The sequence below is a fragment of the Hippocampus guttulatus genome, chromosome 3, assembly GCF_054856545.1.
Source record: "Hippocampus guttulatus isolate MCC_2025c chromosome 3, RoL_Hgut_1.0, whole genome shotgun sequence".
Lineage (NCBI taxonomy): Eukaryota > Metazoa > Chordata > Actinopteri > Syngnathiformes > Syngnathidae > Hippocampus > Hippocampus guttulatus.
This window is the reverse complement of record NC_141263.1, coordinates 18650001-18874918: the sequence shown is the minus strand read 5'-3', so window position 1 is coordinate 18874918 and position 224918 is coordinate 18650001. Positions and strand designations below refer to the sequence as shown.

General features: G+C 42.1%; 11 protein-coding genes and 1 pseudogene across 19 annotated transcripts in view; 7 read left to right on the top strand and 5 right to left on the bottom strand.

Annotated features, from left to right (window-relative positions):
• Positions 1–992: 992 nt before the first annotated feature.
• On the top strand, positions 993–10709 carry zdhhc7 (zDHHC palmitoyltransferase 7). 2 transcript variants are annotated; one of them, XM_086107267.1, is made up of 8 exons: positions 993–1164; positions 2047–2147; positions 6169–6521; positions 6711–6835; positions 6912–7008; positions 7129–7210; positions 7417–7547; positions 8076–10709. In XM_086107267.1, the coding sequence occupies exons 3-8, from the start codon at positions 6177–6179 to the stop codon at positions 8256–8258; spliced, it is 963 nt and encodes a 320-aa protein (XP_085963393.1). In that variant the 5' UTR covers positions 993–1164; positions 2047–2147; positions 6169–6176; the 3' UTR covers positions 8259–10709. The 2 variants fall into 2 exon arrangements, with proteins under 2 accessions (XP_085963393.1, XP_085963394.1); XM_086107268.1 differs by lacking the exon at positions 2047–2147.
• A 275-nt stretch (positions 10710–10984) lies between these two features.
• On the top strand, positions 10985–18518 carry terf2 (telomeric repeat binding factor 2). 2 transcript variants are annotated; one of them, XM_086107264.1, is made up of 13 exons: positions 10985–11435; positions 12235–12330; positions 12762–12892; positions 13880–13957; positions 14151–14291; positions 14534–14652; positions 15467–15973; positions 16231–16332; positions 16439–16549; positions 16624–16749; positions 17545–17612; positions 17690–17730; positions 18029–18518. In XM_086107264.1, exons 1-13 carry the CDS (start codon positions 11294–11296, stop codon positions 18185–18187), a joined length of 1821 nt encoding a protein of 606 aa, XP_085963390.1. In that variant the 5' UTR covers positions 10985–11293; the 3' UTR covers positions 18188–18518. The 2 variants fall into 2 exon arrangements, with proteins under 2 accessions (XP_085963390.1, XP_085963391.1); XM_086107265.1 differs by lacking the exon at positions 12762–12892 and having other exon boundaries at positions 11289–11435.
• Positions 18519–19228: 710 nt separating this feature from the next.
• On the bottom strand, positions 19229–21295 carry nip7 (NIP7 nucleolar pre-rRNA processing protein). The gene is made up of 5 exons (XM_086107266.1): positions 21147–21295; positions 20958–21044; positions 20620–20758; positions 20067–20207; positions 19229–19989 (listed from the first exon to the last, which is right to left on the bottom strand). The coding sequence occupies exons 1-5, from the start codon at positions 21200–21202 to the stop codon at positions 19870–19872; spliced, it is 543 nt and encodes a 180-aa protein (XP_085963392.1). The 5' UTR covers positions 21203–21295; the 3' UTR covers positions 19229–19869.
• A 26-nt stretch (positions 21296–21321) lies between these two features.
• Positions 21322–31551, top strand: cdc42se2 (CDC42 small effector 2). The gene is made up of 5 exons (XM_086107263.1): positions 21322–21420; positions 23829–24064; positions 24873–24974; positions 25080–25155; positions 27579–31551. Exons 2-4 carry the CDS (start codon positions 24011–24013, stop codon positions 25152–25154), a joined length of 231 nt encoding a protein of 76 aa, XP_085963389.1. The 5' UTR covers positions 21322–21420; positions 23829–24010; the 3' UTR covers position 25155; positions 27579–31551.
• An 823-nt stretch (positions 31552–32374) lies between these two features.
• Positions 32375–38197, bottom strand: LOC147207761 (interferon regulatory factor 2-like; annotated as a pseudogene). Its single transcript, XR_015100463.1, has 7 exons — positions 38103–38197; positions 36502–36601; positions 35093–35266; positions 34198–34338; positions 34045–34118; positions 33627–33720; positions 32375–32618 (listed from the first exon to the last, which is right to left on the bottom strand). The product of XR_015100463.1 is annotated as an interferon regulatory factor 2-like (transcript).
• Positions 38198–39449: 1252 nt separating this feature from the next.
• On the bottom strand, positions 39450–46503 carry LOC147207760 (uncharacterized). Of its 3 annotated transcripts, XM_086107259.1 has the most exons (10): positions 46283–46503; positions 45111–45219; positions 44878–45026; positions 44269–44414; positions 44012–44189; positions 43060–43153; positions 42888–42963; positions 42727–42800; positions 41659–42060; positions 41210–41585 (listed from the first exon to the last, which is right to left on the bottom strand). In XM_086107259.1, exons 1-10 carry the CDS (start codon positions 46341–46343, stop codon positions 41360–41362), a joined length of 1515 nt encoding a protein of 504 aa, XP_085963385.1. In that variant the 5' UTR covers positions 46344–46503; the 3' UTR covers positions 41210–41359. The 3 variants fall into 3 exon arrangements, with proteins under 3 accessions (XP_085963383.1, XP_085963384.1, XP_085963385.1); XM_086107257.1 differs by having other exon boundaries at positions 39450–42060; XM_086107258.1 differs by having other exon boundaries at positions 39450–42060; positions 45117–45219.
• On the top strand, positions 41640–96769 carry smyd3 (SET and MYND domain containing 3). 2 transcript variants are annotated; one of them, XM_086107262.1, is made up of 14 exons: positions 41640–41752; positions 41827–41882; positions 41963–42114; positions 58641–58704; positions 58790–58897; positions 59518–59575; positions 59659–59813; positions 86607–86674; positions 90644–90746; positions 90855–90965; positions 92406–92493; positions 92609–92783; positions 96090–96198; positions 96439–96769. In XM_086107262.1, the coding sequence occupies exons 3-14, from the start codon at positions 42071–42073 to the stop codon at positions 96535–96537; spliced, it is 1182 nt and encodes a 393-aa protein (XP_085963388.1). In that variant the 5' UTR covers positions 41640–41752; positions 41827–41882; positions 41963–42070; the 3' UTR covers positions 96538–96769. The 2 variants fall into 2 exon arrangements, with proteins under 2 accessions (XP_085963388.1, XP_085963386.1); XM_086107260.1 differs by lacking the exons at positions 41640–41752; positions 41827–41882; positions 41963–42114 and adding an exon at positions 47247–47409.
• Positions 96770–98594: 1825 nt separating this feature from the next.
• On the bottom strand, positions 98595–172667 carry kif26ba (kinesin family member 26Ba). The gene is made up of 28 exons (XM_086107254.1): positions 172178–172667; positions 169674–170066; positions 145415–146065; positions 136929–137110; positions 129575–129785; positions 121995–122210; positions 121628–121721; positions 119702–119847; positions 119068–119184; positions 118281–118467; positions 117969–118158; positions 115287–115458; positions 114282–114599; positions 114049–114216; positions 112820–112952; positions 112463–112694; positions 112110–112211; positions 111844–111971; positions 111449–111628; positions 111105–111373; positions 110257–110899; positions 109055–109926; positions 108281–108513; positions 108050–108199; positions 107614–107840; positions 105425–105672; positions 104143–104293; positions 98595–102930 (listed from the first exon to the last, which is right to left on the bottom strand). The coding sequence occupies exons 1-28, from the start codon at positions 172235–172237 to the stop codon at positions 102782–102784; spliced, it is 6822 nt and encodes a 2273-aa protein (XP_085963380.1). The 5' UTR covers positions 172238–172667; the 3' UTR covers positions 98595–102781.
• Positions 172668–175814: 3147 nt separating this feature from the next.
• On the top strand, positions 175815–181983 carry LOC147207757 (PWWP domain-containing DNA repair factor 3A). 3 transcript variants are annotated; one of them, XM_086107249.1, is made up of 14 exons: positions 175815–175937; positions 176294–176358; positions 176511–176893; positions 177657–177870; positions 178027–178158; positions 178229–178299; positions 179067–179143; positions 179237–179297; positions 179381–179456; positions 179536–179586; positions 180623–180870; positions 181111–181335; positions 181406–181494; positions 181573–181983. In XM_086107249.1, exons 2-14 carry the CDS (start codon positions 176352–176354, stop codon positions 181625–181627), a joined length of 1689 nt encoding a protein of 562 aa, XP_085963375.1. In that variant the 5' UTR covers positions 175815–175937; positions 176294–176351; the 3' UTR covers positions 181628–181983. The 3 variants fall into 3 exon arrangements, with proteins under 3 accessions (XP_085963375.1, XP_085963376.1, XP_085963377.1); XM_086107250.1 differs by having other exon boundaries at positions 175852–176172; XM_086107251.1 differs by having other exon boundaries at positions 175857–176000.
• Positions 181984–184516: 2533 nt separating this feature from the next.
• ahctf1 (AT hook containing transcription factor 1) lies at positions 184517–203974 on the top strand. The gene is made up of 40 exons (XM_086107248.1): positions 184517–184715; positions 186857–186983; positions 187070–187220; positions 187400–187502; positions 187629–187809; positions 187897–188104; positions 188350–188466; positions 188556–188640; positions 188720–188870; positions 189262–189394; positions 189732–189913; positions 190050–190111; positions 190469–190597; positions 190816–190906; positions 190993–191082; positions 191204–191344; positions 191668–191772; positions 191859–191955; positions 192040–192163; positions 192264–192320; positions 192451–192597; positions 192692–192882; positions 192975–193119; positions 193227–193358; positions 193586–193733; positions 193820–193970; positions 194042–194149; positions 195477–195615; positions 195709–195924; positions 196674–197388; positions 197501–197812; positions 197901–197997; positions 198241–198368; positions 198447–198730; positions 198812–200416; positions 201025–201247; positions 201315–201452; positions 201532–201620; positions 202566–202648; positions 203109–203974. The coding sequence occupies exons 2-40, from the start codon at positions 186863–186865 to the stop codon at positions 203302–203304; spliced, it is 7575 nt and encodes a 2524-aa protein (XP_085963374.1). The 5' UTR covers positions 184517–184715; positions 186857–186862; the 3' UTR covers positions 203305–203974.
• Positions 203975–212675: 8701 nt separating this feature from the next.
• Positions 212676–222490, top strand: kif28 (kinesin family member 28). Its single transcript, XM_086107245.1, has 27 exons — positions 212676–212824; positions 213532–213726; positions 214054–214104; positions 214171–214323; positions 214416–214451; positions 214871–214990; positions 215091–215198; positions 216026–216180; positions 216253–216364; positions 216434–216501; positions 216854–216996; positions 217078–217199; positions 217356–217446; positions 217894–217954; positions 218030–218153; positions 218231–218366; positions 218464–218582; positions 219387–219494; positions 219708–219800; positions 219878–220018; positions 220123–220193; positions 220500–220634; positions 220781–220947; positions 221100–221191; positions 221721–221853; positions 221914–222047; positions 222116–222490. The coding sequence occupies exons 1-27, from the start codon at positions 212771–212773 to the stop codon at positions 222272–222274; spliced, it is 3081 nt and encodes a 1026-aa protein (XP_085963371.1). The 5' UTR covers positions 212676–212770; the 3' UTR covers positions 222275–222490.
• Positions 222491–222576: 86 nt separating this feature from the next.
• LOC147207754 (frizzled-3-like) overlaps positions 222577–224918 on the bottom strand; it is a 25843-nt gene continuing 23501 nt past the window's right edge. The window contains exons 10-11 of the mRNA XM_086107243.1: positions 224484–224647; positions 222577–224406 (exon numbers count right to left, since the gene is read on the bottom strand). Coding sequence (XP_085963369.1) covers positions 224211–224406; positions 224484–224647 — 360 coding nt within the window. The 3' untranslated portion in view covers positions 222577–224210. The remainder of the gene's footprint in view (positions 224407–224483; positions 224648–224918) is intronic.

The following is a 224918-nucleotide window of genomic DNA, read 5'->3' as shown; positions in this document are numbered from 1 at the left end:
GCCAGAAAACGATCAGCAAAAATTGCTCAAATGATCCATTATGTACTTGACCTGACCAAGCATATCTTCCTTTTAAACATCAATCTGGTCATTTTGGGAACTGTCTGTCTGATGGAGTGCAGTTATACACTACATAGGTCACAATAATACAAACATATTCTCAAACGAATACCTCTCTGACAGTACTAATTGAAACTGATCGTTATTATCCATGAAAACAGAAACATTTTTTCTTCTAACATTTTTTGTATTCAAACTAATTCGAACAAAGTAGAGAAAGATAATTCTACTCAATCTAGATAAAACATTCAGAAAGTAATTATTAATATATGTTAAAGAAGAGAAGCTGTCATGTAGCGAGGATACATTTTTAGGAGTAAAGGTTGTCGTTTTTAGTGGAATAAAATAAAAGCATTTCCCCACCTACGAAACATAATTTTTGACAAAACATATTTTCAATAGTTTTGCATTGCTACAAGCGGCCCGGTGATACTGTTTAGTGTGTTGGCATCACAATGCAGAGGTGAAGGATTTGATTCCAGGCCCCGGCCTTCCTGTGTGGTGTTTGCATTTTCTCCTCGTGCTTGCGTGGGTTTTCTCTGGGTACTCCACTTTCCTCCCACATTCCAAAAATATGCATGGTAGATATATTGAACATTCTAAATTGTCCCGAGGTGTGACTGACTGTGAATGTTTGTCAATATGTGCCCTGTGATTGGCTGTCAACCAGTTCAAGGTGTACCCCGCTTACTGCCCGAAGACAGCTGGGATAGGCTCCAGCACACCTGCGACCCTCGTGAGGTTAAGCAGATTAAAAAATGGAAAATAATTTGCAATCATTACTTCAACCACTGATAATTTCCTTTATTATAGGACGTGTCGAACTCTTTCACAAACCAATAGCGCTCTCTGTCGGAGATACAGTATATCACTTGCAATTGTATCACAACCCATCGGGTAGCGCTGTTGGGTCAAACATTGTCCTCCTTTCAGTTATTGGCGAGGAGGAACCGAATCCCGGAAACTCCGACAATGGTTGATGGGATGTGTTGCTGCCCCCCTCCGCGGCTCCGGTAGTCATCCCCGAGGTGCAGTCCACCCATTGTGAATCGCTCAGAATGAATTTAGAAGACGTCCCCGAACGACGATGTCAGGAATATTAAGGTACGTCGATGGGAAAATGTCACCTCTTAGCAGTCGTCGCGCGCATGATGCGGTAGTAGTGAGGCTAGCAAGGCAGCTCGCGAGTTAGCTAGCGAAATGTAGCCACCTGTCCGGTAGCATATGGAATGTCAAGCAACTATCATTTCGCGGCGGAGGTTTGTTTACACTCTGGACCTTAACACATGTCATTTAGACAAGTTGGTAAACTCGGCTAACTCTGTCGCACCGTGGGGAGCGCAACACTTGTTTTAGTAGATGGGCACTTGCTCAGAAAATATGGGAAATGAGAAGATGATGATTTCGTCGCTCTCGATGAGGGGAGGGGCTCCAATCTGTGTTGCTTCGCTTGAGTGGTATGGAAGGTACGGTGTGATGTGATGTTCTGTTCAGTGGGCGTTCAAATCATTAAAGACGGGTTACGGTCTGTGCCACAATAGTTACAAATTGTCATCATTGGCGTGGAAAACGAGTCAGCCAATTTCCTTGTCGAATTTGAGCCATTTGACTGCAAGGAAATAAACGTCTGACAAGAAGTGAGCGTTGAACAATGCGAACATGTTGTACAGCCAACGTTAACTTTCGTGTGTTAAATGGTATCTTTTAACCATGGCAGCGTGGTAAAGATTTATGGAGTAATATTATTTTTTTTTGCTGGTCCTCTATCTTCCTCCCACATTGCAAAAACATGCATGTTGGCCCAGATTTTCTTTTTCATTTGGTGTGAAAATTTATCTGAAAGTGCCCTGCGATTGACTAGCGACAAGTACAGAAGTGTATCCTGCCTCTCACAAAAGTCCGCGAGGATAGGCTCCAGCTCACCGTAACCCCAACAAGATATTTACTAAAGACAGATTGAACCCTTTCTGTGTTTATATCTTTCAGGGGTCTCGTTTTCCATCTTCCTGATAATCTGGACACCTATTCCGAATCACATACTGAAGTCATACATAAAGGCATGTTATTGTAAGGAGGCAACATACTAGGTAGGTAACACTTAATTTTTGTCATTGCTAGCCACCATGTTAGCGTATCTGCTCTGTCAAAGCTTGAAGAGTGACATTCCTTGCGTTCGGCAGTCAGTGCCAAGCAGGAGGAACCTGAATGTGGAAATGATGATGACAGGTTTCCTGAACACTCAAATTCACTGCTAACAGCCATTTCGAGACTTCCGCTAAGCACATACACATGGATGGATAGATTAGTTGTCATTTCTAAGATACCATTCTAATATCAGTACTTCATAACCTTTAAACACTCTTTTAACTGGGAAGATGACATGTAATGAATGTTGTTTTGCTGATGCACTTCACACTTTCTTAAACAGTAACTCTCACACAACAATAATATTAAATCAATCACTAATGTTGAACAATAGTATGGCAGCTAGTCGGTCTGAGGCTAACTAGAAAAGTGAGAAATAAACATTTATTTATTATATATATTTTTTCAACGGGGCAGGCCTATTTGAATCAACACCACCGATGTCATCTCACTAATTGAAATCTATGTTTGCTGACTACGAGCAGTTCATAAGGAATTGCGCATGGTGTGTCAAGTGGCATCATGTAGTTGTTTGTTTGATGTTGGTCTTGGACACCTTGTTTTTTATCATGTTGTGGCTTGAATGAGAATCTTGTCACATTTTGTGGCCAATTTGTCTGTGGGTGCGGGTGATTCCAAGAGTTTGTAGAGGCTTTTTTTTGCAACAGTACATAGATTTGCATTATCCCCGTGAGCTATTGTTAAGTGTCGTTGGGTCCTCACTTCAGTGCTTATCAAAAAGTACAAGCCAATGTACTTGACGCATCATATCTACCATCCTTCCTTCACAAAAGCTGTTAAATAGCTGCATCAGCTGACAGTCCTATCAACCAGAAAAACGGTTTGGTTACCAGTGCTAAACATGTCTTAACAGAGTCTGCATACTCAATTTGATTCACGTCAGATGATTAACTTGGCCATTGTACAATATTCCACTTCTTTGCCTTAAAAAAACACACACACACACAAACAAAAAAAAATTGTTGCATTTCTTTTACAGTATGTTTTTGGGTCCATCTGCACTGTGAAACGCCGTGTTCTGAAGCATTTGGTTGAATATGAGCAGATATCCATCCATCCATTTTCCGAACCGCTTGATCCTCACTAGGGTCGCGGGGGGGTGCTGGAGCCTATCCCAGCCGTCTTCGGGCAGTAGGCGGGGGACACCCTGAATCAGTTGCCAGCCAATCGCAGGGCACACAGAGACGAACAACCATCCACGCCCACACTCACACTTAGGGACAATTTAGAGCGTCCAATCAGCCTGCCATGCATGTTTTTGGAATGTGGGAGGAAACCGGAGCACCCGGAGAAAACCCACGCAGGCCCGGGGAGAACATGCAAACTCCACACAGGGAGGCCGGAGCTGGAATCGAACCCGGTACCTCTGCACTGTGAAGCCGACGTGCTAACCACTGGACTACCGGGCCGCCGCCCAAAATACTTCAGAAATAAAAATACAAGGAAAAACATTTGCAGTCCTTGATTGTTGTATTTAAAACCTCCTAGAGATATTTCTTCATCCGGCCAGCTGTTGTAAAGAGGGTTTTCTTCACCGTGGTCATTCACCACAGTTGTTTTCCGTTGTCTTCTGGGTCTTTTGTTGGTGCTGAGCTCACCGTTGCGTTATTTTTTTTTTTTTTTTTTCGAAGAATGGATTTTGCCAAACCGAATGTTTTTGCTCTCACTCAGATAGGTTTGTTTTGATTTTTAATTTATTCAAATTGTAATGATGGGTTGCTTCACTGATATTCAGAGTGGAACTTGTATTGAGACTTTACAACAACAGATTCCCAATGCAAATAGCACCCTTGAGAAGACCTCAAGACCTTTTATCTACTCCTTGTAAATGGGATGACGGAATAACACACACCTCGCTGTAGAACAGCTGAGTAGCCATTTGTCCTATTACTTTACGTCCCTTCCTACACCATTCACCTGATTATAATGTAAATGCCCTCAAATTAAAGTTGAAAGACTGCCATTCTAGGAAAACCTTGTCTACTTCATTTCAAATCCGCTGCTGTGGTGTGTGGAAAGCAAAACGATGAGAATTGTGTCAATGTCCCAATATTTATGCACCCGACGTAATGCAGTGTAACGTAAAGGTGTTTGTATTTGGAGCTTCTACTGTGGTGCATTGAATCTTTTTTTTCCCCCCCAGCGTTCATGGCCAGTGATTGGAGGGGTCTCAGATTAAAGTGGGTGTTTTATGGAAATAAGCTCTGTTGATATTGATATAAGGTGAAAGCAAAGAAGGGCTTAAAAGCAGTCTGTAGCTGTAACCTAATAAACCCTTTGAGACAATGGGAATAGACCGCTGATTTTATTCTGCTAAATTGGTCAGAGAAGGCTTCGGGTTATTCGCTCTGCCAGTGTTGTGTTGGCTTTGTCTCAGTGAATCTCAGTGAATTCTGTAAGACAGCAGAAAGGAACAAGGATCATTAGCGCCTCATGCACTTCTGCTGCAGGATCACTTACAAAGAGATCCATTGATTGATCTTGAAACTACCAGCATGGTTTGTGGAGTCGAACCTGAATGTTTTGTTGCAACTTGGACATTCTTTATACGTACAAGAGGAAACCTTTGTTGTTTTCTGTCCCCCTGTACAGCCACAAGCACGCGGGGGTACTTTGGAGATCGGCTATAAAATTGTGATCCACATTTTAGCAAGATGACTAACCGAGGCCATTCTTGAGTGATGAATCCCCATAACGCGTGTTGAAGTGTGTTCTTCATCAATCATTGCACCTGAGGATGACAACCTTCCCAAAGACTCTCTGGCCATTTTGGAAGAATTTTAAATTCATCATAGGGTCAGTACATTGAGTGAAGGTGGCCAGAACCTGTGAAGCATAGCGTGTGTTTTTAAGATAATGGGAGTGTTTAAAAGCTGTTGACGAAAGTATGAGATCAGAGAAATTGAGATCTTAGAGGATAATTTACTTCTTAACGGATAAAGTTTTGACCCCAGTAAATTGTCAAAAAATTGCTTAATACAAGTAGAGCGAGACACTCATTTATTGTCCATTAATTCAAGGATTTGTCATATCATGTTTTGTTTTACTAATTTTTAGCGGTTTATTGATTCCGGTGCTGATTCCGTCATCGTTTTTCAAAGTAAAGGCAGATGTTTGTAAATAACAAAAGATAACTCGTCTCCTTTCATGAATGACTATAGAAATCAGAGAATAATTTCTGCTGACAGGCTGAAATCTGTGGATTACACTGAAGACATTTTGGTTTAAGATTAAAAAAAAAAAAGGATCAGACAAAAGTTCAGAAGTCCAGTTTTTATTTCATGGTAAATCATCAATAAAGGCTAGTAAGCCTGTTCTGGACTCAGCCGTGCAATCCCAAGATGTGACATTACCTCCACCATGTTTCACAGTTCAGCATGTGTGTTTTAGATCATAAGATGATCCTTTCTTTCTCCATACGCTGGCTTTTGCATCACTTTGGTCTCATTAGTCCGTAAAACTTTTGTGGCTCATCTCTGTCCTTTGCAAAATCCAATCTGGTCCAAAACACACAAGCCCGTCTGTGAACCATTGTTGGCGGTAATCTCGTGGCTTGCGCTTGCATTTCTGCTTCTGGAGCAGGCTCACTAGTCTTTATTGAGAATGTGACTCCTGATGATAGCAGCCGAATAAATTCTGCATTCATCACATAAAAGTCAAAATATTGACAAATAAAGATTATAAAGGCAAGAACGTGTTGATGTAATACTATTTATGAAGTAATGTGCACTGGCCCAGTCAGGCCAGTGTCAGTGAATTTTGGGTTGCCCCGGAAATCAGGCCACCGTTAATGTCGAAGAACCTTTGCTTACCACTATCACTTTTGGTTAGTTTGACAGAAAATTCCCTACGACAGGCATTTAGAGGGGATGCATTAGAGCAGTCTACAATCATGCATTTCTAACAAATGATATTAATGCAAGGCAATTTGTTGTCCTCCAGAGTCCAGGATGCACTCTTCAAACCACCGGCTGCGAGATATGGAGCAGCACCACCCATTGCTGTCAGCGGGTAGCGACGTCGAGTCAGGCAGCCTGGCAGCCGGAGTGATTGTTGGCGGCACCCACGCCGACCACACAGCCGGGAACCGCACGCTGTGGTTCATCCAGGACAGCTGCGGCATGGTGTGCGCCAGCATGACCTGGTTCCTGGTGCTCTATGCTGAATTTGTTGTCAACTTTGTCATGCTGCTACCTGCCAAGAACTTCTGGTATTCTTTGCTAAACGGCGCCACCTTCAATGCCCTCGCCGTGCTCGCTCTGGCTTCACACCTGCGCACCATGTTGTCGGATCCGGTAAGTAGACGGTGTGTGAGTACAGTATATGGAAGTTCCACACAATTTGTAAATCAGAAACAGAAACCACAAAATATGGTCCTCCACAATAATTTTCTTACTCTTTGGGTAATACTTGGGCCTTGGGAAAGTCTGGGCTCCACTGAGTACCGTTCAGGTTGGTGATTGATCCGCCTGTTGATTCTATAGGGTGCAGTTCCAAAAGGCAATGCGACCAAGGAGTACATGGAGAGCTTACAGTTAAAACCTGGTGAGGTCATCTACAAGTGCCCGAAGTGCTGCAGCATCAAGCCTGAGAGAGCGCACCACTGCAGGTCTGTCCACTAGAACACTTAACTTGTAAATCATCCACTGCATCGCTCATCACTATTTTCTGTCACCGGCTTGCAGTATTTGTAAAAGATGCATCCGGAAGATGGATCATCACTGTCCCTGGGTCAATAACTGTGTAGGAGAAAAGAATCAGAGATTCTTTGTCCTTTTCACTGTAAGTGCACTAATAAACTAAAGGGAGTCCATTCACTGACAATGGATTCCTTAGTAAACGCAAATCTGTATTTAAAAACTTCAAATTGATAAATTAATGAACTGGTTGCTTTCTCCTCAGATGTACATTGCGTTGATTTCCGCCCATGCACTTGGCCTCAGTGGTATGCACTTTTTCACGTGTATTAAAGTGCAGTGGAATGGTAAGTGCCCCCCATTTCTCTGTCATTTAACTGGGGGGGATCCTAACCTGAAGGCAAACATGTTATCTTGTGTTCTGTTGCCATTGCACAACTGTGATCACAAAATGGTGCCACTGTCTTTAGAGGAAAACGGTGAAAAAAAGCCTTGAGGATCTGACTGTTGTTGTAGGGAGCATTAAAACCATTTTTTGTCTGATCTATCGCAGAGTGCAGCGAATTCTCTCCTGGGGTTTCTGTGCTACTACTGATTTTCCTCTGTCTCGAAGCCATCCTCTTCCTCACTTTCACTGCTGTCATGTTCGGTACGCAGATCCACTCCATCTGCAACGACGAGACGGTCAGTATCCACCACGTACCACGCGAGCACTTGGGCGCATGCCTTTATAATGTGAACCCGTTGTTTCCAGCCAAGCTGGATCGTTCATTTTGGAGCTGTACCCTGTACTACTCTCGCTACTGCAGTAGGGTTTGCTTATGTAGGCTGCTGTTTAGTGATTAGTCAACAGAAAATGCCCTTGTTAGAATGCAGTGAAAAGAAACTAAAAGCATTCACAACAGAGAGGGGTATTTATTCCGTTGTAATCCAACAGCGCCATTCCTTGTTCACGTGGTTTGTTAAATTGCTGGTTTAAATTGAATTCCAATTTGTCATGGAATGGATTGTACTCAACTTCCCGTAGTGGACAATAACAGTATATTTGTGGCGAGGATGGTTTTTGTCAAAGTGAACTCCATTTCTTCAACGATCAATTCCATGCAATCAACTAAATGTTTAACAGTTGTTATGCCCATCCTTTGTTTCACCATGATCCACGTATCGTTTGATGAGCATTTCATTCAAAAAGCATGTGTGGGCGTCTTGCAGGAGATTGAACGTCTTAAAAACGAGAAGCCCACCTGGGAGCGTCGCACCAGATGGGACGGCATGAAAGCCGTGTTTGGCGGTCCGCCTTCCCTGCTGTGGTGCAACCCGTTCACTGGGCTGCATCTGCGTCGCTTGAAGCGCTTGACACAAGCCCGCCGCCCTGGGTCCGAGTTTTCCGTCTGAGGGAAGTGTGCTACTGTAATGAGACTCTAAAGAAGGCGATGGGATGGTCATGAGCTCACCTGGGGATGGCTTTCCTGTGTGGGTCACAAGGTGCTCCAGTGGGACTGCAGGACTTGAGCCACCTCCACTGCCTGGCCATACTCACCAATTTACTGCTGGAAGATTTTTGGTTTGTGTGGTAACGCATGCAGTCAATAACTCATAGTGAGTCTTTTATTCCTTTTTGAGGCCATCAACTCCTGCTCTTGTCGCACACAACTTCCCTTTTTTTTGTTGTTTGTTTTTGGGGCGATGCTGATGAGATTCCAAGTAAATATTGGACATTGGGGGCGAGCAGCGTTATTGCAGATTTTAATGGAGGAGCCACACAAAGGATACGCACTAATAAGACACTTGAGTGAGTCCAGCACACCAGACGCACAACAAGTACAAGTGTACTGCTTTGATTTGCATGTGTGCAATCAGCCTCAGCCTCTCCAGACAAAAGGAGGACCAGATTGTCAGTAACAAGCCTCTTTCTTCTTCCACAGGGATGAATGGCTTTTTGCCATGTTTAATGTTCAGCCTCATTATTTATCTCTGGGTTGTTACTTGGGCCAGACCATAAACAATGTGTTTTTTAATGAATATCTATCATTGTATACCTGACTCACCGGAGACAATTTTTGGGGGGAGAGTCAAGTTTCATCTTCCCTGAACCGAGTTTAACTTTATTTATGCTGCTCTATTGCCTGACAAAGGCTCAAGAGGACCAGCATCCCCCAGCTGCTGTCCAAGTGGCTCCCTCTTCTGGAAACCAGAAAGGTCGTGTGTTTGCAGAAGAGCTGACAGGATTTGAGAAAGCTTTGCAAGCTCCCTGCGACAGCAAACTTTTGGAATGTGGTGGCTTTGCATCGTGCTCGTCTATCATGTGCTGTCATGTCGTGGAGAAGGACCCTCACAGAGTCGTTGGCAAGAGCCACACTGTTGAACTGCAACACTGCGTATGTTTAGCACGTTCAACATACTCAAATCTCCCATTTGTCCCGAAGTATCAAGCCTGGAAACAAGCAAACATTTTCCACTGATTTTTAGAACACTTAATGCCTTTCAACATCATCCTGTCAAGTGAATTCCTACTCATGAATGATGCTTTCCCCTCATTTTATTTGTCCCCCCATGAACTAATAGGACTTTTTTTTGTACTGGATAAGTATGGCTTGAGTTAAGATTTTAAAGGCACTCATTAAAGTATTGTCATAACCAGAAGTTACTTTCTCTCCATGTGCTGGACTTGTTCTCCACTGTGGTTGGCAGGGGAAGGAGTCTTACTTCTTCGTTGTTTACACTATAAATGGTTTGCTATATATGTGCGACGAATGTAAAACACTGGCACACAGAACAAACTACTATCAGGGGAGTTTTATTCGTGCAGACCTCATTTCTCTTATTGTGTGAGCAACCATTTTGTTCTCATATGATGCAGTCATATAGTTTTTCTGTCAATGTTTTGCAATTATTCAGGACATCTATCAAAAGTATCAGGCACAATGTGGTGTAACTTAAATGGAAATGAACGCCAGCTAAGCATAAGTCAAGTCTATGTATCCACTATCACTTTTTGGCTGCAAGATGAATGACATTAAACAGTGGAAGGGCCCACAAGAGCATATGGTTCGACCTACAATGCAATTCTGACAACAAATACAACCTCAGAGGAACTGTTATAAAACTCCCCAAAACATTCAGCTCATTAATACTCATAATCCCGCTCAGGAAAAGGTTTCTGCCCAATTTGAACAGCTTTATTTAAAATAAATAAATAAAATCTCACAATTTCCAATGAAACAATTTAAACAGAAGTGAATGTCAGAACATCAGCATGTTTATGTTATACTGAGCTTGTCAAATAGTAGATGGTTATGGCTGTATACAGTAGGACGCTGCTGTGTGATGACGACGCTGATGATGAAAACATATCTTCACCTTAAAATAATGGCCGAAGTAATATTTTGACGTGTGCGGATATGGATATATATATATGTATATATAACATTTCCACATGATATGGCACAAATGGATGGATATTTAGAAAGATATATGTTTTTGTGTTTTCTGGGGGGAAAAAACTGGCCATTATTATAGGAAGATGACAACATGGATTCCTTTACTAGGTTAGCAGAATCCACAAGGGGTGATTATTATTATTGGTGATTGTATTTATAATCCTTGTACCTGTATTACATTACAGTAGCGTAATTGGATTGTGTCACTCAGACACGATGCCGAACAAAGTTTATTCCCCGTTCAATTGAGAGAATCTTTCCTCAAGAAAAAGTCCTGTTTATGGTCGTATACAGTTTTCCATCATCATGTTATAAATGGAATGTTTTTGATTTTTTAATGAAATATATGTGTCAATCTTATGTCATGTTAAATGTCATTTTAAATAAACATTTAAATGATGACAAAGTTCCGTCTTAAATTTCTGAGTTTTCACCCTTGAACGATGAATAAATTACAGAGTTACAGGTTGTACTTTTGACAATGCCGGGCAAAATACCGAGTCTCTCTACTTGCCAAATTTAATCAAACCAAATAATCAAGTCGACATGTCAAATTAAAATTAATTCGTCGAAAACAGGCTCGTTGACTGACTTCTTCCTCCAAGCCAGTGGGGGCGTTCCAATGAATCGTGTGCTCTCGAAATCATTGACCAAGGTTCTCCCGGAAGTAATCCAGCAAAACACACGTCCCTAATCGTAATCTGTCAGGGTAATTTTATTCTCTTCATTTGCCTTTTTTTGCCGGTAACAGCACAAACCCAAAGCTTTACCAGGCGATTGCATTTATGTTTGATGAGTTTTCTTTTATCTTTTTATAGCTTTGCGGTTCGCATGTTACTCTTGATACCTGGCAAATTACACTCGGAGAATACAAACTATAATCGACACTGTACTTTTCCCGCCTTGGCTGGGTAAACAAGCGCATGCACACGCACACACACGCAGACGTTTCTTCGCGACCGACCTCCGTTAGGTTGCTGCAGTTCGAACATGGCGGAGGAAGAACAACATACGGAAAGAGAAGAATCTCTCGTCAACCGCTGGCTTGTGGATCATTATATATCACTGGCGTTACAGTTGTTTGATGATGATCAATACCAAAGCTTTTGTGAAGTGAGACAAGTGATCCAAAGTAAGTGTCAACTAACTCGCTTTGTTTTGCTGCTTGACCGCCAAACACAACTTTGATTAGTTAAATTGGGTTTATTGAGTGTCGAACTTCGTTAATGACGTTTCCTGTTTAAGATGTGACGTCTGTTGAATAACATTGTGACTTTAATCGCAATTTTTTTTTGAAACGACATGTAGTACGTGGGGAGAAGCTGCTGTGCAAATGTATTGCATTAAGGTTGCAATTTGTAAATGCCTTTGATATCCTCAAGAACCAGTAAGTCATAACGAAGCTGTAGTTGAATAATGAAATCTTTTCAGCACAATGAGATCTCCTAATTTGTGTTTCCTTTATTTTTCCTTCTTTTAAATCGAAAGTGCTACAATATGTGTTTAAAAATAACTAGATTGCCTTAAAAGGAAAACAAGTTATGTATCCAAATATCTCAAAATACATTACAGCTGAAATTGAAATACAATAGTAACTATCAACTATGGGATAGTTGATACCCAAGGTTGTGATAGTTAAGGGAAACAGAAGAACTAAAATGGGGGAAAAAACCTTGTTTATGAAATAAATGTCTGTTCTTTTCACCTTTTTCATACATGAGCTCTCAGGGGTTTATTCTAAATGTATTTATTTCTGTATTTATTCAGAAGAAAGACAAACAAGGTCATTTGACACCAACCTATGTCTAGTGACAAGTAAAGTCATTATTTAAAAAAAAATAAAAAGATTCCATCCATAAAATTCATATAAAATGAATACAGTAAATTTTGATAGGTGCTATACAAATACATTTTATATCTGTGTTTTGCAGGTATCATGGCCCGTCCTGTGGCAGCAAGTGATGTGATGCCAAAAAAGGTTTTTGTAATGCAGTTACTCTCCCGGATAAATGAGGGTGAAAAACTTGGTGAGACTGCAATTTATTCATTCTTAGGCACTGCCATGAATTTGCACCGGTAAAGCAGGTTACATGCAAAAGAAGTTAGTAACCACATTATAATTTCAATATAAGATAAGAGTAGGACTAGCTTTTATTTTGACTACCAGTACTACTTTTTCTTCTTTGTATATTCGGGCCATCCAGATGGCCCTTAGCACTCTACTGCCTCTCACAGGCTAATCTTGATACTGCAAAATAGATTTGTGTGCGTGTGTGCCTGCGTGTGGGTGTGGGGCGTTCCGTGGTTGTCATATCAATGCACCACACACCGATAGAAAAACAGTAAGAACATGGCAATACTTCTTCATCTGAAAAAATTGGCTATGGGTTTAGAAATATGTATGTGTCGACCCTACTTGCATTGTGGCCAAACTACAGTTATTATATTGTCATTTCAGATATGACTTTTGAGAACAATGGTTCACTATGCCCTTTGGAATCAGCCCTAACGCTTTTGGAAAGTCTGCACGGGACAAGTGATGTTTCACAAAAGGACTTGAAAAATATTTGCTTCTTAGTGAAGGAGATGGTATGTGAACACAATGATCTCTAAATATACGTGCATAACATGTACTTAATATAATGGTACCTGTACAGTTCAACACATTGGTCACTGATCCAATTTGTTGGTCACTAACAGATTTTCCCCCAGGAAATAATGGAACGAGAAAAGAAATTGCTTCTAGTGTTGAAATGTCACCATAAAAAGTATGGCTCAGCAATTGATGGAATTTAAATCGACATCACAATGTCGTACAATGCAATGTTCAAAGTGCCAAGGCTGCAACTTTGAGGGGGGGGGGGGGGAACACAACCTCTGCTTTGTTTTAGTCGTCGGTATATTTCTTTATTTATTTACATATTTACATAGTGTCTAGATGAAGTGCAATCTACTCGTTCAAATATTGAAACTTGAGTGATATAATCTGATTCATGACTTTAGTTCAGGTTATTTTGTTTTTCTGATTTTATTTTCACAAGTTCTTGGGACTTACTGGGCTAAACCTCGGCTGTTTTGTTTTGTGCCATATCATGTGGAAATATATTTTGGTACAACAATCAAAATTCCTTCAATCCTTGAAAACTCAATTTGAAAGATAATATGCCAGAAAATAAATTTGGAACAAGAATATACTAAATAAGTGCAATATAAAACAATAAATGAAAATAAGTCCAGACTGTTGATTATGTTTTTAAGATCGAGAGAAGCAAAAATCCAATTTGCGATGAAATTTCAACTTCTAGCCCTTCCCTGGAAGAGGACTTTGAAACAAATGATCAAATATTAAATCACAATCACAATATTGGATGGGGAGGGGGTCATTATTCCATTATTTTACAAAATCATTCAGCCTTAGTTTCAAGTAATGTTACAATATCCTAAACTTACAAATGTAACCGATGAATTTTACCATGTAAAAACTAAACAGGCAGCCCCAACTTGAATGACAAAGTCTGATTCCATTTTACATTTAGATATAAGGTAAGCTAAGTTGTGTTTTGTCTCTGTCTTCAGCTTGTGAAGCTTTTCATTAAGAACAAAGAGTTTGATAAAGCAAAAGAGGTGCTGCGCCATTTTCCTAAATCTGCCAAGGTGAGTTCTCTTTCGAAACTGCCATGTTGGCAATAAAACTGCTTTATTGTCTTTTTTCTTTTTTTTTTTTTTACCTAATTGGAGAGAAGATAAACTCGCTAATTAGGGTACAGTATGATAAAAGTCAAATGAAGTTTGGCAATGACACCCTCATTGACCCTGGAATGTAATAAATAAATAATTTGCCCTTTAGAAAAAGATTTTCATGGATCTCATCCGTCAGAGAAGCAACAAGCATCAAGTCATCGAGGAAATGGAATTCAAACAGTTAAAGGACCAGATTCTTGCCTTTTGCCGCGAATTCTGCCCATTCTCTGTTCCTTTTCTTGACAAGGTATGTGTTAAACAACCGGACATGGGAACTCTGTGTCAAGTAGCACCCAAGTGATTAAGTGGACAGCATAAAAATGCAAGCAGTTTGCACAGCCTGCCCACATAAACATTAGCAGTTTAGTTGCTAATAACTAGCCGACAGCCAGTTATTAGCAACAATCCATCGTGTCATCTTTTGATCAGTCATATTTGCAAGTAACAGTGATACTGAATTTGGATTTTTATGTTTCATATTTGTACCAGATTGCAAAACAGCTCATCAATGAACTTGACAAGCAAAGCGACAAGGGCACGACAACCAATGAGCCAGATAAATGTGCCCCCTCCACCAGTGCGGAAGTTAACGCCCAGCTAATGATATGGTAGGTTCGTAGATCACTTGCACTTACCGTGAATTATTTTCAAAAATGGTTGAATCTATTTTTTAAACAACATATCGAATATTGGTCACATTGGCATCACATGATGTTGTTAAATCAAAACAAAGGAAATCAACCTTGTGATATGATAATTAACACGATATTGTGGGGAGGTTGGCAGTCGCAAATATTTCACTATATTTAAACACGGGTTATTGTTAAAAAAAAAAAGAGAGCACAATATTGTGCTTTTGTATACATAACAGCAGTGGCAAATAAATAGGTTTAGCCAGTCATTTTATTGTTATGTGCTCTTACTGACTCGACGGCAAAAAAAAACAACAAAATAATCATACAACGTATCTCAATATGACTCATATACTGTCATGAAAAGTGCAACATTAAAAAGCAGTCAGTTAAAGATTTAAAAACAAAATAAACAATGTTGAATAGCTTCCCACAAGTACGAACGGTGGAAGAACAGGATATTTGAAAACATGATTTTAAAAAATACTTTGAAAGACCTTAATCATGGATATGGGAAAAGAAAATCCAAAAGCATTTTGAGTTTGTGTTGAATCGTTCTTCAATCGTATCACTCACTCTGATAAAGGATACCAGCAAATCTAAGGACCATATTATACACTAGTACAGAGAAAAAAAAAATTTCAAGGGTGATTTTGGGGAACATAATATGCACGGATGCATTTTATTCACTGGAATGTACGGTATTTACTTCATGATCAGGAATATCTTAATCGGCCATTATTTTCCAATGTGTTCACTTAGCTCCGCATTGTTCTCCTCGAACTTCTAGTGACCATTCTGTTATTTCGAAGGAGAGACTTGAGATTGCCTACCAGGCTTTGGCTGCGGGTGAGGTCACGATACCATTTTCTCAGCTGGAAGAAGAAGTTGAAAATGAAGCCAGTCTCGCAGCTCCTGACAAAGGGGACACAAGTCAAAACTTGGAGAGCCAAGAGCTTTTCCAGAGAGACTCTGGCAGCCCCCTTGAAGCTGCCCCAGCCGCCCCTCCCACACAAACGGATGCCCCGCCCCAGTCCAAGAGCAATTCAACGCAAAACACAGCCAGGAACAGAATATGGGTCTCGACAAGGAAACGGCACTTTCACGACATGGCAAAGATGATTATAGAACCGGACAGTCAAGCAAGCTTGTTGCTTGCTAACTCTCAGGAGCAAGAGGCTGCAGTCAGAACAGATGAGCCGGCGCGGTTGCAAACTGTAGCCTGTCAAACGGATATGGAGAGCGTCCCGCTGAAAAGACCTCGATCGGCCACCACAGATGCATTGTCAAAGAGCAGGTAAAATTGTTTGTGGAACGTGACTTGAGATCTGTTTAAGGGTCGGGGACTTGATATTTGCATGTGAATATTTCATTTTCCTCCGACATTGCAAAAAAAAAAATACATGATGGGGTTCATTGAACCAGTTATTGTCATCCATGAATAATTTGGGTATTACTAACACTTGTAGGAGAGAACGACACCCTAACTTGCAATAAAGTTAGTTTATCACCAATGTAGGATTTGAAACGTTTGCTTTCTTGATCTTGCGCTAGTGATGTTGAGGCATCTCCACAATATGAGGAACAAACATCTAGCTCAGCATCTAGCAAGCAAGTCTCAGAAGGAGCATGTCATATCCCAACTTTGCCTGATGGGTAAGTGCCAATATTCTTAAAAGCATTGAAAGTTTTTTTTTTTGTGGTTTTCCTCACAACAGTTCCTTAATCAGTCTTCTCTTTATTGACGTGTATGCACATGTAGAAAGTGCACGGAATCGGAAGGGTCACCATCAGACAATGTCGACATTGTGCCGGACTCTCCTGCTAGCGATAACTCTCCAGCGAGAAAACGCAGCAGCGCCCTGACGAGCAAGTAAGTACAAATTGTGCCGACTAACAGATTGTTCCTGCTGGCGGGGATATATAACAATCCTAACATTCTTGCAGGTATTTCAGAAATAAAGGTGACGTCGTAATCACAGACTCATCACTGGACAATTCGCCTTTGAATCATCAATGCCCCACCGCTCAAAAAAATTCTACTCCCAACAAGGACCCCTCCCGTGCAAAATGGTTAGTTGTTTTCAGCAGAGAACCATTCTTTTTCGGGTGAAAAATATATTCGGTGTGCTTATGGGACCTTAAGAGTGGCATGTTGAGGATCTACCTGCAAAATGTTCTGACTTGAAACCATTAATGGTGTGGCATTTTTTTTTCTTCTTGATGATATGTCCTTTTAAGTTGATAGAGCAGGGATTCCCAACAAGTGTGCTGTGAGAGATCAACAAGAGTGCCGTCAGAGATTACCCATTTTCCCTTCATTTGTTTTTTCAAATTACTTTTTAAATTTTTAATCACTAATATATCTTTGTCCGTGTTTTTGTCAGCTATACACAGTGATAGGCAGAACAATTCAATGCTCTTCATTAGATGACAGAAGGTCCAATAAACTTGTCACCACCTGTTGCCATTCATAGAACAGAAAAGGCACAGGCACGGCTTTGACGGAGCCCAAAGACAGCAAATAGGTGAGTTTTTAGCAAGAAAGAAAGCATAGATTCTCCCCCAACAGTCTGAAAAGGCAAATGTCATTCGTGGGGGTTCATCATACTGGAGAAATTATGATTTCATATTTTACTCAAAATCTTAAATGACTTATCCTTTGCCTTTAAGTGGTATTTAGTTCTGCCTGTCTCTATACATTGCTGGTATAGATAGATAGATTTTGCTGTCAACGAAAAATGATTTTCAAACCCAATTGGACAATTTCTCACTGTGCACCGTATGGTCTCTTAACTGTGGTTGGGAATCACTGTCAGACGAACATGCAACCTGCTGCTTCTTTAGCATAGCCTCTTTGGTTGACAGGAAGGCGCTGTACAGCAATGCCAAGGAGAGCAAAGTCACTTGGGCTGAAGAAGAGGCGCTTTTCAATGGTTGTACAAGTGCAAAAAATCCATTTGATATGACCGTGTTATTGGGTCTTGATTTTTTTTTCATTGTTTTTCTTTAGATTCATCCGACAGGAGTTCATTATCAGGAATCAAGAAAAGGGTAAGCAATTTATTGATCTTGTTTTTTGTTGTTTTATTTCCTTTTTTTTTTTATAAAGTTAACACTGTTTGCATATACAATACAATACATGCTGATTTATATAGCGCTTTCACAACAGCGGCAGCTGTAACAAAGCGCTTAACAAAACAGTTAACATAAAGTAAAATAATAAACACAACGATAAATGTGTGCGTGTGTATGTACCGGTACATACATGCATATATATAAAATGTGTGTGTGTGGGGCGGGGGGGGGTATTTAACTATTTGTATTATGTAATTTGACTGTTGTGTTACAGATGTGGACAGAAGAGGAAAGCCGCAAGCTCAAGGAGGGAGTCAAAAAATTTGGAGAGGGCAACTGGCACAAAATTAAGTCTTATTACTCCTTTGGTGACAGGACAAATGTCCATCTTAAAGACAGATGGAGGACAATGAAAAAACAAAACTTGGTTTAATTGACTTTTACTTCCATTTAAATTTTGTTTGCAAGTTTGTTTTGTTTTTTACTTAACACCAACCACAAATGTGGATTTGTTTATAGCTTGTTGAATAAATGTGAAGTATTCTTGTAACCTTGTCACGTTAGTCTGAAGTGGCTGTTTTGGATGAACAAGAGTCAATCAGTGCTGAGAATTATTGAGCGACTTGTGGTGGCAGTGGTAACTAATGCTCTTCTAATAGATGATATATGATACCATGAATCTGTATCCACCATGGCATTCATAGGTCAGGCACATGCAGTTGACCCTTGATCACATTTGAATAAAGTACAGTTCGCGAGCCACATTCCAGAGTCTGAGCAGGCCCCACAGCCTTTATAAAGTCTAAATTAATTTTTAAATATATGCTGGTTTTATTTTATATGTGCACGTGTCAGCAGTGCAAGCAAACAAGAGCAGCAACTTGTATTCAGTGTTGCCTACCAATAGATATTGTGGCAATTATTAAAATGTGGCACTCGTGCTTGCAACAATCGTATTTCCTGCATGAATTCCAATTATATTTCCTGCTACAGTGGTTTGTGCTCAGAATGTCAGTGTGTGTGCATACGTATATACACAAGCGCACACACACACAGAGCCATAAGTATGTGTGGGTCCATTTTATAAGTACATCCATTTTCTAATTCGCTTTTTCCTCACGAGAGTCCCAGGATTCCGGAGCCAATCCCAGCTGTTTTCGGGCAGTCGGCGGGGTACACTCTTAACTGGTTGTCAGTCAATTGCAGCGCATTAGTGACAGTTTTGAGTGTTCAACTAACCTGCCATTCCTGTTTTTGGAATGTGGGAGGAAACCGTAGTACCCGGAGAAAACCCACACAGGCACAGGAAGAACGTGCAGACTCCACACAGGAAGGCCAGAGCCGGAATTGAACCCTGCACCTCTGCAATGAGGTGGACGTGCTGTTAACAGGTCGCCCACTGTGCCGCCGGCAAGTCCATTCTTTTATATTTAAAAACATTATTGCTCTGTTGCATTTCACCACATGACTCCAATCATTACAAATAGGATTTATAGTAAATGTCATGTAACAAATGTGGATGAAGGTTGTGTGTGGGGTGAGGTGTCATTTGTCAAATCAACAGCAGCTGCAGTCCAACTGATAGAACCTTCCATTCATCCATATTCTAATCATCTTCGGGTCGCAGGCATACCAGAGCCTATGCCAAGTATCTTCGGCAGTAGGCAGGGTACACCCTGAACAGGTTGCCAGCCAATCGCAGGGCACACATACACAATCATTCATTCTCGCAATAATACCGGGGGACAATTTAAAGTGTTGTGTTAACCTGCCATGCATATTTGTAGAATGTGGGAGGAAACCGGAGTACCCGGGGAAAATCCACGCAGGCACGGGGAGAACATGAAAACCCCACACAGGAAGGCTGGAGTCAGAATCGAATCCTGCACCGTGAGGCAGACATGCTAACTACCGTAGTCTTCGCCATGCTGCCAAGTCCATTCTTTTATATTTAAAAACAAAGTTTGCTTTGTTGCATTTCACCACATGACTGCAATCATTTCAAATGGGATTTTTTGTAAATATAATAAATGTGGATGAAAGGTTGTGCGTGGGGTTAGGGGGTGTCATTTGTCAAATCAATAGCAGCTGTAGACCAATTGATAAAATCTTGATTTATGTTAATGCATCTTCATTCCTGATGAATTCGCCCACGTCAGCCTGATGGAACACAACTATGGACATTGGGTCCACTCGCCGACACTCCTGCGTCGTCTTGGCAGCCACTCCAAACCCCTGAAAAAACAATATGTAATGATTAGCTCAATATGTTCTTAGCATGTTGGAACATGAACCCTGAGGAGACTATCTACCAAGGGCACGTCAGCCATGGAGTAGACCACCACACCCTGGTACTGCATGGTGTTCTCCGTGATCCTCCCCAGACCGGACTTTAGGATGTGATTCCCGTACAGGAAAGATTGCTCGGCACCAGGTTTCACCCACACCTTAAACTTCATGAAGATCGAGTAAATCACACAAGTGCAACATTAGGTATAGCTACACACAATCTAATGAGAGTCAGTGGAAGTGTTTGAGTGTTTTCCCATGCATTTAATTCTCAAACACAATCCATTTTATTAGGGTAGTTTATCAGCAACTGAGCGGTAAATCAATGGAAAAACACTCGAAGGTCATAAGTGCAACAGTGATAGAGCGTGCCTTCTTGTGCATGATAACATATTTTACATAGTTTAAGGCACTGTCAAAGTAACTAGTTTTGCTTTCTCGCATATTTCTTCTCTTTGTCAGCTGGAAATGTTCGTGTCATTTAAAGCTGCGTTGTTCACACTGCTCTAATTGGTTCGTGACACACCATTTCCAAAGGCTGAAACTGCAATATTAAAAAGTCCGAATGAAACATACCTTTGCATAGGGCGCCAGAAAATCCAGAGCTGTGATGTGGAGCCGAAACTTGTCGGTCTTTGTAAATTTGCCAAAACAAGTGCCGACTGACACCAATTTGTCCCGGGAAATGTTTGTGGATAGTTTGAGAATATTCTGGCTGTGGAAACAAAACAATGATTGATCACTGATAATTCCTTGAGGAGTTTCCATGTACATCTTAACAAATGCTTCTCAAACTACGGTCTCATTTGGTGATTCTTACAATAATTTGCACTCAATTGTGTATCATTTTCTAGAAGTGAATACACACATTATTTTTCATACCCTGCTCTAAATCGTGTTAGTGATAAGATTACCTCATGTAATATACGCGATTGTTGTGAAGCCTGAAGCAGTACGTGCCGTCCGGTCTGTCCACGAGGAGCTTTATGTTTTCTCCTATACTGTTAAGAGAGAAAAATATAAAATTTTAATCACATGTATAGCCTAGCATGCTAATCCACAGAGTGATCAACCGCATCAAAATGCCCTCTCGCTTTACTTACTATTTCGACAGCTTCTCAAAAAATGTTTTCGTCTCTTCCTCCGTAAGCGGCCTCATCTTTTCAGATCAATATAAATATATTTTGAACGCGAATCTTGGAAGAACCGGAACCCCCACGAGTAACGTGCAAAGCGTGGGTCAACACGGAAGTGGTCAAACTTTAAAACGGAAGTCGACGCAATTTCTCAACATTTTACTTCCTGGTGTTTTTGTGCGCTTTCTCTATCTTTGCAGTCGACAGTAACGTATGACACGGGCAAACTAGTCACTGTGAGGTAAGACCATTTACCATTCGGTAAAGGTATATATGTAAAGCGATTAATTCACGGCGATGCACGCTCGTATCTGTTTAAAGTACTTGCTGTTTGAAATCGTCAATTTATTTGTGTCCTATCGGAAATGGGGCTAAGTTAGCACGACAGGCTAGCTGTCAGTGGAGGAAACGGCGAACGAGCTAACCCTTTTAGCCCCTTCAGACGCTACCGCGCGTTTTGACCTTTTAAACGTGAATGAATATAACACGCCTCAAATTAAACATTCCTTTGCTTTATCTAAAATATTTAACGTAGTGACATTTGTTATTTACGCTCAACGCTTGAAGCGGGCTTTTATTAGTCACTGTGGTACACAGTTACATAACACCGTGTTCCTAAATACAAATTACGGGTTTGTGTGGTAATGTGAGTTTAGAAACGTATCAAATAATCCACCCAGAGCTGCATTAACTTCAATTAAACGAATTGCTCATTGTTAGATTATAAATCGGCTTGTGCATTTGTAAGTCGTTTATCAGCATTAGTGACCCGTGAACGTTTGTCAAATATGTATACTGACTTATATGATGTAGTCCAAAACCATTAAAGCAAATGAAATGCCTCACAAAAAATTGAGCTGCGTGGGAAGGGGAGACAGTGAATAGGCGTAGGTCCAAATAGGGAAATATCTAGTACCAGCGACCATTTCGCATATGAGGGATCTTTTTTTTCCCCCAGTCCACAGAAAGTGTAAAATTGATGCCAATCATCAGAGTCGAAACAATTCGACCATTGGTTCTCATTGTTTCTGGGACCCGCATTTCCCTATTGTTACAAAGGAAGTTGTAGAAATCAAGGAAACTTATTATTTAAAAATAGCATATGAAAACACAAAAGCACACTATTTTTATACAATTGTTTAACAGGAGACTTCAGAGCACATTTAAGAAACACAGTGTGCACATGATAACTGCGTATTTTAAAACGAATAAAGAAAAGTTTAATAGCATTTTTTTTTTCCAGGAAACTGCAACACCAATATTTGAGGAAATAAACTTGCCTAGGGCGGCCCGGTAGTCGAGTGGTTAGCACGTTGACTTCACAGTGCAGAGATGCCGGGTTCAATTCCAGCTCCAAGCCTTCCTGTGTGGAGTTTGCATGTTCTCCCCGTGCTTGCGTGCGTTTTCCCCGGGTCCTCCCGTTTCCTCCCACATTTCAAAAACATGCATGGCAGGCTGGTAGAACACTCAAAATTGCCCCTAGGTGTGAGTGTGGGCGCGAATGGTTGTTTGTTTCTGTGTTCCCTGCGATTGGCTGGCAACCGATTCAGGGTGTCCCCCGCCTACTGCCCGAAGACAGCTGGGATTGGCTCCAGCACCCCCCGCGACCCTAGTGAGGATCAACCGATTCAGAAAATGAATGAATGAATGAATAAACTTGCCTATGCTAGGCTAGTGCGACAGCAACAAGAGTTGGCACAGTTTGAAGGACTATGCTATAATCACACGAATAGTGACATTTGATACTGCTTTGGCAAGATGCTGTTACAATGAGTTTGGCGTTATAACGATATCATATCACAAGCCATGATTTTCGTTAGCCAGAAGCTGTGCTGCACTGTTTGTTTTATGGTATAAACTAGTGGCTAAAATGTGAGAGTTGTATTCGCAGTCCCTGACTGAATGTGTTCCTTGTGGTAACTGAGCATGCCTCTGAATGTGAATACATGTATATATATTTTTAATCTATTTTTGTACTCGATGTCTGCCACCTACCCTAAAATGGTGTCAATCCACCAGTTGGCTATTCTCTCCAGACATGGCCGTCCCTTGGGGCATTTCTCAAATTCAATTATTCCCTCCAAACATAGCCTTCCCTTCACATTCCTCCACTTTTCTTTCCTCCCTGTCACATTGCTATAGAAAAACATGGATTCAACTCGCATCACATGGCGTTTCCATTTTGGGTCATTTTTTCCTCAAATAAATGTAAAGAGCTATAGAGCGCTAGGCCAAATGGCGCTCTCTCTGTCAAATGCTATATGTAATCAGACACTCTCTTTATGACATCAACCCCTCCCTCCCTAAAATGTGAGTGTTATTGACTGTCAATAGTAGGTCGCTGCGCATGCTCATCTGCTACTTACTGTACTGACCTAGTTTCTTTCTCCGTGTCACTTATTCCAAACGTTGGTGTATTCTTTTCACATTTTTCAGTCATGCTAGGTGTAACTACTAGCTGTATTTGGAAACCAATATTCCAAGCGCATAAATGTGCATTAAAAGTCCTCATACTGAAAGAGGTTCAGCTGTGACCTCGTTGCTAGCCCTATCAGAATTGTCAATAGCATTTTAATTAGCCAGAGTACACCTTTTGTCATTTGAAATTAGAGCTCCTTCTGATACTTATTTTGAACAACCTGTGGTCAGGAGGGAGTTCCTTGCACTGGGCAGAAGCTTCTCAGAGAAAACGTTTGTCCCGGAGTGACCGCCATCAGTTTCCACCGTGCGTCTGCGGCTGTGCTGACATCAGACAGACAGGAAGGCACGCGGCGAGTGGCGGCTCAACCGAAACAGGAAACTGCTACAGCGGCGTTGTCACTGGCCTGGGAATGACTGAATTCTGGGTTTGTTTCAGCTGCTGTATTGCGGAGCAGCCACAGCCTGTAAGTATACTACATTTCAATTTCTGTATGGACCAATGTAGAATTCCTGCATGTTCCTTTGTACGAAATGTGGGGTTTTCTCAAATTTTAAGCATATGTGTATACTGTATTTAAAGATATTAATTCAAATACTGCACTGGTTTAACATAAAAAGAATGTAATCTCTGTGAATGCAATGACAACTCTGGATCACCTGCTCTAATGTTCTGTAATTTTGGCGGAGCAGCCAGCACACATCTCATTGCCGCTAACATTATTATAATTTCTTGTACAAACTTACAAAACATACAAGTCTGATATTTATTTATGGATAAAGAGAAGTGGTGTGTTTAAAGCGACACTAAGTAATAACAGGTTTAGCTTCAAAATGGTTTTGAATCTACATTGGCTTCTGTTAAGGAGAGTTTAAAACCTTGTTGTTCTTATATCAACTTGATTTAGAAATTATATTGGTGGACCTCTTGGCACCCCTCATGTTCAATACCAATCTTACCGTTCAGTTTGTGCAATGTTTTTTCATAGTTGTCACACACCAAAATGATCATAGTTTATTTTATATAATACATGATATTTTTGTTATCTAACAAATGCTAATTGTCTCCATACAAGTGCAGTTTGACTCCATAACTGCAGGGGCGACCCAGAGAAATCTTGTATATTGCTATTAAAAAAAAATATATATATATATATCTCAAGGCGACTGATTCTGTTAGGTGATTTGAATTCCTCCTCTTATAGTTTGTAATGTGAAATGCAAAAAATAAAATGTTAGTTCATCTACTTCAAAAACCAACGTATTGTTTGCCAGAAACGTCGGCGGCGGATTGACCGCTCCATGATCGGCGAGCCAACGAACTTCGTTCATACCACGCACGTCGGCTCGGGTGACATGGGCCTGGGATTGCCGTCGGTAGGTTTGGAAAAACTCTTTCTCTTCTCCTCACATAAACCCACCCAAGTCGTGTTAGTATGCTTTGGTTTCGCTTGCTCAAAGCCGCTTACTGAACACTTGCAGGTGGATCTGGTTCAGGCCCAGATGAAGTCCAAAGGCGGCTACGTACACGGCGGCTCTGAAGGCTCACAATTATGAGGTGAGACACGTGTGTCTGTTTCTTTGACTTGAGGTGTAAGTGTTTGCCATAGCAGCCCAACATGGTGATTTAAATGTTCCACTGGAGCCTCTAAGGTTAAACACAACCTCCAGTTTGTTTAGAAGCAAGTTATGCTCACAGGAAATGATCGAAATAATAGTTTCCAGAGTTGGGGTTGCACCCTGTCATCACAGTTCTGAGCTTTGGGGTTTGAATCTTAACTGTGACCTTTCTTTGTGGAGTTTGCATGTTGTGTGTACATGTGCTTGCTTGGGTTTTCCATGGCTTTCCTCCTAAATTTCAAAGACATGCATCAAAGACTCGAAATTGTTCATTGGTGAGAATGGCTGTGCTATGTGATTGGCTGTTACTGTCATCAAGTCATTTAACTTTACAGCCATTGTTTTCAGGAACATTCTGAACTGGCATACCAGGGCTGAAACGATTACTTGAATAATTTCATTACAGAAAACGTCGACGCAAAGTCTTTGCTTCATTGTAGCACAGAGAATGTTTTTGCAGACTCACACACACCGCTCCATGTAGAAATAAGATGGTGCGTCAAATTCAACACAACTTCATTTGTATCGCATTTTAAAACAACCAAGACAGCCGTTAGAAATGCGTCAGATGATGGCAAAGACAGTGAAAACAATTTATTCATAACACAAATGCAGCAGAAAGCATAAAACACAAAAAAAATGCTCAGCCTCATTCTGAGTCAAAAGCCACCGAAAATATGAAAACTATCTTTTAAGATGAATTTTTAAAATGGACAGCGGCTGCATTTCTAATATTTAATGGAAGGTCATTCCAAAGGGAGGGACCGGCAACGGAAAAGGCTCGATCCCTCTCAGCCTCCTTTTTTTTTGTCCAACATTAGCAAATGTCGGTCTTTGTTGTGTCCACAGTGCTCATTCAGATCCACACCTTAATTTGTCACATTAAGACCCTTGGGCAGGAGCGTCATCACGATTTATCTACTCGGTGTTCATCCGTGGCAAAATATGCACGTTGTGATTCCGCCCACACTTGATCACAAAACCAAATGCATTTCCTGTTGATGAAGGAGCGTCTTGACAAATGTCCTTTCAATTGAAGCAAACCCTGCCGCTTTGCATCTGTTTTGCTCATGTGTCTCTCATTGGCCTTGTGACTGTTACTCAGCCACTAATCTTATTGTCATTGATTGTGTCTGTGTGAGAAAATAAACCAAGTGAGCTTGTTTGTAGGGCTGCAAAGTAGTGGGAAAAGCATGTGCTCTGCAATATAGGTGGTGAATCATCCATATTATATCGACCTAAAGAAAGAACAATGAAAGAAATAGAATTAGTTTCAATCTGTAAAAATCAACAGGCTCAAGGTATTCTGAGCTAATTAATTGAATAACTCAGACATTTTCATGTGAACATTTTTAAAGTTATTTCATGTTGGTAATACCCCAAGATACTGTTCTCCTATTGAATGGTGATGCGCATGAGAGGCTTCTCCTGATTGGTGAAAATCAGATAAACGCATACCATTTCATATGAATTTATCACGTCTTTGCGGTACACACACAATGCACTGGCCATTGTCGCGATGACAAGTTTTCGTTATTGTGTGCCTCGTATATTTCTTCCCTTTTGAATCTACTTAACTCATTCACTCCCAAAGACGTTTTTAAACGTCTTTTCAGAATTGGCTGGTACTGAATGAGTTAAGAGGTGCAAAATATTTAAATGAGTCTCTCTTGAGTTTGATTTCAAACACCCCAAAAATAGGCCCCAACTAAAGTCAAACACCCCAAAAGTAGGGCCTTTTATGGACTTCACCAATAATTTGCCGGGGGGGGGGGGCCTCAAAAGTAAAAATAAATATAGAGGGGCATTTCAAAACATTGTTCTTTTGAATGGCAGCAGATTTCAGCAGTTAATTTAATAAGGATTAAGTGTTTGTCTTGTTGTTTGGCCTTTTTTTAGGATTCGGGGGGGGGGGGGGGGGACATGGTGCCACGGTAGGACACGTGGTGATGGGGGTATGTGATGATAACCATCAAATAGAAAACAGAACTTTTTTTAAGAGTGTTGGTTGCTCAGCAAAAAGTGATATTATTAATTGCGTATTTGTTTTGGCTCCAACTAAATGCTAACATTAATTATTAAACCCTATTGTATTGAGTTTGAGTTAACTCATTCAGTGCCCGCCATTTTCGGACCCTCCTTTACCATAACATTTGCAAAATACAATAACAATTAAATAATGACCAGGAATTGAATCTCTGGACTCGTAAGTCATAAAATACATCTTTGAGATTGACCGTTAAGAGTTCCAACCATTTTTTTCTCTGTCTGTTTTTATAAAAAGGTTTCCTCAAAAATCATTTTGTTTGTTTTGTTGTCATATGGGAGCATCCTAACGTGTTCTTTTCTTCCCCATCACAGCCCTTCAAGTGTGGCAGAAACTACTACTGTTGTTTATAGGAGGAAGCAGTTCACAGTCTTTCACAGACGCCGGACCAAAAGAGAAAAGTACTGCTTTTCCATAATGTTGTATATATTTTTTATTTTCCATTGCTTAATTTTTTTTTAATGAAAGCACTGCTATCCATTTGCTGCCATGCTGTTGCACTGTAAAGAGTACCAGTTAAAAAATAGAGAGGAGGTAGAGGAGGCTTTATTGAGGATGCTCATTGTCGTCGTCAGACGTATGCTTGTGCGTGTCTGTGAGCGCGCGTGTGTGTGTGTGTATAAATGAGGAAAACTCTGTCACTCTCGTCGCCCACATGGATGCCTGTATTTATTATCGCATTTGCAAACGGACCTCACGGTGGCTGGGCCACGCCAGAGACGTGGAACTGTCTGTTTCTTTTTTTACTTTCTCTCTCTCTCAGAGGTTTGACAAAGGACAGGTGGAGGTAGCAAAGCAAGTTGTTGGTTTTTGTTTGTTTCTTTTCGTATTGAGAGACGTCGCATGATCCTCTGAATCGTCTGCAGGGTTAATGATTGCTGTTTTCTACTAAACTTGAATTGAGTCGCGTACACTGGACCATACACCATGTACACTCACGCCTGCTTAGGAATTATGCTTTTTTTTATCTACTCATAGATTAAAATCATGTAGAATTTTAATAAACTATGAACTTCCTTATCTGTCGTCATGTTCTTATTATTTCGGGGGGGTTGTTGTTGTTTTTTTTTTTACGGCTTAGGCTAATGTTGTTTGAATAGATTTTTCTTTTAAATATGTTTTTGAGATCCAGGAAATAGTGAAAGCTGAAATGAACTTGAAAGTGCCCCCACCGCACACAAGTGAGTTGGTCAGGTGCCATTCAGGTGACAGTGTTCTCCTCCTCCTTTTAGACTTAGTTAACCTTTAGGGCTTATTTGGGGGGGTTTTTTTGCCTCCACCAGAGTGTTTTTTTTTTTTTTAATTCCCGTCCTTTTTTTTTTGTCAGTCGGATATTATAAAAAGAACGTGTAGGGGTGGAGCATGGGCCAAAGGTAGAACATGTGTATGGCTCCAGTATATTTATTTCAGGTGTGATCTCTTATAGATATATTTTTTTCTCTTAATGACAACATTAAAGCACATAAAGGGGGGAAAGGGTATCAATGAATTTATACACTTTTAAGTGCTGATTAAGATTGTCTGGCATTTATCTGCTCTCTACGGCGTGCCATGATACCATATTTCCTCAAATAGTGTCCCATGGCCTGATTTAGTGTTTCATGTGAAGTAAGACATTGATTTGATTTATTTTTTAAGTGTTTGTTGCTTTTTCAGACCATGACCCTAATATTGAGTGTGTGACAACAGGCGAATGTTTTTCAAAGAAACCCTTGCGTTTCTTTGTTGTTGAACTATTCAACAGAAAGAAAACGGGCATCAGTTATCAAAAAGTCAAAGCTGGAATTCATCCTCGGTTTCTGACAAAGTTCCGTGGCTAAGACTGTAGCATAGCCAGAATTTATGCGCAATTCCCGAGCCTGTATGTTCTCACTAAATGGGTCTTAATTAGTTGTGGCTATTTGCAGTGCTGCTTTTGCATTTATGTTGAGGTTTCTCAGTGCCTGTCTCCTACCTTCAAACACATTCAAATATCATCTTTTAATGCGAGTCTGTAAAATTCCGTACAGTACACCAATCCATAACTCATTGTTTTGACTCTTTAGTGTCATTCATGCGTCGTGTGCACAAGGTTCATGTTTGGTGGCCATTGGACACGAAAAGATAGCAGGCTATGTCTTGGAAAGACTAAAAGGCCGTTATTTGGCGGTGTATTTTTTCACTCTGCTAAACAAGCAATAAAGGAATTCTCAACGTTTGGGCAATTTAACGTTGTACGTTTATCTCGTACACAAGGTTCAAACTCGGTAGCAATGGGAATCCTGGAAATGATCACAATTACCCTAACTCCAACCCGGAGCATGAATAGCTGTGTTTTCAGCACGGACTCAGGCTGGTGCAGCTGTGTTGCATGAACGGATGAAGCCTAAACAGATGAGAGGCAAAATGTCCCCCAAGACAAACCGAGGAAGCCAATTGCAAATGATTCAATGCTCTGAGAATATCCACAAACCTGTTTATTAGTCTTGAACGACATGCCGGCCAAACACCATGTTGCTCACTAAAACTGGCTTCCGTTTTTCCTTGGTTGAAAATGGGGCCATTGTCAAAGTGGAGGAAATTGTGAACACAAAACATTTTGGCTTCTGCTGTTTGTGGCCTGAAACAAACAAACAAATAAATAAAATAAAATCAGGGAGGCGCTCACGACCCAGTTATTGAAGTCCCCTTTGCAACCACAACCATTTGCAAATTTCATCAGGATGAACAGCCCTGGATAAAGTGAACAAAAATAATTGCGCCACGCCCAAATGTTCTCCATGATAGGAAAAGGTTCCCCATTCATAGTTTAAGTGGAAGTCACGCCCAGCCATTTCATTAATTAGAGTGGAGGCCACTGTTTGAGGAAATATGCTAGTTTTTCTCAGTTAGGCTCAAGCTACTAAAAGCAATGCAGCCTCATCACGGACCTATATTCAAATCCGTACTCTTATTTATGTCGTCATCCGATTCCAGCACATTTGCTTTGCATTGATTGTTGTAGCGTGGCTGCGGGTTCGGTTTCATTGGCCCAGCCTTCATGGATGCACCAACGGTATGAATGTTAACCACCGTCCACATTCTGTACGCCATTGCTAACCGGGATCTTTTGAATGCATGCGCTTTTGTGTATTGGTATCTCCTGTGGTTGAACACGTGTCCATGAGAATGTAATTGTACCATAAAGCCAGCAAAACGTGTCAGTGTCTGTACCATGCAATATAAGAAAATATACCAGCCAGAGTCTTTATATCCATTCTTAAAGAGATACGATTGTCCCCTAGTTAGTCACCCCAGGTAAAAACGTATTTACCGTGATGGCAAGTATTTCCAATGATGTTTTGCAAGACTTTTTTTAAGCGTTTAAACTACCAATTATTTCTGTTCAATATTTTTTTGCATGTGGAAAGTGATGCATATTTGATTTTCCAACTCCTATGCTAAATTACAATGGACGGAAAAAGTCTACACCCTCCTGTTGAAATGCCATTAAAAAAAATAAATGAATGAATGCAACCTACAACCTGTACAACACAAATCGGAAACAAATCAACGCTTTTTGAATTGTGGCATGAAACTAAACAACGGAGTGCACATCCTTATAACCGGGGATGTGACGGTGTTTGCGAATCTCGTTTCACCTCAAGTTAAATGGCAGTCAGCACTCACCCGCCACCATTTAGTTGCTCATGCAGTCGAATATGACTACAAAAATGTTAAGAAAAGTCTACTTGAACATATAAATTTTATTTATGGTGAAACAAAGGTACTTTAAACACCAGCAGGTGTGTGCTGACTCCAATTTAACGTTGGATATGAATATGACTTGTCCAAGCACAGCCACATCGCCCGTTGTAAGAGAGCATACACACGTGCCTCTACGTTTTCAGTTGTGTATTTATTTATTTTTTACTTCCCCTGTTACGATATGTTTTAATTGAATTCGACAGGTCATAAGTTAAATTAATGTTGGGGAAAGATTTGAAATGATTATTTCGGTCTTTTTTTTTTAACATTACAAATTGGAAAAGGGTTGTAATTTTTTCTGTCCACTGTAAAATGCAACTTTTCAACAGCAGGGCGTGCTAGAGGACAAGTTGAATGTCCCCCCCCCCCCTTTTTTTTCATGCTATAAATCAACAATAGGATATGTACTTTGTTTTAGTTACATTATTGTATAAAATCCAGCGTTAGACCAGTGTTTTCCCACATCGGCACTGTATGACATGTTCCTTTCATTAAGAAAAAAAAGTCCATGCTGTCTTTCATTTGTGCAATGGGAAATAAATGTCTCATGTTGATGTTTTACCAACAGCGTTGTCCATTTTTAAATGCATCAAAAACATTTTTAAAAGAGCAGATAAGTGGAGTGAATGCATTTAAAATATGTCCCATAACTTTGGGATTTGTTTTAATTAAAAAACAAACTTTGAGTTACAGGGTTTAGGGGCATAAAATTGAAAATGTTAATACAATTTAAACATAAAAAAATACCAATGTAGAGGCTGGGCGACTTTGGTTTGTAGCTGTACAATGAAAAATGTGTTTCACTATCGGGAAAACTGATATATATTGTGCAATCAAATTGAAATGTATCCAATTTCTTTTTTTGTTCATCCTCAACATTTTTCTTAGCTTCATTAGGTGATAAGAAAAAGTACAACTGCATATTAACCCTAATGTTATCACATTACAGGGTACATGAAAGAGTTTAAAATAAAATAAAATGTAAACATTGTCATTCTAAGAATAATTTAGTTTATCATCCAAACAATATTTTTCCTTTAAATTTTTTTTTCATACTTATTTTTGGGGATAAGGAAAATACAAATATGTTTTTGTATGCTATGAAAAGCATGTTGTTTTCTTATCGCAAAGTAATTTGGTTGTTCACTCCCAAACAACAATGGCAGAAAATTGTAACTTAATTAAATGAGGCACAAAAATGTCCAATGAAAAGCAAATATCTTCATATGTTTTTATTCTATTCATCCAAATAAACAGAAGACAAAAAAAACACTGGCGATATATCCTTTTCACTGGACATATAATTTCTTGATGCCACAATTTTTGACAGTCCAAACAATGCAAAATGAGATCATTCCTCTTTGTTGCTATAGGGAGTCATCGACGTGAGTAGGAAGCACTTAAAACATGAGCTAATGCGTGGCTTGGAACAAGATCTTTTGTCTTGTCTTTTATTTCAGCGGGTTTGCGGGAAAAGAAAACATTTAATCACGTACGCGACGCGCACACGCAGACACATTGTTCCTGATGTTGCTACAGTGTAAGGGTCTGCTGATGTAAGGACCAGTCTGACGCAAGTTCATTGCCGTTGTCTATTTGCAGGGAGAAGAGGCTGTCGTCCACTGGACCTAAGGGAACACAACACAACAGTAACTGGACAGTTTGGTACAGGCAGAATGAGAATATGATCTAAAATTCTGCCTTTACAAAGATAATAATGCTGAGTTTTGGAATGACTGGTCACAAGTGGCGTTCATTTAACAATATGGTCATGAAAGACAGTGGGTCTAAATCTGAGCCATGTTGTTCCCCTGAACTCCAATTACACTCGTCAATAGCCAATTTTCATCAGAGATGGCTTCATATGTCCCTAAATGTATTTTTGACGTTGATTTCCAAGCAACTTTATTCATGTCATTTGACAACTTTATTCTCTAAATTTTACATATATTCTGACTTTATTCTGAAGACTTTGGGTCATATTTTCGTGCCCAGAACAAGTCTAGTGAGGTCTGACTGTGCCTGCATGGAGTTTTCTCTCTTTTGGCATTTTTGTGGACAAACACATTTAGAAACGGGCATTTCCGCCGTTGTGGGCGTGATCACAGCGAACTTGCTTCCCAGTCAATGGAAGCGGCTCTTCTCATTGCTTTTAAATGCAGCACAGGAGAGGCGTACGGATGCATGGCTGGAGTCCATTCAGGCGTTCGACATGTGCCACAACTTATTTTTCATAATATTCCGACTTCTTTTCATTCATGTCATTTTACAACCTTATTCACGTTTGGCTTTTTTCTCACATATCACATTTTTTCCCAAAATTATGGCTGTTTCATATAAAACCATGGCACACTTCCAACCTAACCTTTTTCTGACCAAAGTATGACACTTTTTCATCGAATATTACTTAAACCTCAAACTCATGACTTCGTCTTACATATTACAACGTAATGTTATGAAAAAGTTCAGATATGTAGGGATTTTTAATGACTCTTCACATAATATATCAACTCCATCATCGTAATTCCCATCGATTTTATTTTCATCAAAATATGACCACTGAGTATTTTTGAAAAATTCAAAGTTCTCACTGACTCCACAAGCATGCATACATAACATGTGTAGTGTGTCCCTACAGTGCCAGTGGTCCCAGAGTGGGTAAGCCCTCCATCCTCTTTGAGCACAAGTGTGGTTGCACGACTCAGTCGTGCTGCTGAAGTGACCAACCAGCTGCAGAAAAACACAGAAAGAGCAACGTCTAGTTGGCCAATACACAATAAGGACACTCAGCATCCAAAACATTAGGTACGCTCCGACCCGTATCACCCATTCTGCAGTCACGTGCGGTGAGGTTCACGACTGGGGAAACACTATTCCCCTGGAGTCGGAAAGACACATATTCAGATAATCTAACGATGAAATTGCTGATTCTCGCTGATGCTCATGTTGCAAGTGTTGATTTAACACAACGCTGTTGTTTGATGTGGTGCAGAATTTCACTGTACCATACTGAACCATTTCAAATATCGCAACCCTCTCATGTCGATAAATAACCTTTTGAAGGTCCGGAGGATTCTCCTGTGATACCTTGGCTCCGTCCTCCTGTTCCATGGCCTCCAATAACATGTCTGCAAAATGACAACAATAAGGCAAGTCGCACATTTCACGGTCACAGTGCAAAACGTGCAAAACAAATGAACGACTCACCCGCCACAGCAATGCTGCACGATGCCTCTTGAGTGCTTGAAACGCCGCTGGGAGGATGCCACGGCTGCGGCGACGCATCAACAGGCGCAAGCGGTCTGATGCGCTGCTGCTCTTTTAAATGCTGACTCCGCATCCGGAGTCCTGACCGGAGAGAAGGGGCTGTTTGTGACTCAAGGTTTGTCACATCAGTATAATTTTCATTCACATCCTACTTCAAATATGTTTTCGTGTAACGTTATGACATGGATCTCATTAAAAGTTGTCATTTATCACACCATTATTACCACTGGAGAAGTAGTGTAAAATATTTTCTCATTTTTCCACCTCATCTAATATGTTTTTGCATATGACACAATTTTTACCACTGGAGAAATTGTGTGAAATATTTTCTCATTTTTCTACCTTATCTAATATGTTTTTGCATATGACACAATTTTTACCATTGGAGAAATAGTGTAAAATATTTTCCCATTTTTCCACCTCATATACATTTTTTTCATCTAAAACGTTTTGGGGGCCGGGGGTTTGTTATCATATTTTTTTAAATATATTTTTGCATTCTGGTGGCACGGTGGTCGACTCACAGTGCAGTGGTAGACCACCGTGCCACCCGTTAATTCTTATAGTTTTGTCTAATTAAATGTACAGTAGTTGTATATTTTCATTTTTTGCATCGTACCTTTTTCCTTGCCTAATTTTTTTGTTCTTATATTTGTGATATTTTGAGCATTCGTTTCTTTGGCAGTCACACAGGTAGTGATGTCGTGGTAATATTCCTGATCATGATCGTTTTGCTGACTGTACTGTATCATGATCTGAACTGCTATAGCGTTTGCTCATTGAGAGCCAGAGTCGCTCCGTCCAGTATGTGTAACGTATGGTGTGTTGCAGTCACCTCTATTGCGAACACTGGGGCCGGGGAGCATCTTGTAAACTCTGTAGGCGTCGCTGCCTCTCTTGTTGCTGTGCTCACGTAGCTCACGTACGTCAGGGAGAGAGTTGAGGGCGCAGCGGAAGTTGGCCTTCCAAGTCTTTGGGTCGGCTTTGTGTTGGTCTGGACGGTATCGGCCTGCAGTTAAACACGTCCTGTTTGGTTCAGGCTCATCTAAAGTTTGTTAACTACACAGCGGACATTTCAGATATTTGGCTTTCATTAGATTGCGCAGGTCTTCCTAATGTTTTGTCCAGTAAGGACAGTCAAGTTGACAGTGCAACATGATCGCGTTCACTTTGAGAGGAACCAAGGCCATTAGTGATGCAGCCAATTGCACATGAGCAAAGCGTGACAGAGGATCCACTTCCTCCGCATGCTGCTGACAACATTAGATGTATGCTTGCAAATGCATGTCTCGTAAAGTACCCCTTCCCCCTGAAAATATCACAAAGTTGTGATTGTTTGAGAATAAAATCTTAATTTGAAGTGAATGTCAATTTTCCGACAATAAGTATCAATTTTTGGTCTTAAAGCGGATGTCGAAAAAGTTTTTAACGATATGTTCTTGTTAACTAAGGCCTAAACAACGTCGACAGCAAGTGACAAAATGGCTGCCCCTCGAGATGGATAAAATTGGGTTGATTTTGCTGCCTAGTTCATAGTCCACAAATGCAATAATAATGATAATACCACATTCCGGCTAATGGTCCTGCATTGAACATATTATTGGAAACGACATTTTTGACCTGGCTTCCCTTTATACAGAAGAGGATTCTTTTTTTTCTTCATTGGCCCTAATCCTCTTCCGTACCCTTTAAATTTTACAACTTTACTCCTGTAAATGATTTTTGCAAGTAATCTTGTAAAATTGTAAATGCAAAATGCACAAGTTAATGGAAGCATAAGACTTCTACAATAAATGCAGACATATACCGGTACATATATTTGAAGATTACAGACAGAAGAAGACAAACCGCAGTAAACAGTAGTCTTCTGTAAAGGATAAAGAATTTATGCCTGTGAGTACACTCCGTCTGTCTGCATGTGTTGCTACCATTTATGTTCAAGTATAAGTTCTTTAAAAGTTTATACCGACCGTGATATCAATGCTTGTTTTGTTAGCCCGTCGACTGTGTTTTCATTACATGTTAGCATTAAGCTAGCAGATTTAATGCAGACAAACGATAGCTCATATTGCTAAAAATGTTGGAAGTATTTAATTATCCAAAACGCCTTATGTCCATTATGAAGAATTAAGTTTCACAGAGACAAAAAAAAAAAAGATCGTTTAATTGCTGAATGCTTTGAGAACAACGCACTTTATTCTTGAGCTTTTTGATTAGAACTTGGAAGTTTTTTTTCTGGCGTACCAGTGTGCTCAGCCCAGCTCCTGAAGAGAGTGGCGTCTCGGTCGATATTCCAGCCGTGACGAGCTGCGTGTTTCCACGGGATTTGGAAAACCTGCTCCGACTGGAGGCACACATGGAGAAGGCGCGTTCATCATGTGCACCGTTGGCAAGCAGTATAACACTGCTACACACACGTATAAATGTTACCTGACACTTTTGGTGGAAATATATTTATTTCACATTTGTTGTTTTTAAATATTAGCATGTATAATTTCTGTCTTTATTAGACTACAATCACAAAATACAATGGAAAAAACATCTTATACTGTACTTTGATACTTATACGTATTTATTTTGGCCTCAAGTTGAGAAATTTCAGAATAAGACTTTTTTTTTAAATTACATTTCTTGTTTGACTTTCTACTCATTAGTTGTTTTTTTATCCATAATACGACTTTAGTCTAGTAATATAAATTTATGCGGAATAATATGGAATTTTCATTTTGTTCATATAAATCTTGTAACATAAGGACTTTTTTTCTCATTAATTTGTGACATTTTGCCAAAGTTAAGATTTTATTCTAGTATTTTTGGAATTTTCTTCTTAATATATAGTGTGTGACTTTATTCTCATAATATAAATTTTATTCTTGTATTATCTTATTCTTATGAAAAGATGTACTTTTAAATCATACTATTATGCCTTTATTTTAAATGATTTTTATAGGGGGGTCATTATATTATGAATGAAACTTATGCATTGCAGTCATTTTTGTAGTTGGCTAAGTCATCTTTCATTGAAATTGATAAAAACCCACTTTTTAGCAAGTAGTAGTGGTTTTATTCATTTGTCAACAATAAGTTAAAAATGACATTGGCAAGTATTCTATTAGGCAAACAAAACACAGTATTACTTTTGTTGTCATTTTTCCTGTAGAATTATACTTTTTTCATGCGATATTATTACTTTATTCCTGAGAAAGTCGAACTTATATCCTATAATATTATTTCGTTTAACTTTATTCATATGATACTGCAACCTTTGTAAATTTAGGACTCTTTTTTGTACTTATTAGAATCTTACTTTATTTTTTAAACATGACTTTATTCCTGTTATACTCAGACTCTTTTGTTGTAGTACTAGTATGTAATTTAAAAATATAAATGTAGTAATTTAATTGCTTTTTTCATAAACTATATTGTCATAATATTAAGGCTCTTTTTCATGTAATATATTGCATTTTACCTTTGTAAAATTGTGACCCCCCCATAAAACATTGTCAATATTGCGTAATATTTTAATTTTCAAAATGACTGCGCTGAAAAAGGTCATAAAAAGAGGCTAGAATTCTACACAATATTGAATATTTACAGGTCACTTTATTAGAAGACTTTTGCATCCTCAAATGGGATTTGTTGTGTCAAAACTCCATCCGACATGCAATGTGGCCAGGTCAAAATATTAAACACAGCTCTTAATGTGATGCAGTGCAGTTACTGTTCAATTAATACAAATCATTAGTCTTTTTATAAAGGCAGCATTTTGATGATTGCGCAGTTGTGTCCCGTGTTTAATCCAGTGAGTGTCCATTATGTGCACGTAATTTATGATGACGATCTACCTTGTCGATCCAGCAGACTCCCGGGTACTTCCCAGACTCGATCTGCTCCTCCAGCCACATCCTCAGTCTCAGGCGGCCAGCTGGTTGCATGTTCAGTCCAAGCTTCAGGTGCGTTGAGAAGAAAGTGTGCATGTGGGGAGATGCGTGTAGAATCTGAACTATAGGTGTCACAAAGCCAAAGTCATTTTTGACAGGCTTGCAAAAATAAAGGCTCTGCTTCAGTTCTTCTCGAATCAACCAATTGGAGGCCTTCTCTGCTTCGAGGAGGCATCCTTGCCACTGATCTGTATTCTCTTGTTACAAGTAGGGCAGGGCTTCATTGCCTTAAAATAATATCTCCAATTTTTTAAAAAAGTTTTTATCAACAATTAGACAAATGACGCTGACATTATTCCACGCAAGCTTTTTTTTTTTTGCATGTTACATTAAGCAGTGCATTTTAGTGGCAACACACTTTGAACCTATGGGAGCTATAAACACTTTTTTAAAAGATTTTAAAATATTAACTCGTCCAACAAGTAAATTCAAATTCATCACAAAATTCGATGAATCGGCTTGCCTTAAATTACAGGAAGTGACGTCATCCCTTGGGCGTCACACCGTCTTTCGAGACTTTCACAGCAGGGCCAAGATTTAAATGATCACATCAAAAGTCAGAGTAGTATCACTAATAATGAACAATAATAATGAACATATTGTTAACTTTCTTTCGGTGACATTATGGGAAATTTAAAGCATGTTCATGGTCACACATCTTAACATTAAATATCATATTAATAATTAGTAATAAACATGGTTGAATGAGTTCCTTTAATAAAACCACTGCATTGTTATATTTGTAAATAATTGTTGATACAGTTCTAGTATTGGATCTTAGATTAAGCAGATGTAGGAACTGCAGTAAAATGAAGCTCAGTTGAATTTCATGCGGGAGCTACAATGATTCATGATGATTACTGACATGGCGTTTGCATTATGAATTTATTTTTACAAAGATGACACTTCTGTTCCAGAAATGAGGAAACGATTGCACAACGGTAGCTGTGGATAAGAGGAGTGGCTCGTTGCTCACTGTTCACTAAGTTTGGATGTGATACGTCTTGAAGAATACACTAAACCAAGAGAAACATTTGAGTATAATGTGTGTTTAGTGAGTCGTGGATTACATTATCATCTGTCCATCCTATTTCTATTGCGCTTGTTCTTTATTAGGGTTATGGGTTAGCCGGAGCCAATCCCAGCTGATATAAAGTGAGAGGTAGGGTAGATTCTGGACAGTGAATCACAGCGCACATGTTTACAAAGAACCATTTAACGTACTGACCCCTACAAAAGGTGGAGACACCGTTTATGTCGAAATTTGTCCAACTTTATTTGCAGATGTGTACTGTACAAAAATAACAGATCCAAATAAATATTTTTATGACACCACGATTATGATAAATCTCACTAAACGACAGAGCAAAAGCACAAAAAGTGACCATCACAAAAAAAAAATGCTCATGACTGAATGAGGAGGGCTGTAAAGTAAATCTGTTGACAAAACATCACATTCCAGATTTTTTATAAAAGGTTTTTAAGTGTGATAATCCAGCAGTCGACAAACTTTCATCAACATGGGTTCAGGTAGTTGTGAACTCAAACATGCTGTACAAAGCTAGAAATGCACAGGACCGCATTGGAGGAGGTAATGAATACATTTGTTCCATGCTACACAATTTTGTAGCAACTCTCAATGATCATGCGATTTCTGAGGGCAGTAGAGACCGATGGCAAAAAAGGCATTTGGGACTCAGGGAGATGTTTGCGACTGTGAACGTGGTCAGTCGAAACAGCTGTTACTGGGCCTCCAGGCATTACGGGTAGTAAAATTTCAAAAGCCTCTCTCAAGTCTTTTTTCTTAATATCTTTATGTTCTGCAAACTTGCTATCACACTGCTTAGATAAGGCCTGAATGACTTTGCAGTGGTCACCCGTTGGAAGACTGTCTTGTAAGCTTTCGGGTGAGAGGTTGTCACCTTCAGCGGCATCGTCGTAAGTAGTTTTCAAAACCTTCACCCAGTCATCTTTTGTGCCACTTCTTTGGCCTGGAACGTTTAAATCGATCTGGTTCCTTAAGCCCCGAAACACTTGGTAGTTGTCATCCACCGGAAGACTGTCTTGTAAGATTGCAGGGACGCAAGTGGAGCATTGAACCCCTGTACGGACATCTTTTAACTCATTCACTCCCAAAGACGTTTTTAAACGTCTTTTCAGACTTGGTCCAGAATTGGCTGGTAGTGAATGAGTTAATGGAGTTTCGAAAACTTTTCCCAGGTCATCTTTTTCACCACTGCTTGGCTCTCCAACTGTTTGATCAGAGTGCTGCCTTAATCCATGAAAAGCCAGGTAGTTTTCTTCTTTGCAAAATTTGGAATTTGAGCTTGCAGGGACGCGACTATTGCCTTTCGGGGCATCTTGCAAGGAGTTTTCTAAAGGCTTCTCCAAACCTTTTTCACCGTTCTGCGCTCCAAAATGACGATCGGAGAGCTCCCTTATACCACGACACACTTTGTAATTGTCATCCACTGGAAGACTGCCTTGCAGGTTTAGAGGGACGCAAGTGTAGCCTTGATCCCCTTGACTTAAATCTTTGAATGGCTTTCCTACATCCTTCAACAGACACTCATTCTCAACACTTTTTCTTTCTCCAACCTCAAGCCGATGATCAGAGTGTTCTCCTAAACCATGAAAAGCTTGGCAGTTATCAACGGGAAAGTTGGGGTTCGAATTTGCAGGGCCGCAGGTATCACCAATACAAACGCCTTCAAAGGAATTGTCGAAAGTCTTCTTCAAATAATTTGTGTTGCCGCTGTTCTGCTGTCCAAACTGACTATTAGAAAGCTCCCTCCCGCCCTGAAACACTTGGTAGTTGTCATCAACAAGACAACCAAAGTTTGAGATTGTAGGGACGCAGGTATCACTTTTTCTGACAGCATCTAAAAGATTTCCTACAACGTTGTCCAGGGTTTTTTTGCTACTTTTTGGCTCTCCAATTTGACTACCAGCGAGCTCCCTTAAGTCCTGAACTGCTTGGTAGTTGTCATCAACCAGAAAACTGTGGCTTGAGTGTGCACGGAAGCCGGTATCACTTTTTGGGGCATCTTTTGAGTAATTTTCCAACGCTTTGCTCAAGTCTTGATTTTTAAGATGTGTCTCGTCTTCAAATGGTCTATCCCGAAGCTCCTTTAAGCACCGATGGACTTGGTAGTTATCATCTACCGGAAAATGGCCTTGTAAACTCGCAGGGATGCAGAGGAGAGCTTTACCCTCCTTGGTGGCATCCTCCCACTTGCCACAAGCCCCACTGATGAACATCTCTTGGCAGCCCTCATGTCCCGTTTCCATTCTGCATTCAACATCTCCAGACAGGCTTGTGTTGCTGCAGCTGAGGGATGCGTCTGAGTTTTCACCAATCGAAAACCTCCCAGAGTCTCTGTTAGCCTGCTGGCGAGATGCGGGAGTCAGCGTGTAGGAAGACACCAAGGTTGGGAATGAGTTTTCTTCACAAGCTGACCCTCGCTTGTCGTCACACGTCGAGCCGCTTCCCGTGCCTTGGTATTCACATTCGAAGGGCAGTTGAGGCTGGGCGTGACTTTTCAAAGTTTCAGGTATGACATGAACTGGCCTGATAAAGGAGTATGTTACTGCGTTTTCACATCCTGAATGTTGCTCGCTATTGCAGGGACTGGGTCGAGTGGAAAAGACACCGTTGGGTTTGCTGGACTCTTTCAGAAGATGGTTAGTTGAAGCTGATGCCGGGACGATGTTCATTAAGGCTTTGCTGACCGCCCCTTGCACCCCTGCGATGATGTCTGCAGCCTCCGTACAAGCGTAACTGAGAGAAGGCGGACCGCTACCGATTCCGCTGCTTTGAAGGAGACTCTCGGTGCTGCTATCAATTAGGGAGCCCTTTGACCTGCAACAGAATGACTCTGTGGTTACCTGAAACAGCCTCGACAAGAAATCAAAGGTAAGAGTAAGTCTTATTGGTACAAATCATAAGTCACAAGTGTTGATCTTAAGGTTTTAAAGTGAGTGCCAAGTTACTGTGGCCAAAAAAAAAAATCGAGTCCCGACAAGATTTCAAGCAAGTTGATTACTTCGGTGAAGCAAGTCATAGGTCAAGTTATACAATCTTTCTCAGTCTTTGGAGCTTCTGCTATCATTTGCCTTCATAAGTTGGCCTCTGCACTCCACGCCATAGCAAAGCATAGCATAGCATAGCAAACCGGTGGATTGCCAGGTTGGCAACGCACCACGCACAAAAACAAAACAAATGGCACACTACCTTGCCTCACCAACTTCACTGCATTCATCTTCTACAAGTCTTTGCCATAGGTTTATACAGTGCGTCTTTATGCAAGCAACAAACAATGTTATTTTTACTCCTGAACCTTACTCCGTTACCACACCCATTTGGCAGCATTCACAGTTCACAGTACGTAGAGGTTTCTTGTCATTGCCCTTCAGGTAACAATGCTAAACTCTTCCGAAAACTTTCTGAGGTGTTTTTGCCATGTTAAGCCAATAATTAATTTTTATAACCCAAATCAGTACAGTTTTTGAAGCTTTTGTCACTAACCATGGTTTGAGGTCCCCTGGTGTGAGGGTCTCAACATAGATTGATGAGATGATGGGGGGCATAGGCTTCAAAACCTGCAGAAAGGAAAGAAATTACACAAATCCCATGTCAACTTTTTGACTCTTCAAAATGAAACTTAATAAAGACAACAAGTATCTCACCTCTTCCTTACTCGGATAGATATTGAGAAGTTTGGAATTTTGACTGCTGACTGAGTCCCAATATTTGGCTCTACACCTACAATCAAAGGAGGGCACGCGTGAACACACACACACACAGGAGCTCGGCAGTGTATCATAAGGCGGAGACAAAGTGAAAGGCTTTGTGACTTACTTGACATAGCAGACGTATGCCCCACTGCTGATGGTGATGGCGAGTAGACTGAGAGTAATGATGAGGGTCAGCAGTAGACTCTCACGGGACGATGCTGTTAATGTCAAAAAAGTACTGTATCATTTGTGTTTCCTTGTCACACTGAAACAAGGAAATACAGTCAACACCCCGCCATCGCAAGTTCCGGGTCCAAAATCCTGCTATTTGGTGGATTTCTTTGGCTCCAGTAAGAATGCCGTATTATGAGTGCTTTTGGGTGTAATTCAATTCCCCGCCAAGAGGGGGCAGCACACGATCGCTCAACACTAAATTTGGATGAAGTGAGAAGTTTTTCAAAATCAGCCTCCTTGTTGCTGATTAGAATGAAATGATTGACTGTCTCAATCCTCTTCCATCCCCCGTTTTAACACCTTCAGAAAGCTCAAGCTTCATTATATAATGTTTTTTACAGCCATTGTCAATCAAAATTATTTTTTCCACATCGTAGCAAGGAAAGAACACAGCTGAGAAGTCATCGTCGATCATACCATCCACAGTCGTGGTTTTAGGAAATAAAAGGCACACATGCACCCATCTTACCCAATTCACTCATAATACAAGCAGAAACAACCCTAAGTTTAAAAAAAAGTGCTTAGAAGTGTGAAGAATTATGAAATTTTTGTATCATTGTAGTTTTTAGATATGATTTGAATGAATGGGCCATTTATCAGCACTAAGCAAAAGAGGGCCAGGCGTTGGTGACAACTGATCTCTGATGGACTGTTAGCTAGTGAATCAGATCGAAGTAGATTATGAGATAGTACACAAAAGCAAAGCAACGGCAAGGAAAATGGCATTATCTTATAAATTAAGATCACCAAAATGTTGCGTTTCACTTAGACTTGTTCCTTCTTGATTATGTGCGTGATGGGCACTGTTCTGGATATGTGTGAGATGATATGTCGGGACTTACGGGTTGTAAATTCGTACTCCTCGCTACGGTCACTCGGTTGGCTTTTCCAAGGCAGTACGTTCTGCGCTGTGACAACGTAGGTTGTGCTTGGCTCCAAGTGTGCGCCAAGTATTTCAGAGGTAAAACACAAGAAGCACAGTTGCGTCTCCACTTGTGGTGCTTTGACTACTTCAGTCATCTGACAGAAGTGAGAACAACGTCAAAATCGTTGTCTTTTTTAACCAATATGAAGTGAGCAAAGCAACACTTTTCCTTACCTCTTCTGTTTCTCCTTTTTTGCGGTAAGTCAGAAGTGTGCTTATTATTTCTCTTATATGGCGTTTGTTGATGTTTGCCCTCCAAATGACTTGAAAATTCCCATTGGTCTCATTCACTGAGACGATGCTTGGGGTTTGGGGTTTGACTGCGGAGGAACAGAGAGGAGGAAATAAATAGAGAGAGAGGGAATTCAGGTACGAAAAAGAGAAAATGTAACTCTTAAGTCAATTGAAAACTCAGTGTTAAATCAGCAAATTGTTTCCATATCTTGCAAGACTTTAGCGAGAGCAGATTGCAGTGTAGGGAAATGTCTGGCTATTCGCATACACAATATGCACTATGCGACTCCCTCAATATGAAGGACATATACATATGCTTTTGACTAAGGAGATGCTAATGTAAATAGCATATAGCCAAAAGAAAAATTTTGGCTATATGGACAAGCTTTTTTTTTTCCATTGGTAATATGTGTTTTCTCATTATAATTATTTGACAGTGAGGAATGTTACCCGTAACACTGCCTTGTAAACTTAATCCAAGTTTTATGATATGTTCAACGTTGTAGTCCACTTTGAATGGGAGACGGTTCTGTTATGTGCTGAACTCACAGCTGTATTTCACACTTATGTTTTTGGACTCCACATATTCGCCACGTCTCCGGACAAATGCCGTGTGATTCTCGTCAAGTATGAGAAGCATATGGATGGAGCAGCAGCATTTTTCGCTTGCGCACTGAACGGGGAGACAGTGGGTCTCACTGTGGAAGGCAAAAGGAAATGAATTATCACTGAAGGATTTGTAGTAGTATTTATTTTTTGGTGGTAGAGCCAACAGGACTTACCCATACCCGTCAAGGCTCCGCAGAGTCACATTATAGTCAGTGCAGTTTGGAGCGTCAAAGTGACAAGACGTCCAATTCTCATAGTCGTTGGTGCAATCAAGATTCACTCCTGTTTCAGTAGAGATTGACAATGAAAGGGTTATTGTATAGTTCATATACTGCACTGTGATATTCACAATTCCATTTTTTGTGGAACATTATGGGACAAAACCTGGAAAACAGGTCAACGAATTTCATGTGTGTGCTGCAATTTTTATGGGTCACTGAAGGCTGATGACAAGGCGATTCATTTTTATTTGATTCTGTGGGCTCCGGACAAAAATTAAATATGTGCACTGGTTTAAAATATCACATTTGACAAAACGTTCCAATATACAAAGTAGATACATCATGTCGATCATGTATTCATGCGACATTGCATGTTACAATCTGCATAAAAAATGTCAAAATGTTAAAATAGATGTTCTCGTCCGTCTACATCAGGGGTCAACAACGTTGTGCCTGTGGGTGCCACATAACCCCCAAAGACCACATGAGTAGCCCGCAGGCCTGTCCTAAAAAATTGCTCACTAGTTATGGGACATTGTGATTTTCTCAGAATGTTGTCGAAGTAACCATTTGAAAACGCAGACGCAGGCTGAGCATTGTAGAAAGAAATTGTTGCATAAAGGTATTACCTGTTTCCTAATTACTGTGAGAAACAATGACCGTGATCAATGTCCTTCCATAAATGAATAATTATTACTTAACTAATAACATTAATGGGAAGTTGATCACATTTATTTTCAGGAGTGTGTATCCTTCCCGTTAATCAGCATCGGTGTCTCCGAGTTTCAGAAAATTTGGCCGACCCCTGATCGATACGTGACAGTAAATTTTACAATCCATCGACATGTTGTCATAATGAGATAATATATGTACTATTCCATGTTACAAACCACATAAATGTCACTCGTCCACGTGTGACAATACATGTTGCAGTCGTGTTATGCCGTCCACGTTAGTCATTTAATGTGTGACTGGCTGTGCACATACTATGATACACAGATTTCAGTCTAACTACATGTTCCGTTGTCAACACGAAGCAGTAACAAGTATGTGCATACTGTACGTCGTCAACATGTTACAATCTATACGCAAGTAATGTTATGTCAGCATATTAAAGGACGTACCAGAGAGAGACGCTGAAGTGGCGATGTTTCCTACAACAACAACAGCAACAATGAAAATCATTCTTGAAAAAAAATGACCGAGCTTCTTCACTTTTAATCCAAGCAGTCTAGTTGACCTCGGTGAGCAGAACACCTCAATTTTTGACTAAAATTACAATTTGATCCAGCTCGACAAATGCCGTCGCAATGGTCAGTTTGTTGGGAGCTGCAGACTTCCTCATTTGGGAACGTCTGACTGGAATGGCGTTCGTTGATTCCAGTGAAGTGTCACTCCCATTTCCTCTGAATTGAACTACACTGAACTTGGGATGGGGCTTGAAACATCAGCATGATTTTTGAGACACTTTTTTGTTTTTACTTAATGAAACAGTGTTTAGTTTTGTGGTTGTGGTGTGATGTTCATTGTGTGCATAATAATAATAATATTGTTATTATTACGATATTATTGTTATTATTATTTGACTTGCTTAAACCGGTCTAATAATACCCACTTCACGTTCGCGTGACTGTTGCTCAAAGTTCTCCGGAAAAATCGCTTTCAGTTTTTCTGCTGTTTCCTCACTGGAGCATCGGGGAATACAATTGCTGGTATTGAAGCCACTTTCCCCCAACAGTATGTATCATTTTGGTAATGCGATCAACAACTAAGTTGCTTTTTGATATAACGTTTTTTTTGTTTTGCACGGTTGTTGTTTCGTTTCTGTCCTATCCTCTCGAAAATGACGACTTGCACTCTCTCGATATTTAAATAAAGGTTTGAAAAATATGGGCGTAAAAGACATGAAAGTGAAGCATCTTACTTTTGCCTCTTACGATAGTATAATATTTATTGTACTCTGATCTTGTATGGCGGGTTTATCGGTCACGAAAAGCAGTTTAGTATGACGCTAGTATAGGCGATGACGCAATGACGCACCGAGCGTGCGTACGTAGGCATACGTCTGCTCCCGCGGACTTCCAAACGTTATGGCGCCCATGTTGGAGCGGTTTGCGAGCCCAGGCAAAGGTAATGGCTTGCGGGCGACGACTGCAATCAAAAGCGGAAAGTTGCTTTTCTCTTCTAATCCACTGGCGAGCTGTGTGTCGACAAAAGTGGCCAAAGATGTGTGCCATCGCTGCTTCGCGAGGTAAGAGACGTCCATTGCACCGTTGCTCGCAGCCCACGTGTTCTTGACGTAAAAAGAAACAACAACAACAACAACAACTGTACTGCTGTGATTTATTTCTTCGCGAGCCTTTGGGTGACTGAGTCTTTGAGCGGTCAGTGTTTATCGAAGTCTACTTGCAGTCACTTCCTATATTTGCCAGTATATGGCCTCAAGATGGCGACATAACCTCACTCATCATTCAAAGGGCAATCTGTAGTTTAGGTTTTTGGAACCATAGAGATAATATACATATAACCACTCTATGTAGCCTTGTGTGGTGGAGATTGTGCGGATATAACCGCCATCTATAACCGGGAGTCATTCGCCATCTTTTTTTTGGCACCATTAATTTATTTTTTTAATCATAACTCGTCGAGTTCTTTATCAAGTTGGACCCGGAGTGGTTTAGTACAAACATCTATTATGAAACCAGACATGAGAGGCTTTAATAACATATTAGTGCAGAGGTACCGGGTTCGATTCCAGCTCCGGCCTCCCTGTGTGGAGTTTGCATGTTCTCCCCGTGCTTGCGTGGGTTTTCTCCGGGTCCTCCGGTTTCCTCCCACATTCCAAAAACATGCATGGCAGGCTGATTGAACACTCCAAATTGTCCCTAGGTGTGGGTGTGAGGGCGAATGGTTGTTCGTTTCTGTGTGCCCTGCAATTGGCTGGCAACTGGTTCAGGGTGTCCCCCGCCTACTGCCCGAAGACGGCTGGGATAGGCTCCAGCACCCCCCGCGACCCTAGTGAGGATAATAACGGTTCGGAAAATGAATGAATGAATATTACTCGACTGTTTACAGTCAAGCTCCTCTAAGGTCCGTCGCACACGGCCATAGTTTGAATGACTGGTTGTTGAATTGTCCATGTTGTAATACTTTAGTCACCGTGTTTTTGCAGGGAGAGACACAGTATGATTCTGACAAACGTCATATGTTGCAATTAGTTTTGCCCACATTTCAAAGCAGTGCAGTAAAAAGGTTGTACTATTTAGTTAATGTAACAGTGTTATTTGAAATTGGAAATCAATCACGCAAACGTATTTTTCAATTAAATGCTGTACCGTGCCATATTGTGCCTGTGTATTAGTATTAATGCTACTTTTAAAAAAAATAAGACTCGTACAGTATTTGACATTATAAAAATAGAACATATGTATTCATTTATGCCCTGCGATTGGCTGGCAACTGATTCAGGGTGTCCCCGCCTACTGCCCGAAGACGGCTGGGATAGGCTCCAGCACCCCCCGCGACCCTAGTGAGGATCAAGCGGTTCGGAAAATGGATGGATGGATGGATGTATTCATTTATGATATATATTAATCTTAGTTACATGTGGGTGTCTGGATCGAACTGGCGTTTATTTTTCAATTTACTATTTCCTGTGGCGAAACACTTTCACCTCACACAGATTTTTGTATTGTAGCCACATGTCAGACAATTTCACAAACAAACTCCGCGAAAATCACTTTGCTCATCCCCAAACCTTAAATAGAAATAAATGAAGTGGAGAGGTGGAGCTATTCCGACACTCCCGGGTTCAAGATGACGACCATTCTGCATGCGTTATTGATGGGAAACTGAAGATGCTTCTTGAACCTGTGTGTGTGTGCGCGCGCGCGTTACTCAAGATAAATGTCCACGGTGCGTTCACGTTATTGAGATAGTGAATAAGTGGCACGACTACATCTGCCTGGGGGGGGCTCACCTATTGAGGCCGAGTCATTCATTGATTTAATATTAGGGAGAGACATGCAAACTTGAGCTGCTCTCACCAAACAGCCGTAGAAGCAAAGCACACACACAGGCGCGCACATAGCTGAAGGCAAAGATTGGCCTCAAAGAAGAAAAAAAACGTCTTTAAGTCTTGTTTTCATTAAACTCTCAGCATGACAGCGTGATGTGTGTGCACAATTATTTGTGTGACTGTCTCACTGCGGCAACAAAGATACTTCTTATCTGTGTGTGCGTGTGCATGCACACATGAATTGTGCAGGTGGAAATCTGGGGCATCAAAGCTGTGGTTAATTACAGGCCTTGAAGGCTTGAATGTAAAGTAATGAATGATGAATACTAAGAAAATGACACACACACACACGGGAAGGCTGGTAAAAGCCCAAAGTCGACTATCCAAGCTTTGATTAGAGTGATACGAAGGGATCATCTTGAGAGAAAAACAGAGAGGAAGTGGTTCTGAGTTTGATTGGGCCAGTTCCAAAGGTCAGTATAAAGTACCATTCATGATCAACAGTAAAATCTTCATTACAGCGGAGCCATTAGAGTCTATAATTAGCCGAGCATGTCCTTTACTGTTTGTTTGGTTTTGTTTTTAATTTGAGAGGAAGCGGCCTGAAGTACGTGGAGGAAAAAAACGGCAAACTCAAGATTTGAACCGGAAGATAAAAAACTGCAAAAAGAGAGAAAATTGGGTGGGTGGGGGGGGGGGGGGGGGCTTGTTGTGTTAATTTGTGACAATGAACGTCAGCTCATGACGTATTCTTAGCGGGAAATTCCAGGGCATACGAGCTTCCAGTTTTTGTTCATTTCAAGCTGTCGGAACACCGTCTAGAAGTAAAATAGTGTTTTGTAATTGGTATATTTACTCATCCACTCCCAAAGACGTTTTTAACCGTCTTTTCAGACTGGGTCTAGAATTGGGTGGTACTGAATGAGTTAACAATCTCAGAGGTGGTATATCATACCAAAATGTGACTTTTTCAAGAAAAAGTAATAGCTTGCTCTTCAAGCCAACCAATCCTGTGGTGTGCCGGCCATTATGTTCAGCCTTTTATTTGAACACGTTTACCGAGCTGCTACCACAAAGGAGATCGAAAGGTTATCCACTGAGCGAGTCAATTTCACTTTTGCAACATTGAATCGACCAAGGTATTCTGTCCATCTTTCTCTCTGTTTCTTCTTGCTTGGCTCCACGGCGCTTTTGCACTCCCTCTCTTTCTAAGCCTGCGAGGCAGCGAGACTATTACAGTGCCCCGTGGGAACATTTATCCTCATCCCGCACTTATGCTTGTCATTATAATCAGTATTTTTTTAATTGCTTGTCTTTTATATTTTCCTAACCTCAATTTTAAGGCGCCTGCATCATGGAACATGAAAATTAAGACTTTTTAAATTCTCTGTTGTGGTTGTTTTTGTTCTCGACAAACGACGTTGAGTTGAGCTTGTCAAAAGAAGCCCCGCAGGGCTATGTTCACCGCTACAGTACACAGAGTCCATTCCAAGTCCTAACTGGTATTCAAACTCACTTCTGTAGGTATCTTGACTCACTGCCAGTTTGAGGACCTCGATTCCACATTAAATGACCTTGAGTGACCTCGTAACTGTCTCAAGACTTTGAGACTGCCTACGATACTTTGATGAAATGAGGCTAGCGTAGCGCCTTTTCTTTGTCAACAGGGATTGAATTCCCCCCTTTTTTTTTCTTTCATTGCGGGCAACATTAAGGCAGATCTCTTGAGTCACATGTTGCCAAGCTAGGCGCAAGAACTATAATGCAGCACTTCGACCGGCAGTCTGCCAGCTACGGTGAATTATATTAACATTCCCACTTACAGCATGTGTCTCCATAAAAAAAACAAAAAAACAAAATCACCATTCATTATTTAGCCCACATTTTATGCATACAATTTGTGCATATAATTTAGAGCATGTTATTCATTTTCTTAAGCATGTTTTGTGCATCCCATCTGTCCCCTCCCCCCGACCACCACCACCGCCATCTCCTTTGCTTACACCCTCCCACCCCTGATAAGTGTGTGGATGCAGCGCTACACGAAGCATCCAGTTTGCTGCTTTAGATGCACGCTGTCGACCAGCTTACAGGAAAAGATGAGAGGAGGGAAATCATGCACGTTAGCACTTCCTCTTCTCCGCCTCCCCCGTCCCTCGTCGCCTCGTCTCGATTTATTCTCCCATCTGTTTCTTCTGGCTTTCCTCGCTCTTTAGCTGCCTTCTCTCCTCATATTCCTCCCACTCATCTGTCCATCATTCACGTCTTATTCCCTTTTCCTACTCTCTGACATAAAGGCCTATTCTTCATGTTGATTGTTCGTTGTCCACTTTTCACGACTTTTCTTGCCTTTTGCACTTTATCGAACGCAGACACACATACACACATACACACACACACACACACACACACACACACACACACACACACACACACACACACACACACACACACACCGGCTAAAAGGAAAATAGCAAATAGTGTCAAGGAAGAGTCTTGAAGTGATACATCTCTAGCGAGAGACTACCATCTTTGAAGGTTGTGGAGGAGCTAAATTTATGGATTGCTACCTGTACATGTATGCGTGTACCTGTGTATTTTTTTTTTTTTCAAATAAAATCATCTGTAAGCCATTTTATTATTATGGCCAATGTTTCAGAGTTTGAAATGGTATGAAAAAGTTTTGGATCACAATTTGTGGTATGGTTACAATTTAGACTGTTGCATAGGCAATTATAAGCACATCTTCTTTATCAGCCCCACAATGGGGAATTATTCACAAGTGAGAGTTAAGATGATTCAAACAATGACCTTAATGTTGTGTATTATATTCATGAGGAAGTAGTTACGCCACGCACATATTTTTGCATTAAAGGCTTATTCGATAAAGTGCCCCTGAGGTTAAACACAATCCATTCCTGCTGTTTGGCAGCTTGTAGTGCAACAGGAAATCTAATGTGATGTAGTAACAAGAAATATAATGGCAACTGACTCAAGTGCCTGCACATGGCCAAGCGAACCAAGGCACTCCATTAAGGTCAGAGGCTGCTCTCTACACGTCTGTTTGATTGCAACTTCTGACAATGTGTTTTCGCATTACTACCGAACGAATCTCTGAATCTGAATCATCTTTCCTGGCAAAGAACGTTAAACCTACCTCGACTGTTCTGGATTTTTTTTTTGAGGATGATGCAGATTCCAACATTTGTGAGAGTAAAATTCTGATCACTGATTAATTAATCATCAAAATCAACAACATTTAGCATGAAAAAAAGTCAGCATAGACATAGGTTTAGAGATCCAGGTCAAAAGTTAAAATCCCAATGCAGTGGGAAAGAAAATGATGCATTGTGAAATTTGTTGACTAACGCTGCACTACACTCAAAGACATGTGAAAAGTTTATCATGTTGCGATACAGTTATTCAAAAAAAAAAAGAAGAAGAGGAAGACAATTGTGACAATCGGGATGTGGTCTCGTTTTCTGAAGGTTAGGTGTGTGCGTGCATGTTTGCATTCGGTTTTCTTCACGTCATTATGATGAAACACAACCCCACATGAATCCCCTCAGGTGTGAGTGAATCATCCTCCAAACAGCCATTAAGAACTCAGCAAGATTGCTCTCAATGCCACACAGCTGGTGTCTTTTTCTTCACTGAAAACACACACACACACACCGCCTCACTCACTTACAACACTATATTATACTGTAGATGCCGGGTAATTGTCTCGCTGAGATGTTTGGCATCTCACGTCCGTGAGTCATAATGGTGTTCTATAGGAGCGTAAAGAATAGAAAGCCTTTATTGCATGGTACGGGGGGCTACAATGAAATAGCAATTATTTATGGCGCAATGGCGTAAAGTGCTTTGGCACAAATTAGCTCCATCATGCCAACCTGTCAGTTGATTTGTGTTCCTGGCGGCGGAAGACCAGAATCCATTCACAGAACAGCGAAGGCTCCAAATTTGAACACATTGTAATGACTTCACTTCACTCAAGTGTTCACCTTTGTTGTAAGTTTTCCAGTCTGAAATGTAAAAAAATTGTCGATTTTCAAACAAGTAGCAAGTCACAGTGTTGTGTGTGTTGGCCCACAAGCATGTAGGAATCATTAGTTTGTTTGTTTGTTTGTTTGTTTGTTTCAAATGAACATGTAATATACGGCTGTCGACTGAGTCAAAGTTGTAGTGTGGCGCACTCGCTACTCAGCCTGCAAATGAGAAAATCCAACCAAGCACAACCGGACAGCTCAGAAAAGAAGACTCCACAAATTAATCATCTTAAACACGCGCACGAGAAGAAGTTATTCTCACAGCTCTAACAGCACTGCGGTTGGTACTCTTGGGAAATTAATTAAGACGCAGCACTCGCACATAAACAAACACACACACACACACACACATACACGTACACACAGACATGCTGAGGTAGGCCTAATTAGGCATCTGATAGGATGAACTTAAAAAAAAAAGAACTCTCGTAAAGAGCACACGTTTAGGCACTGGCACATTAATATCGAAAGCCAAAGTCCATCCCATTTGTTCTTCTTTTGCTGTCTTTCAGCACCCCTCTGCAATTTGTTTCATTTTCTCAGAGCCCTTCTAATTTTGTATTAAATTTTGCAATCAGAACTCCATTAATTGTTTCGCTTTCCAGATTGGACGATGGAAGGAAAACCACGAGGCAGGGGGGATGATGGCGTCCTTTATAATTCAATGTTGCTCATGAAAGCCATCTAATGTTATTCATGAGTTTTCATGCCGTGCCAGCGTTCCAACCTTTAGACCTGCCATGCGCGAGACGTCAACTTCACAGGGCATCCGAAGAACACAGCATGAGGGGGGCAAGGAAGGTGTTGCAGTGAGGGGGGGAAAAAAGATAAAAAGAGAGAATGTTGAGAGGAAGCATAATGAAGGGAAATGGCTGAAGATGAGAGCGATGCAAGGCGTTGGAAATGATAACGGACTCTGTGGAAATATGAAGTGAAAGTTAGATGCTCATCAGGGAGTTGAAGTCTGAGAGTTAGTAGTCTTTTATATTTGTCTTCCTGTTTTTTTGCTTTTGTTGTCCTTTTTTTATACATACAAACAAGGTCTGTTCCTAAAAGCCGGTCGACCTCTGATTTCTCCAGATTTTCCTCTCGATACTTCCTTTTTGTCTTGAGTCACGAGCAAAAGTTTGATTTCCAAGCTTTAAATGATGCTAGGAGATGTCACGAAAAGCAGCGGCCTGGCGGATAGTGAACAGTTCTTTGAAAAAGAATATTTCGCGCTATTCCTAGTTGAAGTTTACTGTGAGCTAAACATAAAACAAAGGGAATCACATGTTGAGTATTTAAACTGAACACCTTACTTTGTTTGACAAAAGTCCGCTAGCTTAATGCTAAAACACAACGCAAAATGCTATAGCCTTGCTAATGATTGACATCATACACGCATTACTGTATAATTTTCCAAAGTACAATACCGTAGAGCGCTATGCTTTCTTATTAAATCCGTTCCATTGTTGGTGTTTTATGTGAGTTTGGATTTGGAACGGATTAATGGCATTTCTACTCATTTCAATACAAAATTCTTTTGAGTCACGGCCCGGAATGAATTGAACTTGTTAGTCAAGGTGCCACTGTACAAGCATTTTTGTGTGAGTGGGTGATTTTGGTGCATGTCAGCCTTGAAGCCGTCTCCATAACAACAGCCGCCGTGGTGCAATCGTGAGTTACTGTGCATATAAACACTCTCCACTCTGCACCATCACATTTGGTACACTTGGACAAAGTAATGAGATTCCTTTCTTAATTCAGCCTCCCTCAGTTAGCTAAATAAGGTTAGCCAAAATATTCTCTCAGTATATACCTACATTGTCCTTCACCACCGCAGACTTATGTTGTGGGTGTGCCTAACAAAATGCCCCATGACTCTTTTATGGATGTTACTATAAACAATCCTAGGTCAATCTAGTTCATGTATGTATATTTATTTCTTCATTGCGCACAATGTTCTTTCGTAATTGGAAGCCGTTAGAGGCTTTGTCTTCATCCATCCATCCATTTTCCGAACCGCTTGATCCTCACTAGGGTCGCGGGGGTGCTGGAGCCTATCCCAGCTGTCTTCGGGCAGTAGGCGGGGGACACCCTGAATCGGTTGCCAGCCAATCGCAGGGCACACAGAGACGAACAACCATCCACGCTCACATTCACACCTAGGGGCAATTTAGAGCGTTCAATCAGCCTGCCATGCATGTTTTTGGAATGTGGGAGGAAACCGGAGAACCCGGAGAAAACCCACGCAGGCCCGGGGAGAACATGCAAACTCCACACAGGGAGGCCGGAGCTGGAATCGAACCCGGTACCTCTGCACTGTGAAGTCGACGTGCTAACCACTGGACTACCGGGCCGCCGCTTTGTCTTCAATAATCATAAAATGTTGACGAGTACTGGTGTCTCTTCAGTTATCAAGCTATCTTTTATCGTGGGTTTTTATTTGCAGCAAAAAATAATAATGAGAAGAAATCAGTTTAATACTTTTTTTTTGTTAGCCTTCCAATCTTTTAGTGTTTAGATATTTTAATAATAAATGATGACCTATAAACTGCTCATCTTTGCTGGTGGAGGTAATAGACTTACCGGTACAGACTTATTCCATCCATCCATTTCCCGAACCGCTCGATCCTCACTAGGGTCGCGGGGGTGCTGGAGCCTATCCCAGCTGTCTTCGGGCAGTAGGCGGGGGACACCCTGAATCGGTTGCCAGCCAATCGCAGGGCACACAGAGACGAACAACCATCCACGCTCACATTCACACCTAGGGACAATTTAGAGCGTTCAATCAGTCTGCCATGCATGTTTTTGGAATGTGGGAGGAAACCGGAGCACCCGGAGAAAACCCACGCAGGCCCGGGGAGAACATGCAAACTGCACACAGGGAGACAGGAGCTGGAATCGAACCCGGTACCTCTGCACTGTGAAGTCGGCGTGCTAACCACTGGACTACCGGGCCGCCTACAGACTTATTGTAAACACGAAATGATGGCGTTTGTTGCTATGTAACATCCCTGGTTAATCATGTTTAACATGGGAGAGTAATTGATTTTCCTCCTCATTAAATGTCTTTCGAGTGACACCACCTTAGCTTTTGTTCTCTCCGCGGTGTCAATTCCTGCAGACGCAGCGCATTTGCCTCAGTGCAACATGACCGTCAATATGGTCAAACCATTCTCTGGGGGAAGAGCTGGCTTTTGTGTTCCATATTTGTTGATGTAATACTTCATATGTGGTTAGTTTCCTGTATTGTCTACGGCGTTAGTAAAACCATTTCCCCAAATAAGGTTGTGGTCAACATGGGTCTTCCTGTTTGAGTTAAAGATGGTGGGACTTCCTGCCGTCGCCGCCGGCCAGTGATGTAACCGGACGGTAAGTGTGTAACTTAAGCGAGGTGCTCTGCTGAAGTTGAGCAGAGCGCGGCCGAGTTTGGGTCTGGCTCGGCTCTCTATCTGTTGTTATTGTTGCCTCGTGTCTCACGCTGCCGCCGTGGGTTTCTTAAACTGTGGGTGGCTTCTCAAGTTTCTGCTCTTTCTCAACATGACAAGAATAGCCGTACCTTCGGCCCAGCAAAGGCCTATAAAATTTGAGATTGGTTATGGGAGGACAGGAGGAGATGGATGGAGGATGATGACAAATGACACGCTGAGGGGGCAGAAAAGGGTCCTGTTTTGGTTCCTTTTCGTAGACTCTGTGGGGGCCAACTGCACCACTCAATTCGAGTCCCACGCTGATAGGCCCTTGTAGGAAATACTAAAGTTTTGTGGCTCTTACCGGTGTACAAGAATGAGGATTGTTTTCATACTGTATTATTAGCCCATATGCTTTATGATGTATTTTAGTCTATTTGTTAAAAAAAAAATCAATATTCTTAGTTTAAAAAAATGTAAGTTGCCATATACTGTACTGTAAAAGAACACTGTGATTTTATACAGTAGATGCACTACAGTTAACAACAATCCGTTCCAGTACTCTGATGCTCCGGGTTTTTTTTTGGACATAATTTAAATTTAAAAGGGGAGTTTACAGTTTTAAAAACGCTAACAAGATTTGAATGTATGCCTTAGTGTAGCCTGCCTACTTTTTACATTTTTGTTGCTATGCAGAAATGGCTATTCCACGATCCTTTCAGCAGAGTTCCTGAAGCCCAAGGAAACACGTCAGCGAAAGGCTGCGGAGGTTTGCCCGCGTGTGCACGGCAAAAGATTGTGCGCGGCAGCAGTTGGAACTTTTTGGGCAACTTTGAAAGCGTATTTTTTACTGAATATTATCAGGTTCGAGGGACATTTGATTAGAGGTTCCGCTGATTGTCAGCATGATATCTGTGTTGGTATGTACTGTAGCTACAGCTTACTGCAGCCTTCACACACCTATACGAGTCAATACTATTCCCGAGAGTTTGTCTGACTCAGACTGCATGTGTGCGCGTGCACGTGTGTGTGCGTGTGTGTGTGTGTGTGTGTGTGTGTGTGTGTGTGTGTGTGTGTGTGTTTTGGAATGATTCTTTCCCCAATGTCTTCACTTAGCCCAAGGGAGTGGACAAATACTGCGGTGCTCTGGATTGTTATCAGACTAACAAGCATCCTGGAAAGGCCGGCAATGCACCTTGGAGGCAGGCAGCGCGCATATAAAAATAAGCATCAGTTTAACAAAAGCAATGATGGAGGAGCGTTTACCTCTTGGGTTGCTTTTAAGACTCAGAGCTGGAAGATCATTTGGTCGATAACAGGGTCATGAAAATGGTCAAAAAAAAAATCTGTGTTCACGAGTTGTGCCACAAATCTTTTTGTTTGCATATGGCCTTTTTGTCCAAAATAGCACATCTTTTGTCAAAGCAGATACACAACCGAACTACGAAGTTGAAGAGAATGACAACAGTGTTGAACGTAAGGGCTCAATTGATTTGTTGTCTTGATTTTGGGAGAAAATGTCTTCAAAAGTTGCAGTTTTTCTTGACTTTGTAGATATTCACTTTTTTGTTTGTTTACAATGAAATCACCCCACAATGTAAATTAAACACCCGTATTTATATTTGGCTTTCCCTGTTTTCCACGACTAATGATTTCAAACTCTTTTTTTTTTTGTCAAAAATATGCACACTAACAATGAAATGCCGGAGCAATTATGGAGACGTACAAAGTCATATTATGATGGCTGATTACACAATTATGATTTTCACCAATTTGCCAACCACCCGAGGGAAACCATAAACGCATTGTGGCTCGTGACGAAAATGGGATTGAGATTCATGCTGTACAGAATGTGCACATAACCAAGGGAGGTGCATAATCACTGATTTTAGACTGATATCAGAGCTGATTATTTTTTTTTTCTAATCACTGTTGTGTTTGTCTCTGGAGCTGTACTCTGCTTAGTGGAATCTCAGTTGACTATCATTACTGTCTTCTGTCTGTTTCTTGTGCCAAGGCATGAGACCCTGTTGCGATGTTCCCAGTGCAAGATGGCTCGTTACTGCAACATCACCTGCCAGGTATAACACTTAAGTGCGCAGCAGCGTACCGTGCCCTCTTTTGAGTGTTGTATGTTTGGTTATTTGAAAATGTTCTACCATCTAGAAACAAGCATGGTCCGACCATAAGAGGGAGTGCAAATGTCTGCAGAGCATCCTTCCCAGAATTCCGACCGACTCCGTCCGACTGGCTGCAAGAATCATTTTTGCCTTGGTAAGCACGCTTCGGGAATCTTTCTTTTATTTTGCCCTTATAATTGGACTTAGGAAACCGTTTATCACTAAGGTTTGTGGAGGAGATACTGTAGCCTGTAACAAAATGTAGATCCTGGTTCCCCCAATGGAAACATATCAGGGTTTTCTTACGCTTTCAATTACCTTTGGTCAGAATGCTCACACACACGGCAAGTTTATCATTACGAAACATGATGTGGTCATTTCTGTGCAATTGTAAAAGGCCATTTTCATCCAGACAATAAAATCATTCATCTCTAGTGTCAGGTAAATTTATTGAGGACCAGGTTAGAGTAGATTGAGGCAAACAATCCTTAAAAATGCTGATCATGGCCGTGTTTATTTTTCGGAATGCTCTGCATCCTGGTAATATTTAGTTTTAACGGACTTCCCGAACAGATGGATAACTCTCAGTCAGAACTAATACTTCCATTTAGTTGACTGTTCATTTCTCCTGTGTTGGAAGCTTTATTGCAGTCATGTTTGCACTCCAGCGGAAGACCCAAACGGCCCATCTGTTGGTGTAACAAAAACATCCTCCCGGGGTTAAGTGAATGCCGCTAAATAAAGCTGTTCTCCGTCGAACCCGTATCTTTTTAGATGAATCCATCAAAGAGCGGGAGTGAGGAGCTCTACTCTTTGAACGAACATGAATCACGTATGTTTAATCGAACAGATGTGCATTTTGTGCGTGTGTCTCCGTTGCAGACGCCACAAAAAAACTGTTGTGTGTGTCCACAGACCTGAGCTCTATGCCTGAGCAGAAGAAACAAGGCCTATCTCAGCTGGCATCCATGCTCGAAATCTACCTACAACAGGAAGTGCCTGAACTGGCTCTGGAAATGACATCGGCCCTGCCACAGTCCTGCGGACGGCCCCTTGACCTGATTGCAAAGGTGGGCTAATGGCACACCAACGCAGTGAGTCGTTTGCTTCTTTCTGTGCAGCTTGCAAACAAAGCAGCTCCCTTGTAAAAGCACTCGACAAGCGCCTCGGCACACAAAGAACAGCAGACCGCAACAAGCAACTGTTTTGTTGTGTTTAGTGTCCCCTGCTGTGCTTGGCTTGCACCCCAACATATGTCGAAAAAGCCTCCTCACATCTGCGATTAGATCCCTCTGCGTGTGTGTGTTTGTGTCTGTGTATTCCCATCACAACCTGGGTGGGGTCTTTCCTCACTGGAATTCAAACCACATTACGTGTGCGAGTACAAGGACTTGTTTGTCTGGCTTGCATCTCGACTCTGTCATGGGCGAACATGCGCGACTTCCAAGATTTTACGACTGCAGGCCATTGTAATCAACACAAGGCTTTGTTTTTACTTGCCCCAACACAATGCTCGTATGCCTGCGCAATAACCGAAGGCAGCCAAGTGATTTAAAGTGTTTGCCGTTTATATAAAAGTCGCGAAATGAGGAACAGGCTGCCGCCCGGAACAATATCTAGTAAAAATGTACGTTTTAATACCGGCATATGCCATTAACAAAACCTTAATGTGTGAACTAAAGCTCACGGAGCTGTTGTTGGACAGCCTTTTCTCAGCGTGTAGTCTCAACCACGCACACTGCCTAGATTTGTTCTTACGTCCTTCCGTAATGATTGAATATCATGGAGCTTGACGGTGAACATGTGCGTTCGCATATCTTTGGTGAGATATGGAGTTGTGTGTGTGTGATATGGAGTTGTGTGTGTGTGTGTGTGTGTGTGTGTGTTTTGGGAGGTGCGCTCGTGGATTGTGACGGCGGGAAAATTCGCTGATTATTGCGTTTCAAGATTCCGATGGGAACGATGCCGTGTTTGGCGGAGAGGGAGGTGAGGAGTGAGCAACGCTGTTTAGATTAAAGAGAGAGGGGCGGGGGGGGGGGGGTGAAAAATGTGCGAGGAGATCACAAGAAGTCAGCGAGCGCTTTAAAGAGCAGGAAACCATGTGTCACAACTGGAAATGTAAAAAGGGGCTAATATCCTGCTGAGGGAGGCCATTTTTTAAAAAGGTTTCTCATAGAAAATGAAAGCATGTTATTTCTTCACGAATTAAAATTTGAATTATGGGGTTTCATTTTTGCCAAACGCCTGATTTACTTAAGATCCCAAACAGCGGCCACTAACTTGCGTATTCAGGCGCTCTTTGAAAAAGAATGTGAAAAGGGGCTGTCAAGCTAAACAGTGGCGATGCGGACATGAGTTAATGGTTGAAATCTTCCCAGCAAACTAGATCAGCACAACATTCCCATTTTTTTTCTCCTCCCTCCTTTCTTGGTGAGTTCAAGATAAGCAGTAGGTTCTCCTGGGATGAGCGATTAGTATCCATGCAGCCAATTTATTAGGGCGTTGGAGGTGCAGAGGACGACGGCCCGGCTTGTTGCCTTCGTGGTGACGCTTTGGCGCACAAAACATCCAGACACGTTATATCCCAAAATGAATCGCTGCTGGTTCATCAGTTTAATCGACTGTCAGTCAGCCGGTCGCCAAACAAGTAAACACGCTTTGTAACTACGCTGGGACCAAACTGGAGTCTGAATGTCCAAAGAAACACAAATAACAATAATAATAATAATACATTTCATTTGTAAGCGCCTTTCACAACACTCAAGGACACTTTACAACCAAGAGCAAATAATAAAACCACAGATAAAATTATATAAACAAAGAAGAGAAACAACAGATGCAAGACATGAAGCATCACAGAGGACGATCCAAGCTTCAACATTGTGTAGTTCTTCAGTTCATTGCGACATTTTAGGAGTTGTCCAACTAATTTTGAAATGCCCTTTCATCCATTTTTATTCGACTTTTCCTGTTTTTACGGTCTCGAGTGTGCCAGACCCCAGCCCAACCCTTCATGCGAGCGGCGGTGCACACCCTGGACTGGTCGCCATCTCATCGCAGACTTTTTATATCAGTTTCTTAATGTATTTGTTTTCCTCGACTCGTCAGATTGTGTCGTGCTCAGAGGCGAAAAGCCTTATGGAACTCCACTTTGTTCATTTCCCAGCATCTTTCCTTTTTTGGATCTGTTTGCACGGTTCCATGTGTAGCCTTAAACACAAGTATCCCCGTGTGGAGAACCACCACACGCTGACGTTTGCTGGTCAGTCGTACAAATCCCACCAAACTCACTTAGCCCCATTCATGCGTTTATCTCTCCGAGCCTCCACACCATATAATCCTATTAGGAAAGCTGTGAAGTTTCTGCCGCTGCTGTAAGTTCAGTTAGGCACTCGTGTTACACTCGCAGTGTGTAAAGTGTGCACGCAAAGTCACAGGCATTGTAGTGTTAAGTGTTTTAAGTGTATTAATAGGCCGTTTAGTGCTATTAATATGTCGCCCTGCCTCTTGTTTCGCGACATGGAGAGAAGTCTAAATCCTCTTTTCGGGAGCTGTGAATGCTGCTGTGTTTTTATTGCACCCCACAGATAATATTGTCTTTATTACACTGAATGTTACTTGCAGCAAATACTGCTAAATCTTCTGATAGCCTAGCAATTTCTGATGGTTCGACAGAGAAGACATTTTAACACAGCCCCTTAAAATTGGAATGCAATGTCTCTCATCTGACTTTGTCTATTTTTTTTTAATGAACTAAAAAATACTGCTGGCCGAGAGAAACAAGCTAATTGCTAATTATTTTTATAGGGCACCCATCTCCTACAGGAGGCTGCCATGTTTCCCCGCCCTCTCCCTGCTACAGATACCCAAAGGAGACAAACTTAGCGAATCTAATTCCTCAACATGATGACAACAGCATGTGTAACATATGCCAGGCACTTACCCCGTCACTTGAGGGAATACTAGAAGTCGTTTGTGATGACATTTTGCTTGCACCTCCGCTGAGGAAATTGGTGGTAGGCTTGCAAAGTGTGGTCTCTCTGAGACACCGTCGTGCATGTGCTTCAAAATGCTATTAGTTCTCCACCACATTTAACTAAATTTAAGATAAGATAAGATAAGAAAACATTTATTAGTCTCACAATGGAGAAATTCCCAATTCACAGCAGCAAAGTTATGAAAGGAAGAAGTAGAACAACAAAATATAGGAGCTGCTGGAAAGGCAGCCACTCTCGCGGCGCCATTTTGAAGTCAAAATAACAAAAACAACACAACACAACACATAGGACACAGACAGTCGTGCAATCTTCACCACTTTTCTGCATACACTTTGTTGCCTGAAGCAGTTATAGATGAAAGAGGAGAGGATCAAAGTGTCCTTTCACCAGTGGATCAGAGACGTCATGCTGAAAATGTGCACACGTCTGCTCCAAGCTAAGTTTTGAAAGCAAACACGAAGCTGTCGCGTCCATTGGCGAAAAGAGATTACCGTATTTTCACGACCATTCGACGCACCGTATGGTTGGGCGCAGTCTCATTAATGGGTGCTATTTCTGTATTTTACACATAGACAAAACACACTGTATTATTGGGCGCAATTTTAAAGTGGTAAAACATACGCCAGCTTAAACATACGGCATGCATGCGCGCACGCTAAAAACACGTTAGCTTGTAGCATACGGTAGCATGCCAAGACATACAGATACAAGCTAAAAACACGTTTTTAAAAAGGCAACGGAAAACTGAGTTCCGTTGTATTTTATTCAGCCATCGTACAATGTACTCACGTTTTTCGATCAATCATCACCCAGAAATCCATCAAAGTCCTCATCCTCTGTATCAGAATTGAACAATTGTGCAAGTACCGGTAATCCATCAAAAACGCCGTGTTCCCTCTCGTTGTCAGTCACTCTCATTGCCATGTGGCTCCACAGAAATGATGCCGGCTTTGCCAAAAACTCGAACAACAGTGCAAGCAGACACGTTCGTCCAAGCAGCCACAATCCATTCGCAAATTGTGGCGTAACTCGCCCGGCGCTGCCTCTCACTCTTTGTAAAGTTGTGTTTGCCATCGATCATTCATTGTTCCCATGCCGTTCGCAACTTTACTTTAAACGCCCGGTTGATGCCGATGTCCAGCGGTTGGAGTTCTTTAGTCAAGCCTCCGGGAATAACGGCAAGCTCAGAGTTCATTTGCTTGACTTGGTTTTTCACCGCTGCTGTGAGATGGGCACGCATGCCAAAAGCATAACCGATGGCTTGAAGTTTGAACTGAGCTTCGTAGGCGTGTCTCTTTGTAGAATTTATTTTCGGGGGTTCTTAGAAACCAAAACCGAAGTTGTTTTGCAACAATGCACATAGCCACACTCTATACAGGTGTTGGTACCTGCTTGTAGCGTCCCTTTAGCGTCCACTTACACGCCCACCCTTCACTCATTGGCGGACTTCTTCCCCGCATGCCTGTCACTCACGTCTGCCTTTTCTCTCTCTTTCTCTCCATATATGTATATATACACGCCCACCCTTCACTGATTGGCCGACTTCTTTGCCGCATGCCTGTCCACAGTCACTTCCGCCTTTTCTCTATATAAACAGCGTGTCGGCTGTCAGTCAGGTTTTGGAACTCAGCGCATAGACAAGACGCTCCGCATCATAAGGCGTCCTGTCCATTTTGGAGAAAATTTTAGACTTTTAATGGCGCCTTATAGTCGTGAAAATACGGTAGTTCACTTCTCCTGTCCCACGTAATCCGCTTCAAACTCCAAGCCGCGACTACCAGTGCGGATCCCGTTTTGTTTCTTTGTGAGCAGTTGGAATGACATGCAGGACAATCATAGTACCTCAATAATATAACAGGTTTTGAGTGGGTTGATTTTTCTGAAACAAAACATATGCACTTAATATTCATTTCTTGTTGCCGTCTTTGAATGGTCATTTTTTTTATGGAGGAGCGCCCCTTGCACTGGAAAAAAAACCCCTTTTTTTTTGGTATAAAACCCTTTGTTGTTCGGTTACTATAAAGGATCTTTTATACATGCAATGAAGAATGTATTGTCAATAACAAAAAAATAAGAGTAATTATTTTATACACATGCATGTATTTTGTCCATATTTGAATTAGCACTTTTGTCATACATTAGGAAATACACCGATAAAATATGGCCACCACCAGCATTGAAGTTGCCCATCCCTGATCCAACTTACATAAGCCCCATCTTACTTTTAGCTTCAAACATTGATGAAAGCCATTGGTGCTTTGATTGCAGAGGTGACAAATGTTGAAGTCTTGGCTGAGGTTGTAGTGCCCTTGCAAGTTTCCGTACACACTATGACTCATATGATATGACTCATTACTTTCATCTTGCGCACTGTGACAGGTTGACGCAGTGATAGTTCTGAACGGCTGCGCATTTGTATAGAGCAGGATTTGAAAAGTGACTGGACTAAATGTATTGCTCTGTCTGACTCCCTCTTCTGTGCACCGTCAGTGAATGTGTCTCCCATCAAATATTGATGGAGCCTGTTTTTTTTTTTTTTTACCAGTGCTATGATGCTTTCCAATAGGTAGGTGCAGTGGATGGCATGCAACACATGCCGACAGTTACATGCGTCTCCACAGGTAGTTTGGTGAAAAGGCCGTGGGTGCCAACAATGGGATGAATTGACTTTCTGTGTGTCGTTTCCATAGTAACTGCTGAAAAAAATAAGTATCTCGGGGACGTTTACATGAGCTATTTAAAATGCCATGTTTATAGTCTAGCTGTGAACAATAATGAGCTAAGAGGGATGTGTAAATGGCATTTGGCCACCATTAGGGGGCACTGTGATCGCATGCATTGATCTGTTCTATTTGTAAAAAGAAGTGTGGAAGTCTGTTGATTATTGGTTTTTTTTTTTTTTTAAATCTCAGCTTCCCAGTGCATCCCTACAATATCCATTGCCATTCCCTTCTCGTTCGTCCTCACGGCACACACACCTCTTGCCTCCCCGTTCACAAATGAGGAGTTTAATATTGTATACTTGAACTATTCACTGTGCTTAACCACGCAGGTCGTTACAGTGAGTAATGAGTTTGACTGGCAGGGCTTGCGCCGTAAAATCATTCTTTATGCTAATGGTGGCCGCCTCAACGATGGTTTTACAGTGCGCTGCAAACACACTCTTGACACGAGAAATGGAGTAATACAGCTGCATCATTATTGCACTTTGTACTCCAAGGGAAGTAATGAGGGAGAGAGAGAGAGAGATTCTTGTTTGTGTGTTGGATGCTGGCAGTGTACATATCCATGTGTGATACAGTGTGTGTGTGTGTGTGCGCGCGCGTGTGTGCATGTGTGCTTGGAATGACGTCCCAATGAACGTTCGACAAGCCCCCTTGCTGCCCATCCTTAAAACTCGTCTCAAAACTCATTTCCATTCTATGCCTTTTGACTCAGTGACTCATTTTCAGTTTGACTGTATTTGTGCTTTCTACTGTCTTTGTTATTCATTTATTGTTTGATTGTTTGTTGTTGTACCTGTATATATGATCTTGCACCACGTACAGCACTTTGTATACAGCGGTGGTTGTTTTAAAGTGCTCTATAAATACCGTTGAGTTTGTTGGGAAAACTACAATGGTGTAATAAGGTGTGATAGATCTGGCTGAAGAATCATTTGTTTTTTGCCCAAAGCAACTTGCCCTCGTGTATGCGTGCGTGTGTGTTTCAATTACAGATTTTTGTGGATGAGGACTGGTGTCACAAAACATATATTTCTAACCCAAACTACACAATCTGGGCTTTCTCCCTGAACGACAATCTGACAGTTAACCAGCATTTGCTTCGTTCACTTAGTGAGCAAATACAAGGGTTGTGGCAGGACAGTTTGCTTCACCACAACCATGCGGCTGTTCACAGGGTCCCGAGCAGCCGACAGTTCCTGGCCAAGACCATCACCATACTGGCGCAACCTTCTTGACTCACCCGAACTCGCTCCGTGTAATTTTACTGTCCCAAATTTAAAGGGCTCATCATCAGTGAGCCTTGTTTTGAAGACATGGACGACAAGATAGCCATGATGACGGCGCTATGGAGTCTCTTTGGAGGAACCCTTCCAGGAGTGCAGGAAAGCGCGGCAGAGTAGGCTAGGAAAAGTGCGTTTGACACCAGCGGGATCACTTTGAAGTGGAAAATTTGTGGTTTAAATTTGAAACATATGTTTTTGGAACAAAAATCCTGGAACCGTTTTTGGACAATATGTTTATTTACACGACTATATTGGTCAAGGTTTATGTTTGTTGTGCAGCCTGCGGGAGTGTGTGCGCAAACTTATTGTTATGCCGCATCAGCCTCCACCGTGCTGAGAGCCATTGCTCATGCAGCTCGCAGGGCTGACATGTTGCCACATAAAAAAAAAAAAGCACACAGCTCACATATAAATGGCTCCATGTGCTCCAAAGCAGCTCCTCTGCGTCGTTCTCTTTGTCTGCTTGGCTCCTTACCACCCGACCATCATTTATCCACGTCACTGACATTCCATCATTTCCCCCTCGCCTTGTGGGGCCAGCAGTCTTAAAACTGCAGCCGGGATGCTGCGATCGCATCTCCGACAAAGACTGATGGAAGAATGAGATAAAGCTGTTATTGAAAGAAGACCACTTATGGTTGTGCAGTTGAGGCCTAGTTTTGAGGGTTCATATCTGGAGCTCTTAATGTGTGCCAAATGGGCTATTGACGACTTCAATTTTGTCTCACCTTTGAAAAGTGTAAGATCTAGAAGTGTACGATCCAGCTCACCTTCAGTGGATTTTTTTTTCCAGCAACTATAAACAAGAAATGGAGAAAAGTGGCTAATTCACACAGTTGACATTTAAAACGTTGGCTTTCAAGTCCAAATAATACTTTTTTCCCAGAAGTTCAAACTACCGGCAAAGCATCTATCTTTTCGCTGTCCGCAGGCAGATGATTGAGTTTGCGGATAATTAGATTCACATGAGGGAACAATTTGGTGAAAAGTCAGAAATGAAGAGGTCATTAAAGATAAATTGTGTTTATGGAATGATAAACCCAGCAATAAATCTCCCCTAAAGTAAGCAGATAATGTTCATCTCTCTTTTACGGAATCAAGAAATCTGAACGAGATCATTTTATTACTAATTAAATTCACATTCTCCAAACGGTTCAACAATATCCTTCAAAAGCATGGATGTCATTTTATACTTTATAGGACCACTTGCATTTTTTTTTTTCCAAGATAGACTTCCTGTGCCGAGTCAACCGGAAATTAAAAGTAGAAGACATCAAATCAGTTTACGTCATGTTCTGTGGGTGCGTCACACATTGTGCGCACTTTTGTTCTTACAGTCGTGATGTTTATTTATGATCCTATCAACAAGGGCATTCTAATATGGCAAAAAAAAAAATTTAATCCAATCCCCGTTCTCTCTATTATAACCAACGATCGCGAAACTGCACGCACAGCACTGGCAGGTCACGGTTCACATTTACATCTGCCCATATACTCTTTCGCAGCATTTTCGCAGCTAATTCTCCATGTTGGCGTTGCACTAGTCATATAGCTTGCGTACAGTTTTGTGTAGGCATGATTCACTCTGCGGACAGATGTGGAGTCGATCTGCAAGTGTGACTTCATGTTCGTGTGGGGGAGTAATTTATTCCCTTCATAATTATTTCCCCGCTGTTGAGAATGCAGACACTCGAACTCGACTGAGGTTATCATCACTCTCCCAACATGGTACACGGAAGGAATCATCTGCTGAACTGCAACTGACTTTAGGCGCATCACCATCATTACGATGTGGTGAAACCCCCCCCCCCCCCCCCTTATTAAAAATGGTGGCTAAATGGTAATCACTTAAAAAACTTAAATTCTAATGGGGCAAATGTGAGGCTCTCATTCATTGGAGGCCAATTAGAAACACGGAGGAATAAAATACTCATGGCCCTTTCCCACTGCATAGTCCCGCCTGTCGTTATTGACACCCCCCCCCCCCCCCGTCTCTTAACTGCTGAGCTGGGCTTTGTGCCAAGTCGATATACCATACGGGTGACCGAGACTATTCCAGATTGCTCGCTAAGCGACATGATTCGTCATCTCCGCGGCATTCTAAATTTTAAAGATGCCCATCTTGAAATGACAAACAAACGAACACACTTGCTTACACTCTGCTTTTACTCTTTTGCTGCTTTCCGGTGTTATAGTTCATCATCTCCACATTCAACAGCTAGGGGCTTCTCTGGAAAAATACAGCATTTGTCTCCTTATCAGTTGCGTGTCAAATTAAATACTGCAGCGTCTTGTCGTCCTCCAAATGTTTCTGCAGCATCGTTTTTTGCGATTCAGCATCTCAATCCTTGGGGATTACGTTTCAGACCACCTCTTCAGAATGAAATTTACAAATATTCTGTCTCCATGAGCATAGTATATATTATAGTACCCACCCCACCCCATGAAATACCGGGACTGCAAACCCAAAATCCGCAATAGGTTAGTCTACTTCTATTAGTCTACTAATGGTCAATAACCAAGTACCGGGCCTCGGTGCACAGATGTTACAATTCCGTAGACAAAAAAAAAAGGTGTGCTCATCTTGCGCCGCCCTTTTATGGCAGCACAGCATTTTGCAAACCCAAATTTGACAAAAAAAAAAGTTCTTTTGTTACCTTTCACAACTTAACTGTCAAATCACCTGCTCGCATGGAACTGAACTGTTCGGTCCCCGTGTCAACACTTGTATGTCAGTGTGTGAAGTCATTCCAATCAACCCGGTGTGAATGTATGAGTGTGCTCATCCTTATCTCGCGAACATTTCCTCGGCTTTGCCGTTGTTCCTCACAGGCTTAATTAGCTTTACGTAATGACGCACACTCATAGCCACCCGCGCAGCTCCGGTGCAAGTACATCACTGATTAAATCAGATAGCGTCATTGGACAGGAGAATAAAAATCATGTTTGATATCGAGTGGCTGACTGTGTGTGAGCTTACGAGGAGAAACTGAAGCTGAAAAAGAAAACAAAAGCGAAAAATGTGAAATGAAAAGCAAATCCGGATGTCATTTTTAATTCCACAAAGTCCTTTTTGTCAGCTATATGCTGAGCTTGGTTCTCCTGCATCGTTATTGTGTTTGGGGGCAACGTGTCACTTAATTCATTCACTCCCAAAGACGTTTTTAAACGTCTTTTCAGACTTGGTCTAGAATTGGCTGGTACTGAATGAGTTAATGGGCGGCTTTCGATTCCAGCTGCGACGTCCACTATGTCTCTCGTCTCTTTTGTCCTCCCACAGACTTTCCCCGCGTGCTCTGCTGTTGCTGCAGCGTTTACAGTGATGATTACTGTTTGGTGCTTGTCTGGATAAAGGCTGATATAATACCAAAGTGCACATGTTTATGTCTCATTTCCTGACTGTTCAGCACCGGGCTGTGCCAGAAAGCGATTTCGAAGCCAGAGTGTGTTTGATTCTCTGTATATTACCGATACAATTCAGGGAAACAAACCCAAGCAGTTGTGAATCTGCTTCTTATCAAGAATCGGAAGCAGGGTCATGAAAACAAAGGTGAACTAATTTTAGCGCCGCTGTCTTGGGGTTTATATATATTTTCTTACGTTTAGAGCAAATCACTTTTCAGTTTTTTAGAAGTTTTCACTGTTACAGTGGCTTTAAACAGATATTTAAACAATATTTTATTCAAAGCTACCCTTCTTCTTCTGTATTGTTGCAGTTCACTGGGAGTGCTGACTAGCACGCCGTGAGCCGCCTACTTCACTAAACTAGAAAAATGGAATCTAATCTGGGTTTGAGCCAGGTCTCCACTCGGGCCGAGCGCCATTCTCTGGTTTTCACAGCAGCGTCTTTGACCCAAGTTGCTTATCACTGAGGTTGCCAAGCAATCACTTGTCTTTTTCACACTTTTCATGTAAACATTATCGTGGGGGTGTGAATTTTCTTCCGCCCTACGTTTCAAGCAATTAACCTCTCATAAATGCGGTCAAGTCCGTAACATCGTGCCGATGCGAAGATTTAAATAAAACAGCGTCTAATTCGCTGCTCAGAGTCAAGTCTGGCAATGAGGACGAAACTGGAAGATTTTTTTTACATGAATTAATTCATCCCTATTTCTCAGAGTGATTGAAGAGATAACAAATAGTGGACGGTGATATTTGCAAAATGACTTTGCAATGCTTCTGGGTTCATTTTAAATGTGATACATTCACACCTTGCCTTGAATGTTCTACCCAGAATAATGAAAATTTGCAGTAAACGTTTTAATTTTTTCACCCCTATTCTTGCTAATCCTTTCATGCTGCACATGCTACGGCGTGCGTAAAGCAAGTCCACCGGCAGAACATAAACTGTCGGGAGAAGGTTGAGCTTTGAAATGAATTAACATCACATTTATAATGAATGGCGCTTCATCATGCTTTCTGTGCTGTCTGTCGGCCTTGTTGGCAAAAAAAAAGTCCAGACAACAATGCGTGTGTCTTGTTTCGTCGTGACATTTTGCAGCCGCGTCTGTCTACATTTCTGTATTGGCACATCACAGACACGCTGAGTTGAGCAGTATCCAAAGGTGTCTGTCCCTCGACCTCTCTTACAACGGCCCTTCTGGTCGTTAAGCGAGTTATGGAAAAGCATCAGTGACTGCTGCCTTGTCGAACAAAGACCCCTAAAGCCTGGAAAGAACACTTATATTGGTGCTCCCGTCTGAAATATAAATGTGGTTGCTCAGCGTTTGTTGCCTCTCATCTGTCTCTCATCTCCCTCCTGGCTTGCACAAGCACAGCCAAGCATGAATTCACACTGCAGGGGACACTGTTTTACCTTTAATGCTATGCTTCTTTAAAAACGGAATACTGCCCTGCACAAATCATCTATGCTGTACTGAAAAAGCAACTTTTCTGGTGTGTGTCTCTGTATTTGTCCAACGATTTGCCCTCCTCCGGTGGTTCTTCTGCCGGTAATCTCAATTGCAGTTTGTCGTGGTATATTCTCATCTCGCCATTTTAACGATGGTTCACACTGAGCTTCCTCCTGTTACAAACCGGCAGCTCATCAGAGAGGATGCAGATGTTACTTTCCATCCTTCCAGTACACTGAAGCACGTATGCAACATCGGAGCTGGCCCTCCAAAATAAGTTTTTGAAGCATGGCGGCGGAACTTTCCGAAGGTGATAGGCTACTCTTCGTCCAAATTCATGGAAAAATATGCCTCTAAAGTGAAACTTTTGTTTGAATTTGAATCAGCAAATCTTGAGAAATCGTATCTCAACCAGCGTCTCAAACAAGAGGGGTTTGGAAATGAAACGTATTGTTCCGAGTCTGGTAATAATGTAAGTGTTACAATTCATTAAATATGAATTAAAAGCATGTTTTTTTTCTTTTTGCCAAGCAGAGGCTCATTTACACTAAACAACACTTATTACTGACAAATGAACCCTCTGTGACATTATCCGTATGCAAACACTTCCCTGTTCGGTCTCCTCTGCGTGTTTCTCAGACGTGGTTTTGCTTTTGCTTCTTTTTTTATGTTTTACACCGGCTACGGTCGGGGCCTGGACCATATTCATTGAATTTGTATTACATCCTATGAGACGAAACGTTTTGTTATTTGAACACCTTGAAAGTCAACCAGCATCACATAACAAAACCTGTTCCACATGAGTATTTCTGTTCCATTTGATACTGTACTTTCGATTATATATATGCAGCACCAGATATTACTGTTCTTTATTTTAAAGTAACATCCAAAGTGTATGCATGTGCTTCACCATTTGTTTGAACGCCATTTGCATGTTCCTGCTGTAACTGGCGCCTAATTTGGCAATGCAAGCCACCACTTAGCCAGACTACAACCAACAAGCTCCCGGCTCTGTCCAAATGGGATGCCATCCTCAGACCAACAGCAATCAATCTGCCTAATTAGCCTGATTTCATCTCATTTGTTTGATTAGCACAAAAAAAAATCAAAGCGCGTAAACACAAGTTTTGGTTTGATTTGAGACACGTATGCCAATTTTTACCCTGGCAGCCTCGGTGTGATGACAAAGACATTTTGCAGCCAATTTATTACACTTTCACTTGTACACTTTTTGATTTGCTGCTAATTGGGTTTATTCTATTGTTGAGTTAAAGCCAGGCCAGCTGTCTGAATGTTCTCTACGTACAGTATTTCGAAGGTCTGAGCTACTGACTAATGGCTGGGTCTATAATGGAGCATTTGTCCTTGTATCAAATTTAATGGAGCCCATTCATGATGTTATATTCCAATGTCAAAATGTAGCTTAGAAGCTGAAAATTATTTTCTGGAATGGCAAATAATTTTCCATCCTTACAACTCGCTTCCTCCTCTAAGTACACATTCCCATGACTACACCAGTGATACAAAGTTTACCATTGGGAATGTGAACATCTTTCATTTTCAAGCTCGGATATGGGGGGGGGGGGGGGGGGGAAACCCCACAAAGATCTGAGCTCATGCACAGCTGAATTTAGCAGATGAGAGTAAAACCAAGTCTCTTGATTGTCCAGTGTCAGCGGAAGCAGTTGAGCGCTCCTTCTTGCCTGATCAACTTGTGATGTCGAGATCAAAGCTATGTTTTACAGTGGGACATGCAGAAAATATCCGAGATTATACCTATATTTTGTCCAAAAGTGTCGTCTTGATACTGCTCTAACGCTGTGTGCGTGTGTGCATGTTTGTGAGACGTCTTATCTTGCCCTTTTGCATTGATCCAAAGTTGCAGCACACGTTTGGTGTCGTCAGCATGTTTTCTGACCCAAAGCCAGCAGGACAAAGAGATGAAAGGAGTGTTGCACACATGGGTGGAAATGGGAGTGTGTGTGTGTGTGTGTGTGTGTGTGCGTGTGTGCGTGTGTGCGTGCGTGCGTGCGTGTGTGCGCGCGCGTGTGTGTGCCATTGAAAATACATTGTCTTCCTCTTTCTCCATTTCTATGATGAATAAAAAAAAAAATCTGTTTGTTGAAAGTGAACTAACCATAGTTGAGGTAGATGACAAGAGGAAGGACAAACATACTAACGCCAGTGTCTCTGTGGGCCGGGATATCTAACACGGTGTAATTACAGTCGGGAGCTCTTCTAATTGACTCTTGCCGCGAAGCCCCTGAGTCTGCAGTGGGTTTGTGTGAGAGGCAGCGAGATAATCCCCCTTGAGAATAGATGCTTTAATAAACAACTGCTGCTTCCCTGAAAATCTGTTTTGGGAAGCGACGCTAACGTATCCCTGTTAAAGTTGTTTTTTTTATTCATATATTTTTTAAAGAATATTAATGTTTCTTCGTGAATGCCTTCATGAACCCAGACCTGATTAGTCATCACATCTTGGGTCAGAAGCTAGTTTTTCCACATAATTTGATTCGATCCCAAACAGATTTTTTTTTTTTTAGCTTTTCCCAGCAAAATTCAATCAATACTCAATGCATTAATTTTGGATTGTAGCCAACCGTTCTTCACTTCAACGCCCAAAACAAATTAGTCCTGCTCAGCACAACAATCAGTGACTTTACTGCACTGCAGAAAAAGGAGCTATTGCATTAAGATCAATTGGGACTCCGGTACGAGCAGAATCAGCTTTAGTGGCCAAGGACGTAAAAAGATACAGTGGTACCTCTACTTACGAAATTAAATTAATTGGTTCCGGAAGAAATTTCTTAACTGGAAAATAGAGACGCATTTTCCATGTAAATGCTCTAATCCGTTCCAAGCCCCCCGAAATTCAGACATAAATGTTTTCTACAGCATAAAAATGCATCAAAATACGTAACAAATGCACGTTATAGTTAAAAAAAACAAAGAATAGAGTGAAGAATAAAAATGATGGTCATTTATTTAACTTTTAACTGGGTCCTCATCTGTTTTTTTGCCCTCTTGAGTTCATGTTCTCTCTCAGTGTGTTTTGCCTGGCACTGTAAAGAACTGATCCAAGGACGCTTGCTTTTGTCGGCTTTTAACAATCCTTCAAAAATGTCCAAGGCAAACATCAGGATAGTGATGGACCGAGGGGTGAATGACAGGACGCTGCATAGACATATCTCGATCTATCGATACGTATAGACGCATACGGTAGAGGTCCCTCTTAGCCAACGGAATGCCAGGATAATGCTCGGTAACAGCCAATAGCAGAGCAGCTATAAGCATGTTGCATTCAGGAAACTCAGAGCTGCGAGGAGCAGCCCATACTGTATTTTTACCTTTCGTATCTTTAAATTTCTTTCGGAACAAGAGGCAATATATTCCTGTTGAGGCGCTTCGTAACTTGAAAATTTCGTATGAAGAGACGTTCATAAGTAGAGGTACCACTGTACAAGAAATTCATCTCCGGTGATGTGCAAACTAAGTGTTGTGAGATGTCAGACTTTGATGGAATCGCATCTTAAAATGTGTGTGTGTTCTCTTTTCATCGTCTTAGTCAGCAAGGAAGAAGCAGAGTCCGTTTGTCTTGGCACGAAGGCAAATACAAATATGGCTCCAATTTTTTTCACCCCCTATTTTTAATCTCACTGACCCCCGTTGATGTTCCTTATCTTAAGAAATCCTCCTGATCATACTTCCGTCTCCACTTTGCTGCAGCACTCCATTTGTTCGCCACCCTCAGTGTTGGATAAATGATTTGCTTGTCTTGTTTGACTCGTGAATATTGTTTTTACCATTTCCAGTGGTACTAAGAGATTAAACAAAAAGGCCAGTAGATTAGAGTCTAGCTGGTATTTTGCCGTTCCAATACTTTTGGAGGGGACTGTCTATGGATGTACCGTACATGACAGCAATTCACGTCAAAAGCTTCATTTTTTTTATTCAGTAATGGCAACATTCCAGCGTGTACTAATGTGCCATTGCTCATTTTGATTAAAGAAGGGGTAGGAAAGTCTCACTGCCCCTTTTCAGTGTGTTGGTGTGTATCAGCTGCCGGTGTGTATTCAAGTGCATGATCTGTGGTGTAAATGTCATCAGCCGTAGGCCATGGGCCAACCAATTTTGCACCGCATAACGATGATCAGACTGAGATGGAATGACCGCATGTGAGTAGCATGACAGATGGGGAGGCAGGTGCTACCATGTGTGTTCCAGGCTAGTTTTTCGTAGCCTTTGAATTAACGCACGTACGTACCTTGTGGTGTTATACGTTGTCGTCCTTTTGGTTCAACGGCATCTCCTTGCTTCACTGGTGAAGGGACGTGCTATTTTGTGAAAGGTGACCATGGAAAAAAAGGAGGAAGAAGAAGAGCAGGGAGGGGTCCATGCAGTAACATTGTGAAATTATTAAATCATTTAGTATCGCTCTATGAGTAGAATACCAGATAGCCTACGAGGTATGCTTCTACAAATGGATGTTCGTAACTGTAAACGAATAATGATGATGATGACCATAATGATGATAATAAGAAGAGAATACAGATAAAAATAGGAAATCCTACAAAAGCCATATTTCTGACCTAGCTCTCCTAATCAACAACCTGTCATCATTAATTGTGTAGCTCGAACTGATGAAGTGACCATGAACGTCGATGTTAAAATGTAACATTTGTCTCTCATCGATCAAGGTCATTTGTGATGATGAAAGATGATAACCCACAATCAAAAGGAATATTTAAAAAGAAAAAAAAAACGGACCCAACTGAACCTCATTCAATCATTTTTTTGAACCAGGGATGTAAAATTAAAAGCCCTCTTTCCAGCCCGCGCGGGTGGTTCCCCGCACTCAACTAGTTATCTGACATTTTACAGATTAGTTTGAGATCATTACTCCGCATCGCAATTTGTGCTCGCCACGCCCATCCCCCAAGGTCCTCGGTTCCCCTTCCTCCTCCCCCTCGTCCTTTCATCATGCTGCACAGAGTGCTTATTGAAGGCCTCCACCTCTCTGAAGGAATTCGCAATGAGCTGTTGAAGAGGACAGCTCGAGGGGAACGGGAGAGAAGGCGAAAGAGGAGTGCAGTTTGGCTCAATTCGCTATTGATGCCTTTTTTTTTTCCAACAAGGTCCAAGCATGTCGAGCTGATACGATATAATTGAATGAAATCGTTCCTGGTTGATCATTGGACAAACCTCTTTGTCATTACCATATGCACCGAACAAACATCACACACATCACTTTTCTTTCTCCCATTTTTTTTTTATTTAGAGAGATTAACTTAAAGAAGACTTTACTATGTACTGGATGCAAAAGGCCTTTTCCAAATGTTGTTCACAAATCTTGTTCGTGAGCACTTTGGGAAGATATTCCATTCACATTTCACGAACTGACCACAAATTTTCCACAATAGTCAGTCAGCAGCCATCTCGAGCATGCATCTACCTCTCTTCTTGTTGTTATTCCACCCTGATTCCGTAGAGGTCAGCATTAATATCCTATTCCTTCAGGGGAACTATGAATCAATAACCCAGTAAGGAGACACACACACACACACACGCAAGAACACAATTTCAGTTCAATGCCAAAGCGCACTTCAAAAGAACTTTTACTTTTTACTCATCATTTATCCTCTTGTTGGGGTTTTTTTTTTTTTTTTGGTCTTGTTCCTGATTCTTTTTTGCATTTAGTAAGACCCACAGTTCCTAATGCAACTTAAAAATAAACCATCCACCCGAATTACCATCTATCCGGGCAAACCGGAGCACGCCTGGATACTGTAGGAGACACATTCATGCATACTTACCCAGCATTCCTGCTGATGTCGGGATTAACCTGCCGTGGCAATTGTACAGCTGGTGTGTGTGAGCTCCAGTGAGCAGGAAAGAAAAGGATCTTCTAGGATGAGGTCCAACTGACAACACACACACACACACCAGTTGCTCCTGTGTGGGCTGTTTTCCTCTTGTTTTATTCCTCGGAGCTCTGCATTGGGAGTTCTACCACTTGACAGGCGGTGTCATTATGTTGACAAAAGCAAGAGATGGTGAATAAGATGTACAGGCTTTATTTTCCAGAAGAGGATTGAGGCTGTGACTCTGGTACTGAGACTGAAGGATTATTTTTCTAACCACTGCTAGCGAAAGGTCTTAGCCCTCCCTGCAGGTGTGTGTGTGTGTGTGTGTGTGTGTGTGTGCGTGTGCGTGCGCGTGTGCGCGCGCGTGTGCGCGTGTGTGTGTGTGTGAGCAATGTTTCCAGCTGCTGGTTTACACCAGCCTGGAGCAAGTCCTTCTATTCATCTTCTTTGTTTCTTCTACCCTTGCTTAAGTTTGTCACCAGAAGAATAAATATCTACTGCAGCTCGATCACTAAAATCTTTTCAGTGTTGATGTAGGAGCAGTGGTGCAGTCAACTAGAATATCTTTGCCTTAGTCTAATTTGTGTGTGTGCGTGTGTGTGCACTTTATCAGTGGCACGGGTAGGCTGGAGCCAATTTTTTATCCAACTTTGGGCGAGAAGTAGGGCTGCACAGTATATTGAAAAAATTATGATCAGAGCGATAATAGCCCGTGGAATATGCATATCTGTCCTTGGGTGTCTTGAAAGGCGCTTATAAATAAAATCTATTATTAAATCTAAATCTATTATCTCAAAGACATGCAATAAGTTTCATATGGGATTTTATATGCTCCTCTGACGTTGACCAATCCGATGCAACCTTAAATGCACATCGTCATCCAATGGGTGAACATTATCACGGGGCATTACCAACTCTCTCTCTCTCTCTCGCTCGCTCGCTATATATACAGTATATCTGTATATAACATATATATACTGTATATATATATAATGTGTGTGTGTGTATCAGAAGTTACCAATTACTCAAAACTTGACTATTTTTTCCAACCTCTCTGGTTGCTCCAGGTTAAATGTATGAGTCTTGGACAATACAGCCATAATGTTGCCAATATTTCATAAGCACACCTAATTTTGCTTGTTTTATAAAACTTCCAAGCATATTGGTAACCAGCCTATCCACAGACCCAGTTTGATTTTTAGCTGGTCAGTTGAGAGTCAGCACTTACTTGCACCTCCTTGCTAGTATTACTGTTGGGAAACCGTAAAGCAAAACAAATATTGTGAGGCACCCCGGCCAAGAGTTCAATGCCGATTTCATTCAGATCTCATCTTGTCTCTACTCATGCCCATTATTGACACCTTTAAATACACTTCATCCATCACTTACTTTTCCTCCATGCCTCCCTCACTCTTTCGTCTTTTCTGCTCATCCCAGCCCGCATCTGCTTTCTCACTCGGGCCAATCTTTTCTCTGCCCACAGGGCTCACCGTTTGTTCCTGTGACAAAAATATCATCTGTGACTTTCCACTAATTAACAGTTGTGTGTGTGTGTGGCTGAGTATGTGCGTCCCTCCCAGGGTAACAATCAGTGAGAGCTTAGTTATATTTGTTGCATTTGTTTTGCGGAGTTTAATAAGCCAAGTTTGAATAGATACATGAATTATTGAGGAACATGAATTTTGAATGGGCTAGCATTGCCGTGCAACCAAACTCGCATTGCGGACTGATAAATAATGCACAATTGCTTATTTACCTAGTTGCACAATAGCCACTGCTTGTAAAGTAAAATAGGAAAACACTCTTTGCCAGGAGAAACCGAATTTTATACTTGCCATTGCTTTCGTGTCACCCTAGCATTTTCTCCCACATTGTGAGAGGTTTTATACCAGTGTTGTGCACCCAAAGAGATGGATGAGAGCAATTTCTATCCTTAGACTCCATTTTGCCACACACGTTTGTACTGCACACTCCCCCCAAGCATCCTTATTACTACTGTACAAGATAAGTATTATTTTAAACCACTGTGGTTATGCGATTTAAAGGGTATTGACGTGTTTTGAAATGATGGTTCTTCATATTTCCTCAGTCGCCACGATAATAATAGCACAAGATTCCATTAAACCCAACAATTAAACTCCCACTTTGAAACACACTGCATGAAGGAAGTTATATGAGCGAAGATACTATTTTTGCAACGTTTGTTTCTCAACTACAATGCGGCCGTTGTCAGGACTACAGTGTGCTCGGGTATCATTTTTGTCTTGCAAGATTCCCATTGGAGTTATTTGTATACACACGCACGAGTCATTCCTAAGCTAATTCTCTGATTGTCGAGTGTCTGCTTGGGAGTTCACAAGGGACCGAGTGCAAAAGAAGGTTGCACTCTGTGTTAAAAAAAAAAGAAAATTAACACAACACCAGTAGAGATTGAAAACATAAGCCATGTGGGGGGGGGGGGGGGGGGGGTTGTTTGTTTGTTTTTGTTTTTTGGGGTGTGATGCGCTTTTATGCTCCACCACAAAAAATCAAAATCAAACCATTTCAGGATTTCCTCTAATCAGTAGAAACATCTTCAACATGCCATTGCTCTGATGATTTGAATGAATGTCTTTCTCTATTTTGATTCCAGTGCAGTGTGCATGCGGTTCATAAATTCTGTCACAAACAAAGGTCCAAGAAATTAAAGCTGTTTCTAATTCTGGGAAAAATCCACAGCTTGCAAAATAAAAAAAGGCCAGAGGAGTTTGCCCTTCTTACTTAATGCATTACCCCATTTGACAGGTTTCTAATGAGTTTTTGGTCTCAGTCGCTAGTTTTCATGTCTTTCTGATGCAGCAGCGTGTTCCTTTTAATGACCATTGGCTCGTTTCAAATAAAGCAGATTATAGATACGTAGAGGTGTGCCAACCTCTTGATTGACAGGAAGCTACCATGGCAAATTGTGTCTATCAAATTAGAGCTTGGCTAATGATAGGCTGCCGCCACATTGAGCACATCCATTTAAAACCTCAAGGACACCATCAGACCACAGCGGCAAGACAACAGTTTATGCATCCGGTGTTGTTTCTAAATAAGGCTGAGCAAACAAGTTAGCGGGTCAGTTGTTGGAAGAAGAAGGTGCCATATAAAGTGCAACAAGACGGTCAAAAGAAAAAAAAACATTCAGCGCTTGAAGACATAAAACAGTAAATCTGTCTTCAGGAAGTGGGAGATAATTGTAGTTTGACAAAGCCAGGGTTAGGGCGTGTGTGTGTGCATGCGTGTGTGAAGTGTCTTTATCTTATGGATACCTAAATGAGTCTGCATTTATTTGTTTACTCACCTGACCTGACCTGGGTAGCCTAGGTTCGGTTCCCACTCGGTGACGGTGTGATTGAGTGTAAATGCTTGTCTGGCTTGATATGTGCCCTGGCGTGCAATACAGGTCATAGTCTGCCTATTGCTCAAAGTCGGCTGGGATTGACTGCAGCTTCTCTCGCTCCTGGTTGCAGCCGAATAGTGCGCTTTATTTTGCCTTAGTTGCTTTGAGGCGTTATTCATCAACAATCCGCAGTATTCTTTGCGATCACTTCATCCATTATTATGCCCGTCTGTCATCGCTCTATTTTGTTCTTTCATAGTTTTCAATAGCAAGTCTGACACAAGAACACTAAGTAACAATGGCAATTAAAAAAAAAAAAAAGAAAGACAGTGTTCCTATCTTTGAATATTCATCCTGAGAAACCCTCTTCTCAGTTTCAACTTCCTTTCTAAATCGTCCTTATTGAAAGTGGGAAAAGGGAATAGTGTTTGTACTTCATATATCAGCCGCAATTCAATCACACCGAAGATGGATCTGTTCTGTCTGTTTAGTAGTGATGCGTTTGTATTGGTGGCTCACCCCAGGCGATGGATGCATGTTGGAGATGCGAGGGACTGAGCGCCGCCTTCGGATTTAATGAAAGATCTTTTCATTCATACGGCACTGCAGTAGTCATGCAGAACAATAAGATTAACCTCAAATACAACCTTGCTCTCAAAACAATAACGTCTTTACATTCTCTTCAGTCATAGCTCATACCTCTGACCTGTATCCTTACCCAGAATGGCGAAGGCTTTGCACGCATGCTTGTTTTTTTTCCCAGAAAGGTATATTTCTCAACTCCAGTCGAAAAGTATCCCCATATCAATAGTGTTTAAAAAAAAAAACTACATTTTTGCTTCCGGCCAATTCAATGTATGATATGTATCACCATTTGTTTGTTTGTTTTTTCAAACAAACAATTCGTCGTGGGGGGGGGGGGGGGGGGTCAGACTAAAAGGCCCACAACAGTCAATTTCCTGTTATATAAGTGAGACTGTAACTGCATAAAAAAGTGACAAAAGGCCAAGCTGCATCGAATGAGTTTTTAAAATAACTGCTTCTACTGTGTGCACCTTTCTTCAATCATTCGTCTAGTTATGATCTTTGCGTTGCATTTTAAACATTCTGAATCGCCCTTTGAAATAAAGCTCAGCGGTGCTATACAGTATTTTGGTGCCACCGTTTTTGTTATCTGACAGTACCGGGAAGGCGCATTTGTAGAATGCCGCAGCCTTGATAATGACATTCATAATGTGACCTTTAGGAGGATAGTGGGATTATGTGGGCTCATGTTAACACAATTAACAACACAGTTGGCTGAAAGGGTTTTAACGCGTCGATAGCGTGTCGGGCATGAACCTACAGCAGAGACGTTACTGCAAAGGGAAAGGAGTGATGCAATGCTTGTTGGTCTATATGGCCGTGCGAGTGTGCGTTGAGCCATTGGTAATGTGCCACGTTGACAAAACTTGACAGTTTTCTTTTCCTATTTATCCTTTTGAAATGATTAGACAGCAAGATGGGGGCAATCTCGTGTTCCTTCTTATGTGCCCCAGGCCGAGACTCGTTGAGTAATATCTTTCTTCATGCATGCAGTTTGCGTATGTCTTTGTGCATTGGCTCACGAATCGTCGGCAATGTTTAATGTACTGTATGTTTGTGTCCTCTCCCATTCCTGCATTTAAGTAGTAAGCTTCAATGCGAAGGACATTTTCATCTCACGCTTGACACATCTGGAAGTATATAGTAACTGCTAAAACAAGCGAAACACTCTACTTGTCATTTAGTAACAAGTGTCAGCATGTATGTGACACTTGCTTTGAATGTGAATCTCTTGTTGAAGCCGGGCCTTCTTTTGGAATCCATTTTGGCCCCCAAAAAACCTATACAATCCAATTGCAGTGCGAAAAAACTCCTTTGTTGCTTGCTGAACCAAAGATTGGTACACACATAAGCATTATGATTCAAAGATTGTATTATTATGATTCTGTTTTTAAAGACAGACCCCCACACGCCAAGATAAAGAAAATCAAGCGCCGAACATTTTTGGTTGTATTGTTGTAGGGGTGCTGTGATAATTTCAACACAGAGCACCACACACACCTTTAGACTCGGTTCCAGCATCGATCTCGAAGCAGTGTTTCGACACAGAACCCTCACGCGATCGCACTGGCAAAAGCTCAGGAAAACGAGCAGACATTTTTTCTTATACTACGACAAAAAAAGAAAGAAACGACATTGATTAGAACATATTTTGGTTCCTGTTCCTTGTTCATCAGTCAGAGCGTTTACATCGCAGTTCACAGAAACTAACGGCTCGAGTGAGATCTGAAGATTTTCAATCGTACATATCGAAGACCTTTAATAATTTAACATTGTCGACCCGTCCCGTTTCAGATCCCATGATCAGGACAATTGCACTCTTATAGTCCTTTAGGACACTTTTCTAATACAAAAATAGCCGATTGTCTTTATATGTGTGCTCGGCCCAAGTTCAAGTAAAATACTATTAAGTCTCACTCGTTTAAATATGCAGCCAAAGTGATAAGAGTTGTTGTCCTTAATATGTTACAGTGAGAACTAAAGCTATTTCAAGAAAGAAAAGCAGAATCGAGTTATTTATAGAGACAGGAAAAAATAATAATACTTTGAATGTGCTTATTTTGGAACTGTGGCCCAATTAGAGTGACAGGAAATCAACATAACTGACAGCTGAGACAGAACAAGCCATTAAAGACAATTACAATTTTAAAAAAACACTTTGTTGTTGCTTATAACGGCATACAAGGAGGATGACTTAATGATGATCTGTTTTGTTGTTGACAGAGTATGTTTGGTTTTCTTTGGAGAAAAGAGAAAGCAACGATTAAATCATAAATACTTTATCGGAGCATTATTCCAGCACTCACACACCCACACACAACTGCTGATTGTATCTAATGGCCTTTATAGTGTTTGTCAGATTGACAGGAAGTAGGTCTGCTTCCCAGTTCCAGTCCCATTAAAGTCCTAATTCATCCACTTGCGAGTTCTTTGAACCGACATGATAGAAGCAAGTAAAGCGGCTCTGATATGAGACGACTCTCATATTACTTTTCATCACCCCCAAACCCACGTCCAGCTGCTTAGAAGTGCGACACGCGTATACGTCTCCAAAGCATCAACAGCATGATTTTGATCCTCTCTGTCACCACTGAGTGAATATGTTTTCAGAATACATCTGATTGGAGAAAGCAAGCTAAACCACCCTATGGATTGCAGTGATGGATGCTTTACTCACAGGAGCTAAAAGTACCGTATTTTCTGCACTTATAAGGTGCTTCGGATTAGAGGGTGCACCTTCAATGAATGACCTATTTTAAAACTGTTTTCATCTTATCGGGCGCACCGCATCATAAGGCACATAGAATAGAAGCTGCAATAGTGGCTGCAGTTGCGTTATGCATCCACTTGATGGTGCTATGCTAAAGGGAATACAATACAATACAGCTTTATTTAAATAGTGCCGTCACAACCAACAAAACCATGAGAACTGGTCACAAACACGTACATGAAACCTAAATACAAATGGCATTACAAAACATTAAATGTAAGACAAAAATGCTGAAGACAATTGAGTCAACAAAAAGGCCCACAAACCTCGTGGGCTCACATTCACAAGGGGCTAAGTATCCTTAGAAGTCTTGCTTGTCTTCTTCCTTGGTTTGGTCAGTAGTTAACGATGCTTTTGGTATTATCTTCGTTTCATAATGGCTGCGAGGGCTCGCAAAGTAGTTTTCTGTTAGAGTGTGTGTTGGCGATTGTGCATGCAATTAGTGTCGGGCAGAACCCTTTTACGTTACAATTGGTTCCTGGTAATAATCACCACTAGATGGCATCAGAACACTAATGGGGAAACAACCCAATGTGGAATATAAAGAGACTGTGTATACTGTATATATATATATATATATATATATATATAAGGCGCATCGGATTATAGGGCGCACTGTCGATTTTTGAGAAAATTGAATGCTTTAATGTGTGCCTTATAGTACAAAAAATACGGTACACAAAATATTGAAGGACAAACCCTTTTTAAGTTTCCATTTAGGTTTAATTTAATTCATACAACTTCCAGTGTATATTGTTATTTCCTTCTTACGTTCTCTCTCTAAACACCCCCAGGAAACTACAAAATTCCAAAGTAGCTCACTGAACGGCGGTTTGGCGATAGTTTAATTTCTGAATTATGAGCCCTCAGGAGGTACTTGACTGCCATGATGTTCCACCGTAGTACGATTGAAACTCTCAGTAACTTCAAAGGTCTGCCATTACTGCTTTGAAAATTGTCGACTGTGACAGTTTTCACAACCTGCTGAGTGAGGTCAAAAATGTATCAAACGCATAAGGAAATATGACATTTAGTGTTTTCTTCCCCCTCGGTGCGTGACATTTTCGAGGCAGGATGTTTTGTTTTTTTTTATTCCCCCATTTTCCACTCCACAGGCTGCTCACCACACCCTTCACTCCGTTACTCATCTGTCCTTGTTCCTCGATCTCAAATCCATCATCGCTTCACCTAATATAAAGAGCGCCTTCCGGTACATTAGGTGTGGCGGACACAACAATGGAGAGGTGATGCAATGAGCTGATGCGCAGCACTGAGATTTAAAGTGCACCCTTTGGAAGAAAAAAAAACCCCCTCCGGGCTTGATGGCGAAGGGACTCTGTAACGGTGTCTTTTCTCAACAGCAACTCAAATTCAATCAAGTGCACAAATGCGCAATGAAAACCTGTGTCGATGAATGCCCACTTTATTGTTTTCTTGGGATCCTTTTATTTCATTGTGAGAAATTTTAATGTATTGAGTTAATATGGATCGAGAAGAGCCCCCCACTCGCCAGATGCCTCATAGACGATCATCTCTACTGATGTCAATTCGTACAACCCCCCACTGGAGGCTTGCAAGTGATTTTATTAATATTGAGGGGGTTTTTTTCATGGATCATCTGCGACAAATGGTTTCCAATATCTCAATATAACAAAAAAAAATGTGAAGAACTAAACTGGATAGTTTTTGAAGTGTCTTAGCTATGTCAAGATCATCATAGTCAGTTTAGTTTTGATTTATTGTCAGAACTATGAAATGAAGAATACTTTTATGATTGTGATTGGAAGCAGAATATGCAAGTACACTTCATGTCTTGATAAAACAACCTGAAATAGCGGCCCTCCTCTGGAATAGACTTCGTGCCCACTTGAATCATTCCACCTCTTGGGCTTGGAGCATTTAGTATCCAATGCTGCTTAATATTTCAACAATTTCTATTTTATTATTTTGATCAAGTGTCCTTATGCCAAGGCCGAATTACATGTGAGAGGGTTGTGTCAAGAGGGGCATCCAGAGTTTTCAATCTTAACTCATGTTAGTTTTTTTTAATTATGATTCTGGAAAACCCCCATTATTTCCCAATTTTTCTGTTCATGATCTATAGTCTGACCGAATGATCATTTTCATCGTAAATTGTTACACTGATGATGGTATATTTCGTGTTTTCCTCAAGTGATTTCCTTGAAATTGGATAAATGCCAACCTAAGTCTTCTGAGTTCTTGATCTCCGTACAACATTTTGCCAGACGTATCAGAGCTTTAATCCAGTTGCCAAGTCAAATCCAATAAAAGGTTTGGAGGTGCCAAAGTAAAAATGATCAAAACATATGATCAAAAGCATTTTTTTTGGTCCCCTAAAGCAATTCAACTAATTTCCTCTGTTTATCTTCCCTTTTCAACCTGTTTTTGTGCTCCAGGTGACATGTAATTGTTTCACTATAAGTGACGGGGAGCTGCAAGAGATTGGAGTTGGGCTGTATCCCAGGTAACACGCACACACAACGCACAAATGGCCTTGTGTTTATATGCATAACTAAATAGCTTCAGCTCCAATATAACTCCTAGTTGTCTTCTCGCGCTCACTTTCACATCCCGCAGAAAATACATTAGCGTCAACTTCAGATGCAACTCTAAAGTTGGCAGCCAAATCACCCGCAACCAAACCAACCCCGCATTTCTTTTACCCACTCGCTGGCGGAGGCACCCGCTCGACCCAATCTCGCAGTTGTCTTTGACAGTCCTTTGAAGTGCACAGAAGTGAGGATTTGATGGGGTGTTATTTCCCTTCCTCTTTTGTTTTGTGGAGAAAAGTTGAAAACTCAGATTTGACAGATTGTGTGGAGTGTTTGGCAGAGGGGAGGACGCATGGTGAGCCGCTGAAGGTTTGTCTCCAACTGCTGTGACTCGACACGCAGATAGGCGCGGCATACTGTAATCCCAGTATCAAGACGAGGATGAATAAACCGGGAATTGGCCCTCTGTCGCACGTTGTTAGTGCCGCTACACACAGGCGCGCGCGTGCCCGCACACACTGCAGGTATCCCAGCCAGTTTATCTGGCCAGTGTTGAGATGTCAGATGGTCACAGTAGCTTTACCACAGCTCAGCCAAACCGTGTGTGTCGGTGTGTGTATGTGTTGTCCATTAAAGATGGACCCGTTCTCGGGATGGTCCCCTGCCTATTCATATTTTGCGTTGCCTAGCAACCGTGGTTTCACCAAGGAAAGAAAGATTACACGAGTGCGTCTCTGTTCATTTTTCCTTTCCTCCCCTTCCCCCAAAACTCTTCTTCAGATCTTCCAATGCTATTAGCTTTTTTTTTCCAACTCTTTTTTCCAACTGTTCTGTTTTGTTTTGGGGGTTTTCTTGTCTAAAATCAGTTTGAACAGTTGATACTAATAAGCAGCAATTGCTTTGTCCAAGCAAGCCTTGAGTGTTTGAAAGTAAGGCTATTGCGGTGTCTCTACAGTAGTTCAGTCTGTAATGTGTACGTCTCTTCAGCGATGTTTTATTTGAACCAAAACCTTGAAATGCATACAAAAGTCTGGATGAATATTATTTCATATTTCAACAAACCAATTTTCGAAAACTTTGGATGAACTGCAGCCCAATCGGGGTTGCTACACCGGTGGCGATATCAGCTTCGCATTTTGGTGGGAATGTGAATGACAATCCAATTGGATGTTTGTCATTTGATTCATAATACACAACAATCCCGCAAAAACCCATGACGGAGTCGTAACAGAACATGACATAGCACCGCTCCCCGTTCCCCGTCCGCTCACTGTGTGAGGAGGTCTCGACTAGGGGAAACCGTTTGACACTGTTGTGTCAACTTTGTGGGATCTCTGGGGCATAACTTTAGCCACTTTAGCCACCCGCACATCGAGTGTTCACTTTTAAACAAGAATACTGATCAAGGTGGTTAAATGCTACCCTTTAAATGGGTCTTAAGAGATTGTCCTGCCGTGGCCGAGAATGTAAAGCTAGAGTTATCTATATTAGACTATAACTTATTCCATTGTTCTCTTAACCAAAAAAACAGCGCGCTAACTAATTAACCTTCCATCCAATTCTTCACTCCAGGAAGCGCTCTCATTCCCCCCCCCCCCCCCCCTCCACGATAAAAAAATACACAGTACAGTTCCATCTTACTTTATCCAAGAGGCTAGGACCTGCCATTTAATGGGCAGACAAACTCAAATTCGGTGCTCTGTGAAGGTCTGGAACTGTTTCTTTTCCAGATATGGTTGAATATCATAAAAAGAATGTTTAACTTTAACGTTTGGTTAAACGCAAAAGCTCCGATCAACAGGATTTAGCGCATTTCACATGCTGCTGTATACTACATACTACTCAACTAACTCTTCAAAAAGAATATACCTCAGGAAGCCTTTGGAATTTTTAGCTATCCGTCCAACAATTTGTTTCAGACCTTGCTAATATGAGTTGATTCGTCTAATTAATATGCTAATGGTTAGCCTCTTAATCAGATAAAAGCATTGTGGGGAATTCTTCACTCCTAGTTGATATTCAACCTGGACCGTCGGTATTGTACGTTGTCGAACAAAGCCAGCGGCTCGCAGATGGCTTGACAAAGACACGCTCAAACGCGCACGCTCTCACACACGCACGCAAGGAATATAATAATGAGGACAGTAATCGAGGGATCACAAAGGTCTTTCTTTTTTTATCCTTTTTCTTTTTTTCTATTTTCATGCATGTTACCAGATCAAATGCTCTTTCAAGGAGTGTTTTTAATCTGTGTATGTGGGTAGGGTTTTTTTTCCCCTACGTTTTACACTCAAAGAGAAGGGTCGGTTGGAATGCCACGCCCCAGCAATGAATTCTTCGTTTTCATTGGTTATTTGGATCATACCTGGATGTGCATCGTAGAGGTACCGTGACGACCTCTCAGTCCCAGTCACAATTGAACATTTTTCTCTTTGTAAAGGCAGAATTTTTGATCCAGGCCCCCTATTGGTCTCATTAATTGGTGCCGCCGTACCTAATAAAGTGACTGTTGGGTGTATGTTCAGATGACGTGAAGATCATCATTTAATCGAGGCTCCGTCTCATGGGGCAGGATTTTACCTCGATATCATTTCATTAAATATGGGGAATTTTTGCCTGTAAAATATGTGCGGAATATTTGTTCCACTCATCCCTTTAATAATTGAAACAAATAATCAACATTCACTGACAGCATAAAGTGTATAAACTCCTCAGGCAGTCAATCAAGTGTGGTTTTATGTTGACACTGTTTTGAAATGTGAATATGCATGTGGGAAATAAGCTTTTGTTTTGACAGAAATGGAGTACGCGTCTCTCGGCTTGGTTGTGTGGTGCGCGTCGTGAGTTCTAATCGACAGACTGAAAAATAAAGAGTGACATTCGCCATGTTAGAAGCGCAGTGCTCATCTGATCCCAAATGTGTGTTTGTGTGCATTCCATCGACTTGTTTATTGACTTCATGGCTCATTTGAGCCTTCAGCCTTGTGCCATCAATCAGAATCACGGACCAAGAACTGAACACACCCAACACATGAATGCCTAAAAAAATAAATAGATAAACAATTCCATTTGTTTATAGTAGAAACAATTAAAACAAGTCCATCTTTACCTTAGTTAACATTGTCTAAATGAGCTGTTGCTCGCAGTCTTCTTCAGCGTAGTAAATTTAGTGACATCATGACCGCACGCAGGGTAAAATGGCAAATAAAACAAGAGCAGCTTGTCACAGAAGTGGAAATAAATAGCCGACGTTAAAGGTCCCTCCACTTTTATTGAGACTTTCCTTTATACTGGACATTTATACACCCAATAAATGGACTTAATGTTACACTTGACACACTCTGACTGTCACCGGTACATTCAGTTACCCACTGCCACCATCTGCTCCCTTTCATGCGATATACTGAGTGATTCCTGCTCAAAACGTACATTGGAAAACAAACAAAAGCATCGATCCAATCATTCTGTTTTTATCCTTAAGGTGCATATTTGGTTCATATCTGATTTGTATCCAAATATGATCAAACCTGGGTTTCGTCTCCATGCGCGAAAGGGAAGTGAGTGGTAGCAGAGATTGGAAAAAGATGCTTTTCGCTGGCATCAAGTTCAATCCTCGTCCCTCCATAATCATCACTTTTCAGACGCGCCATCTTTGTTTGACTTTTAACATCGCATCGCCAAAGAGAGCAAGCACTTGAGATTGGTCAATAATTTGTAAAAAAAAAAAAAATAGCACCCACACGTGTGGACTGACCAATCGTATAGTTTTAGCCCAATAGAAGGTTTTGGCTCCGCCGTCAGCGTTCTGCTGGTTATTATCCACGCCCACATGATTTATAATCACTCACGTCCCCTCTCAAACCATCTCTCCTCACTCTTTGCCCCCCCCCCCCATCCCACCCCGTGGCACTTCCTCCTCGCCCGTCACCATGTCATTCCAGTTTATCGCTGCTAAACCATGACTGCAGGCCAAATTGTGTGATGGTGTTTGAAGGAGCAAAGCTCCACCTGAGAGCTGTTCGGGATATCAAACCTACAGAGGAGGTAGGACTACTGTATGTGCGAGAACACAAAAACAGATACGCACTCTGAGCTCTGCAATGAAAAATCCCTATGACCTTCAATCAAACGTTTTTGTTTTTCTGCGCTTAGCTAACAATTAGCTACATAGAGACACTGTCATTGACGGAAGAACGTCAGAAACAGCTGGAGGACCAGTACCATTTCACATGCCGCTGCCAGCAATGCGACTCCCAAGACACGGTAAGACTTGAGCCCTTTCATGCACCAATATTGATAACATGATAATCTGTCCACTGTAGTAACCGTCATTTTTTTTTCCAGTGTAAAAGAGTCCATTGTCTTGTCTAAGAATTCTTTGATGACAGTTCACCATGCCAGGAACTGCCCATTTATACACGCATCATTGTTTTGCAGATGTTTTTTTTTTACACATTCAGGCATCCTTTTCCATTTGATATACTTCTGACAACCCAAAGTAAAATTTAGATGTTCTAGTAGCCTTTTCTTGACATTTCTTTTCATTTTCAGTAGAAGCCCCGGTGTGCCATCACTGCTTGTTATTTTGAACTGGCTCGAAAGCCCCAACGCATGATATTGCCAATGAGCGGCGTTGTGGTTGCGCTCGATAGCCTTCTTTGAATTCAGGCCAAAAAGTTCAACCATCTTGGATATGTTTGTTGTCGAAAAAAACCCCAAAACACACTTGCTATGTTACTCTTACCCAAGTGTATCAGAGCAGAACGCCCTGTCGTTTTATGGTGTCTCCTGCTTGCTTCCTCTCTGTCACTCTTTACTGGCCACACTCGCTCGCCATCTGCCCCCTTCTTCTGACTGACTGCATCCTGGAAAAAAAAAAAAGAAAAGAAAAATCCTTCACCTGCAATTTTCTTTTTCATCTGTCTTGATGCGGTCCATGCTTTTATTACCGCATCTCGCCATCTCCTTTTACACAAGTAATGTCTTTCACTCTTACCCTGACTTTGATTTTTATTTTCTTTTTTTACTATTGTACTGTCATGCAACATGCATGCACTTTGAAGTATCTTTCATTTGCCCGTGTGCACCCTCAATCTTGACTTTATTTAAGCCGCCTTTGTTCTGCCCGCAACTGTCCGTAACGGCTTTTTTTTTGTCGTTCCGCCGCTCTCTTTAATCGTGTGATGATGACGGCAGGCTGCTGGGTTGTGACCCAGAGTTGACATCAAATCTTGTGTTTTTATGCTCTCGGTGCTTTTGTGCGTGTCTGTGTCTGCCGCATCAAATACAGTAAGCCGTGGTGCTTGTAAAATAGCTTTTTGCAGTTTTATGATATTAGTGCGGGCTTTTCAAGGTTGCAGACGAGTGAAAGCGACCTTTGACGTCCTTGCGGCTCCACCATTGTTTGTGTTGAAAGGGAAATATCGGGGTGGCGTTTGGGACATTGGTTGCAGATATGTGTGCTTCCTTGAATAATTAAGAGTCTGTGGTCGTTCGTGGCTAGTTATATCAAGATTAGTATGTCCCCATTTACATATTCTTTTGACAAGTTCCACAGCTCACTTATTATTTAATTAGATAAAACTAAATCTAGAATAATTAAGTATCTCTGCTTACAGTTCATGTTTTTACTCAGTTTTTTCCATGTTTGGCCCACTCTATGAAAACCCGTCCTGCAAGAATTTTGTCTCCTCCCTTTTCCAGGACACACTAATGCAGTCTGGTGAGCAGGCAGCATGGCAGAAGTTGATGGAAGCTTTACCGAAATTAGAAGAATTGCAGGCAGCCTCAGGTATCCTTCATCGCCTTCATTGACAGTTCCTTTTCGACAAGGCTTCTCTTCAAACCAAGCATGTCACACGCAATCAAGTGAATACATACAGGTATTTTCTCAAATAACTCTGCAGGGTGGCAAACGCTTCGAGAGAGTTGCGCTCGTCTGTTGTCAGCTGAGGGTGCTGATGTGCCCGATGAAAACCTGTACAAGCTCCGACTGACCAATATGGCTCTGGATGCTGCCGTTCACCTCAGTCATTGGGAGGAAGCCACAACACATGGGGAGAGGACTCTTCCAATTTACAGGTGTGTGTGTGTGTGTGTGTGTGTGCGTGTGTGTGTGTGTGTGTGTCTGTGTGTGTGTGTGTCTGTGTGTGTGTCTGTGTGTGTGTGTGTGCCCAATGTTTACAGATGTGTTATGAGATTTTACTTTTTTGGCACCTCTGTCCCAAATGACAAAAAAAATGTTCCTCCACACCAATGGTTTTCCAAAAAAACCAAACAAACCAAAAACTTTAGTACCCCTAGCCATGAAGCCGTGGAAAAGAAGTCAGAAGAAAGTGATTTCTGAATAACAACAATGGCAAATCACTGAAAAAGGGAGTCTTTATAATTGACTTGCTGCAGTTGCTGCAGGAGTCTCTCCATTTTCCGCCCTTGCCTCATTCCGTATTCCTTTCCTCCATTCTCATTTTAGGATTCGTAGGCATTGATGTGCGTGTCTGCAACAGAATATCTCCACAATGCAAATGAATTCCTGCTATTGACAAGGAGCCCCGTGTCCATATTCTACATAGTATGAAATATTTTGCCCACATTTTCTATTATTTTAAACTTGGAAGCCATTATTGTGAAAACATTGCGAGTGTAGCAATGGCAGAAGCGAATATCATGCAAATGTATTCCTTTTGGACTTTTGCAACCGTTAATATATTGGCGTTGCTCATTTAAATTAAAGATGCATTCATTATAGCTTTGGCCAGAATACAAAACACAATTAGGCGGACTATAACTAATCTCTCCCCTCCGCATTTGCATTCAGTAAAATAATCCTTGCTTTCCTCTCACAAACAGCTTGCTGTGAATTATATTTTCCGCTGGATTTCCCTGGAAAGGCGCGCCTCTTTCCACAAGTGTTAACGTCTCCTCTGTGCCCTTTTCTCGTTCTCGTAGCCCAGAGCTGTGGCCTTCTAACGAGCTGCCTTGCGGAGGAACTTATTTTCTCTTTGAGGAGGAAAATGAAGGCAGAATCGAGGGGGAGGGGGCGGGGGGGGGCACCTTAATGAAATAATTGTAATCACTGCCAGTGTGTGCCTACAAAGATGAAACATAATTGGAGTTGCTTGCGCATGTGTGTTTATTTGCTTGACATGGCCGCTTGACTTGCCGCCTCGCTAATTAAATCGGTATTGTAACTTATTGTTCATTCAGCACTAACACTGATTCAGTCTTTGAATTTCCTCACAGGGAAAGAGAGCAGTTTGCAATTTGCTTGGCGCTACAATTAGCAGCTAGTTAGCCTTGAAGGGAAAAAACATTTAGCGAAAATAACACAAAACACTGTTGCAACTTTCAATTATATAGAGCATTTAATATAGTGCAGTTACTCCGACATTATTCAATTAGACCATAAAAACAAGTCACTAGAGAGTGCGGCTTTAGTCCACAAGCAAATGATTCAGATGAAAGTTCTTAGTAATCTGAAATAAATGTTTTGGAGCATAGTGATGGTGTTTATGGATGATTACCGTATTTTCCGCATTAAAGGGCAATTCGAAGTATGAGGCGCTTCAATGAATGGCCAATTTTTAAACTGTTTTCATATATAGGGCGCATCGCATTACGAGGCGCGTAGAATAGAAGCTACATTCGTGGTTGCGCTATGCATCCACTAGATGGAGCTACACTAAATGGAATACAATACATCTTTATTTACATAGAGCGTTCACAAGCGCTGCAGCTGTAACAACGCATTTTACAGAACATAAAATACTCCGTCCAAGAAATCAGATCCATCTATAAAGTGCGTTGGATTATAGGGTGCACTAAATCGAATGCTCTTAGGTGTGCCTTACAGTGCGGAAAATACGGTCATTGGGACGCCATTCATTGAAAACAAATATACCATTTCCTCAAAAAGATTCCTCTCGTTTTCATTCATAGTTTCATTAGGTGTAAAAAAACAAATAAATATGTAGGGTGCGTTTCACACACAGCGTTAACACCCGAGTTAATGTGAACCCTGTTGCTAACCAAAACAGCAGCACCCGCTGAGTTATAAGCACAGCTCCTCGGATGAATTCTGTGCGGAGTCCGCGTGCAGTATAAAAGATGATTGGAAGTTTTGTGGAGGCGATATATCCGCATAGTTCCATAATCGTCAACTCCTGTGTTTTTACAAATACAAGAGTGGCACCTCCATCCACATAATTCAATAACACCTACAAACTCAATATTGTGTAACAGAAAACCTTCTCTCGGTGCCCATGACCTGACACAGTATTTTCAAGGGGCTTCTCTTGGCCTATAAAAAGAACTCTTCCTATATCCACTTCGCTTGCGTGCGCAGTGTTATTGTTCCTACTGATATTCTTCAGAACGAAACAACTCCCAATTCCAGCCGCCGCGCTGAATCCACGCCGCAATACCGGCCATTGAAACGACCCGAGAGAGGGTTTGTAGTCTCACTCGACTTCATCTGGAACGATGCAGTGGCATAGATAATCAAGACAGTGGCGGGTCGGGGGCACAGTGGAGGAAACGGAAAGGGGGAAGGCTTACGAGGGAAGATTGTAGGAGAGGGGAGAGCGGAGAGTGTTACCCACTTTTATCCCCGTAACGAGCTACGCAAATAAAAAGGAGAAGGATGCCAGGAGAGAGAGTGGTGGGACAAAGAGTCGTGAAATTGAGGCGGAGCTCCCCAAAAAATATCTTCCTGCATTAATGTGTGTTTATTGTGATGGAATACAAGTTCCCCCATCTTCATCATTCATTTATTGTTGCCTTTGAGCTGGTGTCAACAAAACCGATCAGATCCGAGTTTGACACCATGAAACAAATGAATTTTCCTTTCCAAGCAAGCAACCAAATTCTCGCCTGCTATCGTTCATGTGTCGAAAATGAATGCGAATAGCATGTGGGTCCAAATTCTTGTGTGTCGCTGCACAGTGTTTGGAAATAAATCCAAGAGTGATGTGTACACAAGTTGATTTGGACTATGACTGCGTACAGTGGATATTTATTTTAGTTTTGTTTTTTGTATTTGTTTGGGTGCCAAAATACAACCAATGTAATATTTTTTTTCTGAAATCAAGACAAATAAATGGTCAGTCCCATGCGGTATTTTTTTTCTTTCCTCAAAATTATGAACCAATCTGGAGTTAAATAGCCTCTTTCCTCTCTTCAACATTTACTGACGCGTCAACATTTATGATATTCTTGAGTCTCCTGGGGGCCCCTGAAGCCCCGCGGCATGATGTTGCCTCAAGATTGAGGGGAAATGAGGAGAAGCATTAAATGGATGAATGCCACCTGCATAGTCTACTTGAACAAAATAAAGACCTCCTCTTGTTTTAATGTACATGAAGCCAATTGTTTCTTCTTGTTCTGAAGACGGTACTACCCCGATCCCCATCCTGTCCATGGAGTCCAGCTGATGAGAGTTGCCAAGCTGCAGCATTATTTGGAGCGCATTCAAGATGCTCTGAACAGCTTCAAACAGGTCTGTATATGAGAACGGTAGATTTTGAACGATTTACTCTCATTCTTTCGTCACAGTTTGACGTTGCATTCAAAAAAAATCGGGTAAAAAAAAAAATCACCTCTGAAGGTGTGTAGCGCGTTTTCGGGCCATCGCAACATTTCGCCCAAAAGCTGACTATCCCGATCTTTTTGTGAGTAGTGCATTCACTGAGTTTATTTTGAATACGACTAACAGAGTGTTGACTGATCTGTCCACCAGGCTTTTGAAATCCTCAAGATCACCCATGGTATTGATCACCCCTTGGTGGCTGATTTGTTGGTCAAGATGCAAGAGTGTCGCTTTGAGATGGATCAATAATTAAACTTGATTATATAATGTAGCACTCAAGTCGGCTGTAATACGTTTTGTCCCCCCACCCCCTTTTTTTTAATTAACCCTTTCAGGGACAGTGGTTACTTACGTGGACAGCTATTCACATTTTGTGTCTCTCATATTTATTACTCTTAACGTCACAGTTGTGCATCAACCACTACAATGGACCCTGATGGACATTGCCATCCACTGCACTTATTTTTTTTCCTCTATGCCTAAAGACTAATAAAAACATTTAAGAACAAAAATCTTGATCTAGGGTATCATTATTTGCTCATGAAAGAGTTCACAGCAGGTGATGTCATGAGCTGTCATGTTTCTGAAAGACCTGACCACAAATATACAGTTTGCGTGTGAGATTCTCGTCTCGTTTGTAATCTCTAGATTCCATTGTGGTGAGTCCGTCCGGCGCGTGTGTCTGTGTCTGCGTGTGTGTTTATAGCAAAGGCAGCCTCTCAAAACATCCATCCTCCCTTCACCACATATCCATCACACACACTTCCTGTGGTAATCCCTGTTATTGTGGGTTATTCTGTCACTGTGTGTTAAAGATGAAGAGTGACTGCGATGGAATGTGGTAATGCTTCTCTCCCTCTCTCTCTCTCTCTCACACACACACACGCGCACACACACGGTTGCCTCTTTGTAAAAAGGATGACAACATTTCCTCTGGGAGGGTAAAGTGTGTTTATGGGTTATGGGAGGATTACGGAGGCATTGTTTGCTTTTACACATAAAGGTTTTGCTTTTCGGACATTTTTCACTATCTACTTGGAAAAGACCAGTCATTTGGTCAACTATGAATAACTGGCACTTTACCATAGTTGCTCATCTTGTTATTTATTTATTTTTGCACCAAGAGTATCCTCAAATACAAAGCACAGAGTTGTCTCAATAAATTCCCATTTAGAAATGTTGAATGTCGTTGTACTCGGTTCAGATGAAGAATTCAACAAATGGTACTACTAGGAGTGGCGAATATGAGCTCAATATTTGAAGACATTTTGTGGTCATTGTAATATATCAAATAATACAGTAGAAATATTTTTACAGTTATTGGTGCTTGCAGGAAACACCATTTTCGAATGGGGATCACGTAAGGGTACATTATACCTATACGCCCCCACCCCCCCCAAAAAAATGTTGACAGTGTATTTTCATCAGCTGGCATGACAGGATTGCATTGTACAGCAATGCGGCATCTTAAAACCCTGAACACCTGCTTGAAGGATTAAGTGTCATTTTCAAGAATAATTAAAGCCCTCAAGGCTTGTTAAGGATCTGTGGACACCTGCAGTTGTCTTTTTTTTTAATCTATTGAATGAAATCTCTCACCGTACTTTAATAGTATAATACTTGGGGTAGTTCGTATGAAATGCAAAACCCTGATCCTAAAAACAGCCATGCAAAACAAACATCTCACTACAACATCGACCTCCATGTCTCTTTTCAATGTTTGTTGTTTCCTTAAGTTACTCTTTCTCCCATCAACTGTCACAGACCATTAAATCAGATTTACTGTCATTGTGCTCACTGCCTGTCACCATCCCTCTGACACTCGCCAACAACACTTCAAATTACATTCATAACTTCCCTTCGTCAAAACACTGCTCTGCAGAAAGAGCTCATAGAAAGCAATTTAACCCCTCTGTCGTTGACAGCCTTTAGTCTGGGTATTAAAGTCCGCATTGTTGCCCCACAAAAGGGATGTCCCCAAAATTAATAAGGTCTCGATGAAACTGGTAAAACAAGTTCACGTGCACACACATTCTTGAAGCACCAGACACCACCAACCACGGGGTAGGACTAGATATGTTTTTTTTTACTTCTTCCTACTCCCTTGAACATAATAATTGTGTTGAATGATGACTGATTTCTTTTTCCTTTTTACTTACCTTACTTTCTGTCAAATTATTACTGTATTTGTTTTATGTTCAATAAACAAAACGAAACAAATGGAAACTAATTCAGTTGGTCTTCACATTAAAAACCATCATCCCCCCCCCCCCCCCAAAAAGAATCGGTCCACATTGTGCACCAAATTGGTTGAATACATTCCTTTATTTACATTCGGCCATCTTGTTTGTCCACCGACACGCTGTGTCAAAAAGACCCCAATCATGCACAGAGAATATCACACTTGACGTGCTTCAGAATTTTTCACACTGACCTCCACTTGTTATGACATTGTTGAATTGTCCCTTCTATAGATTGGCACTTACGACTGAAAAAAAACACATTTTAACCAGAGATGGCTTTATTTGTCCCTAATTGTATTTTTGACGCAGATTTCAAAAAGGTGCTTTTTTTCCCCTTGCACATGAGGTTTTTGAGATATTTTCAAATTTGACCTATGCATTGTAATTTATAGCAATGACCTTTCAGAAAAAACAAAAAACTTGCTGAACCTAACTCTTAATTGATAACTATTGGAATGCAAACTTGATGTGCTCGAGGGAAAAAAAACCCCACAAATAAACAAGGGCAGATTCAGAATCTGCACAACCCACAAATGATTGTATCTAAAAAAGTTTGCATGCATCTCTGGTTAAAATATTTAGCACACAGCTGTTGAACAATGCGTTAACTTGATTTTTCGACAAAATGATCACTTCTAGTTGTTAATTCCGACATCCACAAACATCAAAAAGATATTTGGCCATGAACCGACTTCGAGGACGGGGTTTCCTTAACTGGAGTAAATACTGTTTCATATACTCAAATTCTTCAAAGCATTTTCCTCTTTTTTTTGTGTGTGTGTGTTTTTTTTTTGTTTTGTTTTCAACTCTCAATATGGCCAAAAGAAATACAGTACAAGGTGGGCATATAATTGATATGTGCATAGTATATACAGTTGAACCTCCAATTATTCATACCGTGGACACATTTGAACTGAAAATGAAACCAGAATGTGATAGTCCATGTTTCCATCGTTTTTTGTCTTCCCCCCAACAGCTTGTTTTACCCTTAGCGCACCATATGAACTATTTTGACTTCTCGCAAATTTGGAATAATTTCCATTTATTTATTTATTTGCCAAAATGTATTAAAAAGTGAGAGAGAATAGCATTTTTTTTAATTACCTTTTACAGTTGGTTGTCTTTATTGTATAATTTTCAGCTAAAAAGATTCATCCTAACAGTAAGTATGACCAATGTAGGAATCATTTTTGGGCTGAAAAGCATATTTAGTATATCTAATGTGTATGGCAAAGTATATACAGTTATCTTTTTTTTTTATCTTAAATGCATAGTAACCTTGAAACGTGGTAAGGCTTAAATAAATACACAATAGCTGAAATAAATAGACTTTGATCCACTATGAGAAAGAAAATAGGAAACATTCCGATGTTGCGCACTCTTGTGTATAAACACATCACAAGGCCAGTTTATCAAACATGCTTCAGCGTTTCGGCCGTTCCCAGGAGATTACCTCCTGTCTGCCTCCGCATGTGTAGATAAATGAGTAGATAAATGACTTTCACTTAGTCAGCCAGCCATGGAAAGGTCCATAACCTCACACAGTTTATTTCCTGCTACCCGATGTTACCTTCTCTCCTCTCATTTGGCATCCATTGAACACTGAGAAATAAATCGCTCAGGAGAAGGACAAGGGTAGTGAAGTATCCAAGCTGCTATAGTGACGTAAAAGATTTTTTTAAAAGGTTATTTTTGACACAAATCACTCTTCCATAGATTTATATTTGTACAAACATTTAGAGCATAAACATCTCAAGCACCATCGAGAAGGATATCAAATCATGTAGAAGACACAGAAACCAGCAGAGATCACTGCCTCTGAATTTCGCCTTTTTCCCCCTCCCTTTAGATCGCATTCATTTCATTATATATTAATACGTGTCAATATTTTTGTTTGTGGTGACAGGCAGAACTACACTGCCGCAACCTATCACCTTTTTGGCCATAATTCCTTCCTAGACGAAAACCATGCCACTTTCTACCATTGATAATGGCACCGTAGGAATGCAGTACTTATCTAATGGCGTTATTCAATTAAACGTAAGCTCTATTTTCCATGGCTAATAGCTCTTTCATGGCTTACCCCAATTTACTGCCTCTGAGGCTTTCACTAATTGCGAACATGACGTCTGTGCGAACGCTTCATTAGCTGAAGTGTTGCAGATCCATGACATAATGTCGAGAAAACTTCGCCGACGTGAGCGGTACCCGCGAAGACGCATCATATCCCCCTAAAGACATACTGAATGCGGCTAGAATCTCTACATGGTCCCATTGCCTTTGGTTATTAGAAAACACACATACACATACATTGACAAGTCATTGAGTGTCTTTACAAATAGAGCAGAACAACACGGATACAAATAACAGACACGTGTCGATCGATGGATGCGCCGAGGGGAAAGAAACATTCCTGCGCTGCTTTGCGGACACGGAAAAGCCTTCACATCCTTACATCAGTTAGCAGCGTAGGAACGTTTGTGTAAAAAGTCAAGCTTAAACCAACACCAAAGTGAACAAGATTTTTTTTTTTTTAAAAGATTGTGTGCTGACTTAAGTTCCATCACATATTTGGTCCCTTTTAAATGTATTTATAGTATAAATAACCTGATTCCGTTTAATTTGTTTACTTTTTTTTAAGGTTATTTAATTGAGGTCTCTTGGCCAATGTAAACGTCCTGTATAAGCAGGGTTCGAGTTAAGCGTTAGCTTGACAGGGTGGCACACAACAAACAAAATCACTCTGTTAGGTTTGTAGAGCCCAGTCATTTTTAATATACATAGTACAGTGTTGCCTCGGATCAGGGTTACCCGACTTCTGAATTTTTCGAGATACGAATTGTTTTTTTGCATTAGCTTGCTGTCAAAAGCTTTTGAGAAGTGAGTACTGTATAGTGGGAGTGGCTCAGTTCACAACATGCAATAGCCTGGCAAAGTGAATAAATCCTCAGAAAAAGAGGCTTCACACTGTTTAATGAACTCCCGGTGAGTTTACTGTCAAATTAATCATAAACCACCACATGACTTTACCTCTAAGTCCACTAGCTTAATGCTAACACATAAAGGGCAATGTCATAATTATTATAATGCTTTAAAGAACGGGTATTTGAACACAAATGATACAGCAACACATGTGGACAGATAGTAATACCCACAAAGCATATATTCTTTAATCTCTGCTAAAAATGATTATTTTCACTGCAGATAAGTGAGTCACTTACAGCAGCTGAGTGAAACTCTTTGTCGCACACACCAGAAGGATCCGCAATGTATTCATCGTAATTCTTCACATCCCATTTCTGGTTTAATTATATGTTTTTACAAAGTAAAGGCATGATATTTTCTTCATTCAGAAACGTTTTTCTCATGGCATTTCCATTCACGACAATAAGGAAAGATAATTTGAGATAGCAGTGTTTTGAGTTGCAAACATACTCATGAATGAGGTCAATTCATATCTCAAGGCAACACTGTTCTACTTTTGGAGTTTGGAGTTAGCTGGGTTAGGCTCCAGCTTACCCGTGACCATAATGAAGACGAGTGCCATAAAAAATAGATGGCTCGATCATAATAGACCCCCACAGATGGATGAATTTACTTTCTGGGCCTCGGCTCCCGCATAACTTGAACCCTGCCCAATAGGATTTTGACCATATATGGAAATAGTGACACACTTTTGTGTCATATTTCCAGACTGCAATGAATCCATCAAAGATACTCATCTTTTTGTATGTTTTACTATGTTAGCACCAAACTGTATGTACTGTTGTTATTATTGAAATGTTATCAAGGCACTTTTTCTCATCAAGGTGATTTGTCCTTTTTACTCTGACCTGCTCTTGGTCTTTTTTAATGACTGCACAACAGGGCATGCCGTGGGCACCGGATTCCTGTTTCGTACTTGTTTCAGCTCCGGATATAAGATGCTATAAAATCAACAAAAAAAGACACATGGCAGTATGGGTCCTTTGCCACCAGTTGGTTGTTTGAAAGCTTCCTCGTAAACTGCTTGTTCAGCTCTTCTGTCCTTCCAGATGAACAGACAGGCTCACTCCAATGGCCGTTTAGCTATCTCAGTACATCTCGAATTGATTCATCCATCACCAGTCCTGCTTACCTTCAAGTGGAGACGGAGTGGGGGTTATTGGATCAGTTCATCACAAGATGAACCCCCACCCCCTTTTATTTATTTTTTTATATTCCATACAAGAAGCATTTATTTGGGAGCAGTTTTTATACTGGCTGCGCGGCTACCGATGTCTGGATGACACGTCGAAGCAAGTGATCATCATCAGGTGAGCTTTGCAGAAGTTCACTCTATTCTCCAGTTTGTCCGTCACCGTCTCCAGAGCTTCCAAATACTCCAGTGAGTCCACCTCGTACACCTGCTGGAGCTCGACTGAATGAGAAGAGAAGCGAAAACATCGTCAAGCTTCCGGTTCAAAGGTAATTTGCGAAAAAGTGACTGAGTAAATTACCAAACATTTAGCCCACAGACAAGTCCAGATTTGGTCATTAGTGACTGGAGGTGAAAGATTTTTGACTGGCCTAATTTATCTCCAGATTTGAACCAGATAGAGTCTGCAATTTTCCCGCTAAAGAGTTTTTCGTGTGGTCAGTGAGTCACACGCTTGACATATTGATAAATATCTCATTATTTTATGTTTGAACTTCATTTGAGTTAGCTGCCACAGCTTAGCACCTACATCAAAACTTTTCGCACGCAACTCAAGATTAAAAAAAAAAAAAAATCTCATCTTGAAAAACACACAATTCGGGTCACAAAGCTGGACTATTGATCTCTTGCATCATATTCATTTCCAGATTTCCAACATGTTTTCTCAGACCATATATGCTCGTGGATATACATGGTATCTGGGGATTTCTGCCATGTAATAATAATATTTTTTGTACTGAATTGAAATTCTATGAATGTTCCTGTTGGGATGAATGTCATTCTTCCACTGACTGCTCGGCGAGATGTCGACTGACTCGAACTCCTTCAACAAATAAGTGCAAAATGTTGCTTCGTGGTTAATTAAGTTGACACCAGATGAGTATTTAATCATCTGCAAGATTTTCATTTACATCAAACCAATCAGCGATCCTCACTGAGTGTTTCATCATAGCATTAAGTGCTACTTTGTATTCATTCAGTGACATCATTGGAGGCCACTGCTTGTTTGTTTTTTTTTGCCCCACTTCATCTTTGTAATGAGGCTTTCATGCACTTTAACCCAACTGTAATGTCCCTCTTGATGCGATTGCACTGAGACTCTTCTGGCCGAGTCCGATCACGTTCCTGCATTCCCATCCTCATTCATCCGAGGAAAAGCAGCACATCCAGTTTGTGAGCCCTGACGTTGTAGCCCTAACAATGAACCCTCAAGCAAAGTCACACAGAGTGCCACATTCATCACGTCTCCATGTGTACGATATCGACTCAAGCTTCTCCACCGAGTTGTCACTATGACGTTAGCTATTGAGGATGCTGATGCAAATTCATTATCACAATTTACGGTAGATAACGTCCTTGGAGCCACTGTGCCATTGTGTAAATGAATGGCATAGACTTTACCGGTTTCAGTTTAAAACGATGTCATTTACGTACACTCGGCGGTCCATGTGTGAGGCTCCAGCATCAGGTGCTGCTTGGTCTGTTCCAGCTCTTTCTTCAAGCACTGGTATTTGGCTCGCACCTCGCTGATGCGCTGCTGACGGTACTCCAGCAGGCGAAGCTTGCCATTGACGTACACCGCCCCCTGACACACACATGGCTACAAAGTGAGTGCACAATCTATTGAGGTGACTGGAGCAGCTTCTCCAGTACTGACACGCTTGCATACGATCGCACTTCACAGACTATTCTCTATGAGCTCTGCTGGCTACCGAGGGACACTGAGCTCAAGTTTAAGTGCTTCTCTGAGAAAAGGACTAGAATTTCATGCTTTCATAGTCCGTCAAACATCACTGTGACATCATTTCGCATCAGATTAACGTATGGGAACATAAGTTGCATTTGGCATCCAATGTGTGACATTTGCTTAAAAATGTGAATATTTTCAAACACTGTGCTTTGATTTAATTAATTCCTCATCAATAATGAAAGTCTGTTATACTAAATAAGTATCTGTGTGTTGTATATTCTGGCTATAAATGAGTTTGGTCCAGTGATTCTCAATTATTTTTGTTAACCCCCCAGAAAAAGGAAATATTTTGATCCCCCCACCCCACCCCCACCGCTAATACTCCTTTGCAACTATATATAGTGTCATTTATCGACAAAATTGTTGTAAGCACACCTCTGCAGAGGAGCTAATACTACTTGTGAACTCTGACAATGATAGAGCCAATGCCACCTACGGTAATGGAGGTGCAATTTTATTTCTAATATGGCCAAAAAAAAAAAATGTTCCCTGGTGGAGGTGCGTTGTTTGGAAGGAGCACAATGTGTGGAGGAGAAAAAAATAAATACACAACACACCGCCATTGAAACCCTCATCCCAACTGTCAACTATGGTGCAGGGAGCATCATGGATTGGGAGTGCTTTGTTACTTCAGGGACTGGACCAGGACAGAGTTCCTAAAATGAATGCCGAAGACTTCAAGACTATCTGAAGCTTAACTGAAGAGGTTGAATCACCAGCAGATGGTCGAAGTAAATCTACAGCTGAAGGGCTTCAACAGAAGAACACGTGCTCCCTGGAATGGTCTCGTCACGAGTCCTGACCTCAACCTGACTGAGATGATGTGGCATGACCTTCACATCGTAATGTTGCTGAATAATTTTATTACAATGTGCAGTTAAAACAGCAGTTAACACCCAAAAATATTGACGTCAGCCACTCAGGGTAATACTAAAATATTTGTCTGCATCGAACTTTGGTCCCCACCTTGTCCCTCCTCTTCTGCAGGCGCTCGACGTCATCAATCTCGTACACCTTGATCTCAAAGGCCTCCGCCATGGCTCCCGGACCTCGTGGGTTTGCAGAGGCGGGCGGTCCCAGTGGACCATCCACCCAGTATGCACCTGGGCTGGAGGAGGAGGAAGAAGAGGACGTGGCTGACTGTTTGACGGTGCGGTGAGGAGACGTAGAGGAGTCCAAGGTCAGTGCCGGAATCAGCCGACGACGCTGGAGACCTAAAAATGTTATAATTGAGAAACGGTTTTATATTACAGAATTAGAGGCTATGACGGTTATGTTTCTGTGTATTGGTACACATAAATTAAGTGTGATTTTTAGATTGTATTTGTAATGTAGCAAGTCTGCCTTGCAGTAAGATCAAATCACAAATTACTATTCATAAGGTTATTATAGTTAACGAAAACCAACACAATAACTAAACCCCCCAAAAAAAACATTTTCGCTCTTGATCTTCACACGAATAACTACCTAACTCCCCCCCCCCCCCCCCCAATGTTAGGTTTTCGCTTGAAATAACTCTCCAAAGTCTGATGCAGATGTCGCAAACATGCCTGTCTGAAAGAGGCAATCAGATTCTGATTCAGATTCTGACGATGGCAAAAAAAAGTTAAGACAGTTATTTGCATGATGATATATTAAAAAACTAAAACTAACATAATGAAAGTGAAACTAAAACACATTTTTCAAAATAAAATTGCTTTAAAACAAAGTGAATTAAAAAAATAAAAGTGAAAATGAAATAAAAATGAATTACAATGAAAAATCTTGAACTTTTAACCCTGGCTCGAATTGATCCCATTTTTTTGGTGAGTTGCTACCCTGCACTGCTCACAAGCAAATCACCGAGCACACATACACAAACAACCATTCACGGATTTGGGTTAATTACCAAAACTCCATGACACTTACTGACACTTTTATTATCCAGAAAACATACACAGATAGCCTAGAATTTTCTGGGTCGACGTACCTATTTTAGTATGACTTTTAATATGCATTTTTCTTTTTCTTTTTTAAAGCTGCTGTCTAAGTGTGGCAAAGAAAGGTCAAGAAGAAACACTTGACTTTATTATGTAGTAGGAAGCAACGACATAGGATTAGGCTCTCGCCGGTAAAAAGGTAGGACAGTGGAGGGGACATGGAATAAAAATTGGAATGATAAGTGGATCTAATTTCAGTGCAAGTGAGCTCCTGGCGGGAAAAGTGAATGACATTTTCTGGATCGTGCTCATATTGCATCTCTACTACAGCTCACTTCTGCTACTGGCTTGATGTCGGAGCACGCTTTTTATGACACTGAGAAAGCCTTCAAAAATGCAAGCAAATCCAGACTTGGCACCGCTTGGCAGGAGGCGATTCTGCACCCCACTAGCATGCTGAAAAGGTTATTCCAATTTAAATTAATAATCAGACGCCAGACGCACACTGAGTTCAAAAGTGAGTTGATGCACATATCCATCGTCATGCTCAAGCAATGGTGTGTGATTTGGCAGCCACATTAAGGCTCCTGCGTAATGTACTAGTGAATGTAGATTCATTATAGCCAGCAGCAGCAGTTCCCCTCTATCATTTCACACATGGTTGGTCGAGGTCACCTTTCCTACCTGACTCCTTGTGCAAGCACATTCCTTGCGCACACATACTCACGCACGCACACACACACACCTTTTTATTTCTAGTTTCAGTGTAGCTCTAATACTTTGTGTAACCGTCAACTTTACAATTGGCCCTTTTGTATACAATACAGTAGAATTGAATAGGGAAGTCTTATGGATTGTTTTCAGACCATTCGGTGATTTATGCTCAGTGAGAGAAACTTGCATGTAAGGAAATGGCTTTGACATTGTGACCGAATTTTTCATGATTTTTCTTTTGTTGGCTGTAATTTATGACAGCAAAGCCCTGCATGCAATGGTAAGTCAGTCCCTCCCCAATTGCCCATTCAATTAATCATGAATATCAATGAAAAGGTAATAAGGGGAAGTAACTGGAGGGTTGATGAAAAATGGCCGACCTTCAGAAAGTGCAATTGGTCATAATAACATTATTGCATGTAGGAAAACTAAAACCCAAGGCTGCACATTTGCTCACCGTGAAATTTCATTTCCATTTTATTTATTTTCACAATCCTGAAAAAAACTAGTTAAACACCTCACCTCCTAAGTGTCCAGTGTTGCTCCTGCCCTTCTTGTTGCTCTTGGAGCTGCGTCTGGAGGAGGTGGTGGCGGAGCTGTGCTCACTGAGCGAGTCTTGAGCCGAGGAAGTACTTCCTGTGTTCTCGCTGCTGTCTCTTAGCATGCTCTCGTAGCCGCTGCTGCCTCCGCTGTGGTAGAACAAGGCCGTCTTACCCATGGCCGGAGGCAGTTCACCACTCAGGACACTGCTGGTAGATGCCAAAATAAGGTATTGTTTAGAAAATAGTATTTAGGTAAAGATAAAAAGTTGACCTTACCACCGAGACATCTTGGGTTACAACAAAAACTGAAGTACCGAATGGATCAACGCATTTTACTGAAAAAGCTGGATTAAAGGTTGCCTTCGATGACCATGACCTGGATGACTGACAGTCTACACATACACCTCTCCAAATACCTGTTGTCGCTGGCATGGCCACTGCTGCAGCGATGCGGTTTTCGTGGAGCAGTGATCTTGCTGTAGGGAGACGGAAGGCTTTGGACCGCTGCTGTCCGTTCCTCCCCTGGCCCTCCTCCAGGAACACCTCCTGCTACTAGTGCCCCTCCACTGCGATGTAACAAAACATTGTTAAAGGTCCATCTATTGCTACTCAAGAGAAAATCTTTTGATAGGTTAAAACTGGCCAACCTTGTCCCTCCAACTACTTTCTCCTCCGCTGAATCTGCACCCCCTGCATGGGCATGATTCCTGGAACGTGAACCTCCACTTCCTTGGAGAAGCTCTGAGATACGGCCATTAACAGCCCGCAGGGGCAGCTTGGCAGCCAAACTCCCCCCTCGACTGCGGCTCAGAGACTGCGTAGACCAGGATGCAGGAGAGGGTCCCTGCTGCTGCACAGGGCCCTGAATGGTGCTTTGTGGCTGTGGAAGCAGACACAAAGCAGAGGACAAAAATTGTATTTCATAGGCGACAGGCATCGATCTGAGTTTATAAACTACAGTGCTACCTTGACTTACTTGAATTGAATTCATTTCGTGACCGAGTTTAGAACTCAATTTACTTGCATTTAAAATCATTTGGATAAAATGCGATAATGATTTCATGACCGGCACGAAAAAAGTGATGTCCGGGACCTCCACAGTTAGTCTGCATGCGGGCATTTGGAGATTTTGCCTTCTGTAGTTTCTTGTGAGTGTTTTCAATTTGTCTTAGTATTGTTGACTGTTTGTCCTGTTCAGTAAACGTCTGATGCTGGTGTCCGTTTTCATTTTTATTTTATTTTTTTTCATGTACTGTAACTCAAGCAGCAGCATGTCTGAAGCTCGGTTGTAACGTACATTTTGGCTCGCAACCCAAAGCAGAGCAAGTGACCAACCGATGGTATCAAAACTTGTGAGGTGAGGCAATTGGAAGTCATGGTATCACTGTATTGGTGCAATCTCCATACAAATTAAATCATACTTTTCCATTAGGGGGAAGGCTTGAGCTTCTACTCGAGGCTTGGCTCAGAGACTTCGTAGAAAAGCTGAGAGTCTTGGTGCTGGAGGCAGACAGACTCCTGGATTTGGGACTACTGGTCATCAGCAGCTTACTGACAGCTGAGATCTTTGACTGACCGCTTGATTTGGCAGGCGACTGCGGGGCACTGCTTGGACCAGAACTACCTCCAAAGCTGTTTCCGGCACGAGTCAGACTGCGACCTGTACGGGGTATGGAGCCATCTCCCTTACATCCTCCCCCTCGGAGGCTTTCAGCCCTTTCGAGGGAGAAGCAGTCATAGTGGTGCGATCCACTGTGGGCTCGGCCAAGAGAGTTAGTTCTGCTTGCAAGTTGCTCCAGCTTAGCGCTAAAGAGTCTACCACTGTCGATACTGGAGACATGTTGTCTGATGGCACATGGTTCATCTGTAGAGCTGCCCGGCATAGAGACCTCATGGATTGGCTGGTGTAGTGGACTGGCTGCCCTGTTACGAAGGTCAAGGCTGGATTTGCGTACAGGTGGCAAAGGCGGGATCCCACTCTTCTTGTGGGAGAAAAAGCCTTGTTTTCCAGTTGATCCCCGGCGGTCAAGTGTGGCACGCGGACTGCAGGGTGTTGAAGAGGTGGTACCAAAATTCTTGTACTCAGTTGTGTTATCTAAGCCGTCATGGCGGTTCAGACGATGCCAGGCACGAGGGAGACTGGCGGTTCGGTGGATTTCTGGGTTGTAGGTATCAGCCAGACATTCTCCTTGGGCAACACCAGTGACCATTTCACAACCATCCACCACTCTCTTGAAGGAGTCTGGAGATGAAACCACCTCTCCGCTTGAACTCGACCCACCATGTTCTTCAACTGTAGACAAAAGAATTGAAAGCAATTATGCCAATTGTAATCAACATTTCACAGACAATCTGGAATTGTTAACATGAAGAATCAGAAAAGACCTCGACCAAGGTCGAACTGAAATTTGTATGGTGTTTTTGATTTTTGTTTGAACGTTAACAGGCTATGCTTGAAGGATGGCACAAGACATTGTGACTCAACGCAGAGTACCATTTCTGGGATGGACATGACCAATCACACCTTATTTTGTATAGCCTTGCTAACTAATCAACCTGCTAATAAAGTTTAAACAAAACAAAACCTCTCATTTTGAGTCAAAAGAAATAGCTATTTTCTTACCATCCCTGCAGAAATTTTCAAGGTTCCCATTTCCGGCTGTTTCAGTCCTCTGCCCTGATTGGCTCTTTGAATGCTCCGCATCAGTCTTCACTGGCCTGACTACCTCATTGGGCCTCACATCCTCCAGTACACGCACCAGCCAAGGGTCCTCAAAGTTCATCTCACTGGAAATGGAAGCCAACTGCTGTGTGTTGAATTTTGTTGGTGAGGAGCAGAGAGTAGGTTCCTGCATAGCCATCTGTTTGTTAGCTACACAGGAGTGAGTACTGATTGGGGTCTTGAAGGTAGAGTGGCTCCCAAGTGCTGTCAAAGACTGGATGGTCGTTTTAGCCATAGATGGAGGCATTTTTCTCAAACTGTCCTTGGTTTGCGTTCCCTTCGCCCCTCTGTTCTCTGACATTACTCCATCTAAACTCCCTCTTCTAAAACATCCACTGCTTCCATTATCTCCTGCCCCATCTAGTCCCAAGGAAGTTAGGTTGTGTTCAGCCAAGGCTTCCCCTTGATGACTTTGGGACTGGCTGAAGCTGTGAAGTGAGTGCTCATCCTCACTGCACCCACTCAGATCACTCATCCAGGAGGCAATAGGGGTCATCACCGAGGCTATCGCATCCCCCTCCGTGTGCAGCTTGGCCATTGTCACCTGTGGAACAATTTAATTGACAAGAATAAAGAACCTTACTCCGTGGTCAGAACAGTTTGTGTCCCAGTATAAAAAGCAGACACATGCCCAAAAACGAGAAGTTCTGGCAGCAATGGGGATGACTGCCTCCATATTTATTTGACCAACTTTTCACTTGGTGTCTGTCAAACTAAAATATCAAACATCGTGTATCAAGCACACTAACCTCTGCCATGGCGACAACCTCTGTAACCGCAGAGCTTGTTGCAATCACACGAAAGCTCTCTGCAGCTCCATCCTCAACGGGGCTCGTGAGAACTCCACAAGGCTGGGCGTCCACAGAGTAGCAGTCACTATTGAAGCTGATAATGCTCGGTGGGCGACAGGTCAGACGCTGTGTCATCATGAGAGCTGTGTCATCGAGTGCCTCCTCTTCTCCTGCAGCCCCTGTGTATACTGATAGCTCGTCACACAGAAAGTGATGTCCAGCTAGTCCTGCAGTGGTCAAGTGTGTATCATTTCAGACCTCAAGACCCTTCAGTTGTTGAAGCAGAGAAGTATTTCACTCACCATCCCGATGTGTATCCAAGGGTATCGGAGGGACGTCATCATCACAGAGTGTTTCTGCGGAGCCCAAGCTGGTAGACAGGGATGGAGTTGGATCTTTGACTTGTGGACTCATACCAACAGGAGATGTTCTGGATAGTGGACACTCGGTGGAGGAACGACCGCTGTCTGCAGCCAGGCTGTCTGCAAACATATTGATATCATTTGTTAATATGGCCCATTGATCGGCAAGTATTTTTTTTACTACTTGGGGCGAGAGGCAGTGCTCACCCTGGACTCATCACCAGCCAGGTGATGACTTAAGAAAGACTCTGGACTTTTTATTATGTGAATCTTCTTTCAATCAAGCTAACAGTTTGTAATAAAAATACAATCAGGAGATGTGTAGAAAGACATACTGTCAGAGGTCAAGGCTTCTGTTGCTTGTCCCTCCTGAGCCAAAGTGTGTGAAGCCAGTGGGGATGTTGCTGGTATCACTCCCTTCTGAGTGTACACTTTACACCGCTGAGACGGCGAGGACGGAGGCCTGGTGACACCCAGAAGTTTGACTGCATTTTTATTTGTAAGTACACATGCAAGTACAAGGAGCATCACAGAAAACTGAAGACAAGATTATTACGTGATTAAAACTGTACTTCATTTTATTATTGATATTGAACTTCACCTGTATTCTGAGGTTTTCGTCAGGCTGGCAATTCCAAGGCGTGGGGATCCCAGTGGCCGTGTCTTCCCCTCAGTGTTAACTCCCATGGTCAAATTTTCACGGCTGTCCAGATGAGATATTCTTATTTTTTTAACATCAAAATACCTTCAGAAATTTGATTGTGCACACCTCAAATGAGATCAAGTATATCCTTTTGATCAAGATGATAATGTTCAATTTTGGTTGCAACTGTAACTACATTTTGGTTAATTTTGCTTGACTATTGTGGTTGTAGTTTGAACTGCATTCTGTGAAATGTTTTTCATAATTTTCTTTATGGGAAGTACCAATGTGATAACTCAATCTTGTCTCACTTGTCATGCTGGAGTGAGGCCTTGGACCTGTGAAGGGGGTTTGATGCATTGCTTCCTGTCACATTCCTACTGCCAGACACGAAGGTGGACCCGGAACTCTGAGCCAGACTGTGGATAATGGTCTGAGCCAGCTCCGCCTCCTCCACCACCTCCTTGATATCTTGCAGCTGCTCTTCATTGGTCTTCCTTCTAGAATGTTCTGTCGAGGAGGAAGTGAGCTGGACTGGACCTCCTGGGGGAGTAATGTTTAACTTACTTTGGTAATGAAATTCATATTGTTGGTGACAGATTGTTTACACACAGAGAAAACAAAGAAGCCAATGGCACTCTATATTATTTTAATGTAAAGTAATTCACCTGTTTTGGCCTCTGTGTCCAATGTAGCAACAGAGGAATTCTCAGCGGGAGTGACTGAATCCTCAGAAGGGAAACGTGGATCTTTGGATCCTTGTTTACAGACCAGAACCTCCTCAAAGGGAAACTTTGCCACCTGATCACAATGAATGACAAAGAACATTTCGGGCTCTATTTTCATTCCGGGTGCAAGGCTAGCATAAAGCGCAGTCTGACTGTAGGCATGGGTGGAATTTTCTTTCTTTTGATGGTTTGTTAGACGTTGTGCCTTTAAATAATCAAAAAGGGTTCTGCAAGACACAGTGGAGATGGTGCAGCTTGGATTTGGCATAGTTGACTTCAGTGCTGCCCAGCACAGCTTATGGGAAAACATCATACAGTGGTACCTCTACTTACGAACGTCTCTTCATCTGAAATTTTCAAATTATGAAACACCTCAACAGGAAAATATTGCCTCTTGTTACAAAAGAAAAGGTAAAAATACAGTTTGGGCTGCTACTTGCAGCTCCGAGTGTCCTGAACGCAAAATACTTATAGCTGCTCTGCCATTGGCTATTACCCAGCATCATCCTGGCATCCCATTGGCTAAGACGGACCTCTACTTTACGTGTCTGTGTGTGGATAGATAGATATGTGTCGATGCAGCGTCCTCATCATTCGCCCATGAGGTGTTACGATAGTTTTACGTAAATGTCAATCACCCAGAAAAAGTGTTCACCAGTTGGCCGATCACACACAATGCTGATGTTTGCCTTAGACATTTTCGAAGGATTGTTAAAAGCCGACAAAAGCATGGATTGGTTCTTTACAAAACCCCAGGCAAAAACCACTTCTGAGAGAGGACATGAACTAAAAGGGGGCAAAAAAACCCAGTGAGGACTAAGTTAAAAGTTTTTTACATTATGCACAACTCTCATTTATTGTGCTAAAATCGAATTGTCACATGTATTTGTTACATATTTTGCATTTTTATGCTTTATAAAACATTTATGTCTGAATTTTGGGGGTCTTGGAACGGATTAGGGCATTTACATGGAAAACGCGTCTCTACTTACAAAATTTTCTAGGTAAGAAATTTCTTCTAGAGCCAATTAATTTTGTAAGTAGAGATACCACTGTATTAACCCTCAAAAGACACACAACTCAAAAGGTTTCCTACAATACAGACTCTCCAAATGTTTGTCACTCGATTGTTCATAAGCAGGTTAATGTCTCAGTATTATGATCTTCACCTCCTCGCTGCCATCAATGCAGTCCAGTCTCTCCTGCAGCTCAGCAAAGGTGTTGCATTTTAGGCACTCGGCCCCCTCCTCAGGCACAGGGGCCAAAGGTTGTCCTAGTATCGACTGAGCCTGAGATGGTCCACCTTGCTGGTCTTGGCTCTCAGGCTCGGGCTGCACCTGCTGAAGCAGAACCTGAGGAATCAATCGTCAAATCATTTATGTCGGATTGTGACGTCGTTTACCTTCTGGACCGCCTGACTTTGTAGCGTCTCTGATTTTGCTCGCAGCAGGGCGGGAATTATCGGCACAAACTCCGGCGGACCCTCGTTGTCTGTCAACTCCCGATCTGACACAGCGGCCCCGTTGGGACCCACGTAGATGACGGTGTCGCATGACTGCTCGCTACTTGAATATTGTTCGTCCGGGTCGCTGGACAGGCGCAGCAGTGGGAGGTCTGAGTTGGGGTCACCGCGGTGATGGAAAGACCGCAAATGGGTGGGCCGACGCATGCGACCTTCTTCGCAGGAGCTCTCTCCTCCAGAGGAGCTGGAGGTGTACTGCTGAGGACAGATGATGATGACAGGAAGACAGAGAATTCTATTTTTCGACGAGGTGTTATATTCAATTTGCGCTTCATAGGAGAGTGACAAAGAAAGAATTAACAAATCTATTTTTAACTGTCTTCATCCAAGAAACGGATATAAATATCTCATCTGTGTTGCAGCCTTATAGCTCATTTGATCATGCCTGTTTTGGGAAGAGAGAATATTGTTTATTCTAATGACAGCGATTGGATTTTGTGTTCATTTTTAGACACAAGAATACTTTTACATTGACTTTTTATTGAGTCACTCAAAAGTTTTGGAGGAGATCAGTGTTATTTTATGTTAAGACAAAGTCATTTAAAAATAGACTTTTTTTTTTTCATCTGAGTGCACCGACACTAAAAGTTACATAAACTTCCTATTTCAACATTTTCATGGCCACTTGTTGCTTCGCAGTCTTCATGGGACTTTTGCCTAGCAACACGTCTCTCTCCAAGCCCATTTTAAAATAATCTTTTTCCTTTTTGAATTATGCTGTGTCATCATTCACTTGGAGCAGAGGGCTTCCCTGCCCCGTACAGCAAAGAACGAACACTGTTCTTTTTGCACCACAGGGCCAGCAGCTAGGTGTGCTGGTGCACTGCTCCAGTTCAGTTCCCTTTGAAATGTAATGAATGAGGCAAATATTTTATTTAGACTTACCACGGTGACCTTCGTTTTTTTCTTCTTCATGCGTAGGACGCGGGATGCGATCTGGATGGTGGAGAGGCTTTCCGAAAAATCCGCCGGCGAGGCCGAGATGTGAGCGATCATGGTGGTGCGGCAGTTCATGTTGCCTAGCGACTCCCTCAGCAACATGGTCAGCTTGCTGTCCCTTGTGACCGACACAGACGACAGTATTGTACACGGTATACGTTGATGATGTCATTCGAAGGGTTATTCATAGCATGACTGATAAAACCTGCAAACATTTTGAAATGGTAGATTATGCGAACAGATTAAGAGTTGAGAGGCAGAACAGATTAGAGAGGCAAACTTCATGCTAATCATTCTGTTCTATTTTTGGATTAGTACGAGCAAGCACAAAGGTTTTAAGAGAAGCGTTGCAGATATTAGGCAGACTAATATTGGAAGTTTATCCTTGTCTTTTTTTCAGAGATTAAATTTGCAGACTGGAGACTGAGAGTGTGTTTATCAAAAAAAGTGTGTTACTGAGGCCATACATGCCGTTTTTTTTGTGTATACAATACATGTGCCGTGACCATACTGTAGATCTCCTGCCGCTATCCCCCTTAAAAAAAAAATCAATCAAAACAATCACACATCCTGCAGTCATATCTCTCGAAAACAGGTTTGCATTCAAACACATTAGTCTTGACCTCTTCTCTTTACTCCTTCTTACTGCCTCAGGGTTCAACTAATGCTTCTCTCTCCCTCTCAGCGACAAGAGAGAGCAACAGAGAGTGGCGAAACTAAATTCGCAAGCATTTATTTAAGATTTACAAAACAATTCAGTCTCGTTTTAATACTTGTACTGTAATTTTACCACACGATGCCTTCTTGGAGAGTGATGTGCTGTGAGTGATCATCAGGCTGTGCAGTGAGCGCAATGAGCCACTACTAGCAATGACAAGGTAGATTTGTCATGAACTTGAGAAACAATGGCCATTAACCCTTAAGAGACATTTTTGTGCCATTCTGTGTTGTGTACATATCCATTATAAATCTTGATTTTATTTATGATTTTAAAATATATATTATTATTATAGGGCGGCCCGGTAGTCCAGTGGTTAGCACGTCGGCTTCACAGTGCAGAGGTACCGGGTTCGATTCCAGCTCCGGCCTCCCTGTGTGGAGTTTGCATGTTCTCCCCGGGCCTGCGTGGGTTTTCTCCGGGTGCTCCGGTTTCCCCCCACATTCCAAAAACATGCATGGCAGGCTGATTGGATGCTCTAAATTGTCCCTAGGTGTGAGTGTGGGCGTGGATGGTTGTTCATCTCTGTGTGCCCTGCGATTGGCTGGCAACTGATTCAGGGTGTCCCCCGCCTACTGCCCGGAGATGGCTGGGATAGGCTCCAGCACCCCCCGCGACCCTAGTGAGGATCAAGCGGTTCGGAAAATGGATGGATGGATATTATTATTATAATTTTTTTTTTGTTTGTGGTGGGGGTTTTTTTGTTTGTTTTTTTTACAATTGTCACCTGTATATATACAAACTACATGTGGCTTCCTGTCAAACATGGCCAAAACCTCATCAAACGCATTTAATAATGAATTTGTCATGGTTCTGTTTGTGACCAACAGGTGGCACTGTAGGGCTCCACCTGCAGCTGCACACCTGTTGGTCATTGTGTCATTAGTTTGTTTCAATGGACTCCCGGTACAACCACTCGGTGTCGGGGCATTGTTGCTGTTGCGTGTCATGTTTTGTCTTCTGTCTCAGGTTTTGTTGCTACTTTGTTTCCTGAGATTTCTGGATTTTATTTGAGTGAGTTTTTTTAGTTAGTTTCTCCCGTGTACTACTGTTCGCAATTGTGTTTAATACATCTTGGTCACTCCACCCTGCTCCTCCCTGCCCCCCTGCTTTTTGGAGTCCTCTGCACTACCATCACGCCTAACGTGACAGAATTGCTATCAAGTAATCCGACACTATAGCCTTGAAGTGACATGCTCTCACTTGAGTCTTGCGGTGTCTAAATCCCAATCCCACATTAGCTCCAGCCACCATATTACGACTCCAACTTCAGTGATCTTATTTGACCATGTAAATGTAAGTGCTGGTGATTTAATTATCCCACCACGGCGCACACAGCCACATAGCCTCAAGAAGAAGGCAGGAAGGAAGGTAGAACAAGGACACGAAATAAAAGGAAAGGTAGACAGAGAGATTTGCATAGTGTACAACCGCTAATTTATACTCAAAAAATGTTTGCTTTTTCTCTCTCTCTTTTGCCATTTGTCCTCTGCCTTTTGTTCTCTTCAACTATTTATCTTTCTAGCGCCTTGCAGCTCTCATCACTAAACCACAGTGATGAATATGCAACAGCAGGTGTTGTTTCTGACATTGACTCCCTAAAACCTTGGGAGACAAAAAAACTGCCACTTTCTTAATTCCACTGCGGCTTTCTAAAATCTGTTAACCTTGTGCAAAGTACTCACTGAAATGCCTAAATGCTTTGGGACGACACAATAATTGGATGACTTTTATTTATTTTTTTTAACGTGGCCAACATAAATGTTAAAAGACTCAAGATCATAATTCCGATTGCACATTTAACTATATTTCCTTCATTGACTTTGTGGATGATTAACATCTGTTTTTATCCATTTTCTATTGTACTTATCCTCATTATGGTTGCAGGTGACTTCCACATTGAAGCTTACTTGTATGGGATGTGTTTGCTCCCGTTGACCAGGGCCAGGATCACGTTGCCGAGAGCTGACAGGGAAAGGCAAAGAGGTGCCGAGCTGGGCGAAGAATTTTCCCTGCCTTTCCCCACCGCCCCGCCCTCGAGGACACCGACATCGCAGCTGCCCAGGTCCAACAGATGGAGGCGACTGCGACCTCCCGACACTTGCAAGGTGGCAATAATTCAATGAAGTGTTTAGGGGACGTGCAGGGGAATGTTAAACAAACATCTGAAAACAACAGATCTGTTTAGCAGCGTATTTTAGATTTGATTGGTGAGAACTCACTTCCTCCCTTGCCCGTCTTCTCCATGCGGTACTGATAAATATGCAATGTAAACAGCATGTGCGAATTCCTGTGGTCTTCTTCGGTGGTGTCGTTACGTTGGCTGCTGTGGCGGGCCGCGATGGCTGCGTCCAGGAACCAGGCTGCCTTCTCTGGCGTCGGAGCACGCAGTTCGGACTGGTTCTGGAGCTGTGGTGAGGACGGGAAAGGAGGGAATGGGGATTTAAGAAGACAGACAGTCAGACAAAAGGAGCGGGTAAAATATTAATGTTGCGATGCACGCCACCCAGCAGGCGCTTGTATGATTGCCATATTCAATCAACACTTTCTTAATGTGTGTGTGCGGGTGTGTGTGAGTGTGTGCGCTTGCTTTACTGTGGGGTATCATTACTGATGAGATTATGTCAGATTAGTGGGGGATTTCACAGCTGTGCTTGTATCACACCTCCTAATCCCATAACCATATAACATCAAACGAAAACAGTTTTCATTTGTTCGGCACTGTCATTGGACTGGCCAGGGCTGTACTGCCATCTTTCAGAGCACAAAATTATTAGGTTGGGGGGGGGGGGGGGGGGGTCAAATTGTGGGCGTCCTAATTTCAGACAACATGTCTGGTACATGTCAGAGCGTTCCCTCACATTGCTTTTCCCTCGCTCAAATGATTTTACACCACCTTCCTATTGATGTTGTTTGCTCATCTAAAACAGGATGTGGTTATGACTGCTGCGTTTTCGTGAATTAGATATTGTTCAGATTGAGGCTCATTTGCATAGAGGCGTTTTTTACCTGCATGCCACAGATGGGGTCCTCGCACAGGTAGACCCCAGGTGACTGTCCATCCTGCAAGCTGCCAGTGGCCACCTCTGAGAGTAAGTCCTTCAGGTTCTCGTCTTTGCCCCAAACCTTTTACAAGCGCGCCCATATCAACAAACAGTAAAGTTATGTCCAGTATCATGACAATATTTCACTGTAATTCACTAAAGGCAGTTTCCACTGTTTTCAGTGAAAACTGGCCAAATTTGGATAGTTTGGCTCCTAAAAATGCCAACAAAAATGTCTTTTGACATGTAATTTTTTTGAAGGTTTTTTTTTCTCTTTTTATCACTTCCGTCTCAACGCTGAAAACAATTGTCCCACTCTACTTTGTCGAGTGGGAATGCAAGACATGACATTCTAAAAGTAGTCAGTGTGCATGTTTGTAGTGTTCCTTACATCATCTAGCAAAACCCAAAGGAACAACTTGTCTCTTTCTGACAAGGAGGACTCAAGCTTTCTTTGAAAAATGGCACACTTTGCCTTCCCTTCCAAATTAACACCCAGCAGTGTGTCTAGCGCCGCCATTTTGGTTCTGTGCCCCCGCAGCTGGTACCCAAGTGGAAAGGAGCCCAAACATGCTGACATGGACCGGGCCAACGCTTACCTCAACTGCGGACACACGGACAGAGAAGCGCGCCCCTGTTTTCTCCCTCCTCTCATTGATGAGCTTAAAGAGCCAGGAGATGGCACAGGGGATGATACCTAACGTCTGCAGGGAGTCGTGGCGGCCAATCATGGTGAAAGATTTGCCTGCGTCAAACAGACAGGCAGACAGTGTGTGAAATTCAGTGAGGATGAAGTGTGTGTTTTCCCCTTGGCAACACACACACAAGACACACACACACACACACACACCTGCTGTGGCTGTCAGGAGATCGGAATCCACAAAAATATGTGAGACACCCTAATGAAGACTTATAAGGACATGAGCAGCCCGTCGTATGTGTAATTTGTTCTGCGACCTGGTGGAGGATCAAGTGCTTGTCAGCAACGCTCTGAATTCACAATATCCTCTCTTTCCTCCTCCACCGCAAGGTTTCCTCCACCATTGAGGCTCACTGTCACAGCAGAATTTTATCTGTCACGTAGAGGCGAGTGTGATGCCGATGATTTTGTGTGAGGAGGCGAGGTTCATGAAGAATATAAAAAGGCAAATCGGGGCAGATTCTCTTCATCGTAAAAAGGTACAAGAATATTTTTTTTTGTTTTTAAATATATAGACATATGAATCAAGTTCTTGTACGTGTGCGTCAAGTCACTAATATTGATAGTTGATATTGATTCTCCCCTCGCGGTCTCTCACTGTTGAAAAGAGAAATTATTACACCTGTTCAAAAAAAATGAGACAGTTCATTACACACATGTGGCGTTTCAGTTTCAATATTCATTAACTGCATGTTGTCTATAGTTTGACAGATTCGTGCCGCTTAAGCGCGTCTGCAGAGGTTTGCAGCGGCCACGGGTTCAAATTCGGCCCCGGCCTCCCCATGTCGAGTTTTACATGTTCTCCCCGTGCCTATGTGGGTTTTCTCTCAATTAGTCCACTACAGACGTTGCCATCATTTCTGCAAGAAGGAATTAGTTGCATTCCTGAAGGTCCTCCAATGAATTCAGTCGCATTTGGACTCGGAGTCATTTCTCTTCGTTCGTCGAAAACTTTACTTTATGAAAGCAGACTGTGAGAGCCAGCGTGTGTCCACAGCCAAGAGCCACAGAGCCCATTGTAAATGCTCAGTGTGTTACTTTCCCTATTTTAATTAGTGAAAAAGTTAATGCCTTTGTAATGCAGCCTCATTACTATGTATGGCCGTAGGGGGACTACATCAGCGCACATCTGTTGTTACAGCCATTCCAACTGGGGAGGTCGGCACGGCGCGATATCACCTCGTAGAACGGTAATATTGATTGAAAGAGCAAAGCCTACTGCTGTTTGATGGATTCACCCACGAAATAAAACTTCTTGCTCACCAATTGAGCAGTGACAAGCATAAGACCGTGTCTGGGTCCCTTGCACATAATGTCTTAACAAGGCAGGGGTTGACCCAAGGTTGTCCATCGTCCATATTTATATTCTCGTACAGTGATTCTCAAAGTGCACTAGTGGTCATCTCTGTAGTGGGACATGAAAGAATCACTGCCTAGGTAGGTATTTCAGAACGGTTGAGGTCTCCTACGCTGCTGTATTCTAATATTGGTCATGGATGATGATACTTGGTGAGGGGTGATTCTTTTTTTTTTTTTTTTTGGTGGGACTTTATAAGCACTACCCTAAGGGGTTATGCTATGGGTTTGATTGTGAACGTGCATGTTAGTTGCGACATGTTTTAGTCTGTAGTGAGAGGTCCCGACCCTTTTAAGATTGCGTTCAGGAGGATTAGGAAAACTGAGGCAGACTAGGCCCAAAAAGACACACTAATCCTCTGCTTTCTCGCGCTGATCGATGAGGGCCAGTCGAGGCGCGCCGTATTTTCTCTTGCACATCCGTGCATGCGTTCATGCGCATGCGTGCGTGCCTATGTGTGTGTCTTACCCAGCTTGGAGTGCCCAAAACAGAAGACACATCCGTCTGCTCCATTCACGACCGACTGAATCACCTCGGCAACCGTTCCTGCGCAAACTTCCGCCTAGCAACAGGTAAGGCAGGACAGTCACGAAGAACCAATTAGAGCTGACGTCAACAGACTGACAAAACCCACTGTGAGGTTAGCATTCAACACTCTCATGTTGCTACGGAGACACGGGATGGATGGATGAATAGATAAGGCTGATGAATGATAAATATATAAATTCATGTCGATGGACAGATGATAGATGGATCACAAGACAGATGCACAGATGGATAGAAGAGTATGATGGGTGGCAGGTTGAGGTACCGATGAGTCGGGCCGCCCACTGACCTGCGACGCATCAGGAGGGAAGGCGGCGTCAAAGGTAAACATCTTGGGAGGGACCTGGCTGGAGCCCACTCTCTTCTGAGAGGCGGTGCTTGGTGTCTGATTGGTTGAAGGGTCCATGATGGTGATCTGTTTCTTCCTTGGGTCGACTTTAAGGAAAGAACTGGACTCCGCCAGGTTGGACTGAGAAGCCGGACATACACGCACCATCACTTTCACCTGAGGGCCCCCAAGAAGAAATGTCACGAGGTATTAATCTTGGAAAAGTATTCCGTGGATACACTCACTCGCACAATTCAATGAACGACACACTCGCATCTTTACCAAGATCAGCCACACTGTATGAGCATCTCTTGGACGTTCTCATCTATTCGAAAGAAATCACTATGAGATTATAGCTCGAGTTCCATTGAAATAGTTTATTGACAAAGCAGAATATGAAGATAAAATCTGAAGCTGTATGCAAACAATTGGCTGTCATGAACAACTACAAATCCAATATATTCCATAATTTTTCGTCACGCCCCCTCACCTCTTTCCGACTGGTCTCGAACTGTCAAAATGGTTTTTAAGCAGTTTTTCCATTCCTCCCACTCCCATCAGAACCTTCACAGCCTCAATTTAAGCGGTTGACAGCCGCCATTGTTTGCTTTGACAGCTGAGCGTGCAACATGCTGCGTCATCACTTCGGATCACTCGCAATATTACACAAATGAAATCCACTGTCTTTCTTTTTTTTTTAATGTGGAAATGCATTCGTTTCATCTTGAAATATACTCAAAGATGGCGAAAGAAAAGAAAATATATGGTGGGTGTAATATTGACACATTGCCATCCTCCTCTGGTTTTATTGGAAATATTCATTATTTATAAACATCTTGGCAAGTGGGCCTGTGTGATTATACGGCCTATGATTTATTATAAGTTTTTCATTTTCATGATTATTTGTCCAAGGAAACAATAATATCAATGTTTTCTTTTGCTTAAAGAGCGACGTGAACACAACCGAATCCCAATGTAAGAAGACGGAACATGCGGAGCTTCTTTGGAACGGAGCATGGTGAGTTTTCTTTTTAAGTCACGATATATGATTATACTGTCAGAAAATGTGAGAAAATAGGCTGTCTTTATCAGACAGTATAACAGGCAATATGAAGGATAACCAGTGATACGAAGAAGGCACTCAAGTTCTTACATAGTGGGGAACAGGGGACTCATGCCAGACACCAACGTGTGTAACATTGTGCTGTTTTAGCCACGCCCACAAAAAAACCCCCTGAAAAACTGTTTAATGCTATATTTCAACTGTTAAGGACGACATCGCTGTCAGTCTTTGCATATTTTCATCAAGTATCTTTAAACATGTATAAAAAAAATTGTGAATTGACTTAATGGGGTCTTGAGGATTATAGATTCTTCATCGAGAGATGATGGGTGGATAGATCGACAATTTGACCTCACCTGCAAACATAACAAATGTTATTTATTATTATTTTGGCGAAACCCCAATAAGCTAGAGAAAAAAAAATTAGGGCAGATTCAAAATCAGCGCAAAAAAAAGTTTAATAGAAAAGTTTACTTGCATGACTGACGAAAAAAAATTGTAAATATTTGCTGGCCAGTGTAATCAATCATTTTGAATCATTGGTTTCATTCAATTTAAGTGGAATAAAATACCAAGTAAATTTGAAAAAACAATATGGGATGGAATCAATAGCATCGCTTCAAAACATGATGAATCAACAATCATTTCCACACAGAATGGCTAATGATCAATTAATCAACCATTATGCCCATGGCTACCTTCTATGAATACAAAACTTTTTATTCATTTTGAACGCACAATTTCACAAGCGAGGGACAAAAACAATAAGGGAGCCGAACAAGGTCACGCTTCACTGAGCAACCCCATCTTAAATGACAACCTGGTTATGAAGTGTAAAAGCATAAAAGCTTCTCTGGTGACTGCTATCTCATATAAAAGTATATTATGCATCCCATATTGTTGAAAGGGTGATATAAAATCCAAAGAGGTCCTAGCGCACAGTGTGTTGCTGTTTATGTGCGCATTCATCTCTCGCTTTTTCACTCACATCTAATAACACATTAACAGGCTTTCCTTTGGTTGCATCATTAAATGACCACGGGCCATTTAAGAGAGCTGGTCCAATAAACTCTGTGTGTGTGTGTGTGTGTGTGTGTGTGTGTGTGTGTGTGTGTGTGTGTGTGTGTGTGTGTGTGTGTACGCGGGTGTGTGTTTGGGTCTCGCTCACATGAAAATAATTATCAATTTAAATACAATGCTTCACACTCACGTGTGAAACAATAAATATGCAACTCTGGTGACTCAGGTGAACTGAGCAGAGGCAGCGCCAGGTCAACACTTTGCATGTCTTTCTCTCACACACACACACACACACACACACACACACACACACACACACACACACACACATATGCACACAATAATACACACCACCACACACTTGGATTCCACATGCCCTCTTGTGACCCCAATAAAAGAGACCATCACATCAGTGAGAGCCTGGGGGAAGGATGTTACCGTTGCACACTTTACAAGGCGTAACTCATAAAATATTCCCTCCTCTTGAGAGCCTTTTCCCTTCCCTTGTGTGAGAGCGAGTGAGTAAATAAGCGGTGTACACAGTCCATGAGCCCACAGACTGTCAGTTCTTTGACATAGTAGGATAAATCGTCCTTTACTTTCCTTGTTGAAAATCATCAAAAGAGAGGGGGCAAAAATGGATGCAGATTATAAAGCTCCACTCACCAGCCACACAATTCAGGACACCTACATAATCAAATGAAATCCAATACAAGCGCTGCATCGGAAACGCTGCCTTTAGTCAGATAACGAGAAATGCATTCACAGTAATGTATCCCATCAGGCATTTTTGTCAAATCAGACATTGTGCAATTTTCGATCAATTAAAACAGTTCCCACATGTCTTTACGCACTTTTGTCAAGGGGAAGTCACCCCCTCCCATCCCCAACTTTCTTTAGCATAATATGTTCTATGCAGCCCCACTAGTCTAAACAAGGCATTCTGATTCATATTGCACGTGTGGAAAATGAGTGTAGCAGCAAAATCCACCCTGTTTTCGTCCATCTCACGGAGCGGCCATTTTGCTTGTTGCTCTCGACTGAAAATCACAAACGCTCATAGCTCAGATAACGACCAATCGTGGCTCAGCTTCAGCAAACAGGTGAGCCGTGACTGGTCATAGATACACAAATTCAGCAAGCGTATGTAAACCAGCAGATTTGTCTTCTTCTGAGTCTTTTCACACAATTAGAAATCCATAGCATCCCCCTTGTATCCCATAACAATCAATCTAAGTGGTGACAAAAGGACTAAATGGTCCTGAGAGATGTTCAAACCAGAGTGAGGCAAAGTTGTGCTTGCTTGTGTGTGTGTGTGTGTGTGTGTGTGTGTGTGTGTGTGTGTGTGTGTGTGTGTGTGTGTGTGTGTGTGTGTGTGTGTGTGTGTGTGTGTGTGTGTGTGCGTGTGTGTGTGTGTGTGTGTGGTTTTTTAACCTACATGCAGTATCCTCAAAGGATCCTTGGCCTACTTCCATAGGGTTATGGATCAATACAGCATGTCCGTGCGCCACAGCCAATTTCATGCAGACACGCTTTGTTGATGAGAGAGCACAAAGCTAATGGACTCTTTGTTGTGGTTAGTGAAAAACGAAGAGCTGGGGAGACAACATAAATATCTCCTCACACATCCCTTCACCCCTCGTTCAAAATGGACATCCCCTCCGTCCTTCCCATGTGTCATCGCTCTTTCACGGCACTCTTCTAATGGCTCTGCCAGTTATCTACTTGATAGTTTCACCTTTCATCTCTTGTTGCACATGCACACAAATTAACTTTACTCTAAAGGACATTTGAAAGACGTGCTTTATGGAACGGGTCAATCCCGTCTGAAGACGTGTTTGATCGCCTGGCTCAAATTTAAGGGGGAACCTCTGAGTTTGTCATTGGGATTTGCAATATATCTTGAATGAACGAACTTTTCAGTCATACCTCGGACATTTTATATATGTGTGTATGTGTGTACATATATCTTTCAGTCATTATGGTTTCACGTGTATTAACAACAGGAAAAATGATGATCAAAGCATACCTGGATATGTTTTTTTTTAATGAGAAAAAAAACCCAAACAAATAACACAAGTATCAGGATGTCTGTGCGTATGTAAATGTATGTGTGCAATGTTGCGCGTGTGTCAATAAGATGCTCCACCTCTGTCAGCGCTCAGTACATGAATATTTCATCTGCAAGCTGGAATACAGCTCTCTCATAACAGACTCATTCATTCATTTAAAGGCATGAGCGCACACACACACACACACACACATATACACAGAAAATGAACACACAAACGCCGTCACTCACACGTACACACGCACACACACACACAATTGCCTGCCTGAGAGGGATCACCACTGCTATTAAAAATTGATTAGCTGTCATCGTATCATCTTTCCCCCCCAAGGTCAAATCTCAAGCCGCGTGTGCATGCAAAATGTGGAGTGCATAGATGAGATGAGATCAAAAAATACATTTGCTTCTGTCCTCGAGTTATTGAAATCACTGAGAAATTGAGATGAGCATGGATGAAAGGATGACCAGGAGAGAGCTTGAGGATAAGCAAAGTTTAACCCTTTAGCTTTGTGTTCCCTGCAGCTTTAATTCCCCATCACTGACTTTTACATTTGTATTGCCCTGCACCTGCTTGTTCTTGTTGTTTATGAGTATCAAATAACCAACTGATATGACTATCCTAACTCATTAGGCCGCTGTAACATTCTGCCCAAGGAACGTAATTGGTATTACATATTAAGAATGTGTGTTGTTTTTGTTTAGTCCCAATATAGACCAATGAACACTCGGTGGCCTAAAATGCTTTCACAAAGATGATAATGCTCAGCTCGTACTAATATATTCACCCACTCGTGGCTAATGATAACATGTTAGGAAAAGCTGATGCGATGCCGTATACCACCAGTCCATCCATTTTCTCTACGGCTTATGAATAGCAGGATGGATGCCTGGATGGAGAGAAATAAATCAAAGCTAAATGTCGATGCAATGTGGGAGGAAGCCCGAGTACGCAAAGAACATGTGAAATCTGCAAAAGGGGGGGGGGGGGGGGGCTGAACGGAGATTTGAACCCTGATAACTGTGAGGTTTGCCACCACAAACCAAAACCACAATAACAAACATCAATAGTAAGACTCTTTTGGACATGGTATCCAAAATTACATGTTTGTTTGTTTTTTTGTCTCTGTTGATTAACAGTTGCTTTTGGGGTATTTTATCTCATATCAAATTTATCACTGTATAAAAAAAGAGAACAAGTAGAATGGATCTAATTTTTCCCCGAATTTTGTGACCATCATCATCATGCCAGTCCGTCACTTTGCTAAGCGTTCATTTTGTATGACTTAATTTCCTCACCTGATACACGGTCGCCCCTGTGCTCCTCAATGAGAGGCTCCCAGCTGTTTGATTTAATTACGGTGAAGTGAGGAGGCACTGACGACCGATAGGACAGCATGGAACGTAACAATACCACACGGGAAGGCGAGATACACGGCGCCACTCAGGGAACGTCCTCCAGAGGGATTTGGATTAATTTGACATCTTTGGACGGAAGCAGGCATCAGCGCCTTGTAACACACATGCGTGTGCGCACACCCACACCCATGACCAGCGCAGGATGATTTCCCCCGGCTTTAAGGGTGACGTCTCAATCTGTTTTCTGCCATATTAACACCGGGCCTGCAAACTAAGCGTGTAGTGCAGAATGTATCTCGTGGCCTTCCACTGGGAGATTTGCTGCTCATCGGATATCTTTTATTGTACAATGTAATGCTACGAAAAGTGGCACTGCATGGTGCAGGGTTGCATGTGTGCAAATGCCATTGCAGCAGGGGAAGCCGACCCCCCACTGCTCATGACATTTTTCCTGTAGAAATGTCACCCCGGTCATTTTCATCCCCACATTTGTGCGAGTGCATGTGTGTATTTGATTAGCTCTCGGCAAGATCTGATTGATTTTGCATAACCCAAGCTTGTTATGTTGGGAAATAGCAGGATATGGGGCTGGGTGAACTTCACAACAATTTCCAATCCACATCAAGGCAGTAAGGTCTGCTGATACAGGAAATTGGAGAATAACCACAAGCGAGCAGAAAGTGAGTCGAAATCAGGGTGTGAATTAGAGCATGTTTTGATCAAAGTCAGGGTAGATTGAGCACAACAGCCTTGGAAACAAATGCGGCCTAGCAACACTGAGATGCAACTGAACAGTCGTGCTGTGTATGCGGTTGTGCAATCCGTTTTCATGAGTTGTTGACCATTTGCAACTAGTATTCCTCGCCTCTCGAACAAAGTCAGCAGGGTTAGGCTCAAACGCAAACGCAATTCTAATGTGGAAAAGTGCTATAGAAAATAGATGGATGCATGGACGGATTATTGTGAAGACTAGAAAGAAGCAACAAGAAGAGCCAGTTTTGGATCAATTAAGAGGTTACGAGACTCCGAGTGTGTGTGTGTGTGGGGGGGGGGGGTCTTCCTGATAGCTGAGGAGACATCTGTCACTTCCATATGGAGATAAAATCAGATGGGAACTCAAAAGCGAACCTTAATTGATTCCACAAAAAAAAAAGGATTTCTTCATTTGACAGTGAAAATGTCATTTTAAAGCCTAATTTTGCTTTGAGGCAGCAGGGTGACCGATCTCAAAGTAACCCGCACAGGCGCTGTGATCTGCAGGAGTGTCTTTGACTGATGATGACTTTTTGCTTGTTAATGCTAAGACACAGTACACACTGCAACTGGTCTCTTTCTTGCCGCATCACATGACAGTTGGATTTTGGCCTGTTTTACTGCCATTTCTCCACTCTCCTCCTTTTTTGCAGAAATGGAGGATTAGGAAGTCAGACGTGTTTGTTTCCGTTTTTGTTTTAGGATGTAAATGTGTGGGTTCTACGTTTAGGCCGCCCTCTCTACGTCTGTATCACAGTAGTTGGCGTCCGTGCCACGTCTGTTTGGTTTGATCAAACATTCCGAAACACACACTTGGACGAACACTCAGTGAGCCCAAAACGGTGGAGGGCGGAGGAGCACCAAAAGCTCATTACATGGACAATCGATATTACACACACTTCAGGAGCATGAACGCCTCCAACCACAGCCACAGCACGTACACACAAACACATACACACGTTTCATCAAGTGTTGGCTAGCGTGACAGATGATTTTTGCCACCTTGAGATGTGTTACCATGGTAACCATTAGGCATATTTTGGGGGGAAAAAAGCATAGGTGATACAGAAGAAAAGTATCCAGATTAACTTCACGATTGTGATAAATAAATAAAACTGACGTGCACTCATTCGAATTTATAGAACGACTAGACATCAACCTTTAGACATAAAAAAAGTACAAAAATGAAAACTCATTTTCAAATAATTTTTCAAATCTAAAAAAAAGGAGTACTTATGATTATTTTTAGTGAATGAGAACGATCAGGAAATAACTTACCTTTCCTAGACCAGGTGTGTCTTTGATCTTATTGGCTGCACGGAGAAGGCAGGGTGGAGCCGGGGGTGGAGCTGACAGAAGGGCGGAGCTGAAATTGGTGGGGAACAATTGACTGTCGCATGTTGGCGCCGATGTAGTCACGGGCAGCGGCACTGTCGCGGCAGCCTTCAACTTCCGCTTCTTGGATGTCAGATTCAGTTTTTGTGCAGCTCTGACAAGGAACAACAGACGAAAGGCAGCAGATATGAATGATATCGAGTCGTTCAAACCATAATTTATGTTTTCTGTGGATGAAGATCTGCTCGCGATCAGGGATCTACAATTGTATCCTTCAAGTGGGACAGAAATGCTAATTGTAGACTGGAGCTGCACGTACACGCACACGCCAAGCACACACGCCGTTGTTGACATAAGTAGTAACATCTGGATGGGGAGTGGCTCATTTGCTTTCTTGTTGCTCAATTCCCTGCGGCGTTCTGCTCAAAGGGAGCAACTAGAATTGATATTTATATTTCTGCTGCATCTATGCCCGAATCAGGCGCTCTCCTTTGTTCTCTCTTTTTAACTTCCACTTCTCAATCCCTCCTTCTTCCCCTCTGTCATTTTTAGCTTCTAGACTGTTCCTCCCCAACAGAGCACAATCAGGAATGATCATAAAAGGTGGGATTTTATTGCAAAGGCAGCAGAGTAGTACAGTGGTTCGCATATTGGCAACACAATTCTAAGGTTCTGGGTTGGATTCTCAGCTCGCGAATGTGATTGTGCATAGTTGCCTGACTGTGTTTTGTGCCCTGCAATTGGCTGGCAAATTGGCTGGCGTGTACCGCGCCTCGAGCCAAAAGTCAGCCTGAATAGAATAGAATAATGCCAGCTCAACTGCAGCGCTAAGAATCGTGAGAGAAAATTGATGGATTGACTTTTACAGTAATATCATGTATTTCTTTCTTCTACAGCTTGACAAATGACCACTCAGATATTTACATTAGGTTTGCACAATGTGAGAAAAACGTGAGATGCGATATGGGGTTTTGAATATTGCGATACTGATATTGCGATATTTAACATATACTGAATTATAGACACTCATTTTGTGTACGTGATACCCCGAAATACTGTTCTATTGGAATGCCGATTGGTCAAAGTCAGATAAAAGCTTACAATTCCATACTGTTGTGCATCTTTGCACTCGAGTCTAGTGGTTCTTAACATTGGTACTGAACCCAACCAGTTCATCTGCACATTCACCGAACCCTTCATTTGTGAAAAATAAAAATGTGTTCTGTTTTTTTTTTACAAATTCAAGACAAAAAACACATTTATTAAAAACTGAAAGAAGTAAACACAATTAGTAGAAGTATAAAGTATATGTTTTTTAATTGTGCATAAAATGAACCAGCCAGTGATGGCCAAGCAGGCGTGTCACAACTAATTGACATGTTGAGTGGAGTGTGTCTTAACCTCCATGGCAGAGGCTCCGTCGAACCCCTGAGACCGATTCACCGAACCCCCTGGGTTCGATCGAACCCAGGATAAGAACCACTGCACTAGACATATCGCATGAGCCATTCTCACGATGATGATATATTTTTTCTATATATTGTGCAATTAATTTCATGATTTTTATATTTACTTATGCAGCGAATTAACTGAATTCAATTAAACTTTTCATGCACAGCCTCAGAGGAAGAATGAGACTGTTAATCTAAAAATGAAAAAGTAATTTATGAATTAGTGGGGATTAATTGACAAAAAAGCCGAATATTAACATTATTATGGAGTAAGTGAGATCTGAGGGTGTCTGAATCCTGCGGTTTGTCATTCTTCAGATATTATTAACGTGAGGGTAGAGCGAGAGAGAGGACCTCGTGCCCTCGCGCACACTCGGTCAAAGAGCTATATCTCACACCATTGGCTTTCAATTAAGTGCGGCGGGTTACTGGGATGAGCGCAAGGTAGAGAGGAGGTGGGCAGGTGGATATAATGTGGCAATAATGGTGAGACGGCACTAGAGGAGCAATGGAATGAGCAATGTGGAATGGGAATTGAATCTTGGTCATGTCAAGCGTTATTTTCTTCAAGACCATTCGGAAAGCGCATCGTTTTGGACGCAGAGTCAACCTTTTGTTCGAACAGTATGCAAGCAAAATTCACACAATGAAGTATAGTATAGAATACATCCATGCATTCATTATCTATGGCGATTGTGGGGGACTGGAGATATGCAGGGGCAAGTGGGCATCCTGTTTCCTCCCATGATGGGGCTCAACAACCACAGGATTATGAGCCAGCCAATCAGCAAGGTGTACTTTACGTCACAGAGCCGTCATTGCAGCATTTGACCAATCAGCAGTGCTCAACAGGCATGCTGTGCTTCCTCATTTTTTCAAAGCCCGGACAATTCACATATTTATTTCTTATTTCTGCTATGCAGATGACTGCCAGATCTATGTCCCACTGAGCAATTCTCATTAAGACCACTCCTATGCTGTCTGGAAGAAATCAAAACCTGGATGGCACAAAATTTCTTGAGATTCAATGAAAAGAAGACAGAGGTGATATTGTTTGGTCCCAGTGGCCCTTGTACATTCCATCCTGTAGACTCGGGCCCCCTGTCTCCTTATCTTAAGTCAACAGTCTCAAACTTGGGCCTTAAACTGGACAGTGATTTCAAACTCGATCGGCAAATTGGTGCCGTTGTTAAATCCAGCTTCTTTCACCTTAGACAGCTGGCCAAAATAAAACCTCTCCTCTCACATGAACACTTTGAGACAGTAATTCATGCCTTTGTCACATCCCGGCTCGATTACTGCAATGCCCTTTACTTTGCAGTCAGCCAGTCCTCCATTAAGCGCCTTCAGCTGGTCCAGAATGCCGCTGCTCGCCTCTTGACTGGTACTCGTAAGAGGGAGCGCATAACTCCTACTCTGGCATCCCTTCACTGGCTCCCCATTCATTTAAGAGTTATTTTCAAGATCCTCTTATTTGTTTTCAAATCTCTGAATAATCTCGCGCCACCTTACCTCTCTGAGCTCATCCGCCCCTACACACCTGCCCGGCGCCTCAGGTCTGTGGACCAGACTTTATTAGAAGTACCAAGAACTAAACTGAGGCTCAGAGGGGATCGAGCCTTTTCTGTTGCTGGTCCCTCTCTCTGGAATGACCTCCCACTGAACATTCGGCAAGCCTCCTCGCTGCCCATCTTCAAAACCCTCCTCAAAACTCACTTGTATTCTTTGGCATTCGACTCAGCATGACTTAGATTTGTTCTTGGTTTTACTGTTTGGTGCTTTCTACCGCCTTTATTACCGATTTGTCTTACTGTTTATTGTGCATGTTAAATTGCTCCATGTACAGCACTTTGTATGCAGCGATGGCTGTTTGAAAGTGCTCTATAAATACTGTTGACTTGACTTGACTTGACTTGACTTTTCTTATTTATTTGATCACATGTCGTGGTACTCTCGCCTGACTTGTGTTCGGGCAGTGTGGGATCAGTTCCCACTCAGTGACGGTGTGGATGTGGATGTGAATGGTTGTTTATCTCGATATGTGCCCTGCAACTGACTGGGTGTAAAATGCCATCCGCCCAAAGTCAGCCGGGATAGGCTCCAGCAACTCTCCGCAACCCTGTTCAGGATAAGCGGTGTTGGAAATGGATGGATGGATGGTTTTTACATTGATGCTTTAACGCATGAAAAAGAATTCTGACTTAATTTACTCAATAAAAACAGAACTAGTTTGTTCTGCTGCACTTTTTTATGCTAGAATATTTAGAGATGTAGCTTCTTCTCACAGCAAGGTATTTGTTTTTTTTTTTACATTTTGGAATCGATAAAGATCAGCTGGTTTTCACATGAAATCCAACAAAACAGCATTCTATTGTGTTTTCTTGGGGGGAGTTTCATTTAATTAGTAAAGGTTTACAACAAAGTGTAGAAAAGAATTGTTGAGACGTCTTATATCGACGCCCATCGTATCGTTATACCCGTCCAGCCTGTCCAGACCGACCAGTGGCAATGGACATTAATGTAGACACATTTAATAATACACCATGAGCCTGAGCAAATTTTGTCACTGACATAAAATGTGCAGTTTCACAAAGTATATTGTTGCAAGTTTGAATGTTTAAGGAACTCTGCTGCACTATGATGGGCATGCAACCACAGTACTTTTGAATCCCGCTTACGTCAAGGCATCACTCCACTATAATCCCCTTGTCAACTCCATCAGTTTGACAAATAGTCATAAAATATGCTCTGAGCGTGCGTGTATGTGTGTGTGTGTGTGTGTGTGTGTGTGTGTGTGTGTGTGTGTGTTTTCTGTCTAGTGTACACACACAGCACATCTAATTGGCAGTGTTTAATGACAAGTGGCCTGGGATTTGGCTGAGTGGATCTATTCCAATCTAACTCTAAAATGAAGGGCACTTGTTTTCCATCTATCGACTGCCTCGCCCCATCCATCAGCACCTCCTCCGTCAGCTCGCCTCCATCCTTTTCATATATAACCCTCCATCCTCCATTCCCTTTGTTCATTCCTCCACGCGTCTCCATCCTTGACTTCTCGCTTCAGTCCCTCTCACGTCGCAATCAACCAGCAGATCTGCCCCCTGCATTTTAATCCTCTTTCCCCAATTATTCTTTATCGTCTAGCGGCCGCTCTCGTCTCTCTTCCCCTCGGTGACTCTTGCACCTTCGGTGCAACCAGTCTGCAAAAATATTAAAACGTCATGCTCAAGTTGAATTTGCAAGTTAAAATTCACTTGTTGCATCCCTAAAATAAAGAATGGTTTAGGTTAATGTTACAAATTCCTTCATGTTAGGCAGTCGATACATGGTTAGGGTTAGATAACAAATATGCGACGAATGTTCGATTTTCTTTTTTTTTTTTTTAATCAGAAATTGCAAATGAAAATTGTTTTGTGGAATATTGTTGGCCGGCCAGACTGACTTACCATTAGAGACATGCATGGGAGGCATTATATGCAGGTACATACCACTGTAAACTACAACAATAAACACATGGCAATAATCATAATAATCAACACAATAAAACCTGTTTGAAAGTGACAATCAAAAGAGAGGTTTCTTATCTGTGAAACGGTCGATTTTTTTTTTTTACCTGGCTCTTGCATTGAGTCTTATTATAATGAGCAGTTGATCAACGATGATGACGTTGAGTAACGAATGATAAGGCATTTCTTAGATTTTCTGTCTTCAACGGTGTGTGTTAATCGCAGCCAAATTCACTCCCAAGTGTCATTTAGTTATTAAAGAGGCATGACAGTAAGAAGAGAACGCCTCCCCCCTCACTATTTAGCCCTTCTCCTTCCAAAATAACAACACCTTTCCAATTCTCCAAGTCACTTGGGACCAATTCATTTACTCTAGTCCCTCCGGCGACACATCCATACTGACCACACAAATCCCAAAAGAAGCAATCGCCAGAGCATGCAGTAGAAAATTCCTGCACTGACAGAAACTCCCTTCCCCCAGTAGGAACACACACACACGTACACACACACACACACACACACACACACACACACACACACACACACACACACACACACACGCCTAGCAAGTACAGCATGTCTCCATCTTTTTAACCAACGTCCCCAGAGGGCCACTGCAACAAGGGGGGGGGGGGGGGGGGGCTGACGACAGAGCGCCACCGCGGCGTGAGAGTGACATACTGTATTCATGGAGCCATTCGCAGTAATGAAAGTTATTAGTCACACATGCATTAATGGCGGCATTGAGGATGGAGAAGGTCAGTGTGAAGTCAGAAGAGAAAAGAACCAAGGAATGAAAAAGAGAGAAATGAATCAGGGCTGGACAATGGCATCGAGCAAGGAAATGGACATAGGGATTTGGCTTGCGCGGGCGCGGGCGTGCGCGCGTGTGTGTGTGTGTGTTTGTGTGTGCGCGCATGTGCGTGTGTCTAATCGGGGTGTCTGCATGCGGTCCACGTCTAAGGGTGAAGAGCGCAGCAACCCTGGGATTTAGCAGCCCTGCATGGCTGCATCTACCATAAACACGTGTAGAAAAACAGCAAAAAAGACTGCGTAAACAGTTTTGTGTTCACAATTATCCATGTGACACTCTCTCTCTCTCTCTCTCTCTCTGTCTCTGTCTCTGTCTCACACACACAGACACACACACAGGAGTCTGACGTGCGAAGCAAATGGGGTGTTTCTGTGAAGGTCACATACGGAACAAAGGAACCACTTTGTCCCTTTTGACATCTTAAAAAGAAACCGTCACAAACTACGCCATCCAATTATTCGACAACAAAGAGAAAGCCAAATACACAACAACACGCTTGACCCCTGCAGCATGAAAACTAACTACAGTATATGTTGTTTCAGTGTAGACGTTAATGCTTGTTAAGGGAGCCCAAAGACTGCAGGTTGTGCGTGCTTGGAATGTCAGCCAGATGTGGGTCTGACCGTACGTGCCTGGTTGCTTCCCAGTTCAAAGGTGACAGAAGGAAAACGAAAAAGACAGCATGATTGCGTGTTTGTGTGAGTTCTGCTTGAATTTACAAGCTGGTCGTGACACTTTGAGGGTTAAGAAAGTAACAGCGGAGGAGCACTTCAGTAAACACAAGAGTGGCCTTTCACTGTATTTATGGAAGTACGAGAGTACTATTGCGGTGTTGTTTGCTCGGTGTGAATTTCAACGGTGGCTCGGCTGCTTTCATGACATCCTCACAGCCTTTGGTACCATTTATTATTTAGTGTTCATTTTAAGCTTCCCTTACTTATCATCAATAATTTATTCTCAACCGTCTTATTGGCCGTGTGTCCCATTGATTATCTTCAGAGGTGATGTCAACTGAAAATTAATAAATCACACTTATATGCAAACACACAAATAATTTCATTCTGGGAAAAAAAAAAGTTTTTTTGTTTTTGTTTTTTAGTGATGTCTCCACAGAGGCGACCCAGTGAGCAAGTGATCTTTACATCTGCCTTGCAGCAGAGAGGTTCTGGGTTTGAATCTTGGCTCTCCTGTGAGTGTCTTTCTTCAGGTACTCCGGCTTTCTTCCTGGTTCCAAAAAACATGCATGTTGTTTGATTCAGAGAAGACAAAATGCGAACATGAGTATGAGTGGTCGCCCGGTCATTGGCTGGTGACCAGTCCAGAGTTTGCCACGTCTGTCACTCAGTCAGCTGAGCGAGGCTCCAGCTCACCTGTGTGGAGTAGCCAAAAACTCTACCCAAGTACGAATACCGGTACTTTGGAATATGGCTCAATTACAAGTAGAAACGAGTCCCTCAAATAATCACTTGAGTGAAGAATTATTCAGTTGAAAAAAATTGCCGCACGCTGAACTGAGTGCATCTTACCTGGCAAAAAAGGAGGCCGCAGACAAACTGGTGCTGTGTGACGTGGTGGTGGTCACCGCAGTATGTGAGGGTGAGTTTGTGTGTGGTGTTGAATTGGTGTTTGAAGGGGAGTGTGTGTTGTAGCGGTTCAGGGCAGCCTCAGTCAAACCTTCCCTGGACGCCTCAGACACCATCTGGGAGATCTAGTTCAGAGACAACAGAGAAATTATGGATGAGGAAAGTTCATTTCGATCACAACCACTGTAAGAGAATTACGTTTTGATACTTGAAAATTAATTGAAAAAAACACCAACAACTAAGATATCAAGACTTCATACCAGGTTAAAAAAAACGTATGACAGCAGGAATGTTCTGACAGATAGACCCACAATTTCCTGACTAATCACTTCAGCAAATATTTAATGAAATGTTGATGGCTCACTTGCTCCCCTGAATGCTTTTTCAATTTTATGTATACGTTGGTATTCACTACGCTGTTTCCAAGGCAATTTGAGTGGGATTATTATTTTTTTTGCTTTGATTTATGAATACATGTGAATGTTTAGACAAAGACATACTGTTCACCTTAATGCTAACAAACAATGCAAAAAACCATAGACATTGGTAATGTTATAATCCTTTAAGCAAAATATATTTGAACACAAATGATGGAGCAACACATGTGGACAGACTGTAACAGCACTCACAGGCACATTGTTTTTATCCTTTGTGAAAAATGACTAATAGTACTGCATCTTACTGAGTCAGTTGTGTAATTAATCTCTGTGTGTATTATATGGCTTAGGGGTTGTCAAGGCGCGCTCACTCAAAAAATTGAAGTTAAAATAAATGTGGTAAAAACTGTTATCACTGTGACAGTATCATAGGTGATATTTTTCTGATTAAAAACAATTTTAGTTTTAGGTTGTTTTTTTTTTGTGAGTTTGAAATGGCTTACTGGCAATTCCATTCATTTCAATGGGAAAGAGAAACTGTTTTAAGATGAGAACTAATTAAAATCTTATCTCAGGACACCACTGTACTCCAAACAGCACAATGAAGATTGTTTTATATTGACAAACGATTTTGTCAGTTATGTCTTAAAATGTATTCAAATTAGTCGCTGCAAGATGTTAAATGATTGCTGCCACAAGGCTGATATAACACACGTGTGTGAGTGTGTGCGTGTGCGTGTGTGTGTGTGTGTGTGTGTGTGTGTGTGTGTGTGTGTGTGTGTGTGTGTGTGCGCGCATGCATATTTATTGCAAAAAGGTTCACAGGGTCCAAGCATGCAGCTCGCTGTCTTGATAAATCACCTCTCATAAATGAGATGCCTCTATAGTTTATACCACACTCCTCTGTGCATTGATGCCCATTTCCAGTCGCTCGCTGCGCTTTCCAGTACTGCATTATTAAAGCTGTGGTGACCACTTATTAGAAAACGGGCGGAAGGCCAGCCGGCAAAAGTCCATTCATCTTGTCGAATGAGAAGAAGGGAATTTACAGTAGTGTGCTAACAATGTATTGATCGTCATTTGTAAATGTACGATCTTGCACAGATTGGGTACATGTGCAGAGTGAATATCCTCAGCAATCCAATCACAGTAGGTATACTCACACCACATAATCCGATCAAGTATAAGAATAGCATCAAAAATGTTAAATAAACATAACATCCCATCTTCTAATCTGTTTATCCTCACGGGGGTCGCGGGCGTGCCAGAGCTTACCCTCGCTGAATTTGGGCAGTAGGCGGGGTACATCCTGAACTGATTGTCAGCCAATCGCAGGGCACACTTAGACGGACAAACATTCACGCTCGCTCACACTCACTCCTCGGGCAAATTTTGTGTTCCTTTAACCTGCCATACATGTTTTTGAAATGTGGGAGGAAACTGAAGTACCCTCAGAAAACACACGCGGGCACAGGAAAAACATGCAAACTCCACACAAGGTCGGAGCTGGAATCGAACCCTGCACCTCTGCACTGTGAGGTTGACGTGCCATCATAAACATAACAAGAAACATATAATTGGCCGTAGATGACCACTGTGCATCCATTCGAGTTTTTATGATACTGTCTGTATACGTGTACCACACCGCAAAGATGTTCAACGCTAACTCGCCACAGCATTTTGACCACTTCCACAATCTAATGAAAACCAGCAAAGAGTAGGATGCAGTGCAGTGTACACCACTGCAAACTGCAAACACAACAATAAATCGATTGTTCTTTGAATTGCAGCGAACCTTTAAAATGGCCCAATACAGTTGGATATCATGTTACATTATTTCAGATGGACATTGTGCAGATGTACCAAGCGTGAGCCCCCATTGGATTTGATGAATATCACAACGTAAGGAACATTTGAGGATAAATAGAGAAAAAAAAGCACGCGTATTCTGTCAAACTTCCTCCTCTTCTGTTCTGTTCTTCTCTTGGTTAAAAAAAAGAACAGGGTAAAACTGCGCTCGTTCGTCTTCGTTATGAGCCAACCTCCATTTCCTAAACATTCACCTTTCTCATCTGTCTCTCTTAAATATAGTTTTACGCTCCCACTTGTTTCCAAAAGCAGGCCATGCTGTCAAAACCAAAAAATCCGGACTGAGATATAGGATGAAGAGTAATGCATCTGCATGTGAGTGGTATTGTCGGCTATTATCAGGGGAGATGGGAGATTTTTTTATAGAGCACAGGGGCACCCCGACGTCTCTTACATTTACAGAGAAAGTTGCAGTGCGCAATCACACATCGTGGCACAACTAGATATGCTGAGGAGTATGCAAACTACCCGGGAGATGCGGAAGAGAGGCCTGGGTCGCCAATCTCAAAACACGTCAACTGAGGCGACAAGATGTTTTCATGGAAGCAAGCAAAAAAATACGATGCGGCAGTCGAAGCGAACTACGTGGTGAGTGAGATGATTGCAGAGGCGGCCGGGGAAAGCCATTCAAAGAACGACTAGTTTATTAAAAAGGTAATGTTATAGGCTGCAACTTTCGAATCAAAAGTTGCAAGGCCAATGGCAACTTGTTACACTGTCAGAACAAAAGTACAAGACCAAACTTACTGATGACCATCTTCTAACCCTTTGATGATAGAAAAGATTGGAGCGGTTGCACTTTTTCTGGAATACGTGATGCGGCCCAGCCTCACCCAGACTCCAACTGCAGCGGCCTCCGGGTAGGTTTTGTTTGAGCCCCTTGCTTTTATTGTACGGCAACGTGTATACAGGACTGCACAGAATTCTGAACAGTGAAGTTAGCAGTGATGGGCGTGCCGGCATTAATGAGTGGAGTCCTGACTGCTCTACCAGTATTGTTGATCACTACAATTCGAGATCTGGAGTTCCAACACCGAGAGATGCCATTCTCCTAGCTACTGTACCATCCAAATCATTTAAAATATTTTATACTGATGGTTTGCAAAATGTCGCTTTTCTTGCCTTTATGAACATGTGTCTCCCTCCGCATCTCTCCACATGACTTTGTTGCGAGCTCTCCCCAGATTCCACTTGACAAAGTGCCTTTCCATCATCATCATCGCTGGCAGCTCCTCCCCCTTTTGCTTCCCGTCTCTCAGGGGTGTGAGACTAAACATGGGTGAGTTATGATCCTGCTCTCCTCTTCTTCTCCTCTACTGCCGAACCGCCCATTACTGTCAAAATTTACAGCAGGAACACGGACATTGCACACCTCCCACCAGACACAGATTGTAACAAAGACATTCACCACATTGAATGCAGTCTAGTGATTGTATCAAAAACGAACACTCACACGACCCTTCTTGAGATACAGTGCCAGAGAGAAAATAATTGAACAAGACGTTTCCTGATTTTGGTTGTAGTTTGCTGTGGTGTATGTATGACTTTCAGTCATGGGAGCATTTGGGCCTCATACCATACCATACCATTTTCTCCCGCTAAAACGGGATTGGTCGTGGAGGCAGCAGCTTTAGGAGGCAAGCCCACACTTTCCTCTCCCCAGTCACGTCTTCCAACTCTTCAGGAGGGATCCCAAGGCTTTTCCAGCCCAGCCGGGAGACACTTGTATTATAAGTTTACTTGTATTATCCCATCTTTTTTTATAAAGGTATATGGTTGGATAACCGTATGAATTTTTGCATGAAATTTGATTCTTTTATAGTTTTGCTCTAATTCTGTTTTGTACTTGCTGTCAGTCAGCATATATATATATATATATATATATATATATATATATATATGTATATATAATTGTTCATGGGTCAAATATATAGACCCTGAGAGAGGAGCACAGACACCTCCCTGAACAGAACCCAGTTACCATAACAGTGGCAGACATACAGGAAAGAGTCTCAGATATGAAGAACTGGACAGCACCAGGCCCGGACATGGTCCACACCTACTGGCTAAAGAAACTCACAGCACTCCATGAGCGCCTAGCAGCACAAATGAACCAGCTGCTGAGGGATGGGACTCACCCAGGATGGCTAACCGAAGGGCGAACGATCCTGATCATGAAGGATCCCTCAAAGGGTGCAGTCCCATCCAACTATCGGCCAATAACCTGTCTCTCCACAACATGGAAGCTCATGTCAGGCATCATTGCAGCTAAGATAAGTGGACACATGGATCAATACATGACCGAAGCACAGAAGGGCATTGGTAGAGATACCAGAGGAGCCAAACATCAGCTCATGGTTGACAGAACAGTCGCACAAGACTGCAGGTCCCGACGTACCAACCGGTGCACAGCCTGGATTGATTACAAAAAAGCCTATGACTCGATGCCACATACATGGATCACTGAATGCTTGGAGTTGTATAAGGTGAACAGGACCCTAAGAGCCTTCGTTGCGAACTCGATGAGGATGTGGAAAACCACACTTGAAGCCAATAGCAAGCCACTTACCCAAGTGTCCATCAAATGTGGCATATACCAAGGTGATGCACTCTCCCCACTGCTGTTCTGCATAGGACTGAACCCCCTAAGCCAAGTAATCACCAAGACAGGCTATGGATACCGCCTCAGAAATGGAGCTACAATCAGTCACCTCCTCTGCATGGATGACATAAAGCTGTATGCTAAGAGCGAAAGGGACATAGACTCCCTGATCCACACAACCAGGATCTACAGCAGCGACATCGGGATGTCATTCGGGCTTGAGAAATGTAGTCGGATGGTGACTAAGAGAGGGAAGGTAGTCCGCACTGAAGGGGTCTCACTCCCTGAAGGAACAATAGCAGACATTGAGGACAGCTACAAGTACCTCGGTATACCACAAGCCAATGGCAACCTCGAACTGGCAACAAGGAAAGCGGCTACGGCCAAATACCTCCAGTGAGTGAGGCAAGTCCTAAGAAGCCAGCTCAATGGCAAGAATAAGACCCGGGCAATAAACAGCTATGCCTTGCCAGTGATCAGATACCCTGCAGGAATAATAAGGTGGCCAAAGGAAGAGATTCAGACCACCGACTTAAGACCCGAAAGCTCCTAACCATGCATGGAGGGTTCCATCCCAAATCCAGCACCCTGAGACTGTACGCAAGCCAAAAGGAAGGAGGCCGGGGACTAGTGAGTGTGAGAGCCACTGTCCAGGATGAAACATCCAAGCTCCATGAATACATCAAGGAGAAGGCTCCAATGGATGACGTACTCAGAGAATGTCTCAGACCATGGGGAACAGAAGATGAGGCGCTGGAAGAGGGACCATCATGGGAGGACAAGCCCCTACACGGGATGTACCACCGGACCATAACTGAAGTGGCCGATCTCAAGAAGTCCTATCAGTGGCTAGAGAGGGCTGGCCTGACAGCACAGAGGCACTCATCCTGGCTGCTCAGGAGCAGGCCGTGAGCACCAGGGCCATTGAGGCCCAGATATACCGCACCAGACAAGACCCAAGGTGTAGGTTGTGCAAAGAGGCACCTGAGACAATCCAACACATAACTGCAGGGTGTAAGATGCTGGCAGGGAAAGCCTACATGGAACGCCATAACCAGGTGGCTGGCATAGTCTACCGAAACATCTGTGCGGAGTATGGACTGGAAACCCCAAGGTCAAAATGGGAAACACCTCCGAAGGTAGTGGAGAATGACAGAGCGAAGATCCTGTGGGACTTCCATATCCAGACTGACAAGATGGTAAAAGCGAACCAACCAGATATCGTGATCATAGATAAAGGGCAGAGGAAAGCCGTTGTAGTGGATGTACCGGTCCCAAGTGATGGAAACATCAGAAAGAAGGAACACGAGAAACTCGAGAAATACCAAGGGCTCAGAGAGGAGCTGGAGAGAGCCTGGAAGGTAAAGGTGACAGTCGTGCCTGTGGTGGTCGGAGCACTCGGGGCAGTGACCCCCAAACTAGATGAGTGGTTGCAACAGATCCCGGGAACAACATCGGACATCTCAGTCCAGAAATGTGCAGTGCTGGGAACAGCAAGGATACTGCGCAGAACCCTCAAGCTTCCTGGCCTCTGGTAGAGGACCCGAGCTGAATGAGGGACGGACACCACCCGAGGGGGGGGGGGGGGGGGTGAGACGAGGAATTTTTTATTTTTTTATACTGTATATAGACAAGCGATGACCAGCCGGCTAAATGTCACCAATTTTTTTTTTTAAGATAACCCAATCTCATTCAAATCCTGAACTGAATATCAACTTCAGAAGTATGGAATGCAGTGGCGAGATTTAATTAATATGAAGCAGATAGCGTTTGAGCAAGACAAGATAAATAGGCATACGAAGTAAGGGCAGAAAAAAGGGTGGGTGCATATATGTGTGTGTGAGAGACAGCGGATGAGTGTAAAATGAGTGTCTTACCAGGGGGTGTGACATAGAGTCCCTAGAGTTCTAATTATCGCTGTATGAATTATTACATCTGTAGAACACGTTTGCATTCCCCCACACACACACACACACACACACACACACACACACACACACACACACCTCAGGATCTCCCCTGGAGTCGCTCACACACACCTCTGGACTGCTCATCACTGCAGGCCTTCTTCCTCCTCTCCCCTTATCTATTCTTATTCCCTCTCTTCCTGTCTCCCCTAAACCATTTCGGCATCTTGTGAAATCTCTCGAATTACATTTATAACAGTCTACAGTGGTATTGGTGACAAAAAAAAATGTTAGTGTTGATTAGACATGGACTTCAGGTCCAGAAGTGAATCCTCATATCGTAATGGGTATGTTTATAATACAGCTCTCAGTATGATTAAACCTACAACCATAAACATATTGCTAATCGAATGCTTGCCTGTTCGTGTTAATCAAAACTGAGTAATCTTTTGAAAAGGCATAATACTGGACAAAGCTCTTCGTAATGGATCCAATGAAGTGGTCAGTGAGTGCATTTAATATACAGTTAGAGAGAAAAGCATAGAAGGGGGGGGGCGAAAGGAAAAGACACTGTAAAAATGACAAGCGTGTTGTCAGTTGTATCATGAGTGCATACGCCATTAACTAATGAATCCCAAATGCAAAGACATTAGATGTCACTCTTCTTTGCATGCCAAGAGCGGATTATCTCCCCACTATTGACATTGGCTGAAATCATGGGAGCCAATACATGATTGATCTAATTCCTCCATCCATGTACACAACCGTGTAGTCTCACAATCACGATTATGGACTCACATGTGTCAAACAGAAGGCCCCTGGGACCGATCTGGCCCATTTTATGTGGCCCGCGAAAGCAAATCAAGCATGTCAACCTCCATGATGCTTGCTAAAATCTGAACCAACATTTCAAATTGTCATATTTAATAAATAATAACTCTTGAGATATTGCAAGCGTTTTCTCGTTATGTTATTACAGGGGTGTGGTGACCATTGGAATTTTGGGTGGATTCCTGAATGGCTCGTCCACTCCTGGATGAAATTGTCGAGCATCAAGGTCGGTTGGTACACAAACGGCCCTCTGAGGGAAGTTGTAACTGAAATGTAGCCCGTCACAAAAATGAGCTTGACACCCTTCAGTCTGGTCCTTGAGAGGCCCCATCGAGCCTATAGATGTCTGCCTCCACCACACCTTGTTTAAATGATCAGACTTGTTCACATGCTTTTAAAAAGATGGTCATGAGCTGATCGTTCGAATTAGGAGTGTTGGAGGAGCGACACATCCAGAACAATCTGGATAGGAGCTCTTAAGAACTGGACTTGATCCCATGCTCTACTCTAATATGCGCCTTGCCAACTGCTTGAACAATTAAACGCCTCTTGAGGAAAAAAACCCCAGCTTGTTATGAAAGCAGCATCAGAAACTTAAGAAGGGAATAATTTGTTCCCCATCCAATTTCCAACGCATTAGTAGCTAGGAACCAAAAATAGATGCTTCGAAAGTAATAATTCTCTGTCAACCAATCAACAAATCTTCGTTTGTACGCCTGCCCAAAGTAAAGCATTTGGAAAAGACCTCCTCTCAAATTAAAGGCCTTGTCCTGTCTGAGCTTGAATAAATGAAGGCCATTGGCCATTATTTGAAGAATTAGGGTAACTCTCGAGATAGCCTACCTGGTACGGATAGAGCGTAACTCCTCCATTAGTTCTGTTCATATGCTGCTGACCTGCTGTGTTGTTACTGCTGTTCGTACTGCTATTCCCTGGACTGTTTACTGCACTCACAGTTTGCTGTTGGGCCAAGGCCGTTTTTGCAGAACCAGGCGAACCGTTCCGTCTTTCCATCCCACCTCCGAGCCCCAGCGAGCTGGGTTTGGAGCCCAGTCTGTGCACTTGTTGGTTCAAGGGTGTACAGGATGCCGTCTGTCCAGCAGATGGACTCCCGTGACCAGGGGCGGACAGTGCGTGGCTGGAGCTTGGTGTCGGGGTCTGGCTGAGACTCGGGGAAGGTGACGGCGATGAAGGACGTGTGAGGTGTGAAATGGCAACGGCGGATGACGAGGAAGAGGAAGGGAGCAAAGAGGAGGGCCATTCTCTGGATCCAGAAGCTCCCTGGGATGCGTAGCGCCCAAAGAAGGGAGGAGGCGACGAAGAGGGAGACAAATCCCACTGGTCCAGCGTGAGCACCAAGCGCACGGCTTCCTGTTTGAGCTGCGTGAGGTGAGTGGCGCACACGTCACAGCGACTGTCATGCTCGTTCCATGCCCGCCGGGAACTGTTGGGGAATTGCAGCTTATCATGGAGGAGGAGGGGGAAGGACGGGTCCTAGGGGAGGAACAGAGAAACACAAGATTTTAAGCCGTAGCACAATGAGTTGCAAAAATTCGACTTTATTTACTTTATGACTTTCAGGACACTGCAGCCTCATAGTCATAGCTAATGTAGTGGCTCATTAGCATGACTTAGATGCACTCAGCGTGGGTTCAGTTTCCACTCCGTGACGGTGTGAATGATGCCTTTTTCTACATGCCAGCTGGGATCGCCTCTGCCACTCTAAACAGGATAGGCAGTATGTACAATACTCACTTGTTGCAGCACACCAGAGACATCCTGTTCAGACGGAACATGTCACTACATCATCATCGAGGAGGCTCGGCAGCAAGAAATGAATCAAATTGATGAACTCTCCGATCAATAAGTGACACATTGAGATTCACGTCTGTGAGCATATCGTCAATAGGCGGATAATCTGTACGCATGGCCTCGCATTCCCTCTTGCACACATCCATCAAAGCAACAGCTGATGAAGCGGCAAACCAGGCAGAAAGCAGATCAGACAGTGAGTGACTTGGGCCTGCGGAATGAACCCACGAGCCAAGCAAGGCAAATGGAATGAAAAAAAAAATAAAACATCTTCAAACAATTTGATGATGAATTAGCATTTAGACAAGATTGACAAGAGGTGATGAAAAACCCCATTCAGCTATGCTTGTGAACTGACTGTTGTAGGGCACCCGTTGGAATATTGTGGTCCCACAAACAATTTGGCCGTCTAACGATTCGGAATTTAGTCTAATGGTCCAAATGTACAAAAACAATCTGGTCTGCCAAAGGTCTCCATCGGCGGTGCCCATTCAGTAGATCTCCAGCTACCAGTAGCTCGCGAAGGGAGTTCGTATCTATCAATCACTCCCCGAGCCAAGAGTTTAACTTTTGGACAGTGAGGCAGACACGCAGACGATAACCACACTGCAGTCCAAATTTTCACATGTTTTTACACCTCCAGAGGGAAGCCCTTCCAGACCCAAATTAGGTTTCTGTACTACAACTGTTTATGGGGTGAATCTCAGTCTTGGTGGCCTTTTGGTATGGCAGTGTCCATGTCATACACTGTCTGACACAGACAAGCGGGCATCTATTAAGAAAGGACCTCATACAGTTTCTCACTCGATCAATACAGCCTGTGTGTGTGTGTGTGTGTGTGTGTGTGTGTGTGTGTGTGTGTGTGTGTGTGTGTGTGTGTGTGTGTGTGTGTGTGTGTGTGTGTGTGTGTGTGTGTCTGTGTCTGTGTGTCTGTGTGTGCGTGTCTGTGCGTGCGTGCGTGCGTGTGTGTGCGTGTCTGTGTGTGTGTGTGTGTGTTCGCACAAGGCTGCATTTCATCTGATGGTAAAAGGTAGCCTCTCAACCAGAGAGCAGTATCAACAAACCACAAGTACACAAACACACACACAAGATGTGCACTGGGATAAAAAGTGCCTTGTTACTGAGACAAACTGACAAGAAAATAAGTTTTAAACATTGACATACGAGCCGGCAAGTGTCCAAGCACGCCTAATCCTGACTGGCGTGACACACCACACATACATTCATCCGGCATCTCGAGCTGACTGGCGCACAGCAGAATTGCCCGTGATAGTCATGAATGTATGTCTTGATTTTTCACCGTAGGCTCAATAGTTTTTCTGTGGATGTGCAAGATAAGCACAGACAGTATACTATCAGTCGACTTTAGATTTGTAGTATTTTCGCAGTCCATCTAGCCTGGAGAGGCTGAAGTACAGTATATCCAAGCTTATTTGCTGCAGACTATCTACCAGTCAATCACCGGGTGCTTCTGAATGGGGCATTGAGTCGGAACTGACACCACACCCACTGCACTAAAGTCTGCAGTGTCAACCATTATTAACTCATTCACTCCCAAAGACGTTTTTAAACGTCTTTTCAGACTTGGTCTGGAATTGGCTGGTACTGAATGAGTTAAACCAACAGGCCATTTTGCCCATGACAAAAATGGGTGTGACACCCCTGCTGTAGGTTACTCCATGGGTAATATTGGTATTATCTTTTTTTGCACTAGTGGAGAACTACATTGCATATGCTTAGGCGAAATATGTTGATTCAACAGGCGTACCTCAAGCTGTGGCCAGTGGAGAGTAGTGCAAAACTGATTATCTATCTATCTATCTTTTTGACATCTTGACCCACACGACCAAGAAAACCTGGACTCGTATATGTTTACTGCAATACCAGAGTGTGTGGTGTATTCGCAATGACCATTACAGACCAGCACACACAGCCACTATGTCTACTGACAATTGCCTTACTCTGTCAACTAACTGTAGACTTCCCTGGTAACTACATTGTGGTTGCAAACTCTTCCACTTGTCACTTTTTATTGTTAGAATGACTTGGGTGACTCAGTAAACAAACTCTCAACACAACCAGCTGCCCATCTATTGGCAAGAGCACGATCTTCAGGTTCCTTCCTAATTGGCGATCCTTGTGTTTTTCGTCACAATCATGGCGTCGGCTGCCTCAGCCGCACTCTTGAATGGGTTTAGCCTTGACGACTGTCGGCTCGTACTGTTTTTGAGCAGACTGCCGAGAAGAAAAAAAAAGACTCTGAAGACAGCCCACACTACAGGGTAATAGCTCAGGATAATCTTTTAGAGACATCAGACAATTGAGCCTTTCCTGGCTTTAGCTGCAAGGGGGATGCTCAAATCCAAACCGAGAAACAACTTGCCGTATGAAATAATTTACTGACAACTAGTCTGTAATGCTTTTGTGATTTAACTACTGAAAATAACGTTCCAATCAATAGCAATTGGTTCGCCGGTCTTTCCTTATTGGTGGAAGGAATTGACAGTTCTGTGGAAAAAGGAACATATAATCTCATTTGACTTCCCTCCCTGCTCTTATCAGCCATTTTCACTCTCTCTCTCTGACATGCACACACTGAAGGAGCAACGAAGTGGACATGCTGCTCGATGCGTGAGTTGAGGGCCTTATTGTACCAAATTAGAAAGATTGGAGTGGCAACCAAGCTCCCTGATTTGAAAAAAGGAACATGAGAGGTGTGGGTTAGGTGGTGGAAGGGGGCTGTGGGGCTGGGAGGTTGTTCATTCTGGGTGTAAGAATCATTTTAGTGTGCACTGTTCACAGACATTTCATTTCACTGAATTGTCTCTCCTACGCGCTTCTAGATTTGCCCTATCCACTCAAATCCCGTTTAGTCTCTTACTTTTGCAAACAGTTGTAACTTTATAGATTGGCCTGCTTTCCGCTGGTACAAATACCATCATTAGCCCCGTCACATGTTGTTATGTTTGCGGACAAGCTCCAGCTCAATTAGAAGAAAAACAATTTGATAGTAGGATGTGGGCAATTTTATTTTCCGAAGACGATGCCAAATTGTCTTTAAAACCTGATAATCGGCCCCATTAGCTCATTAAAAATATTAGCACAGCGGTGGCTAGATAAAAATGTCTTCTGTGAGTGTGCTGCCTGTTCCCTCCACTCCCTCGTCATTCTTCCAGCCATGTCGCTCGTCTTCGAGTTCATCAGTATTCCAAGAGCGACTCCATCAGTCTCGCCGCCCGATAGGCGATGTGTGCGCCTGATTCATTTCCTCCGACAGGGACGGACAAACACGATGTGTGCAGGACGTGAGGGAGTGACAGAAAAAAATGTTGTGAGGCCGAAAAGGCGGACGGAACATTGACCTTAGTGACTTGTGGTTCGGTGACAATCACTCTATGCAACGCCGTGTGCATGTTTGTGCGTGTGTGCCCGTGTAGACTTGGCAGAAAGGGATACTAAGATTTGATGGGAGATGTCAAGTTGGTCATGTTACACCCTCAATATTTTTCTACAAGTGTGCACACCATAGATACACTTAGTATTTCAAGTATTTGGACTGACAATCAAAACCCAACACACACGACGGACACACATACTGACTTGCAGCCTTTACCAGAGTGCAATGGATCACAATCCATGACATATCTGCAGAGGCACAGTGAGGTAATATGCTGACTTCACGTGGGATCTTACGAGACCTCAGTTGAGTGTCAAATGATTCACGCTAACTTTTTGCTTTTTGATTGGCATTTTGCGGCTTTTTTATGACAACAATTTATGTTAAAAGACATTATGTGAAGTAATCAGAATCACATTCTTAATCCAGCAGTGTCCTAGTATCTTTGCATGGCATCAAAATCAACATACACTGATGACAATTTTGTTAAATTGACTCCATTTTATTTCATCAAGTGGTTGCAAAAAAATAAAGTAATCTGGATCCAGATACATTTTTAAAGCAGGTATTACGGAAACATTTTCAGTCCATTTTTTAAAGTAGATATCGACTCTGGCAATCTGGACAAACTGAATGTAGTAAAGTGGGGAGTTTGTGATATTGGTGCAGAGCAGGGATGAATAGATGTAAGGAGAGAGAGAGAGAGAGAGAGAGAAATCGGATGGATGATGAGGATAAAAGTCTGAAAGACGAAAAGAGGGAAGGCTTGGTGACAGTGAAGGGATAAAAGGGAGAAGGCTCAATTTAGCCCAGTCCTATGCTCAACTTTACCCCATGCATGGGGTGAATTTGTACCTTTTTGACAGGTTATATCACCAAAACGGCTATGTTCACGTTGAATCTGCTTGTTTATAGGGGCACAATGTCGCACATGCAGGGAACCGCCACTGGTTTTGGTATTAGATGACATTTGTAATGCTAGTGTGAGTGCAGCCCTCGACCGTTAAATCCTTTTGTGTCTCTTCTTCTTCTCATCACAAAGAAAGGAAGAATAGAACAAAAATTCTGATTTAGAAAAGCAAAAAGCATCAATGTGTGTGTGTGTGTGTGTGTGTGTGTGTGTGTGTGTGTGTGTGTGTGTGTGTGTGTGTGTGTGTGCGTGCGTACGTGTGTGTGTGTGTGTGTGTGTATACAAAATATAATCAGTTCCAAGTGAGTGACCAAGGAAGGCAACCCCTCTGTTTCCCCTCCAAAACTCATTTAGCTCCCATCATATCATATATATTCGCTTTCATGCGCTGGATGATATGCACACATGAAGCCATATTCCCCAGCAGGTCTGGGATCAGTGAATTCATGCAGAAGAGACGCAGACGGTCCCCTGCACCCACATTCACGGCACATACACACCTCCATGCACGCAAGGCAGAAGGCGAGTGTGAAGCTATGATAACGGGATGAGCAGGGAGTAGAAATGGAAAGAGCGAAAAGAGAGTGTGAAAATGCTATAAATTTCAAGTAGGATCGACAGTGATCATAGAACATGATATTATGGAGAGTGACAGTGTGTTTAGGTGTAAAGTATTGAGTGTGTTGTCCAGCATAGAATCAAGGTCCATGACACTTTATAAATGGTTTCAGTGACACGCCAAACACACACATTCACAAGAACTTTCAAGATGCCGTTTGTCTGCCTCATTGTGTATGCTTTTATTTGGCAATTATCATTAAATGTGTGTTTTACCCTCACACTAACACAGAGCCATGTCATCCTTCTCAACCATTCAGTAAGAATGATGAAGGAAAATCTAATTAAATAATATATTTTTGAAGTTAATTTACTCTATATATTGCCTTTCAAAGATGGTTAATAGCATTTTAATGAAGTCATTAAAACCAAAAAAAAGCACAATATGGTGAACTGTTATGAATGAAAATGTAATGTTATGTTATCATTCTAACATTATAATTGAGGGAAAATACAAATGACACAAATGAGTACAACTATAAATATTGGAAGATATTGATCTAAGTTAAAATATTTAAGACAATGAAACATTCAAATTTTGCGGTATTTTAACAGATAAAGGTTTGTAGCTCAACATGCTATTTGCGCACCGTCTTGTGACCAAAACAGGCTAGCTAAAACTCAGGCTAGCAGGCTTCCTGTGTATGCCGTGATAGCTAGCGTAACGACAGATTGATGACATGATGGCTTGAAGCTGAACTCGCTAAAATGTTCTTTTCTTTATGACTGGTGTGTTTAGACAAACGCTAAATATACGTACAGGATATAATTTAGATATCGCTGACGTCGGGTCGAATCCTTGTTTCTCCAAAATAACGCCATGTTTGTTCCCAACCATCGACATTGCATTGTCAGAGACAACAAGCCAACACTTTATATTTGTCAATCGCTAAAGCATATTGTCACACACACATGTGGACTGACCAATAATATAGATCTGTGGAAACAAAATGAAATCTAACCACAGCAAAATATCCTGGATTGATATTATTTAGATAGAAACACAGTTGAAACCTAACCATGGAATATTGTTATCTTTGGTAGCTCGTGAAGGCATCTTGTACAAAACAAAAACACATTGCAGATATTTGTCCCGGTCCCCTGCAATGGGATTAGGCCAGTTATCCATGACAGAAGTGTTTTACCTATTTCCAAATGTGCAAACAGGCAATTATGTGCTTTTTAATGACAAAACAATCGGCAGCATGATGCTATAGTGGTCACTGGTCAGCACATCTGTCTCACAAATTCAGTTTCGGCCTTCCTTTGAGAAGTTTGCATGTTGCTTGAACGGTTTTCTCGAGTATGCCGGCTTCCTCCCACATTCCACAAACATGCATTTTAGTTTAGTGAAGACAAAAATGGTCTATAGGTGTGAATGTGTAAGTTTGTCTCGATGCACTATGGCTTGCAATGGGCTGGCAACCAATCAATGGTGTACCCCGCCTCTTGTCCAAGGTCAGCTAAGACCATAATGTGGTCAAAAGCTCTAGAAAATGGATGGACAGTTGTAAGAAAAGCACAAAGAACCATACCAAATCCATTTGGCAAACAGACTGAGCCAATTCTAAGAATAATTATTTTGCCACAAGCTGCAGTGATGAGCATCCAAGCTGATTTGGAGCGCTTTGATTCTACCGCCTTTGGAAATTATGTAAATGTGGTCTTCGTTAATTAGAAAATACAGGCTTATGATGGTTTAAAAACAAACAAACAAATATTTTCTCATGTGCATAATATTCTCTTTTGATTGTCGCTGTCCAAGAGGTATTAATGGAACAATATGTGTAGAATTGTGGTTGCAGCTTGCATCAATCCAAACAAAGCATTACTATCTGTGTAGCATCCCAATTTTACAGAAAATAAATGTCAAATTATTCAATCTCACTCAGTATGAACAAAAGATGAGCAACCCACAGTCAAATACACTCATAAAGGTACTCTACATATCAAATTGGTATGAGAAAATGAGCCACTGTGCAACAGTGAATATGAACAAAACATATGTAATCATTTTAAAAAGATGAATGAATGTTTCAAGTTAAGGTCAAGTTTGACATAAGCGGAAACACCGTTTGCGCATCATCGTCATTTGGTGTGCTTTACTGTAGGTGAAAAATACTACTGAATTGAGTGTGGGGGGGGGGCGAGAGATTATGACCCTGTGACTGCAAAAGAAAGAATACATCTATCTAGCTAGCTGCTAGCTAGCTAGATAGTCAGTAAACAACACATAATTGCCTACTTGCACATTTGGATATAGGTAAAACACTAGCTAGCTAGCTAGCGAAAACATAACCAAATTGCATAAATGATGCCGCGAGACAGCATGTTGTTAATGTCCAGAAACCTACCTTGAATCCTGCATGTAACATCTTTAGACTTATTATGTGTCCCTTCTTATCCCTTTTCGAAAAATTTTAATCACACTGGTAACTTCCCATTCCCTCATATGATCCAGTAATAACTGCTGGAAACAGTGTGAACATGCACACACATGCATTTTAACAAACAAATCGACACACTTGTGATGTTGAGATGCAGCAACAAAGAAAAAATGCAGTGATGTTTGCATTGCTATGGCGATGCGGAAATTAATTAGCTTACTGAGCGAAGTAGCTGCAGGGGAATGTAAATAACCTGCTGTATTGTTGTTCACTTGAGACTTTCAGTGCGTTTGCATCTTCACGTTTGGATGTGTGTGCGCCACCGAGCCTTCCCCTAATGGTCATTTGGGAATAAGTAATTTTGGTCATCTGAACATGCCTTCAAACACAGACCTAACTAAAGAGCTGTGTGAAGCTAATTACACTTTGCTCATTGACTGTGACCAAACCTCCAGAAGGCAGCGTGGCGGCCCTCCATCAGACTGAGCCCGTGTCTCAGATTCGGTCGCTGTTAACGGCCTCCTATAAATCACCAGAAGTGTTTTTTACAATGCATCAACGTCCTCGAAAACACACGCACCACCGCCAGGCGTTGAAATATGAGGGTTGTCTGCGTCCCCTTGTATAATCCATGCAAGTCGTCCCTCAGTCAGGCTGGTGGTGTGTAGATTTTGATGCGTCCTCGTAAATGGTTGCATCCTTGAAACCTTTGAATGGCTACATGCAAGAAGCACGGTCCATGTGAATGTCCGCTGATAGCCTTTTGAAGCCCTTTCAATGATGATGTTGATGACAAGCTTAACTTTGACATAGAATACTTTCATGCAGACCTTGACAGCCATAATTAATTGGTTGGGTCAGCAATACTACAAGGATAAAACGCTGCCCACAAAAACAGGGTTTTGTACAGAGTGCATTCACATGTGGGTGCAAAAATAGGTTGGCTTGACCAGTGAGTGTTTGTAGTGGGATAATAAACTGTTTTAAGTGGGTACAAAATACTGAAAACAGATGCGCCACATGTAGCAATCGACTCTTAAATGTCTGTGCCCAAGTTTGAACAAAATGAACTTTGTGCTTCTTCTCATCTTTGTTTCTTTGACTTTAACCACCAAATGCTTTATTTTCGGGACCAGCATGAATCTTGCGCCACGTGCAACTTCGTGTAACTTCGTGCGAATGCAGATTAGAACCGATGTTGCTCATTTCGTACACTAAGACAGGCTGGTAGAAGGAGGGCTGCACTGCTGTGGGAGTGGTCACAGCTGACTTCAGTCATGGCCAATCAAAGTGACTCCTTTCATTTCCCTTGAATGCGGCGCACTCGTCTCATCATGGGAGAATCACATCGTGCAGTGAAATGGGCACTTAGACATGGTCTGAGCAGAAGTAAGTTTTAGATTGATTTTCTGTCACCATATTGTTACTTCATCAAGTGCATCATTGCCTATTTTTTAATGTGCTTGTATGTATCTATATTTTATAATATTTTGTGTCATTGTTTCACACTGTGGTTCACTGTGGAATTATGGACCTCTGTGTGTAAGTAGCGTTCAGACAGAAAGAGAGGTCTTTGTTCACATTTACCTGTCATTGAGTGAACTGAAATGTATGTATGATATCAGTGATATGGGTACTGCATTGAGAAGGACATAACGTGAATACTGATATTGGTGCGCAAAATAAATAAATAAATAAAAAGGTGGCAGCGAATAACCCTATATATTTCCCTATTGCAATAGCACAGAATCTCTCTCTCTTTCTCGCTCTCTCTCTCTCTCACCCCCCCCCCTCTCCTCCCTTAAGTGTCTGTGACATTGATGAATTGTTTGTCGTCTTAGATAATCTATCTTGCCATGTCCAAAACCTGAAGACACTCGCACTCCCCTCCCCAACCATTCTTTCTCCCCTCCATATGTTCCTACTTTCAGGATCCTTCCATCTCAAGGTTAGTGAGGGATGCTCATGAGGTCAATCTGCCTGACAACTTCAGGTTATATAGGGTGTAATAAGCACCTCAAAAACCTCCGCATTCTGGCTCGAACACAGGGGAGGCTTTCTCCTGATTTCAGAAGTACAGTACAGTATACTACAATCCATCAAGGTAAACAATACAATAAAGGTTTCTTGATGTCAGTTCATGCCTCTGTCGACTTGAAATAACCCGAACTTTAAAACAAAACAAAAAAAAACCGCAAAAAGCACTGAGTAACTCTAAGCTAGGATGGAAAGCCAAGTGTGTGGAAACTTGTTTGAAAAGAAAACAAAATAAACACACCCCTCTGAGTGTGCACTTGAACCGTCTTAACAGCCTCTTCAACGAATATGCCTTGCAAACGGTCCAAGCCAGTGCCAACTGAGTGTGCCTTCAGGTGTCACATTCACACAGTAGCACCCATTCATTCACGGGACCTCCTGAGAGCAAGCACAGTGTACAACTGTTAGCGCCGCGCCTCCGCGGGATCGGCAGAAACTCACTGAGACATCATATATGGATTTTCACTAACATTAGGCACAGGGAAGTTCGAGCAATTATAATGGATTGATTGCTAGGAATTATGTTGATTGGCTGGAATTGATGGTTGATTAATCACATTGAGAACCAATTGTGAGAAATTTGCACAACCGTAGCATGAATTAACAATCTGATGGAAGCTACTGTGTGGGAAGTCTAGCTACATTTCCGCAGTGATCTACTAGGGCACAACATTGACAAAGACAGTTCGAATTCTCCCATCACCTTAAATCCAATATTTTTAAATACATTTGTGGTTTTCCAAATCAAATGTTATATTAAAAAAGCATTTTCTACAAAACATAAACCATACTCGGGTGCAACAGATAGCAATGTAATTCCATATGGCTGGCCAGATTCGACCCGCAGGCCTTGAGCATCGAGTGCATTAGAACAGCTGCTTGTCTCCTGCTGTGCAGGAAGATCCAGCGTGGCACATTTGATTGGATGTCCAGTAGATTGTCGAGTGAGTAGGAAGAGTGCCTGAGAGGGATACATAGGGCTGCATAACACGATCCCAGACGTACAGTCAAAAGCAGATAACAGTAAACAACAACAACAATTTGAAAGCCTTTAAATCGAGCCATGCGGGCTCCATCTGCTTGAGGTAATTGGAAAGTTGAACTGCTCGAGGCTATTCAGAGTCTGACTGAGGCGCAAGCGAGAAACAAGCAGCCAATTTAATTCTCTGTCTTCACCAGACACGCACACGCGCGCACACACACACACACACACACATTTTCTATCTAGCAAGGCTTTATCTTTGTCATACTTTACTCATTTGTCCTCTTTACTTCCTTGTTCCTGATAAAGAGTGAGAATTAAGTTATGTTGCTTTGCGCAAATCTAAGTTAAAAAATCTACGTGAAACATTCAAAGAGAGTGCAAGATGTTAAATCACAGTGGCCATAAAATTAGGTACACCTCCATAATATAATTTCTTTTACTTTTGTGATTTTTTTAAAATATTAGTTTACTTCCAAATTTGTACAGATGCACCAAATGTTTTTGCTGTTGGGCAACAATGTATAATATTCAAATATGTTTTTACATATTTAATAGCATTTTGTTATCTGATTTATGTAACTGCTCAGTCATTTGCCCCCCCCCCCCCATGAAAAACGTGTGCTCATTCAGTTAAATTCGATTCTTAAATGTTATAAATACAACACACTGCACCAAGAGCTGTTTACAATAGTTTGGCCATAGCAAAGGGGCAACATATCTGCAGCATGCAATGTAAGCATATTGTGAAATTAATTCCTCTCTGACAAGGAGAGAGGGAGATTGGATTGATCATTATCTTTGGAAAGCTCTAGTCTTGGATCTTAATAGTGTTTCTGCTGGTATGTTTGTCGATCTGATGTTCAAAAAAAAAGATCCGTAATGAATGCAGATAACAGAAGATTCGATTTACAAGAAGCAGATTTGCTGATATAGTGTAATGCAATCTTTAGAGCTGTCTCAGATGTTGTCAAGTGAGTATCGTCAATCACGCACTGATGTAAATAAATCTAGCTGCGTGTGGGAAAATCCCGATTGTAAAATAATCGAAAACTTCTGCGGACGAGTCTGTGTGGCGCAACTGTAGAAACAACTGTTGAAATGTTTTCCTGAAGTCTTACTTCATCTTCTGCCTTTTGCACAATGTGTCCTCAAACAATAGATAGTAAATAGCCCTCCTTGGAATTTAATAGCCGCAGGTCAACGCACGGGTTTGCTTGCCATGCGGTCCTTCATAACTGCGGACCATCATAATTTACGGGAAACCTTTGATCAGGCGCCGAGTTATTTAGTCCCAACATTCTAAAACCGAATCCACATATGGGTCTCGTTTCTCATAATTAACTGCAATTAAAAAGCTCCACATTTAAGACACAAAAACACCAATACACAAATGCTTAAGGAAATGATGTCACTTTTTCTCAACTATTGTGAATTGATCCAGTTAGTACTTCACAGCTCAATTGTTAGAGGTGTATATACTTTAGATCTGGATTCACACCGATATCCACAGTAACAAAATGTAGTGTACAATGTAGCTACCAGTATGGATATATAAAAATACAGATTCTACAAAGATAATGTTCAGTTTTGGTTGAGACTGTCAGAGAGGTATTAATTTACAATGTCGTTACTGTAGGGAGGAACCCTGCTTTCTCCAGATTTTGCTCAATTTCACAGTTCTACATAAATCTATAGTCTACGGTTGATTTATTGGCCATTTGAAGGGAAATGACGAGCTCTCTTTGACGATGCAAAGTTAATGGCTCAACAAACATGCTGTTTAGTTGGCTTTCCTACAAAGTGATGGTTTTGGAGATATGCAATGTTTATTAGATTTAGGTCATCTTATTGGCTACAAAATAGAGTAAAATATGCCACACCGTGAGTTGAAGGCGGCCTCCTAGTGCCCACTTTACATTAGCCAGCTTCCCAGCATCCGCAAGTGAAGATCTTGCAGAAGAAGTAATCTCATTATCACACCCTGCGCCAGAATTTCAACATACTTTTAGGTAGTCTAAAATCTAGTCTACTTATGGACACCAAATTGCCAGATGCGCTGGGGGCCTGCGATAGAAGGTGTATCGCAATCTACCAAATTCACAAACACGCTAAACTCGATTTGCCCCAGCACGAAAATGAAGATTGGCCTTCTATCTGAAAAACAAACATAAACATACTTAATTTGGAATTTCAAAACTTCAAATAGGCGGCCCGGTAGTCCAGTGGTTAGCACGTCGGCTTCACAGTGCAGAGGTACCGGGTTCGATTCCAGCTCCGGCCTCCCTGTGTGGAGTTTGCATGTTCTCCCCGGGCCTGCGTGGGTTTTCTCCGGGTGCTCCGGTTTCCTCCCACATTCCAAAAACATGCATGTCAGGCTGATTGGGCGCTCTAAATTGTCCCTAGGTGTGAGTGTGGGCGTGGATGGTTGTTCGTCTCTGTGTGCCCTGCGATTGGCTGGCAACTGATTCAGGGTGTCCCCCGCCTACTGCCCGAAGACGGCTGGGATAGGCTCCAGCACCCCCCCCGCGACCCTAGTGAGGATCAAGCGGTTCGGAAAATGGATGGATGGATGGAAAACTTCAAATATATGACCATGAATTTAAAGAACACACACACACACACACACACACACACACATGCAGTATGTCCCTTCTCCCTCACACCTCGGCATGACCCCTAGTGCGATCAGAGGAGATGAATGTGATCTATTTGACAGCCTGTGACAGTGAGTGTCTGTGAGCTTGTATGGCAGCTGCCTGACTCGTATTTGAAGTGCAGTTAGTGGGTCTTCAAATAAACCAATCACGAATGAGACTTCACAGAGTCGGAGGGTAGGAGCTGCTGGCACGTGATGCGAGAGAAACATTGGGCCGGCTACAATTTCTCATCTTGGCTTTGCAACTGGAATCTTCAGACTTAAAAGCACAAGTAAGCGCAATGCCAAAAAAAAAAAATCTGATTCGATGGCTGGCTAGGAAGATGATAAGATGAAGTATCAGAGACATCTCAATTCATGTATCACACTGACAGGTAGTGTGAAAGCGTGGCCAGGAGTCTGACGCCTGACTGTATGATGGAGAGGCAGTTGCCATGGTAGCGTTGGATTTCAAGGCATCAGGTGCTTTAACCACTTTAACTACCACCCTGCAGTGTCCAGCGGTGTGTTCTTGCCATTCACACATATACACTGTTAATCAAGTCACCGGTGTGCATTTTCGTCCAACCACAGCTTTCTGTGGCGTTTGTGAGCAGGGTTATTCCTATTCTAATCGTAAAAAAAGGTCTTAGTATTATTATAATCGTAAAAAGGTGTCATAGAAATCCCTCTTTGCATCATTGGCTTTCTGCTTTTCATGCATTGCATGATTAGTTCCTTCAATGGAGAGAAAATTGACAGAGAGAAAAATCCGAATGAGGCTGACGTTGAGTCCATGGAAGCACCGGGGTGCCTTGCCCCTCAGTGCTTTAACTCTGCTTTACAAAAAAAAAAAAAAAACAGCAAAGAACACACACACACACACACACCACACTATTAAGGCTTAAAACTACGGGTGATTGTTGTGATGCGAAAAGTATTGTTAAAACAAAAACACTTTATCCTCCTCCTGAATTCTTTTTCTTTGTTCTTTCAGATGGTGCTAATGGTCCGGGTTATGAATACCAAGGTAGTTTTTTGCACCCCTTCCACCCACTAGTAAATGTAAAGCGCTCTTTTTTTGCGGGGGGGCGGGGGGCAAGGAGGTTGAAGGGGGGCATTTGGTTATTTTATACTCTATTTGCAAGTGTGAAGTGGTGCATTCACCTGACTTTGGTGGAAGCTAATGGGCTCAGTTCCCACTCTGTATCAGTGTGAATATGTCTGTCTCTCTATGTGCTCTGTGATTGGCTGGTGATGAGTCCAGGACGTAATCCGCCTTTCACCCTAAGTCGGCCATCCCCATGAACCCGAACACCAGCGGCGGAGTAGAAAATGGTTGGATGGGACCTAGAAGTGAATTTCATGTAAATATTAGCAAAATGTATGACTTAACTAGGATAGAAATGTGCTTCAAAGTACATACAAAATTGTATAATGTCTGTGTCATAGGAACGGAACTCAGTTGTAAAATGTATCTCTTCTTTCTTCTGAGACAGCTTGCTAAATGGCGTCATTAGACCAATGAGCCGTCTGCTCTGCGTGATCAATGCTTGACCAACAATAATGGCATCATTTTAAGAATTTATTAGGGAATCATATGAATAATTAATATTACAAGTGGACTATTTGCCAGTACATGAACATCACTGCGGCTGAGCGCGGTTCATTCGCACAATTAATATTTCACACTGTCTTAGGTTCAAAGTTGGGCACATTTAACTTAATATCTACACTGCAACTTAGCATATGAACACATTGCATACGCCTTGCAATGGACTGTCAACCAGTCCTGGGGTGTACCACGCCTCTCGCCCGACTTCATCTGGGATGGGCTCCAGCTCAGCTGTGAGGCGGGCAAACAACATTGGATGGATTTCCATCTTGCATATCGCACACAGTTAAGGGATTGAATCCTCATCACAAGTACTGTACAGTCGACATTTTTCAAAGCGGTGCTAACAAGTCAGGCGTCCCATGAAATGAAATACGTGTGTTCTTTTGAGGTGTTAAGATCCTGGTTCCCCCTCATCCCAAAGGAGCTCTGCAAAATAAGATGTTTGCTGCCGATAAGTTGAAGAGAGGGGAAACGCTTGCTGTTATCTGAAGACTCAGTGTGTGCCCAGGCGTTATCTTGTTCGTTTGAAACTGTCTGGGAAAAGATGAGCGCGATCTTAAATCGATTAGGCTTTTCTTTTTTTTTTTTTGAAGCGGTTAAAGTTATTGCTTTGTCCGGGACACAGCAGTATTGAGATCCGCGTCATATGACACAACAATTTTGCATTAGCGCAGATCTCTAATGTTGTTCCTACACTAAAACAAACAAAGGCATTATTTGTTCATATGAAGTTCAAACAACTGCTGGTCAGGGGTGACCTGGAGTCTCTGCCAGCTTTGCGTGAGAGGCTCTATAAAGTATAGACTGGTTGCATGTCAATTGCAGGGCACATTTAAACAATAATTCACACTCACATTCACGCCTATGGAGAATTTAGATGACAGTCTTGATTAACATTACTTGCATGCTCTCATGATTTGGGAGGAAGTCAAAGTTCCTGGAAAGAACATGCAAACGGTGGCCCGAGCAGAGAGCAAACACAGAATGAAAAGTAGATGTGCTAAACAACAGTTCACTGTGGTGCCCTCCACATGATCAAGGACTTGCACATGATATTTATACAATTCAATAATATTTCAACTGTTTATTTTCCCATTCCACTTTGAAGCACCAAAACGTTTATAATATATGGAATTTAAAATCTATATTTAAAAATATTTAAATATAGAGTGCTTTTGAACAAGGCAACCTAAGTTCCTGAAAATATAGAAAATCAAATAAATACAGTAAACCTTAAGAAATATAAAAATGTTAAGTGTGTATATCTTGAGTCGCTGCATTCTTAAGTAATACCAATATAAACAAATCTGAACTAATACTGTCATTAACTAACACACACTTTTATACATTGTTTTCTTTTGTGAAAAATCTGTGGCCTTCTTTCTTCACTTCACTGACTTAGTGCACTACTTCCCGCGTGCGTACATTTACGACCATAATGACCAAAATTGTTGCCGGAGAGTTTAAACTAAGAGTAGTCCACCATAAATCCACTCCAAATTGCATTCAATTGCAAGCGGAGGTCAGAATGCATCGCTGACAACAAAACACAAGAGACATGCTTCAATTCTCTTCAATTAAGCATCTTTCCCTTCTCACACGTCCACTTACCGTCTTGGTCTGTATGATAATTCCTTTCACACCTGAACGGCATCAAGAGGGATGCTCACGCTTAATTTTTCTGTCATTGTCTCTCTGTCTTTCTCTCTCTTTCACACACACACACACGCACACACACACACACACACACACTTAAAAGTGTGTTACTGTATTTCCTCCCTGTCGCACACCAACACTAAGGGGAGGTCATTCATGCTGATGGAGATATGTATGCAGCTCACATCTGTCACATGTCGCTGCCGTGGCAACACCAGCTGCCGTGGTTACGGTAGACCTACCTCGATAGTCTTTTGGGATTTGCCCATTACAGGGAAGCTGGCTACCTGAATGCATGGAGAAGTACAATCTCTATGAGCGAGAGCTGAGCAATGATACTGCAGCCCTGGTGCAGTTTGAGTAGAGTGTAGATAAATAACGATAAATGTATGGGTTGTTTGGAGCAGGGATCGTTTGAGCTGATTGGACTGCAAGTGTTTTGACCTCGCTTGTGTTTGGGGGGGCAGACAAGTGATCTACAAGTGCGGTTACATAAGTCAAACCTCTGCCTTGCAATCATGTCAAGGTCATATCATCTCCTGATTGGATCGTTATTAAAAGGATTTGTGTGGGTTAGTGGTGAATGCTTTCAAGGGCAAATCAACGTCTACCAACTACTGTCACGGCAAGTTTTGTTTTACCACATAAGAGTGATTACTACGAGGATCTCCCAGTGCGGTATAATCGTATAGTTATTATACTGTATATTTATCTCGTTATTTTCCATTCATCCAATTTCTACAGTTTGCCACTTATGATCATTACGGTCACAAGTGAGCTGGAGTGGCCTCTTGATTAGTTTTCACACAAAGATTTTTTCTAAATATACAGCATCATAATATCACCAGGGCGGCCCGGTAGTCCAGTGGTTAGCACGTCGGCTTCACAGTGCAGAGGTACCGGGTTCAATTCCAGCTCCGGCCTCCCTGTGTGGAGTTTGCATGTTCTCCCCGGGCCTGCGTGGGTTTTCTCCGGGTGCTCCGGTTTCCTCCCACATTCCAAAAACATGCATGGCAGGCTGATTGGACGCTCTAAATTGTCCCTAGGTGTGAGTGTGGGCGTGGATGGTTGTTCGTCTCTGTGTGCCCTGCGATTGGCTGGCAACTGATTCAGGGTGTCCCCGCCTACTGCCCGAAGACGGCTGGGATAGGCTCCAGCACCCCCCGCGACCCTAGTGAGGATCAAGCGGTTCGGAAAATGGATGGATGGATAATATCACCATTCACCACTAGATAGCAAACATGCTTTAGTTACGCTTGCACTGTCTTATACTGCTGTATAGGTACTACAATATAAATAAGGATAATGATTTTTGGAGGCATTTGGGATAATGGGACAAACACAGTCCCTCAATAATAGAATTTTGAGTCTGTTGACCTTTGTGAAAAAATGTAATAACAATTGCAGTGAGTGGTGGTTTCTTGTTCGGCAGTTTTGTGCTGTCCTTAAATAGTGATTTTTATGCAAGGGAGCCCTTTGCACTGAAAAAGAAAACACAGTACAATATAGTATAGTACGTATTTTGTAGTTATTTTGTTGTTTGCTTCAAACCCTTTGTTTCTGTGTTATGATGGTGGATCTTTCATTGAAAAGCATATTTTCGAACAGGTATTTTTGCCACACATCTGGTTAGGAAGTGCATGATCCTATGTGCCCGCCCCTCCCTCCCTCAAGTAGTGGTGATGAGAAATCCTGGCCTCCTCCAGCATTGACTGTAAGCTGCCCTTCCCTGCCCTTTCCCTGCATTAGATCCAATTTTAAATTCATATTGTGATTTACTTACACAAAGTAGAAAAAAAGTTGAACAAGTTATCAATTACGATATGTCCATCATTAATACTCACAACGATGCACCGCATGTTAACATTCTGAGGGTGTTCAGTCTCCTGCCCCATCCTTGGACACACACTAGTACTTCTACTAAAATCAACACTCTAAGAGCAAGTGACCATGACTACGCCATCTGTGAAGTTGACATTGTCCTCATCAGTAAATCTTCAAGTGGTATTAGGAAGCAAGGAAATATATTCCCAAACATGGCCTATTATGGCTCTGTTTTTGTGTCTCAAGCGCATTAAGTGTACATAGTTCACTTTATAAACACACCTTATTTTGACTTTTAGAAGATTTGAAACAGATACTGTCCTTTTAACACACACAAGTACAATACTGACCCACTTTGCTGAGCCGAACTTCACCGTACACACACACAGATGAGTTTTTATGACTGGGGTGTGTGAGTACGCGGACAGACGCACAGCAGCACAACCACATGGACACAAGCCTTAAGTGAGCACAGCTGTGCTGCCAGATGTGCGTCAGAGTCCTGCGGTCACAAGTGTCAGGGCATTTTTGATGCATCCAAAAACTGACAACACACACATCGTTCATTTTAATCCCTCCCCCATTGCATTGTAGTGCCTCGCATTGCGCAAAACAGCTTCATGGCTCCCAATTCTGAGACAAATCATTCTGGGGCACGAGTGGGTCATGTGTGGATTTCAAAAAAATAAAATGAAATTTCCACAGGAAATTATAGAAATAAAAAAAAAAAAGATAAAAATAAGATGTGCCGGAGCGCATGTGCACTGTCTACAAAAATAGAGCCCTAAGTGTCACTGCATAGTCAGTGTATGGAAACGCAGTTCATCCTTGGATGCTCACTGAACTGGTTTTGTAAAGTATGTTGAATTTTTGTCTAACGTGCTGAAATATTGCCTACTATGACAGCAGTTCCAATGCTGAAGTTTTGTGTGACTTTAATGGGGTGCTGCTAAATATAATAATGTATTCATATGAAAATGTATTTGAGGTAAATGAGGTCAGGTGGTTGCATAAGTGTGTACACCCTCTGACAAGTGGGATGTGGCTATTTTCAGAATTAACCAATCACAATCAAACTCATGTTAAATGGGGGTCACCACACACCTGCCAGCATTTAAAGTGAGTGTGATTAACACCAAATAAAGTTCAGATGTTCTAGTTGGCTTTTTTGTTTCTTGCAGCTTGAAGGTTTTGTGCTTACATCGACCGCTGCTTTTAGCAGTTCATAATTTCCTCCGCCAGGAAATGTTTAGAAGTTATTTAGGCTATCTTCTGTAACGAAATGTCAAATTGTCATGTGTAAGAAATAACTTTGAGATTTTACAATAACTTTGTTACCCTGTTCACACTCACTTGAACAATAAGTGGACAAACTATTATTGTTGACTGATTTCAAAACGAGTGATCCATCAATTTTTGGTATACAAGTAATAATACGGTGAGACGATTAAACCTTTGTTTGAGTTAATTGTCATACCGGCCCGTCCGAGGGAAGACACCTCCCCCTTTTTGACAAAAATGAGTTTGACACCCCTGCGTTAGATACTCCCCAATCAGCACAAGTGAGCAGACACACACATAGAATAGACAAACCAAGTGAAAAATATTCAACAGTAAGACTGTTGAAGGTCATCATTAGCATACTATTAGCAGCACTGTGTGTGTGCGCGTGTGCGTGCGTGCGTGCGTGCGTGTGTGTGTGTGTGTGCGTGTGTGTGTGTGAATGATGATTCCTCCATGTATTCTTAGAGACAGGACAGACCTACACCGGAGTGTAAGGTGACTGTTCTAACAGTGTGGGGTCATGTGTGTTTCAGCATCCTGTGGGAATAACTTGGAATCTCATGCCGAGAGAACAAATGCACAAGATGAATGCACACACACACACACACACATCACTTTCCTTCTTTAGATGTTAACCAGTGACAAGACAGTACCCATGCAATGTATCACGCCGCCAAAATTGTAAGAGCCCAACTTCAAAATAAACCTTAGCCAGCCAAATAATATATGGACAGCAATGCCCATTTACACTTATATTTTGCAGTTGTTTGCAGCAGAGTGTCTTGGCAAAACGGCTGACTTGCCTCGTTTTCCAGACTCTGAGGTAATGCTGTTACAAACTGTTGCCACTTGCTACCAACATGAACCACTCAACGGCGTCCTGAAATAACCTTGAATCGCTGACAAAGGGCGCTAAAAAAAAACAACTTAATCACCTTGACACTGTAGTCTACGGCGCCTGTTGCCAGCATTTAGTGACAATTGCACAAGCGGCTAGCAGTGCTCCCGAGACCTGTCAAATTACTTTTCACAGGCAGTTTAATTGACTGTTTAAATGACTCAGCACACTCTGATGATGACAGCCTGACATATTTGTTGTTCCTACTGATCACTTTTTAACAAATCAGGCTGAAATGTGCTGTTTTAGCTGGCAAGGCCGCTACTGTATTGTGAGGTCACTTTGCGAGCAAGTCAATAAGCCAAAGTTTGGGGTTTTTTTCTGTCTCCACTCACCCACCCAGCACTCTCTTCATAACACTAGAGGTGCAATTGGAGGAGCTTGACCAAGACAGTGAAATAGACGGCAAATTTCAAAATATACTCTTTAAGATTGATTTTTAGGGGGCGTACTTTAAACGTGTATGTATTATACACGGGATTACCGTATACGGTACTTTGCAGCAGTGTACAGCAAGCTGGTATTAAGCATTTGTATTGAAACTCATTAAATTGTGCGGGTGTTCTTTATTGAGTGTGAACTTCCTCATGTGGAGCAAATAAAGTTTGTTTAAATTGTTTCCTCAACTAATTACAGCACTGCAAGTTTAACCATAGCGAGGACAAAGGCAGGAGTCAGACGCCAAAGCCAACAATACAAATAACATCCTAATTCGTAGTCTTCCCATCAACAGTCTGCATGGGTCCGATTGTTTCCGCTTCGACCACTGTCACTGTCTTAACAAGCTCCCCGCACTGTTCATTACCGACTACTACTTCCGTTCTGACCCCCCCATTTCGATATTTTATTGCTCCCACAATGATGCATAAAACATGCTTATAGGTTGCCAATTAACTCAGAGCCCGATGTGTGACCCAACTGTATTCCTAACCGAAATCCAGTCAGCTGCGGCAGAAGACCTAAAGGCAAAAATGAAGCCATTGGAAACGCAGTAAATCGTTGTAATTGAAAATGTTCTGTGTACAGGACATGAGCACCCTGTGGAATTAATTGATTTCACACAAGGTGGCATGCAGCAACACATAACTAATTTGGATAACTGGGTGATAATATTTTGCAATGCTGTTACAGCAAACAGCCATGTGATCTTGCAAACTCTTCACTCAACATTAGCGACTGAAGATGGGCATAATCGATTAATTGATTGGTAAGAATTGTTGATTCAGTGAAGGTGATTGTTGATTTTCTGAAGGCAAATGGATTGCACCACGTGGGGTGCAACCACCAGAGGTGCTGTTGATTGTGCCTCAACTAGTTTGCTGTCTAAAGAACGTGACATTGCCTGGGAAGTTGAGCTACATTCATGACGATTGCCATTATGATGCTGAGAGCAACTCTGGGCTGCTTTATTCTTCTGCTCAGAACCGGCATCCAAAGAGGAGTTCAGAACAACCGAGATTCCAGCAGTCAACTTTATATCATCCGCAAGTGGAGAACGTCGTTCAGTTCCTTTTAAATGTACTTTGTGCGCATATACAATATATGCCATGCACACCGCATGCCTCTCAGTGCTGTGAATTTATAGGAAATGACGGGAGCCGCTTCCATTGGATAACAAGCAAGTCGGCTCTGTTGCCTCCCACCGTGGCGCAAATGCACGCTTTTTTTCTGCGCCAGTCTCAGAAAATACAAAAAGAAAGACAACTCCACCCTTATGCACGATCAGACTGTGCTTCGCAGTAGGCTTGTGCTGGGTACGAAAATAGAGCCCAGAGTCTTTGATGAACATTACATGCATGATTTTGGAATGTGGGACAAAACTAAGTACTTGAAGCAAACCCACACATGCGTAGAGAAAACATGCAAACTTCACACAAGAGGGAATGGGCCCAGATTCCGACGCCAACCTCAGAACTGTTGTGCAACTACTTGTTACTTGACACAATTTCATGCCAAATTCGAACAAGTTGTTCAGTTGAGTCAATAATTGTCAATAATTGTTCACTTCCTTGAGAAAATGACTGGTGTGTGCAGATGATGATGTGAAAAATCATTTCCAGACATGGTGGTCCATGTGTGCAGTCTACAATTTAATCCCTATGATTAATCAACTACCACCGTTCAGGATGTGCATATTGAGGGGTCGCCACTTGGTTTGAAATTGATTGCATATATATATATATATATATATATATATATATCCATCCATCCATCCATTTTCCGAACCGCTTGATCCTCACTAGGGTCGCGGGGGGTGCTGGAGCCTATCCCAGCCGTCTTCGGGCAGTAGGCGGGGACACCCTGAATCAGTTGCCAGCCAATCGCAGGGCACACAGAGACGAACAACCATTCACGCCCACACTCACACCTAGGGACAATTTAGAGCGTCCAATCAGCCTGCCATGCATGCTTTCGGAATGTGGGAGGAAACCGGAGCACCCGGAGAAAACCCACGCAGGCCCGGGGAGAACATGCAAACTCCACACAGGGAGGCCGGAGCTGGAATTGAACCCGGTACCTCTGCACTGTGAAGCCGACGTGCTAACCACTGGACTACCGGGCCGCCTATATATATATATATATATATATATATATGAAAAGCAACAAATCTTTAAGGATCAATATCTCAATGCTGTCTGTAAGACGAGAAAGCACCATGCAATAAAGGAAGCTAATCGATTTTCCGCATAGGTGATCAATGCGATCAAATGTGGGATACTTCAGCACAAAAATTCCAAGTAGTCTTGCCGCTGTGTGTGATGGATGAACACCTTCTCTTAATGATAATTTGAGAGCAAACATCTGTTTGGTCCCCCCAACTTGCGCAGGTGGTCATGGAGTGTTGGGCAAATCAGTGCACCCTCTTGATTTATGAGAACAATAACCCAGATTATAGGACTACACCTAAGGCAAGGAAATGATGAGCAGGCCAATATTTTACGGGTAAACAAATTAATAATAGCCACTGTCCAAATGTCACAGTTTATGAAGGAGCAAGTTATGTTAGGGGGCGGAGCAACACACACACACACTGTCCATACCTTGCTTGAATAAGGTCCCGGGATGAGAAGTTTTAATGCTTGTCTTTTCAGCTCCGTCAGCCTTGTGTTGCAGTTCTCACACCAAATCCCTCTTTCGCTTCCAGGAGAACTTCCACTGCCCGAGGCCGGGGAGCCCGTCCCAAAACCCGGAGATCCGCCAAGAGAACCTGGAGATCCGGTGCATATCCCCGGGGAGATGGTCCCAGGCGATCCAGACAGGGAGCCTGGTGAGGAGATCCCCGAGCCGGGAGAAGGGGTGCCCGTTGAGCTGGGCATGGAGCCGGCGCCTTCGGGTGCGGGACGAGAGCTGGATCGGCTGGTTTCCTCGTAAGCCTTTCGGTACCACGTGTCCGGGAAAAAGGAGGCTGATTTGGTGGGGGAAGTGTCGGGTATCTGTGGGACATTTAACACGGGAGTGAGCTCTGTTGTACGCACACTTGCTATTGTTAGCACCTTGCTTCACTAAATAGAAAACGTCACACAAAATAGAATCTCATAAGATTTAAAGGGAAAATAAAACCCAAAATGTTCTTGACAATAATATGTTCAATGCACCTCCACTCGTCTATACACTGCATTCTGATTAATATTGCAGTCGTGGAATATGAGTTAATCAAATCCATTTTTATCCATCTCAGCGGGCCGCGGCATTACGACTACTTGCGCAATTTAATGAGATCCAATACAAGTATAAATTCTAGAAACAGCTCTTAGTATGATGTGGAGCACCACTTCAAACATATAGCCACAATAATATACAGCGATAGAAATCTGCATATTGATTGATACAGCTCCTGGCTCTCATTAAAGAGGGTAAGCATGACGAATGATGCGTATATTTAGCAAACCTGTTTGCTTTGAAGAAATCGTTTTCCAGTTTTGTTTTTCTTGTGCAAAGCGCAACTTTTAAGACAACAGATTCCGCTCATCGTTGTGTGTTATAACTCAACCGAGACTACTCCCCAAAAGCATGGGAACTTCAAATGAGCCACAAAGAGTTGGGCTATTGATGTGGTGGCACAGCGGTTCCTAAAATCTCTCCTTAGAGCTATAATAAGTGTCATGAAAAGACTGACATGGGGGAATGTTCACGAGGGAGGGGGGTTTAACATCTTGTAAATGGTATTAAATGTTATTAGATGCAAACTCCACAGAGGAAGGCTTGAGCTGGGATTCAAAACCTGAATCTACCGACTTTCAGCCAGACAGGCTAACCACTTAACAGGCAGGCATTCGATCCTACCTGTCATGAAAATCTAAACACATCCAGTATTCCAGCTTCAAGCAGCAATGAACAGGCTCTGATACCCCCTTTTTCAGGACTACTCCTAAAAAATGAGCAGCAAACTTTTACGCTAATTTCGCCCACATTAAACATTCCAATTGAGGCTCATTTGGTTTGATCAAAGTGCAATTTGCCCTAAATTACTACTTCAAATCAAAATTCCCAACTTCCTGTTCACTTTTGTGCTTGGGACATGTCCGTCGAATTTTTGGTCAGCTGGCGAAACGAGTGTTAGGTTGATTGTTTCTCTAACATTCCACTGGCGCGATGAATTTGGGGGAGCGCCGTCTTTGCTGAAAGTGCTAAAATGGAAAAAGAATGCTAAAAGAGAGAACATCTTACCAGGATATGTGGGCATGAAAAATTGGTGAGTTTTTGAGCATGTTGAGGCAAAAAGGCAATTTGTTTGTCTGAAAATTAATAACACATTTATTCCAAGAGGGGCTTTGCCCCAGCTGGTGTTTGAAACATAATTTAAACATCTGAAGAACTTTTATGAAAATCCGCAAACCACTCAACCCACCCATGCTCAAAATCTATGATAATAAACATTTGTCTAATGATTATATCATCCATCGATTTTCTTCAGCGCTTCTCCTTGTCAGACTTGTGCGTGAGGTGGAATCAACCCCATCTTAGTTTGGATGGGAAGTGGTGTGCACCCTGCACTGGTCAAGATCTCTGTACATATATCATAGCGATATCAACTCACACATTCACACTTGTGAACAACATAGAATCTTCAGTTACCATCAGTATGAGAGGAAGCTGGAATTACGGGATACCCCAGACAAGCCAAGAGAACACATCCACATGCCACACATGATACCTGAGGTGAGATTTGAAACCCACAACATACTAACCACGGCTCCTCAGCGCTCCCCTAATATGTTCGAATATAAAAATACAACTTAGAGGTTACATACCATTCTATTAAAGTCAAACGACAGGAGCAAGATTCAAGCCCCGAGCCTCAGAATTGTGAGACAAGCATGCTAACCATTACCACCACGTGCTGCAATCATGTATTTCATAAATTTAATATGACCCTCAGAGGGCTTAATAAAAACTGAGATGGCTCCTGAGTGGAAAATGCCTTGTTTGCTTTGCCTCCGTTTCTGCTTTGGGTCTGAGGGACACCTTTGCAAGTACTGTATAATATGCACTGGATTTATGTAACGTTTTTCATTAATAAATGAATACATTGAGGTGTTCTTACCGTGTACTTTCTGCCCCGGCCGGCCACGGATCTCTCCTTGGACCCAGATAGTGAAGTCATAATGAAGGTGTGCAAGGGACGGCGAAGAGGAGGATGAAAACCGCGTGATCGATTTCAATTAACAACACGCCCCTGCAAAGTGCACTCGGATCCCCTCAATGTGGAGGCGACTTCGCACCACTTTCGAGTTGGCAACCACTTGTATTCCTCATTTTTTTCGAAAAAGAATGTTTCGGTGAGTTACCTTAAAATAATCTCTCAAACGATCTCTAAGTGAATCTGCCTCTGTTTTGCTTTTGTCATCCTTTTACGCACCAGGTTGAACAGGTACAACAAACCACCTCGATGGACGCAGTCCACCGACGAGCATTAGTCCAGTCACAACGAGGATTCTGTCGAGGGGTGAACGCGACGGTTCAGATCGTTTCTGTTCATCCAAAGTGTCTCTCCGGGCAGCAGCCTCCTGTTGACTGTGCGGAGCTCCGCGCTCTGTTGAAGGCGGACGCTCACTGACTCGACGCCGGCGGGGTGCACATCTGGATGAGGGGGCGGGGCCACCCCGCTCTGAAGAATTTGGTCATTCTGCTCATCATGTGGCGCGTTCGCCGACCTTGAGGATAGCACCTTATCTAATATTGAATATGGGTTTCCTAACTTTTAATGAGCCACGTTTTACATTAGATTAATCTACCGGTCCACCACCGAACCAAAAAACGTCACAAAAAGTGGACACACAGGTCAATTACGGACATTCTGCCCTTTAAAGTAGACGCATTTGATTGCTCCGCCTGTCAATATAAGTTGGAGGCATAGATAGGTGAACTAAGACACATTATTTCATTAACCCAATTACCTGTGTATTTTTTTAGAGGAAAAAAACAAATTCAGCATATAAAAAGAGTCAATTTGCAATTCGAACTTTCTTGATTACAATGACCCAAAACACCAAGAATCTACAAAGACATCATGTAAAAACACTATTTTTAGGAAGCACGTTCGTACATTTTATTGATATCGTGACATGAAGTGAAGCATGACCGAGTCCTAGGCTACAGGCAAACAATTTCAAGTCGTGTAATTTTCGAACCAATGATGTGAAATTGGAAAAAAAAAACGCACACCTGATTGTCTCTCTCGAAACATTGTTTGGGAATTGCTCTATCCACCAAGACTCCCGTCCCACATGTAGCCCTGGGCAAAATTCCCAAGCCCAACAACTTAATTGTTTTGCACCTTTGCTGCTTCCTCGATGAAGAGGGCGCTGTGCCTTTGGACTACTAACCCTACTTTCCAGACGAATGGAAAGTCTGAAAGGTCCTGCTTCCACTATGAAAAGTCTATTGGAAAGTGGCTGCGAAAGAAAAAGGTTGGGTTCTAGTTCAATATAACAACGGATTCTCTGCAAATCACATATAATACCTCTTAAATGCTCATTTCTTTCAATTGTTTTGCGATATTGCCATGTTGCTTTGTTACGAATTAATTGTACTTGCTGTATCCATGGTTATTTGCTCAAACAAGGCGTAAAATACAATAGAATTGATGTCAAATATTTGCACTGAAATAAAAACTGCACTATTTGCTTATTTGTTCACCAACATGATGTGTCACTTCTAGTAACATGTTCATCTGCAATATATAATTTGCAATGGCAGTCAGTTTGAATATTTTAATTATTACAGGGACTTTAGCCTTATACTGTGCTGTAGTTCGGCTGCACTTGAATTAAGTCGTTTCAGAATTGTATGTATTTCTAACGGTTCAACACTGCTCTCTAGAGTTGGGATTGTGTCCCTGCACATTAGTGAAGCTCTCCTGGCCTTAAATTGGCCTTTGGCAGTAACAGAGTATCTTTCTTTCTTCACACAGCAATGTAACGCAATACAGTTTCGCATTGCAAGGAGAGTAGGAGGAGTGAATACTGTAATGCGGGTCGGATGAAGGCTGGATGGTAATGTAGGCTGTACATTGCTCGGTTCAATGTTTACGGTGAAACCCATCACTATTTATTGTTGCAATTATAGATTCTTGTTCTTGCATGACATATAATTTTTGCAGGTTTTTTAAACCCAAAATTACAGTCAAACCTCTGTTCTCGACCAAACTGAGCGCACTTGAATGCGCCACTTGACTCCTCCCACTTTCCTTACACATGGAAGTGACGCTTTCTCGGGGAGACGAGGAACTGACGCTTCCTTGTGTACCGTTCTATTGTGAGCAGACGTCTTCAATAAAGTTTTTTTTAAAGGACGTGGTTTCGGTTTTCGAATAAATCGGGTTTCGAACAGCCTTCTGGAACGGATTATGGTCGAAAATAATATCACTAGGTATGACTGTACTAAACCTTATTACACAATGTATTTATAGTAGGTGTACAGCCATAAAGTTTTGGGGGGGGGGGGGTTCTGTTGGCCCTATACACTTTATGGTTTAGCGTTTCTCTTGGGTCTGCTTCCAGTGCGTAATGTATAAAAATAAGTCTCGCAATGGAGAAATTCCCAATTCACAGCAGAAAAGTTATGAAATAAAGAAGTAGAAGAACAAAATATAGGAGCTGCTGGAAAGGCAGGCACTCTCGCGGCGCCATCTTGAAGTCAAAATAACAATATAACACAACACATAAGACACAGACAGTCGTGCAATCTTAATCACTTTTCCTGCATACACTTTGTTGTTTGAAGCAGTTAGAGATGAAAGAGGAGAGAGTTGCCATGGCAACCACATTTGCCCGGAATCTTCAGAATAAAAAGAGCTGGCATGTATTCTGTAACTTCAACTTTATTAGCAATGGGACTAATCAGAATTGAAATTCGCCTCAATAAAATCAGCATTTTCCATCCTCTGATTGGTGAGTCAGGCAAAACTCCAAACAGTCACGTCCAACTAGCAAACAGCATTTTTGAGATTTTAATAGAGATTATGCGCAACCAACTTTTGTATTCTGTAAAACAGGGCAAAGCACTTGCTTCCAGTTCATAGGCAAAAGACTGGAAAAAAGTAGATGTCAACATTTTAAATGTCCAAAAAGTCTTTTGTTTTAGTCAAGAACTACCAAGAAAAAAAATCATAATTTTTTGATTGGTTTATATTTGTTTGTTTACATTTTGTATGTCTAAATGGCCTACATATATTTCATGTTTGTCTGACGATGCCTGCGAAAAAGAAAACCATATTCTAGAAAGTTTGAGTGTAAATCATCATGTGATCAGCCTGTAGTCTTACATTTATGTTTTTACATTTTACACCATAAATCGGTTCTACCAAATTGTTATCTGGTTTGATCACCTGACGTTCTGCATGGGGCCCATTTTGCTCAGGGCCCATGCCATGCCCATAAAAACCGGTGTAATAACTGTGGTCATTGGTATAGATATATGAACTAAAAGGCTTTTGAAAAATAAAGCCCAAGAACTGCTTTCATTGCTTGAGTCTTAATTTATTTTGACGACTGCCTTTGAGGGGTGTTGTTTGTTCTTGTTGCGTACTGAAAATGGCTCTTTGTGTATGTATATTTGGGAATGTTTGGATTGTTAAATGTCTTGAGTTTGTATTATTCTTGCACTTAAAAAAAATCTCATGTGACGCAATGCACTCCGAACGACAGGGGGCGATAAAGAGTTTTCGCAAGAGCCACAACCTGCAATGGCGCTTGTGTCATTTAAATATCCGTACTTCCTGAACATTGCTGGTGAAAAACCCCAGCCTCGCGAACGTGAGCCAACGGACTCTGCTTTGCTATGGCTCACTTGGGCACGTAATCGTGAGTCGCACTTTGTGCTTGGCTCGAACTTGATATTAGCTACCGCAGAGGGCGTGAAAGGAGGTTTGGATTACATGCGGTGCACGTAGTATTGTGTGGATGAATGTTATGCTTGCAAGACGAATATCAAAGCTTGTTCGCATGGAAAATACATCCTCGCTGCTCGTGTGACTTGTACGTTTCTTAGCTGAGATAGTAAATTAGCTGTGTCGCGGTGCCTTGGTTGAAAAGAAAGGTTCGCTGCAATTGCAATTGTTTTCTACAGTTCGTGGAACTGAACATTTTCTACAGTTCGTGGAACTGAAATGAAAATTTACCTTTGTTCTATAAAAGTGATTTCCCCCTGTATGTCTTAGGGTTCAACAAGTGACAGTTATCGCCCGACTTGCTTGAAGTTTTTCCCATCGTTTAACAATGAGAGGTAACCCTGTCATCTTGTCTTTTAGTTGTTGTTATTGTTGTTTTTGTTATGATTTATGATTATTAATAGCCATTCGTGAATGCCTCGTGCAAACCGTTAATCATATCCATCGAATATCTGCTCATACGGCTTGTTGTGTTGTGATATTTCAGGTCGACCAAGGAAAATACAAAAAAAGAAAGCGACTATGACATCAAGACAAAAACGGAACCCTTGCCCCATTTCCCCCCAGGCTGCAGAAGAAGCGAGTCCTGTGTCAGGCAGTGATGTCTACACCGACAGTCAGTCCACTTTATGTTCTTTACGATGCACCCCAAAAAGATGCACGAGAGGGCCAAGAAAAACACAAGAAGCATTCCACACCGACAGTCTGGCCACTGTGTGTTCCTTCGGAAGCACCCCCAAAAAATGCAGGGGACGGCCAAGAAAAACACCGGAAGCCTTCCGTACATCCACACCTTTGCATAGGTTGTCCACCGAACGACTGCCCAACATTTTTGACATGCGCTCTGAAGAAGAGGATGGGAAGGATAAGGTATTTCATAATACATGTTCATGAGGCTATATACATTTGGCCACTCTCCAGTGTGTGCTAATTCTGTACACTGATCTTTTAGCACTACATTGGCATTCCAAACAGTGTGGATAAACAGTCTTCTACATTTGTGAGCAGCACTCTTTGTACACGGATCATTTTATGTAATATAATGCTTTCCATGAAAAATATACACCGACCTACCAAAAGAAAAGCAATCGGTAATTAGTGATAATACTTAAAACTTTTTTTTTTAACTGTTAGTGTAACTATGTAGCTCCACTCAAGTTTCTGTTGCTAAGCAATTCCCAAGCCCAATAACGATTCATGTGTTCAGGTGTTAAAATTAATCGATTATCATGGTAATTGACAACTATTTTAGAGCCACTGTTAAAATTGTCCAAATCCTCTGATTTGAGTCTCGGCATTAATTGTTCTCTGATTTTTTTTTTTTTTTTGTTGTTCATGAAAGCAGACTGAATACGTTAAAAATTTTAAAAGGTTGCCGAGTGAGTACATCAATCTTTGTTGTTGTTTTTTTAAAATCACTAAACAGTGCCAAACAACAATAATTGGTTAATAAACAGGATTTGATGAAGTATTTGTAACTACTTACTTTACTGCTTCTTTGGTAACTGAGGGCAGAAGGTGCCATGCCCTGGCGAATGCATCAAGTCTGAAACTTCTGAACCTCAGCAAGGAAAGGGGCATTGGAAATGTTGAAATAACGCTGAACATTATTTTTCGCAACATTGTGCCACAGAAATCAGAGGTTGAATCACCATGCGACACGCCAAGGTCTGAGAACAGGAAGAGGAGCATAGAGGCTGCCCAATCCAGACGACTTAGAAAAAAACTACCAGTGACGCAAACCACTTCTTCTCCAGCAAAACGCCGCTGTTCTAAGAACCTGAAATATAGGGTTATCACTCCTTCATCATCTGAACCCTCACGACCAAGATTCGAACTAAAGGAAGGTATCCATCGCAATATTGATGTTCACAAAATTTGACCTCGGATGAATGAGGTCATCAACTCATCCTTTATGCTGTTTCCATAAAGGTAATTAATGCGAACTTTATCATTTGGTGTGCTTCTATCCTTTCCCCATCATCTTCTCAACCTTCAACAAGATGAGTCTTTGCTGTCGTCAGATCTGTCAACTGAGTTAAGTGACCACAAGGAACAGATGCCTCTTCTTTCTTTCCCGGAGGATGAGGAGAGTGTTGATGAAGAGGAGCTGCCAAGTTTCTTGATGCAGACGAGTAAGATTTGTGCGACTGTATGCACCATAAATAACTGCATTGTTTACCTTGAGAATTTAATGTCTTCTAGGACCACTGTCTATCACAGAGGGAGTTTTTGTGTGGTGCAAATTTAGACGCTTTCCTACATGGCCAGCGTTGGTGAGTGCAGAACTATGCATGTGGCTCATTTATTTGTCACGGTTCTTAAGGGCCTATTCATACCTTACAAGTCGGCATGTCCGCATCCACCCCAAGTGCGAAAGTCAGGTTGCTCTTTAGGTTGATATTTCAAGGGGGAATGTCATGGCATCATCAGAATAATTGATAATTGCCATGTCATAGAATTCTGTCACGGAAGAGATTCATTCATTGCATCTTGGAAAAAAAAGCAGAGGTGTCATTGATTTCATTGTAACTAAAAAAAACGACATGGCATAAGCTATGGCTCAAAACACTCCTTGAAACAAGAGTTGAGAACATTCAGAGAAAGATTCTATCATCCCATTCCAAATATTGGGTTTAAAAAATGGGTCAAATATTATATAAACCTGCACAATTTAATGAATAAACGCTGTATCCAGTGTCTTCTTTTATATTAGATGTTATTCGATTGTGTACGTAATGCAAGCACATGTGCATTTTATCCTACTTGAATTAGCTACTACATTAGCTTTGCCATTATCTGGGTTAGTTTTCGTTTTCATTTTGCTGTAATAGTGCAGATACTGAACCGGTCGTCTTTCTGACTACTTCTACATGTAAAAATAATTTCATACTGTGATTCGATAACTTGGCCAGCCAGTCAAGAACCTGACTGCAAGTTCAAAGTAGAATAAATGTACTGTTCAAAAAGTGTGTCGAAAATCTGCTGGAGCAAAAGTTCCTGACTGATAGTTGTTTCCCCCCCCCCCCCCCCCCCCCTACAGGTCAAGCAAGTAAATCGTAAGGCAAAAAAGGCCAGCATTATTTTCATTGATGATCAGATAAGTCGACAAAAACGGGGGTAGAAGTTACCTACTACTACAACTATCTTTTTTGGTTACTGTCAGTGTGTGTCCGAAGCCCAATATTAAATGTCATGTCATTTTTGTACAAGGGTCATTGTGGCTCTGAAATCCCTGAAGCCTTTTGACTGTGAAGGAGCTAATGAGCTGGCGGTAGGAACGTAACACTGTACTGTAATACACATGATTTACATCCACACTGGTGACAAATGTTTCTAATGCAAACTGCGTCATAGGCTGAAGCCAAAGAAGAATGGGCCACTAAGATGAAGTGGTCCCTGGAGCTTATAACCGACTACCGAATACGCATCGGTAACTGTTTGTATTTTGTAGTTTGAGTGTCATCAAAATTTCCATAGATGAATACCTCTTCTTTTTTGCCTCTTTGTAGCTTGTGGCTCGTTTTGTGGTTCCTTCCTCGAGTACTTTGATCATGGCATTAGTGAGTATACACACACACACACACACACACTTGCATGGTAAATAATTGACTGGAAACCTACATTCGCTGATCCTTCATGACAGACGAGATCTACAAGAGGCAAAACACCTAGATTACATTTCCTGTACCCATTGTGCTCAAATGTCTGTTGCTTAAAATATTAAAATACCGCCACATAGACGCTTTTAGTTTTCCTGACTGTAACGTTTCCCTAGTGTGGGTCGGCATTAAAAGGGAAGTTGAGTCAACAATTTTCTTGATAGAATTATGGTCTGTGCGGCCCCCACTAGTCCAAACGCATTATTCTGATGAATATTACTTTTATAGAATTAAACAGCAAAATCCATGCATTTTACACACCTCGCAGGGCAGCCAATTTTATATTATTTTTTAATACTCGCTGTCGAGTGAAAATGACATCACAGTGCCAAAGGGTTTAAATTGTTCTGTTATATCACTTGTAATTTGCATACACGATCAATAAAGAGGCTGCAGAGGTCAGGTGTCAGTTGAGGAGCGCGCACAGAATGGCTTCGTAGAAAACTGCCGGCAGAAAAGACAATCTCTTCCTAAGTCTGTTCAACTGTCCGAGCGAACATCTCTGACACAGACTTAAAGGCAAAGTTATGTGGTTGTCTTATTAAATAGACAATGCAAAATTTACCGTGTTATGTTTACTTTGGCAGCAAGCTATAACTGGTAGTGGCACTAAAACGGTTGGAAGCCTTTTTAAAATGTTATTTTCAGCAGGTACAGGCTCCAGCATGCCCATGACCCTTGTGAGGATAAGCGAATTAGAAAGTGGATGGATGGATGGATTTTTTTTTTTATTGTTTACATGCATGAGGTTCCTCTAATTTCACAGGCTACATATTGTGTGAGAGGAACATGATTATGCCCAAAAAAAAAACCACATCTAGACTTTTCGTTACAGCTCTTACAATGGAAATCATTCCATTGTGCAGGTATACTTCATGCCTGGTGAATGTAAGTATTCCTTTCGCTGTTGTCCTGATGAGTCTTTGCCCTCGTTCAGGTAATCCAGTGAGGAACAAGTCCCCGCAGGGCTCCTCGAAGCAACTCGCCATCGCTGGTGATTCGCTGATGGAGGGAGAGGGTCAGTGGGAGAATCCCAAAGAAGATTGTGAGGAGCAGCAGCAGGAGGAGGTCAACAAGTGTGCCAAGCGGCTGCTGCCAGATCGGACCCAAGCTGCACATAACCGTGCCAACGAAAAGCTTGTGCACTTTGTAATCAAACAGCGCATGGTGGAAGGACGCCTGCTGGTATGATTTGAGTTTGGATTTTTAGCAAAACCTTGGAGAGCTTTTATTTTATTTTTTTACCTTCCTCAATTGTGGTTCACTGTTAGCACCCCCGCTGTAGTTTTTTTTTTTTCCTGTTCGATATCAGCGACATACGTAATGTTTTTAAAATGGGGATGTTTTTGTAATCCTGCTTAGAAACTGCGATTAGTACTTGGCAGAGGTAGCTAACACTTGAACACGGTTTCCACCCTCCCTTAGGCTGTGATCCGAGGTCAGGTGCAATCGAGGTGGCTCCGCTACTTCCAGAGATCTGACAATAGATTTTTTGGAGTGGAGACTTACCTGGAAGATAACACGCAGTTAGACAAAATGTACTGTTATCTCACCGAGCTCTACGAGACTGCTGTGCCCATACTGCCAGGCAAGCCTGTGGCTCAATACATGGAGCGCATCCCGTTTGTTTTGGATGTGCTCCTTCCCGAGGTATGTCAAACTGCTGTAGCCAATTAGTAGTTTGAATATTTGTTGTAATACATTAAAGAATGTTTTACAGGCTATCACATACGCCATTGCTGGGATGGACAATATCTCTATAAAGAAGGCAGAAGAAAAATACCTGAAAGGACGTTGTTTAAGTAACAGGTAAAGATCACATGCACATTTGAAGGGGGAGGAAAAAAGTTCTGATTCTGACTAATTTGTTTTCTTCTCTCATTGTAGGGAAATACAAGACTATGAGTTGATGATTGAGCGGCTCTGTATGAGAAAATCCTAGCAGCTGAACACAATGCTTTGTTTCAATTCCAACAGACGTCTGAGTGGATGTAATCAAATTGAATCAACATTCCTATAGACTATCTTAAATCTGTTTTACTAATCCTTCTCAAGGCAGTCTTAAAATGGTCCGGCATCAGGAACCTCTCACTGCAAGTGTAAAATCTGTCACAGCTAACAGGCGCAGCCAAAGCCTATAACCTATCATACACTATGCTCATCCTCATGAACAATAATGAAATAATTAATACTTCATAATTTTGATTGTACAGTTGACTTATTTAATCATTGCTTTGTTTTACATTTACACCTAAAGTCTCCAGGACTGCTCAATAAAAGCATTACATTGACCCTGAATGGTGTTTGAACTTATACTTTAATTGAACTTAACCAAGAATTGCTCTCTGGACAAAATTGAGAAAACCTTCACATCTGCAGCATCAAACATGTTTGGAATAAGATAATAAGAAAAGAAATCCTTTATTAGTCTCCCAATGGAGAAGTTCCCAATTCACAGCAGCAAAGTTATGAAAGGAAGAAGTAGAAGAACAAAATATAGGAACTGCTGGAAAAGCAGCCACTCTCGTAGCGCCATCTTGAAGTCAAAATAACACAACACATAAACACACAGTCGTGACATCTTAAACACTTTTCCTGCAACACTTTGTTGTTTGAAGCAGTTATAGATGAAAGAGGAGAGGATCAAAGTGTCCTTTCACCAGTGGATCAGAGACGTCTTGCTGAAAATGTGCAGACGTCTGCTACAAGCTAAGTTTTGAAAGCAAACACGAAGCTCTAGCGTCCATTGACGAAAAGAGATTGGCTCACATCTCCTGTCCCACGTAATCCGCTTCAACTCCAAGCCGCGACTCCCAGTTCCACATCCGCATCGGCGCTCTGCGCTGACGCTCCTCTCTTCTTATCGTCGGCTCCTCAGCCTTGCATCCATCCAGCCGCAGACCGTCCAACAGCACCGATCTCTCTGCTGAACAGAGCGGGGCTGTGTAAAATGCTGCCCATTACAGGCGCCAAAAAACCCACAAGCGCCCCAGAGTTGTCCAGCAATGACAGTCAAATGGCACCAATATTCCTCCCAATCAAAAATAGTGCTGGTATATCCATGCTGCCGAGAAGGCGCAACCACCAAGCACCAAGTCTCCTCCTTGATGAATGTCGTGGCCAAAAAATGCTGAAAAACAATCCACATCCGGTCCACACGATGCAACAACAAACACAAAGTGACAAAACAAACACAAAAAAAAAAACAAGGCTCATGAGAGCACTTGCCGACAGTTGCCTACTCGGGCGCCATCTTGGACTTTAGAGAATGAGCATGAACAAAGAGATTGTTTAGAGATTGTTGTTTAATGTCAGTGACAGTAGAAATGATTGTCAGGCCAAAAGCTATGTCAAAATTCACCCAACAAATCTGTACTATTGGTCATTCCCTGTTTGTGTGTTGACAAATTGCTGACCAATCTAAAGTCATGCTCTCTTGGATGATGCAGGGTTAATGGCTCAACAGACATGCCATTACACTTTGCTGTTGTGTTCCTAAAAAAATAATGATTTGAAGTGACAACAGAAAAAGAGATGGTCTGCATACCTGTCAACTTTTCGGAGCGCCAACCTGTATAAACTACCAAAAAAATCCTTATAACATACCAAAGCATTTTATATGTCAAAATAACGGCAACCCCCCCCCCCCCACACGAAATTTTCAATGATATTTATTGTAGATCTCCATAATACAATGTCTGGTTAATGTCTAATCATCATTCTACTTAGTGGCATTACTGTGTTCAGAGTTGTATTCCTGCGTTACTTTTTTCACCAACTCCAAATGCTGACCCATCGGCTCGAAGTTACAGCATCCATTCATATTTACTTTGGAAATGAAAGCATTCGAGTAGACTAGCACCATTCTGGGCAAAGGCAAACGGAACTACCTGTTAGGGGGGAAAAAACCCCGGAAATTGTCAGAATCCGTATGATTTGTGCGATACGGCCATATAGTAAGATTCACCACAAAATCCGTATGAACTATGGCTAAACCGTATGAGTTGACAGGTATGGGTCTGTCGGTGTGACTCAGAATCATCACCTGAGAGTCTCTTGGCTCAAAAGGGTCTTGACCCAATTCTTCCAACAAATTTACTTACTAAGATACAATTGTTCAATAGATTCAAATTTGGGGAATTAGAAGTCAAATAGTCAAATTCTTAGGTGCTCTCAGGATACTCTAGTCACCAATCCAGGTGTCCAAATCTAGGATCTGTCCCAACAACACCATTTTATGTGGACCACTAGCAAATCGTGTTTAAATATCCATCTTCCGATCCGCTTTATCCTTACAAGGGTAGCGGGGGTGCCGGAGCCTATCCTGGCCGTCGTCTGGCAGTTGGAGGGGGACCCCTGAACCGGTTGCCAGCCAATCGCAGGGCACACAGAGACCAACAACCATCCGCTCTTACACTCACACCTAGGGACAATTTTGAGTGTTCAATGAGCCTGCCATGCATATTTTTGGAATGTGGGAGGAAACCGGAGTACCCGGAGAAAATCCACCAGAGGCATGGGGAGAACATGCAAAACCCACACAGGAAGGCCGCAGCTAGAATCGACCCAGTACCGCTGCACTGTGAGGTCGACGCGCTAAACACTGGCCCACCGGGCTTCCCTTTTTTGTGTGTGTGTAAAGAATTTGACATGTGGATTTTCGCCATAAGTAATAGTAGGTCGACTGCAGCTTTCTGTGAACCTCGGCCAAAATCTCAGCGCTTTTCCTCCCTGTAATACACCCGCCAACCAAAAGAGAGTGTTAGTGAGCAAGTCTACGTCTACATTGGCTAAACAAGCCAGTGAATAAATGCTTAACGCCTCTCCCCTCCGCTACAGTGGAACGGCACTAGACTATGCCGAAGCTTGAAGTTTCTCCGAAGCTTTTTAGACTTGTCATCTGTCAGTAGCGCCAAGCGACTTGAGAGCAACATTCGTCCCGTGCTGATTATGACGGCCAACAATCGGCACATTCGCCAAGGGTAACGAAAGCTCGTGGGTCCCGATAAAAGCCGAGCAAAGGAGGCAAGGTAACGTAATGACAACGGCTGTAGCGGCTAACGGGCGGCACATTGCATCACGTTTTACCCTGCTATCGAGCAGCTAGCTAAATGAGCCTAGCTTCTTTAACCTGCTTTTTCTTACCTTCCATGCAAATTCAACGTGAAAAAAAAAAGACCGGTGGCAGATAAACTGAAGCTGTACTGCGATGCAGCTACTAGCTTAGGTCCATGCTCGTCGTTCACTCTTCGCCGTTTCATTGACGATGGTGAAAACCGGTCAAATCATTTCATGCGATTTTAGCAAGCTTCGTTTGGCAAGCGGTCAATAGATTAAAACGAGCGTTCCATCTGGCAGTGATTTAACAGCTAATGTAAAAACGGACATATTTTACACAAACACGCGTGATCAAAGTTGCACATTTACTTACCATGCAACGAGACTGCACCAAATCTTATTTAAACGCAAAATACTGTACGACTAATATTCGACCATACCACGGACTCCCTGTAGTTCGCTCGAGTTTTATAATCGTTTTAGTTCAACGCTATCATTCGTGACCTTGTAGCCTGTTGTCTTCGCCAAAGTGAATGTAAGGTGACTTGTTGCGTATTGAATAACCAAGTAACAAGCGGCGTTACCTCGCGTTAAACATGTACGGAGAGACCAGAGAACACTTTGTTTACATCATGCCAGCTAGGCTAAGGCTCTATGCTAACAATTGCTGATGCTAATTGGTGCTCTGCCTTGCTAGCCGCAAAGCTAACATTTCAAGTGACGTGACATCTTTTGCCGTGAGTCTTGCCCACTCGGGAGTCATTTGTTCTGTCTAGTAATACTTCTTATATAATGTGACGGAAAGCTATGGTAGCTGGTAGACTCATCTCAACTGCCTTTTTGAATATGAATGTTATTCTGTGTGGCTGTAAATGGCTAAATGTGTGTTTCATGCTTCCCTCACAAACGTGGGCTGCGCGCTACTGACCGCCAGGCTCGTTGCGCGGGAGTCCGCTTGAATGCCTGATGTTACTTTCCATGAGCCCGCTAAGGGGCACCATTTCATTTTGCACGTAACGTCAGTGGTTGACAAACTTTAGTTTAAAACAAGCACCACTTCTAAAAAATATTGGATCGTTTTTCAAAATTCATGTGGTTAGAAGTCCTTTCCGTACAGCATACCATCGCTATTAAGTAGTTTGTGCATCGGTGCAAGACTGCCACTGTAAATTACTGGCTTTGTTTATGTTTTCATCGCGTAAAAGTGGGTTGAATGCAAATATTACTATGGTTGTGACTGCTTTAGCATAGGTTAGTGGTAGACTACCGCATATTACAATTTCTGTACAAACCTGGGTTACGTTGCAGGCCTAGGAATGGAACTAAAGCATAAACCAAGTACACCCTGCCTAGTTATATTATGCTTTTATTTGTTTTTGTTGTTTTTCATCATTGCTAACAAACATATCTTCTGTGTGTTAGATGAAGATACATTTTCAATCTAATAGATGGATATCTTGTACTTGTTGCACCTGCATGAAATTCCATGGGAAATGGTAAAATAGTTTTTGCATTGGCCTAAGAAATAAAATATCATTTGTCACTGCCTGGAAAAAGCAGTCTCACATTTATTTTTAAATTGCACTCACACAAGCTACTGTTGACACAAACATATGTGTCAATGTCAATTGTTGTTGATCACAGTGCACCCCACCCCACCCCTTTAGGGATTTTGCTGACAGCTGGACCACAACTGTGCTTTTAAGACAGCCTTTTTGTACTGTGGAACTGAGATTCATCACAGCTTCTCATTTTACAAATCTTGAGGTAGAAAATAACTAAGAGAATTTTTACAACTAGATTTCACAAACCCAAGTCGCAAGTCCATCTTTATAGTCTTGCTGATCATAAGCGTAAAATGTTTCAAACTATTTTATTTAGCCGGCACATGCTCATTGCGAGTTGTTAGTTTATGTATAGTGCATTTGGCTATTATGACAATACATGATGCATTAAGTTTGAGTCTCTGAGGGGGATCATGGCTAATTTTGGTCTTTTACGCTGATGTTTTGGGAACATTACATAACAGCAATATAGTTATAAATCTGTGTAAAGACTGGAGAAAAAAATAAATATGACATCTTTTAACACATATCCTACATTGTTCTTGCAGTGAGCCATGCATGAGTTGACAGCACAAGTCACCAGCAGCCTGCTGCCTTTTCCTGCGGTGACTCTCGAGGCTGTAGGAGAGGATGAGATCACGCTGGACTCTGTGCTTCACGGCAAGTTCACTGTTGGTGAGTGCCTTTCTCTCAAAAGAATATATGGTTGCACTAAAAAAAGTTAACTGACAAAAAGCTTCTTGTTTCCCGTGTGCTTGAAGGCCGTGCAGGGCATGCTTGGCTCGCCTGCGGCCCCCATCTTGAGTTCGTCCACGCGTTGACCGGAGAACGTATGTCTGCGTACTGCTTTAGTGGTGGAGGGGAGCACCCACCCACCGTCCTCACCGCAAGGGACTTCAGCTGGCTCAAAAGGTCAGAGCGCAGACTGTGTCCCTTTCTTCTCATTGGGTGGCATGGCTCAGAGGTTTAGTGGTCTACAGCCTTTCACTATTTCTGTCCGGGGTCGTTGGGTTCACCGTATCATCTACTGAACTGGAAATTGCATTTTAATAATGGCATAATAATGTCAGATGTTGTATCATGCATCATAGGTCTGGCTTGCTGGTGGGCTTGGAAGAAACCGAAGGCAGTGTGTTGTGTCTCTTTGACTTGGGGCTGTCCAGAGTGACCAAGGCTGTGGTTATACCAGGCAGGGTGAGCCTCCTCTGCGCTGCACTGGAAGACATCCTACCTAAATCTAAGTTGCATTGAAAAAAAAAAAAAAGAAGAAGCACATTTTACATGAAAACATTTTGTGGTTGTGTCTATGCTCGACTGTAGATTACAGCCATTGAGCCCTTGGTGAGCTATGGTGGGGCAAGCACTTCTACCCAGCATCTCCACCAGTGTCTTCGCTGGTTCTTTGGCATCGCCGCTGTAGTCACGGATGTAGGCCATGTGCTGCTCGTGGACCTCTGTCTGGACGACCTGTCTTGCAGCCAGAGCGAGCTCAAGGCTTCCAGTGAGCAGCGTCCATGTCGAGGGACGCAAGTTCCCCCCCTGTGTAATCTCTCATTCTTAGCCTGTCCCTCCTTCTGGATTTTCACAGGCTTGCAAGTAGTGACCAAAACTCTGAGAGAGATTCCCAGGCTTCGAGAAGTGAGCAGCAGAGAGGGCAGACACCTTTCCCTCCAGCTCAATGGGCCAAGTGGTGTATCAGCCACAGCCCTGCAGTACATCCCCAGAACAAACCAGCTGGCCGTGGGTTTCTCTGATGGCTACTTACAGCTATGGAACTTGAAGTCTCTCAGAAAAGAGTGAGGCTTTCCACTGTTTCTCAAAATATGCCTTTTTCAATAGTCACTTAAAGTGTTCCACGTGCTCTCAAAATCCATCACAGTATCATAAAAAATGTTTCCTGTTGTAGAATTTACTGCTTTCAGGGCGAAATGATGAATTACATTTCACTTACACCTCTGGTGCCATCCGTTGCAGTTGCTTTGATTTCGTTATTTTTTAACCTGTATATGTGCGCAATACGAAACCCCTGTTGCACGTGTAGATACCACTGCCAGTTGGATGGTGGCAGAGTGCCCGTTCACGCCTTCACCTTCCAGGAGCCAGAAAATGACCCCAGAAACTGCTGCTATCTCTGGGCTGTCCAGTCTTCTCAGGATCAGTAAGTTTACAATCCAATTAGACTTTTTTTTTTTTTTTTTAAAGCAAATCCACCCATTCTCACTTCTCACTTACGTTACACCCACACAGAGAAGGCGATACGGTCAGTCTCCACCTGCTACAGATGGCTTTCAGTGAGCGTAAATGTCTGGCCTCAGGGAAGATCCTCTATGAGGTGTGAAGAATATGACGATTTTTCTCTCCGAAAAGTGCTCTTCCACGCCTCCCTCCTAACCTGTCATTATGCTGTTCAGGGTCTTGAGTACTGTGAGGAGCGTTACAGTCAAGAGTTGAGTGGTGCAGCTTTTCCTCTCGGAGCCCAGAACACCAACACCCGCTTGCTGAACTGCCAGACCATCGAGAAATTCCGACCCCATCCAGACAGGGACGACAGCATGACTGAAGGTCAGATTGGTCACATAATAGTGACGGAAGTGTTGAAACACTTGGTCATTCCCCCACAACTAGACCATTTAGAAATAGGGAGTTGGTCCTCCCAACTTGGCTTCCCGGTCTTCAAGATTTTGCAGTGTGTGTTTATGGGAATTCTTGTTTTTGAGCTCTGAAGGCTCTGCAGTTGTTCCTCAGTGATATTACCCAAACATGCATTTATGGCCCTTGTTTATTTGTTTTGCGAGCATAATCATGCGAAGGTAAGAGCACAAACCATTCAGCTTTTCCTTTAAGAGGCGTCTTTCAATACATTAGTCAATAAAGGACTTTTTTGTTTATTTATTTTTTTTACTTGGCTTCTTTCATTGTCACAACTTGACAATCTCCTGCTCTTGTCTTTCAGTTGCATCTCCAGACACCAGTGTGTCCATCTTTAGCTGGCAAGTCAAGGCCTACGGGCAAGGAATACCTTCTACCTACATTGGCGTTTTTGACATCAACCGCTGGTACCATGCACAGATGCCAGATTCATTCAGGTACAGTGGAGCTTGTGCGGATTCCTACTTCACCCGTATTAAGTTAGTCACAGCAGTGCTGTATTTTGGTCTGTTGTTATGGTTTATGCGTAGCAGTGTGATCAGAACCATCCATTCAGAAGGCAATGTCAAAAACGCGTCTTGTCAAAATGTAATCACTTTCAAATAGCCACAAAATGACTCGCATTTAACACTCCTCAGGATGATGCTTAAAATTAATTTAAGGTACTCCTAATGAAGTGTTCATTGTCGAAGAATATTCTCGGTTATTGTCAGCAAGATTCATCAGTTCACTATGACATTGCACTTCAATTGAGTTTTTTGTTTTTGTTTCCAGAATGGGCGAGTCTCTGCAGAACTGTGCTTACCTTGCCGTTTGGTGTTTGGACCCAGTGATGCAAATGGCTCCTCAGAACGTCTTACTGGATGTAGTTGTACAGGATCACAGTCTCAGCAGGGGTCTGCCTTTGACTTTCCCCCCACCGGAACAGTACTTTAACCCAACCGCATACAACTTTGGCAAGTCTGCTACTGGACTCCCTAAGTTTTTTGTTTCTCTGTTTGCACAGGAATTCACTTGTTATAATATTTCTATGTCGTAAAATTAAATAATTTTACTGTTTTGTTTTGTTTGTTTGTTTGTTTTCGGTTACAGATGCTACCTGTTTATTCAACTCTGGAATTGTCCATTCAACTTGCTCTGGATATCAGAAACAAGTTTGTGACCCTTTCTTTCTATTACTGTGTTTATTTGTCCTTCCATTTTCCGTAACACACCTCAGGTGAGCTTGAGGTCATCTCAGCGTTAGCACAAGAAGTTTAAATAAACCCTGGATTGTTTGCCTGTCAATCACTAGGCACATATGAACAAACAGCCACTCAAATTCACACCCACAGTCAGAGTAGAGTTCTCAATTAGTCTAATATGCACGTGTTTTCGAGGGTGCGAGGAAGCAGAAGTATATTTGGTGAAGTGAAATTCCCAGCAATTGTATTATCTTGCCACCAATTTTTTTTCTGTAATTATTTCAATGAAAAACGAATGTTTTGATTGCATGCCTTCTCATTCGCCAGACTTTGAGCTTTTTGAGGAAAGCTGCTCCATGTTCCAGTGACGTCATCTCCAGCAGCTACTCGCGGTGTCTCATGTCAGGCCTTCTGTCATCTCGCCTTGCTAATGCTCATTCTTCCAATCTCTCGCAGGTAAATACATCCACATGAAATGCTGTAGTTTTTTTTTTTTTTTTTTTTATGTGTCATTGATGTGTATTGTAATGGTGTCCACGCCATTTTTCTAACTTCAATCTCTCAAGATCTGAGCCACGAGCCTTGAGTTTATGACAGAGTCAAACCGTTTTTGTTGTTTTACATTTGATATTTTGTTCGGATAAATCACTGCAACGTTTATAAACTGCTTATAGGAGGAGCAGCTAGATGCCATCCTGTCGACTGCAGTCGAGACCAGCACTTTGGGACTGATCACTGGTTGTATCAAGCAGTGGACTGCAGAGGGTGAGAGGCTGTCTCCAGAAACATTGTTTCTGTTTTGGTACATTTTGACTCAAATTCAATACTTATTTTTAATGGCATCCCATCAGAACAACCAGGCTCTGCGCTAAACCTTCGCTATATCTTGGATTGGGCCTGGAAGAAAGTGACCAAGACCAAGGAGGAATTGGATAGCATTTGTATGTTCCTTGACATTCTCATTTGCAATAGAGCCGCATGATGAAAAGTGCAGAAATGAAAACGAAAGGGAAACAAAAAGGAAGCATGCAGTTGTCACTTTCTTTTGTGTTTGTTTCCAAGGTGCACCTCTATTCGACAGCTCGTCCAACTTCACAGATCCTCAGACCATGCAGCTGCTGCAGCACAGCCAGAGACTTCTGGAGAACCTCAGCACCATCTTCCACTGTCTGCTCACCGAAGCTCAGGAGCTCACGCAGAAAGGTGATGCACTCCTTTCACCACACTGCAACACAATGCTTTCGCAGTACTTGTCCGCCAAAGGTTCCACAATGCAACACATTGTTGACGATAACTCGAAAATAGTGTTACCCTCGCTATGTTTTGACTAACAATAATGATTTTGATGAACTGCATGAGAAATTCCAAATTATCTTACGAGCATGTATTCCAAGTTGTATATTGTGCTGATGATTACCGAATTACAGGAATGCCAGTTAAGTTTCATCATCTTCGCCTCCGTTTGTCCCATATTTACTGAGGAATGATTGTTATTAATCGTGGTTGTTCTTGATTGCTTTGTGCAGGTCTTGTGGGTCTGATCAACAAGAATGTGGCGTCTGGTCTGATTTCCAAGTACGCTCAAGTGGTCCTCTGGTTCTGTCGCACTGGCCTGCTGCCTGAAGGATCAGGTAAACCATGTTTGGGAAGCGCCTTTTTCAAGATTTGTCGTGATGTGTCTCCGGTGTACGGGTTGTAACTGGTGTCTTCTCTCTAGATGTTGATGCCGTGCAGATCTCCAGGCCTTTCTACAGTCACTCAGTCATTAGCAACTATTACTCTATTCGCAGGGAGGAGCTCACCTCTCTGGCCAAGTGCGTATTCTTTTGAAAAAAAATATATATATTTTTTCCTTCTAACTGCATTCCAGCAATGTGATACATCCACTATTGTCACAGGGGAAAGTGGTGTGCCGATTGCCTGATGATTGACAGTTTGGTAGGCCAATGTGGAGAACATTTGGCCAATCTGTGGAGGAGGGATGAAGGTGGAACAGGACAGTACCCACCACCGACCCTTCATGTATGCTCAAGTCTACCTTATTCTAAACATCAACACACTCGTCACACATATGTGATGCAAAACACGCACAGCTGATTGATTATGAATTTCTCATCGGCAGGCTTTGCTGGATATTTATCTTCTGGACAGTGTTGATGAGGCTGCAAAACATGCAATTGTATCCTTCAAACTCAAATTGGCCTTACTCTTCTTGGTTTTTCTCATTTTGTTTGTATTCATATGGCTTTCTATTTTCTCAAGTCTGTTCCAATCCGAGCTGTGTGTGATTAGCCTTGACATTTTCTTAGATAATCTACTTATTGCTGGATGTCATGTACTCCTTCCCCACTAAGGAGGGAGCGTCAGTGGAGTCTTTTCCCACAGCTTTTGACATCCCTATTGGATTGGTTAAACTGGTGCAAGGCTTCTGGCTGCTGGACCACCGTGACCACCAGGTGTGCACGCACAAATATTTTAAGAAAAATAAGTGGACTACTGTCAGCTACAAGCTAACCCGTTTTCCCAACGCCCTCTGCCTCTCCCGATCAGAGTTCATTTGAACTGCTTCTGAATCCGGCCGCCTCTCGGTGTCACTTTGAGTGGCAACATGAGCGCGTCCTGCAAGCGTTCATGTGTCAGGGCCAACATTCAGTGGCGCTGCGCTACTTTCACGTCACGAAGCCCTCCATTTCCTCCATCTCGCAGGCCAGACTCTCCCTGGCTGTACTGCTCCACAACAGGTACAGCAGTCATCCGATTTCTTGTGTTGAAGTTCCAATGGTCCACTGTTGTATTTATGTAGCTTCGATAATTGTTGCCCCCCACTTCCCAGGTGCCTCACTGAGGCGTGGTCATTGCTGCGTCAGCACTCGAATCATCTCAACAGGGCCGAGCTGCTTGGCTTCCTGTACGAGACCTGCCAGGAGCTGGGTCTCATCAAAGAGCTGCTCAAACTGCCCCTCGGCCCCACTGAGCAGGTCATTTTTGGCTCATGCAGCAACTCTGTCTTATCAGCTGTTTCAAGATGCTCTGTAAAGATTGTGATCGTTCTAGTTTATCATTGGTTCTTCGTTTATGTTTTTAGGAAACTTTGGAGAAGTTTCTCCAAGGTACAGGCGGTCTTCAAAACAGGGAAATACTGATGGTTCATTACCTTCAGCAATCCAACTACATACCTGCGCTGCAACTCAACCACAGCCTTAAAATGCACCTCGTGGTATGACACACGGCCTCTTGAGTACAGTGGGAAATTAAAGTCGCTCAAATTGCGAATGAATGTAATCAGCTTTTAGGTTAACTGTTCCCATTATCAATCTTTTAACTGTATCGATAATGATTTCAAGCACATTTTGACATTATAGTAACATAGTCGTGCAAGTGTAAAAATGAGCCGCTTGATTCCCATAGTGTTTAAACCATGTGCCTGTTTTGTTTTCTTGTTAGAATGAGCGAGACCCAAAGCTTAAAGAGCGATCAGACACCCGCAACTCCATACTGGAGCAGTATGGCAAAATTCTGCCCAGAGTTCAGAGAAAATTGGCGATGGAAAGAGCCAAACCCTACCAACATCCCACCACCATCCACAAAGAAGGTAACGTGGGCATGACATCATTGAAAGCCTTCAGATACATCTTTGCGCAATTGCATATCTAATTAAAATTCCCCATTGTGTTCTAGTGACTCGTCCACAGCCACTGTCAACAATCAGCAAGCGTTCCGCGAATGAGAAAGTGATGTCTAGGGCGGGCTTTATCAACAGTGTCTTGAATAAGATTGAGGAGGTGTGGATGGGCAAAGGAGACTCACCTCTGTCCTCCCCTGCTAAGTGGTAAGCGAACAGCAAACGAGTGAAATTATTTTTTAATTGTTGGCGTATTTATTTCAAATTCTGCCTTTCAGTCCAAGAACTCCTGGATTCCTGAGTCCACCACCTAAGCCTGCAACTCAAATCCAACCGGAACCATTCCTGGGAACCCCGTTAACTATGAGCTCGAAACGAAAGTCAAGGTACTTCATAAAAGCCAGAGTAAAGCATTGTTTTATCAATGGCAGACTCACTGTTTTGTGTATTATGAGGTGTCCATCCATAGATCCTTAACTAAACCTAAACTAAACTTAAAGAGATTTGACAATAAAGTTGTATTCAATTAAAAAGTCCTGAATTAGTTGTTTCAATGTGAACGCCTTTCTTTTTCCTTCAAGTGACACTTCAGTGTTAAATCCGCTGTTCAAAGGGCTTAAAAATGCAGCAAACTCGGGAAACATTTCTACAGTTGCTTTAAAAATGTTCAGAATCAGAATCATCTTTATTGGCCAAGTATGTAGAACACACAAGGAAAATGTCTCCGGTATAACACGCTGCATTAGTATCATCGTAAACAACAAATCATTGAACCATTTTAGAGTAACCAGTAGCAGTATTTGTAGTACAAGAAGAGTGACTACGTCAGTGACTGTTTAAGGAGTTAATGGCTAGAGGGAAGAAGCTGTTTAAGTGTCTACTGGATTTGGTGCGCATCTGTAGCGTCTGCCTGAGGGGAGTACGGTAGCTGGAAAAGGTGGTGGGCAGGGTGCGGGGGATCCAGGAGGATTTTCCGTGCCCTTGTCTTGATTCTTGCAGTGTGCAAGTCCTCAAGAGTGGGTAGGGCGGTGCCAACGATTTTTTCCGCCGTCCTAACTGTCCGTTGAAGTCGGATTTTGTCCTTTTTTGTGGCGGCCCCAAACCAAACCGTGATGGAAGAACACAGGATTGATTCGATGACTGCCGTGTAGAACTGTCGTAGCACCTCCTGTGGCAGGCCATGCTTCCTCAGCAGCCTCAGGAAGTACATCCTCTGCTGGGCCCTTTTCAGGATGGAGATGGTGTTGACTTCCCACTTCATGTCCTGGGAGACTGTGATTCCCAGGAACTTGAAGGTCTCGACGGTTGACACAGGGCAGGTGGATAGTGTGAGGGGCAACTGTGAGGACCTAAATTTGATAAATGTATGGATTAATATAATGGTGGGTAACTTTGAGTTATGCTTGAATCAACGAAATATATTTGTGTTTAGCTAGCAAAATGCAATTGTGTTGAACCACCGAGATACATCAGTTTCATTTTGTAGCTGTTGTTAGTTTGCTTTCTTCAATGCTGTGTTACCGGTTTGATATTTTGTCTTAAAGATGCTATTTAAAGTTGATCCATTCCATATCATCCACTTCATGAGGTCATACATTTTAACATTTTTTTTAATAGTCTGTTTAGTTCCTTCAATGTTATAACTGTCAAAAATCACGAAGGTATATTCACTGTTTCACAATTTGCTTCTCACTTCTCCCTCATTTAACATAGGCTAAGCGACTTGGTGGTTCATCCCTCCTCTCACACCCCTCGACCACTTCTCAGTCCTGCCAGACCTTCTTGGGCCATTTTAAAAAGCACAACAAAGGCCCCAGAATTTAACCTCCTGCAAACTCCACTGATTGTGAAGGTGAGACCAAATGTTGATCCCTTGTCACCTTTCAAACTGATCTAATTTGATGAATTTTCCATCCAATTTAAACATATATTCTTGTCACATCAGCGCGCTCGCGCCCTGGCTGCTTCCGGCGCAGTCTTCTCAGCCTTCACCCCTCAGTCCATCCTTCGCAGTAGCCAGAGGCCCACTCCCATGGCCACTCCCTCCGTGTCTCCGGGGCGCTCCATCACCCCTCCGCTTCGCAGCAAAGAGAGCAGGATCACTTTTGGTGAAGTGGCCGGGTCTCCTGAAGTGGAAAAGGACATGCACTTGACCAACGGGGTCAGCACAAACTGCTTTCTGTCTGTCATTGTCAGTTCATGGCATGCCATGTATTGCAAATGATACTAACAATATATTTGTTGCAAAATTACCTTCTGGATACCATGTCATTGCATTACAGATCAGATATTGTAGTACTCTGCATAACATTTTGACATCAAAAATCTAATTAATTAGCATCTTTTTGGGACTATAAGTCGCACTCGAGTAAAAGTCTCACCGGTCAAAAATGAATCATGTAGAAGAGAAAAAACCCCCCCCCATAGTGCTCCGGTGTGTAACCGAAAAAGGAGTGGCTGAGACCACTGCATCAGGAAGTACAATAGTCAACAGTTTCAAGCACGACCTGTTGATGGCATTCTAATAGAAGCCGCATTCGGAAATTAATTGGAGGGCACTGCCTTTCTGTACACACGCGCGCGCACACACACACACTCGAGCAGTGTATGGCCATTAGAGTGACTATTTGAATGCACTGTGTGTTGTTTGAAAGTTTCGCTTGAAAAGTTTTTGTGATGTTTACCTTACCTAAAATCCCCAATTGCAGCGGTTATACCTAGTAAATCGACACGCTTAGGAAACGGGGGATTTTGGGAGCCAATCGGAGCTGTTAACATATGCAAAAGTTGCACCTAAGTCACAGTACAAGGCAAACTATGAAAAGTGTGACTTGTAGTCTAAATATAATGTTTGAGTAAACTCACCTGTGCAGCTTTTCCCAATTCATCTGGAACCGTTGTCCTCTGTAGATGCTCGCAGACCGTGAGATTGGCCTACTCACCAGAGGGGCCAGCCTGTCTCGCACACGCAAGACCTGGTCTGCACAACTCGATGAAGATGAAGAACCAGAATCGCCCCACGTCAAGTTCATGCCGCCCGAAGGCGGTATTCCCTCGCCGCAGCTGAGATGCTCTCTGAAGGAATCATTCCCAATCCACGAAGCTGCAAAATTAACCAATCCCTTGGACGCAACCCAAGATCAACCTAGCTTGAGCTTTGACACAAGCCAGACATCTTTCCAGGTGACGGACACCACTCTGGAGTACTATGATGCGGAGGAACATCAGGAGGAGGAGCATCTCGACACCGATAAAGAAGATGACGTTGTGACCGTAAACCTTAAATATTTGGGTGAAAACGAACCAGAGCAGAACTCCGTTCCAGCTACCGAGCGGGCTTCTCTGCAATTATCAAACGATGTCGAGAGTGAAGGCCAGGAGCTTATGGAAGAAGAGATCTTTGAAGATGTGATGGAGATTGCTGTGGAGCAAGACGATGACGCCAAAGAAGCAGCTGAGTGTAGAACGGAGAACCAACTCGACGAGTTGGGAGGGGATCGAGAAAATCCTGAGGTTATTGACAATGAGCGAGTTGAGTGCAAATTGGACAATGCACCAGACACGGAATCAGGTAGCAAAGAAGATGCTGTTGAATTTATTGACCAAGAAGAACCATCTTATCGCGGTAATTAGTTCCGTTATTGAATTCATTACATCAACTACATACAAAATAACCAATTTCTTCTTTTTCACTCATTGTGTGACATGACATTGTTTGAACATGTTTCTGTTGCTAGGTGACGAGCTGTTGGTCGCTGCCGCAGAGACAGAATCTCAGAGTCTGTCATTCACCACCGAGGAGCATCTAGCCCAGTCACAAGTCCTTGAATCCACCACCATTTTAGAACACCAGAACGCATGTGGAGACTCTCCAGCCATCCCAATTACGCAGCAAGGGAACGCATGGGAAGACGGCGAAGCCACAAAATTCATCCAGCGCATCAACTCATTTGGAGACATTGAAGCTGCAGCCTCCACTGAGCATGCGCAAACATGTGGAGACATTGAACCTGCAGATGTACCAGCAGAGAATTTGGAGCAATCAACAGGTGTGTCCTGGAAGTCTTCAGCTCTCACCATATTTGTGATTTTCAATATTTCTGGTTTTAACCAAAATCTCTTGTTTTGATTAACTAGATCTGGCTGACTTTGTGGAGCGACATCTTTTTGGTAGTGGCATGTCTCCTCTGACCCGCTCTGGAATTCATGTCTTGTCACAGACAGCCCCCAGCGGGTTTGTGTTTTTTTTATCTACTCTCTACAGACATGCGTGTTAGAATTTTATTGATCAAATATAGGGGTGAGGATCCACCAAAATGATCAATTGTATAAATTGAGTTTTGAAAAAGAGGGGGTCGTCTTATACTCGGGGCCGTCTTACATTCGGCCCAATACGGTAAATTGAATTTCGTTGTAAATATTGCCGTACCGTTTCATTTCTTTTTGGAGTACAAATTTTCACATATTCTTTTGTCAGGATCATGGATGAATTTAAAAATACAGAGGAGGAAGAGGAGCCTTCTGCCACAGCTCCACCTGTATTCACCAGCCAAAAATCCACTGCCTCTGTGACATCTTCCGAGCCGACAGGCACCGACTCCCACTGTGAGGAGGATGCGTGAACGACGACGCAAGTTTCCTGCGCCTCATTTACATGCTCACATGCTTTTTCTTGTCTCCTAGCGGTTATGAGTATGAACGACAGCGAAGAATTATCGAGCTCCGAATCTGAGGAGGAGGAGGAGGATGATGATGATGAAGAAGAATCGGATGAGGAAGAGTGTAATGATGAGGAGGACTCTGGTAGTGAAGTGGAGATCATTGAGGAAATCCAGGGAAACGGAAGTCTACGAGGCCTCCCAGCCAGCTCGGCCTTTCTTCATGAAGAAAACAATCACTTCTTATCGGCTTTGTCGGAGCAGGACGCCGCACAGTTTTCTCTTGTACCGCCGGGGGTTGAGATGAAGGTATCGTGCCAATACAAATCCAAATCAAATAAATGAGATTGTTGGTCTGAAAAGTACTTTTGTTTGTTTCTGTCATCCCAGATGGTCGGAGAGGAAATGGAAGGAGATGTATTGATGGTGAGACTTGGGGCAGATACGGAAGCAAAGGAGACGCTCGTGGGCGAGGGACCAGGGTCGTCCTACGTGGAGCTGAAACCTTCAACCACCCTCCTTGTTCCTCTGGAGCTCGTGGATGGCCAACGGGAGGCGATGGACGCCGCCCCGCTCCAACTGCCTGAGCTGCAGCAAGCCGTCGTACCAGACGAGCAGAATTGCGCAAGTCACGGCACCTTCTCGCTGGTGCTGGACATGGATGAGGATGGCGGTCACGAGGCGCATGTGTTGCCCACGGAGAATTGTACGGAGTCATCGGAACCGATGGCGGCGGGCTCCGATGACCTGGCAACACAACCTGAGATAATTTTTCTGGCACCGGATGCTCTCGAGTGTGAGGCGGCCACACCAGAAGATGAGAGGAAGGAACTCAATGGGCAGACCAAGCCACAGAACACTGAGGTCCAACTGAATGCGGCAGAAGAAATGGATGCCAAAGATCATGAGCCTGCCATTTTACCAGACTCTGAGCCTACCCCGTCGCAGGAACCTACAGACACTTTGGAGGACCGCCATAGCGGGGATTTTGTGATAGCACAAGATGCCAATGTTGAAATGGAACAAGAGGAAGGGAAACCTGAAATTGCCGAGGCCCAGAAAGGCTCTGAAGGAGATGAAACTGTTGAGATGGAAGGAGCTGCCAACCATGCAGGGACAGCAAACTCTTCGAAAGAAGACCAGCAACATCTCGACCCCTCAGAACTGGATAACCGAGCACATCCAAGTGAGAGCCAAATAAGTAATGAAGAGGTTCAAGATTTCACTTCAACCGGTGAACCTGAAGCCCTTGCCCCGGAGACTTCAACTTCTCAGAGGAAGACGACAGTTCCGTTCACTCCCACCCGAATGACAACACGCTCGAGGAGAACGGTTACGTTCATTACTCCCATCCGCGAGGAACCGGAGACGGCAGATAAGAGCAGCGCGGTCCCTGCCTCGCTCAGTCGAACATCTGGACCGAAAGGCACCAAAATGCGAGCCGGTACACCTCGGAGAAGCTCTCGCAAAGGTCAACCTGAATTTCCTCAAGCCCAGGAGGGAAGTCCAAAAAAGGGCCAGCCTCAGGAGGAGGAGATGGATAAAGACGAGGCAACGGCAGCTTTACATAATTACGCTGCTCCATCACCATCCAGACGACGAGCTTCTCAAAGAGCCGCTCCTGTTCGAACCAGACAAACAAGTAGAAGTAAGGACGAGCCCGATGCCGGAGAGGAGGAACCAGAAGACGAGATCAGCGATACGAACATTGCTCCGAAAGCAGCCACCAGGACTTCCAGCCGCGCCAAACGTACAAGCTCCCACACAAACACCCCGAGGAGGTCCAGTCGTCGAATCCTTAACAGCAATGAGGTGTTGCAAACCACGCTGGAGGTCCTACGAGAGGAAGACAAAGAACAGGTGGAGGTTCTTTCAGCAGCGGTCAAGCGCAGCATCACGGGGCTCAAACCGTCAAAGGAGGAGGAGGGGGCAACACAGGCCGATTCCAGCCCGACGAGGGCGACGCGTCAGTCCATTCTCGACGTCTTTCCAGAGGTAAGTATTCACCTCGCATGTAAATTGATACTGCAGAAGAATAGAACAGCCCTTTTTTGGGGGTCCTGCAGTCTGGAAATTCAGGTTTTACAGTTGCAAAGTGGACAGAGGTGGCGCTAGAACATGGCTAAGAAGTGTTTCGCAATCAACTCGGGCTCCAATTTCTTTTTTTCTTGCAGAGCAGTTTTGTGAATCAGTGATTTCATTTGAGCAACGTTCAAATTTTCTGGAGCATATTTTTCCGGGAACCTGATGGGAGGGTTTTTATCGAAAAAAATAACAATATGACACTAACGAATGAGCAATTAGTTGTCTTTTTTTAAGATATAATCAGTAGTCTTTATTTCTTAAATTCACATTGTGTATAGCAGCAAACCATTTTGTGAGACCTGTTTTAAAAACAAAAACATCATACATCTCATTTAAGCATGACCATACTTTGTAATGGCCACCACACAACAATGAATGAATTGAATATTTTTGGATTGATTTCATTGCATTTTCAAAGTTTAGTCGTCTTTCTGCACAGCTGGATGGATCCTTCCATCCGTCTATTATTGGCCTCATTGACCCTTCTCATTCAACTGCGCTCTGTGTCACCCCCTCAGAGTCCAGCAAAGATGGAGGCGAGCATCAGTCATGGCAAGCATGAGGCCAAACTGAACAGCGCCGCGGGTCATGCGAGTCTCCGGCAGACAACCAGAAGCAAATTGTGGGAGCACCCAGAGGAAGACCTCTTCTTACTGGCTACCCCTTTGGAGGTGGATTCTGAAACCCCGGTAGCTGACGCCCTCATCAAGAGGCTCCAGGACAAAGAGGAGAAGCAGAAAGGTACGATGTAGGACGCCATTTTAAAAATACGATGCATGCTCACTCAAGCTACTGTTCTTCTTCCCAGGTGAAGTTGTGAAAAAGAGGTCGAGGACCAGAAGGACGACATCGTCCGTAGATGTCCCGGTGGGGGATTCTGCAAAGGATGAGACCAGCCCAGGAAAAAAATCGTTCGTCTACTTGCCCTCACGGAGGAGAACAAGAGGTGCTCTTCATATCGACCGCGCCTCCTTCCGTTTCGAACCGCGCTGGTCTTCACATTGTGACGCGCGTGTGTTTGTCAGCCAGCATAGTGGAGTCGCCGGGCCCCAGTGATGATGTTCCGGTGGCCGTCACTCGCAACGCGAGAAGAGCTGTCGAGGGTGGTTCAAAGGTCAGCATTAACAAATGCCATTTCAGTGCTGTCGTTTAAGATGTGCATTTTGGGTAGGCCTGCTGGCCTCGATGTCTAATGGAAGGATTTCCTGATTATGCGCCCCCCCCACGAGGAGTCCACAACTGCTCTTTTACTTTGTGCTCTGCAGTTCAGATATTCCATCAAGAAACGATTTTGACAGATTTCATTTTGTTGTAACGCCGAACAGAATTGCGGTGGGTGAGTGAAAGTAGAGACACATGAAAATGCTAACGAAGCGCAGTGAGTATTTGTGTTCCATTCGGTTACAAGACTGCATAAACTAGAACTAATTGCTTTATTTATTTGTTATTTTATGGAAGTATGAGTATTTTCGGTTAGTTCATTTTCTTTTCTCAATTCTCTGTCATGGTATCTTTTCCAGAAATGACTTTCGTCATACATGAGGCTTACCGGTAGAGGTTTTGAACCAACCTTCATCTTGTGCATTTTTATGCCCCCAATGAGCTATTAGATTATCAAGAGCTCTGTTATATTTTGGTCATTCATTCATAATTTTTTTTTGTAAATGTTTTAAAATCAATTTATCTTTTAAGGATTACCGGGAGTTAATTGATATATCCTGCAAACAAAATATAGAATAACAAAACAAATTACTCATCAGTCATTTGCATAGTGCACATTCAACACGCTTTTTTGTTTTATTTGATTGAATAATGATGATCATTGAAATTGAATGATCGACGGATGACGTTTCCCTTCTAACCATTTGGAACCAAGTGTGGCCCGTAAGACAACAAAAGTTTGTCTCCTGCTCGTGGAGACAGATAAGTAACCCTGAGTGGGACCAAAACACGCTGCATAAATGAGGACTTCCCTTCAGTGTACAGCCTGTGTACAAGTCAATTTTTATTTTAACAGTCATGAAATTGTTGCGATGTCACTTGTTTGGTTTCCTTCCAGGAAGACTTCACTTCAGATGAAGACTACTCGAAAAAGGCGAAAGCTGTTTCAAAAAGCAGAACAAGTGCCAAACGAACAGCCAAGTATGATTACTTTAACTGCTTTGACCTTTTCTTAGTTAACCTTAGAAAATGCAGTGGTGCCTTGACTTTCAAGTTGAACATGTTCCTTTACCGCGCTTGTTGCCCAAAAAACTGAGCTCAAATTTTCTTTCCTCATTGAAATGAATGGAAATGTCACAAATCTATTCTAGCACACCAAAAAACACCACCAAATGTTTGTAAATGGATTTCAATAAAAAAGAGAGAACACTCTTGTTAAAAAATAAATAAAAATAAAATAACTTTTTAAGCACTAAGATAGCAAAATTTGTTTTAAAATATATTTTTTAAAACAATATGGGTGGGAAAAAAATCCACAAATCGGCAAATTGCGAGTATGCAAGGGTCCACTGTATGAAAATTGTTTTTGTTTGGTTTTCTCTTGCTTCTTAGCCACCATTTGATGTTTCATTTACTTTTCACACTCCACCTTCATATCCAGATCCGCCCCGGAGCCTCTTCCCCTGGTCGAAGTGGATCTGATCTCACCACTGCCCAGTCCAGTCAATCAGGCCCCGCAAGCCCGGAAGAAGGAGAAGCAAGGAGCCGCTCGGACGTCATCGAGAATGAACCTCCGCCGGAAACGTATAATGGACAGCGTTTTCATCAAGCCTGCCACACGCAGAAAGAATCTCTGATTGAAAGTTGGTGGTTGACCTTAAATGTGCTGCTTAGTTCATTTGGACAAAATGTCTTAACTCATTCACTGCCTTTAACGGCAAAAGATGTCAAAGATCCGTTTTTACTGGGCCGGCAGTAAATGAGTTAAAGGCTGCATCAGTGGCCATTTTGTTTTGGTCTCTACCTGGCAGTGATCAACTGCTTGTTTGTAATAGATGCTCCCGTTAAAAAGAACCAGAGAAAGAAGTCATTCTTTTTTGAGGAGACATTCAGTCCATTCTCTTAGCGGTTTAATATTAAACCTCTTGGAACACCGCTGTTAAGAAATTCAACCAATATTTCTAACAATGTAAATTTTCTTTGCTCCAAATAATTTTAAATAATAAATTCTATTTTTTCCCCCTTTGGAAGTTTTACCACATTTACTTATGTAATGACACTGTTTAGTCTTATGTTTTGATTTGAAGTTTGGGGCGCACGACATGTTCTTTGGTGCCAAAAAATTGGACTCTCTTCCTACTGGCAATGTTGTACAGTGTGCAAATGCAAAGAAAAGGAGTAAAAAAATGGATTTGTTGACCTGAGTGTTGTATAGCTGATACATAGGCTATTTTCTGAAGAGTGTATGTAGAATGTTATTTTTGATGACTGCTCTTTGATAAACACAATAAACATTGATGAACATTGCGACGTCTTGAGTTTTCATTGGGTGGTCTTCTCCAAGTTAAACTTTCTCTTCTTGACAAAGTTAAGGTCGAAAAAAACAATCATGTATATCAGGCGTTTTTAGCCGGAAAAAAAAGACCATGTACAGTAGGGCGTTTTTAGCCGAAAAAATGCCATGTATAGTAAGGCGTTTTTTGACGAAAAAACAACCATGTACAGTAGGACGTTTTTTGACGAAAAAACCCCCCATGTATAGTAAGGCGTTTTTAGCCGAAATAAAACGACCATGTATAGTAAGGCGTTTTTAGACGCAAAAAAACGACCATGTATAGTAAGGCCTTTTTTGACGAAAAAAAACGACCATATGTAGGAAGCCGTTTTTTGACGAAAAAAACCCGACCATAAATAGTAAAGCGTTTTTTGACGAAAAAAACAACCATGTATAGTAAGGCGTTTTTTGACGAAAAAAAACGACCATGTACAGAGGGCGTTTTTTGACGAAAAAAACGACCATGTCTAGTAAGGCGTTTTTAGCCGAAAAAAACGACCATGTATAGTAAGGCGTTTTTTGACGAAAAAAAGACCATGTATAGTAAGGCGTTTTTTGACGAAAAAAACGACCATGTATAGTAAGGCGTTTTTAGCCGAAAAAAACGACCATGTACAGTAGGGCGTTTTTGGACGAAAAACAACCATGTATAGTAAGGCGTTTTTTGACGAAAAAAAAGACCATGTATAGTAAGGCGTTTTTAGCCCAAAAAAACCATGTATAGTAAGGCGTTTTTAGACGCAAAAAAACGTCCATGTATAGTAAGGCCTTTTTAGACGCAAAAAAACGACCATGTATAGTAAGGCCTTTTTTGACGAAAAAAAACGACCAACTATAGTAAGTTTTTTGACGAAAAAAAACGACCATATGTAGGAAGCCGTTTTTTGACGAAAAAAACCCGACCATAAATAGTAAAGCGTTTTTTGACGAAAAAAACAACCATGTATAGTAAGGCGTTTTTTGACGAAAAAAACGACCATGTACAGAGGGCGTTTTTTGACGAAAAAAACGACCATGTCTAGTAAGGCGTTTTTAGCCGAAAAAAACGACCATGTATAGTAAGGAGTTTTTAGCCGAAAAAAACGACCATGTATAGTAAGGCGTTTTTTGACGAAAAAAAAGACCATGTATAGTAAGGCGTTTTTTGACGAAAAAACAACCATGTACAGTAGGGCGTTTTTTGACGAAAAAACCCCCCATGTATAGTAAGGCGTTTTTAGCCGAAATAAAACGACCATGTATAGTAAGGCATTTTTTGACGAAAAAAAAAGACCATGTATAGTAAGGCGTTTTTTGACGAAAAAAAAGACCATGTAGAGTAAGGCGTTTTTTGACGAAAAAAAAGACCATGTATAGTAAGGCGTTTTTAGCCCAAAAAAACCATGTATAGTAAGGCGTTTTTAGACGCAAAAAAACGTCCATGTATAGTAAGGCCTTTTTAGACGCAAAAAAACGACCATGTATAGTAAGGCCTTTTTTGACGAAAAAAAACGACCAACTATAGTAAGTTTTTTGACGAAAAAAAACGACCATATGTAGGAAGCCGTTTTTTGACGAAAAAAACCCGACCATAAATAGTAAAGCGTTTTTTGACGAAAAAAACAACCATGTATAGTAAGGCGTTTTTTGACGAAAAAAACGACCATGTACAGAGGGCGTTTTTTGACGAAAAAAACGACCATGTCTAGTAAGGCGTTTTTAGCCGAAAAAAACGACCATGTATAGTAAGGAGTTTTTAGCCGAAAAAAACGACCATGTATAGTAAGGCGTTTTTTGACGAAAAAAAAGACCATGTATAGTAAGGCGTTTTTTGACGAAAAAACAACCATGTACAGTAGGGCGTTTTTTGACGAAAAAACCCCCCATGTATAGTAAGGCGTTTTTAGCCGAAATAAAACGACCATGTATAGTAAGGCATTTTTTGACGAAAAAAAAAGACCATGTATAGTAAGGCGTTTTTTGACGAAAAAAAAGACCATGTAGAGTAAGGCGTTTTTTGACGAAAAAAACGACCATGTATAGTAAGGCGTTTTTAGCCGAAAAAAACGACCATGTACAGTAGGGCGTTTTTGGACGAAAAAAAACCCATGTATAGTAAGGCGTTTTTTGACGAAAAAAACGACCATGTATAGTAAGGCGTTTTTTGACGAAAAAAAAGACCATGTATAGTAAGGCGTTTTTAGCCCAAAAAAACCATGTATAGTAAGGCGTTTTTAGACGCAAAAAAACGTCCATGTATAGTAAGGCCTTTTTAGACGCAAAAAAACGACCATGTATAGTAAGGCCTTTTTTGACGAAAAAAAACGACCAACTATAGTAAGAAGTTTTTTGACGAAAAAAAACGACCATATGTAGGAAGCCGTTTTTTGACGAAAAAAACCCGACCATAAATAGTAAAGCGTTTTTTGACGAAAAAAACAACCATGTATAGTAAGGCGTTTTTTGACGAAAAAAAAACGACCATGTACAGAGGGCGTTTTTTGACGAAAAAAACGACCATGTCTAGTAAGGCGTTTTTAGCCGAAAAAAACGACCATGTATAGTAAGGCGTTTTTTGACGAAAAAAACAACCATGTATAGTAAGGCGTTTTTTGACGAAAAAAACGACGCCCTACTGTACAAAACAACCATGTATAGTAAGGCGTTTTTTGACGAAAAAAACGACCATGTATAGTAAGGTGTTTTTAGCCAAAAAAAACGACCATGTATAGTAAGGCGTTTTTAGCCCAAAAAAACCATGTATAGTAAGGCCTTTTTAGACGCAAAAAAACGACCATGTATAGTAAGGCCTTTTTTGACGAAAAAAAACGACCAACTATAGTAAGAAGTTTTTTGACGAAAAAAAACGACCATATGTAGGAAGGCGTTTTTTGACGAAAAAAAACCGACCATGTATCGTAAGCCGTTTTTTGACGAAAAAAACCATCCATTAATAGTAAAGCGTTTTTTGACGAAAAAAACAACCATGTATAGTAAGGCGTTTTTTGACGAAAAAAACGACCATGTATAGTAAGGTGTTTTTAGCCAAAAAAAACGACCGTGTATAGTAAGGCGTTTTTTGACGAAAAAAAACGACCGTGTATAGTAAGGCGTTTTTTGACGAAAAAAACCATCCATAAATTAAGGCGTTTTTTGACGAAAAAAAAGACCATGTATAGTAAGGCCTTTTTTTGACGAAAAAAAAACGACCATGTATAGTAATGCGTTTTTAGCCGAAAAAAACGACCATGTATAGTAAGGCGTTTTTTGACGAAAAAAACAACCATGTATAGTAAGGCGTTTTTAGCCGAAAAAAACGACCATGTATAGTAAGGCGTTTTTTGACGAAAAAAACAACCATGTATAGTAAGGCGTTTTTAGCCGAAAAAAACGACCATGTATAGTAAGGCGTTTTTTGACGAAAAAAAAGACCATGTATAGTAAGGAGTTTTTAGCCGAAAAAAACGACCATGTATAGTAAGGCGTTTTTTGACGAAAAAAAAGACCATGTATAGTAAGGCGTTTTTTGACGAAAAAACAACCATGTACAGTAGGGCGTTTTTTGACGAAAAAAACCCCCATGTATAGTAAGGCGTTTTTAGCCGAAATAAAACGACCATGTATAGTAAGGCATTTTTTGACGAAAAAAAAGACCATGTATAGTAAGGCGTTTTTTGACGAAAAAAAAGACCATGTAGAGTAAGGCGTTTTTTGACGAAAAAAACGACCATGTATAGTAAGGCGTTTTTAGCCGAAAAAAACGACCATGTACAGTAGGGCGTTTTTGGACGAAAAAAAACCCATGTATAGTAAGGCGTTTTTTGACGAAAAAAACGACCATGTATAGTAAGGCGTTTTTTGACGAAAAAAAAGACCATGTATAGTAAGGCGTTTTTAGCCCAAAAAAACCATGTATAGTAAGGCGTTTTTAGACGCAAAAAAACGTCCATGTATAGTAAGGCCTTTTTAGACGCAAAAAAACGACCATGTATAGTAAGGCCTTTTTTGACGAAAAAAAACGACCAACTATAGTAAGACGTTTTTTGACGAAAAAAAACGACCATATGTAGGAAGCCGTTTTTTGACGAAAAAAACCCGACCATAAATAGTAAAGCGTTTTTTGACGAAAAAAACAACCATGTATAGTAAGGCGTTTTTTGACGAAAAAAAACGACCATGTACAGAGGGCGTTTTTTGACGAAAAAAACGACCATGTATAGTAAGGCGTTTTTTGACGAAAAAAACAACCATGTATAGTAAGGCGTTTTTTGACGAAAAAAACGACGCCCTACTGTACAAAACAACCATGTATAGTAAGGCGTTTTTTGACGAAAAAAACGACCATGTATAGTAAGGTGTTTTTAGCCAAAAAAAACGACCATGTATAGTAAGGCGTTTTTAGCCCAAAAAAAACATGTATAGTAAGGCCTTTTTAGACGCAAAAAAACGACCATGTATAGTAAGGCCTTTTTTGACGAAAAAAAACGACCAACTATAGTAAGAAGTTTTTTGACGAAAAAAAACGACCATATGTAGGAAGGCGTTTTTTGACGAAAAAAAACCGACCATGTATCGTAAGCCGTTTTTTGACGAAAAAAACCATCCATTAATAGTAAAGCGTTTTTTGACGAAAAAAACAACCATGTATAGTAAGGCGTTTTTAGACGAAAAAAAACGACCATGTATAGTAAGGCGTTTTTTGACGGAAAAAAACGACCGTGTATAGTAAGGCGTTTTTTGACGAAAAAAAACGACCGTGTATAGTAAGGCGTTTTTTGACGAAAAAAACCATCCATAAATTAAGGCGTTTTTTGACGAAAAAAAAGACCATGTATAGTAAGGCCTTTTTTTGACGAAAAAAAAACGACCATGTATAGTAATGCGTTTTTAGCCGAAAAAAACGACCATGTATAGTAAGGCGTTTTTTGACGAAAAAAACAACCATGTATAGTAAGGCGTTTTTAGCCGAAAAAAACGACCATGTATAGTAAGGCGTTTTTTGACGAAAAAAACAACCATGTATAGTAAGGCGTTTTTAGCCGAAAAAAACGACCATGTATAGTAAGGCGTTTTTTGACGAAAAAAAAGACCATGTATAGTAAGGAGTTTTTAGCCGAAAAAACCGACCGTGTATAGTAAGGCGTTTTTTGACGAAAAAAAACGACCGTGTATAGTAAGGCGTTTTTTGACGAAAAAACAACCATGTACAGTAGGGCGTTTTTTGACGAAAAAACCCCCCATGTATAGTAAGGCGTTTTTAGCCGAAATAAAACGACCATGTATAGTAAGGCATTTTTTGACGAAAAAAAAGACCATGTATAGTAAGGCGTTTTTTGACGAAAAAAAAGACCATGTAGAGTAAGGCGTTTTTTGACGAAAAAAACGACCATGTATAGTAAGGCGTTTTTAGCCTAAAAAAACGACCATGTACAGTAGGGCGTTTTTGGACGAAAAAAAACCCATGTATAGTAAGGCGTTTTTTGACGAAAAAAACGACCATGTATAGTAAGGCGTTTTTTGACGAAAAAAAAGACCATGTATAGTAAGGCGTTTTTAGCCCAAAAAAACCATGTATAGTAAGGCGTTTTTAGACGCAAAAAAACGTCCATGTATAGTAAGGCCTTTTTAGACGCAAAAAAACGTCCATGTATAGTAAGGCCTTTTTAGACGCAAAAAAACGACCATGTATAGTAAGGCCTTTTTTGACGAAAAAAAACGACCAACTATAGTAAGACGTTTTTTGACGAAAAAAAACGACCATATGTAGGAAGCCGTTTTTTGACGAAAAAAACCCGACCATAAATAGTAAAGCGTTTTTTGACGAAAAAAACAACCATGTATAGTAAGGCGTTTTTTGACGAAAAAAAACGACCATGTACAGAGGGCGTTTTTTGACGAAAAAAACGACCATGTCTAGTAAGGCGTTTTTAGCCGAAAAAAACGACCATGTATAGTAAGGCGTTTTTTGACGAAAAAAACAACCATGTATAGTAAGGCGTTTTTTGACGAAAAAAACGACGCCCTACTGTACAAAACAACCATGTATAGTAAGGCGTTTTTTGACGAAAAAAACGACCATGTATAGTAAGGTGTTTTTAGCCAAAAAAAACGACCATGTATAGTAAGGCGTTTTTAGCCCAAAAAAAACATGTATAGTAAGGCCTTTTTAGACGCAAAAAAACGACCATGTATAGTAAGGCCTTTTTTGACGAAAAAAAACGACCAACTATAGTAAGAAGTTTTTTGACGAAAAAAAACGACCATATGTAGGAAGGCGTTTTTTGACGAAAAAAAACCGACCATGTATCGTAAGCCGTTTTTTGACGAAAAAAACCATCCATTAATAGTAAAGCGTTTTTTGACGAAAAAAACAACCATGTATAGTAAGGCGTTTTTAGACGAAAAAAAACGACCATGTATAGTAAGGCGTTTTTAGCCGAAAAAAACGACCATGTATAGTAAGGCGTTTTTTGACGAAAAAAACAACCATGTATAGTAAGGCGTTTTTAGCCGAAAAAAACGACCATGTATAGTAAGGCGTTTTTTGACGAAAAAAAAGACCATGTATAGTAAGGCGTTTTTTGACGAAAAAACCGACCGTGTATAGTAAGGCGTTTTTTGACGAAAAAAAACGACCGTGTATAGTAAGGCGTTTTTTGACGAAAAAAACCATCCATAAATTAAGGCGTTTTTTGACGAAAAAAAAACGACCATGTATAGTAATGCGTTTTTAGCCGAAAAAAACGACCATGTATAGTAAGGCGTTTTTTGACGAAAAAAAAAACCATGTATAGTAAGGCGTTTTTAGCCGAAAAAAACGACCATGTATAGTAAGGCGTTTTTTGACGAAAAAAACCCGACCGTGTATAGTAAGGCGTTTTTAGCCGAAAAAAACGGCCGTGTATAGTAAGGCGTTTTTAGCCGAAAAAAACGACCATGTATAGTAAGGCGTTTTTTGACGAAAAAAACCGACCATGTAAACATTTTTTTCGTCAAAAAACGCCTGACTATACAAGGTCTTTTTTTCGGCTAAAAACGCCTTACTATACAAAGTCGCTTTTTTCGGCTAAAAACGCCTTACTATAAAATGGTCGTTTTTTTTTTGGTCTAAAAACGCCTGTTCTTGGCGATCGTGAATAAAGTGCAAATAAAACACCCATTACGCACACTACCAAAACGTGCAGGTCAGCTTTATTCATTGTTTCAAGATGCTTTGTTGATCAGGGCAACTCCGCTGGAATAGTTGAGACACAAGTCTCGTCTGGATGTTTACGGTGTGCTCTCCAGTGCCACCAGGGGCTGAAGAACCTGTAAAACCCAAAGGATCGCGTTTAAATCAAACTTCGTTTCAGATTGGGGAGGAAACATCGTATGAATTTCTGAGGGCCCCGATAACTTTTCCCCCTCAAAGTATTCACTGTATATCGATCAACATGTCAGAAACATTTCGGTCTCAAAATGATGATCAGAGGGCTTGCCATTGGCAAGGGGAAACAATAAACCCGATTTCGCTTTCCAATGTCAGCTAATAGTAGTAAGAATCATTGTAAAATTCGACCGCAAACTCGCAAGAGGCTCGCGCTCGTCGTCGAAGGTGTTGACAAGGTCTTTCCGTAACGTAACGGCGCCGTCTACTGGTGACTAATAGGAATGACAAACCTTCGACTGAAGTGGCTCACAACTTTACAAGTACAGTCCCACCGAAAAAATACTACTCCCTTGGTACCTTTATCAGGTGCTGTCTCACCAGGTTGGTGATTGTTGTTGTGTTTATGATCCTCTGGACGAGTTGGAACTGGGAAAGTCAAATGCTTTTGCATACCTGTCAACCTCGGCTAATCGCTGCCCTTATAAATGATTACGATTCCCCTTAAAAAGCAACAAAAACCCTTACAACGGCTTACCGCGCATGCACACATCATGCTTTATCAATCTATTTATTAATTGAGGATTACCTTTGCTGGTTTGCCGTGACAATAGTAGCGATCGACGACGGCATTGTCGTCAGCTACCAGCAGGTGAGACGATCGGGATTTGAGCCAAAATGGTCTTTGTTAGATCGGTTCACAATTGTTTTTTTTTTTTCGGTATAAAAGTTGTAATACGCCGCACATGATTTGAAATGATTAAAAAAAACGTATAAAATACTTGCAAAAACGTACAAGTTGACAGGTATGTGTCTGTCTATGGCTGCGCAGGCGCGACGGAGCATGTGCTGAGCGTGCACTCCGCGCAGTACCAACCAAGCCCCACCCCTTTCTCTTCTGGTCTACCTCTCTGAGCACGGCAGCTGAGCCACTGCCAAACCTCGCTTCAGACACGTGAAAAAGAGAGAGCGACAGAGAGAGAGAGAGAGAGAGAGAGAGAGAGAAGGAAAATGACAGAGCCGGCTCTCGAGGGAGGGTGCCGGCTCTCATCGTTCAGGTCAAAGAGCCGGCTCTTTGTACCGACTCGTTCGCGACCGACACATCACTACAACAAACACTAAGATGGCCTGGTAAATGATGTCGCGCGCACACATGAATGATTCATGGAAGCAACCGGCAGGCACGGTGAAAGTGAAAACTGATCTTCTCTTAAACTTCACCAGCTAGTCATATAGGAGGAAACGAAAATAACCCACACAAGTAGCATTCTGTGCTGCTAACTATTTCAAGGAATGTTTTATTTTATTATTTACTGCACGTTACAGTGTCTCATTATTCAGTATGTGTGTGTGTGCGTGTGCATGTGCGCGCGCGTGATTGTCCCCTGGTCTGTTTCATTCCTCCACTGAGAAAGCATCAACTATGCATGGCAGGGACTGTGTCAAGGTGGCTGTTAGAGTCCGACCGTTCAACAAGGTCAGTGTGTTATAATTTTAACGAATACAGTATTAGGCCAGCGTTCGGTCTGTACAGAAAGCTAGCTTTTATATTGTCAATAAGTATATCTCTCCATGTTCCATTGTCACATATCCTGGGACACGTTGTGTTATACTTCGTAGACAACATAGGTTGTGTTGCTATATATACAAAATAAGAACCCATCTGACGGTAATTTGGTAGTTTGAACTTTGTTTCAGTTTGAAATGTAAATGTGCTTTATAAAAGTACAGTCACAGGGTTCCCAGGGGTCCTTAAAGTTCGTAAAAATACCCCCAAAAAGAAGTTGTAAAATTATGTTCTTAATTGTCCTTAATTTTCAGGGAAAGCTTCTAAAATCAATAAAAATCCTTAAAAATTAACCTGTGGTGTTCATTTCATTTATATATGTCATTTTCCCCACCCTTCCAATGAATAGTTTGGTTGGAAAATGCGTATGGCGCCCTTCCCCTCAAACCCCGCTGTCGGGCTACATGCCTTCCTGGTTCCTGCTCTGCTTTTCCCGCCGTCTCCGATCAGTTCTGATGATGATCACGCGATCACTTCGGGTCATTTCGGGCCAATTTGACATCCAGTATATCAAACAAAGGGTTAGCTGATTGCCCCTAAAAATAAAGATGTGCGGTGTCCAGTGAGAATTCTTGGCCTTGTTCATACTTGCCTTTCACTGTCCTCCTGGCCAACAGAGGGAAAGGGATGCAGGCAGCCACTGCGTCGTTACCATGACAGCGAGTTCCATCAGCATCCAGGACCCACGTGACTCTCAGTGCCGCCGCTCCTTCTGCTTCGACTACGCCTACTGGTCTCACAGTGGCTACGTCGTCCAGGACCGCACTGGCCTCTACCTGCCCGAGGAGGCGGGCGGGCGCTATGCAGACCAGGTAAGTAGTATTGAGTACCTGAGAGCTGTGGTGGGAAGTATTGGTCAACAGCAAATCTTAATCAGAGATGGATTCACAGGTCCCCGAATGAATTGTTGATGCCGATTAAAAAAAACTTTACTTTTTTGTCACATGTAAGGTTTTTGAGAAGTTGTATTTTTTCAAGTTTGACCGATAAAAGCTTACACAATACAGATTTTACCCTGCGCTGTAATTTAGAGCTGTGACCCCAGACACTACACACACACACACACACACACACACACACACACACACTCTTAAGTACAGAGCGTGAATGAATACTTTTGTCATGTGATTTCCCCTCAGGAATGTGTGTTCCAGGACCTTGGGGAAGGAATACTAGAGAATGCACTCCAGGTATCAAACATCTGTTTTGGAATAAAATATATGTGATGTACACATGATACATTGATGTGTGTGCAGGGTTACAACGCCACCCTGCTGGCTTACGGACAGACTGGCTCTGGCAAAAGTTACTCGATGGTGGGTTACAGGCCCAATAAAGGCCTGGTTCCCAAACTGTGTGATCGACTCTTTGAAGCCATTAAAGAAAACCAGGACACGAGACAATGCCAGGTAAATAAATATACTGCTGTACGTACATATTCATGCATTTGTCTGTATGTGGATGTCTGTTCTAAATGTCTTTACGTTTGATATCGTCACAGGTCTTCTTCAGTATGTTGGAAATCTACAATGAGCAGGTAAAATAACCAATGATGTTGCCATGGTAACATGTTTTGTTGTCCTCTTGAAGTAGATGGACTATGATTTGACAGTCAAGGCGAGAATGGCAAAGCAGCATGTGGCTCATTTCCCAAGGTTGTTTTTCAACATTCTGTCCCAAATAACGACACACATTTGTTAAAAACTACGTGTAAAAAAAATAAAATACATCCCAGAAACTGCCACTGCAGTTTACTTTGAATAATAGAACTCCCAAAATGGCTGAGGTCACATTAGTACTGTCAGAGATGGGCACTTGACCCTATTCCTGGGTACCCTTCCGTCTTATCCCCGTCTGTCCTCGTCCTTTAAAACGCTTCTTACGTTATTCTCTTTTTCATGGCAATACCTTTATCTTAGCAAATTACCTCCTTTTTAAAACTTCACACCTTAATAGGTGGTGGATCTGCTGTCCCGTGGTTCTCGTCCTCCTGGGGGGCTCCGGGTTCGAGAGGAGCAGCACAGGGGTTTCTATGTGGAGGGTCTGCGTACAGTCCCTTGTGATAGTGCAGCACAGGTGGCTGAGACACCCTCATTTTTTCTATTGTACTTTGCAAAAAAACAAAAAACAAAACAACAACAAAAATATCAAAGGGTAATATTCCAATATGCCGTAGGTGGAGCAGCTGATGGAGCAGGGCACCAGAACCAGAACCACCGCGGCCACGCACATGAACACAAACAGCAGCCGCTCCCACATGCTCATTGTGCTACAGCTCAAACAGGTGGCGTCCATTCACAAATTACTGAATGAATTACGAAATACATACTGTATTTTTAAGGATTATTCCTCCAAAAATGTCATCGGTGTTAGACAGAATCCTTGCATCTCCAAAATCTGTATTTTTCTGGATTTTTTTTAAAGATGTATTTTTGAGTTACTGAACATTGTACTGTCGAAATTCTCAAACTATTGTCAAGAATTTTTCTAAATTCATAATTTGTTTAAAAAAATAATAATGTACTGTGCAGGACTAAACCAATTGAACCCGGTGTAACGTGACACAATAATTTTTAAAAAGTAAAAAAAAGTTACCGTACATTTGTGATTTTTTTCACATACCAGTAGAGGGAGCCCACGTGCCACCAGAAATACTTATCCCACGCTTAAATAATCATTTCTCTAAATTTGTCAGGTTTCTTTGCTGCTACTTGGAAACCGGAAGCGTTAGTTACACATTAGTGATAGACCGACTACCGTCCTAGCCCATTATTAGCGCTGATATTCGGCATTTTGCAGAATATCTGCATTTTTAATTTGAAGGCCGACAAGCGATCCTGCTGTTCCAGGGAACGCTGCACCTTTTACTTTTGAGTTGCAACATGCGGTTGACCTTGGGAGCTCCCCGAACCTTTTGTTAGCATTTTAAAACAAATCTGAAAGGGTATTCAATTAACTTATGCTTATAGACATTACAACAAAGTTATTAAATATTTCCCCTTATGACTGAAAATGAATATTGGCCTCCTAAAATGGTGTGTTACCAACTGTTCTCTTGGTGAGTGAAACTCCACTTGGTCATTAAACAAGTTCTTTGTTGCTGATGTGAAGATCTTACCTCAAGAGAGCGTCACCAAACAGTCCAACATTAACCTGGTAGACCTGGCAGGAAGCGAGCGTCAGAGATCGGCGTCGTCCGAGGCCGACCGTCTCAAGGAGGGGATGGCCATCAACCTGAGCCTCACCACTCTGGGCAACGTCATCAGGTAGGCGTGGTCCGCTCATTTAGTCATTTTTATCCAAATCTCTTTGTTTGATGTACGTCTTCTTGCTTGTAGCGCCCTCGCTGACATGGCGGTGGGGAGGAAGGTGGTGCATGTTCCCTACAGGGATTCGGTTCTCACGAAACTGCTGCAATCTGCTTTGGGAGGAAACAGCCGGACTGTTATGGTGACACTAACGCGCCGTCGCTGTGTTCAAAATGAACTCCAGTGGGTACAATACTTGCTCATGATTTAGATTGCAACTCTGAGCCCTGCTGACATCTGCTACGAGGAGTCTCTGTCCACACTTCGCTATGCTGAGAGGTACAATGACAAAAGCCGAAAGAAGCTACTGATTCTATTGGGTGCCTTGCTCGAGGGCACCAAAGCCTTGAAGGCACTGGAAATTGTGCGCTTTTTGCTTTACAGTTTGTCACTGAAAAAGAGCTTTTTGTTCAACGTGAGAAATTGGTGTCAAATGTGCTTTTTAGAATTGCTTTACGCTTAAAAAAAAATAAAATAGCATTGCCTTGCTCAACTCATAATTGTATTTAGTTCGTCAAACTCATAAACGTTATTTTGTTTAACTCATTTAATTTCTGAGTCTGGTCATACTTTAAATTTTGGAGTAATATAATGTCATAATTAATTTTTTGTATTCAACACTATTTTTCAGGGCAAAGCACATCCAGAACCGCCCCGTAGTGAACGAACGCCCCACCGAGCGTCTGGTCAAAGAACTCAAAGCCGAGAACGCCAGACTGATCCAGCGACTGAGTCGACTGGGCCACGATGGACGCTGCGCCGATGACGAAACCAGTCAGGAAGCCGCCCTGTTGACTTGAACATGAGAGAATTCCATGAATGTTTGATTAGTCATGTATGCATGCGCGTGCTCAGAGGAGATCCGTCAGCTGCTGACACACAATGAGCTCCAAATCAGAACCATTCACACTTTGTGGGAGCAACATCTACAGGAGGCGCTTAGGGACTGGGAGCAACAGTATGCCAACATCACACAGGTACATGCTTATATACTGTATACTGCACGCGCACACACACACACACACACACACACACACACACACACACACACACACACACACACACACACACACACACACACACGTTGCAGAGACTCCCTTTCCGTTTCTAATATGTGTGTGTGTGTGTGTCAGGAGAGGAGAATGATGCAGATGCATCCTTACATCCTGAACATCAACGAGGACGCTCAGCTCTCTGGTGTGGTTAAGCTGTTCATCCAAGAGGGTCAGTAATGTTTTGTGTGTCAATATAAAACGGATGACACTCTGAAGACTTCTTGAAAATCAAATTGTTCATCTTAACATCGCAGTCAAAAGCCATTTTTTACCAATCAAAACCCAAAGAAAGTCATTTCAGGAAAAGTCAAGAAAACTCACAAGAATATACTAAAGTGACCACGTAAAATCATACATATGGACTGAAGACTACATTTGAATATCCATCTATCTCATCCATTTTCTAATCCGCTTTATCCTCATAAGGGTCGCGGTGGGTGCTGGAGCCTATCACAGTTGTCTTCGGGCAGTAGGTGGGGGACACCCTGAACCGGTTGCCAGCCAATCGCAGGGCACACACAGCTCACACTCACACTTAGGGACAAATTAGAGTGTTCAATCAGTGAACCGTGAAACTCTTTTGACCGCTCAATTGACTGAAATGTGGTTCTTTCAGGTGATTGGGAGATTGGCCTCAGTGAAGCCAGCCCCAGATCCATCTCCATCAAGGGTTTAGGGTACGGATGATGCTCGCTCACACTGAGCCGTCTTAAAACACAACAAGGTGTGTACATTGTATGTTTGCGTGACAGGATTCAGCAGCGCCACCTCGTATTGAAGAACAAACAGCGGCGAGTTATGCTCACCCCACTCAAGGGGTCCAAGGTGACCATCAATGGGAGAGCGGTTTCTCAGACAACTGAGCTGCAGCACCTGGTGGGTGTCACCACGTAGACTACCGACAATTTAGTCGATGTGATTCTGACATGACATTCTGGTTGGTGTCCATTCAGGACCGACTCATTCTCGGCTCCAACTGCACTTACCTTTATATCGGTTTCCCGTCCGAGAGGGTGGCTAACGATTGGAGTTGCTACGACTATGACTACTTCCTGTCAGAGTTGGCTGCGGCTGAGGGCATCCACTTGGGTGAGCCGGAGCCCTAAAACTCAATGTTGATCATGACTTTTTTTTGGGGGGGGGGGGGGGGGCAATAAACACTTGACTAAGTCCAATTATGTTTTAGGTGAAAGCAGCACGGATTCCTGTCAGACGGATCCGAGTATACTGGCCGTCTTTTATGACTACATCAAATTAATGCCCCTGGTGGCTGAAGCCAACCAGATGAGCCAGGAACTTAATAAGGTAACCTGAGAATGCATCAAAAAGCAGTCCAGGTGCAGATAAAATAAAAATCAATATAGTGCAAGACTCAATTTATTTTAGTTGTCCAATTCAAGTGACACTAATTTAAAATGTGAAAGAAAATATTTTCAGAAGAAAATATTTCCTTTCTCCTTTCATGTTATTATTTTTGGGGTGATAGTTCCTTTTGTAATAATCTTGGGAAGGTAAATTTAGGGTTTTAATTAAGTGTGAGCTAATCATTTAAATTATTAAAAGTAAGACGACTAACTGTTTTTCTTCATGTATATAATAATAATAATAATAATAATACATTTTATTTATAAGCGCCTTTCAAGACACCCAATGACACTTTACAAAAACAAAAAACACAAAACAATAAACGTGATTTAGGAATTTTTCAAATGTTACCTATTTTTTTTAAAGTTCTGAGTGCTTGATGGTGTCAGCTAAGAGACGGTAAACAATTCTTCAAAGAAGAGGCAATGGCTGCTTGCTTCAAGACATTGATGGCAACTTCCATTTGAAGTTTCCCATCAAAGTAAACATAAAACAAAGAGAATTAAAGGTTGTGTGTTCAACCAAACCACATTACTTTCCTAAAGATGGCTAGCTTAATGCAAATAAAATGCCACTGAGTGGCCAAAGGGTATTCGCAATGATTTTTCCGGTAATTTATAAGGCTTTAAGCCACGGCTATTTGAACATACTCATGAAGACAGGCATTTTCTTAAATGAATTAAACTATAGTTAAGAAGTTTCACATTTTCTTACTTACGAAGTCAGCATATGTCTGGCCTGCAGGGTGTGGAGTTCAAACTGGAGATTAAGAATCTGGTGCTGTCTGACTCAAAAGGACATGACCTGGAGAAAGAGATCGTTTGCAGAGTCACCTCAAAGCACACCCAACAGGTTTTGCAATTTTCTCACATGTAATTTTTACCCAGACATGCGTAAATACAGACACGTCATTTTAAATGATTTTTGGAAAACAAGAATGAACGCAACAACAAGAGCCTGGTTGCCTGGATTCAACTTTTGCGCAGCTGTACAATTAGGCAAATGAAATGCATTTATTATTCTTAGAATATGTGAAATATGTTTCTTTGATCCTTCAATTGTTAGGTATGGATGTGGTCGAAGGCAAAATTTGTGAACCGCAAATTCCTGATGGAAGAAATCTACCAGCAACATCTGGATGAGATGAACGGCGAACAAGTAATTTAAATACTTAAGATAAGATGAAAAAACATTTTTGGAGCAAGTATGGCTTGAGCCTAATGAAGTACTGTCAGCCAGGAGAGGGTCTCTCCATTGCTGCCCTGCCCAGAGACAAAGACCCTTTTTGGGATCCGGTTGAGCCGCTGCTCCTGGGCACCGCTCACCTTTGGCTGCAATCTCTGGCCTTCCGTATTCCTGTGGACGAGCAACTGGAGGTACTACACTCACATACTCACAAAAACACACGCGCACACACATATCAGCAGCTATATGGTTCATCAAGGCACTGATGACTCTAATCATAATGTGTATGTGTAAGGTGCTTGGCTCTGAAGGTAGTGAAGAGGCCATTCTGCAGGCAAAGCTGATTCCTTGCACCTCTGATGGATTGTAACACACACACACACACACACACACACACACACACACACACACACACACACACACACACACACAGTACAGTGGAAACTCCAGATTCGAACACAATCCATTTGTTTAGAGATCACTTACTCACCCATCCCTAATTTTGACATTCTTTGACATCAATTGTAAATGGAAGTTAACAAGGATGAAATAATACAAAACTGGAATGAAATGAAATTACTGTTTGGTGGAAGTCAGCTCAACAACTGAGGTACCAACTGCCAATCCCGCAAAACAACTCACCCCATCCAATTTGCCTTTCACCCTTTTCAGGCCCCTGGGTGAAGACGACATCCTCATCGACCCGTCCGAGCTGCTCGGTCGCCGTCTTGACATCCAGCTAGTTGTGGAGCAGTGTTTCGGTCTGCGCTGGATAAGAGACGCTCGCAGTCGAGGCGTTCAGATTGGGTCGGCCTCATGGATGTATATGATCATGTTGTTGACACACATAGATGGAGAGATGATACTGTAGTTGGATGGTAGATTGTCACATGGACATAGCCAGCTAGATATTATGGATTTTTTTGTGTGCGCGTGTGTTTTTCATGTATTAGGTTCAGTCCTTTGGACAGCGTCGGTCGTCTCTACACGCCGGCTGTATGGCACCACATCAACCCTGTGCTGCATCACAAAGTGCACTTTGCCTCTTTTCACGTCTCGCAGCAGCTACTCAACCACCTTCAGAGCAGTGCTATGCTTTTGGAGCTTTGGGGGCTTCAAGGTGTGAGCGTGAGGCGGTGGCTGAGTCACTCAGGAAATTAAAAAAAAGAGAAAAAATGTTATTTAAATACATGATTTGTTTTGGACCCAAAAGCAGATTTTTGGGAGGAAGTTAATCATGTTTATAATGGCGAAAAGTTGTGATTCTAACAGAGGGCTGCACTTGCTTGGCATCACCTGCGGAGGGCGCTAGTGTGAGCACAGAGGGCATTTTCATCATCGATGAGAGTGGCATGGCTGATAATGTGAGTTTAATTTTTCATTTGTCTCCCATTAAAAGAGTTTACACATCCTGTATTGGTTAGTAGGAAGCTTTCATTTGAATGCTTTTTAGGAATTACATGACTGTCATTTTACAGGTGACGGGGAATGTGCAGCTGTTTGTGGAGTGCCTTTCGTGCTAGGAATTGGGTGTCCTGTATTTTATGAATTATTACGTTTTGTTGCATCCCCAATAACTAACTCAGTTTCCCAACTAAAGGTCAGCCTGTCTTATTAACTCATTCACTACCAGCCAATTCTGGACCAAGTCTGAAAAGACGTATAAAAACGTCTTTGGGAGTGAATGAGTTAAAATAAATAAACAAACATCATAGTCAACTGCAAGTTTGAAGAGTAACGTTAGTCAGATGACTTGTGGGAAAAGTAGCGCGTTAGTTCAATTGTTACTGGAAAACGAATATTTTTGGAGTCACATCTTACCGGCATCAACCGAATGAGGACAAACTGCTACAGAAAATGAATGGATGCCTTGACTACACGTGTAACACGCAGCCTGCAGATGGCGTGGAGCCGAACAGTGCTCGAAGCAGACTTCAGAGGGACCTTGAAGAACAGAAAAGAGTCAATAGCCACCTGGTGAAGGAGAATCAACGTTTAAGAGGACAACTCAACGCGGCCACCAACGGTAACACAATCACAAAAACCTTCATCGGTCTGTCTCCGCAATGTCGCATCTTTCCTGTAGGTGGCGACAGCGGGCGGAGTCACTCGTTTCGGCCGAATTGCGACGCAGAGTTCGCCCGCTCGCTGAAGCAGTTCTACCACAACATGACGTCAGTCCGGGTTCAGCTGCAGAGTCTGCGCAGACGCAGGCCCAGCGTACGTACGGGCAGCCTTCCATACGGTCAGTTAGCGCCGCTGCTTGTTTTCCACTGTGTGTTTGGCAGGAGTCATGTGACCTCCTGGGACTGCGTCTCTTCGTGGAAGAGCACAGCGGCCTACTGAAGGACTTCTCGGAGCAGCTGGAACAAAGCGTGTCCGCCCTCAAACACGACATCGCCGCCATCGTCCGACGCAAGCGGGATAGATCGGGAACTGGGTCTTGACTCGCGGAAATATCTGTTGAAGCTTTGGTGGGAAATTGTTGATTTTATCTGTGAACCTGCATTGTTGAATTAAGAGTATTCGTATTTGTACTTAAAAAAATCTAACTATATTCAATCAACAACACTGGGGGACACATTTTTTGTTGAGTTGGGTCTGTTAGCTCCCCAGTATTTTTATTTTTCCTAACCAATTAGATTAAATTGTCTCTTGCCTCATTGAAGTCTGCAGAGTCCATTTTTCACACCTCAATAAATGAAAGAGGACACAAATGTCAGTAATTCAAAGTACAAGTGTGAAAGTATTAAAGTCCATAAAAAAGTTTATTAAACAGCATGTAAAAGTAGTTAAAGCAGTTACAAACCGCAAATAAATTAAAACACAAACATAAGTGAGGCTTTTCATTTACAATGTCACGGTAAGTTTCTGATCCAGTGTGACATGAACATTTCATGCCACCACATCTGCACACGTCACGTCCTTCATTATATCACATCTGGAAAAGGATGTTGCCGCACCTCACAGCCTCAGATAAATGCAATCAGGGCTCAGAGAAGAGCAGGGTTTTTTTTGGCCTTTTTTAACGCATCTCTTCATGTCAGTTATGTTGTGCTTAGACATCTTATTTCTAAGATCTGTAAAAACACAGATGCTCCAAGGCGAGAGAGGCAGGAGGCAAATTTATTCCTGATGGAGGATAGTTCGAAGTGTGTGTTACGTGAAGGGGAAGAAACGATTTTGATAGGAGCACAAACGGCTGATCACACAGGCGAGGTAGGTTCCCATGAACAAAGAGTCATATTTACATCATGTGATTACAGAGAGGAGCAAAAGAAACAGACTTGTGCAACTTAAATAATAAAGTGTAGTCGTGAAAGCTGTCAACTTGTTGCACTGTTTGAAGGGGAAAAAAAGTTACCGTATATTAAAAGGTGCATCTCAGTAAATGAGAGTAACAAAGACAAGTTCATATATTTTCCATTGATTGATTTTAAAAGTGAAACTTAGTTAAACCTAATTTCTTCTTACTAATAATTGTTGGTTGTTTCTTATCTACATTCTTTTCAAATTTCTTTGGATTTTTGTTAGATGTCTCGTTAGATAAATTGCAAAACGATAACATAGTTGACTGAATTGAACAACTGAAATGAATTAAAATTTCACAATACTCTTAATTTATTTAGATTAGGGTCATCCCACTCTGATCATGATTTTCAGACAATCGGTATTGACAGAAAAAGATGTGGATTTTAAACTTTTTTTTTTCTAAAGCCAAGAATAAAGATTTTTTTTTAAATATATATTTTGCTGTATTTGAACCACTGCTGACGTCCAGCCATATACAAAGTTCTGAAATTGATATACTTTTATTCAAACAGAAAAACGCAGATAATTAAGACAATTTGGATGTGCTCACCCCCCCCCCCTCCCCAAACGCATTACCGATGTATCGGATTGGGACTCGGTATTGGCAAATGCTCATAATTAAGCTGATGCAAACCCAAAATCAAGTTAATGGAAAAAAAAAAGAAGTCATCGGGACATCCCTAATTTAGATGCACCTGTAATGCTTGCAAAGCGGATGCTTCAGTGCAAAAACCAGCCAGCCTGTTCTATCCAACTCAACAGTTTAAATCTTGTCTCACATCCACACGCACGCACAAACAGTTCACAGTATAAAAATAGTTGACGTAACGCACAAAAGAGGTCCACATGTTCACATTAGGTCCTTGTACAAATGAAGTTTGCCAATAATTAAGTTCAGTCTGGTATGAGACTTTCTTATTTTTAATGCAATTAAGAAGAAGTTAGTGGACAACCTATTTAGGATTGTTAACAGTAAGAACGTGTGTGCGCGTGTTTGCTTAAAATGAAGTCCAGTCTCAATGTGTAACACGCGTTCAATATGTTCTTCTTTACAATAGTGACACTACCTTTTTAGGCGCTGGTGCCGTCATTGTCGGCGACGCGGCCCTCGCTCGCCGTGGATCCGTGCGTGATGAGAGGTGGCGGGGCCTCGGTCACGTCCCTCTGGCTGCCGTGCGTAGACAGCGGGTGGTCGAGGCGCGGCGTGCTGCCGTGGAAACTGCGCTGTTCCCCGCCTCTGTAGACGACCGCGTCGCTCCTGATATGACTGCGTGGGGGGACAAGAGAGCGGTGATGACATCGGCCGCTCCTGACGCGGCGGAGGACGTTTTCCCGCGTGCACACCTGTCATCGCGAGCCCGCCGCAGGCTGCCGTGGTAGCTGACTTTGCTGTGGACGCTGCTGGGTTTGCTCCTGGCGGAGGCCGGCTGGTCGGGCTGGCTTCCGATGGGCTCGTCCAGGTCATCCAGGACAGCCAGGTGAGTGGAGGAGGCGTGAGTGGAAGTACCCTAAAGGAGGACAAAAATGTGAAAATACAGCCACGATTCAACATATACTTCATCATAACCCACCGGAGGAATGATCGGATACAGTTAATGGGGACATATGACCGACAAGTGACTTTCTTTTTGCTTATCATGTTCCCCTAGATACATTCAGGGTATTGCTTTAGCACAGTGATTCTCCAAGCGTGGTACTTTGGTTCACTCTAGTAGTACGTGAAAGAATCATTGCCCAAGTACAGTTCCAGTACATTAAACTTTTTAGTACAATTTTCCT

What these genes read in the sequence shown, in the direction of transcription:
- cdc42se2 (XM_086107263.1), top strand. Translation starts at nt 24,011, where the DNA reads ATGACTGAATTCTGGGTTTGTTTCAGCTGCTGTATTGCGGAGCAGCCA. An exon ending in TTGCGGAGCAGCCACAGCCT is followed by an intron (nt 24,065 to 24,872) that starts GTAAGTATACTA and finishes ATTGTTTGCCAG; the next exon opens with AAACGTCGGCGGCGGATTGA. An exon ending in TGGGCCTGGGATTGCCGTCG is followed by an intron (nt 24,975 to 25,079) that starts GTAGGTTTGGAA and finishes GAACACTTGCAG; the next exon opens with GTGGATCTGGTTCAGGCCCA.
- ahctf1 (XM_086107248.1), top strand. Translation starts at nt 186,863, where the DNA reads ATGCATGAGTTGACAGCACAAGTCACCAGCAGCCTGCTGCCTTTTCCT. An exon ending in TCACGGCAAGTTCACTGTTG is followed by an intron (nt 186,984 to 187,069) that starts GTGAGTGCCTTT and finishes GTGTGCTTGAAG; the next exon opens with GCCGTGCAGGGCATGCTTGG. An exon ending in GAGCGAGCTCAAGGCTTCCA is followed by an intron (nt 187,810 to 187,896) that starts GTGAGCAGCGTC and finishes GGATTTTCACAG; the next exon opens with GCTTGCAAGTAGTGACCAAA.
- kif26ba (XM_086107254.1), bottom strand. Translation starts at nt 172,237, where the DNA reads ATGACTTCACTATCTGGGTCCAAGGAGAGATCCGTGGCCGGCCGGGGC. An exon ending in CGGGACCTTATTCAAGCAAG is followed by an intron (nt 146,066 to 169,673) that starts GTATGGACAGTG and finishes TTCCTCCCCTAG; the next exon opens with GACCCGTCCTTCCCCCTCCT. An exon ending in AGGTTGTCGCCATGGCAGAG is followed by an intron (nt 110,900 to 111,104) that starts GTTAGTGTGCTT and finishes ATTGTTCCACAG; the next exon opens with GTGACAATGGCCAAGCTGCA.
- terf2 (XM_086107264.1), top strand. Translation starts at nt 11,294, where the DNA reads ATGGCGGAGGAAGAACAACATACGGAAAGAGAAGAATCTCTCGTCAAC. An exon ending in GCTTCTTAGTGAAGGAGATG is followed by an intron (nt 12,893 to 13,879) that starts GTATGTGAACAC and finishes CTCTGTCTTCAG; the next exon opens with CTTGTGAAGCTTTTCATTAA. An exon ending in ATTTTCCTAAATCTGCCAAG is followed by an intron (nt 13,958 to 14,150) that starts GTGAGTTCTCTT and finishes TTTGCCCTTTAG; the next exon opens with AAAAAGATTTTCATGGATCT.
- nip7 (XM_086107266.1), bottom strand. Translation starts at nt 21,202, where the DNA reads ATGAGGCCGCTTACGGAGGAAGAGACGAAAACATTTTTTGAGAAGCTG. An exon ending in TTTGAGAAGCTGTCGAAATA is followed by an intron (nt 21,045 to 21,146) that starts GTAAGTAAAGCG and finishes CTCTCTTAACAG; the next exon opens with TATAGGAGAAAACATAAAGC. An exon ending in TTCTGGCGCCCTATGCAAAG is followed by an intron (nt 20,208 to 20,619) that starts GTATGTTTCATT and finishes ATCTTCATGAAG; the next exon opens with TTTAAGGTGTGGGTGAAACC.
- LOC147207757 (XM_086107249.1), top strand. An exon ending in AAGGAGCTAATGAGCTGGCG is followed by an intron (nt 179,298 to 179,380) that starts GTAGGAACGTAA and finishes ACTGCGTCATAG; the next exon opens with GCTGAAGCCAAAGAAGAATG. An exon ending in GTACTTTGATCATGGCATTA is followed by an intron (nt 179,587 to 180,622) that starts GTGAGTATACAC and finishes GCCCTCGTTCAG; the next exon opens with GTAATCCAGTGAGGAACAAG.
- kif28 (XM_086107245.1), top strand. Translation starts at nt 212,771, where the DNA reads ATGCATGGCAGGGACTGTGTCAAGGTGGCTGTTAGAGTCCGACCGTTC. An exon ending in GCGGGCGCTATGCAGACCAG is followed by an intron (nt 213,727 to 214,053) that starts GTAAGTAGTATT and finishes ATTTCCCCTCAG; the next exon opens with GAATGTGTGTTCCAGGACCT. An exon ending in CCTTGCACCTCTGATGGATT is followed by an intron (nt 220,194 to 220,499) that starts GTAACACACACA and finishes CACCCTTTTCAG; the next exon opens with GCCCCTGGGTGAAGACGACA.
- zdhhc7 (XM_086107268.1), top strand. Translation starts at nt 6,177, where the DNA reads ATGCACTCTTCAAACCACCGGCTGCGAGATATGGAGCAGCACCACCCA. An exon ending in GATTCTTTGTCCTTTTCACT is followed by an intron (nt 7,009 to 7,128) that starts GTAAGTGCACTA and finishes CTTTCTCCTCAG; the next exon opens with ATGTACATTGCGTTGATTTC. An exon ending in TATTAAAGTGCAGTGGAATG is followed by an intron (nt 7,211 to 7,416) that starts GTAAGTGCCCCC and finishes GATCTATCGCAG; the next exon opens with AGTGCAGCGAATTCTCTCCT.
- LOC147207760 (XM_086107257.1), bottom strand. Translation starts at nt 46,343, where the DNA reads ATGATTTTCATTGTTGCTGTTGTTGTTGTAGGAAACATCGCCACTTCA. An exon ending in GCATACGTCTGCTATGTCAA is followed by an intron (nt 42,964 to 43,059) that starts GTAAGTCACAAA and finishes CTTTGATTGTAG; the next exon opens with GTGTAGAGCCAAATATTGGG. An exon ending in CCAGGGGACCTCAAACCATG is followed by an intron (nt 42,061 to 42,726) that starts GTTAGTGACAAA and finishes ATTCTGTTGCAG; the next exon opens with GTCAAAGGGCTCCCTAATTG.
- smyd3 (XM_086107260.1), top strand. Translation starts at nt 47,249, where the DNA reads ATGGCGCCCATGTTGGAGCGGTTTGCGAGCCCAGGCAAAGGTAATGGC. An exon ending in ATATCAAACCTACAGAGGAG is followed by an intron (nt 90,747 to 90,854) that starts GTAGGACTACTG and finishes TTCTGCGCTTAG; the next exon opens with CTAACAATTAGCTACATAGA. An exon ending in AGAATTGCAGGCAGCCTCAG is followed by an intron (nt 92,494 to 92,608) that starts GTATCCTTCATC and finishes ATAACTCTGCAG; the next exon opens with GGTGGCAAACGCTTCGAGAG.